Source organism: Cottoperca gobio, chromosome 9 (genome assembly GCF_900634415.1).
Source record: "Cottoperca gobio chromosome 9, fCotGob3.1, whole genome shotgun sequence".
NCBI classification, from domain to species: domain Eukaryota; kingdom Metazoa; phylum Chordata; class Actinopteri; order Perciformes; family Bovichtidae; genus Cottoperca; species Cottoperca gobio.
The window spans coordinates 10,305,963-10,588,607 of record NC_041363.1 but is presented as its reverse complement, the minus strand read 5'-3'; the positions used below and the strand labels follow the sequence as shown (position 1 = coordinate 10,588,607).

At 41.0% G+C, this 282,645-nt stretch overlaps 25 protein-coding genes and 1 long non-coding RNA gene across 34 annotated transcripts in view; 13 read left to right on the top strand and 13 right to left on the bottom strand.

Annotated features, from left to right (window-relative positions):
- rbm19 (RNA binding motif protein 19) overlaps positions 1-4,900 on the top strand; it is a 7,431-nt gene extending 2,531 nt beyond the window's left edge. The window contains 17 exon segments of the mRNA XM_029440163.1: positions 1-62; positions 643-714; positions 839-1,048; positions 1,137-1,267; positions 1,391-1,515; positions 1,609-1,705; positions 1,894-2,004; positions 2,128-2,328; positions 2,578-2,647; positions 2,754-2,896; positions 2,999-3,059; positions 3,290-3,369; positions 3,464-3,519; positions 3,859-3,975; positions 4,084-4,189; positions 4,280-4,400; positions 4,497-4,900. The exon segment at positions 1-62 is cut by the window's left edge and continues 17 nt beyond it. Of these exon segments, the coding sequence (XP_029296023.1) occupies positions 1-62; positions 643-714; positions 839-1,048; positions 1,137-1,267; positions 1,391-1,515; positions 1,609-1,705; positions 1,894-2,004; positions 2,128-2,328; positions 2,578-2,647; positions 2,754-2,896; positions 2,999-3,059; positions 3,290-3,369; positions 3,464-3,519; positions 3,859-3,975; positions 4,084-4,189; positions 4,280-4,400; positions 4,497-4,579 (1,846 nt within the window). The 3' untranslated portion in view covers positions 4,580-4,900.
- A 601-nt stretch (positions 4,901-5,501) lies between these two features.
- plbd2 (phospholipase B domain containing 2) lies at positions 5,502-10,490 on the top strand. The gene is made up of 12 exons (XM_029440165.1): positions 5,502-5,777; positions 6,491-6,584; positions 6,694-6,852; positions 6,958-7,058; positions 7,186-7,400; positions 8,184-8,278; positions 8,368-8,528; positions 8,895-8,990; positions 9,073-9,144; positions 9,252-9,404; positions 9,494-9,656; positions 9,812-10,490. Exons 1-12 carry the CDS (start codon positions 5,566-5,568, stop codon positions 9,980-9,982), a joined length of 1,692 nt encoding a protein of 563 aa, XP_029296025.1. The 5' UTR covers positions 5,502-5,565; the 3' UTR covers positions 9,983-10,490.
- Positions 10,491-11,289: 799 nt separating this feature from the next.
- On the top strand, positions 11,290-14,054 carry zgc:158398 (transmembrane protein 248). The gene is made up of 7 exons (XM_029438806.1): positions 11,290-11,479; positions 12,046-12,227; positions 12,417-12,669; positions 12,764-12,863; positions 13,439-13,580; positions 13,677-13,818; positions 13,989-14,054. Exons 2-7 carry the CDS (start codon positions 12,054-12,056, stop codon positions 14,006-14,008), a joined length of 831 nt encoding a protein of 276 aa, XP_029294666.1. The 5' UTR covers positions 11,290-11,479; positions 12,046-12,053; the 3' UTR covers positions 14,009-14,054.
- Positions 14,055-16,381: 2,327 nt separating this feature from the next.
- Positions 16,382-28,876, top strand: morc2 (MORC family CW-type zinc finger 2). The gene is given in 29 exon segments (XM_029440554.1): positions 16,382-16,483; positions 17,095-17,249; positions 18,995-19,048; positions 19,180-19,214; positions 19,312-19,380; positions 19,526-19,616; positions 19,723-19,831; positions 20,452-20,611; positions 20,765-20,873; positions 21,012-21,137; positions 21,223-21,302; positions 21,397-21,479; positions 21,867-21,952; positions 22,264-22,404; positions 22,494-22,648; positions 23,095-23,223; positions 23,330-23,435; positions 23,622-23,754; positions 23,837-23,920; positions 24,740-24,772; positions 24,774-24,977; positions 25,095-25,349; positions 25,693-25,812; positions 26,154-26,211; positions 26,508-26,646; positions 26,743-26,910; positions 27,011-27,104; positions 27,614-27,802; positions 27,943-28,876. Coding segments are annotated over 28 exon segments (3,147 nt in total). The 5' UTR covers positions 16,382-16,483; positions 17,095-17,181; the 3' UTR covers positions 28,012-28,876.
- A 325-nt stretch (positions 28,877-29,201) lies between these two features.
- On the top strand, positions 29,202-36,203 carry LOC115012955 (acyl-CoA dehydrogenase family member 11). Of its 3 annotated transcripts, none has more exons than XM_029438828.1 (15): positions 29,202-29,288; positions 30,309-30,604; positions 30,686-30,909; positions 31,038-31,137; positions 31,585-31,702; positions 32,889-33,031; positions 33,130-33,282; positions 33,837-33,931; positions 34,033-34,132; positions 34,197-34,337; positions 34,413-34,505; positions 34,737-34,844; positions 34,945-35,116; positions 35,758-35,824; positions 35,906-36,203. In XM_029438828.1, exons 2-15 carry the CDS (start codon positions 30,326-30,328, stop codon positions 36,018-36,020), a joined length of 1,908 nt encoding a protein of 635 aa, XP_029294688.1. In that variant the 5' UTR covers positions 29,202-29,288; positions 30,309-30,325; the 3' UTR covers positions 36,021-36,203. The 3 variants fall into 3 exon arrangements, with proteins under 3 accessions (XP_029294688.1, XP_029294689.1, XP_029294690.1); XM_029438829.1 differs by lacking the exon at positions 29,202-29,288 and adding an exon at positions 29,366-29,505; XM_029438830.1 differs by lacking the exon at positions 29,202-29,288 and adding an exon at positions 29,505-29,634.
- Positions 36,204-37,372: 1,169 nt separating this feature from the next.
- slc8b1 (solute carrier family 8 member B1) lies at positions 37,373-44,794 on the top strand. Of its 3 annotated transcripts, none has more exons than XM_029439284.1 (15): positions 37,373-37,802; positions 39,727-39,879; positions 40,313-40,365; positions 40,828-40,885; positions 41,068-41,173; positions 41,271-41,438; positions 41,983-42,096; positions 42,182-42,256; positions 42,358-42,488; positions 42,584-42,725; positions 42,823-42,944; positions 43,600-43,753; positions 43,837-43,917; positions 44,019-44,083; positions 44,201-44,794. In XM_029439284.1, the coding sequence occupies exons 1-15, from the start codon at positions 37,641-37,643 to the stop codon at positions 44,390-44,392; spliced, it is 1,776 nt and encodes a 591-aa protein (XP_029295144.1). In that variant the 5' UTR covers positions 37,373-37,640; the 3' UTR covers positions 44,393-44,794. The 3 variants fall into 3 exon arrangements, with proteins under 3 accessions (XP_029295144.1, XP_029295143.1, XP_029295145.1); XM_029439283.1 differs by having other exon boundaries at positions 42,179-42,256; XM_029439285.1 differs by lacking the exon at positions 39,727-39,879 and having other exon boundaries at positions 42,179-42,256.
- A 693-nt stretch (positions 44,795-45,487) lies between these two features.
- On the bottom strand, positions 45,488-58,275 carry tpcn1 (two pore segment channel 1). Of its 2 annotated transcripts, none has more exons than XM_029439282.1 (26): positions 57,876-58,275; positions 54,919-55,055; positions 53,942-54,118; positions 53,745-53,858; positions 52,957-53,087; positions 51,962-52,050; positions 51,760-51,794; positions 51,588-51,646; positions 51,335-51,434; positions 51,099-51,215; positions 50,863-50,987; positions 49,937-49,985; positions 49,774-49,837; positions 49,648-49,692; positions 49,495-49,551; positions 49,353-49,406; positions 49,139-49,211; positions 48,412-48,519; positions 48,159-48,320; positions 47,891-48,006; positions 47,365-47,411; positions 47,207-47,275; positions 47,005-47,101; positions 46,124-46,263; positions 45,941-46,021; positions 45,488-45,634 (listed from the first exon to the last, which is right to left on the bottom strand). In XM_029439282.1, the coding sequence occupies exons 1-26, from the start codon at positions 57,964-57,966 to the stop codon at positions 45,488-45,490; spliced, it is 2,484 nt and encodes an 827-aa protein (XP_029295142.1). In that variant the 5' UTR covers positions 57,967-58,275. The 2 variants fall into 2 exon arrangements, with proteins under 2 accessions (XP_029295142.1, XP_029295141.1); XM_029439281.1 differs by lacking the exon at positions 57,876-58,275 and adding an exon at positions 55,234-55,358.
- Positions 58,276-58,485: 210 nt separating this feature from the next.
- drc10 (dynein regulatory complex subunit 10) lies at positions 58,486-63,133 on the top strand. Its single transcript, XM_029439287.1, is given in 8 exon segments — positions 58,486-58,576; positions 58,785-58,855; positions 60,413-60,656; positions 60,659-61,048; positions 61,579-61,668; positions 61,670-61,795; positions 61,890-61,961; positions 62,693-63,133. Coding segments are annotated over 8 exon segments (1,332 nt in total). The 5' UTR covers positions 58,486-58,519; the 3' UTR covers positions 62,975-63,133.
- A 509-nt stretch (positions 63,134-63,642) lies between these two features.
- On the bottom strand, positions 63,643-66,696 carry cfap73 (cilia and flagella associated protein 73). The gene is given in 8 exon segments (XM_029440306.1): positions 63,643-63,884; positions 63,964-64,119; positions 64,239-64,460; positions 64,917-65,021; positions 65,023-65,109; positions 65,240-65,332; positions 66,335-66,467; positions 66,548-66,696. Coding segments are annotated over 8 exon segments (972 nt in total). The 5' UTR covers positions 66,586-66,696; the 3' UTR covers positions 63,643-63,746.
- Positions 66,697-80,727: 14,031 nt separating this feature from the next.
- On the bottom strand, positions 80,728-91,612 carry tbx5b (T-box transcription factor 5b). The gene is made up of 9 exons (XM_029439734.1): positions 91,216-91,612; positions 90,139-90,315; positions 89,716-89,813; positions 89,280-89,399; positions 87,454-87,601; positions 85,762-85,914; positions 83,870-83,961; positions 82,661-82,914; positions 80,728-81,610 (listed from the first exon to the last, which is right to left on the bottom strand). Exons 2-9 carry the CDS (start codon positions 90,307-90,309, stop codon positions 81,036-81,038), a joined length of 1,611 nt encoding a protein of 536 aa, XP_029295594.1. The 5' UTR covers positions 90,310-90,315; positions 91,216-91,612; the 3' UTR covers positions 80,728-81,035.
- Positions 91,613-97,804: 6,192 nt separating this feature from the next.
- plekha2 (pleckstrin homology domain containing A2) lies at positions 97,805-106,869 on the bottom strand. Its single transcript, XM_029440327.1, is given in 13 exon segments — positions 97,805-99,423; positions 99,530-99,607; positions 100,239-100,302; positions 100,944-101,014; positions 101,123-101,191; positions 101,302-101,358; positions 101,360-101,392; positions 101,613-101,744; positions 102,569-102,666; positions 102,788-102,836; positions 103,231-103,287; positions 103,417-103,564; positions 106,854-106,869. Coding segments are annotated over 13 exon segments (1,305 nt in total). The 5' UTR covers positions 106,859-106,869; the 3' UTR covers positions 97,805-98,979.
- Positions 106,870-112,608: 5,739 nt separating this feature from the next.
- Positions 112,609-133,328, bottom strand: LOC115013488 (transforming acidic coiled-coil-containing protein 1-like). Of its 2 annotated transcripts, none has more exons than XM_029439830.1 (13): positions 132,991-133,328; positions 124,394-124,485; positions 120,209-120,641; positions 118,397-118,451; positions 118,214-118,289; positions 117,261-117,304; positions 116,102-116,233; positions 115,913-115,989; positions 115,723-115,766; positions 115,251-115,411; positions 114,789-114,895; positions 114,559-114,679; positions 112,609-114,470 (listed from the first exon to the last, which is right to left on the bottom strand). In XM_029439830.1, exons 1-13 carry the CDS (start codon positions 133,053-133,055, stop codon positions 114,402-114,404), a joined length of 1,476 nt encoding a protein of 491 aa, XP_029295690.1. In that variant the 5' UTR covers positions 133,056-133,328; the 3' UTR covers positions 112,609-114,401. The 2 variants fall into 2 exon arrangements, with proteins under 2 accessions (XP_029295690.1, XP_029295689.1); XM_029439829.1 differs by lacking the exon at positions 132,991-133,328 and adding an exon at positions 126,204-126,757.
- Positions 133,329-136,582: 3,254 nt separating this feature from the next.
- On the bottom strand, positions 136,583-156,800 carry LOC115013671 (clustered mitochondria protein homolog). The gene is made up of 41 exons (XM_029440122.1): positions 156,531-156,800; positions 155,083-155,192; positions 154,794-154,965; positions 153,377-153,520; positions 152,623-152,777; positions 152,375-152,529; positions 151,630-151,752; positions 151,346-151,478; positions 151,156-151,248; positions 150,867-151,033; positions 150,070-150,252; positions 149,223-149,660; positions 149,065-149,138; positions 148,842-148,946; positions 148,646-148,746; positions 148,337-148,489; positions 148,173-148,235; positions 147,806-148,044; positions 147,178-147,262; positions 146,920-147,073; positions 146,685-146,821; positions 146,296-146,376; positions 146,020-146,145; positions 145,788-145,897; positions 145,554-145,669; positions 145,082-145,278; positions 144,839-144,928; positions 144,593-144,713; positions 144,404-144,493; positions 144,174-144,315; positions 142,812-143,020; positions 142,647-142,708; positions 142,437-142,556; positions 142,190-142,285; positions 141,520-141,696; positions 140,778-140,933; positions 140,365-140,467; positions 140,095-140,256; positions 139,688-139,792; positions 138,234-138,402; positions 136,583-138,136 (listed from the first exon to the last, which is right to left on the bottom strand). Exons 1-41 carry the CDS (start codon positions 156,577-156,579, stop codon positions 138,055-138,057), a joined length of 5,547 nt encoding a protein of 1,848 aa, XP_029295982.1. The 5' UTR covers positions 156,580-156,800; the 3' UTR covers positions 136,583-138,054.
- Positions 156,801-158,131: 1,331 nt separating this feature from the next.
- LOC115013906 (uncharacterized) lies at positions 158,132-160,280 on the top strand. Its single transcript, XR_003832830.1, has 3 exons — positions 158,132-158,222; positions 158,731-158,885; positions 160,094-160,280. It is a non-coding gene; the product is annotated as an uncharacterized LOC115013906 (long non-coding RNA).
- Positions 160,281-161,220: 940 nt separating this feature from the next.
- LOC115013677 (uncharacterized) lies at positions 161,221-163,471 on the top strand. The gene is made up of 3 exons (XM_029440131.1): positions 161,221-161,443; positions 161,541-161,614; positions 162,617-163,471. The coding sequence occupies exons 1-3, from the start codon at positions 161,225-161,227 to the stop codon at positions 163,257-163,259; spliced, it is 936 nt and encodes a 311-aa protein (XP_029295991.1). The 5' UTR covers positions 161,221-161,224; the 3' UTR covers positions 163,260-163,471.
- A 691-nt stretch (positions 163,472-164,162) lies between these two features.
- On the bottom strand, positions 164,163-166,022 carry srrd (SRR1 domain containing). Its single transcript, XM_029440576.1, has 6 exons — positions 165,638-166,022; positions 165,498-165,538; positions 165,222-165,415; positions 165,031-165,129; positions 164,578-164,729; positions 164,163-164,494 (listed from the first exon to the last, which is right to left on the bottom strand). The coding sequence occupies exons 1-6, from the start codon at positions 165,784-165,786 to the stop codon at positions 164,254-164,256; spliced, it is 876 nt and encodes a 291-aa protein (XP_029296436.1). The 5' UTR covers positions 165,787-166,022; the 3' UTR covers positions 164,163-164,253.
- Positions 166,023-166,073: 51 nt separating this feature from the next.
- tfip11 (tuftelin interacting protein 11) lies at positions 166,074-171,958 on the top strand. Its single transcript, XM_029440575.1, is given in 16 exon segments — positions 166,074-166,231; positions 167,251-167,458; positions 167,609-167,737; positions 167,739-167,778; positions 167,868-168,036; positions 168,151-168,278; positions 168,388-168,549; positions 168,786-168,977; positions 169,119-169,298; positions 169,743-169,877; positions 169,985-170,088; positions 170,211-170,379; positions 170,480-170,723; positions 170,881-171,023; positions 171,149-171,314; positions 171,454-171,958. Coding segments are annotated over 15 exon segments (2,514 nt in total). The 5' UTR covers positions 166,074-166,231; positions 167,251-167,252; the 3' UTR covers positions 171,801-171,958.
- Positions 171,959-172,240: 282 nt separating this feature from the next.
- On the top strand, positions 172,241-181,141 carry thoc5 (THO complex 5). The gene is made up of 20 exons (XM_029439843.1): positions 172,241-172,399; positions 172,665-172,769; positions 173,189-173,332; positions 174,133-174,246; positions 174,647-174,744; positions 175,232-175,378; positions 175,474-175,588; positions 176,424-176,556; positions 176,661-176,738; positions 176,923-176,966; positions 177,632-177,731; positions 178,486-178,594; positions 179,437-179,538; positions 179,645-179,741; positions 179,834-179,945; positions 180,035-180,138; positions 180,240-180,327; positions 180,410-180,525; positions 180,646-180,836; positions 180,929-181,141. Exons 2-20 carry the CDS (start codon positions 172,671-172,673, stop codon positions 180,990-180,992), a joined length of 2,055 nt encoding a protein of 684 aa, XP_029295703.1. The 5' UTR covers positions 172,241-172,399; positions 172,665-172,670; the 3' UTR covers positions 180,993-181,141.
- Positions 181,142-183,005: 1,864 nt separating this feature from the next.
- On the bottom strand, positions 183,006-187,815 carry LOC115013870 (neurofilament heavy polypeptide-like). Its single transcript, XM_029440417.1, has 4 exons — positions 186,978-187,815; positions 185,491-185,690; positions 185,261-185,385; positions 183,006-185,154 (listed from the first exon to the last, which is right to left on the bottom strand). Exons 1-4 carry the CDS (start codon positions 187,726-187,728, stop codon positions 183,666-183,668), a joined length of 2,565 nt encoding a protein of 854 aa, XP_029296277.1. The 5' UTR covers positions 187,729-187,815; the 3' UTR covers positions 183,006-183,665.
- A 5,944-nt stretch (positions 187,816-193,759) lies between these two features.
- Positions 193,760-199,661, top strand: fancg (FA complementation group G). Of its 2 annotated transcripts, none has more exons than XM_029439980.1 (14): positions 193,760-193,871; positions 194,586-194,688; positions 194,861-194,986; positions 195,110-195,282; positions 195,552-195,705; positions 195,960-196,090; positions 196,213-196,359; positions 196,593-196,753; positions 196,885-196,951; positions 197,092-197,411; positions 197,497-197,518; positions 197,704-197,809; positions 198,255-198,369; positions 199,268-199,661. In XM_029439980.1, exons 1-14 carry the CDS (start codon positions 193,791-193,793, stop codon positions 199,368-199,370), a joined length of 1,809 nt encoding a protein of 602 aa, XP_029295840.1. In that variant the 5' UTR covers positions 193,760-193,790; the 3' UTR covers positions 199,371-199,661. The 2 variants fall into 2 exon arrangements, with proteins under 2 accessions (XP_029295840.1, XP_029295839.1); XM_029439979.1 differs by having other exon boundaries at positions 197,497-197,537; positions 197,636-197,809.
- A 450-nt stretch (positions 199,662-200,111) lies between these two features.
- On the top strand, positions 200,112-208,558 carry vcp (valosin containing protein). The gene is made up of 17 exons (XM_029439585.1): positions 200,112-200,266; positions 201,847-201,958; positions 202,108-202,280; positions 202,387-202,529; positions 202,626-202,756; positions 202,845-202,976; positions 203,351-203,453; positions 203,841-203,974; positions 204,335-204,470; positions 205,326-205,438; positions 205,896-206,060; positions 206,152-206,274; positions 206,385-206,597; positions 206,729-207,037; positions 207,364-207,519; positions 207,633-207,787; positions 208,022-208,558. Exons 1-17 carry the CDS (start codon positions 200,250-200,252, stop codon positions 208,125-208,127), a joined length of 2,421 nt encoding a protein of 806 aa, XP_029295445.1. The 5' UTR covers positions 200,112-200,249; the 3' UTR covers positions 208,128-208,558.
- A 46-nt stretch (positions 208,559-208,604) lies between these two features.
- Positions 208,605-211,707, bottom strand: akr1a1a (aldo-keto reductase family 1, member A1a (aldehyde reductase)). Its single transcript, XM_029439584.1, has 8 exons — positions 211,627-211,707; positions 211,418-211,537; positions 210,992-211,143; positions 210,681-210,876; positions 210,533-210,582; positions 209,768-209,917; positions 209,505-209,664; positions 208,605-209,157 (listed from the first exon to the last, which is right to left on the bottom strand). The coding sequence occupies exons 1-8, from the start codon at positions 211,705-211,707 to the stop codon at positions 209,092-209,094; spliced, it is 975 nt and encodes a 324-aa protein (XP_029295444.1). The 3' UTR covers positions 208,605-209,091.
- A 1,454-nt stretch (positions 211,708-213,161) lies between these two features.
- On the bottom strand, positions 213,162-223,057 carry dnajb5 (DnaJ heat shock protein family (Hsp40) member B5). The gene is made up of 5 exons (XM_029440215.1): positions 222,839-223,057; positions 222,182-222,392; positions 220,848-221,110; positions 219,700-220,355; positions 213,162-215,245 (listed from the first exon to the last, which is right to left on the bottom strand). The coding sequence occupies exons 3-5, from the start codon at positions 221,056-221,058 to the stop codon at positions 215,012-215,014; spliced, it is 1,101 nt and encodes a 366-aa protein (XP_029296075.1). The 5' UTR covers positions 221,059-221,110; positions 222,182-222,392; positions 222,839-223,057; the 3' UTR covers positions 213,162-215,011.
- A 3,139-nt stretch (positions 223,058-226,196) lies between these two features.
- On the bottom strand, positions 226,197-248,199 carry epg5 (ectopic P-granules autophagy protein 5 homolog (C. elegans)). Its single transcript, XM_029439540.1, is given in 46 exon segments — positions 226,197-228,036; positions 228,126-228,240; positions 228,655-228,873; positions 228,974-229,187; positions 230,086-230,328; positions 230,423-230,567; positions 231,636-231,845; positions 231,936-232,160; positions 232,834-233,009; positions 233,116-233,219; positions 233,783-233,858; positions 234,002-234,209; positions 234,349-234,536; positions 235,515-235,635; positions 235,637-235,729; positions 235,825-236,019; positions 236,316-236,472; positions 236,585-236,727; positions 236,844-237,006; positions 237,170-237,341; positions 237,501-237,645; positions 237,773-237,896; positions 238,017-238,253; positions 238,848-239,014; positions 239,288-239,410; positions 239,501-239,608; positions 239,889-240,086; positions 240,260-240,404; positions 240,522-240,662; positions 241,323-241,585; positions 241,676-241,798; positions 241,887-242,048; positions 242,168-242,308; positions 242,587-242,738; positions 243,026-243,183; positions 243,269-243,430; positions 243,523-243,673; positions 243,828-243,942; positions 244,381-244,489; positions 244,645-244,718; positions 244,808-244,915; positions 245,009-245,145; positions 245,434-245,632; positions 245,740-246,000; positions 246,328-246,981; positions 247,560-248,199. Coding segments are annotated over 46 exon segments (7,761 nt in total). The 5' UTR covers positions 247,614-248,199; the 3' UTR covers positions 226,197-227,853.
- Positions 248,200-249,142: 943 nt separating this feature from the next.
- Positions 249,143-254,772, bottom strand: LOC115013585 (protein limb expression 1-like). 2 transcript variants are annotated; one of them, XM_029439997.1, is made up of 6 exons: positions 254,525-254,772; positions 253,736-253,941; positions 252,513-252,653; positions 252,328-252,423; positions 250,603-250,680; positions 249,143-250,493 (listed from the first exon to the last, which is right to left on the bottom strand). In XM_029439997.1, exons 1-6 carry the CDS (start codon positions 254,604-254,606, stop codon positions 250,083-250,085), a joined length of 1,014 nt encoding a protein of 337 aa, XP_029295857.1. In that variant the 5' UTR covers positions 254,607-254,772; the 3' UTR covers positions 249,143-250,082. The 2 variants fall into 2 exon arrangements, with proteins under 2 accessions (XP_029295857.1, XP_029295858.1); XM_029439998.1 differs by having other exon boundaries at positions 249,143-250,469.
- A 1,096-nt stretch (positions 254,773-255,868) lies between these two features.
- On the bottom strand, positions 255,869-260,259 carry riok2 (RIO kinase 2 (yeast)). Its single transcript, XM_029439762.1, has 10 exons — positions 260,027-260,259; positions 259,315-259,453; positions 259,114-259,230; positions 258,382-258,557; positions 258,160-258,248; positions 257,857-258,048; positions 257,663-257,755; positions 257,030-257,464; positions 256,694-256,793; positions 255,869-256,274 (listed from the first exon to the last, which is right to left on the bottom strand). The coding sequence occupies exons 1-10, from the start codon at positions 260,090-260,092 to the stop codon at positions 256,113-256,115; spliced, it is 1,569 nt and encodes a 522-aa protein (XP_029295622.1). The 5' UTR covers positions 260,093-260,259; the 3' UTR covers positions 255,869-256,112.
- Positions 260,260-282,645: the final 22,386 nt, after the last annotated feature.

Genomic DNA, 282,645 nt, shown 5'->3' with positions numbered 1-282,645 from the left:
CATGACGCCCCTGAAGCCCGCAGCAATCAGGATTGGGAAGAACGAAAGCGGAAATAGAACAGGTAACATTTTTCTCTGCATAATGTGCTCTGATAAATATTTTTATATCTTATTCTAGTTTTGTATAGTACTTGCCTTTGCTAACTCCAACACCTGAGTCATCTCGGAGTGTAATGGTCTCTTTTATTAAAATGTTTAGCATCCGTTGGATAATTGTGTTAAAAAATATCCTACAATTTGTCATGTAATTGAAGTTATTTAAATTATTTCAAATATATAATATCTGTCAGATCCAATCGATTCAGCGTCCTCTAAAACCTCTGATTTCAACCATTGAAATTGGCCCACTGGGAGTTGAAATATGAAACCAGTCAGAAATGGATTCAACTTCTTCACTAACAAAATTGTCCATATAGGTAATTGTGGTAGTTAATGCTATTTATGCTAATTGGTGGAGACCCATACTGTTTATTTCTAACATAAAACTTTGGGGTACTCCACATTTCCAGTTCACCAGTAGAGCTCTATAGGCTGGTAAATACACTAATGTATATTATCCCGTCTAACACATATCTGCTGTATGGTAGATATTTGTATTTGTGCACCGGATGTGTCTGTTGACTGTATATGCATGTGTTTCAGGTTATGTATATGTGGACTTGCACTCTGATGAGCAGGTGGAAAAGGCCTTGAAGAAGAATAAAGACTACATAGGTAAGAAATATTCTATCCTTTTCTCATGTATGTGCGTCATTTACGAGTTTGTTTAATTATCACCGACCCCCGGTGTATGTGCTGACTGTTGGCTGACAAATGAGAAAACTGCCTGTGTTGTCAGGTGGGCGTTACATTGAGCTCTTCCGTGTGGATGCCTTTATGGGTAAGAACAAGAGAGACGGAAAGGACAAAGAAATTGACAGAAGCTTCACCAGGAAGCTCAAGGAGGATGAGGAGGAGGAAGATGTTGCAGAGTCAGGTCGACTCTTCATCAGGAACCTTCCTTACACCTGCACAGAGGAAGAGATCAAAGAGCTTTTTGCTAAACATGGTGGATACAAAAATAAAGAAACTTCCATACAAGTTCGCTCAGGCTTTCACTCTCATGCTAGGTGATAATCATTTTACAATCTCTACAGGTCCTTTATCTGAGATGCTCTTCCCGATTGACAATCTAACCAAGAGACCTAAAGGATTCGCTTTCGTAACGTACATGATACCAGAGAACGCTGTGACGGCTCTGGCTCAGCTGGACGGACATGTATTTCAGGTATTTGATCTCCACTGGATGTTTGAGAGGCCTCTCTACACCACAGGACCTGTAATAACATTTGGATTTAGTAGTACAACTTAATTTTTCAATTAAGAAACATTAATTCTCTTGTGCTTTTAGGGCAGGATGCTTCACCTGCTGCCCTCCACACTGAAGAAGGAGAAGACTGACTCAGATGCTGGTGGACCTGGCTCTTCGACTTACAAACGGCAAAAAGATGCTAAAAATAAAGCTTCAAGTTCCAGGTATACAGTATAAAAGCACATTAACCCTCTGCTTCTGTGCTTGTGGCTATGAATTTACATAAATGGGCTTATTCATTTCATGTTTCCTACTAGCTCCCACAACTGGAACAGCCTATTTCTGGGTACAAGTGCCGTGGCAGATGCCATTGCTGACAAATACAACACCACAAAAAGCCAAGTCCTGGACCACGTGAGTGACGCTGTTTCCTGTTCTTCTACATGACAGCTCCCCAGAGCATGTTCTACAACTCCACCATTAGTGTTGATGGCGATGACGAGGAAGCAGACTTTTTCATCTGTTGCAGCTACATCAACATGTGAACCATGTGCACATTTAAAGTTTCTTTCTACTTCTCTGGTCCTTGCCCTCCTCTGCAGGAGTCAAAGGGAAGTCTTGCTGTGAGGATGGCTCTGGGAGAGACTCAGATCGTTCAGGAGACTCGGCAGTTTCTACTAGACAACGGTGTCAGTCTGGATTCCTTCAGTCAGGTATGCTTGATACAGACTCCGATTTACTTGTTGCTAAATTGTCTATAACAATTCACCGTGCCCGCAACACGGTTACCTTTCATAAGATTGTTTCCTGTGTGTGTTGACTCCCCTGGCGTACAGGCGGCGGCAGCGAGGAGTACGACTGTGATCCTGGTGAAAAACCTTCCAGCTGCTGTGACGGCGGCAGAGTTGGAGGAGCTCTTCTCCCCTCATGGCTCTTTGGGCCGAGTGCTGCTGCCGCCCTCAGGCCTCACCGCTATGATCGAGTTCCTCGAGGCAACTGAGGCAAAACGAGCCTTCACTCGGTTGGCCTACAGCAAGGTGTGTGTGTGTGTGTGTGTGTGTGTGTGTGTGTGTGTGTGTGTGTGTGTGTGTGTGTGTGTGTGTGTGTGTGTGTGTGTGTGTGTGTGTGTGTGTGTGTGTGTGTGTGTGTGTGTGTGTGTGTGTGTGTGTGTGTGTGTGTGTGTGTGTGTGTGTGTGTGTGTGTGTGTAGCTTTATACCAGCAAAACCTGCACATGAAGCATATGTTTATGGCTTGTACTTACTGACTGCATCTCTGAAAACTCTAGTTCCAACACATCCCACTGTATTTGGAGTGGGCACCTGTGGGGGTGTTTGTGGCAGCCAAACCAGAACCAGGTATAATCCTTTAAACACACTATAAAATATTATTTTCAAGTTTTTTGTATTTTTGTTTTGATACGAGAAGTACTAATAAGCAATATTTTTTGATCTGTCCATGAAGTATTAGAAAAAGAGGAGGCAATGAAAGAGCAGAAGGAGGAGGAGGAAGAAGAAGAAGAGGAGGAGGAGGAAGAATCTGCTCCTGGTTCCACACTTTTCATTAAAAATCTTAATTTCAGTTCAACAGAGGAGACACTGCAGGAGGTGAGTCAATCTATAAATTCAACCCTCAGTTATGTTTAGTAATACTGAATAAAGGTTTAATCATAGCACAATGTTTAATATTGTTTTATTCATTTGTTGCAGACATTCTCCAAATGTGGCAAGATCATGTCCTGCACCATCTCCAAGAAGAAAGATAAAACTGGTACTAAACATTTAGAAAGTAGGATCTTTCACTTACGGAACTGTAACGTAACATAAAGTAGAATATAGATGTACCAAGGTTGCATGTGATTTATATGAACACATGAGCTTCATTAGAAGAAGATATGTATTCTGTTGTTTCTCAGTCTGCAAGAGAAGTCTATATATTTATTTATTTAATCTCTGAATCAGAGTTAATAACTGCCTGTGCAATGTTGGTTTGTTTTCCAGGCAAGGTGTTGTCCATGGGTTACGGTTTTGTTCAGTATCAGACAGCAGAGGCAGCACAGAAGGCCCTGAGGCAACTACAGGTACCATCCCCAAGTCCTTGAAACTCTCACAGCCTTTTCTCTGCAACCGGGTTCTTGGTTAAAGTGTGTTTTGTATGTCTCAACCCTCCACCAGCACTGTAGTGTGGATGATCACCAGCTAGAGCTGAAGATTTCTGAAAGAGCCACAAGGTAAGATGTGCATCACTAGAGTTTTAATAAAAATGGTGCTCCATTAATTAAGTTTACAAAGAAGTGTCGTGAATTTCAAATTCTATATTAAGATATTGTAAAATGACAAGTGTATATAAAAGTTAAGTAATAAGCCAGAGCTTTAGGTGTGCATCAGCAGCTATTTTAAAATATTGGTATCTATCTGCTGAAAAGTCTATGATGAGAACATCACTAATTGTTTAATTTTTTCAATATTTCAAATGTTGACTGTAAGAGTTTGTGAGGCTAAATTTAGCCTGAGCATTTTAACCTCACTTCTGTAGGCACTACTCACGCTTTCCTTTCCCCGGTTAACAGGACTACTGAGGTGTCACGCAAGAAGAGGCAAGACGAGAAGAAACAGACAGGATCCAAGATCCTTGTGCGGAACGTCCCCTTCCAAGCCACTGTCCGGGAAATTCGGGAACTCTTCTGGTAGCCATCGCGCACACACGCAACTGTTTTTTATTCACACTTTATGCGGAGAAAGTTTGGCGCAAGACCATTTAATGATACTATGATTTCTTCCCCATGTCCTTGCAGTACATTTGGAGAGCTGAAGACAGTCCGTCTTCCAAAGAAAGCAGCTGGTTCAGGGAATCATCGAGGCTTTGGCTTTATTGACTTCCTCACCAAACAGGACGCTAAGGTTTGTGTGTTATGTAACGTAAACGTACCGTCCTCTAGTGCTACATTTATAGAAGATCCTGAAAATACTATGCCCCTGTTTTCTCCATAGAAAGCATTTGCAGCACTGTGCCACAGCACTCATCTGTACGGGAGACGCCTTGTGCTAGAGTGGGCTGATGCTGAGGAAACGGTAGAGACATTGAGACGGAAAACAGCCGAGCATTTCCATGGTAAGTTCACAAACTTTTGTAACAACATGCATAAATTAAAGCAACTGCGCTGTTTATTAATTTCTTTCTTTACACATTGTTTATCCTCCATGACAGTTGCCACCAAAAAGCTGCGAAAGACAGAAGTTATGGAGGGAATTATGGAGACGATGGAAACCGGAGGGGGTGCGGAAGACTAAACGTTGTCCCTGTCACAATCCTAGACCCTGACCAGTGTTTCTGTATTTTATTTTGTATACAGGACTGTGAACAAAATTAGGACCTGAGTGGTAATGTGTAGAGGGAGCTAATTATAATGAAGTTATCAGCTGGTAGAAGTTTTGGATTTCTTTTACATTACACATGTTTTGTATAGAATGATGCAGCAAAGAAATATTATTAGACTGTCAGTTTTTATATAAAATGTTATTTCATGCTTTAAAAGTATAATGTCTCATGTTGTGTGTTTGTGTAAGTGACTGGAAAAAAAACAAAGCAAGTGGATTGGGTCTTTATATGAAGAGCATTTTGGTACAAGATGAAAAGTTTTTCAAAATAATGATTTAGTGTCCAAAATAATGAGCCGCTTTCTCAAAGTAATTACTTATGAATGTTTCTCATAACCTTTGAGATACTAAGTCATTATTTCGAGAAAGTTTCTCATTACAATGCTTACAGGATCTTTTCTTTCATCACAAATGGGCTTCCATGCTTTTATTTTGAAATGGGGTTAACGCAAAACAAGCAGGAAAGCATTTCTCGAACATTCTTTGTTTATAGGTTAAACGATATAAGAATAAATGTGTCACGCTTGAGTCACGAGGACCAAAGTAGAAAGTATGAATTGGCCTTTAGCATTACAGCTAAAAACAGTAGCGTTGTCCTGACAGTCTTCCTGACTTGTATTAAATTTTACGTGATATTTCATGAACCGAAACTCCCCACAAGACCAATAAACAGTAGCCTACGGACCGTTTTTTCAGACAGGATTTTAGTAAATAACCACTAGAAAACGTCCGTTTGAAAAACGTTTTTGTTTATAATATTACATAGCCTATAAATCTTTTTTTAAATTCTAACTAATTAATGTTTTCCTTTAAAAACCGGAGTGACACCCAGATTGAAAAGTGGAAATTGTGTCAGGTGACTGGTTTCCCGCGTTGTCACGTGACTCGTTCATGTAAACATGGCGTCCAGGCAAAACAAGGCGTTTGCAGTTCTTAGTTTTAACACTGTTTTAGTGGGTTTATTCGGTTTGTGTTTTATGTGTGCGTCTGTTCGAGCTGAAATACGAACTGCAGTTATTGACAAACAAACTGGACAGCTGTCTTTTTTTGAGGGATATCGAGAAGATTTTGTGGCTTGGGCAAACTTCACTGATGACATTAACACATCAGGGTAAGTTATCTACGGGTCTTAATTTTGCTCTTGTACGATTAGTTTTCTGTTAACTGACTTTTAACTCCGACTTCCAATCTAATTGTATTTTGTACTTCTGCAAGTAGCATAAAAACGGAAAGCAGAAGTGAGACATGTGACAGGAGAGGTCAAGATAGCCATACACGTATAGTGGACCTCTTTGCAAATTAAGAATAGTAAAACCCAATAAATGCATGGGTTGTTTAAATTAATATAGATATAGATGACAGGAAATGGAAAAAAAAAGCAACACATAAGGTCATCTGACAATAATTTAAAGAAGAAAATAGACTTAGAAAATAAAACAACACAGAATGTAACAACAACCAAATGATAGATAATTAAATAGCTTAGGTAACTCATTAAATACAATTTTATATCTGCACCACGATATTTCAGGGAATACTGGACATTTTACAAAGTGAAATGAGAAGTAATTTGTAACTAACTGCTGTGATTCCCAAATTGGGATCCAAAGACCATTGCCTACAATAGTCTGCAGTTTACAATTACAGGAGGATTTACATCTGTTTTTCTAAGTATGCCCTTTGATATCTCCCCATCTACACTACAGGCATACATTCCTTATATTTTAGTAAAATTGTAAAGCACCCACACCTGCACTCGTTTGAGCCTGCGCACAGATAACATGTTTCATCCTTTTCATTTATTCACTTGCCCTCTCCTTTCAGATGGTCTTTCTTGGAGATCACTACCAGCAGTCAGTACAATGACAGTATGCAGGCTTATGCTGCCGGTGCAGTGGAGGGTGCTGTCACATCTCAGGTTAGTTTATATAATCCTGTTTGTGCTCGATTTAACAAGCAGTCAGAGTGTTTTATTTACTTAACTCACATTTCATTTAATCTAAAGACTCGGTGTATGTTTGTTGTAGTTACTGTATAAGCACTGGATGAACACTCTGATGGGTTACTGTGGGCCCTTCACGTCTGAAACGGCTTACTGCGAGCGCCTTAAAGCTTTCATCACAACTAATCTGCAGTGGGTTCAGGATCAAACGGAGAAGCAGCCCAGTTCACCCTACTGGTACCAGGTAGGGAATGGACATTTGTAGGATGAATGAAATCTCTATCATGGATACAAAAAAAGGTTAAAAGGCTAAAAATAAAATGTTTCACGATCTGTTTCTGCTTGTCAGGTGCGTCTGGCACTACTGCAGCTCAAAGGTCTGGAGGACGGCTTCAATGACGAGCTGTCATTTCCATTAGGGTCGTTGTCCTTCAACCCATTTGGCTTCCTGTAAGTGGCTATTTATTTTTGAATGACTTAATGTATTAATTAAACATGTTTCTTCACTATTCTTGAGATGATACACTTTATTTCTTGCTGTTGTCTCACACACTCTACGGCTACTCTTTCCAACCAGACTTTTCCAAATGGGCGGGGATCTGGAGGACTTGGAATCGGCTCTGAACAAATCCAGCCAAACTCAACCTCTTGGATCTGGCTCCTGTTCTGCTCTCATTAAGCTGCTGCCAAACAACAAGGAGCTGCTGGTGTCACATGACACCTGGAACACCTACCAGGCCATGTTGCGCATCATGAAGAAATACATGTTTGCCTTTAGAGTTTCTCCTTCAGGTAAACTACTGATGTGTGTCTTCTGTTCCTCATAGCTTAAATTAAAAGAATAGTTAAACATTTTGGGAGATATGCTTATTTGCTTTCTTGACGAGAGTTAGATGAGAAGATCGATAACACTCCTGTTTCTGTAAAGGAAATTACATTTTACATTACAGTTCATTTAGCTGACGCTTTTGTCCAAAGCGACTTACAATAAGTGCAAACACTCATGAGGATACAACTCCTAACAGCAAGAATATAAAGCTTCAGCCAACAGCTGGTTAGAGTAGCTTATTTTAGCATAAAGATTGGAAACCGGTTGGAAACAGCTAGCTAGCATGGCTCTGTCAAAAGGCAACTAAATCTTGACTTCCAAGGTGCCTCAGCTGATAGCCTGGCAAACTCACGGTGACTATGAGATCCCAGGAACACGTTTGTCACATAAAACCACTACTCTGGTCTGTAATTCAAAACAATCATGATCACTCACTCTAATCTATAACGGTGACAATATGCATTGTTTGTTGTGAGTATAAAGGAAATTCTGTAAAAACTTTATTTTTAGCAATTGCATTTATAGAAACAATTTAGATGTGTTTCTTCTAGAGTCTGGACATTTTTGGTTTACATACCTTGAAAGTGCTTGAATGTACCTCCTTTTTAAAAAGCTATATGAACCCATTAATATTTAAAGCCCATTTGTTTCCCAGTTTGAAGCCCCAGTAATTGACTGGCAATGTTGTTGTCTATGACAGGAATAAAGATAAGTCTTCATTATGTACTTAATTCTTTTCCTTTCAGACGAGGATCTTCTTCCTGGAGGAACTCAGGCGTTCTCCTCTTATCCTGGTTCAATCTTCTCTGGAGATGACTTTTATATCCTAAGTAGTGGCTTGGTGAGAACTGTTTGTACTTGGCATAATATAACTCAATGTGTAAAGAATAAACTAAAGTATTTTAAAATTTGCTATCTTTTCTTCGCCAGGTTACCTTGGAAACCACCATTGGCAACAGTAACCCCGCTCTCTGGAAGTTTGTGCAGCCGACAGGGTCCGTCATGGAGTGGCTGAGGAACATTGTGGCTAATCGACTGGCTGCTACAGGCAAAGAGTGGGCTGAGATATTCAGCAAGTACAACAGTGGAACGTGAGTATTACACAGCAGAAATAAACTGGACCTCATGACTTTTTAGTTGTGCACATCACGTCACATCAAGGCTATCAAAACAACAGCGTCAATAAGGAAAAATCCAGATGCTTTTTGTCCTGTGTTCAAAATTCCAATTGATGACAAAGATTAAATATGATTTTGTGTGACCTCAGACTGCCATGTGGATCAATGCGAGTAAGCAGAAAAAGGCCGTTTATAATCAGGAGTCACATGAGAAGTCAGTTGGTTCATACAGCTGCAATAGGCTCACCAGTGTTTGTTGTGGAATACTGAAAGAGGGACTTCGTGTGTGTGTGTGTGTGTGTGTGTGTGTGTGTGTGTGCCTCCGTCCGTCCTTTGTAGGTATAACAACCAGTGGATGATTGTGGACTATAACCGCTTCACTCCAGGAAAGACTGACATTAAAGAAGAGCTCTTTGTTGTGCTGGAGCAGATTCCGTAAGTCTTTGCATTATACATTATTTATATTTATGACTTAAACTCACTAAAATTGGTTGTTTTTTTTATCTTAATGCTGCAGGGGACTAGTTGTTATCGAAGATAAAACTCAGGAACTGCTGCAGAAAGGGTACTGGGCAAGTTACAACATACCGTAAGTATCCAGTTTGAAAGTTTTATGTTAACATATACTTTAGATTACATGTGTTTTAATTGTGTTACATGTACAACTGTCTTTTGTTCATATGTTCTCAAATGTAGGTACTACGAAGAAATATTCAATGCAAGTGGCTGCAATGAGCTGGTTGAGAAGTACGGCCCGTGGTTCTCTCTGGACCAGAATCCTCGGGCTCAGATATTCAGGAGAAACCAGACAGCTGTCACAGATGTGGACTCAATGGTCCGCCTCATGAGGTACAAATACAACTTTAACATTAGATTTAATATTGTTTACATGCTACTTAAAAATATATATATTTATGACATACAGTGTCTCTTCTCAGGTATAATAACTTTAAGAAAGACCCATTGTCAAAGTGTGAAGGCTGTAATCCACCTGCGAATGGAGAGAATGCTATTTCAGCACGTTCAGACCTGAACCCAGCTAATGGGACATATCCGTTTGGCGCCTTAAGGCAGAGGTCACATGGAGGAACAGACATGAAGGTTTTCATATTTCTCATTTATCTTCTTGCCGGCACACACCTCTCTGCCCATACTTACCCCAAATCTTGTCTGTGTGTTCACCTAAAATGAAACTGACTGTCACATGTTAAAGACATGTTTGCTAAATCTGATGAATTGTGTGTGTTCCTGTTCAGATGACCTCCTATGGGATGTTTCGGGACTATGGTATGCTGGCAGTGAGTGGGCCAACATGGGACCAGGTGCCACCCTTCCAGTGGAGCACCTCCCCTTACAAAGACCTGATGCACATGGGTCACCCTGATACTTGGGCATTCAAGCCTATAAAAGTCACCTGGACTCCTTAATTTGTATTACGCTGAATACACAAGTCGCATGATCAATAAAAGTACTGGCAGCTGTTTGAAGCTTTGACAAAGGGAAATGATACTTTGATTCAGTGTGACTTGACTATGAATACAATATTCATGTTATTGAGTCAATAATATTCAGGAAATACTGCAGTATTACAGCATTGCATAATTAAAGCACACAAGGTAAAAGAAAGCTTTACATGTGAGGCAATATGAACAACAACTTCACAACCTTGCTGTTATAAAGTGGAAGCTTCTACATTTAGATTATAGCCTATCTGATTTCCATGTTTTGTTAGCAATCCTGATGATTGTAAAATGGTTCCACAAGACTAAACTTTTCTTTGGAGAAATCACTAAGTTCCATTATTGATACAGATGCAAAAGTTATGTCATTGTAAAGGCAAATGTCTTGATGAGTTTGTATTTGTTTAATAATTCTGATATGATGCATTAGTTATTATTTAAAAATATATTTTCCAAATAAACTGCACAAATCGTTGCCTTTTTTTCATATATAGCGTGTTCTTTTTTTCTATCTGCTTACCTTAAAATGCACCCTGTGGTTCTGTTAAAAACATGTGAGACAAGTTGTTGCAATAGCTAAATAAACTAGTGCCACTTTACAAACGAAATTTCATTTGAATTGTACATTGTATAATCTCGAAAGGATAATAAAGTTTTTTGATTAAACTGTAATGACGACAAAGTCACAGCCCAAGCACATTATTGCAAAACGCCACATTTTATTTCAGAATCCGCTTTAATTGGCAAGTAAGTGTGTACACATGTATTTTATAGACTTTGGTACACATACAATGAATTTGTCTCTGGCATTGCATGTACATACACATAAATAAACACAACTTAAACCAAGGACAACAACATTGAATAAAGATAAGGTAAAATGAAACACATTTGTAGTAGTACAATGTGTGCTGGAATAAATATTAAAATTATTAATGAGAGAGGTGGATATGACCGAATATACCACCATGCTATATTTATATTGATCGTAACGATATTAACATATTAAAGAACAGTGAGTATTTAAACTATGAAATATAAAATGTACCGGTAAAGTGGATGCTTGCTGTTATAGGATTATTACATGGATTTTCCTCGCATGGACTGATGGTAACTATTCATCAGGGTGATTGCCTGCGGGATTCTGGTATTTTAAGTCATTATTATATGATTAAAAGGGAAATACATGTTTTTAAAATGTTTCGGTGTAACTCATAAAAATAAAACTACATTCATTGGTAATAAAGAAGTGTCTGGTACCAGTGTAAATCACGTGATCCGCGTCACGGGCGTCGTCATGGCAGTGTACTCTCGTAAAGTGACAGCGCTGTCGTGTTGTTATCTTTGTGCCCCTAACTGAACTTTAAACATCTTAAATGTCGAACTGCGGTTTACTTGCCGTCAAGAAACTCGTATATTTACCAAAACTGGCGACGTGATCAGAGAATACTGCTCAAATTGAAGGTATGAAGTTATCTTTCAGCTAGTTGGTAGCAGCATTGCATTGCTAGTAAACTAACGTTGCAGTCAGTGTCGTTACTTTATCAATGGAGCTGGTTGTCTGATGTGGAAGACAAGATACACGTCTCCTGTTGCTCTGTAGTCAGAACTAGCTAAATGTATGCTATCTGTCGTACTTAAAACGTCAGTGGAAAGGTGGTTTTCTGTGTCAATATTTGTACAAGTTCACAGTCGTGTTAGTGCCTTGTTTTTGGCTATTTACAAAGTACACAAGGTACATGGCAATTTAAAGCCAAAATCAACAGTTTGTTTAATCTTGTTTTGAATGTCACAATGCTGAAAAAGAGGTACATTCACCCAAATAAATGTCTGAAAGTCAAAGTCCTTTGGCGATTGTTCAATCCGTCTGAATTACAAATGATCAGTAACTGTCTTGAATATCTTGCTTTAAGTATTCACCCTGGTCCAACAACCGACCAAAGTCCATGAACCAGACCCATTATCACTACCAAAGTTACTGTGGGCAAAAGCTGTGAAAAATAACTTAAGTGACTGACTTCTGTTTACAGCTTGGTGTATGTGGAGTCTGATGATGGGTTTCTGGCAGCCGGTGACCAATTTTAGAGATTATATATCCCAGAATCCTCCAGGGGTTACATGTTTCCTGTGTCTTTTAGCTCTGGCTATCTCCTTTATCTGCCTCAGCTCTTACAGCTACACTCACACTCTGCCAAACCCTGACACAGAAAAGGTAAGGACATATTCAATTAATGTTGAAGAAGTGAAGTTGTCTGATGTTCTACCATACAATCCGTACACACATTCCTTTCAAGAGGACACGTTCTTGTGTGCAAATAAAACATAATATTGTGCATGTATGCTTGTGTTTCTGCATGCCCTGAGATGATTTTGAAAATGGTACATTGTATTCTTCTTTTAGGACTGGAACCACCTACTGGCCTCTTTGTCACAGTTCCAGCTGTGTGTAAAAGCCAATGCAATTTCATCTGATCTTGTCTCGCCGATCCCATCTCCTCTGATGGATAGAGACACTTCAATTAACTCTACAAAGACTCCTCTCACCACTTTGCATCTCAAGGTTCCTCTGGCTGTGACTACCAACTCAAACAGTGGCTCCCTAAAAGACCTTGGTTTACACACTGCCTTGAGAGCCAGTCAATTAAATCTTGGAGGTTGGTATTGCAGTGTATTGGTTTTGTTGTAAAATAAAATAAGTGTGTGTATAACCATAAAATCTCACCCATTATTGTTTGTTTTACTCCCAAGGAAATGACATTGCTATTGTGACTCTGGAGTTTTTGTCTAAAAATGATACCTACACCTGCCTCACCATAAGTGCCCCAGCGCAGCTCCTGCCCATGAGACTGTAAGTTCATTCCTCTAAAGTGTTTCTAAGCTTCCTTGATTTAAATCACCATCTTCAGTGGAAACCGTTTATAGTGATCACTGGCACTGTTAGTGATCAACCACTATTTGAAATGCGCTGAAACCACTGCCAAACTGTCGCTTAGGAGCCTTTTTTCTCTACTGACATTACTGTATTTGTAAACAGCACAATAATGTTTTAGACTATAGCTTAATTTTAATTTGAACTACAGTAAGCTGCATTTCATATACAGTACTGGACTGGTTACTTTACCCAGTATAGTAATATAATATGTACAGTAATTTGAAAAGCATTTGAAATCAATAAATAATCAATACAATTGCGTAAATAGTTTATAAATCTGTTTCATTACTTTATATTCATGTTATAAATATACAAATATCAAATAGATTTGTAATCTGCATGATAAAAAAATAATGAATATATCAGTTTTGATCAATTTGACCCCGACAGATGAGATCATTACAAGAGGTTTCCACTGTACTTAGGTACTAACCTCATGAATGACTCAGTTTTTGTTTTGTTTTCAATTTCATGCATTTACTTTAATGAAGACTTCCGCCAGAGTGCCCAGCATATGAGAAAAACATTTCACCCATCCATGTGGAAGTGAGCAACCAGCAGCCTGCTGCATCACAAACCTGCTACAGGCTCAACTCCAAGAGTGACCCTACACTCACAGTCATGTTAACACAGGTACATCGTGTCCCACATGAACAACGTAACGTTCTCATCCGTCACATAGATACCGTCTTGTGATCCTGTCAGTTATTCTCTACTTTCACTCTTTAGGAGGAGCAGAGCGTGGCAGTGCAACATCTGCTGGAAGTCAGTGTGTTTCTGCTCGGAGTTTGTTTGATACTCTGTGTAGCTGCTAGTCTGACACGTACGCTCATTCGCCGCCATCATTGGAACGGACTGGATCTACAAAATGTAACAGTCATTTCTTATATTACTATACCACTTTATTTTTGTATCTCTAATTATGTTAACGATAAGTCACTTTGGTTGAACATCTAGATATCTTAGTCTCTGCGTATGCTGTGAAATGTACAGATACTGTTTTAACCTAACCTTTGTGTTTATGTGTTTTTATTTGCAGGAAGCCCTTGATTGGCACATGAACATTTTTCATCCGCTGAACCCAAAATAAATCATTTGGAGAGAAGAGCGATATGCGTCACTACCTTTTTTTTAAGGAGTAACCCAACGATTTAACGAAAGAAGACAGTTTGCACGTCATGGGTAGTGTTACTCAGCCTGTGAAAACAGTTGTATCACGTCTTCTGTAACTCTGGAGGAAGCTTATTAAAGCCTGATAAATGAACCCTGGTGATGTCATCAGAGGTATCTTTGCCTGGGTTTGGAGACTAGGGCTGTTTCGAAATCGCATATTTACATGCTATTCATACTAAGTATGATGTCAAACAGCTGTTAATCGCATACTCAATCGTTAATGTAGTAGGCAGTACGCAGTACATACAGATTGAGTATGTAGTATGCAGTACGTTAGTGTGTGATTTTGAACACAGCCTAGATATTTATGTAGTATCCGGCCACGTGAAGATATTTCAGCCTCTGCTGCATCAATTTTGAACATTTTTAATCCATCTCTCACAAGTTCTTCCAACTTTATGAAAGTGCAATACTTAATCAGTGGAGCATCCCTGTTCTATGAAACTGACATATTATACAATATCCAAGTGAGAAACATGTTTGTGATAGATAAGAAGTATATTTTGTTATGGGAATAACTTTTCAACTAGCAATGTCTACACTGTTGACTGGTTATACATTTACTATCCAGTCTATCTGTCTGTTATGTGTTGTACATACCATGTATACTTCAGTTCCAACATTTCCCAGAATTAATGAACTTGTAAACCTGCTGATGCATTCAGCTGAGTGAGAGTTGAGTGCTTGTCATGATTGTTTGCATCCTCCTACCGTGTGTTATATCACTTGCACAGCAGTAGAAACCTTTAAAGGTGAGTGTTGAAGAAAAACCTGAATGTCTCTTGCTCCTAATTTAATTTCTAAGTAAAAACAGATGTTGGGATGTAACATGCTGCTATGATAAAGCCATTTGCAATATTTGTTTATTAACAAAGACTTAACAGGACACTAAACACAGTAAAAAGTGTGTGCGTGGAAATTACCAGCTGTCTAATCCATCCAGGTCGTCCACTTAAAGCAATAACGGCGGTTCGATACCCTGCTCCTCCAGTCCGCGTGTCGAAGGAACCTTGGGCAAGATACTGAAACCCAAATTGCTCCTGAAGACATAGCCATCGGTGTGTGAGTGAGATTAGATGATGCAGTTTGGCACCTTATATGGCAGCCTTGCCATCAATGTATAAATGTGTGTGAATGGGTAAATGTTGGCATGTAGTCTAAAAGGGCTTTGAGTGGTCAGAAGACTAGAAAGGACATTATATAAATGTCCCTTTATCATTTATGAACTGACATGTCCTCCAGACTCTCTTTCCAGGAGCTAAGAAACAGATGACTGCAACCTGTTTTCAAACACTATTTCCCTAGTTTTAGCAAGAATAAAACATTAATAGTGCAACATATAAATACTAGGTTTCTATTGTGAATCTGACTGGAGGGAATTAATATCGAGTGTCTTTTTACAAGTAAGTAACACCTGTTTGATTTGTGGTTCTGCCAAGTGAAGGAAAGCTATTAATGTAACCCTAGGCTTGGGGCTTTGCTTGATGCACACGCGCACACACACACACACACACACTCTTCTGGTAATAATACACCTTTACTCATATAAATGACAATGAATTAAAAAAACCCTACAAGTGTGTCTACATTACAGAATGTCCCCTCTGTTGTTTACTAAAGGTTTCTCTTGATCTAGATCTTATCTAACTTGTATCTTAGATCTGTTTTTCGTGGAGCCCATCTGGGACCAGCAATGGAAGAGGGAGATCGGATCTATGGTTTAAATGTTTCTTCAAAGAGAACAGAACCATTGAAATATACATTCATTATTGTTTAGCATTTAGTAGTATTTAATCAAGTAATTGATTATTTAGGGAATTTATTTGTATCATTAGTGTGATTGGTATACTGCAGTATGAAAACAAACCTGTGGAGACTTTAAATTGCTTTAAATCTCGTAGCATTCATTTAATTATTCTTGGTTCATGATTGTCAAAATGATCTTATTGTTATTATTGTCTGTATTGACAATTATGATGAGTTGATAAACACACAAATAAACATTTATCTGGGAATGTTTTAAATTGATAATATGATTATATAATATGATCATTTATTAATATTAAATTATATATACAATATTTTTATGGCAATGATTAGAGTCAACTCAACGACCTGAGGAGCCACCTGGGAGCCGCCCCTGATGTACCGGTATGTTACCTCGTCTCGTAGCAGGATTTCTCCTCCAATCATCGTTCAGAATCTTTAGAGGACGCTTTCCTATTGGTTGCTTATAGAAAAATAGAGGCGGGATTTCTTCAGATCAGAGGAAAGGCAAGTAACCAACGTCGAAGTGGTTGTTGGATTATTCGCGGCCTGACGGATTGTTTTATAATAGGGAAAAAGAAACGTAACTTTACAAAGTATGTATTATTCATTGGACGGATTATTACACTAGCGCGAAGCCACTATCAGAGTCGCCATATTGTAAAACGGTCTGCAAAGTCGGTGAAAATTACTTGATAGGGCTACATGTTTCTACAGTGTGGATCTAGCTAGCTAGCTACTGTTAGCTAATAAACACTCTGTAGAAGACGCAAATGTGTGCTAGCTACCTATGTTAGCCTAACATCAAACGTTAGTAACAGTTGATGCATAACGTTTGGGACGTTTATATCATATGCTCTTTTCTGAATATGACTTGGCCTAGCCTTAGACCAATAACTGACTCCTGCATAAGTACATTAACGTGAACGTCTTCATAGCTAGCTAATACTGTGCTCAAAGGCGCCCTTTGCTCTTTGCCATACAATTGTGTTGTTCTCTATCAGGCCTCCCACGTGGTACCCCTTACACGGGGACACCCTATCATCAAGGTTTGGGTGTTAACTTGTCCCCTATGACCTATGACTTGTCGTAAAGCGTCCACATCCACTGCTGTCAGATGATGTCCATGGTGTCAATTCATGGAGTAACGTTAAGACACCTGGTAGGGAAACATTCAAGACCTGTGATGGTTTTCTTTCCTCTTCAGGATGAACGCTCTGGACTAGAGCTCAATTGGAAAGGAAGAAGACAAACCGGAAACCAGGAAGGAAACGGCAAATAATTGTTTGTGGCCATGGCCTACTCCAACTACAGCAACCTGAGCAGGGCTCAGCTTACCTTTGAGTACCTGCACACCAACTCGTAAGTACTGGCTTGCTGGCAATTAATATGTGCTTATGAACGTGGTACTACACATAATTACAACGGGGAATATTTCAGACCACTAACTGGACATATATACAACATATTACTGGCTGATCTATGTGTCTATTTTTGCAAGGCCCACAGATAACTGAATGGTTTACATTGCAACCTTGTGTGCATTTTTACAGACGCACCTTAAAGCTATACATATCCCTTACACCAATGTTACTTGAACAGGTGAACTGAATAAATCCTGTTAAACCTGATCATCAGTTCAAAGAAGAAGAACATATGCTATCATTTAATAATAGGTTTTAACAAACAAAAATTTTTTTTTATAAAAAAATGACATGCATTTATAGATGTCAGAATTTTTTGTTTTCATTCATTCATGTTTTTCATATTGTCTTACACGTTACCTGCTGTAACTTGACATCTACCAAATCACACAGTCACTCGCTTGTGTTCATGATTGCAACATGGTTGTGCGAACTGCGCATACCACTCCATTGTTGTTGTGGTTGTGCGTGTGTATTTTTTCTTTCCAGGAAAAAACACAAATACTTTCAGCTTTTGGAAGTCTTGGCACTTGTTTTCTTTTCTCTTCAACCATTTTCACAACAGCCAAATGCCAAACCTTCCCAGGAAAGTACATAGCTTGTTTAAAGCAGCAAAGTTGTATTGACTATATGAGTATCTCTCATCTGTCCTCACTTCTCTTGGGACTGCTAATTGTACGGTAGCTCAACCGCTCATGTCGTCTGAGCTAGTTTAGTCATTCTCATCCTCAGATTCTGCTTTATGATCTGATTAATAAATGGCACAAAAACGAATTCCTTATTATCAGTAGCTTCAAGTACAAACTCATTTCCAGAGCTGCTATCATCGAAAGCCTCCGTTCATGTCAGAGTGTATTACATCTTGCATTAAAGCGTTCACAAGTGTATATGTCCATGATATATGTGATATGTTCAAACACGATGGAATCCTGTAAGTGGCCGTCAGTGCCAATTTGAATTGTGTCTGACAACAGCAGACATGTTTGTTCACCTATGGATTGACGTGGTTCACAACATTCACTCATGGATTTAAAAGGCAGTTGCATTTTTGTCTTTGCACTTGAGAAGTAAAGATAGAACTAAGGTTCCTTATCTTGTCAGTTCTACAAGTAGACTAAACATTTTGACAGAACAATTCGGTCCATGTTTGAATATCTTGTGGTGCGTCAGTCAATACATTCAGAAACACAACAGATATCACATCCGTGGCTTTTTTACAAATCCACTGCTATGTGATAATGCAAGATTCAAGATATTTGTTGTTACTACTTATTAAAAATAAATAAGTAGAGGTAAAAAAGTATTGCACATTGGTTCACGGTACAGTGGTAATACTGTGAAATATTGCACAATTAGTGTACAACATTAAGGCAGACAACAAAGGGACACCGTAAGAGTTTATCCACAAGGACTAAAACAATTAGTGCTTGGTAATAAAGTTAAAAATAGCATTACATTTGACACTCTATGGAGTAAATGATTAACCCAGTATCAAAATAATTGTTCCACGCTCCTGGGGAAGAGTGTAGGTGTAACTTACACTCAACAGTTTGTTTGCATTGACACATATTCTCTCTATAGACTTGAGGAAATACAAGTATAACTGGCAACACATTTCTCCTATTCATCCTCTTTCTCTGACCAGCTTGTCCTGATAAATCCCTCTTAACTGTCTGTTTTCAGGACAACCCACGAGTTCTTATTTGGAGCCTTGGCGGAGCTTGTGGACAATTCAAGGTACTCATGATGATTTGCAACAGAGCATTTAATTGTTGAAAGATTATGCAGGCTGGAAAACTTGATAATTAGCCTGATATCTTTTAATATATTGAGTGGGAAATCTCACAGTTGGTTTCTTTCTTTCACAGAGATGCCAACGCCACACGAATAGACATCTACACAGGTACACCTGAGAATAACTCCCAGTTTCACACACTGAAGGATACACATTCATGCTTTGCTCCTAACATGTCTTTTTCACCTTCCTGCTTTGCTGACAGAAAAAAGGCCAGAGCTGCGGGGCGGCTACATGCTCTGTTTTCTGGATGACGGTATTGGAATGAACCCTAGTAAGAGCAACTTTATTAAGTCACTTACAGTTTTTATTTCATGATTAAAGGTGTTTTGCCATAATGTTTTTTGTGATGTTTTCCTGTGATATACTAAATGTATTGTGTGTGTAAAACATGATGCTGAACACATTTATTTTGCTAGATGAGTCAACTCATGTGATTCAGTTTGGAAAGTCAAACAAACGATCCCATGAGTCCACTCAGATTGGCCAGTATGGAAACGGACTGAAATCGTAAGACATTCACTTAATTTTTTGTGTGATTTATGACAATATGCATTTGGTACACTAGTGTTTGAATAATTTACCATATCATTTAAACGGTGCATTGTTTTCACAGCGGCTCTATGCGTATTGGGAAAGACTTCATCTTATTCACAAAAAAGGACGACACGCTCACTTGCCTTTTCATGTCAAGGACGTTCCACGAAGAGGAGGGACTGGATGAGGTACGAGTCAACTGTTGGATAGGGATGTGTACAACTAACTTGATTATTAATTTTGCCTTATTAATAGTGTGCAATGCAGTTTCACATCTGCTTCATCAGGCTCAAAAATTGCCATCAGTAGGTCATTTAATTATTTTTGGGTTTTGCTTCAGTTAGGAGGCTGCTACTTTCTTGGTTTAGTGTTTTGTATTACTTCATGCCAGCTATAAGAGATAACTACCGTTTGCCATTTTCATACAGCGGCGTGAGTTGTTATTTCATAATTGTGACTTTATTTTAATGGCAAACTGAGTGTTAATGTTCATTGTTATGTGTTCGAACATTTTCTCTGCCACACAGCCAAGAAGGCGTTCTAAACTAGCTTTCTTCCTCTGCCGTTACTCTCTCTGTAAACAAGTACTGCATATTATGTCATTACTTGATGAGTGAAATCACTAAATCACCATCCCTAATGTTTCCAGCTTTTTATAGATGCGTAAGATTTGCATAATATTTAATACTTGTGCATTAGGGTGCTGCTGATGAAGTTCATTTAGCTACCCATTTAATTTGTTTTGACCTGGAGCTCCTCAAACTTCTCGAAACTTGTTTGCTTAAGGATTTTGATGGTCTCTCTTCAGGTGATTGTGCCCCTTCCCTCCTGGGATCTGAAGACCAAGGAGCCACTGACCTCTGATCCAGAGAAGTACGCCATAGAGACAGAACTGATCTTCAAATACTCGCCTTTTAAAAATGAACAGCAGCTGATGGAGCAGTTCAACAAAATAGAAAGTAGCAGTGGTAAGTTTATAAATGTTTGTGAAGATGAGTTGTCTGTGTTGTGTCAATGAATACATTTATTAATATTGATTTATGTTTCTAGCTTTAGTTTTAGGGAATGCCATGGTTGATGTTGATTGCAATGCTTACTTTTGTGTTGTATTTTGTCATAAGGCACTCTTGTGATCGTCTATAATCTGAAGCTGGACAACAGAGAACCAGAGCTGGATGTAGAGACGGATCACCAGGACATCCTGATGGCTGGGACTCCTGTTGAAGGAGTGTAAGTGACTCCATTTAATCGTGGTGACACTAACCCATCGTGAAATTAATTGTATTTTGTACATTAATCTTTATTTGATTGTAATTGTATTTATCAGAAATGTAGTGAGTGTTGATGTCGCTCCTCCCTCTCTCACAGGAAGCCAGAGAGGAGGTCTTTCAGGGCGTACGCTGCAGTTTTGTACATCGACCCACGCATGAGGATTTTTATCCAGGGACATAAAGTCAGGACCAAGAGACTGTCCTGCTGTTTGTATAAACCAAGGTAACATGATAACTCTCTTATACTGTGTGTTGACGACTATAGTCCAGTGACAAGACTTTTATTAACATTCTTGTTTTGTCAACAGGGTTTATAAATACACATCGACTCGTTTCAAAACTCGTGCTGAGCAAGAAGTGAAGAAAGCAGATCACCTTGCTAAGATTGGTGAGTCAGTGGTGAAACGGGTGTTTTCGTTTACATTTTGCTTTGGTGTTGTGACTCCCTCACGCTCATCAGTTATCAATTTATTTATTTTCAGCGGAAGAGAAAGCCAGAGAAGCAGAGAGTAAGCAGATGGCTTTGGAGACCAGATTAGGAGCCGACCTGTCAAAAGATTCACGAGTAAGCGGAAGAGGATGATTTGGTTAAGGGCGTGTGTTCATGAAGCGGTTTCTCTGGCAGAAAAGCGCAGGCAGCACTCAGAGCAGCCACATAAAAAAAGTTGAAGCGCTCTGATAAAAGACGCTGGTGCAAGACTTTTTCTCTAGGTAGCTGCACGCCGCCACATGCACTCTCTCCTCATTGTGAACAATTGAAAAGAAACGCTGGCGCTAACGCTATATGGACACTAATTTGCAAATATGGTTTCTTCTATGTAAACAAGTTTATAATCTGAAACGGGCACACCGTTTCTTTCTAAAACTTTATTATAATTTTGGAACCACTAGCTTAATGTAAGTTTGTTATAGTGTCTCACCTGATGTCTCCCTCCGTCCCCTCTTCCTCTAGGCAATTCTGAGAAAGGTTCAAGATTCAGCCATGATGCTCCGACGGGATTATGACATGAAGAAAAGGATTCTCGAAGCCAAACAGAAGTATGATAGACAACATTGTAAAAACCTTATTTCTCATATTTATAGATTTACAAACAGTTACAAGAAAAGGTTTTGTTTCACTGGTAATTTAAGACATTTACCTTTTTTAATATTAGAACTTATGCTGGTCGAAACGATTGCTGTGTAAATTACATATTCATTTGTCCTTATGTATTCTGTTTTTCGCATGGAAATAAATAATATAGAATAGTAACTTAGATATCACAACACTTACATTTCTTTAATATATTTTTATAATACTGAGATTAGTCTATTTCTCGTCAGTCTCAACACTTTTTTTCTTTCCTCAGAGCATTAAAGGAGCCGAAGGAGTTGAATTTTATATTTGGAGTGAACATTGAACAGAGGGACCTGGATGGGATGTTTGTGTACAACTGCTCCCGTCTCATCAAGATGTACGAGAAAACAGGGCCCCAGCTGGAGGGGGGCATGTGAGTAATATGCACTAAGAGATTGAAAAGTGACAATGTTTGGATGAGTAAGAGAAATATCTTACAGTTATGTGATTTTCGTGTTTTAGGGCCTGTGGAGGTGTGGTTGGAGTAGTGGATGTCCCATATTTAATTCTAGAGCCTACTCACAACAAACAGGACTTTGCAGATGCTAAGGAGTATCGACATTTACTGAAATCCATGGGGGAACATTTAGCTCAGTACTGGAAGGACACTAACATTGGTGAGTTTCTCTGAAATGCAGGATTTCTATTTGTTGCCAACACCTGACCTGCACAGTTAAAACATCTTTTTATTTACCAGTATCAAAGGATTTTAATTATCTTGCCCCTCTTGCTAGAAAAAAAAGTTTTCAAATTGAAATTCTTCACTGATAAACCGGTCAGTAATAATTAAATAATGTGGCAGCATTTTATTTAAAGAAAGGTGCACAATGGCCGCACTTGAAGAAGGGTTGAAAGCCTCCTGGCTGCACGGCGCTGCACCGGCACTGCCCTCCCAATTAGTGGTCGACTCGTATGGGTTTTTTATTGGCCGATGTTTGTGTAGTGGCCTACCGTGGTGTTGGCTCAGTATTCACTTAAAACATTTATTTAAATATCGTTATTTATTTGAATAAATAACGTATTGCTGTATGAAATGTTAAGTGTCTCTGTGTGCGTTATGCAGCTCAGAAAGGCATAGTGAAGTTCTGGGATGAGTTTGGATATCTGTCTGCCAGCTGGTCTGCACCTCCGTCATCGGAGCCGAGGTACAAGAGACGTCGTGCCATGGAGATGCCACTTACTATTCAGTGTGGTAAGTTTCAGATCCATACAAGCACAAAGCTCGCATACTGTATCTTGACGAACAAACTTATTGCCACGTCTTACACCGACTCTCTGATTCTGCGATTTATTTTCAGATAAATGTTTAAAGTGGAGAACGCTGCCATTCCAGATGGATGCTGTGGACAAACGCTACCCAGACAGTTGGGTGTGTCTCATGAACCCAGACAGCAACCAGGACAGGTACACACAGATTGTTGTTTTATAAGATATGTGTTTATAGTTGCAATTCAAGCTTGAATTATTCATGTCACATACTGTATGTATTGCATGACACTTTTGTCTCTGTGTCACTACGTTGCTGTTTTGCGATCACGGTAGTGTTCCTACATGTTATATATATATATAGTGTGTATTTTGTGTTTTTAGGTGTGACGCTTCTGAACAGAAACAGAATTTGCCATGTGGTGTTCTGAAGAAAGACAAGCAGACAGCTGAAGACAAACAGAAAGAGCTGGCAGAGAAAATCAAACAGCAGCAGGGGAAACTAGAGGCCCTGCAGGTCCTGTCCTCAGTCTCTCGCTCTCTGTCACTCTCTATTTGTTTACGCCAAGACGTGTTAAATTGTATTTTCTCTTTATCAGAAAACCAACACCATTAAATCTGCAGCCGATGTAAAGAAGCTACCACTGGCTGTCAGCATGAAACCAACAGAGAGCTCCTCTCAGGTACAAACTCCTCATACTGTGCTTCCTGTAGGGTTTTAATTCTGGGTCAATCTTTGTAAATACTTTATTACTATTTAATATTGTTTACTCACTTATTTAAGTTGCTCTTTACCTCTAGCTCTAATCTTAAGCATGTTTTAAGATTTTTGATTTTTTAATACATTTCTGGGGCCTTATTTGATAGTCAGAGTGGAGATAGACAGGAACATTTGGCAAAGAGAGGAGAGGAATTACATGCAGCAAATAGTCCGACCAGCCGGGAATCGTACTGGATACTCGCTGCTCAGGGCTTTACCGCTCATGTGGTATTTTCCCAAACCACTCGGATATCGGGTCACCAGTCTTCTATATTTTTATTTAGTTTAAACTGGTAATATGAGCAATAGCAGAAAGTTATTGCAGGTAATAAAATGCAGTTTCCACACGTGAAAAGAGCGTTTCTGTATTTTCCTCATTTTTAATAATGGAAAAAATGTCTCCTGTTGAATGGGCTTATGATATTGTCTCATATCGATCAAAAGCCCCTGAATTGAATCCTATCAAAATAATATTGTGGCAGACTTTGATATCAGCAAATATCGTAATGTTGTTCAAATAATGGATATAATATCGTATCGAGATAAAACTTGTGATTAACAACCTCACTGTGAAGCCTTCCAACACAGATAAACTAATGCCTGTTCTTGTTGCCTAACGACTGTTTCTTTTTTATATAATGATGTCTTCAACTGATTGAGAACACAGTAGCTTAGCAGTAGTTTCCATTCGTCATCTCACGGAAATGTTTTACTTTGTGTGTTTCACATGTTGTCGATTCAGGCGACTAGGTCTTCTGAAAGGTCCATAACACGCCCCCCGCTCCCCACCGCTCCCAGCTCACCTAAAAAGCAGCCCTTCATCTCGTGCAGCTCCTCAGCGCCCCACCCGGACCCCTGCCCCTCCGCCACCACCACCCAAAGTCGAAGCATCCAGGTCCAGAGGTGCAGCAAAGCCTCCTCCACTTGCAGCAAAGCCTGTACCCAAAGCTACTGCCAAAACGCCCAGCCGCAGCTCACGGGTAAGTTACAGGTTCTAGAGCGTACTCCACTAAATACCAATAGAATGTTTTGTTGTTGAGAGTATTTAATATGGCTGCATTTACAAGTTAGTGTGTGATATCTGTCTCCTAACATAGACACCTGCCAAAGCATCATCAGCCAAAGCAGCAGCTGCTGGACAACGCAAGAGAATCATAGAGGAGGAGGACAGTGAGGAGGAGGAGGAAGAGGAAGAGGAGGAGGAGAAGGATGATGATGATGACGACAACAGTGAGGAAGAAAGTGAAGAGGAAGAACCGCAGACCAAGAAATCCAAGATGGCCGCAGCAGCTGGTAATCGTGGGAAAGCGATAGAGAAGGCCTCACCTCCCAAACGTGGCAAGTTGGACGAGGTAAACACACAACAGACTTGGCTTGCCACCGGGTCAGAGAGATTGTAGCTCAAATGTTTGCATGCGTGTTGTGCAACTTGTAAAAAATATATAATTTTGCAAAACGCACACATGTATAGAATGAAATGACAGCATTAGCAATGCTGCTGTGAATCAGCCCATGTGCGTCCGTACTGTGTTGGTGTGTGCTGCTGTCTCTTTTCTGCTGCTTGTTGCTTTGCTCTCTCTCGTTCTCGCACAGAAAAAGATGTCATTTACTTTTAGGCTCATATATGAAAGTAAAGAAGGAAATGCAAGCATCCCTGAACCTCCAATCAGAGTCCCTGTGATCTTGACCTTGCAGGTTATAACTCACTCCCAGCCTGAGAAGAAAGGAGTTTCTTCTCCTATACAGCAGAATCCAACGACACCGAGCTCTATTCCTAAATCCATTTCCATGCACCAGCATGGGGCTAAAGCAAAGGTAGCTTTATTCTGGCCTTCTCTCTACTACCCTCAAATGAAGTTGGGCTGCATCTGCTCTCACAACCTCTAACAATCATTAATTAACCTCTCCGCTGATACGGGTGCTGTCAGATTATCATTCACTCTTCTAACAATCCTCTCTTGACACTGAAGTTGACGTATTCGTCTAACGGCTGCAATCATGCGTGACATTCTCACCCACTTCCTGAGGTCACACTGGGACATTCACTTCTTTTATTAAGAGGGGTGGAACTCGTTTCTCTTAACCGTTCTCTGTCTTTTCAGTAAACACTGTTTCTCTCACTGCAGTGGGAGTAAGGATTGTTTTTGTTTTTGCAGGCATCTGAGAAGCCCCCACAAGAGGAACCAGAGAACGACACTAAAAACGCTCAGAAAGGTGAGATTATGGTCGGCCCTGCACTACAGGTGCACCGATGCATCGGCAGCTAATGTCAGTTTTGTTGAACATACAATTGAATTTCGAGTAAAGTTACAAAATGTTTGTGTATGCTGTCAATTGTTGTTCTAGAAAGAAAGAAAATCAGAATCTGCAGGTCAGACTTTTAAGAAATCAAAGTCGGCCAAGAAAATGACAATCTGTGCATCTCTACTCCTCCGTGTATCACAAATACAACTAGAAGAAAAAAAGCTCTTGTATAATCATTTCTACCTGTGTTTTTATTTTTTCTACAGATAAGGGTCTGCTGGTTGAAGTCCGTGTCAACAAGGAGTGGTACACAGGCAAAGTCATTGCTGTGGAGGTGAATAAACAGAGTGTTCGCTGGAAAGTGAAGTTTGATTATGTACCTAGAGCCACCCCCAAAGACAGATGGTAAGATACTGTGTCTGTGTTGCTGCATTAGAGCACATTTTGTTGACTTTGCCAGATAATTAATATCCTATACTTTTATGTGTGTGTCTTTTGAAGGGTGTTCAAGGGTAGTGCTGATGTCCGGTTGATGCGGCCGCCATCTCCAATCTCTCAGACACCTGACACCCAACAGGAGACCGAAAAGGGCCCGGCACCAATGGAGCCCGACACTACTCAACCAGGAACCAGTCGAGAGGTGACTGACAGTCTCGTCACCATGTTGAGGTGAGCTGATTACAATGAGCTGTTGTTGTTACCACACACTGTAAATACGAGCCAGTTTCATTGTACCATGGTGTGTTCACTGTGCTTTTTGTGTTTCCAGGACAATGCTGCGTTACTTCTTCCCGCCTGCTTTTAGGATCCCAAAGGATGATGTGAACAGCATGTCGGCAGAGGAGTTGGTGGCCTTTCCTTTGGTGAGATGGATAATAAATGGTCCAATAAAAGCAATAAACTGTATCTGCCGGGAAATTGATTGCGTCCAGCAACATTGAAGTAAAGCTGCTTTCACAATGTTATCCCAGGTCCAGTTCTTCTTTTGGTTGTCCTTTAGTAGCTAGCCCTGTAACTATTCAGACACTAGCATTATCACCTCCATTGCTCTTTTTTTCTTCTTTCTTTATCCGCTTCCTTCTATTTCCGAGATGCCTGCCGCCTTTTATTCTATCTTAACGGCAGAAGTTCAGGATAGTGAACTCTGCGCGGGCAGAGCAGAGTCTGTGCGCGTTCATGTGGACGGCAACTGTTTTATACCCCTAATGCTGTGATCGAAACCTCTTCCCTTTGTTGACCTGACCGAAGGTGGCAAGATAGCGCGAGTGAAAGCCCATTAATACTTACTAGAATGTGTTGACTTGTTCTTACTATTGTGTTTTCTTGTCCAGAGTATGTCTGTGTATTCATGTGTTTGTCCTCTTGCTTTCAGAAAGAGTATTTCCAGCAGTATGAATCAGGTCTCCAGTCGTTGTGCAACTCGTACCAGAGCAGAGCTGACGCCAGGGCCAAAGCTGTGGAAGAGAAGAGCAACAGCAATGAGGTCAAACTGAAGGAGGCCGACGAGAAACTACAGAAACTACGAACAAACATTGTAGCACTCCTCCAAAAAGTTCAGGAGGTAAGACTGCGTCATCTTTACCTATATCAGGATATCTTTATCTTCAAACGGTTTGATAAAAATATATCTGTCAAATAAAAATAGAATCTTTGTTGTATCATTGTCGTTGTTTGTAAGTAATATTTATTTTTTACTCTTAGGATATTGACATAAACACAGATGACGAGCTAGACGCCTACATAGAGGACCTCCTGACCAAGGGTGATTAAAGAAGACCGAAAAGAGAGAAGAGTACATGCACACAAACGGACTGGAAGTTTCCATTCCAGCCATAACTTTCTGACTGATCCCCAGTCACTCATGCTTATGTGCGGAGTTGGCTTTTAAATCAGATTGTCATGAGTTTGATCTTTGACTTTGTCGTTCCAGCATTTAGTCAGAACCAGTGCGCTCTTTGAGTTTGGGCAGGTTTCCTGGTGTTTCTACAGTGTTGGGTAGTCTGTGGTGTTCTCTTTAGTCCTTTTTATATACCTGCTTATAATGTTAATCTATGTTAAAGCCATCCTTTCCTGATTGACCTTTTTGAAATAATATGTTTAATACATTTATGTTCCCTTTATGTTAAACTGCAGACTACATTTGTTCCTCTTTTTAGTCCAACGTCAGGTGAGAATTGGACACACCAAGTGACTGGGCTGTGCTCTGCATTGCAGCCTGTACTTTAACTTTTATTTTTATACACTAAAAACACATAAATGTTGCCCATGACCTTCCCCCATCCTGGTCTGACGAAGAAGCCAGGTTAGTATTTTACAGTTGGGTAGTGAGCCACACCCACAAAGAAGAACTACTTACTGGGTTTTATCAGTATGATTATTCCCTTATAGCCCTTCTACATTTAAGCTCTGATTGTTCTGTTTATTTTTGGAAGAAGAAAAAACTGACTCAAATGCAGAAGTTGTGTGTTCATAATTATTCAGTGCCTGTGTCCTTCCTTTTGAACAGATTTTTAACATGTCATGGAAATGTTTTATCAAGCGGTGCATGCGTTCAGTCTTTTAGTTCTGATTGGAACAAAGGATTCTGTATTTTTGACAAATCTTTACTTGGAACAATAAAACCGGTTCAGCAACACCCTTTGATGAATGTGTCTGTTATTTAAAAATGTCTGTATATTCTAAATAAAACAATACATCTTAAATGGTCTTCAGGGAAAGTTAAAAAAATATGATTTTCCATTAATACAACTTTAGAAGGATTTAAAATTAATTTAAATCTAAATTAATATGGATTATCCAGAGTAATGGGGACTGTTTCTTCCATTAGTGTTTTGTTTTTGTTTGTTTTAAATCAATGCTGAACACTATAAACAATAATCCATTTAAGAACATTTTACAGGTGGAAAACTCAAAGATATTTTTTAATCTGGGGAAATGAAATCCAAAATATCCGCATACCACTGGTTTGTTATTGGATCAAGACTTTTATTTTGAAGGCGAGAGTTTGCAGCGGTGAATATAACCAAGTGCTGTCCTAAAAGCTTCAGGTAAAATAATCTTTCTCTTCCATCTATGAAGCTCATAACTTTAACATGCTGAAGTTTCAATGTTATTAAAGAACTAACTAATGTAAACTTGCTAAAAGTGATTGTCGATGACACGGATATAGAAAAGCCTCGTAATTTAGCTCGCTCACTTGTGATTGTTGCAGAGTGGACAATATATAAATACACAGTTTGATAAAGAACAGCAAAGATAAGTCAGGTGGGCAACGTGGTGTCTGTATAAACCATTAGACTATTATTAAGTCACATTAAAATGACTGCGAAGCTAATGTCTGCCCAAAAAGGATAGCGGAGTGGAGTGAACTTTGACCCACTTTGGTGATCTGGGGTTAGTTTACCACATTTATTTCAGTTTAATGTTGCTGCACATTTTAAAACATATTTTTAACTAACTAGAAATAATGTGCTTTCAAGTGGTACGTGTAGATATCGCTTGAACTAGATAAATGTTTTATTTAGTCAAAAATACAATACAGAAATGTCAAGAAAATAGTGCGTTGATGTAAGATAGCTACATGTTTAAAATAAATATATGTACATTTTAGCAATTCTATTTTGAATACACTAAATATTGTAAAAAATAATAATATATATTTAAATTTAATTCAAACTTTATTTGAGACTAAAATAGATTCCCATAGCCATTTAAAAAGTAAAATAAGATACAAGATAAAAAACCACAGCAATTCATCCTTCAATAAAATAAACATCTTTCCAAGAGTGTTTTTTGATTAATGACTAAATTATAGGTTTGTGATAGTTTTGAAGTATTGTGATTTTTTGAAGAAATATCTGTTTATGTTGAAAAATGGATTACAAATCACTACACCTGTAGGTGAACAAAAATACACACCGGTACTGTATATTTGTGCTTTTATATTAGTATTTGTAGTTAAATGTTATGTCTTGAATTCTAGATAATCCTGTAAATACTGAATGAATGAAATACTACTGCCTTCACACAGTGGAATACATCATCTGTTGGCACTGTTTTCACCTCAGACTGCAGGTCTTGAGCCATGTCTGTGTGCTCAGCCCTACTGACCCGCCGTGTAGCTGGAGGCGGCTGCAGGGGGTGGTGTGGTGTTGCTCCACAGCTCGTCCCCATCAGATCAGCCAGTGTAGCTGAGCCGGGCACAAGAAGATCTGATGAAGAACAACTCTGGGAGGCAACAGGGAACCTGCCGTTCTCCAGAGCCAAGACAGGATCTTTCTTTCAGGAAAGGCCGGTGCTGAAGAACCCGTTTCTAGAGGATGCCTTGCTCAGAGGATACTTGAGAAGACACCTGCCCCAGGAGGTGAGGAGGGAAATATACTTCACTTAAGATGAGGTCTTGTTCATAATCTATGTCACTGTATGTGTGTATACTTGTTCATAGGCAGCTTTCTCAGACTTGTGTGCATTTGGAGAGCGTGTGGCAAATGAGGTGGACGAGTGGGGCCGAGAGTGTGAGGTTACCCCTCCACGCTTGGTGCACTTTGACCCCTGGGGTCGCAGAGTGGACCACATCGTGACCTCCTCGGCCTGGAAACGCATGAAAGACCTGTCGGCACAGGAAGGACTGGTTGCCATTGGCTATGAGAGGCCATTTGGGGAGTGGAGGTAGATGGTTAAACTTTAGTGTGTTAAACTTCCTTTTTCAGTTCAGCTCATATTTAACTTCAATACATTATTTTGGGAAGTTGTTCTAAATGAGAAACTAAGATAAAATCTGTGTGTGTGCGTTTCAGTCGTGTGTACCAAATGAGCAAGTTGTACATCTTCTCTCCGTCCTCTGGTCTCTACACCTGTCCTCTGGCCATGACTGACGGAGCTGCGAAGGTCATCCAGGTGTGTCAGAAAAAGCTAAATAAACCTTGATCATTAAATTATGTTATTTTAACAGAAGCTCCATTTACATCCACACAATTAGACAGATTATTGCTGTTTTTCTGCATTAAACGTAGTTATAAACCAACAGCATGTTTTTTATGTTGTTTTTCCAAGAGCACAGGTGCATGACAGAGACAGTAACGTGGTCGCAGTGCAGCACGATGAAGGGAAATATTCTTCTTTGTAGTTGTATCCAGAATTCATACAGCTGAAATAATTACGTCTAAGCCTGTGTTCTTGTCACAGAGTGTATATACACAATATTTTAAATCTGCAGCACCATCATACTGTAAGTCACTGATACAAGCTTCAATGTTGAAATAAGGACATGTAGTGGGAGGAATATGAATACTGCACAGCTGCATGTAAACACTGAACAGTGATTTTCTGGTTGTGTATGTGAAGTCCATAGGGGTTTCGTGGCCAGCACATGAAGCCTACAGTCGTTTGACCAGCCGTCAGCCTGAGCGTTTCAGGACGTCTGGACAGTGGATGACGGAAAGACAGGGAGGCTCTGACGTGGGTCAGTAGTGACATTCACAGTTGTATCAACTTTAGCAGATTAAAGGCTACAGTAGTGGCCACCGTCTTTATTAGAAGAAGCTTTTAATTTGTTAAGGAAAAGCTGCAGAAAATGTTAATAAATCTTATCCTTTCCACTTAAGTGATACTTAAAGGTGCAATATGTAACATTTCCACATTAAAATGTCTAAAAATGACAAGACCTATGTTATATATTTTGTTGAGTTGTGTACTTACATTATCCCAAATGTTTCCAACAACTTTCAAACCTAGAGATATCTGTAATTCTAATAATAACGGTAACGGTCTGTTTCATTTGGTCTCCGGTAATGGCGACGTATCCCCTCTGCACATGCGTCAGCGTTGTGGTTGTCTGCCAGAAGCTGTCATAAATTGACTTTTTTAAATTCTAGTTTCAAGCCACATTTTTACGATACACTTTTGAGATCTGGTTGTTTTTAACTAAATTAAATTTTAACCAGATGAAGGATTTTAGTCATCAGACGTGTGGATCTTAAGTTATCAGAGAAACAAATCAAATTAAATCAAATGTATTTATATAGCCCAATATCACAAATTAGTCTCAGTGGGCTTTACAGACTGTACAGGTTACGACACCCTCTGTCCTTAGACCCTCGCATCGCACAAGGAAAAACTTCCTAAAACAAACCCCATAATTAAAGGGGGAAACATGGAAGAAACCTCAGGGAGAGCAAGCTGAGGGGGGATCCCTCTCCCAGGACGGACAGATGTGCAATAGATGTCGGGTGTACAGGATAAACAAGTTAGAAATGGTTGGAGAAACACTGAATTTAAGCGTAAACTGCTTTATTTAGTGTTTTTACCAGCTTTAATTCCCTGGTCCGTTTGTTTTGGAGAGGAGGAGACCTCTGTGGATAATTCGGCTCCCGCTAAAAACATCCTGAACGAAGAACTATGAAAGAATCCTAACCGGGTGTATCTAACTGCAATAAGACAATCCCATGACCCCACACGACGTAACAACGCCACCAAACTCCTTCTTTTGTTTTGATTGAGGAACCCCTCGTGGAAACATTACATATTGTGCGTTGAATTGAATGATCTGTTTAAGGAAAGTGATTAAATACTCCCACAGTTTCTGTTGTGCAGAACTTAACTATTGTATTTCATCATGAGTGGCCTCTGCCTCACTTGCCTCTCCTCAGCCAGTGGCACAGAGACGGTGGCGGTTCCCCAGACAGACGGTTCATACAAACTACACGGCTTCAAGTGGTTCACCTCTGCTACAGACGCAGACATGACTCTCACACTGGCCAGAGTGCAGGACAGAACAGGAGCTACCGCACCGGTACTGCTGACATCCTCTAACATCAGTCATCACTCCTCTTGAATGACCTAACAAGTGATTTCATTGCACTACACGTGTTGCTTGTCTCCGTCCCACAGGGCAGCAGGGGTTTGTCTTTGTTCTACGCGGAGGTGAGTAGAGATGAGGGTGGACGGCTGAGGGGTATAGAGGTTCAGAGACTGAAGGACAAGCTGGGCACAAGACAGATGCCGACTGCTGAGTTACTGCTGGACGGGCTGCCGGCACACAGGGTCAGTTGCACGTCGTCATTTATCAAAATAATGAGAAACTGTAGATTCCTCCTCTGGTCTATGCAGATATGATTGATGCCTGTGCAGCCACACTGGGTCAGGTACGGCTCACTTTGTTTAGACAATTTCTTTAAACTTTTAAACACTTTTTAGACCTCATGCTCAATTACAACAATCATTTTTATTTGGAAATACAATACTACAGATTAAAGTGGCAATAGACAACTTTTAACCTAAGTGTTATTATCGTTTGTGCCGCTGTCACAAAAACAAATGCAACGCTTTCCGTTTCCCACAGAGCTAACCACTGGTGACAAATATAGCAACTTATTCAGACCATCAGGGGAAAAGCAAGAAATATATTCCACTATATTATATTGTAATTCATTCCCAATGCTGCTCAGAGTAATCACAGTCCACGGCTCTCCTCTTGCAGCGTGCGCAGACACTTAGCTTTATGCAAATAAATGGCAATTGCCAATATGGAAATGAGTGTATGAGGAAAAGAGTTGGCAAAACACTTTGATACCTTTACTCCCTCTCTACATTTACAGATCTCAGAGGAAGGCAGAGGTGTGGCCTCCATAGCTAACATGCTGACTATAACCCGGATACACAACAGCATCTCTGCAGCAGCTGCAATGAGAAGGTAGGAAACTACTCGTACTACCGCACCGCATCCTGCACTGATTTCTAAAAACATGCTGTAGATGAGCTGATTATAATATGTGTGTTTGTGTGTGTTCACAGGGTCGTCCAGTTAGCTCGGGACTATGCTACTCGCCGCACAGCCTTTGGAAAGCTTCTTAAAGACCACCCGCTGCACATACAGACTCTCGCTAGGATGGAGGTGAGCTGACAGGGGCTGGACAAACTACAAAGCCTCATGCCTCACCCATGCTTGCTTCTGACAGGTGGAGACTCGTGGAGCGTTCCTTCTGGTGATGGATGTGTGTCGTCTGTTGGGCCGAGAGGAAAGCGGCACGGCGACCCAGCTTGATGCACATCTGCTGCGACTGCTCACTCCTGTGGTCAAACTGTACACTGGGAAGCAGGTGACTGGCTGGATGTGTGAGAAAACTTGCTGTTTTGATAGCAACTCTTACTGTCTTTGTTTTGTTTTGTGTCAGGCGGTGGCTGTGGTGTCGGAGGGTTTGGAAAGCTTCGGAGGACAGGGCTACATCGAGGATACCGGGTTGCCTGGACTACTTCGCGATGCACAGGTGTGGTCAATACTCGAGCTGCAACGATAACTCGAGTAATCGGTTCACTGTTAAAGATGAAATAATGTTTTTTAGCCTCTCAAATATGTATTTCTCCAGTTTTTCTAGGTGTTATATCATATTAAACTGAATATCCTTGGGGTTTGGACTGATATTTTCCACTATTTTCTGTCATTGTATTGACAAAACGATTAATCTTTTGTCATTTGTCATTGTCTCTTTCTCTCTCAGGTCTTGAGCATATGGGAAGGCACCACAAATGTTCTGTCTCTGGACGTGCTGCGCTGTGTGGCTCGTAGCTCAGGAATGGTTCTTCACGCTTTCTTTACCCATGTTAAGGTACAGGGTCAAGGAATGAGCCCGTCAAACAAGTTCAGTGACTTATCTGTGGCAGAGTTGAACAACAATGTGAAGTGCGCTTGTTTTCTTCTCCTTGTAGTCCCTGCTTGCAGGTGCATCAAGTGTTCCTTCATTGACCCCGGCGCTGAAAGCAGTAGACGGTGCTCTCTCTGAACTAGAGGACTTTGTTCAGGTAGCGGCTACGAGAGCACCCGGCTACCTGGAACTAGCAGCCAGAGACCTGGCATACAGCCTGGCTCGCATCTACACGGGTAGGTACCACAATCACGTATACACTCCAATGCATAAGGCTGACCCGAATGCCTCGTTGCTATGGTAATCGACGTCCAAATCATGACTCGAATGCAGCAGGTTCTTTAGTTTAGGTTTTTTATTTTTTATTATTATTATATATGCATTACCCCAAAAATACAAAATAGCCTTTGAAATAAGGAATAGTAATTCCACATTATTCATCAACATGAATCATTTGTTGTTGTTCTCAGACGGACAGTGATGTTTGTCGTGTGTAGAGGGTGTGTGTCGGTGCTGCGCAGTCGTGGGTACTGAAACAGAGCTGTCCGAGCGGAGGAGGAGATCGATCGAAAGAAGCCAGATATTTAAATTGTATATGTTAGCATAGGCTACAGTCTATTTTTGTATTCATTTGATTATATAAACTACTTATGAGCATGAGTATGGATGCTTTTTATAGGCTATCACTGTAATGTATTTGATGTCATTATTGCAAATGTTATTGCGACGCACATTTATTAGACTTCACACAGCGCCCTTTCAAGCTAGCTTTATACAACTTTTCCCTACATATGCAGTAGTACTCCCCGAGATCTGTAAACAGACTTTGATGTGTAAAATCAGTGGAGTTCCCCTTTAACTGTCTGGATGTTAACAGGTGCCCTTCTCATTGACCATGCATCTTGGAAAGGAGCCTCTTCCTCTGACACCTATGCAGCTCTCAGGTAAAACAAAAAAACATTAAAGAAAGGTACATTCACAATTCTTTAAGGTGTAAATACACTACTTTTATTTTGCTTCATCAGGTGGTGTGAACACGATTTGTGTCCTGTGGCGACTAAACAGGCGAGAGGCTGCTATGATCTCAGCACGCCACCACTTGATGCTGCGCTGGTATATGACGGGCCGATCCAAGGCTGAAAGTTCACTGATAACTGATTAACTCACTTTAATTCTGTGGCAGATCTAGTAACTGTATCCCACATTGTATTTAATTGTGTAGATGACTGAGACAATGCTTCATAAAAAACAACAACAACGCTTCTATATAAGCACAGCAATCAAACTGAAAATGTAGTTCTAATAAAATGTGGTTCTGTCTAATGTGATTTTAATATTGTTGATATTTACTTTAGAGTATCTGCAATATCTATTTTTGTCTGCAATATATATGGATCTATAGATTCACAATGTTTGTAGTATGACATGAACATGACCATTAACATTCAAGACCACAGTTCTTAGACTTTATAGGCAAGAGTAAGCAAAGATCAACAAATCACAAATTAACTAGAGCAGTGGTTCCCAACCTTGGGGTTGATACCACCAGTGGGGGGTCACCAAGGCTTCAGGGGGGTCACAATGCCTTCTTGAATTTAAGGGGTGTAAGACAATAGTAAAACAAATATATATACAGTATATACAGTTAGCCTATATCTCAGGATTTCATTCATTTTTGTGAAGAAAACTAAATGAAATTGTTATTTTTAAAGTTGGATTATTATTATTTAAGATATATTCTTATCTATATATATATATATTTAATGTCGCAGTATAAGTATGTATGATTGTTCAAATAAAATAAAATATGATACAGTAAGAGAATTGTATAAAAAGTTCCTAAAAATAAGAGAAAAACTTATATTCACGGGAAATAATGTCTCAAAACTCCAAAAAAGTTCCTGCAGTTATTGTGTTCACTATTTGTTTAACAGTTTATCAGTTGTTCTGCATTGTTATCGTTATACATTGAATATGATATGAAATATCCATAACATATGTCACTTAACAGTTTAGTCAATGATAAAATAGGGTTTCCTAAAGGAATAAAAGGAAACCACTGAACTAGAGCACAGGTCAGAAGCAAGAAGAGTAATACGGAGTTTTATATAAAATACATAAAGATTGTGAACTCCAGAACTATGAAAAATATGTGAACTTTGTACTTTTGCCACAATTATATACACCAGGTAATATTTTAGATTGTACAACGATTCATTTAATTAAGTTTACTGTATCATTGTGTTATTTGTGCCAAACTGTATATCAAATCAAATGAGGGCAGAAGCATGCTATCAATGCCACCAAGTAATGTACAGCAGGGCATTTAATTTTGGAAATAAATTATTAAAGAACATATTAAATATACACTATTGATTATTTTATATATGTATTTATTTTATGTTATATTTCAGTATCCAGTTTATTTATTTTTGTATTGCAACATTGAAATTCTGAATTTACGAGCAGTCCATGAAGGCGGCACACGGCTGGTTGGAAAAACAGTAGGTGGGGTTTCAGACGAGGTGTACACAATGTACGCGACTACGGGGACGTTGAATCCGAGCAGTCTTTAAAAGAGGCTTAAAGAAACAAATCACTCACATTAAAGGGGAGCAGCAACACAAATAACTAAGTGTATATTTAAAAAAAAATCATCTTTTCCGGTTTCACATACTGAAAGGGCCGGATTGCCGGAGCAAAACAACCCACTTCACTCTTGTCCACCAGAATGGACGCAGCTCCAGGATAAAGTGAAGGATGTCTTCTGCTGTTTACCTGTCGCTCCTGCTGCTGGTGTTACTGGAGACCCAACAGGTCACCTCGGGTTCACATGTCCTCAGGAACCAGCGTGGTGTCGGATTAGCCCGGCTGTCTTTAAACACCACACTAACCATGATGTCTCAAAACAACAACGATAAGGTCGGTGAGATGTGATTACTACCAAATGAAAATGCTGTTAACTGTCATTCGTGTGTGTGTGTTTGTGTTTGTTTTTAATATTTGTGTGCAGTTTGATGTGAAGCTTGCAGGTTGTCAGCAGGTTTTTCTGGCTGTCACATGATTAGTAGGAGACCACAGTCATGTTTGAAGTGTAACTACTCTGTTTAATGTGGTACGAGACGTCCATGTTCCCTTCAGAGCAGAAGTCAAGATCCTGCAGATACAGATTAATATTATATAAGTGGAGATGCACAGTGTGGTAGTGTGACTAAAGATAATGTAACTATGTCCTACTTTACACTCCTTCAGATGAAGGCCTATAATATTTATTTTAATTAAATATGATTTATAATTTATATATATATATATATATATATATATATATATATATATATATATATATATATATATATATATATATATATATATTTAAACATTTATATATATTAAACATTTATTTATATATATATATATATATATATATATATATATATATATATATATATATATATTTATATTTAAACATATATATATATATATATATATATATATATATATATATATATATATATATATATATATATATATATATATATATATTGGAAAAAAAAGAAAATATTGATAAAATAAAAAATATAAACATTTATATGGGTGCAAGCAGTTAGTTTGTGGTAATTTGATTAACTGCAAATTTGTTTTGGGAATATGCACCCCTAAAGAAACAATATAAGCTGAAACGAAAAATAAAATAACTCAAGACTTTCTTTGTCTCTAATGTAAATGTAGCACTTGAGGCAGTTCATCATGTTTGATGAAGTTGATGTACTTGCATTATTCTTGTAATTTTTGGGTTGTATCCACATGGTTGAATGCTTAATTTATGAAATGTAGAGTTGGTCCTTGTAGAGGAGCCTTTTAAAGTTAAATTGTAAACCTTTATTATTTCAGTTTTAAATTGGAAGATATACACTCCCTGCCACACTTTACACTTAATTAGGTACAGTTATACAAGCTAACGCAAACCAGAACAACACCTCGGTCACATATTCTACTCTTAAGAAGCTTATAATGACCAGTTTCCAAAAGTTGTTCATTTAACTATGTGTTTATTTCTGAGGTTGTAGTTAGTGGTGGTGTTGTACTGGACTGTATTATATTGTTAAATGTGTTTCTTATATTTTACTCGGGTTTTGTAAATGTAAAACGTTTCTTCAGTATCTTCTGGGTATATTAGGCCACTGTAGACAATGCTGCACATCAATGAGCCGGAATGTGCTTTATATATATATGTTGATTTTTATACATATTTCTTGAAACAAAGTTTCTTTTTTGTCAACCACTTAATTTGCTGGTATATTATCTATTGTATCCTTAGTGCCCAGTCTGAGATATTATGCTTAAATGCTGCATATCTCTCAGTACGATTCATGTTTAATCAAATCACAGTAATGGGTTGGTTTCTTGGCCTCTGGGCAAGCTGCCGTGTGTGTGTGTGTGTGTGTGTGTGTGTGTGTGTGTGTGTGTGTGTGTGTGTGTGTGTGTGTGTGTGTGTGTGTGTGTGTGTGTGTGTGTGTGTGTGTGTGTGTGTGTGTGTTGCAGCTGATATGTACAATACACAACAAGACACTTACACGATGAGAAAAAGGGAACTGATCAATTATTCCCCACTGCAAACTAAAACGTTATTCTTTGCTCATAGTGATGTCTTTCACAATACTTTGAATGAATATATCTTTAACAAGTAAGTATTCATTATTTATACATTTATAAATCCCTATAATGATGAGAAAGAGCTGTTCAAATGTTGTTTGAAAACTATATCATCTGAGGCATTTAGACATGCAAGTAAGAAAACTGATTTCCTTCTTTCTTTCTCTGTGTGTGTGTGTGTGTGTGTGTTCAGTGTGACCTTGTGATGAACCTCAGCGCTGCAGACCGCTGTGCGTTTGTGAAGAACACAACAGACTGCAACATGGAAGATGGCTTCATCAACTACCTTAATGTGGCCTTCTGTCTGCTTCCTCCAAACCTCACACCTCTCACCATCACTCTCTGTGTAAGATGTGTGTGTGTGTGTGTGTGTGTGTGTGTGTGTGTGTGTGTGTGTGTGTGTGTGTGTGTGTGTGTGTGTGTGTGTGTGAAACTGCAGCTCAGCACCAGTTGATATTTTGAGGAAGAAAACCAGGAATTATCAAACTTCTGATTTAGTCATTTCACTTTTTGCAAAATGAAGGAGTTTTTGTAAGAACTTCCTGAATTTCCCTCTTTGCAACATGAACAAACTAAACTAAATCTACCTACAAACATCTTTCAGTGTAGAATATAAAATGTGCACATTACAGATTAGGAACAATAGGTTCAGTGTAGTCAAACAAGGCCATGTTTATCAGGGTCAATTTATTCAACCTAATAAGTTTGTAGAGCTGAGTACGACAGACTCAAGCAGCACTTCTGTCATCAGACCTTTACTTTCTTCTGCTTCTCCACAGATTATATGGCTGCTATTTTTGTTCGTCATTCTCGGACTCACCGCATCTAAATTGTAAGTCTCTTATGTTGCAAGTATCAATATGTGCGCCGACAAGTTCCCCTTTCCAGTATTTGTCATGCAAGCAAGCCTAAATCATTCACTGTCACTCATTAGTTTCACCTAATGGAGAGTGTTTCGCATATTTACAAGCCCACATGTGCACACTATACATCTTTACAGCCTCAGTGCAGTCAGCTTATAGTCACATGAAGAAGAGTCACGTGACTGTACAGAGTTGTTCATCATTGTTTCACTTGCGTTGTGAGATTGTGAGATGTCTTCAAAGAAGGAAGGACAATTTGTTCTCCGACACACTGAACACACATGCACTACAGTAGCTGAATGGTAAAGAAGTTGCTGTGTGTTTAATATAAAATGTGCTGAACTGTTGAAGAATATTCTGTAGGAATTCTGACATACTTTTCATCTCTCTTTGAATTTCTCATGAAAATACTCGCTTATTTTCTTCCACAGTTTCTGCCCCAACCTGTCAGCCATCTCTACCAGTTTGCACCTCACTCACAACGTGGCTGTATCCTTTGTCCGCTGAGCTTCTCTCAGAAGTTTGTCTCACTTTGTTATGTTTATGTACAATCAATACAAAGCACACTGATTATCCACCAACACAGATCCTCTGAGGGGGCTAGACTTTATGTCGATGTTGTTAAATAGTTTCTTGTAAAAATATTTCCCTTGACTGGTGTTTGTGCTGAGGGTGTGACGTTTCTGGCTCTTGGTAATGGAGCTCCTGACGTCTTCAGTGCCATGGCAGCTTTCTCCCACCCACACACCGCTGGGCTGGCTGTCGGTGCTTTATTTGGTACGCACAGTCTCACACAAACACCCACACACACACCACAAACAACTCCAGCTTTTTAATATGAAAACCTGGTTGATGTCTTTCCCTCCCCCAACAGGAGCCGGTATATTTGTCACCACAGTAGTTGCAGGCAGCGTGGCGCTGGTCAAGCCTTTCGCTGTGGCCTCCCGTCCATTTCTGCGTGACGTCATCTTCTACATGGTGGCAGTGTTTTGGACTTTTCTTATGTTGTTCAGAGGAACCACGACACTGGGAGAAATACTAGGTACAAACACACACGCATATATATGGATGGACACACTGTGTATTTGTTTTATTTTCCCTGTTAAAGGGTTTTATTGGAAAGTCTTTCCTTATCTGCTGCAAGGGTCCAAGGACAGAGGGTGTTGTATGCTGTACAGATTTTAAAGTCCCCTGACTTGACCTAATTTAAATAGTAATATACCAAGTGCAACACACTTGTTTAGTATTGGTGGACTTTACCACCTCAGCTCTGCTTCACAGCCAGTTTGTTTTAGTTTTTGTGTGGTGTGTGTGCTTTCTTGTTCTGGTGCCAACATCTGCAATCTCAGCTATTTCCTGACCAAAAATAATACCAGAATGCAATTCAAAAAGCCACCCAGCTACACTTTTCTGTGAATCGCCTACTCTCTCTAGTGGCACATTTTAGATATTACATTTTATAAATGTATGTTTTTTTTATCATGGTAATTTAAATGAATGAATCAGAAAACCTCTCATGGACCCCACTTTGAGAGTCACTGTACTGTATTAGGTTTTAAGGGCAGTTTTACTCCATGTTTTTCCAGGGTACCTGAGCCTCTATGTGGTGTATGTGTTGACTGTTGTCATCAGCGCGTACATCTACAACCGGCAGAAACATTCAATGAACTCCAGTGTGCAGAGTGTTGCACATATTCCAGGTTAGAAACACAAATATATACAAACAGACAAATAAAACATTTTCTCTCCCACAATTGCCAGTGATATTTTTTGTCTTTGCAGCAGAGTTTCACTTGTCCGACTCGTCTGATGATGACGACGTTCCCTGCCTAAATGGAGGGTCGGTCCAACAGGAGTACGGTGAGAATGTAGCACCCTTCTATAAACCACAATATAAGTTAATAAACACCAGGATTTGTCTGCATGATCAGGACCATAACATGCACGTGCATGTGTTTCAGAGTCAGAGTACAGGCCGCTTCTACCTTACGCTGAGTCCACCAGTCAGATCCTGCTGAGCTCTCTGAACCCGGTGGACAACAGGAAGTGGAGGAGGAAATCAAGGAGCTGGAGAGTCCTCAAAGTACTGAAGGTGTGTGGGCTGTGGATACAAATTCTGAATGAACCTGGTTGGTACACCAAATTAAAGGAGTTAAAAGCTATTTAAAACTCTCCTGTATCCATTAGACTCCTCTGGAGGTCCTGCTGCTGCTCTGCATCCCCGTGGTCGACCCCGATAAAGACGACAGGAACTGGAGACGCCCGCTGAACTGCCTTCATCTGATCACTGCTCCTCTGGCGTGTGTGTTCAGCTTCCAGTCTGGAGAATGTAAGTACAGCATGCTCTACTATAGCAGCCATAATCAGATGAAGTATATGGTTAATTCCTGACCCTGATATTTTTTTCTCCCTCAACTAATGTCTAGATGGAAATTATATGATCCAAGGGCAGTTTCCCCTCTGGCTGCTGACACTTCTGCTGGGACTTTTCCTGTCTGCTATTGTCTTCTGCACCACCACTAACGACTCCCCTCCCAGATATCATTCGGTAAGTATTATGATGCATTGCTGTAACTACCCAACAGTAAAGGAGTTAAAATGAGCACAACCATAAACATCTACTTGACAGGGAACATTTTACTGCACAATGAATACTTACTTGCTGTTAATCTTACATACTTTTACTTAAGGTTTTCAATGCTGTGGTGTATCAGCACTTTTACTAAAGTAAAATATCGGAATACTTTTTCCACCACTGGAGGCTCCACTGAGGCATCAACATGTAAACATGCTAATTAAATATGTTCACCAGCCATGTTTGGTGTGTTAGCATGCTAACATTTGCTAATTAGCTCTTAACACAAAGTACAGCTGATGGGGACTGTCCATTAGTTTCACAGGTATTTGGTCATAAAGTACTGGACAAATAAAAGATGTGAATGATGTTGGTGTAATTCATCCTCTGGTAACCATGAATGTCTGTAAGAAATTTCATGGCAATCCATTGAATAGTTGAGATATTTCAGTCTGGACCCAAGTGCTTGACTGAACATGGCTAAAAAATATACACAGTATGTATTCATCATAATTCATTCATCCTTATTATCACTGCTACTATAACATTGTTTAGCACCAGATTGGATTTATGTGGTGTTTTATTCATGCTGCAGTTTGAATGAAAGTTTGTCTTTTCCCCTCTCCAGCTGTTTGCTCTGTTGGGCTTCGTGGTGAGTGCGTTGTTGATCAGTGCGGCGGCCTCAGAAGTGGTCAGTCTTCTGCACATGCTCGGTGTGGTGCTGAGTCTCAGCAACACTGTGCTGGGGCTGACTCTGTTGGCCTGGGGCAACAGCATAGGAGGTGATATTTGTGAAACTAATTCTTGTGTTTCCCCAAAAACATTGTACAAATTTTACTTATCTGCACACATCTCTCCTTTTCAGACTGTTTTTCGGACATCACCATTGCCCGGCAGGGTTACCCACGGATGGCCATATCTGCCTGCTTTGGAGGCATCATTTTCAGTATCCTTATTCTTTTATAAGAGACCGTGTGTCAGTTTAAAAACATAGCACATGCATAAGAGTGGCTGTTGATGAATCGTCCTTGACTGTATTTCCTTCAGACATGCTGCTTGGAGTGGGTTTAGGATGTCTGATGCAGATGGTGCAAACACAATCTGACGTGCAGGTAATCTTCCCCTCAAACACACAGCTAAAGAGTTCAGAATTCTGAAGTCACAGATACACAAGACTTTCTTTTGGAACTCATGAACGTGATGCATCTTTGTCTCTTTCTCCTCCTCAGTTTGACCCAGAGGGTTTGTTGACGTGGGTTCTTGCAGGATCGCTGGGTCTGTCTTTGGTCCTGTCCTTCGTCATTGTTCCTCTGAGCAAGTTCCACTTGGGTCGGACCTACGGGATCTTCCTCCTCGTCTTCTATGCTGTCTTCCTTCTCATTGCACTGCTCACAGAGTTTGGCAAGATCCGCATTGTGTAGATCTGACTCTCAGGCCAGTCTGAAATAAGGAACCTCCTTCTGTAATGCAAAATGACTCACTGGAACAGAATTACACCCTCGTCCACACATAATATGAATGCACTATTTGTTCAACCTTACACTTTGTGCACTTACCTTAGCCGTTGAAACCAAACCGGCAAATGAATGACAATCTGAGACTTTTCTGCTCAGGAAGAGCTGAACACTGTGCCTTTATTCAACATATGTTTTGTGCTGACTGGAGCTGGCACTTTGTGAGTCCAGAAGGAAAACACAGGATGTAAAATATTGTGAATGAACTAAATGTACATTAAATCAAAATGTTAAATTAACCTTGTAAAAAAAAAAAAAGAAACTGCTTTTGGAGCATTAAATAATTTTGGTTTGGTATTTGTTTTTACAGGTCTTAGTAATGCTATGCTGGTCTGTTAAATGTTACATTGTAAGTTAATAAGCAGTTACCAGCCGTAAGATAGTACAGCAAAAATACATAAATTCACTTGACAATTCGAACAAAATCCCTTCTTAACTAACTGAAATACATTACAGAATAAGAAGTTATAGGAAAGTAAAATACTTTCAGTCTGCTGAGACATCAGTTAGGAGATGCACTGTAATTGTTCCGTTGGATTGAGCTAAAAGGAGTGTAAGGGTTTATACTTTTGGTCATTAGACAACTAGAAGTACTGTTAATACCGATCAGAGGAGCCATTTAACTAAGGCATCAGGTTTAAGTTCTACATGATTTCACAAGAGGTCACAAATGGCCTAATGCAGTATACGTACACAGGCTCGCTGGTAATATTAGCTGCAGTCTTTGAACAGGCCCAAGGAGATCAACGCTCTCGCTTCATTGGTCCAGCAACAGTCCTGCACTGCTGTCTTTCTGTCTGTCTGTTGTGACGCCTCCGGGAAGGAGTCATCATTAACTCGTCTCACTCTCATGTCAGTCCAAAAGACCCTGGACTAGTTTCCCACTGTAGCAAACGGAGAGCGTGGGGGAACTGGAGAAGACCTGGAGTGATGGGAGTTTCTTTGCATTTAAAAACGCTGAGATGGTGGTGTGTATGTACAGTACTGCTTGCAAACTGTGCGTTAGTTGATGCTGTGAGATCCAGTCTGTGAGTTCAGCTGAGGCTCTGGGAAGGAAGACGGGTCAGAGCCGGGACTGTCCAGATCCCGTTCCGGGCTTTGGTCTTGCTCGGGCAGGTTTTCCCTTGAATACTCTGCGTACCACTCGTGCTGAAACGAGAAGGTGAGGAGGTTACGACACAACGGCTGCCGTCGAATAGCCTGTTTACTTGGAAAGGTTTCTGACTGAGTGAAATGACCAGGAAGAATCTGAGGAGCAGCCATGATAAGAGATGGTCGATTCTCTAAATGCTAAGGAACAGTGCTTCGATCAGGGTTTCCACGGATCCTTAAAAAGGCATTAAATCCATTCATCTTTGTAACGTCTGTTTTTGTAAATAATTAAAACAAATGCCTCTTGCATTTACGTCAAACACATTAGGATAGCGGACCCAACAACATTCTTCAGTTTCTTACCTGTATCTCCTCCTCGTACATTTTCATGCTGAGGTCACTCTTCGTCCTAGACCTGCGACCCAGGTACACCAGAGACGAATGCTGAACACAGCAAGACAGGAGGGAAAGCTGGTTAGTGGGACTTCATGTGATGAGCAGAGGACTAATAGTTTATTTTGTGTGCGTGTGTGTCTGTTTTCTTACCCCTCCCCTGTCCATAGTTTGTAGGACTCCCTGTAGAGAGCTGAGGGAGGACAGTCCTGGGCACGTCTGTTTGTACAGCTCCAGAGTGGTCAGAGCTTCATCACGACTCACCTCTACTTCAAACACTATCCCGTTCTCATCTAGAGCGTGTGCACACACAGACATTAAAATGACTCACTGAACACTAGTCACACTTCCCTTCTACACATTACTGGCAGATAAATATGAATGAAATATGCATTGACAAAGAATACTGCGAATATTCAAGACTTGTTCTGAAGTGCTATACTTTCTATAAATGTATACACGTTACATAATTAAATGACAAAAATGTAATTTTAATTGCTTTAGTTATGGTTAAGGTTATATGTTGAACATTTATTCTGTAGATTTGCATCTTGTTGCAGGAATGCCTTCTTTTGGCACATTTCCAGACTAATTTGAGTGCGACACCATCAAGGGTACGAAGGCTTACAAGGAGCCGTCTCTAAGTCCTGACAGGCTCCATTCATTCGGCAGTATGTCGTTTTTTAATTGATTCTCTTGTTTCAATTTGCACCGCCTCTCGTCTGTCAATCAAATCAATGCGCATTGCTCTAGGCAACCTTGAGTTTGCCATGCCTGCGACCAGCTGACCACAGTGGCCATGTCGTCGAACAAGAACGCCATTCAGTGCTGGAAATTCAACAATATTTTCTGAATTCAGAAAAACAGCTCCAATGTTACAGAGTAAAGCTTGTTTACCAGCCGTGAAAGTAATCAAATGTAATAAGTTGCATTACTTAATATATTCTTAAAAAAGGGTAACTAGTCATTTGTAACCTTTTACATTTCAAAAGTAACCCTTCCCAGCACTGCACACTCGACACACTCGATCTCACCCTCTGGGTTCTCCACTGGTTCCCGGTTCTTGCGGCTGTAGTTCATGCGGAACACAAACGCATCCAGAATGAACGCCACGATGATGGTCATCACCACCTGGAAAGATAAAATATCGGTCTCACCAACGCACAGATAAAAGCAGAAATGCAGTGCATATTTCCACACACGTATCACAAACACACATGACTGCACAGGCCTCACCATCGTCACAATGTAAAAGGTCATGAAGTAGAGCCGGCTCCAGTGGGTCGTCATAGAAGTTACTCCTTCCTGTTGGAGAGTGAAAACACCCACCGATCAGTGATGCGTTCGCAGACTGGTGACTGATGAAAGACCACAGATAAATGACTTGATCTTACCATGGTAATGTACCAGTTATTGACCACAGTCAGTTCAAACAGAGTCACTGGAGAAGAAAATAAAGAAGAAATTAATCCACAAATTACAAAACAGGAAAAAAAGCAAAAGCTCTAGAGAAATAGTCCCAAACAAATACAGTAGTTAAAACTACAGTGACCAGCTGTTATAGATAGATAAGAGCACTTGTTCGAGGGCTAAATGAGAGGATTCTTTTTTATTGTTACAGCAGCTTAGAAGAGACAACTATCATCAGCAGAAAACTACAATACTTATCAACAATATCTTAAAATTAGTGGAAATTATTAAGGCTTTAAAAAAAAAGAAACTATATATTTGTGGCGTGTTCAGTAAGAACGAATGGGCTGCAGAGAGCCAGAGACAAGCTCAGGAAGTCAAAAAGTACGGACGGACTAACGCATATTTGTTTGTGTTTTAGTCTTTTTGTGGGATTTATTAACAACAACAACAAAATTAGATTTTGTAAAGCTTGTTTTTGTTTTTTAAAGTAAAAATAAGAGGAATTACCAAAGCTGCTGAGGATGTTGTTGAAGTTATTGAGATAATAGTAGCCTTCCTCCAACACTGTTTTGTTGCCATAGGTGACGTTGATCTGTCTGTAGGAGTCGGCCACTGTGCTGGTGCTGAGAAGAAAAACAAATATCAACGGAGTGAAGTAAACTTCATTCTTCCTCTTGTGCAACAAGGTATAACAAAATGCAGAAGACCAGAGTTATTGCCAATACATCCCAATCAGCCAATACGTAAATACTGAGAAATAAATTGCTTAACTCACTTGCAGCAGTTGGGGTAAACCACATCTGCAAAGAACTCCATCCCAACAATTGCAAAGGAGTAGTAGAAGATGATTAAGGTCAACCCCAGACTCGCCATCCTGGGGAAGAGCTCAAACATGGTGTCCAGCACATTACGATACCTCTGCTTTATCTTGAACAACCTGTGGAAGACAACAGACCAACAACTTAACATAAAATAATATATGAAATATAAGTACGTTGTACTATCGAGAGTAAGAAATTAAAGCGTACCGGAGCAGCTGAAGTGGCCGGAGAACTACGATAAAGTAAAACGGCTCCATATCGAAGGCAAGAGCTATCAGGCCCAGGAAGGCAAACACTGTCACTGTGAAGTCAAACCTAGACAGACGAGCACAGTGAGCATTAACACCGAAAACACAGAACCAGTGTTTGGTACATGTTGAAATAAATGTTAGTTGTGTTTTCACAAAATAGCCACATTAAAGGCACAATGACTAAGATTCATCGGTTTTAAAGTTACAGTTACATTTACAGTTGGCCGCTTCTCCTAGCCTCTTTGTCCGCTTGATGTTTTGCGTCGCTATAATTGTGTTTTGTCTGCACTGTGTCCGCCATTTTCGTAGCTTCCTCTTGGAAGCGTGTTTACAATCTGGCAACTGGTCGCTACATATTTATAGAGGTTGACGCCAAGAAACGTCCCGAACACAGCAAAATGAAAAGAAAAGAGAAAATACAGCCACACTGATGATTGAGAGGGAGTATGTTTGTATGAGTCTATACATTGTTTAAAAAAAAAAAAGACAGTCCTACTCATTGTGCCTTTAAAATACTGAAGTTTTAGTAAGAATACTGAATCCAAATGGACAGACTTGAACAGAGTGTAAGGATTGATGCAGTCTGTGAAGCTTGGCATAATCCGTCTTCAAGTCTGAAGTTTTGGATTCAGTACTCATTCAATACGTCAATTAATCGACGCAGTATCCAAGTTATTACTCACAGATTCCACCCAGAGCTGATATAAGCCATCGGCCCCAAACCAGATATTTTCAATAACACCTCTACACCATAAACTAAAAATGGAAGGACAGAGGCAGAGTTAATATTGGTATAAGTGCATGTAAACAACTTTCATTCTTGACGCCCTCTATGACCAGTTTTACGGCAGATGATGATTTCCTGTGTGAGTGGGAGGCAGCACGCAGTCTACTCACTGGTAAGAAAAACAATGTAACTCCAGGGAACAAATCTGGACCAGGAAAATCCACCTGTATGAGGACAGGAAGGTGAGAGATCTGTAGTGCAAAACACTTTCCTTCAGTCACATGTGTTGTATGTAATCGGGAAAGATCTTACTATTAAGTGTGTACGTCTCCACGAGGATCCACACGCCATTGATGGCCACCACCGCATCTGAAGCCACGAGAAAATGTTTAAAGGGTTTATGATGAGAGACTTTGCCTCAAGATCTCTGGGGACAGCCGGGAGAATGTAAATAACTACACTTACACATGGCATATTGGAAGGCCTTTGACTTCACAAGCAGGTTGATGCCTATTCAAGTAAAGAAGAAAGCGCTGAGAATAAAGACTTGAGAGACAGGTTTGTTTAGTCTGAGAGAAAAACGGAAATTGCCTTTGAAAATGAGGAAGGTCGTGTGTGGAAGGTCATCAAACCAATGTTCTCCACTGCGTCGTGCCTAAACAACACACACACACACATATGAAGTACATGGACATTAAAAGGACACGCAATAGAGTGAAATATAACTACACAGTACACATGCACGGTTGCTTACCTTCCACTTAAGGCCAGTGACCTCATAGAACTTATAGAAGTCCTGTAGACTGAAGCAGAACATACAGAAAGATTAACTACAATATTTGCATTTCCTGAAGAAAACGTGTCATTTCTGCATCTGCTGCCGTTGATTGATGTGTACAACAATCTGTAAATCGTGACATTTCCATGCTTTATATGTGAACATTGGATGGTGGTGTTTTAGTGATGGCCACATTGTAGGGCTATTGGTGCCACGCTTAAATATGTCATGCTCATGGAGAAGTTTAATTATATTAAAGTCAACAAAGATGTAGAAATATCCTAGTTTAATGTAACTGTAGTAACCCCTGTGGGTAGTGCCCCCTGTGGGTAGAACTATACGAGTCGTGACCCGTGAGGTGCATCAGGCCATGCCTTCAAAAGTTTGGAAACAAACAATAAGTGACACCAGAAACAAACTCATAGGTGTTGTTTGGGGTCATCTAAATATGGTATATACAAAGATTAGATGAAATTAAAATGCCAAAAGAAGCAAAGAAATGTGTTGAGGGAAGATTTTTTACAGGCGTTATTGTGCGTCGTCAAATCAGTTAAACCGGCATCATCCAAGGAGCACACTGTGTCAATATTGTTTTATCACAACTCACAGTTCATGAGTTATTAGCCAAAACATAAAACATGTACTGACTGACCACATGGTGGTGCTATTGAATACATGCTTTAATATGTTGAGCAGAACAGTAAAACATTCTTATCTCAATAACAGTAAAAGACATCATAAAGAAAAGTAATGTGACACAAATACTTTATATGTGAACATTGGAATGATCTAAAAAATGTATAGAAGAAAAAGTGGGAAAATGAAGAAAGGACAATGAATGCAATTTAAAATGTGATTAAATGCAGAAGGATCTTTAACTGAAGTGTGTGTCAGGAAGTCACCTGAGCATAGGAGCCCCTGAGGTGTTAACAGCTTTATATGTGAGGAAGCGGTCTCTTGCAGACATCCGTGGTCTGTAAAATCGCATCAGACCATCAAACTGTTTCAGCGTCACGCCCATCGGCCTCTGGAGAGAAAACGACAGCAACACAGATGAACGCAGTAGCCGTGACTGCTTCACGTGAAATTAATTATATGTGTCAAATACACATCCCGCTACAGAGAGGTGAGGTCGTACCTGCCGGCTAACTAACAGCTGGAAGGCATGGTCTATAGCGGAGCGTTTGTGAAGTAAAAGAGACTTAAACTTCATCTTCTCGACGTCATTAAACGTATCAAACACCACTGCCAGGAGCTGGAGGGGGACAGAGAAGTGAAGCTGATGAGTGATCATGTAAAAAAGAAAAAAGGAACTAAATGGAAGCCATGTTTATGTCTAGGACTGAAATGTTAGAGGTTTTGATAATGACGTACCAGATTCATGATGAAGTAGAGCTCTATGGAGAGATAGACAATGAAGAAAACACAGGACCAGCGGTTCTTGGAGTACGCTGGCATCATCACATCAGGGAAACTACAGGAAAGAGGGAAGCATGAGAGACAGAGGTCATGAGATACTAAATAAAAAACTGTGGAATCAGCTAAAACACACATGTGGTGTTGCACGCCATGCGTGTAAAGATGAAACAGAAAACAGAACAGTACTTGTGTTTACTGCTGCGCTTACTTTGCTGTGGTGACAAGCACAAACAGACTGACGAGGCTGTTCTCCAGGGTCCTGAAGTACTGCGGTGAGAACGGAAAGTTTAAGTCAGGAAGTCTGACCACTACAGACACAAACATCCCCAAACTTACATAACTCACACAAACTAATGTCAGGCAGTAAAGCCTCAACGTACCGGGTCTGCAGTGTTTGGAGAGAAGAGGCAGAAACCTGAAATGAGAGAATGGGATGGTCAAGCACGGTAACAGGAAACCCTCTTGCTTAGAAAGTAGATGCTTCACCCTGAACCAGGTAATCATTTCCCATGAACAAAGAAAAGGGAAATAAAAAAAGAAGCAACACCCTTTATTATACATTCAAATAATAAGCATTCTTACCTAAAATAGCAAATATAACCATGAAGAAGAGCAGCAGAAGGAGGATGTCGATAAAAGGTGGGAGGGACTGGAAGATTTGACGCAAGTTTCTAAATTGGATGAAAGAAACGTCATCAGTGATGCGTTTAATCAGTGGTGTTAAATCTAGTACGTTCAAAGAGTGGGACAAAATCATGAAAGGAATAAAAATAAACTTAGAAAAAGGGAGATTAACTTGGAAGTAACTAATCCACAAAGTAGCCATTAAAACCAACCATCAGTACATGTCATATCTGAGAGACAACATACAACAAATGTTTTTGAAAATGTCAGATGCTGATGACTTCCAATGGTAGAATAAACTGTCACGGACATTTTTACACAAATCTAACTGTGAATGCAAGACTTTGTCTGGCTTTGCAAGCTTAAAGAGTACACTGTTTTCTTTTATATGAAGAAAATGAGAAAGGATGCTTAACAGCTCTGTATGGTTCCTTTATTCTAGGGATGCACCAATACCATGATGAGGGCCGATCTACTCAATTCAGATCTATGTTTATATACTATATACATTGCACACTGGAATTGTAACTCTTGTTTAAGTTTTGACCAATTTGTAGCCGTGTTAAAAACATTTACACTTGAATTGTAACACCTTTTTTACCAAGTTGCTGGTGTACATTTTATTATTTGAATAATAAATAACAATTCAGTAAATGTATGTCTATGTATTTATGTGTTACATTTTGTTTTACAAAGTTAGGAAAGCAATGTCTAAGTCAAGCATGACACATAAAAGAATGATCCCGGGGACTTTCCCTCAGTGAGGCATACAGCTTATTAATTAAACATCGAATCGGTACTCGGTATTAGGACTAAGAGAAGTCGGATCGGTGCATCCCTACTTTATTCCATTACACAAACAGCATTTGGTGCGGGTTGTTGTGAAAACTCCTCAATTGAAGAAGCCGTGACTTTGACCTGACTGTGTGAATCTGAGTGTTTGTTTAGGTCACCTGCGCACAGCACCACAGTATCTACAGTCCACCAGGAAAATTGGTCTGAGAGCTCTAGTCACTCTCACGTGAGACGTCTGTCTGATCAGAACCACTATGGCCTCCACGAACTGTAGCAGCAACACACATGTCTGAGAAGAGACAACATGAACAATATGCAGTTAAGAGAACCTGAATCCCAACCTGCTGACAGCAGTGGAACAGACCCTATGATAGAAAGCATCCATCATACTGAAGCGACCTCATATGTAGGGCTGCACGATTAATCGGAAACGATCGTGATCTTGGCCTCTATGCGATCTCGTTTTTATGTGACAATGACACTTTAGGAGATCTGTTGCATCAAAACAAACGCACCTAATTTTGGCGGTGAAAGAAACAACAAAATTGTATCGGAGAATCCCAGCAAGGGTGAGGAAGAACGCATTCATTTATACACCCCAAAAAAATCTGTGCTTACAAAAGGTTGTGCGGGACGCTGTGTGATACCAGATTCAAAAATAGTGATGACAGTTAAAAGCACCAACATTACTCTGCAAGCAAAAGTACCACCACCACCTGAAACATCCCAAAAAAGGTTGGACAGGTTATCCTTTAGATAATAATAATATATAGCTTGCTCCGTCTGAATGAAGACAATTTGGACTGCAATAATAACTTTGGTGTCCCGAAGAATTGTTTGAGAAAATCGTGTCAATTTTGAGTGGAAGAAATGGTTTCTCATTTTGCGGCGAATCGTGCAGCTCTACTATTATGCCATCAGAAAGTACCCGTCATGGATCAGTTACCTTCACCATGGTCCTCTTGTGTCGTATGAAGGTGTGGAAGCCTAACCAGCGGAGTTTCATGCATAGCTCAAATGCCACCATAACCAAAGCCAGCAGCTCCAGAGTGGCATGGACCTGCAAAGGTATCAAATACACGGGTGCTTTTACAGGAAACTGTGTTCATAAGCTTGTGTTTGTGTGCGTTTATGTTCCCTCACGTAGACATCCAGACGCAGTGAGGGCACAGCGGGAGCTTCACACAGCGACAGCATCATCAGCAGCAGGCCTGTCAGCAGCTCCATCATGTAGAACAGGTGGTTGTGGGCAAACAGGTACGCTGCCAACGCCTTTGGGTTTCGAGGATGGGTGAAGAACTTATCATTGTTCTCTCCCTCCTGTGTGTGAAATTTAAAAGACACATTTAAAACCACACAGTTTAAGCCTTTTGTTTTTCTTCCTTCAGCTGATTTGATTAATGTCCCAACACTACGGAGCAGTATCCGTGGGCTGAGAAACATATTGATCTGACACATTGGTACGATGAAGCGGTGACCAATTGTCCTGCCTTTGATGTAAACAATGTTCTGGATGTGTGGTAACTGTTGTACCTTTACTTAAAAGTAGCTCTTTGGGGTTTTCACCACAAGTAGCGCTATAGAGTAATCTTTTCACAAATGTATTTAGTTTTTTAGTTTTCACACATGAATGTGCTCGTGTACTAAACTTTCTGCAGCCAGTTCTGTGCTGATCACCAGTGGGCAGCTGTAATGTGCCAACAAAGGTAGTGAAGAAGAGTTAACGCTTGCAAATATTGAAATTAACAATGCCCAATTTATAGCATTTAAAAAATCGGCTAGGATAGAAACACTGAATGTAAAGAAATACATTTACAAAACGCACTTAACATCATGACACGTGAACTGTGCAACTCTTTTCAATACAATGAAAAAGCCTATGTTTGTGTGAGTTTATGTTTTTGTATTAACAAAAAGTGGACAACTTCCATACTTTTGTTTATATTTCTAAATGTCTTGTATCCTAATTTATTTGTTACTTCCAGCAGCTGTCCATGACGTAAATATAGACACATTGAAAGCGCACAATGTTTAATCATCTACATGTATTACAGTGTTAAGGGTGTTATAAAATCCATTATATAACCAAGTGAAGTCAGCACTTCACTGCTTGTGAATACCTGCAGGTAAATGGCTGCCTCTTGGTAGTTCATCTCCCAGCTTTGCCGTAAGGATGCATTTGGGGCCCTGTGGTTTTGTGGCCCAGGCGTTGAGATCACAGCGTTGTTCACTATGTCATAATTGCCTCCTCCTCCATCTGGAAGAAAACACATTAATGTCAGTGTACTGATACGCTCAAAGAACAAATTGTAACAATGAAGTTGTATTTTAGTTTCCATATTCATCCTTTCCAATAAGGGTCTTTCTCTCTCTCTCACACACGCACACGCACACGCACACGCACACGCACAGTACAAAGAGGGGTATAGGCCTACCAATGCAGTCTAGTTCTAACTGTAAGGCATAGGAGGAGATCACTACTGGACTCCCGTTGCGAGTCTGATCTTCATGGGAACCAGCTGCTTGTCCGCATATGCACTCCATTGATCAGTCTGTCTGTGTGCCCCTGCTGTGTGAACGAATCCAGGTCCCTGTGTGTGTGTGTGTGTGTGTGTGTGTGTGTGTGTGTGTGTGTGTGTGTGTGTGTGTGTGTGTGTGTCATTCACAGTGCACTGGTCATGTTTTAGCTTCCACACACATCTGGAGATACAGATGTTCAAACATTCCACAAAAACAAAGTCCATATGAGAGTCCTTATAGATCCAGAAAAAAACCAGGCCCAACTGGAGGATCAAAGTGACACAGGAGACAGAACACCATTCAAAGCAATGCAAAATGCTTATAAAGTTTGGTACTTCTTTGACAATTGGTTGCACCTCTCACAGCCACCGTAATGAGAGACACTGTAACAAGAGACAGTAAAATGTGACCGCTTTAGCCATAGAGTTTGAACTTTGAACCCAGTGCAGACAGTCAGTCAGAGAGTGCTGTGTTTGCACTGATATTACATTGTCTATAAGTTCCCCTTCCTGCCACAGACAGGATACAGACACAAGACAGATAAACTATAAACGCTAAATACTAACGCTAATAATCCTAAAAGAGAGAGCGACTAACTTCAAAAAACAGGAAGTACTAAATATCATATAACTCTGAGGAAGCAGTATGCCATCGTAAGAAGTAACTATCTTAAACCTGCACCGTTTTAAAAAATAAACTCAAGAACAACTGAAAAGGATGAAATCCAGATTAACACAGAATTACTTCATAAACTAAAATTACAGATTCAAGATGGATCCCTCATAAATATAAATCACAGTTTCTTTCTTTTAATAAGCAATCCCTCCATTTGTCTTTCAGCAGCTGCATATTTTAGTCCTGTGCGAGTCTATCTGGGGGCTCTTCCCACGTACTGTACATCACATGTTTCAGCTTCAGGCACAAGTCCTTGGAAAAAAACGTAGTGGAGACCACATGAGTCTCTGAAATGCAGTCACAGGCTGTTCCTGTCCACCGTGACAGCAGCAGATTGAGCTGAAGTGTGAAGATCAAATTCCAGTCCAGCGGCGGCCTGGCTGTTATCCTGACAGGAGTACACCCCGTGTCTGCCGTGTGTCACTCCAACCTCTCATTTGTTTGAGAACAATAACATGTTCGGAGCTCCCAGTCAAAAACACGGTGGTCAGGCTCACAGAAACACAAACAGGCTCAGTCCTCACTCTGTTTCTCCCTGGACAAATACAATCTAGTTTTGTGGTGATCTGAAGGGTCCTGGCCACCAGCTGTAAAACTGAACTCCACACTTCTATCCAAGCAAGGGATTTGTCACTGAGTTGATACAATGCAGCCTTCTTTCTCAGTGTCCAGGTTCAAACCCCCTCTCTTTCCAGAAAGCTCCAACAGAAATCAGAAAGAACAGTACGATACTTCCTCCTTATCCACCACTCCTAAATATCCTGAGGACGAAAAAGAAACTCCTCTCCTCTTCCTGTTCACCTCCAGAGCAAGAGAAAATGATCCAGTATGCTCACACACACACAGACGCACTTACACACAGGCTGCAGACATTCACACACACAACACACACATGCGGCCCATGAGCACCAGGGAGGGGCTGAGGGGTGCACCGGTCTGCTGAGGCAGCAGTTTCTCAGACGGGTCATTTAGTAGCTTGTATGTGAGGAATACAAAGGCAGCGGGATTACTATGTTGAGTGGATGCATGGATACCCATACGTACTGCACAAACACACAAGCACACATACACACACACACAAACACACACACACACACACACACGTGATCTTAGAGCCTGATGGACAACCTCTGCTCTCCATTAAAGCAGCGTGGCCTGGATGTGCAGCATGTATGCAGCTGACTGTCAACAACATTAAACGGCTTCAGACTGTGCTAGTGCACATCTGGTAAGTAGACAAGCATTAACTTCATATCATAAAGTATACTGTTATAATAAAATAATACTCTTCTATAAACAACACTATACGGTACTATAAATACTAAAACAATGCATCATGGATACTTTGAGAATTGTTGATAACATGTTGATAGTTTGCGCTGATGTTGAATCTAATATTTAGTCCACCTCATTTATTTCAAAGAGGGTAAACTATAATATTAAATAAATACCACTATATACATCACTATGATACAATGCAAAGGCACCCCAAACTTATGGCATACTACACTATGATACATTACATTACATTATATATTCCATATGTCTACTGTCTGGTACTACTGACTAAGTGTTTACACTTTCTAAAGCGTTCTACAAAGATGTCAAAGGTTGCTGACAAAAACATTGTGTGACCGGTAGAGATGTTCAGTGACATTTGAGGAAGAACAACTTCATTTCAGACCCTGATCACCTTCATGAAGGTGGGATTCAGTGCAACACTGGTAATAACAGACTGCATTTAAGTGCATGTGCTCACAGGGATTTAAATCTAACACCATGACATAATAAGGCAGATCGTAGCAACACCTAAATGTCATGGGCCTAGCCGTCCGTGCAGTTTGCATAACTCCACTATGGATGCGGAGATGACAGAACTTACTTTCGTCTCCTCTCTCAGTCTCCTCGTTGAGCAGACCGCTGTTTGCTTCGTCCCAGGTTAGGATGAGAGGCACATCATCGTCAGACTCCATGTTAGCAGATAATCAGACTGCAACCAGCCTTGATTTACTCAAGTTCAATCAGAGTTAATCTAAACTACTCACTCGCTAAATAAGTGCGCGGTTTGTTCCGCAAACCGAAAGACAACTGCACATCTTGGGTGCTCGCTAGTAGTTAGCAAACAAACAGAGTACTTTTTATGCGATGCTAACCTGAGATAAGAGAGAACTACAGGTCTAAAAAGGTCTACATGCAAAACAGGACCTAGCGGTTTTCAAGTTGTGTGGAGCTGACAAGGTCTGTCGGTTGCAGATTTGGTCTTTGTCCTGTCACAGACGGCCACTGTCACCGAATCAACGGGTTCACTGTCACTCAGGCTAACAAGCTGAGACTGTCCGTCTGAGTCCATCACGGCTGCATCACCAGCGCACGCAAGCCTTTCTGCTGGATAACATGTTGTGCGTGTTCTGATCAAATATAACAGATAACTAAGTTCAACGATTCTATATCGATATAGATCAATCTTTCTGCAAGGAACAATACCTGACACTTATTAACGATACTACAAAAACCTCTACAGATACTATGAGATCAACACACATTCGCGACACTGAAGCAATTTACGGCATCCATACAGAGCAGGTACGTTGAACGTTGCCAACTTTTCAAAATAAAAGTCAATAGATCTAAGACAATGCTGTTAAAACCCTTAATTGATTCTATTAATGTGTAATAAATGTAATTATACAATTATTATAATTACAACAATTATAATAAATATAAGCATTTTTTACATATGCTTATATTTATTTTCTGCATTATAAGAAGCACCATTGTTTTGTCACTGCAGTGGTATCTTAGCAACAGAGGAAAGAAATGTCAACAATACTTTCTGTTTGTGGCCAACGTACGAGTCGACAGGTAACTATGTAACTGCTTTACTAATATATACATCTAAACCAACACAAGCTAGAGTTACTGCTGTCATCCTCCTCAAAGGAACTAGGAACTGTCTTTTCTTTCAATTTTAAGTAAAACAATTATACAGTAGCCTATGTTATCAAATGTCGACGCTAACAGCCCTACAATTGTTACTATAGGCTACGGGGCAACATTACGTACGTGGTTCCCATAAGGTCGGGACTGCAGGGGTGGAAGAAGTACTTTTACTTAAGTTAAAGTAGTATACCAGTGTGTACAAATTCTCTCTTACAAATAAAATGCATGTATTTTAAAAATGCACTTAAGTTAACGTACAAAAGTATTATAATCAATATACTTTAGATACAAAAATGCACTTTATATTATTGGATTATAATTTTATATTATACTATACTATACTATACTATACTATACTCCTGGCTAGTTTGTGAATATCACCAAGTCTCATCTTTATCCATAATAGTACATCACAATGTGTCGATTATATTTTATATTATTAATCTTAATCTTTAAAGTAACTAGTAACTATCACATAAATGTAGTGGAGTAAACAGTACAATATTTCCCTCTGAGAATTAGTGGAGTAGAAGCATAATGTAGCAGGAATTGTAAATACTCAAGTAAAGTACAACATTTTACTGAAGTACAGTACTTAGTAAATATACTTAGTTACATTCCACTATTGGGAATATGATTGTAGTAATATTATTGTAGCATAATCAGAGTATGCAGATTTGGATTGAGATACAGTTCGGCAACTCTCCACAAACATTTGCAAATAATATTGCTACAATAATACTAGCGTATGGGACACCACCAAGGGTCGCAAGATGAAACTGTGTATACTTAAGAGTTTTCTCTAATCTTTGCTATATTTGTAAAATACTAGGGTAGTTTTACCTCTTCAGGCCACATTGCATTGCATTTAGGGAGCACAAGTAAAACAGGTTGGGGAGCACAGGTCTAGATAAAAGCATCTATATGGAACTAAACTATAGTAGAAGTGTTTGCAATTTAGTATACTCTTTGTAACTAGACCGAAATACAGCTCTAATGAATTGAAATAAAAGTGCACTTTGATAAAGCATACTAATAGTGTATTACAAAGGAATTTAAATTAGGTTTCCATATATATACTAAATTACCAGTATAAGTGTTTGCAATTGAGTAGTAACTCTCTTTTATACAATTTAAATAGATTTGTAATAAAGTACACTTTTTATGAGTACACTGAAATACCACTTTAAGTATTGCAGAATTAGTACATTTATTTTTAGTACATTAAAGTTTAGCTTAATGACATCTATTTCGAAGTACACTTTTTAAAAGCACATGTTAAATATACTTTATGTTAAGCAAAAAAAGTATAATAATAACATAATAATATAATAATATTATTCTATATTCTAATACACTACTAGCCGACTGTTTGACCTGTAAAGAAAGTAGCAAAGTTATTTGATAATATTGTATGTCCATATAAAAATGTTAAAACATTATTCTTTTGTTATGATTAACTCTTTTCCTGCCCTCCAGTGACAGTATGTCTGCAAAGGGGTCAACCGTGTTGAGCCTATCAGAAGATGCTCTAAAGAACCATCTACTGTCACAGAAGAAGCTGCTCTCTCTTGAAGCGCAATGCATCTCGAACATATTGGAAAACTGCATCAGTCGAGTTGAGATTGTAGCCTCTCTTCCTGCTGTCCTCCGGTTAAACAGAGTGTCTGGTGTTGTGGACAAGCAGTTGAGTCGGGCACTTCAAGAGCATCAACTATTAGCCTGAAAGACTGGAGACGCTTAGAAGGTCTCAAGCAGGATTCAGACGGGGAACAAGAGGGAGAAGTTGTGAAAGCAAAGGCTCAGCTTGAGCAGGACATCAAGAACTCTGTCAGGGGTCTGTTCAGGCTTGCCCGAGCCCATCCTGATGCCAGGTGTGGTTTGAGGGCAGATCTAGGTAAAGAAGTAGCCATAGGAGATAGTGAGTACAAGCTAATTACAGGGCTTGAGAAGTTTCTCAGCCATGCGGTAGAAAAGTTGCTGACCAGTCTGGATGAGGAGCTACACGTAAAGCTGGTTCTTCAAAATCAGGTGTCTTCGTCCCCTGCCAACCTCGCGGAGCTCATAGTTTCACAGCAAGAAGTAGCTACATCCTTAAAACAAATAGATGCACAGGTGAGGCAACAAATTGAATGTTGAAAAAAGGACCCTCACTTACAAGAGTCTACCACGTGTATAACTTGCTTAGATGCAGCTAGAGAAGATTTATTTTCTTATTTAACCCTTGTGTTGTCTTAACATTGTGTATACTCCCCTTGTCCTAGGGGTAAAAAATGACCCGCCTCCACTAAACCTCTTAAATAAAGCAGCTAAATTGAATTTTCAACCCAAAATCTATTTTGCATGAAGAAACAATTTGTAATTAACCACACACTTTATATATGTCTTAGTTTTCCCCTTTTCACATTGCAAAAAGACTGCATTTTATTAGTGGATACCACTCGTTTTTCTTTTACAGCACACTTGTTATAATGGTTTTCTTTACTAAAGTAGAGGACTATTATTATTATTCACTTTAGGAAAAGTCAGCAAATTTCAAGATCGTGAGGGCTCACACAAGACAACACAAGAGTTAAGTCATTACATTCTCTGCTCTTGACCTTTTCCCCCATCTCACGTCTGCCATCTTTCTGTTTGTATTGCAGATATCTGAGAAAAATGATGAGATCAAACATTTTCAAGATTCTCTAAAAGGAGACAACAGTCAAAAAGCAGATACGTCGCTTCTTGCGGAACAAGCAGTGCCAGTCACATATGAAGACATCAAAGCACAGCAGTAAACAACAGGAGCTTGATCGACTGAACAGTCAGCTCAACAAATTGTTCCTCGAAAGCAGACAGGCAGAGAGAGTAATCCAAGTGGTACGTTTTAGTGTCGAACATTTCACAGTAAATGTACAAACATATTTCATTTTCATTTAAACCAAACTGTTATTGCTCTTTTTTTCCTTGGCAGGAAAATGAGAAGGTGGAGACAGCAATTGAAAACTTGCTCCAAACTTTTGACGACGACATAGAAAAAAACCAGGTACAAACTCAGACAAAGTTGCCACTACAAAGAGCCAAAAGTAACTGGAAAAAAATAATTAAGTGTGTATACTCTGGACAACAGTTCAGCCTTTTAGACTATATTCAGGGTGTTTAACATGGCAGTCTGTTCTTGACCTCAGATATAGTAGTTTAACAAAATAATCTGAACACAGGGTCCCTTTACTAGCTTTTTCCAGAGCCTTCACCCACATCTCATAGTGTCTATCAGCTGAGAGTCTGTTCAGTCTGTACCCTGATGGAGAACGTCTGTTTTTTCTAAATATATTCAGGGTATTGTGTATATCCTGCCCTTAAATATAATAATATAAAGCACGGACAATCTTTACATTAGAAAAGCTGAAACCAGAAAATATTCGCCATTTTTGATTGATTAAACAACTGTAAAGTTCAAAATAGTGGCACATGTATTTATTATTTTTCAAGTCTTAACACATTGTTTTATTTACACCTGCTCATTTCACGCATTGACCTCTGGCGTGTCTTCGTTCTGAAATCCAGGACAGGTGCACTCACACTTGTATAACATTTAACAACAATGTGTATCAGACGGCCTATTTATCAGCAGGACGTTAGCATAGGGTCAATCTATGTTTAGCAACACATCAGATTTAACTTCTATCTTTTTTCTTCCCTATCCACCGACATCTTTCTCTCTCCTCCATCCTTTTCGCCTCTCAACACCACCACTGTCACCACCACCTGTCCCAGGCCGACCTGGAGTTGGAAGGAATGGGTTATGAAAGGGAGGAGGAGGAACTGAAGACGCTGGAGAAACCCTTTTCTGTCCTCGAGGTGAAGTATAACATGATCCTGGAGAAGCGTCGGCTGGCAGAAGAGAAGAGAAGGGAGGAGATGAGGGAGCTGCAGTTGAAGACCAAAGCTGCTATTTTTGCCCAAGCCTGGTGGAGAGGCTACAGTACTCGCAAGGCCTTAAAGAACAAGGGGAAAAGCAAGAAGGCCAAAAAAGGCAAAGGCAAGAAGACCAAATAAGCGACTGACTAGTTTAGTTACTCTGGTGCAGACACACTCTACCTGAATGAACGTCTTTGGATGAAAATTAAAAAAGAGCTGGTTGAGCAAATACTATTATACTCCATAATCAGAGTGTGTTTGTCATTTATGTGTTAATAAAGTGTTTTATGCTTTAAACTAGTATTTACTTCTTTTTTTTTTAAATATAAAAGGACTGCATGCAGACAATGTCAAACTAAATAAATAAATGTTAAAAGAGCAGCAGATAATGAAATATTTGTATTATTTAAAACCAATGAACATCCACACAAATGTTTTGGCATAAAGACCTCAGTAAATCCCCAGCATAGCCCTCCTCCACTTTGAACTGAAACAGATCTGATCAGCTAATTATATACGATCCAACTGCGACTGCTTCATTGCTGTTCTCATTGGTAGCCACGGGGTGGCAGTACAGGACCTTTTGTTCAATTGTTGACATTACGTTTCATTAAATTTGTCATTTGGACAGAAGGAGCTGGGGATTGAACCACCAGTATAAATGATAAACAGAATTTATCAACAAGTCATCCTAAAATATATAGCTACCACAATCCAAACCATTTCAGAATTCACACTGAAGCCATGTTAATAACAACAAGGAGCTAAATTAATACAAGTTTGTTGATTTCACGCAGTGTCTTATGTTTATTGAAGTTCATCGTCTACAAGTTCACAGTCACAGAATTTTACATTAGAACATCTTACAAACACACTTTACTTTATTACATTCAGTGAATTCAGTTTTAAATCAGCTTGGAAACAAAGCATGTTTTTTACATGTTGGGATGCGCTTTTTGGGCTTACATTTTTTCTGGTCATCTTGTCTTTGTGAGGGAGTTTGATATTGTTTCAATATGTCGCTGTGGTCCTGGATGAACATCTTGATCTGAGAAGGAGACGGTAGGACACAGTCAGTTGATTGTTTTCTGTTGGCTGTTTATCATCATCTCTGTTGGTGTACATACCTTGTCCAGCTGTTTCTCTGTGTCGTTCACATCAACAGCTTCTTCTCCTTCCTTTTCATCCGTCATTTCGTAGAGGTTGAGTGTCGCCATCTTAATTTGTCCCAGTTGGAGTGTTTCCTTTGCTGCTGTTTCCTGAATGTGGTTCCACTTCCTCTCCTGTGTGAAGACAGGGACAACTGAATTTCACACAAAAGATGGTAGTTGAATCTTCAAGCAACATTTGATTGGATGTCAGATCTGAAATACTGTCTTTGACCCAGGGTCATGTCTCATACCCATGTTAGAGCATCAGAGCGTGTCTTCTCTAGCTCGGTGTGGAGCTGAGACAGCTGGTTGTTCTTGTGCAGCCGCAGGAAGTGATGCTGGTCGCGCAGTGATAGCAGCGCTTTTCTCAGCTCGTCGACCTGCTCCTGCGCCGTACTCTCCTTCTGATAGAGATGGTCCCGAAAGTGGAGAAGGTTCTCTAACTGACTCGTGAGCCCCTGCACATCATCATACTGTAACACACATTAAAGGTGTAACTCCAAAATTCAACTTAGTTATCTACTCAAAACTGTTCATGACCACCCGTGCAAACATCATCTAAATCATTGCACTTTATTAGAAATACGACATAAACTATAGGGTGAATGAGTTGGTGATATTTCACACAGCAATGCCATATATTGAAGGACGTGTCTACTCTTTAGGATATCATCAAGATTTAAGAAGGCCAACCACCACGACTATACAATTTCCAGGGGTCAAAAATGAGCTTTTCAGATACAAAATATTTGCAGTTTATGCTTTTAGAGCAGGAAAAAGATCATTTATCTGTAATAGTTTGGGAACATTGGGAGTTGACATGTTAGATTGGTCCTATGTGTTCAAAATTGTTCAACTTGTTTAGTAAATGGTACAATATACACATTTAGATTTAGATTATCTGCCATGTCAAAAACACCTTGCAGTACCTTAGTTAGCTTGACCACCTGCGACATGAAGTCTGAATACACAGAGTGACTCTGCATCTGGCGCTGCAGCTCCTGTTTCCTCTCCATCAGTTCGACATACTCCAGCTCTCTGCCTCTTTAGCTCTGCCTCCAGCTGAAGCACCTTATTCCTCTCCCTCTCTGCTTTGTCGGATAATTGATCAGCAGCGTCAACCTGCAGTGAGGGAGATAGAGGGATTTTGTTTGCCTGTTGCTTTCCAGTTCCAGCTATGATATTGAACTCCAATAACATTACGTATGGTCTAATACAGGAGTCGTGTGTGTGAAATGGTCTTCTACTGTACCTTGAGAAACGTATCAAAGCTCAGGTGCTCCTCGCTCAATCTTTCATACTCCTCCTGCAACTCAACTTTCCGCTTCTGCAAATTCTGCAACATCTACATAAAAACACAGATCGGAAAAATGACCTCGAAATATTTATGAAGCATGGTCAGTCAGGACGGGGAGCATTAAGGCAGAACGCTACATTGTAAGCGGTAACATTACCACTAGGTCGCTGCTAGACATTAACAACAGCATTTAACACTGTTGAACAGGAGTTATTATTAAATAAATTACACAGATATGGATTTAGAGGGATACCACTGACTTTGTTAAGCAGCTACCTGGAGAATAGGGATCAGCACGTCCAAATTAATAACTTCAAATAACAAATACTGAAGGTTACTTGTCCGGTTCACTGGGGCTCAGTGTTGGAATAATTGTTTATTTCATCTTTTATTTTTTAAAATACTAACAACTATATTATTTGCAGATGATACAAATATATGTTGTTGTGGTAAGTATGTAGATCAACTTTTGGATACAGTTGAGAAATAACTTAAAATGCTGTAGAGATGGTTTGATTTTGATAAAATAAACACTTTTACTTTAACAGGGTGCATTTGATTGACATCACATGCCAGGTTCCAAATGTGTTCATTTGAATTTATCATTAACTGGATAAAAAAAATACTTTTCACAATATTTTTTTAATACAATTGTTACAATATTTGTTCATACAAATAAACTCTCAATGTTTAGGTTGGTTTGTTAGGTTTGCATTACTGCTAGTGGCAGAAGTTTGATGTTTTAGCTATTTCAACCATTTATCCATTACTTTTAGTCAGCTAAAGTGTATTATTGCATTATTTTTAGCTTACTGACTTCCAGACTGCTACTTTTCAAGCACTCAATTACAACACACGTGTTCAAGTTACAGCTGACGTAATATATAGACACAGCTTACTGTATTTTCATCTTCTAATAAAATTGTTAGCTTACATTTAAAAAGAAATTGAGCTACACAATATTGCATGTCCCCTCTGGTAACTGCAGAAATACTCCTATGGTAACGCTACAACAAGTACAATTGATTGGGAAGCTATTCCGTGGCCTACTTCTTTGCGCTCTTTGCACTTTGTGTCCAGCTCTTCATTCTCGCGGAGTTGTTTTTGCAGATCGATGAGGTCAGTGCTCCTGTCCCGTAAGGGTCCTGCCGTCACCTCACCGCTCACCCCTGCAGGCAACCTCCTGTTTACACGCAAGCAGAGCAGAAAGTTATTAACATTGACCGCTCGCATTGATTCTGGCCGGGCTGTGCACGAACTCACTGTGAGCTCCTCTTCTGACGTGCGCTGCTGGAGGCCATGACTCTGTGTTGTTATTGAATGTTTTCAGACAATATTAATATCTTCAAATGTTACTCTTCCTCCTCTTCCTCCTCCTCTTGCTGCTGGTTTGTTTTCAAACTTTCAACGAGCTACCCGGCATTGCTCCCCCTCGTTTCCATGGTAACACAAAACCTTTAAAGGCACAATCCGGCATTTCAATGGAAAAAGTTTCATAACAATGTATATTAATTTAAACTATAAATGTAATTTTATTAGAACTGTAAAGATTAGGACATTCATCAGTTAGTTGATTGACAACAACTAGAAATTAAAATGTAAACCAAAAGCACAGCACCAAAACTTAAAAAAACGTTATCTTCCGTAAATCAAATTCCTAATTGTTAGCATATCAACCGTAGCTGAAAAGAAAAGTTGATTAATCAATTAGTAAATTGATGGAACATTAATTTCCATCTTAACCCTCTATGGTACGCATGGTGATGCCAGTTTGGAAAGAAATGTGTGTAGTGTCTTTTTGTCATAGAATAGACCAAATAGACATAATCTAAAGAAATTTCCAATAAATTATTTTGGGGGGGTCTTTTTTTGGATACGTTGCCTTGAGGCAGATTAAAATGCATGCCACTTAAAATATGAAAATAGTTATTTTTAATATTTGAACAAGAGTACAGGTCTGAATGTTGCCTGCAGGCAGCATTGTACCATTGTGGAACCACCCATTGGAATGAATGGGTCGAGAGTTTAAGCATATTTTATCTAACTATCTCACTGCTTATGGAAATTCATGAAGCAGTTCTTCTCAGCAGTGAAGTATAGATATGTGACTCACTTTGACACAGAGGCAGGGGCTCTGCCCTTCTTCTCAGCCAGGTCTCAACATTTTGTGATGGTCTCCCCTCTTCTTCAAGACTTTCCTCTCGTTGCAAAGGCAACTTGCAACTTCAGCTTTGAATTTCAGCAAGCTGTACACTTTTTTCTTCGGGATACCAAAGTCTTGCAGTCTCTGCGGTACAGGAGCCACACGTTCCATCATTTATCCAATTTACCTTAATGGTACGGTGTTGCCTTTAGGCAACATTTGTATTTTTAGCAAGTTTCCATTACTTAATTAGCAAATAAAGTACATTAAACTATTAGAATTTAAGCTTTACTCATCTATTATTGTGAATATATTTTCTTCCAGATTGAAAAAGGGCAGGAAATTACGTTTTCAGACCATTTTTGTGCAGAGAAATGGCTGAGCTGATCCTTGTGCAACAGACTGCAAAACAAAGTCTTCAGCATGGCTCCCAGAGACTCATAGAGTCAGAGACAAATTTAAACACTGCAATTGGTTCCTTATGGTCCTGCCTCTTATTAAAAGTATTGCATTATATCTGGGGATGTATTGTGTGAATGTAAAAGGCCAAAAATGGGTATGTTGCCTCGAGGCAACAAGGTACCATAGAGGGTTAATTAATTAATTACCAACTACTTTGATAATCAATTAATAATTAAGGTCTGGAGAAAGATTGTTGATATTTGAACTCAACACCCAAACACATAGGCCCACCCCCCTCTCACTCCCACTACCTTTCTCTTTATACTTACATGGCCTGTGTCCTGTGCATCAACACGAACGCCCCCTGTTGGTGATTGGCTTTGAGTATTGTTGTGTGGCTCAGTACAAACCACTTTTTTTGTTTCCCATTTACAGGCTGCGTATGAACACCATGTGTTTATCAGCGCACACAGAGAACGGACAGGCAGCAGGCCGTGAGGAGATATTTGCTGAATTTCACAAAAAAGTGTGGATTAGAACTGCTGACTGCACCTTTAAGTGATTTTTCAAGCAATCATATTTGATGGTTCTGGCTTTTTAGAGATTTCCTCGAGACATGTTTCATGACATAAAAATACTAATAATCGTCCGTTTACGTCACAAGCTCAAAGCCAGAGCTTTTGTTTGAAGTTACTTGTTGATTTTTCCTACTTAATAAAGCAGTACAGTCAATACTCAGGCAACTACTGTACTGCTACAACTCCTACTTACTAGCGCTAGTGTAAGCCAGCATTAAAATTTGTAAAATAAATGAATTGTTTGACTGCTGAGTAGCTCTTTTTAATTTAATATGAATCAAATATAACATATCCTTCTCCCCAGGTCTGCTTTGAAGGTTTCTTATGATGTGCAGTGCAGTGTCCTGTACTGTATGTCTGTGTAGATATAGATCATCAGTGTTTTTTTAGTTTTTTTAAAGGTACGTCAGCCTATCTTTATCTCCAGTGTGAACAAAATACTGAAGTTTACGTGCAGTTTTCAAACATTGTTAACTTGCAAAATTTCAAAAGACAAAATGACTACGAGAAACACGACTCAGCCTGCAGGGGGCTTTTATCGTATTTGTGCCCAGGGGGGCCCATTGTCTCAAAGTCTGTCCATTTAAACAACCTTCATGATTAAAAATCAACTGAAAATGTGAGTGCAGCATGGACCTCAGTGATGTGACCCCTAAAACATGAGTTTCAGACATTTGATTGACAGGTGTTACCACAGAGAGATGTGTGATTTTTTCACTTTAAGCACAAAAATCACACTTAATATCACACCTTTCTGCTGCTGACGCTTTGAATGACGGTGGACAGTTCATGCTGGCACATGGTTACACACCATGCTCCTCACCATACACTAGACTGACAGACAAAGGCACACAGGATGACACTTTGCTGTAAACATGTCAGAAACAAGATCAGTTGTGTGAAATTATTGAGGCTACTTCAGATCAAAAGATGTAGACCTAATTCATGTAAGGTTTTATTGGAGTCTGACAAGACTAGAAATATGGGAGGAGGGAGAGACGGGAATGAAAAGAAAACATATCCCTAATCATGGTGGGCATCTTAAACCACCAGACCCTGAAGTTTCCATAGATACCAAATATGTCCAGTAGAAATCCTTGGAAATGTGTTTAAAAGGATGCAAAAAACAAAATCTTTCCATTTGGAGTTTCAGGTTTGAAAATGTCATTCCTTGTAAATATGTAGTTTCAATGAAGAGCTGGAATAAGGTGATACAAAATATATATCATAAACAGTTTTAAATAAGATGATTTTAACAACCATAAAACAATAAAACCAGGAAACTGAATGTTAAGGGGGTTTAAGTGCCACCTTGTTTTGATGTGTAAGTGGTCAGAGGCTTTAAAACTTAACGCCAGATAGTAAAACATGTGTCCTTGCAACACTGGAATAATCACATGTTACTAACTCAGCCTCCGGGCATCATCCCCGGAGTTTCTGTGTCTCTCATGTGGCAGGTTGCCACTGATAAAGTTTACGTCAGGATCATGACTCGTGGCCATTATGTTCTGGTAATATTCATCAAGGAGCTTTTGATCACCTCACATGATCGTCATCAGCAGGAGGAACTGAAGAAATATCCATTTCTTCCTGAGCATTTCAAGACTCTCAGACTGGAAGCTGCTTGACATCCTCCTGAATCCATCTTTTCATTTTGTCCATGTGGATTGTCTGTATTATAATTTTATTATGTTGGTCTATTCTGTACACACAACATCTGTGGCACATCTGTCTGTCCAGAGAGAGGCTTCCCTCCTCTCAGTTGCTGTTCCTCAGGTTTCATTCTTTTTTTTTTCACCCCGTTGAAAGAGTTTTTGTTTGGAGAGGTTTTCCTTATGCGAAGCGACAGCATATGCTGTACAGATTGTAAAGCCCCCTGAGGCAAATGTGTGATTTGTGATATTGGGCTATATCAAATAAATGACCACGGAAATAGTATTTTCAAAATAGAAGATGCTCTGGATCTTACGATCGTGATCATTGAGGTCAATTGCTGTTTCAGGAATATTTATTTACACTCAGTGCCCAGAAATGTTAAGTCAGTCATAGACTGCCCTAAGGTAGGATCTCTGCCACAATACAGCACATAAACACATACAAGTTATCAAAACTGAGGAAGGATCCCTCTCCCAGGACGGACAGACGTGCAATAGATGATGTTGTGATCAAAAAAGAGAAACTATGGATGAATCCAGGAAAATGTAATAAAGGCTTCCCGGTGTCAGGCAGGACCAGGGCAGCAGGGCTTAGTCCATGTCTAAAATATCTTCAAAAGACTTGTTGTCACCTTTACAGTAAGTAGGAGCCATATAGGATTGAGTTAATACTAATCTGACATTACATGTTCATATTGGGAGCACCGTGCCGCGTGGTGACAGAGGAAGGTGGCATTAGCACGCTTAATGCAAATGCTGTGTGCTGTTATTTTTGCATAATAATTGCCAGGTGTGGTGAAGATGGCGATGATGACAGTGAAAGCACAGAACAAGAAAAATGCATCTGATGTAAATGCGTGTCATGCATACATACACACGCACACACACTCACACACACACACAAAATGAGCATAGAAGGAGAGAAAAAAGGAATGACTGAAAGGCAGTGAAGGGGAAAAACAACAACACAGATAGCTGCAGGCAGAGATGCCGCTGTATCCATTTTTGATGAATGAATGGCTGCTGCACACACACACACACACACAAACACACGCATTACTTTATTAATACTAATGGAATGATGCTATTATAATAAAAGCATGCTGTGTCAGGTGATGGGCACAGTGTGAGGCTGAGGAGATGGAGACATAACACCCATGTAAACACCAGCAGACCTTTTAACAGCTGAGGAGGACAAGGAGAAGAAGATGAATAGGTCAGAATTCATAATGGCAGGCACAAAGCCCATGAGGACAATAATAATATACTGGTAGCGCTATTCAATAAACCCTAATTTTACCCATTTTTCCTCTAAATGTCCTCTTAAGTTGCACTTATATTGTTTCAGTGTGTCAGAAAAGCTAAATTACCCTCTCTTAAGTGACACATAATTCAAATATTTAAATCCAGTATTATTCAATCAATGTGCCATTACATCAAATGGAAAATAATGCTTTCTATCTGTATCATCTATACACATTGTTCTATGCTTTAGTGTTCATATTTGAGATGTTTGGAGACCACTGGGTCTAATAATATCTAAATCAAAGTGGTGTGGGTTTTGAACACGGCGTGTCCGTTAATCAGCTCCTCTCTTGTTCCTGTAGCGTCACAGTCTCTGCTTGCACATCTTTTAAATTCTTCTTTTGTTTTCAAATGTTGAATTACATGATAAATAACATTTTGTAATACGCACATCTTGATTGTATGAATCATTTGTTTTTGATGTTAAAAGGTGAAGATCTTGCTTTTACTATGTTGCAAGGGCTTCAGGTTTGTCCGTTGACACCATATTAGAATAGGTTTTGGATATTAGTAAATACCGTATGTATGAAACAGCTGTCAGGTTGTGGTAAAGAACCCTGCAATGTCCCTCTTTGTGAACTTATGTGATGTTTGATTTTGATGTGCATTGCTCTGGACAGGTTTCCTCACCATTTTATCAACCAGATGTGCAGTGTTTGTGACTGAAGCTTCTTCTCAACTGTTCTCTGATTCTTTGATTTGTATTTCCCAGTATTTCCTCTTTAGCACCTTACTCAGAAGACTGTTTTTATCATGTGATTTTTATGATTTCACGATATCTTTCTTGTAGAAATTCTATTTTAGGAGATGCAATTTTATTCTGCTCTTGCCCTCATTGTCAAGCTTCTGTCTAAATTCTTAAAATGCAAAAATAAAAATGGTCAAATAGGCTACTAAAACCCATAACCAGTAAAAGCCTTGGCTTTCACGGTAGCTTACACACACACACACACACACACACAGGCACACACACACACTCCCACACTTGAGTGGACAGGTAACAAACATTTAGACATTCATAATTAAAGGTCAACAGTGTGGTGCAAACAGATATTGAGAGGAAGTCTGTGTTTATGCTAATGCCTTGTCAGACAGAGAGGGCAGCGACTCTCTGACACCATCTATTAATAATAAGACAAGATTGCAGAAATGCACTGAAAATGAACCAAACAATGCTGCTGCTGGCAAACAATGGCATCTGACAGCAGGCTGAGGGAGTGCTTTGAAATCAGGCTACGTGTGCACGCAGTGTTTGGAGGGAGTAGGGTGTGTGAATGGATTTGTTTGTTTATTGATGTTTGTGTTTTGTGTTTGTCTCACAGCAGTGTTCCTGTCTGGCCTGTTTGCAAACATGCTTGTACTAAAATGTCGACAAGCCTGCAGGAAAGCACGGACTACCGCAGGGAGAGACAGAGGCCTGCTAGGGGATGCTGAGGCGCATAGGAAAGCAAAGCATTTATAATTTATAACATGTGTTAAATACATTTTACAGATTTCTAAATTCTAGCTGGGACAAATAAGACCCCGTTGTAAAGAACAATTTACCAGATTATGTCATTTTTGCATTTTTCTTTGGAAATTGGCCTACTAAATACCTTCACCTCTTCAAGCCACTAAACATCTTTTAAATTAAACAATCCAAGAAGGTAAATCACTTTTGGGCTGAATTGCTCAAAACTTATATCCACACTATAAGGCCACGGCATGATTGAGGTTGGGAACTTCTAAAAAAAGGCACACACAGGACAACAGCTACAATTAAGCACACTAAGTTCATGGTGCACTGCATGTAAAACATGGTCTGTTGGTCGGTCCACCACTTTGGTCCAGACAAACATTTCGTGCACACGTTTATGTCCCCGTCAGGATAAATGATAGTAACTGGGGTGATCTCCTGACTTTGCATGTAGCACCATCATCAAGTCAAAATGTAAATTTTACAGGGTTTGACATTAAGGCCCTTCAGTCACTTGCACCTTGGGCATCTCAGCTACTTAGGACAAGTAGCTGAGATGTATTACTTGTCCGATAGATCCGATCCGATAGACCAACTTACTTGTCCAAGTAGCAAGGCTCCAGACAAAACCTTTTTCACCACAGTCCCGGAACCGTCCTGAAAAATAATTTTCAACAATCCCGAAGTCAGTGTAAACCGTTGAAAGTTCTATATGTTATCCTTTTACTTTATTAGTGTCATCTATTCTTCGTGTGCAATCACGTGACAAAACTGTGTAACCTCTGCGTGCGACGCCATGTTGGATGATATACAAATCAAAAATGGCGTCTAAAGCGAACAACTACAACAATACAACTCCGACTTCTTCAAAGTATTCTGACTCTCTGGAGTCCTCTGCAAAGGCAAGATTCAGAGAAAAAGTCCAAATTTGCGGCCTTGACCCGTACACGCTAAAGCCATCGGATTATATTGAGGATTTCGATTCATTACCGCCGATTGAATATCCGGATATTGTGAACTATCTTGTGCTACAAACGTCGTGGGCAACTAAAGCACAAATGAAGGCATACAAGAGCTTAGATGTTTATAATTTCTTTGTTTCTGGCTGGGTTGGTAGTCTTCTTACCAAACCAGTGAAAGATGGCAGGGTGCTCATCCATGCCCGTGTAAATCACTCGCAAAGAGCTCGAGATACACCGCTCAAGCCGTGGTTTGTGAGTGAGGAGAGTGGCGATGTTATCCTCGCTAAAGTATACGTAAACATAGCTTTAGCATGAGCTCTTACCAGATATAAAGTGGACGCCACACACACGGGTGAATTGTGCTTTTTCTTCTGTTAAATCCTCACGAGTTATGTTGCTAAACCAGCTTACGGCGTTTGGTAGACAGCAATTCATCCCTCTTTTGTGGATCGTTGTTTTTGATGGTTTTAGGAAATCTAAAGAACCGTTTCTCTGGGTCACGAGTAGCGCTATGACCACAATTATACACTGCGCACAAGGTTGGCATTTTCTTTCAATCTTAGACGTTTAAATACAAAGAAAATTACGAAGCGTTGCAGCAACTCACACGTGAACGGCCGCCATCTTGGTTGTATATACATCCAACATGGCTGAATTCCGGGTTGGGAAATAAGCGTGACGTCACATGCACACGATCAATAGTGGTTAGTTGCAACTCAATTATTGTATTCCTTTTAAATATTTGCTTTGATGAAAAAAAATCTTGGCATTAGTAGTTTTAATTAAATATAGGCTGTTAAATAAATCTGCTTAGAGTTAGTGTTAAGACGTTAAACAGGTCATACTTCCCTCCCAAATAACTATTGTATATTGCTGTAAAAACAACATTTTACAAGATTATGAACACATCATGCTAACCTTATAATTTACCTTTTTACAGAATAGACTTTGAATGCACCAGAAATCAAGTCAATAGCACCTCCGTTAACGACAGCTAACAGCTGACGTTAACTAGCTCTCCTGCTAACGTCAACACGTATCTGTTGTTTACAGTGCAGCATTATCAGAGGAAGATATCGGTCGATGGTATGATCTGTATACACGCACAATGGAGCTCAGCTGAGTGGAGAATTGGAGAGCTGATGGCGGCTGCACTCGTTGCTTCGTGAGTAAAAACACTTTTGTGACAGAGGACGTAAAACAAAGGATCAGATCGGTCTCAATAGCTCAATATAGCCGATACCGATCAGTTAAGAAATGCCTTGCTCCGGTCCGATACATATCTTTGAGATCGGATCGGGACATCCCTAATAAAGATCACATTTATTTTATACTTGTCTGATCAGTCAACTGTATGAGACATTACACTCAGTACACACAGTTTTTAAACGTGAGTCCTTTACTTTTGTTTATATTCCCATCAGCCTCAGCTTTGGATTTAGTGATAGTTAGAAAATGTTAGCATACTAACACATTAGACTAACATTAGGCCTATAAATATTATAGCTGCTAAACATCAGCATGTTAGCATGCTAATATTAGCATTTAGTTAAGTACAGAATGGTTGCATATTCTTAATGTTGTTTTTCTGGGGAGTTGGGCAATTTGGGTATTTTATAGGCTGATTCTTGTGTTTTTGGACTCACTATATTTAAGTTTAACTACTTAAATACTTTAAGTGAACACAGCATTGGACATATAATCTTCTTTTAAGTTCATATGACAAACTTGTCGGAAAGATGCTTATTTACATATTTACTATGAGAGTGATGAGGGTGAACCAAAACAGTAAAAATGAGTGCCGGACAGGTAAACAATGAGCTGAAACTCACTGTAACACTCTGCAGGTTCATCACTACAAGTGACACCTTTCACATTCTCACATTGTTTTTATTTTGTCATTTGATACATTGTTATACAAATGAAAACTTAAAGAAAGAAATAAAAAAGGATGTTATTCCTGACAATGTGGGCAAGATTTCTTTTATACATTTGACAAATAATGATAAATAAATAAAATTGACTTTCTATGTGAAAGTCACAAAGAACTTCTGAGAGGGGAGGTGCAATGCGACAACTTGGACTCATGACTTGAGTTTTTTTTTTTAATCCAGGCAATGGTCGCAGGCACATGCACCATAATGACCTGACAACGTTCCTTCATTCAAAACTGGGAGACTGTGAGGGGCCACAGTCAGTCTGTACAGTGAGCAAACAAAAAGAGCGTCCTGCTGGTAGTGATATCATTATGTCTGTCTGGACAAGGGAACCGGAGTGAGGTCAGGGGGTATGGGGTGTGTGTGTGTGTGTGTGTGTGTGTGTGTGTGTGTGTGTGTGTGTGTATATGTCGGTCTGTCTGTCTTGCTGGTTTTGTGCCTTTGTCTCACAGCGAGTGTTTTTGTGTATCCGTATTTGTGTGTATGTGTGTGTGGAGGATTAGCGTGCCTCTCCAGTCCTCTGGCTGTAATCAGACGGGACATTGGCTCCATGACGTCGCACAACCCCCACCACCACCCACTGCGGGAGCGCCTCTATCCCTTTCACCCTGTCATGTGTGTTTGGCTGCCGGTCTTGGGACCTTGGCGGTATGTTAGGAGTTAAAACAATTATTCTTGCTCACATCACGGTGTCCTTTTTAAAAAACGTTGCTTACACTGGAGAAAGTGACAGGAAAGTCAGTGAGACAAAGTTCTTCGTTTGGGACGGGACGGCCACATGGCATGGACAACAAGATATTCTGCATTTGGTTTTTCATGATGTTTGCTTTTTTAGATTCTTTCAGGTGGATCAGCTTTACTTCAAACTGGCACTGAGCTGTTGATCTGGTCTAAAAGCGAGAGTTTAGCAGGCTCCATCAGGGTGACGGTTCAAGGATGACCAGATACACAACCATCTCTGATCAGGTTAGTCTGAGCCCTCTGACCCTGGACTGGCCTGTCTGCTGTTAGTTTGACCCTTAACCTCTCCCTTTGTCTTTAAAATGCAGCATGCAGGACAACCAGAGCACACACAAGCCACCCACCCCCCACACACACACTCTTACTTGGCCTCTTATCCTTGACAGCCCTTATGCTCATATTAAGATCTACTTCAGTGATTTCGGGCTTGTTTCAGCCATAAACTCTCATTTAGAGGGAAATTAGCTTTGAGTCTCAGTCTTGTTGCTATACTATGCTTAACAGCATTAGACCATTCTTGTGGCTTTTAAATAACAACAAGGATGGATAGTATCATTCAAATCATCCTCCACCATGCACCATATGTAATGGCCAAGCATTCATTGTTTTACATTATTGTACTGCCTTTATGCTGTCCTCTTAGTGCCCTACAGTGCTTGCTTTTTCTAATTACAGATACTTATGGCTTAGTATATTAAGATATGGTGAAAAAGATTGCTTTAATGTATCCATTAACCAATTTAATAATGATGCCCTCTCAACTTTCAACTGGTCTGACGAAGCTCTAAAGACACCCGAACGAGCTTTAGTGAAATTTAGTTTGTTTCTGGAAAGCCAACGAGAACAACAAAAAATACACTATTATAATATATATATATATATATATATATATATATATATATATATATATATATATATATATATATATATATATATATATATATATATATATATATATATATATATATATATATATATAATTTACTTTCAAGCTTTTGAAATTTAAAATGGTGTAGATCCAATCTTTCTCTATTTTCGGTGGCATTCCAGTATAACGGCTGTTTAACTAGTGCCGTGCTAGTCAGGAGGAACTGAACTGTCGCCCTTTACTGCCACAGAGACAGAGCACCATCCGACCCATCGAGATGAACCATAATCAACTTTACCAATTACACTCCATCTCAGACCACTTATTCCACACAAAATGGCATCACTAATGCTAGACATCACACAAATGCCTCTCAGTGTCCCGCAAGAGACTCTAGATACACATTTATAGATTCAAACCAATAGTTCAGACTGTAATGAAATAAGCTTTAAAGAAGTCTTTGATGCCTTTTAAAAAAGCTTAGTTTGCCAGAGAAAGTGCTCTGCGTAGCTGAGCAGCAGCTTTTACATGCCATACTCAATACATAGGCCCTCCGCAGATAGTGACCCTTCAAGGTTAGTCTCTATACATATATTTAGGTCCGCAGGCCAAATGTGTGACATTTAAAAATGTCATTCTTTCTCTCTTTGAACATGTGGCATCTTGTCTGTGCGCACGGCAAAATAAAAATAAAAAGCATGTGGTTGTAGCCATCATGGACTAGTAGATTGTGTGTGTGTGTGTGTGTGTGTGTGATAACGATAAGCACCACTTAGGCTCTTTGATCACAAAGGTTCATCAATCTACTGTCCGTCCAGTGTGTCTGAGAAAGTCCTCCACAGATGGATTAAGTTCCCCACACACACACACACACACACACACACACACACACACACACACACACACACACACACACACACACACACACACACACACACACACACACACACACACACACAGTGTTTAATATTTCTGTGTTTAATATTAATTTAACACTTCACTCAAAGCTGTATTCTCCCAGCTAACTTCCAGCCATACAGAAGTCATCACAGAGCTCTGTTACTGTACAAGCAAACATGAAGCAATGCAATCCATCTTCAGTCGGAGGCCTTTGCATGGGAGCTCACTCTTCCTCCCCCCTGCTCTCCCCCCTCCTCTCCTCCTCTCCCCGAGTTTGTCTGGAGACGAAGGGTTAAGGAGGAACAGGCCCTCTGAAGAGCTGCCTGCTTAACCTCTGACCTTATGGTGTACGAGAGAGAGAGAAAGGAATAAAGAGAGAGAGGGGAGGTTTGACAACTGACATATAACTATGCAATTAATTGTAAATACACAGGGTTAGAAGTTTAATGATTTAGCAGCCTTTTCTAAATAAATCTCTGCATGTTACGTCCATTTGTTCTTTCAAAATAAGTGCGTTGTAAACTCTGAGCAGGTGTAAGGTGTAAGAGGTTAACTTTGCTGTAAGAGACACATGAGATGTCAGGAGAGAGAGGAGGGAAGGGGGAGGGAGGGGACCACCAACGCACCCCCACCTTTCTTTGTCCTGCATCCCGACAGACCCCACCCCTCTCTGGGCATCAGTGAGGGGGTCCAGCTGGTGGAGACTGGAGATGCCAAACAACCTGTCAGAGATAAGAGGAGGTGGACAAGGTATGCACAGCACCCACACCACTCTGGGGGGTTTGTTGCTGAGTGGAAGAGTTGGAGACCCTGGGGTCCCTTATACTTGATAAGACAGCATAGCACACACTGATACACTTTAAACAATACTCTACGTTGTTGAATGAGATTGTTGGACACTTTTGGAACATTTGGGGAAAAGTGCAGGCTGCTGTTCTTATCAGATCCTTCATATTGAGACAAGCATTGAAACTGATAAACTGCACCGCACTTAAAAGAGTTTCCACTCCCGAGGTGCTGAACGTGCTTTAAATAACCCAGTGGGAATGTTAATAGTTAGTCTCTGCTGTGTTTGTTGTCTAACCACAAAGAAGAAGAACACTACAACCACTTGACTTACGCAAAATTCTCTAAAATTTATTCCATTTCTGTATATAAATCTGTCTTTATTTCCATAGAACAGAACATTTTGTTTGTTTATCACGACTATTTATCACCACTTGGAGATGGAGGGTGAAACCAGACACAAACCTTCAAAGAGAAACAAATATCTCTGAACAATACCGTCTTGTTTCACAAGTTAACAACACACTAATCTTTACAAATCTAGAGTAATAAATACTATTAGCAGGAACATGGCTATAAAAGAAATCTCATTGTAACACACATACATACTCACACATACACACAAATCAAATCCATATCAAGGAATAATGAGGACCTGCTCTCTGCACACTGATGGTTTGTAATGTTAGAGCACCTGCTCACATAATACTGCATGTAAAACACCTGGGCAGAAATCTAAAAACTGCTTCATTACACAAAAATGTACCAAAACCTCAGCTTGCACAGTGCGTGCCACATGTTTCTTTACAGTTAGCTAGAAGGAGGAAAGTGACATGACCCAAATCTGCAGGGAAATGTATATAATCCAATCTTGTTAAAGGATTGATGGAGAAATGCTGTATAGACATGACGGAGAGAATTTAGATTCAAAATAAAGAGACGAGTGCATCTACATTATCATGTTTACCAGCACTGTGATTATTTATGTTTGCTGAGCAATCCTCGCATGTCAAGGATCAACACTGGACTCATGAATAATTCAGAAACAAAACTAAAATGGGCCAACACACACACGCACACATGAAACATGCTGCACTCCAGCTCTGACTGGTCAGCTGGGGATAAAAGAGAGGCGTCTGTTCATTGGACGGCTCTCAGAGAACAGAGAAAGCTGATTGGTCAGCTAGGGGTGACTGAGAGGACAGCAGTGAAAGCTGCGTGACGCTGAGTTGTGCATTTACCCAGAATGCAGTAGAAGCAGTGTTTACAGGTCCTTCAGCCTGTAGCCTGGTCTAAACACACTGTTTATTTCTATGGTGCAGCGCCTGCAGCAACTACTGCCTGTCTCATTAGAAATTAACTCATCGCATCCTTGAGCTGAGCTGACATAGGCTTTACATACAAACCCACACACACACGCACACGCACACACAGACAACTCATGCCTTTTCTCCTTCACTGAGACTGAGCATGGAGCTGTGCTTTGCTCCACTAAAGAGAAAATATGTCTCCCTCAGGCTCTGCTGGGAGAGCTGAGATTATTTTGGTCAGTAAATGTTACAGCCTGTCTGACAGTGGGTCAAAATGTACATCCTTCACAATGGAGACAGTGGGAGTCATTGAGAGAAAAACAGCCTAGTGCTGTTCTCGGTCTGGCCTTAACAGGGCTCACAGTGCAAACATTTGGATGACACCAGTCTTTGGGCTATGGAAAGATGAAAAAGTACAACTTTTGATTGTGCTACTCCTTTTTTTTTTTTTTTTGCTTTTTTTGCTTTCTGAAGCTTCATGGATGACCAAGTCCGGTCTTTAACAATCCACTGCTCCATCCAGCCTAGGGTAGAAACATGACCTCTTCACACAGCACAAAATCACACTTTTCACAATTATTTTACAAATGTAATATCATATTTAGTCCATATACGGCGCAGCATCTTTCAGAAGAGCAGAAAGAAGGGTCACTGAATTTGAGATGAGGAATCTCTGTCCAGTCTTTTGGGGTATGTCCTCTGGGTCAGTTAGGAGGCTGCACTCCATTCTGGGACGCCACACCTGATGTGTGTGTGCGTCTCTAGTGTGTGGTAGAGAGGAGGAGACAGGTTGGGCGTGTAGCGAGGATACTCCCTGAGAGGAGGGCTGAGCTGCCTGCTGTGAATGTTTTGGGAGCCCTGAGATGGAGGACCAGAGCTCTGGCTCTGATAGGGGTTGTGGGCGATGTGCTCTCCCAGTGGCGAAGAGCTCTGGGTGGCTATAGCGCTGAGTCGAGAGCCCTGAGGGCTGGAGCTGTAGGGAGGATGAGGGGTATAAGGTGGGTAGGGTTCCATGGGGGTCATGGCAGAGGGGAGCGGGCTGGTGTATGACCAGGATGTACAGTTGAGTTCATCCAGTCTGGGTTCAGAGCTGGCAAACATGCACGCCTGACGCTGTCCCATGTCTGAGCTGTAGGGGGGGTCAGTGAGTGGGTTGTTTGATAGACCGGGTGGAGGAGGAGGATAGGAGGAGGGGTGATAGTAAGACTCTCCCTCACTTGGAGAGCTACCGGTGAAGGGTTTCTTGTACGGGAGCTGGCGGTTTCCTGAAGAGCAGTTCTCCACTAAAGAGAGGGACAGATGGAGAGAAAATATTGTGTTGATTTTCCATTTGAAATTAATGACAAGCAAGAACTGGGAAGATCAGAATTTCTGACTTCCCACATCAGACAGTTGAAGAAGCTGAGACAAGAACACAATGTCCAAGAGAAAAGTTTAATTAGTTTGGCTGCTTTGATGTATGACGTTAAAGGGACAGTTTGGATGTTTTGAAGTGTGGTGAATGAGGCACCATAGTCAGTTTATGACGGCACTCCCCCAGTTTGGAGAAAAAGACACGAGTACTATCATGAAAGCAAAGCAATGTACTGATGGAGAGGGGGCAGCAGCAAGACATATTTTAGCCATCTAAAAAATCAATGCACTTTATCAGTTTAGGTGCATGTTATATTTAAGGTAAAATTCCTTTTTTTTCCTCTCAATGGAGTCTGGTGGCTTTGAAGAGAGCATATATAACTGCTTTAGTTCACTATTGGAAAGGGCTGCCTGGCGGCAAGGTAAAGCAGTTTACCATATTCTAAATAAAGCATACACTTAAACTGACTAAAGGTTGATGTGGGAGAATTCCTCAAACTAAGGTCAAGTCTCTGATTTTTTTTTATACTGGCTCCCTGAAAGTTAGGAAATCAATCCTGTAAACTGTCCTGACAACTTGTAAACTTTAGATAAAGGTCAGCAGTTAGGGTAAGTATGTAGCCTGTATTTGTACTCAATGGGCTAAAACATATTAAACCACTGAAATGGTCCTTTAACTTTAACATGTTGTCAGTAACCTGCAAACACAAACTTACAACACAAACCTGCTTTTCTAATATAATAATAATGATATTTTGGCACAGAACCACAAGTTGGAGAAATAACCAGTTTGAGGGCCGCTGTGATATTTTCTTACTCTAATAAGGAATCATTAGGCAATAATTACACAATTATGGCAATAATTAAAATAAATAGGTTATATCTCCTGTGTCAGGGAGTTAACTTATGGCATTGCTTTTTGTTTTTACGGCTTTCTTCTTACAGCGTATCGAAGGCAGAGACGCACAGCTTCCTCCTACCTTTCCTCTTGGTGCAGTGGTACACCTGCGGCTGTTGGCCGTGCTGCTGGTGAGGATGAGGCAGGGCATAGTGTGCAGGCGGAGCCCTCAGCAGCTCCTGGGGACTGGCGCTGCTCAACCTGTTCTCACAGCTGTAGGGGGATCGGACAGCTTCGGGGGAGCCTCGCAGACCTCGACCCTCCCCACTGAAGGGACTCCCGGTGGAGCAGGCCCTCTGACGGACGGTGCTGCGAGGGACCACAGGGTAGTCCTTACTGAAACAGAGAGAGAGGTGGGTTGAAAATGACAGAAGAAGCAACTATTCATCTGGTGTTGTGTCTTTAGGTGCGCTGCACAAAACAACCTCTCCTGACTCTGTGCAGGTATTTCTGTTACATTAAATTCTACCTGGTTGTATTGCGTGTGTGCGTGTGTGCGTGTGTGTGTGTGTGTGTGTGTGTGTGCTCTTGTTTTGTGTTTTTTTCCTCTTTTCTTTCAAGTCTACTTAGACGTTCTCCATCCTTTCAGCTCTGATCTCTCTCTCTCTGTACACACTGCCCTCTTGGTGAACTCCTTGGTATGTAGGGGACAGCAGGCCACATCTCCCTAACCCTCGCTGATATAGTGACACACACTCTGGCATGAACACACACACACACACACAGTCAGTCCTGTTGTGAGATAATACGCTAAAAAAAGCTCTAAAAATACACACCCAACCGTGTGTCACTTCAGATAGACTCTCCTCTCCTCTGTTCTCCTCTTTACTCCACAAACCTGCAGCAGCACAAAAACACAGGGGTGCTGCAGCCCCCCTCCCTCTTCCTCCCTCTTCCTCCCTTCTCTTTTCTCCCCCTCCCGTCAGAAACGGCCTCTCCCATTGGCTTATTAAAATCTCTAAACTGCCTGCCACAACAGCGCTTGAATGGAGATTAGTTCAACACGCAAACAGACACCATGTAGGGTCATCAGCTGATCAGCAGTGACAGTCTATTAGACCAGCAGCAACGTGATATCATCAATCTATCAATGCAAGAACTGAGCTCAGTGTGTCGTGTCTGTGACGCGCGCTCTGGTCGAGGTTTCGGGCTAACATCAACCTTCAGGTGACAAAGGCTCACACCAACACATGTCTTAGATCATATGTACCCAATCATAAAAATCCTAAGTGGTCATAGATTTTGTTTTCTAGAAGTGTTCACTGGCGTGCAGATTAAAAGCTGTACTCACCCTTGCAGCTTGGCCATGCGGTGAAGCTCATTGTCATCGCTGCCTCTGAAGCCCTTAGCAAAAGGATTATTCTCTATCTTCAGCTGTGTAATCTGATCACAAAACAGAGAAAATCTTTAGCTCAGACACATGGATTACACCTACATGCACAGGCCCAAACAAACACTCAGTACAGACACACAAAAGCACATTCACTTTTTTAACCGTTCTTTTCATTGACAGAAAGTCGATTTACTATTAGTGAGAGGCCCTGCAGATGTTAAAAGCAGCCCAGCCGAAGCTCCGCGCGGCCAACATTCCTCAGCTGCTGACGTTTCTAACGGAGCGGACAGTGTCCTCGCCAGCTGACACAGCATAAACTGTTTACCCAAACAGTCGCCAGGTTTAAGGATTTCAGGCCAAAGCTTTTAGAGGTCCAAAGCTGCGAGCTTTGATGTTTAAGTCTTCAAACTTTTCTCAGTGATGTCATGAAGGGAAACCTTCGCACAGTGTGTCCATCACACAGCAAGTGGACTGGAGATCTGACACGAGCTCAGGTCCAAACAAACTTTGAAGTGCTGATAATACTGATAGCCTCCACCAAACTACTGGCCAAATAGTGCAGTTTTATACACAAATGTGAGATTTAACAGTGGGATACCAATGGTATGTGCTATTGCATGTATGATTGAAATATGAAGTTGAAACTTTTTTTTAACAAAAAACTTGTATAAAAATTATTTAAATAGATAGGAAAAATTAAGAAAAGTAAAAATAATTTGTAATATTCAAAAGTAATTCAAACTAATTTAATTGTCTGCTACTTCTGCTACTAATATATATAAGTAGTTAAGTTTAAAATACAGAATATGTATTTAAATTACACTTATGCACTTGCACTTATGCCTATTTGTATGCATAACGACGTTTTTATCAAACAAACAGTTGCAAAAATTACATTTAACTATTAACAATTATTATCATTAAGCAATAAACTACAATACTTCAGCTGTTCAGTATAAATAATATATGATATAAACTTTTTTATAAACTAAAAACGTTTTCTGCTTTTTTTTTTTTACACTTTTTACACTTTTTTATTATATAACAAATAAAAGGACACTATAGTGAAGCTGTAGGACTACTTTTTAAGTGCTAACACGGTATTAAAAATAATAGTTAAAATTCATCTTTTTATGTTATTTAAGTTTTGTTTTGAAATCTGATCAAATTGAAGCCATCTTAAAAACTTAACCAGGAGAGCGACTTAAAGCTTCAGCAAACTGTCTTCAGTCTTTCTAGTCATCGAGAAAACAGGATCAGCCAAGATCAAGGGGAAAAAACAGTTCATTACAGACCAGAGCTCACACACTCTCTCACACACACGCGGATAACTTATTTTTGGACATATTTACAAATACTGAGTAAGGCCACATAAACAAAGAAGATGCAGATTGACTTTCTGGATACAAAATACAGACAGTAATACAAACAAAGAAAAGTGTGTGAGTGTGTGTGTGTGTGTGTGTGTGTGTGTGTGTGTGTGTGTGAATGTTCTTGAGAGACAGAAGTTTGATGGTGGCCAGTGACCAAAGGCAGCTCTTATACACATATCTAAATGGTCACAAATATGACAGTAGAAGAGATCTAATTAGACTTTGAGAGCCAATTGCCAGAATTGTTAGGATAATTATGACGTAGCCTATATATTTAGACTGTAATAAAGAAGTACACTTCATATTCACATAACATCAAGTGATGTATAAATTACTATATTACATTTTTATTTTTAAACAACGTCCAATCACTATTAGTTTTTCCCATAAAAGAGATTTATGTGGCCCCTTTCTCAAACATATGAAGTGGGGGTTAAGTTCCTATATTTTAACAGTGTTGTGTAAAGTGTAAGCTACCTTGTGGTTCTGGTAGGACGTCACAGCGATGAAGGCAGTCTCAGAGAAGACGTGGGTGCAGAAAGCCGTGTTTTTTGAGCCGAAGCCGTTGTTCTCGTCTGCCTTGACAATATGGAGGCGAGGCTGGTATTTATGCATGGAGTTGAGTATTATCTGCACAGGGGAGAGATTGAGGAGGTGAGATTGACAGACCTGTCATGTTTCCCACCAGCAGATGGGACGTGGACTACACTGGAGGCCAGATGGAGGGTAAACTCAATTTATGTCAATGCCAATTTATATTCCCAGATTTCAGAAAGTAATCTTTAAAACAGATGATTCATTCATATCAATAGGCTGAAACTGGATGCAAGCCAAGACAATATTTTGTTTTACAAGACCATAGCTGGGATTGTTTAAATATATAGATATTGATGTCATATTTTCTGCATGAATGTAAGAATAATGTGTTGCCTTCTTCGGTTGTGTAGCATGCAGGTAAATAACTTTAGTTGGTGCTATTTGTTTTTTTCTAAAGGTTTTATCTTCATGTCAAGCTTACAAAAATAAATCATGCAAGGAACCAAGGAGAGCTGCCATCTTAAAACAAAGTGATTATTAAAGTATGTTATTCACAGTTAATTAAATGTCATCTGTGACCATTTCAACCACAGCTACATTACACATGGTTATTATATAAGAACATTAGACTCCACATAATCTTAGGGAAATAATTCCTAAATTAAAAAATGTATTTCGATGTAATCACTGATCAGGCAGACTATTTCAGCAGATTTTTGGTGAAATTAATAAATTGAAAGTTGAAAGTTGTATAAGGTTTGTGCACTTTGTGAACAGTTACTAACATTTGTATATATTAATTTAAAATGCTGTAGCATCGCTAAATTTGGATTGGATATACCAGCAATGTAAAACTATCAACAATTCCGTGCATTCAGGCCACAATCTAAACTATTTCCCAGGAAACGCCACAAGTGTTTTCTTTTTTTAATTGGATCACGGCCCTTTGTGTATACACACGCACAGGCGCGAGCACGTTTGTTTATTCAGTGGGGCTCAGTTTAATCGCAGTGAGGTGTCTGCCGGTGACATGAATTAGCTAATGGGCTTTAGTCATTGAAATCATTACCTCTAATTTTACAAGCCTGGAAAGATTATGTTTCTGTTTGTTGCCTATTGTTTTTGCGCGCGCGTCTTTAGCGTGCAGGAACAATAGGCCTATCACCTGCTCTCGCGCCGTACAGCTCACTGCCTCGTGAAATGGTGTGTATGGACTCAGACTGCTACTGTAGGGTAACTGTCTGGAGCAATGAAAGCTGGGCATGGTGGGAATGAGTCTCTGTTGAGTCTGAAGTGTGGCCGCTCTGCCCTCGTGCCGGTGTGTGTTGTAATGTCTTCTGTGTTATATCCACGAGCTATCTGGACCTCTGACTAGTTTGTGCAATCATTCTTCTTAAATCAAACTCAGCGTTAATTATTGGATATGCATATTATGGCTATTTGAGGAATTTTTCATTTGGGTGTTTGTGTGTGTGTCCTTCAGTGTTTTTTAAATTACGTTTTTAAAAATCACAGACACACAACCACATTCAAAAGCCTTTTTTTTTTTTTATTCAAGCAAAGAAAGACTAAAAACATTTTTCTTCTAAAGACATACACCACATATGCTAAATATGTTAAAGTCAGACTCACGTGTCCAAAGGGGTCCAGGTGGTTGTTGGTGAGTTTGAGCTTCTGAAAAGAGACGAGCTGGCGGCTCCAGTGCGACCCGGTGGCGGGAGAGTCCGGATGGACGTAGAGCCTCCCGGGCATCGCGGGCTCTGCCTTTCCCGTTATCGACCTTTACAGCAGAGAAAATGTAGTAGATCAGAAAACGGTCAGACGTTGACACTAAGCGGATCACAGTGGTCTGTTTGACCGGCCATGCACCGCTCTGTCCGGCGCCCTGTGGCGCAGGAGGCCCGCGCAGCAGCCTACAGCAGAAGGCCTATTTGGTGCTTTAATTAGACAAACACAAAATGCACCTTGGTTTGCTGAAGTTTACACAGATATCCACATCTGGACCTAAGCTAAGTCGACATAAATTAACTCTAGCTCTACTCCGAAATGGCCGAAGCCTCTGTTATTTTGTGCCAGAGATATGCGAGGCGCCGAGCGAGAAGCCTGACGCTTTTGACATATCTTCTGAAAAACTCACCACAAAACTAAAACAACACCAAGGACCAAAAACATCCAAGAAAGGTGCAGAAATCAGTCCCAGATTTAACCATCTAATCTGTGAAATATTGGACGATTTCTTCCAATTTTTTATTTTTTTTAACAGCAGACAATAAAGATAAGGCCAACCTGTTTAATGCATTTTTAGCAATGTAGTAAACGGTTGCAATTCTCATGTTTATATCTGGGGTTTTACACGTCACAAACCAATTAAAATTACCACGAAAATAGGCTAATTAGTGGGGATGTAATAATCGATAAAGGCAATGAATAAGGCCTCGAAGAAATATTAAGAATGTAACATGTCTTTATGTTTAATAACTATGTAAAACTTTTTAAAAAATGTAAGTGCCTTATAACTGCACCAAGCCTGTGCTTTGAGTCAGCAATGCGCAAAGGTCAAATTACATGACCTGGCAAAAATACAAAATTGAAATAAATTAAAACTAAACTAAACAAAGGTCACTTTGGGAACACATTTTCAGCCTGTTTTAGTTGAGAGTATATTAATCACCCACAAAAAGACTGTCTCTCTTAAAAATGCCTGAATGGCAGCACCGACTAATCTTTATAAACACCGTCCGCCTCCATTACGCTCTGATCTGGGACTTTGTGTCACAGTAGCCATATCCACAGACTCCTGTTTCTGTAAGAACTGAGTGTCAGATGCTCTGAAGAGGCAGGGCATTAAAGGATCTCACTGTAGAGTCAGTGGTCTCTTCTGATTTCCCCGTCAGCACAACAAGCAATTGAATGGAGACTTTAATCCGGTCTGTGCTGTCTGTCCGCCCGGTGAACCCTTCATACTCTGATTTAACCGGCGGGCAGACACGGGGGAAAACACGGGGAATTAGGCCATCCTAGTCTGCAAGAAGGACCCGACCTTTAGAGGACGGGTGAAGAGGAGGGTAAATATAACAACACGGTTTACGCAGATGTCTATATTCAGAGGTTTTAGGCTGATGTAAAATTGATAGTGGCCATTATAACAAAATCGTAGGGAAGAGAATCAGGGAAAAAAACGCTTTTTCTTTCTTCAGAAGTTAGGTTATGAATAGGCTTTAAAAAAAGTATTAATAATTCAGAACAGTGTTATCGTTTTACTCACCATTCACTCCGTAAACGATGTTTAAAATAAAATCATGAATAAACAATAGGGCCTATCATGGGAAAGCTGAGCTGTACACTGGGGATAGATGTATATTTGATTATTTTAGCCTGCACCACTCAGAGGTTTTTGAAGGGTAATCTTAATTTGGAGTTCTTCAATGACACACGTATACATGTGGCTATATACGAACCATTTGTTGTCTGCAAATTTGTAGCGGTGGTCGTCACTGGGCACAATGTCCATGAGGAGTATGTACTTGGTTTTTGGGTTGAGTCCTGCGACCTTCACCTTGTAACTGGGAAACATCCTCCTACAGGGAGCAGATTCAGAAAAAAAAATCAATATTCCCTTTCAAACACAGACAGATTATATAATAAAATACCTGAAGTTAAAATTAAAAATTAAAAAACAGCCAGCCTCCTCTGAGAGAGAAAAAGGTCCCCTGAGGCCTGGCAACATTCACATTGTACAGTTTGTCCCAGATGTATCGTTGGGACAGACATGCAGTTTATAAAAATCTCGGTCATTCAACCCCCTTACAGCCTTTTAGTAAAGCCATGGATTTACTAAAACATAATAAATCGAATATACAAAAAGTAAAAAAACAACAACTCCTAAACTCTTACCTTCCAGCCTTTGTGATGATCATTTCAGTTCCTACTTCATCAAACTTTGTCCAAAGTTCCCTGTCGTGGAGGAAAACTTTGATTCCCTCCATGCCTTGCTGCAAAATATAAACAGTGCTCACTACAACCAGTCTTCTGGAAGTTAAATTAAAGCAGGAAACAGACTCCCGAAATGAGACACAATTTAGATTTGTTTTAAAAATATAAATCTAGTATATAAAAATAAGTAATTGTACTCAAACAATAATTGTGTGATTTATGAAATAACCCTAATCCACGCTCAACTACATTTACAACAATTACTAAATAATGAGGGGAATATTTGTGTCTATTCTGCGGTCCGGGACGCTTAAAACAATTCTGGAGCAAACAGCAAAACAGGATTAATTAACTGAATTCAATAATAATAGTAAAAATATTTACATTCTGGTCCGCAGTACAGGCCGGTACCTGCTGGCTGGACTCTGTCTGTGGTGAAGAGGCTGGTGAGGTTAAGGTGTAGCTGGGATTTTCCTGTTTGGTCTCTTTTGGGGAATCCATGCAGTCTGAGTCCGGACGCTCTGCAAGGCCGAACTGGTCCCCTCCGTTTGCCATGTCCCACTGACACACAAACACAACACACACACACACACACACACACACACACACACACACACACACACACAGGTTAGTATTATGTGCATTTGGTTCTGAACAGGGTTTGTCACACTCATAACACGCAAGCTGTTTGTTAGAGTGGGAGGTTGTCATTGAACATTTCTTAATATAGTTAATGACCTACAATGAATTTAACTCGAAGCATCCCCGTTTTGGAAAAATTAGCAAATGTTCTACTAAAAAAATATTTTGTATTATATACGTGCAATCGATAGGACAAACTAATGTCCTTACTTAAAACTGTAAAGGGCAGATAACCAACACAAACTGTTGGACAGTTGATATCAGTTTTTGTTAAAGGATACACAAAGAAGCGGTTAACGCATTATGTAGGCTACATACTCCATAAAGTACTTTGATATTGTGGTGCAAACCATAATCAACTTATGTTCCTCTCTTTGCAAAATAGCATCAGGATAACGACTAACATCCCATTGCATTGACTTAAATTGTATTAACCTAATCACAGGCTTCCATTTAAAGTAAGATTTAATGTGAATGGACTTGAACTTTAACGTTGCTTTTGAAGATGGTGAAAGGACATAGCTTGCTATTGATCATGCATATTTATGTGATATTAACAATCCAGATGTCAGAGTCTATTATAGCTACGGTGGTAACATTACTTGCATTAATATTCATATGTTGTATGTCAACCTTAATGCATAATATGAGCTTGAAGTTCCACAATGTTTTAACAGCTGAATTGTTTTAAACTACAGTCTACATGCTGTTTAAAAATGGAAGCAGCTCTTAAAGTGCATGTCACTGACATCAAATAAGCTAACCACAGCCTGACCCGTGTGTGTGTGTATTTTGGATAGTCTCCCTGAGGGCCTTTACCTCAAACGCACTGCTCTGCTCTCCCTGCAGAAAACACGCTCATCCTGCTTCTGCGCGATCGCAGCGTGCTCGTGTTTTTTGTTGTTCTTTTTTTTTAAAAGCTTGCTTTGATTTCCACTCAATTATTTTTTTTAAATCCAACTGTCCAAATGTTGCAGTGTCGGTTCTCAAAAATCCACTATGTTCCTTTTGCAGCTCTGAAATATCATCGGTTTGTGTCTCGCTACGTTGTCCGTCTCCCTGCGCGCACACCGCGGCTCGTCCGCTCCGCCGCCTCCCCGTCACCGCCGGCTGCAGAGGCTGAGATCCGATCAAAGCGGATGTAATTTCCTCCTCATTTATATCGCTCCTCTCTTTATTGCCCTCGCGGACTCAGCGGCAGCCCTGATCTGAACCCTTCTCATCAGTTCCTTTATTACAAATGGAGTCAAGTCCGCCTCAGACATTCTGCCCTCCCCCTTCTGCCTTCCCCGCGCTCCCATAGGTCTGCACGGTGCATCGGTATCTGCAGCCCAAATCACGGCCAAGACACTGGCCAATCACACACACACACACACACACACACACGCACACACACACACACACAGACACACACACACACACACACACACACACACACACACACACGCAAACGCGCGCGCGAGCACAAACACGTATTTTATACTTGACAAAAAAATCTGCACTATCCATCTAACAATCCTGATTGACCATATAAAAGTGTTATTGTTAAAAGCAGAGAAAGTGGGAATATTTGTACTATTGCTTAAATTAAACCCTCTGACTATTGATATGAGATTATAAAGAATATGGGCCACTTCAGGATGGGGAAAAACGAATAAAGAAGTATTTTTACTCAAATTATGAGATAATTCATCTCTACTCCACATACTAAAATAATATGTCTGATAACGAATGAGGGGATTTATATTACCTGGGGGCAAAGGGTCTAAAATAGGCTATTAATTCATGTCAGTGCCTTGTGTATATTATGTGTTTTATGGTTGAATAAGACACACATGTAACTTTTTACTAGATGTACCTACAACACGCCCAAATGTGATAAGGATTCGGTTTGTGCATTTCCTAAATCGATACAAATCCACAGGTTTAATCTCACATGAACGACACTCATAGTAGATTATAAATAGGCTACACGAGGCCTATAACAGCAGCATCAGGTTGACGCGAGCGCGCATCACTTTGATTGGATTAGCCTACTGTAGATCCTGATAACCGGAGGCATCCAGAGTTGAAAGTTGAACGGGTCACTGCGAGGTCACCCTGCTGGATCTCTCCCTTACCCATCTCTTTTCTAATTTCTACCAGCTTTGTCCTCGCTTTTCCCCTCAACTCCCTTCAGCCTGACTACAGTCTGTGGACAGATTTAACCATCATTTAACTGTTCTCTGGTAAAGACTACATGATCTGAAATAACCTTAATACTGTAGCATATCTATATATTCAATTCGAATATTAATTTAAAAACTGAACTACAACATTTATAGGCTATATATAATATGAAAATAACTTACTGTATCAAAATAACATTAGATATCATAGCCTGTTGGTAATTCTCGTGCGTAAATGTGCCGCGTTTTTAGCCAACTGCATGTGCCTATCTTTGGTTTCAAATATGCATCCCTTACCGTGTTTAAATATCAATTTCCCTGGTGATAGACCTCCGGTTACCGGCAGCTCAGCCTCTCCTGCACAAGCGGGTGCTGCAGTGAGCGCGCGCAACCACTGGGAGAGAGAGGAGAGAGAGAGTGTGTGTGTGTGTGTGTGCGCGTGCATGCGTGTGTGCGTGCGTGTGTGCGTGTGTGCGTGTGTGTGTGTGTGTGTGTGTGTGTGTGTGTAAATGAGGACCCATGAAGTTTCTGAACTGCTCTGATAACCTACCAATCAATTTATACACAGGCACGCGCAGACACACGCTTTTTAAGATGTTTTCAAATAGCTCACTCACCCAGCGTGTGCAAAGTATAAGGAAAGTACGATTCAAAATAAATGATTTACTGTTATTCTACTGATTATGAGTTTACAATAATATAGTCGCTATACATGATATTTTGAACAACAACCAACACATCGTGACTTTGCTGAAACGACCTTTTATGAGTACACTTTTAAGTATCCTGAATACAATATATAGCCTATTCAATTGTAATTGAATAAAGCAATTAAGAGAACAAACAGTAGCCAATTAAACTATCAATAAGACTATATCCTGGACATTTTATTATTGGTGCCTAGTTTAGAAGGATTACCCTAAAATATGTTTATCTCATTCATTGTATTTGTTTTCAGTGGAGTTTTGTTTGAGCCCTTTTATAACTCACAGGTCGATGATTTGACTTTCAAACTTTAAACAGAAATAAACACATCAAAATGCAGACCCATAAAAAAAATTACATGAAAAAATACTACTTTGCATTCAAATAATGTAATTACATGAAAAAACAAATTAAACAGATTAATCATTAAGTTTCATGCATTGATTGCTCAGAAGGAGCTGAAGTTACATCCCGTGTACGATAAAATGTCGACTTAACATTTTTAATAATAATAATTTAACATTTTGCCACAGAGTTGCTGTATACTGTAAAATAAAAATAGATTTCTGAGGATAATGTTATGTAAATCAAAATTGTATTGATAGAAAAATAAAAATCACGACTTTCCAGTCAAAATGAGTGATTTGGCAAAACTCACTCGTCTGTTTATTGAGCCTTTAAGCTAAACACACCACGGTATGATAATGAGGTCGCTGCAATCCATGAATTTATAACGCAACAAAATAATTTTGTGTGTTCCTGAAAGACAGCCTGTAGTTTCAACAAATACAATATTTCCGAAAAGTTCTGTAACTTCATCCGTTGCAAGTAGAAATGATAGAATCGAATATAATATAATAATAATAATAATAATAATAATAATAATAATAATAATAATAATAATAATAATAATAATAATAATAATATTAAAACATACCTCATCTAATTGACTTAAACCCTTTTGAACTGACTTGTTTTGTCGTTGTTTACAAACGCTAATCTTTCATTTGGAAACAAAAACACAAAATCATCAGACTGATTATTGTAGGCACTCTATAAAATATAAATTTGTCCAAAATCTCTTCTGCCTAATAATAATAAAATACATTGACAAAAAATACTAATTAATAAAAAAATAAAAAAACATCTTAATTTGCCACTCTCATATAAGACCATGGAATATACTAAATGATCAAACCAATGTTATTAAATCATACACGATTTAATTTGAGAAAACTTTGAAATCATTTAATTATGTAGCTTTCAGAAACCTGATCTTACATATTTAATTTCCTTTATATTATATTATATAAATTATATAAAAATAACCTTTCTAAAATGAAATATTTACTATTTGAAAACTCAACATTTTTAAAAGAGCATCCTAATATTAGACATGTTAATACACACTGCGAAGATAACACACACTATAAATATCCACAGGATGTGTTCTTTAAGGTTATTGTTACATTTACTTAATAAACTGTTACTTTTACTTTGCACCAATTTTTGTCATTTATATCTTTAAAATCTGAGTAATTAATGTATGGTATTACATTTTGGACTTGTCTTATGGTCTTATATCTCTCAGTTAGTTGGTTTATGCAGAAGAAAAGTGAGAGGCAAAGGTTTCAATAATACCTGAAATGAGGTGGTGGTGGTGGTGGCTGGACGGCTCATTATTGTCCCATCCTGGCTTCAGCTGACTGGATCCTCTGTTCTCTGTCTGGAGGAAGTGGTGACGGGGTCCCAGACCTCCTGCACTCAGCAGGTCTGTCTCACACACTTCCAGCTCGGGCCCAAGCGAGTGTGTGCGTGTGTGTGTGGCATTAGAGGGCAAGGTCAACCCATTTCTCTGCAAACAATCACATCACACAGGGCAAAATACATTCCAACCCCCCTCAGCCTCCAGTTTGTAAGGTGGTCTGATGTGGGAACAGAGGAGGGTGGGGGGTTTGGCAACGGTCCAGACGGGGCCTCCGAGTCCAGATGAAGGAAAAGCTGTTCCACATTAATATGACTTCATATTACACATGTTAGGGAGACTCTAACATGTGAGAGGCTTAGTTAAATGTTACGCTCTTCTTTAAAGTCAGTGTGTGTAATCTGACTTGTTGTAAATTTGCCTTCAGATCAGATCACTTAGTGGTTGGGTGGCAAGTGATGAGGTCAAAATATCACACACCAGCGGTCAATGTTGCTCAGAGACCTTTTAAAACCCAACATACAAACAAAAAAATCTACGTCTCTTTAGTCATTACATCTGTCAGTTCAAACCTAAAAGTAATAGTTGTAAGCTTGATTGTTGTGAAAATGATGAACTGTAAGGCAGTGATGTTCTTCCAAACATTCAACTCACTGATCAAATCCATTTCATTGTTTCAGCTCATTGGCATGAAGTTGGCCATGCATGCCAATAAGCTGATACAATCATTATGTGTCATTTGTTATGTGAAAAAATTCAAATGAAATTCTTTCTCAAATAATCTTCATGTTTCACAGATACCCAGTGTCTAGCTGTAGTATCCATTGTGTTAGCATTATTTTAATTATTTTACCAACACATGATCGACTGACAATAATAAACAATATAGTTTAGCTATATACCATTTCCTTATGAACATTTATCAATATAACTTGAATAAACTTTTATATTATATTTTTGGTTTAATATAGTCAACCGGGTTTATTCCATCGTATTCTATTCTGTTTATCCTCCACTTCTATACTCATTAGACTGTGTTCTGATCTGAGCCCTTAATTGTATTACTATTGGGACTTTTATTTTGAAGGGGACATACTAGGAGACATAAAGTGAAGCACAAACACAGGAAACAAATGTACTTGTCATTTGTTAGCAGCCTGTATGTCATTCTCATTCATAATTCTTGCATATTGTGATTGATACTGAAAGGGAATATCCTCTATGAATAGTTTCATTGGGTTTCAAAGTGAGCAGGACGGCTTTATGAGCTCTAGCATCTTCAGCTGCTTGCAAGCTGACACACTACTTGACAGTGTGGTGAATGAAGTGTGGTGCCTTGCAGCTCCATCTAGTGGCTTTCTTCTGCAAACAGGGAAATAAGAGTGGAAACAGTGGAAAGCATAAATTATGACAAAGTCCAAAAGAAACAAACAGAACACACCATGTAGTTGTTTTTAATCAAATACATTTGATCCGATTGAGCTCAAACCACTGAACAAGCAACAAACTATAACCATCGAGCTACAGCTACAGGAACAAGGCATCATATTGTACATATTCGTTTAAGTATGGTATTTTTGAATACTTATATTTTTCCTATTCTATATTTATGTGACTTTGCCTGTACCTTTTATTTCCTCTAAACGTGTTTATTGTTTCTTGTCTGCACCAAACACCAAGGCAAATGTCTTGTAAGTGAAAACCTACTCGGCAATTAACCGTATTTTGATTCTGACTATATTTAGGAGCAACATCTATAATCACCAGAGTGTAATGGCATCAGAAAGAGGCAGAGAGAGAAAGAGCAGTCTAGTGCAGAGTCATCCATGTGGGAAGATTAACATTTAGGGGAGCAGTCTGCCCTCAGAGCTGCCTGTCACTCACAGGCGTCAAACTGAAGTGTGGCGTGACCTTTACATTATGTCTGTGCACACACACAAAGGAAATTCACCCTTGAAGGCTTATTGTGTGTTGCCACACAATCTCTTAACTGTCTCTCAACCCGTTTGAATATACAGGCTGTAAATGGAGAGATAAGAATCTCCCCAGAGAAGTTTATATATATTATAATTGGTGGGAGGTGTTAGATCCGCGTGTCAAACATCACAAATTAGAAAGTTTGTAGTAAAAGTATGAGATGTGGAGTTTGTTTTACACAAATAAACATAGTCCTCCACAAGCTCATCTACTCACTACTGGTCCTGCCACATGTTTCTGCTTAGATTTCTCAGTACCTAGAGGAGCTTTGTCTTTAACAGACTGAAAACTCATTTCAACACAGCTGACATTTCACAGGCACTCAGGGCCTTTTTCTTTCTATTTCTTCTTTTTTTTTTTAACCTTCGACACAATTTAAAACTGTTCAGTGGAGACATTTTACTCTCATCGGTCCTGCAGCCATGCAGCTGCACTGGACGGAGGTCAGGACAGAGTTTTAGGCGTTTTACCTAATGGACCTTTGCACTGGACGTGTGAAACACTTCACTTAACACGGCCTCTGGGCACTAGATTGGCATGTGTATGGCGTGCATGCTTGAATTTGTGTCTACATAGTGTGCATGAGTTTAAGGTGACTGTTAAAAGGTCAAATCACCAGTCCTGACCCTCTGCATGCCTGGCGGTTGGGACATTTTTGCAGTTGGGGGAGAGAACAAAGAGAAAACTTACATTTAAGTTCAAGAAGTCTTAACGCCATCACTTCTATCAAAAGCTAAATTTAGAAAGTTTGTTTCCGCTATCTTTGCTATGAAATGCGGATTTACCTAGTGTCAAGTCAAACTGAAACAAGCTATGCACTTTCAAGATGATCAAAAACAACCCGAACAAGACGAATACAAAGCATCATTTAATGTACAAGAAAGAAAATGATCATTATACAGGCAGGCAGACGAGTGCACACAGCTTCAGAAAACGGAAACAGGCGTGAACATGGTACCACATCAATTAAGTCTTGAGGTGAACTTGAGGAGGGTTGAGACTACTGGTGGAACAACATAAAGTGTCTGAGACATCTCAGAGGAAGCTGTAATATCTGCTGTGAAAGCAAAAAACAATACAAGTAAAATGAGAAAAGCAAAGTGCGCAATTACAATTAAATTACCAGAAGTAGTGGCACATTTTCCCACATAATGCTGGAATAAGAACATCACATTTACAAAGCTGTCAACCATCGGATCAACTGTACTTTGACGTAGGCAGTACCATCTCAAAACACTGCTGTATTATTACGGGAGGTACCCTGTTAAAAGCTAAGAAGGAGTCACAGTTTACTGACTTGATCTTTAAGCCAAGTATTAAAAGCTCCTGTTTAAAACATAAACATAAAACAAGTGCGAACACATAAAAGCTGCTGCAACCCTCATGTACGTTTTTTTATGAGACCTACACTTACTTTCCCCCCCAGACACCTGATCAGATGTGCGTAAACAAATGCTTGTTAATTATTAATGAAGGTAAGTTGACATAATGTGTTACTCAGGAAGAAAGAAGGTACAAAAACACGGCTGGCTCAAAAGAAACTAAAAATACCCATATTATTTTAACGTTCTTTGTGACCATAAGCTTGAATATAAAAACAATGGATACTACTGTGTTTAAATGCCTTCAAACACTTCTTGGTGAATACTTCTAGCAGGGTTGTGATGAGAGTTATATCTCCGAGGGGAGCCAAGTGCAACAGATTGAAAGCATGTGCCATAATTAACATTTTTAATTGTTAAAAAACAATTAACAACAAGATTATTCAAGTTTTCAAAGGAAGTTGCACTATTACCACTCCATCGTACTTCTTCACGGCCTCTTGGTCCCCTTCCAGCTGTGCGCATCCTTCGTCTGCAATACAGCTAAAAGACCAGCAGGAGGCTCCCGTCTCACGTCATGGCGTTGAGGCAGATGCTCACAGTGTCACTTCATTAGCAGGGAATACTATTATTACCAGTCACATTCATTTTAAAGCAGGTACCAACACTGAAGTCCACACAGGAGTCTGAAGAGACTTCATGGAACTTAGACGTCTGTGGTGCGGATGCCGTCTTCGTCGAGGCTGAAGGGGAAGGATGTGTGAGGCTGAGGCTGTGAGCGGTGTCTCCGACGCCCGCTGGCCACATCTCCTGACACTGTGAGCATCCCCAGTACGCTTGAAGCTGCTTGAGAAGCACTGGGGCAAGGGATTGGGGCGGAGAGAGAGTTGGAGGAGGAGGAGGTGGAGGACGAGGTGGAGGACGAGGAGAGAGAAGGCAAGGTGGGCAGAGAGCTGAAAGCACTGTCTTCATCCTCCGCATCCAGCATGGAGGGCTCACAGGCAGGGACAGGCGTCCACGGCTGCCAGCCCGACGCCACGGAGCAAGACTTGACCAGCGCAGGTCTGCGCTCGTCACCCTGCTGACCTCGAGACGCTGAGGAGGCATTGTGACTTCGATAGAGAGAGGACCCACGTTTAAATAACAAACCCTGCAATGAGAAAGACAAAGACATCATCAGTATTCATCATACGCTAATGTCTTCACTTCTCCTCCAACAACATGCACTGAGAAAGGATTGTAGAGACAACGGTTACCTTAGGGGGACCTCTGAAGTCCTGGATCTTCATCTCGATGTCCCTGATCCAGCCATGCATCTCCTCGGGAGAGTCTGTCTGTAGGGAAACATTAGCAGAAGATAAAGCCTTGCAGAGCTGCATATCTGCACTTATTTTTAGATTAGCGACTGTAGTGGTTTGTCCTCTTATTTTAATTTGTAAAATCAAGTTCTATTTTAGCTTAAGATGATTTTTAACTTCCCGCACTTTCACTGATCTCAGTCTCAGTTTATGTATTGTTGGTTTTTTTCTGTTGACTAAATGTTTGTGATGCTTCCTTTTTTCCCCCCTCGCACAGACAAAAACAAAAGCGCTCATGCTTGCAGCCTCTCTGTCCCAGCACTTCCCGTACGATCCGACCCACCGTCTCAGTCAGCTGTTCTCCCAGGGGGGGGGGGGCGACAGGATGTAATTGTTGTTATGGTAACAGATGTCTTTGCCCGTTTCACAAAAACAAACTTTTCATACTCTGAAAAAAAGAGCCCGTGCCACACATCAGCAGCAGAGCATTGAGAGTAAACAACTCAAAGCATCAGGACAGATACACCTGTGAATGTAGACTCTCTCTGCCCTGACGGACAAAGCACCTCGTCTCTACTGTAGTCAACGCTTCCAGAGCCGGAGAGCACCCAAGATTTTAAAACTTGTGACTCTGATTGGTTAGTATAACAGGAAGACGGGACTGTACCTGAATGTAGAAGGTCCTGGAGCTGGTGATGATCTCAAACAGGTTGTCTCTCAGCAGCAGATCTCTGATGGACACACAGAAGAAAATGTATTGTTATTTAAACCTTATATGTGTATGTATAAGTTTAGCTGTTTGCAAAATATACTAAATAACATTATATTTGAACTATGTGCCTTAATTAATCCAATAATAAAGCATTATTTGTAGCTGAAAACCACCTTTAAAATAGAAGATATCTGAACTGGGTCTAAATAAAAGCCAGAATTGCAGTGGGTCATGTTGTTTCTCTTTAAAAAGTGGAGAAAATAAATTGTCATATTAGTTAATTTGGCCACTTGTTTTCTGAAAAGCTCTCTTTTGCATGAACTTTTGAGACGTCAGCCTGTTAGTTTCCATAAATTGTAAAGTTGTTCACAGTCTTCACGCTTCAATATAGATCATAGATCTATAAATCATGAGATAAAACCAACACGTCAAGCTTTATCCTGCACATAAAATCAGAAGGAGAACTTCCCTTAATGTCTGAATATCAAACTTTAAACTATCGACACCTCCATGTTAGCCTATGTGTGTGTTCATATGCATGGCTTCTGTTTGTATCTCTTCAACCTGTAATCTGTTATCAGAGTATTCTCTGGAAGAGATAAGCAGATGGTGGGAAAGTAAAACGTTGGGAGAATTTGACTGTGTTTCACATCGACTCACCCTGACTTTACGAGACATTCATGGACCTTCTGAATGTCCCTCAGTGGAACAGCTCGGAGAGGCTCCTTATCCTGGGACATACGTTAGCACAAATTAGACACGGATAGACAAAGACCTCAGTCACACAAAACAAAACTCCAACATTTTAGAGAAAATACAAAAAGCGTCTGGCTCCTCACCGTCTCAGACTTGTAGTAACTGACTGCATTGTCATCCAGGGTGAAAAACCTCCTCTTCCAGCTCTTCCTCTAAAGCACACACACACACACACACACACACACAGAGCACATTAGTTTCCACATGCAGCTTTTTGCATTCAAACACAGAGTTTATCAGTTATAAGTGGCTGTGTACTCACCACATTTCCCTGTTTGACACAGTAACCGCACCTCAGCATGCCTGGCCTGTTGCCCTTTCCTCTCTTTCCCTTCTGTCTCCTCGCTCTCATTCTGAAACATTTCAGCGTAGCTATCTTCAATATCATTACAACAATCATGGTAAGTGTAACCACCATCTTCAGAAATACATCACATTACACACAAAGTGGTCGAGGCCGAGAGCAAGAGGTACAGACAAAAACAATGCTCAGCATCGCTAATTCTGTCTTCTAGCGTCACCACTGACACCCTAATAACGTTATATTAACCACATTGCTTTCAGATTCATTACCTGGATGGGAGTGTGCACCACCACGCTACCGAAGATCTCGGTCTTGTAGGCCTGCTGTTTCTTCACTCCCTGAGGTTCGTTGATTAGTGCGGTGACATCGGACCTTGGCGGTGCAGGGCCTGACTTAGGAACCTGTGAGCACAGCAGCAGGTGGGCTTATATCAACTAGTTTGGCATTAACAAGTGGAGCTTAGTTGGTAAAGCTTGTTACTAATTGCCAGCGGTTAGAGGTTTAATTCCCCGCGGGAGTCTCCGTGCTGCAACTGTAAAATATTCTGCATGGAAACATCCAACTCAGTCGAACGGGTTGTTTGAATGTTATCACCCTTTAACAGTTTAACACACGGAGGCTATTCCTGAAAACAAGGCAGCAAAATCAATAATGTAAAATCCATTAATCAGTGCTTTACTTTGATTACTGCATTTACACCAGGTCCCTCTGCTTTAGGAAGTATGTCTTAGTTTTCATTGAGGCCAAGGAAGCTGAGAAAAGGCGGCAGAGAAGCCCTCCCATCGAAGGGGAAGTGAAAGAGAGAGTTGGCGTTGCTGCTTCCTGTGTCAGTGTGCAGGTGAGAGAAAGAGACAAACACTCTTCTCTGTCATCTGGATGTCGCCATTCAACAAGGGCCTGGTCATCTTGCAGACAGATTATGCGTACAATGGGGTTTTGACTCCTCCGCCACAATGATGTGTGTGTGTGTGTGTGTGTGCTCATATTTATGCACATTCACAATTTCCTCATTCAACAAGTGTGTCAGAGGGTATTTGTGGGCAGGGTGCAAGCAAGGCCAAACTGGTTTCAGTCACATCACCGCAAACTGCAGCTTCCTGTGCTCAGGTGGAAACAAATCCCTCATCAATAACTGCTAGTTTAGCCTTTTTCTAACAACACATTAGACGAAGACGTATGGGTTTCGTCATGCATGCGTGCTGGTGTGTGTGTGTGTTGCACTCACAGTGATCTTGCTGGCCTTGTTGAGCGCCGCCACCCAGTCCCTCATGTCAGTCACATCGTTGGCTTGGAGGAAGTACCTCCGAGAAACTGCATTGATGACTGTGGAAATAGACATCAATGCCATGAATATCCACAGTAACCACATTGTATTAAAAAGAAAAAAGTTAATGGCATTGTGTGCTATAAGCATGCCTTAGCGTTTCTCCTCGAAAAAACTCACCAAAGCAGAACTCTGTCTTCGGCTTTTGCTTCACTGTGGCTTCGTTTACCTGAGGAGGAGGAGAGAGGAGACAAAAGGAGAGAAGAGAAGATAAAATAGAGGAGAAGAGGGAGGCGAGAAGTGAAGAGGAGAAACATTTCATATCCTTGCCATCTATTTGACTCAGAGTGTCCAGGGAGGAGCTGTCAGCACTACAGTGCAGTGCAGCCAGATGTCATTATCTCTGGTTAGCTCAGCGAGCGCTCTGACATCTGGAAAACTTCACAAAGTCTGCTTCTGCCTGTGACCGTTAACTACAGATAACTCCGATCTGGTGTATCTGTGCACCCTATTTACATGTTTCGATTTGTGTGATACTCTTAGTCCATATTGCTCAGTTGTCTCCTCTGCTGTACATGAATGTAGCTCACTACCTTAACACACCGCAAAGAGAAATGGTTTACCTTAGAGATGTAGGTTAGTTTCAGGCTGCCAACAAAGCTAGCTCCACTGGGCAGGTTCTGCATGCAAACACAAACACACAGACTCGTCATTGGCTCAGAGTCCAAGGTTACACGGCTCCTATTGGTCAATTTCACTTCCTCTTGCCGTTTGTTCAAATGTTTGTCATGCATTTTTGTGTAGAGTACCTGAGGGTTGTCCATATACCACAGCAGAGCATTTTCCTGCGTGTCGAGGATGAAGTATCGCCTCTGGAAGCGGCAGCTGTTCTCCTTCTCCTCCACGTCCAGGAAGCCACATACACGGTTCAGCCGGTCCACGTACGGCATGCTGCTGCTATCACATATCACCGGGACACCCAGACGGACAGATACTCAAATCAGATGAGAGACACAAATGGTAAAAAAGAGCTACAGAAGGAGATGGGACTCATAGGACAGAAAGTCAGAGACAGGCAGATGTGGAGGATAAGCTTTCATTTACTGTTTCAAATGCACACAAGCACACACACATACACAGGAAGAAAGAGACCCGTGCGCACTCAGCAGTTTTTCATGTGACGTGATTGAGGCTGAGCAGCAAACCCTGAAGCCTGAGGCTGAGATGAGGCCCTCCACCACAGCCAAAAATTACAGACTGCACTCAAGATTTGCACACACGCACATTTCCACTGGCCAGGGAAGAGAGAGGAGAGAGAGGGAGGAATGGGGAAAAAGAGGGAAGGAGAAGGGAGAGAGCTGGTGAGATGTATTCATTAAGATGAGGCCATGTATGTGAATCACTGAGCTGCTGACTGATTTCTCAACAAAATAACTAAATCAAGACTCATTCAGTTCAGACACTCAGGCACGCTGATGATATTTCAGTAATGTTTGCTTTCCAGGGAAGCACTTTTTTTGTGGGGGAGTCAGAAGACTTCTGGCACGGTGAGAGCTATATTTTATAATCTTGTCCTCTTTAAGTAGCTGAGGGAACTTTTAGTCTCTCCACTGTCGTTTCTTTTGCATCTCTGCAAACTTAACATGAAGTAACACAGTCGGATGCACTGAATACAAACATGCAGATAAACTTTTACTTTTCGCCATTTTCCCCGCTTGAATTTAATGGCCACAAAAGGTAATATGACGGCTAACTAGGCCACATCTGTGACTGATGTGTTTTTGTATAATAAGAACAGAAAAGTATAACGTGACAGTGATATCAAATATATGATCAAGACTGAATGGCTGAGCCTTCTGCCAATACTTTTACAGGACTGTCATGAATTTCCATGAACATTTCCATGAATACATTCAGACACATGAGCACACACACACACACACCCACACACACACACACACACACACACACACACACACACACACACACACACACACACACACACACACAGAAATAACAACAGATTCATAGGCTTCATCATCCCTGCTCTGGTAAAACCTTCATTTTGAAACTGCTTTGAAAAATGTGTGCAACCTCTATTACCTTTATCTGAGTGTAATGGAAAAGAGAAAAGAACACAAACACACACACTGAGACTAACACACACACACACACACACACACACACACACACACACACCATTTTGGGTATCGGAAAACATCAGGCTCAACCATTACAGGGAGAAGCAGCGGTGAGGTTGTGGCATCTTAGACATAACTTTACCAATACATTTAGTTCAGACAGTTTTTAGCATGTTCCTATGAGATGTAAAGTACTTTGGGTTTGAAAAGTAACAGGATGACACATATATCAATGTATGAGGGCAGAACAGAGTGTACAGACCACAGCAGTGACATCAGTATCATCGTGTTTGACCACATCCAGGGCAGTGAAGTGAAACCCACCTACACTCAGTTTACATCTGCTTTATTTGTGGACAAGATAAACCCCCTCTTCTTGAAACAGAAACTGATAGATGTCAGCCATACTCTAGCAATTTTGTTCTTGAAGTTCAAAAGAACAAGCAAAATCAATGCTTAACAGATGGAGATACTGTATCTCGACTTAGAGCTTCACACACGCTCAATCCTACACTTGAATCCAACTCAGTTATAGCAAAACGAGACACAATTTGTCATATATTTTATCAGATTTGAGGCACTGAAGCCTTTAATTTAGGGCTGAATCGATGCATCGATCATCTTAAAATGAAATGGTAACTAATCTAATAATCTAAAAATAACACGATCTAGTTCAAGATTCTCAACTGTGAGGATCGGCTGACAGTGGTGGAATATTATTGATGACTATTGATGCATTAACATGTGAGCGTTGCTTACGTGGTTAGGGTCATTTTAAACGGCTTCATATACTTTCTAGGATTTAAAAAGGCCTCATATATTAGAGTCTGTACAAAAAGTATTGTTTCTTTTGAGGGGAGGATGTTGCAGTTTGAAGGGGGGGTCTATTGGAAATGGTAATAGAGCTGGGAAGAGCCTCATCTTTATTAAAAAGTGGACCACAAGTCAGCAGGTCAACCAGCCATCGACTCTGCACAATAAGTGCCCGGGCTCCCTCCTATGCACCACATCAGCATACTGGACTCCATTAAATAATTCAATATTCCTCTTAAAACACATCTTTTTAAACTAGCTTACTCACTTTAACTGCATCTTTTTCCGATACCAAGTTTAACACAGTGCTGAGCTATGCTCTGTAGCTTATTGTTGATTTAATTGGCTTTTTATTACCGGTACTTTGTTGCTTATTGTATGTTTTATTACTAGTCTTATGTGATGTAAGGTTACCTTCAAATGATTATTATGATTATTATTATTTTTTTATTATTATTATTAGCCTACAAGGTTAAGCTGTCCGCCCTACCCCTATAATTATAGCTATAAAAAGTATAATAGTTCCCTCCGGTAGAGTAAAAATATAAAGTAGCATAAAATAGAAATGAAATACCTCAAAACATATAACTGAATATCTTTGGGTTTGGAAAACAAAGACGTTACCTTGGGCTCTGGGAGGTTGTGACAGGCATGTTTCAATGCTGTCTGACATGTTATGGACCAAACGAATAATCACTGTCGGTCTTCACTGCTTTCTAGTGACAGCTGGATATTCACATTATTGACCACAGTGCATGCACGAGCTTCACGTCACTAAATGACCACGGTCACAGGCGTGCACGTATAACGTGATTATGAGCATGCAATTTTAGTTCGGTTTAAATGTGATCTGGCAGAATTACTCAGCGACACCTGACAGAGAGCTCAGATGACCTGCACTGAATCACCAGATCCAACAACGGCCTTCCACACCTACAATAGCCTAACACAAACACACACACACTCTCTCTCTCTCTCTCTCTCTCTCTCTCTCTCTCTCTCTCTCTCTCTCTCTCTCTCTCTCTCTCTCTCTCTCTCTCTCTCTCTCTCTCTCTCTCTCTCTCTCTCTCTCTCTCTCTCACACACACACACACACACACATACATACATACAGGCAATGAGGCGGCAACCCTCGTACAGTTACAAAGTGCCACTGTCGGCTGACTACTTACCCACTGTGGAGTCAGTGTGCGCCACAGCCAGCGCCCCGCACGGCTCCGATGCACAGAGGAGAGACCCGAGTCTGGTGAATAACGAGCATGTTAGACAAACTTTTAATAACTTTTACTCACAGCATACATTAACAAAGCAGGCGTGCATCAGGTTCTCTCGTCTGTTTGTTTGTGTGATCGGCTTACAGAAGAGTTGTCTTTTTTTCCGGGTTGGACGTTTCGTTATTAGAATAAACCAGCCCCGGATGTGATCTATGCGTCCTCGGAGCTCCGGCCGGGTCCTCCTCCTCCTCTCTGCTGCTGATCTCACTGAAGAGGAACTAAACAGCTCAACAGATCTCTGCTTTTTTTTTCTTTCTTTTTTTTACATCAGCGATGCAACAAAGAACTATTTGTTTTGACAGTTTGTGCTCTTTTTAGAGGCTTTTATTCAGAAAATACATAGAAACGTGCGCAGGATCTTTCTTACTGCAACTGAGTGTGTTGTGTTATCTGTCCAGGGAGCAAATTTAAAACTGGGTCAAACACAGACACACACACACTCAGTTTAGGCGGGTGGTTCATATAAATGAGCAGCTATAAAATAAGGGCGTGTAAACCTGGATAAACAGGTCTACACAGGGAAGAATAGTGTCATGCATACACCTGCCATGGCAGGTAATGGAGTGTGTGACAGGTGCTAAAAGCTGTGGTGGAAAAAAAACATTGTCTTCCTTTCCTTTTAAAACTGTAAAAGCAGCAACTACCAGCATGTAATAATGTCCCACTTAAAGCAATTTTAGAAATCCTTAAATCCAAATGTTCCCAGCACAACATCTCCCTCACAAATATCTGACTAGCCAAAAAACAAACTCAAATTTCCACATATGAATTATTTTATTATATTTTCCTTGCACTGCATAGCCCTTCTAAATGTTGTTCCAAAGCATGTTCTGCATCGTCAGGTGTTTCTGGTGGTGGAATATTTAATCTCTTTAATTTCAATGTATATAGTTTTATCCCTAGAAAACGTTGCTTTAAAAGAAATAGTCAGAAAAAATAGAACTGGCCTTAAAACTCAAACATATGTAATCTGTTAGTAAGTGCAGAATGTAACCTTGGTGTCCCCAATGGAAGCTGCATCCCTGAATAAAGGTCTAGCAGTAATTTTGAGTTAGTCAGGTTCACTTATACTGTATTACATATATTTTAAAAAGTCTTAAGAGATAATAGAAAACCCAGAAATATCAGCTACTTCTCTTTGTGCAAATATGATACACTTTATGCAAATATGTCTATGGAAAAAATATATTTTAAATAAGCTTGTAACACTGCTAATCATAACTTTTTGTTTAGCTGTCAGTTACTTATTTGGTTAAACTCCAACAGTTTTATCCTGAACAGCATTGTGTTCTTCATAAATAAGCAGTAGCATCAAGGGGCTGAGGAGTCGTGACTCAAAGTTCAGGTGTTACTGTTGCAGAATGGTCCATTTCAGAAAGTTTCATTCCTGGCAAAATAATATGCATTGTAGGAGACCCACGTGGTACTTGTGCTTGACGATCTCATAGTTTAAACTTCATCAATGCATCTTATTTTCTGATTTTATCTTGTGTTTTTATGTATAATCTTAATCTGCAAAAAAAAGGAACTTGAGCATCGGACACATTTTGTGGTGTACACTACTTCATTATTTCTTCACTTTTTTTCTCCACCTTTACACAAAGGTGACCACAGTTTGAGTCCTGTGATGAAACTTCTGAGAGCAGATGAACTGACCTGACCTCCTGGTTTCAACTACAGAATTTGGGTTTAAAGTTTCCACACGTGTTCAATCTTCCTCGGTGTCACCATTATAAGTGCTGAAATAACAAATATCTGCGCTTACAGGAGTGAGTCTGCATTCTGTTTTTTTTTCTTCTTTTGGTTAATTTGTGCCCTCATGTTAAGAGGAAGTGGTCGCACGTCATATGACCTGCCGGAGTCGGGAGACTTACCTCATTATTTCATATGCTGTGGCGACTGCACACGATTCAAGTTACACAGTTGCAGAAGGAAGGCCTGAAGTTTCCACAGACCCTCCTGTTTCTCTCTACTTTCCCTTTTACATCAGGGACACTAACATATACACACACCGAGGTGATCTTTCCGTCACACAAACACACATTGTACACACGCAAAAAATAAGGGTGTGATTATATATTTATTCAGACAAGCTGGCATGCACAAACATGTAACAATTACAACAAAGTCTTTAAACATTTTGTTAAGATACTTCCTTAGTGTTTCCCATGGCAACGACACAGGTGAATAATGTGGTTCTATGGTGTGAAGCAAGCTGCAAACTAGCTACCCACTGAGACACCCCAGCACCTACTGAAACCACACCAGGCTATAACAGAAAACATGGGTACTTTACTTTGTACACTCTTAGTCACCACAAATACTCTCAGGTTCAGGGGTTAGCATTTGCAGCTTTACATCACCTGAAAGTAAACAAACCACTATAGATAATATAATAAGATAACTAGGTTACTGTCATTTCCAGATCTGTAAGAAATCCTGTGTTTTAATCATTTGCAAAAGTACAAACTGGTTGTGTCCGGAGACAATGATGACAATGATGTCCTGAAATACTCAGCTGTGTTGTTAAGATTCTGTCCTGTGCTCGCGTAGAGATAATGATTAATGTACTATCTCTTCCTGACCTTGCAAATGTCAGTGTCAATGTGTTCTCCTCTGTTCTGGGCTCTCTTGCTTGACTGAGCTTGCGCGTCCATCTGCAGATGTTTGAATTAAACTTACAGAAAGACCAGTGTTGACTTTTGACTTTCTGCTTAACAATACTGAAAATGCCACCAGTTACTATTCCAGTTGTTAATGTTTAAAAAAAGAAAACACACAATCAAAGGTGATTAAAGTTGTATTTATGGGACCAACCTCCTTCACTGCACCACAGTCATCAGAAACACACTTTTTAAATATTCTTGAACCATGTGAAACTCTCTGCCACTCAAATACTTGTTGTAAACTTGGATTGTAAATCTCTGAGGGGCACAGTCACAATGAAGAGGAGGATGGACAAGCTAGCAAATGACCAGATGGATTCACTTTGAATCACTGTAGGAAAAGAAAAGATTACAGCTGACTGACAGCCATCCGCAGCAGCAGGGCCAGGATCAGCAGGACGGGGCTGGTGGCCAGAGCCCCTGCGCTGTTGTGGTGGTGAACCCCGTGGCTGTGGCTCCGGTGGGGCCCGTTACAGTCGTCGCCAAAACAGCATTCCATCTTTGCTCCGGAACCGACGCCGTGAGCCTTCTCGCAGAAAGCCTTGTACGTGCATGACTTCATCACAGTGTCTAAAAAAGAAGAAGAAGAAGAAGAAGAAGAAGAAGAAGAAGAAGAAGAAGAAGAAGAAGAAGAAGAAGAAGAAGCGTGACAGAGGAGAGAAGGATTAGTGTAAGGCTGGCAGACGTTCACAGTTTAATTGTTTTGAAGTGATTAAAGACTTGTGTTTATTTGGCACACACACAAAGACACACACACACACACACACACACACACACATATAGGGATAAAGAGGTTTGTGGTTATTGCAAACTGCCGGGATGACATCCAGCATTCTTAAATGATGAGAGGGTGCCTTTATGATCTCTCTCTCTCTCTCTCTCTCTCTCTCTCTCTCTCTCTCTCTCTCTCTCTCTCTTTCTCTCTCTCTCTCACACACACACACACTCACACACACACACACACACACACACACACACACACACCACACACACACACATATATATATATATATATATATATATATATATATATATATATATATATATACATAAGAAGAAAGAGTATAAAGTATAAAACCTCTTCTTTGTCAATGGATTTTTGATTACATTTAATATGCTTATTAAATGTACCAACATAGTATTAAAAAGAAATGTAGGCATTAATTCATTGATAAAATGTGACATAAATTTATATTTTTGTTTTAATTAAAATTTTCATTTATTTACCTTTGTATTAATTCCCATATCTATTTACATCCCCTGATGTCGATCAACCAATAGGTGAAAAGTTAACCCCATGACACAATATGAATAACAGCCCCCTCATTTGAATAATGAAGAAGAAATGCATAAAGAAATATATAAAGAAAAGAATAGAGGAATAAATAGGAATAGTAGGAACATTAATACCAAGGAAATAAAGCAGCTTAAAACAGAATATATATAAATTTGTATCAATTAATTAATGCCTAAATTATTATTTTTATATTATTTCCAGTACATTTAATGGCATATTATTTATTTATCAAGTTTTTAAAATGAATTTGTTTATTTTTTATTTTGGCAATTTATGTCCTCCATACCTGTGCACTATTTTAAGGTTTAACAATTCCTTAAACTGCTTCTTCACACAATCAGTTGGTTTGCAGCGTTGTACAATACCTTATTCAACCAAATCATACTTGTTTGTTTCTGTGGATGTGTGTTTGTATGTGTGTGTGATTACTCACTGGTTCCTGAGATGGTGGAGCATGCGTCGGCGTACTGAGGGCAGGAGGTGGAGCCCTGTCGGTTGCAGTCGTCCTCATTGGACGCCACGCATGAGTGACACGTGAGGGCGTGGCCTTTGCAGACAGAACAGGAGAGAGCACCTGACTTGACACTAAGCATGTTTGTTCACAGACGAGAGTAAGCATGCTGACATATGTTCTTATTATTAAACGTCCATTCAGTATGCACACACACACACACACACACACACACACACACACACACACACACACACACACACACACACTATTGTATTAATTTTTCAACCACATACATCATTTGAGCCTTGTAGGTTTAAATCTGTGACAGATTTAAATGGAAAATGAAGCTAAAACTGTTTTTCTACAGCATACATTAACAATCTTCAATCAAGGTCTGCTTTTAGGACACAAAAATCCTGTATCCTCTTTATCACAGAATCCCCAAATCCAGTGTTTTATATTAGTGTTGTAGAAACTTACCGTGGCAGGCCAAAGAGATGAGGAGCAGCAGGGCCAGAGCAGTCTTCATGGCAGCTGGCTGACGATCATGGTATCTTCCAGAGTCCAGAGAAAGAGTGGACGAGTTGGGAGGAGTCTCTCATGGAGGGGACAGCGTGGGTTGAGGTGGAGGTTTAGGCACGAGAAAGGTATCTGAGGGCATTAAGATCTTATCTCTGTAATCTCTCCGTATGGTGCACAGCCAGCAGCCTGTAGTAATAGACTTAACCCAGCAAGCTTTAACAGGGAGACACAGTTACAGTTCAGTGTTATAAACAGAACTTTGTGGTCATTTGTTTTAGTATTCATTCTAAAATTACTTTTGTAATGACAGTTTCTGAAGGGTGGATGCAGAATGAAGCTGAACATCACAGCCTCAGCTGGGATGAGTAAAAGTGTGTTGCTGTGTGTTGGGAAGTCTGCAAGATGTAAACACTGTGCATCATTACCAATACCAAGGCTAAAGCTGAGCCCATGACACAGATACTGACACATTTAACACACACACACACACACACACTGTAAGAATTCTTACTTTTCTGCTTTGAGTCTGTGGTAAAGGTAATCATGAACAACTGTAAAAACCCCATGTTACTAGAAGGGCATTTGGAGAGCGCAGACCTCTACCACCGCTGTTTATATAAGTAAAAAAGAATTTGTGTATCCACCCTGGGATTTGGATCCACTCCAACATGTAATGGGTTCTTCCTTGGCCCATGCTACACCCGTCCATAAATTTCCATAAAACTCGGACCACAAGTTTCTCCATTATCCTGCTGACAACCAAACCAACAAACTGATTAGGAAACATAACTTTGTTACCAGAGGTAAAAAAAAACAAAAAACAAGAACAACTTGTATTAGAACAAATTATATATTTGTTTATTCAAGCAAATGTACACACACACTCACGCTGTTAGTCTTCTCAATGTGTCAACACAAGTGTGAGATCCTCATTTCTAATTTACAATTACAAACATTAATTAAAGAAAGAGGCTAAAGTGTCAAAACAGTATTTTGTAAAGCAAAGTCAAACCAGCTGAGAGGTGACGGCACAAATACAAACTGTGGCACATCAGTGGGTTTTTGTCCTAAACGGATTACATAGTGGTAAATAGTCTGGGTATCAGACATTTAAACTTTTTCAGTGTGTTTAAAACTGTAAAACATTTTACCTTAGTTGTCTTGTTGCCTGATTTAAATAGTAGATTTGCGTATTGTTTACTGGATTATATTGAGGCAAGTAGTAGTTTGTGTTAAGCGTTCAATAAACATCAATGTTGCAGAGACATTTAGCTTATTTCTTTTAAATGGAAAGAACATTTATTTTGTAGAAAAAGGCAAGTATTGAAAACTCCCTCCATCTTTTCACTGATACTTGTTACTAAGTCAAACCCTTCTAAGTCATTACTTCACAACTAGTTTTACTGGTGTGTTGAGAAAACGATTTCCATTCTGAGTAGCACAAAGCTATGAAACTAATCATGCAAAGAAACAGATTTATGTGCTGAGTAGCTGTAAATACAGGCATCAGAGCTCACATCTTCATTACGCATAAGCAACAGACAAAACCTCTTACGACACTGTCGAACACTTAAGTCTCCTTTGTGGCGAGAGGTAAGTGTGATTAGTGGAAACTCAATCTGTGACACAGTGATGGTTTCAAAAGAAGAAGAAAAAAAGGTGACATATTGCAGCACTTATTAATCTTATAATGGTCACCATGTTTTAATGTTTTCCAGTTGACAGGATAGTTAACGTACAGTGGTGGAGTTGATTTAGCGCTTCACTCTTCAGGATACATTTTTCTCTTTACTGACTTTGTGGATCGGACAAGACAACGCCACACATTTACACAATCACAGGTAAGTCTATGATTGTCAGGTTATTATGCTTCTCTGTGACTGATAAATATTCTGCAGCTACTTGAATTGTCCAGAATCCAGGTAATGTCATGAGTGACATGTGGTCCAGACTCGTTCTGGATTCAGTATCTCTCATGAACAAACCAAGGCCTCCGAGGATTACTGTATGTCCTCAAATAATCCTAAATCCTAAAAAGTTCTTGTGCAGTCTGACTTTGACCCTGACCTCATTCCGCCACACACAATACCCCTGAGCTTTTCTCTTTCAGAGTTTAGTTTATAGAAAAAATAAATGTTGTGGATTGTTGCTTTAATATAAAACAATCCTTGTCAAAGCCCATCGAAATATACTGTATGCCTAAAAGTAACTGTAAAACAACCCCGCCTGTATGAAGTCATCCCAGGAGTTGCTGGGAATTTACCTGTTGAGGTGCTGGGATTGTAAATTGAGTCATAAGCAGGTTGTTGCTCGCTGGCATGATGGGCGAAAGCACAAGAGGTCCAGATGGCCTCGTAATGGGCAAAAATGCTAACAAAACATTGCGACCACATACATTTAACAGAGTTCCAACTAGAACAATTATTAGCATGTACAGAACCTTCTTGATTCGGGTCACAAGTAGTGCAATTGTAGTATACAGGAAGTTACTTTAGACATCTGTACATAAGCAGTCTCTGTGATTGCAGGGCTGGCAGAGAGTATGAGAGCTGCTGAGGGCATGCACAGGGCGTCGCTGTCAGGCGGGACCGGAGGGACGGCACTGGCTGATTCACAGGGAGTGTCTCTCAGTCTGTTTTTCCCATTTTGGCAATCAGCTCATCACAGATCTTGGTGAGTTCCTCCATCTCTTGATTCTATGACAACACAACAAAGGATGAATATGTACATGTAATACATCTCTGATCTAGAATTAGCATGCAGAAAGATGAGGATGCCTGTTACCTTCTGCTGCAGAGCTTGTTCCAGAGACTCGTTCTTCATCTGCTCCTTCCTCAAACTGGCCGTCATCGCCATGTTCTCTGAGCTCGCCTTTCCACGCACCTGAGCGATCTCCTCATTGGCCCTGAGAGATGCGTGTAATGAGGGAAATTAACAGCTTCTCAAACCTGTTACGTTTTTGTTATAACCGGCTCGACGGGAAAATTAGACTTTCCCTTCAATCCAATACGTACTTGTCTAGTTTTTCCTCAGCATGGACTTTTAGTGTCTGGTATCTCTGCTCTTCCTGCTTGACTCTGGCCAGATATTCCTGAGCACACTTCTTCAGCACCTCCTCATTCTGTACGAGGAAACAAAAAACAAGCACAGTGTTATTGCAGCTCTAAACCAGCTGTGGGACATGATTTGGGGGTAAACTGCTTTAATAAAGGAGTTTAATCCTGCAGAAGTTGTTGAGTAAGAAAACGTATTCATTGAGTTGAGGGTCCGGTTTATCTAGTGACCTTTAATGTAAACCTCTGCTGCTCTTACCTCTAGGCAACCACTGCCACTTATCAGGGATACCTTCCAACTGTATTCTGACCTTGTTCCTCTTCCAGCCCTCTACTTTGCAACACTATCAGCACCTCAGCACTTGCAACAGACACTTTCCTTGAGCAGTTATCTGGACATGAACATGCACTATGTCCGCTTACTTTCTTAAAGCCCTCCAGGGTGCTCTTCATATTTTCATAACGGCGAAACACGTCAGAGAGAGAGCGCTCCACGGAGTTCAGGTCTGCCAGGGCGGCGTCCTTCTCCGTCGTCACAGAGTGCAAAGCCTTCTGGGAACTCTGGGTGGAGCGCTGATCGTCCTCTGAGAAGAGCGAAGAAGAAGATATTATTGTGCTGTGGCTAAATAACTTATTTATTGTATTCAGTCTGGTAACAGCATGAAACATTGTATTTAGCAGATACAGAGGATACATTCAAAAATAAAGAGAAAAGACTTGGGGGAAATGTATGTTTTCTAATTGCCGCTTTGTCTCTTCTGCTACAAGACAATGTGGAATAAAGTCAGTAAAACAGGACTCTCACAGTACAAGATACAAGGACACAGCTACATCATTACAGCTGCAGTAAAATGTATGGTTACATGAAAAATAGAAGTCTGCTCTTTTTACTCACCGATCATCTGAGCGATTGTCTTCTCATATTCTGCAACAATCTTCCTGTAATCAAAAGGAAACACATGATTATCCTTACGACAGACTATAGACATAATGTTTCAGTCTATAATGACCTCACATGACCATCTTCAAAGTCAATCAGTGATGGCGGAGTAAAATAAAAAACATGCAGCAACAGGTTTTCTAACCTCATCTCACTGACTTCTTGTTTGCTGTCATCGTACTTTTTCTTCCAGTCGTTGGCCACCACCTCTTTAGTGATGATCTGAAAAGAGATAACTGTGCATTCAAAGAAAACACTTACACGATCCATTCAGGTGAAAACAAACACGCTGAAGACATATTTCATGCTGGATGAGAGTGATTAAAGTATGTACCTCCTCTCGAATGAGGGTGAGAACGGCTTGTTTTTCTGCTTCGCTGATGCAGATGGAATCCAGGACCTGACTTCCTGTTTTCTGCATTTCCCCTCCCTCCGACTTGTTCTTCAGTTTGAATGGGTCCTCGAACTGATGAAGGTAGAAGGAAATCAATGTTATTGTACATCCAGAAGTCTAAAGGGGGGTCAGCCGGCCTAAACAATAATTTACAACATATTATTCACTACCTCTATTTTTTTTAAGATAATCTTTTCGGCCTTTTTGTTGTTTAATATTGTGTCTTTTAATATTTGTCTTTCATAAGAATGAATGTATGATATTCTGTGCAGCAAATGATTTCTTTTTGAGAAACTGATCGCACTGTAGGCCAATACAAAACCTTCACTAGCACTAGGTCGTAGCCTATCACCAATTAGTTACAATAAACCAATTAGTGAGAGAAACAAACAAAAAGGAACATTTATGTCTGTAATAAACTGCAAATTATCACTATTCATTTTTTCTCTATTCTCTCAAATGATCTTTCTCATGTTTCCCCCTGTATCCCTCCTGCCTTTCAATCAGCGTTCTTACACTTGTCAATCCTTTCTTCTTCTCCTCCCCCTGCCTCTCTCATCTCTCATGTTGTCCTTTCTTTGGATTATGACAGTCATATTCTAATCTCCTGAATGATAATCTAAATCCATTCATCACCTGAGTACATGAACATGGTGGCAGACCATAAGTACCTCCTGCTGTCCTACAGCACAGTGTAGCGAGGCGATCATTCTGCAGCTTTAGACAATGATACAGGTGGCTCTAAACACAGAGCTGGGCAGTCTATTATATCTTTTAAGTCACAACACACTTTACTTCCACAAAGAGTTTAACACAATTTGACAATGTGACCATTATGATGAGTGAAACGTAAAGCTGGGACACGTCTGGACATGTCCAAGCAGTTCTATTCTCTGTTAGGGATGGTGGCAGTTTACTCAAAACAAAACAAAATAATGTTTCACCCCCACCTAGTGGTAACTGATGGCATCACATTGCAGTTGCTTTTATTATTTAGAGAGTGTTACCACAATGGTTATAAATAAAATGACTGTATACGGGCCTGACACGGCACATGTAGGGAAAAGAACATGAATCATTAATTGTGGTATTTACTTACCACAGAGCAGCAGTCCTCAGGTTTTGATGTCACATGGTCTTGAACTGGAAGAAAGTGACACACATGCAATTTAGGATCTGGGATAATGCGGCCTGTAATGTCCTATGGTTCCTCATCATGGCCAGCAGGTAGCAGTACATGAGAAGTATGATAATATTACCATCAAGAACGGCAGACAATGATTAAAATGTATATAAGATAAGGATAAGAATGACTTATTTTCAGTATGATCTGTTAGAAGTATTCTCATGACTTGTAATATACTATATCATATTTTTAATGTGTTGTTATAAGTTTTACTTAAGTCTTGCTTTAAATTAACTGGCAGTTAGCTTGCACTTCGTGTTCTGCATATATGACATTCAATGACAGTTAAGAAATGTATTGCAGAATTTCATCAAGGCACTTCCTCTGACAATGACAGGTTTATGTGGATGTACCGTTTGTTCACATTGCAAACTCTCTTTGAGAATAGCCTGTTCACAGTAAAAAAAAAAAAATGTCATACCTTTAGAAACAATAAAACCACAGGCTACTGCACGTGACTGTTATGCAACATTTGTAACAGTGCGGCCTGCTCAGATCAGAGCAGTCGATAACTAAAGCTGTGTCACATGCGGCCTGAAGGCACCTGTGAGATCACGCAATCTGATGTGTTTTATCACAGCAACAGAGCAGACAGCCCGTACTGTTGTGGTACTCGTCACACGTTTCAGTGCACAATGACGTGTAAAGTTAATCATTCAATGTTGAAGCATTAACTTTGCGCGTCTTTAACAGCAAAGCAAAGATGACCTTCTGTCCGGTATTGATCGAGTGAAGAACGCTGTCTATCTGATCTCTGTACAGTAGAGTCCCTCACTGATAACTCAACTATTCACTGCGGTATCAGTGTGCACTGTAACTTGGGTTGCACAACATTCAAATCAATCTTCATTGATCCTGTCACTCACCACTTTGGTCCTTGTCTGGTTTGACACTGCTCGCCAACTTCTCCTCGTCCGTGGCGTGACCTCCATGAAGCTCATCCTATAACAGCCGCAAACATAATCAACCACACTGAATATATGAAGCGTTTCTATTGATAATATTACCACATGAGTCAGATGAGCGGCAGACACATCATTGGTTCTTACCTGTCCACTGAAGTCCTTTTGCATCGGCTGGTTCTGCGCCACTTTACAGGAGTTTCTGAGAATGAAGGCCAATAACAACATCAGTGTCAACACTAACTGATCATAAATCTGCATGTATGTGCATGTGGGTGGGTGTGATGATGATAAGAGGAAGCAGGTGAGACAGAAAGCCTTGCAGCCAGACCTCATTGCTCTGCTCTGTGTGTGCGCTGAGCTCGCATGCTCTGCTAAAAGTGCTGAATTACGCAGAATTAAAAGCAGATTAATGAAAGAGATTGTGGCCAAATGGAAATTAAGAGCAAGAACCGTTGTACAGAGAGTTAGAGGGAATTACAGGATTTCCACTACCACTCTCTCTCCTCTACTTTCTAAATCTACTTTTTTTTCACCTTCACTTTGTGATTGAAGGTACATTTAGGTCAGGTGAAAACCACAGCAGGCTGTGACGTGAGCCTGGAACAGAACTTGTATTAAGAACAGCAAGGCCTGAGGTTACAAACACACACACGTTTGCACACACAGTTATACAGTACTTACAACAAGACACAGAGGAAATGGACTTGCTCAGCAGTCCTGAGGCCACACAGAGCAGAGGGAAACAGAATGACAGGTTTGGGATGAAAAGGAAGGGAAGACACAGGAGAGGGCGGGACAGGGATTTGGTTAAACACAAGGTGAGTGCAGGGTTATTATAGTTTAGTAAATAAAAAGACTGAAAACAACACAGGTGGGAGTTTTAAGGTTAAAATGGAAATAAAAACCATGTAGAAAACAAAATATTGAAATAATAGATCAATTAAAATCTTGCAAAATTCCCAAACCAATAATATGATATGATAAAAAATAAATTGGCAAAGGAAAAAAAGACAAAGAATATAGTACGATGAATATCTAAAATAGTTTCAGCTGCTGCAAGAAATGACTGCAGAAAAACCCTCTAATAAAATAAACTGTATAGAGAAATTTACCTTTATCTTAATATGGAAAATATGTAATAACTGGAAATACTATATATATATATATATATATATATATATATATATATATATATATATATATATATATACACAATATATTGGTTTAAGATGCAAGATGTAACCCGTTACATATGCAATGCATAGACCCTGTTCCTGTACAAGTATTGTGTCGCTCATATCAAACCACTTATTTAGCTTTAGAAAAATCAACAAAACTAAATTGAACCTCAGTGCACATTGATTTGAAGTAACTTTCAAATCTGACCATCTGTGTGCACATAACTGAACTGGCCAACCAGAGATACAAATAAAGTAATAGATAATAGAGATGTGAATCATCATTCTTATTTGCAAGAACAGAAAAGCAGCACAAGAGGGCGTTGTTTGACACTTTAACTTTTCTTTCTTTCATTTTCTGTCAGTAAACACAAAATAGTTGTTAGAAATACTTCATCTTGCTACGAAGACTGAAAAACATCCTTAAATCTGCCTCTGTGGATGATACAAGCAAATCATTGTGACAACTAAACTAAAAATGAAAGTGAACAAAACATAAAATAAAAACTTTTAAAACTATAATACCGCTGGTGATTAATGGACGTGCAGGAGAGAAACATCAGCTGACAGAACTTTTAAAAGATGCACAACAGGCCAGTTGGTTAAAATGGGAACACTTCGATCACTTCAGGTTCATTGTGCACAATGGCGAGCATTCACTAATGTTCCCTACTACGGCCATAAAAGAGAGAGCACTGTTAGTTCAGCTTGAGAATCAGTGAGTCACATTAGTTTCAGCCACTGAAGAGGCCTTTGTGTACGTTTGTCTTTTACTCACGTGATAATTGTGCCGTTGGTCTCACAGGTCAGTTTTGTGTTTTGCGTGTAGGAGTTCATGTTGCCATTAAGCAAGTCGGCGTCCACACAAGTGTCATGACTGGGGATCAAGTTTGAGTCCGGGCTGGAGTCAGGCGTCACCGGAGCCTTGTCGTCCACCTCCGAAGGATCGGGTTTGTTTAGCGGGGAGAGGACGGACAGCGATGGGGGCCGGAGCGCTTGAGGCTGGGTCAGAAAGCTGGGTGAGGAGAGCCCCCCTCCAGGACCGGGTTTGCTGCTGAGGGTCAGGTTGAGGTTCTGGTGCAAACCAAAGCTGCGGCCGTTAGGTGAGGAGCCGGTGAGGTTGTTCAGGGAATCGACCTCTTGGGATGTAACTGGGCCGACATCCTGGTTGGAGTTGTTGTCCAGAAAGTGGTTTGTAACCTCAGGGAAAACTTTAAAAAGGGAAGATTAAAAATAAATAAAGCAACAGACATATAATACAGACAGGAGGAATAGAAAGAGTGAAAACAAGTTACACAAAAGCAAGTCTAAACAGATATGTCTTTAAAAGTTTTAGTTTTTTAAAGATGTCTACAGATCACCCAAAGTCCAAAGGGAGAGTCACAAAGTTTAGGAGCCACATCCTCAAAAACACACAGAAAAACACAGCCCCCCCCCCCCCCTAGTGAGTCTGCAGTAGATATCTGATGTAGGCTGGTGCATGACTCTGGAGAGCTGTACAAGTCATCAAGAATCTTGAATTAAATTCTGAAAATGAGTGTAAAGAAATCAACATTGGTGTCAAATAGGACCACCTGTTAACGATCCATGGAAGTTTTGCTAAAGCAGTTGAAGGAGTTACAACAGTTAGAACGGGAGGTGGAAAGATCCAGACCAATTGAAACACATTGTGACTCAAAGTGACATTAGATTTTATTCCATTATTGTAACTCCTTCAACTGCTTTTGTAAAACATGCTGATAAGGAGTCAGTGCCTGGCCCATAACGACACCTAGAACAAAAGCTGCCTGCTGTGGCTAAAAACGATGCTTTGAGAGCGGAGAAAGTGAACAAAAGCGTTAATGTTGAGGGCCGGAGACAGCTAAACAATGAGCTGAAACTCGCTATCAAGCTCTGTAAAGTGGAGGGGAGCTGCAGATTCGGGTGATATTCGTCTGTAGGTTCATCTCCACAAGTGAACCCCTTTCACATTGTCGTTTGATAACATAAAAACATCGATTACAGACTACAGTTGGGTGATAATTGAATATCTTTGTGGCAGTGGGGTGTGGTTATGGCGCCGGCTGCTGGTGGAGAGGTGGGAGTGACTCAGCTGGACAGAATCCTGTAATTCAATCACATAAAATGAGCATGATGGTAACCTGGTTCTTGCAGTAGGCTGAGTCCGAGAAGAAGAGACGTGAGAGGAGCAGAGCGACCAAGAGACATTTAAGTGCTGATCGTTTGTGAGGCCTGTGTTACCTGTTATAGCTGGTGAACATTAAACGCCTGTTTGTCTTCACACTCCATCCTCTTCCTTACGTCATTTTTAACTGAGTTCAGAGGAGGACACTCTTACAATCGTCTACATAGCAACGATAGGAGACAACTTTAAAAGTACTTGTTATCTGGTCAATGGGAAGTTTAGTTCAAACAAACATAAAAGGACCCGGGAAAGAACCTTGGGCCACAACACAATACAGAGTTTCAGAGGGACGCATATTTACCAACATCAACAGAGAAACTCTTGTCAGAAAGGTAGAAGGTGACAAGCAGATCTTCTCTGTCCCAAAACATTACAACCAAACTTGAAGTGGATGGCCTCTCCTCCTGTTAGAACATTTAAAATGGCTGCTGGCTTCCTCTCAGAGCACTTCACATCCTGTGTCCTCCTCACACATCCCGTTAACGGCTAGCTAACGACTGCAGCAGCAGGCTGGTCTCTGTTGAGTCACACTGCTGCTGAAACACAGGACTCTCTGTTACTGAAAGATACACCCACTCCCACTGTAAAGACTCGCACAACTACACAGAATAATAAAAAAGGAAATAACTCCCCTTTATTCTTCTGTATTTCTTCTCAACTTGCACACAACACGAGTTATTGTGGTTTCACCTTGGGCGGGCAACAGCTTCTCACATCGTCTGTCCTGACTGAGGGCTTATTACGTCATGCATTCAATATTGCAAGTTTATGTAAGCTTCTGCTCAAAATCTGGGTACTTTGAGACACATACACCCTTCAGAGAAAGGGAATAGATGAAGAGGAACCACACCCAGAGTGCAGAGCACACACCACCACGTGGCCTAGCAACTAAAACAACATCAGGCTTTATTACAGTTTCACAACTCTACGAAAAAGAGGAAAAGCAGACTGGAGAAAGAAGTTAGAGAGAAACAGATAGTATAGGTAGACAAATAGCTGTCTAAGGTTTCAGCTACGTTCGGGTGCAACAGTACATACAGTTTGATTGCAGTCTGTGGTTGCTCCCACTAATAGACGTGATTCTCCCCTGAGCCATTATCGTCTAATTATAGTCCACCAGAATATTGGTTTCTCCACACAGTCGATCTTTTATTTATGAAACTAACCCAGATTTTGTACAGACCATGTGACTGTTTTAGCATAAAAATGAGACTGTTATTGTCTGCAGACTAGACTCAATAATAAACACATTAATGTCTCTGTTATTACCTGGCACAGCCTCCCATATGCTGCGGTCAAAACTAGCTGAGCCATCCAAAACATGCAGACCAATTTTATCCTGCTACATGTACACTGTATGTCAAAATCAATCACTTTAATGGAAAGTGATGGAGATGGAGACACAGATTCTGCAAACATCAGTCATATAGCATTTGTTTCAGCACAGAAGATGCACTCCAGATTATCTATTACCATGGTAATGAGTGGTACTTATTTTTGTGTGGGTGAAAGGAGGGCACTGGGAGGGGAGGGGTGAGGAGGGGGCTGTGGATTTGACAGCTTTTTTTCTGGCAGCTTCAAACAGGCCAGATTCAACTACTGCCTATTTATCAGCCAATTTACTATCTGTGCCCAACAGGAGAGGCTGATTTACCTTTCATTTTTCATACACAATGTCTGCTAATCTGTGTGATCAGCAAAAGTAGGCAAGTTGACACTGTGGCAGACATAACGTAGATTCCACTTTGGTCTCAATACATCAGTGTAATTACTATGCTGACATTAAAGGGGCAGTAACCCTAGTCTTTAAGCCAAATATCTCAAAAACAAGTGAAACTATCTGCATAATAAAAAAATGAATGACTGGAGGTAAATTGCCAAAATCTGCGGGATTGCTATACGGCACAAAACAGGAGGAAGCTGCTGCTTGTCCAATAGAAATGTAGTTTAAGCTTTTCTTGCAAAGACAGAACAAAACAAAGGTTTATGCCGACACTTCAAGCCTGTTGATGATCTTCACATCTGTAGAAGTGATGGTGTCTATGGCCAAAAGGTGTTGATTTAAAGTACTAATGATACCAGTGGTAGAATTCATCAGGTGAACTTTTCACAGTGGACATTTTCGTACCTACGGTACCAAAGTATCAGGCCGGGTACTGTCCCAAATGCCCGTATGGAAATTGGAATAAATTGTGTATTCTGCGCCCTCGGCATGAAAAGTGATGCAGAAAACCTTGAAATTCAATTAATTAATCTTGTTAAATGCCTTTAAATCCAAAATGAAAGAATTAGAGGTGAATTCCTTCATATATTTTTTTTTTTGTATATACCTGTTTACGAAACTGACTGACTGACTTTTAAATTTGTCTTTAGAAATATGAGTTCCTTATGTTTGATTTTAGGTTCCTTTTCATTTTGTCTCCTTTTGTGTTTTCTGTCTGTGACTATGTGTTTTTGTTTGCGCTGCTGCCTGTCTTGTCCAGGTCTCCCCGGGTTAAATAAAGGTAAAACTAAATAAATGTTTGAAATGTTGCAGTCCTTATGATACGCAACAAGAAGCTCGGTACCAAAAGAAACAACCTTACTTAGAGAGAAAAAAACAAGAGACTAAACTAAAACATTTGATAAGAGAAGTAAACAATATAAATTGTCAGATACTCTGTGCTACAGACACATTTCAGTGGGTACCAAAAACCTCCCTGAAAACATCAGACAGGGTGTCGGTATCTTTCAGGTGTGACAGAGTTTGACCAGTATAAGAGCCCTGAGCCATCTCACCTGTGTGGTTGGAGTTGTCCAGCTGGGTCAATAGCTTCACAACACCTGGAGACTCTGCTTCTGGAGTCTCGAAGGTCCCTTCCGAGTCTGAACTGTGGAGAGATAGAGAGACTTTAACAAAACATCAGTCATGAAAAGGAAAAGTGAGAGAGAGAGAGAGAGAGACAGAAACAACTGAGTGTTTGGAAAGTTATCTGGAACTAAATATCTCCCGTTTGAAATCAAAAATGTGCTGAAATGACAAATATGATCCATAAAACAAAATTAACTATTCTCATAAAGTGACTTAGCATGTGATAAAAACAAATCACATAGCCTGATTTAAAGTTATAAGAACAGCAGTGTACTGTCTGTGAGAACAACGAGGCATTGGAAATGTTGATCAGTCTAAATAAAGACATGTAAACGCTACAAACAGCTAAATTATGTAAATATAACAGTGAAAGCCCCGATTGTGTGTTGCAATGTAAAATTATTTCTAACAAATAAGTCTTGGCTTTCTAATATCAAGCTCCTGTTTTCTTCAAGTGACATAAAAACAACAGATTTCAAAGAGTTCAAAGCAGCTCAAAATAAACAAGCTTCTATTTTAAAAGGAAGTCGGAGGAAGGGAGAGGAGAGGAAGTGAAGTCCTACAAGGCCACCTGCATCCTTTGTCCCGTAATAAGGACACACTGTGTCCCACCAGACTCTCTCTCACTCTCACACACACACACACACACACACACACACACACACACACACACACACACACACACACACACACATGCACGCACGCACACACACACACACACACAGTCTTTTGGTCTGTCCTGTCAGCTGCCTAGACACCCAGCCCAAATTTATTTCCTAACTGCAGAGAGACAAAAAGGAAGAGAGAGACAGAGAGAGTGAGAGTTTATGTGGTTGTGTGTGTACATGTGTGTGTTCCCTGTTCATATCCACTTGAACGCACATGAAAACGTCCGCACTCTAATGAAAAACAGCACGAGAAGGAACAAAGCTCCCCGTGCCAATACCCAACCACACTCCACCTCTGATACCAGTTCACACAAACACATTCACACACTCTGGAGCCAGAGCTAATCCTAATATACATACCCACCCCCCACCCTGCACACACCCACACACACACACACTGAATCACGTCCCAGTGATGGCCCCACTGGCTGCAATCTTGGATGGTTACTTAGAAACTAGAAATGGATAGAAAAAGAATCAAAAGCTTTGGAAACTGTGGCTTTTTTTCACCCCTTCCCCCAACTTTCAGCAACTGTTCACCAACTGCCAAACCGCTCTCTCACTCACTCTCTCTCACACACACACACACACACACACACACACACACACACACACACACACACACACACACACACACACACACATGCAAACAAGCCTACAGTCATATCCTCAGCCTTTGGTGCCTCGTAAAGAAACAGTATGGTGCATACAAAGCAGGGACTCAGCAGTTTGGGTGTCTAAGAATCTGTTTTTAGCCAATGACAGCAGGACCAAGCCACAGCATAGGATGGAGTCCTACATTATACCATCACATCAGCCTGTTTGTCTGTGTGTATATATCCACCACCTGTCAGTATGACTCAGGGGAAACTGTCGTCATCACACAAACACACAATCAATGTAGCGCTTTTTAATCTGAAGCAAATACAGAGAATCACTTTTACCTCTCCAGATATTCTTTTTTTTTAACTGAAATCCAATTATAAAGCTCTCTCTCTCTGTCTCTCTCTCTCTTCACTCTTTCACATAAACACACACACACACAAACATTGTGGCCTAGCCCTCTTACTTGTCCTCTCTGCCATCCTTAGATGTGGGCTGCCCCTCTTCCCCCGCCACCCCAGTCACTGCTGACCATGTCCATTTGGCCCACTGGACCGGAGACAACCAGGACATCCCTGCACCACGTCGTGGATTCAACCTGCTGCCACCTGCGAGATGAAATAGTAAACTTCCTTTTCCTCTGGATTTGTTTAGATTGTTACTGCTGTCGATCAGGTTCAGTGATCTTCCACAGTCCTTTCTACTTCAAAAAGAAGCTGTTGACTTGTCTTTTTGCCTCTCTCTCTCGTAACGCAAGCTTCTGCCGCTCTTGCTTTCTATGTGGCTGTCTCACTTCCTCCTCTAGCTTAGCTGCTTTCCCATAGTGCTCTTCTGTGTTGTTGACGACCGTGAGAGAGAAACGTGTCTCACGCTGCTGCTGTTTTGCTCTCCACAGCACTGACTCACACAGTGCAGATTACCAGAGCATCAGTAGTCACTCCTCTCTCTGCTCCCCTCCCCTCTCCCTCTCTGTCTGGGTGGACGATCAGCTGGTTAACAGACATCGGCTCGCCCTGCTCCTGCGTGTTTGCTAACTCGCTCACTGGCTCTCAGGAGTTTGCCTCCCCCTCTTCTCGAGTCTTTCAGGGTTTGCCAATTGAAAAGGGAAGAGAGGGGGGGAGAGGAGAGGCAATGCTTCCTGTTTTAAGAGGCAAAGAAGCGTCTGGCTACTCTCGGATATACAAACTACCAGATGTTTGTGTCTTTAAGAAAGGAGGAGATGAAGAGTAGAACTGCAACGATTAGTTGATCGACAAAAAAATAATTGGCAACTATCTTTGATAATAGATTAATCATTGAAGTCATTTTTAATGCAAAAATGCTGATTTCAGACCCTCAAATGCTGCTTTTCTGTTTTTTATCATATTAAACTGAATATGTTCGGGTTTAAATTTGAATGACATCAGCTTGGACTGGGATGAGCATGTGTCACTATTTTCTTACATTTTATAGAGCAATGAAACGATGAATCTAGAAAGTAATCTGCAGATTAATTGATAATAGAAATATGAATATTGATATTGAAAAGAGAACAGGAGAAGAAAGGGCGGAAGTGAGGAGGCTTGTACGGATTGTATATAAAGCTCGTAATGTATCCCCCATAAACTCATAAAATTGCAAAAAAAAGCCCCCTCACTGAAACGACACCCTCCCTAATTCCCTAAAACTATCAAACGCAGTAAAGCCCAAATGATCTACATGTGACTTTCTGACGTGGCAACCCACAATGAGTTTAAAAGGTAATTTGAGTTGTAAATGGTTTGTTTACTTCGCAGCTCCCAGCAGAGGCCGTGGATAATTGTCATTGTGACACAAAGCTTTGCAGAAAAAGAGCACTTCTGCATATTTTCTCAGGATAAATAAAGGGAGACGACAGCCACAGAGTTGCAAAGATATCTTTTCTTTACAAGAATGCACCTTGAATACATACTCCACACAAACAGATCAAATCTGAACTGGAAATGAAGCCGTTAATACCATGACGTGTGACCGAACCTACAGAGGATCTATTGTTCACTGAAAACATCCAGGTCAGACAGCAAAGAAATCAATACTGCAAACCTAGATTCAACAGTCATGGTGCGACTAACCATCGGACTGACAGTCATTTGGATTAAAGCTTTCATCGCACACACTTTCATCCACACATGTGCCTCTGAGGCTGTACATGGATGGCTTATATAACTAAGGCTTCCACATTTATACATCTCTCTCTCTCTCTCTCTCTCTCTCTCTCTCTCTCTCTCTCTCTCTCTCTCTCTCTCTCTCTCTCTCTCTCTCACACATACACAAACATCTAGGTCACATGAGGAGAGTTCTTTCAAAAAACATGGAGCATGACTAATCTAAAAAAGGGAGGATGATTCAGCCACTGTGAAAAAGGTGAGCAGGGAAAGAAAAGGGAGGCACCAGAGATGCTTTTCTTGGTTTTTGCACTTTTAGGTTCCTTTTCCTGCCGTTTACTGCTCACATGTGGAAAACACCGGGGAAGAGAGGCAGAAGCTCTGTCACTGCTGACACTGAGCTGGTCCACAGAGAGAGGCAGACAGATAGATGAATACGTGCACACTCAGAAATAATGTCACACACTGGTGAACACAGATAAAGATGCTGTGTTCAATCTGTGAGTGCTGGACTGAAAAATGGAGCAAATTAGAGACACGGCAGATGGGATACAGCATTAATTAAAAATGGGGAGTGAGAGACGGAGGGATAACGAGGATGAGAATGAAAAACAAAGTGAGTTTTTGGGCAGGACTGGAATCTGAAATGTTCCTTTGTTTTTCGTAAACATTCCTGACATTGTCTCCTCTCCCTCCTTTGTTTCTTATCTGTCAGTCGGTAGAGCTGAGAAGCCAAACCTGTCCGCCTTACAGTGGATAGAGAAAGCTAACAAACCTCCTCAAGCAGTAAGAGACATCCTGAGTCGCACAAACTGTTTACTGTGCTTCACCTTGAAGTTGTAAACTCGCCTTTACTCATACAATAATACACAGAAAACACATGTCTTTATACAGACAGAGACAACATGCAGGGGATATCTCTGACGCTCTCACCGGCAGAGACACGAGCCACAGATCAGAGAAGAAGGAAAACAGAGAGAGGGGAAAGACTCAGCTCTTATGTAATACCGTGAAACCACAAATAGCACACAGTGAGAGAGTGGCAAACCCACACATACAACCATATGCGATCTAGAGCTGCCATTTTAGCACACAAGGGTGGACATATTACACCACACACACATACACACACACGCCGAACCCCCGTCCGTTAATCCAGCAAGAATGCACATCCTTAATCATCAATTACGCTTTGACGGATAGCAGCATGTGTGGTTATGAGCTAAGAATAAATCAGCAATGAGAAACATGTCAGTGAGCCACAACAGAGGTGATGGGAGAACTAACTATGTGTGTGCACACAGAGAGGGAATCAGAGAAGCTTCAACTATCACAGCCTGTTTTTATCTCTGCTCTCAATCCCCTTTGTGATGACAGAAGATATAGTTCCACCATCAGCTCAACATTTCCTCTGACCAACAATTTGCGTCATAACAAGGTATCTTAAAGATTAATGGGTGGATTTACATTCAATTAGATTATTTATAGACACTCGAGCAGATCCCCGGTCTTTTCCTCTGGCGCCACCATCAGGAAAAGTAGGATACAATGAAATAATGATAAACAGTTGGACTTGTGTGGAAATTACTGAGCAGTCGAGCCCCCAGGTGGATGAGCCATTTAGATTTTTAACATCCTCACAATAGAAACACCCAGTATTGCTAAGAGTAACAAAGTCGTCAGTATGTTGTTGGTCCAACATTTTCATATTGCGGCGTGTAATTGCAGCTTTCATTCTTTTAATTTTAGACTTGGGCACTAACCCTGTTTCAATTACAAGTTACACTGAAAGAAATGTAGAAAGCAATGCCTTTAAATATGTCTACTTTGATAAACATCTACAGAGCACACATACAACAGCAAACGTGCCGTTGTCATGCTAAACCTTGACTAAGCGAAAACTTGCGCTATGATGTCTTTATTTTATCACTCAAACATCAGCAGTGGAGAAATAAACCGTCTACCCTTAAAATACTTGATAGTGGCTTCTTTCATATTTCATCAAGGTACTTCTATTTATCTCAAACAAATGAATTTCTTCTTGTGCAGCAGGGGATCAGTTGAGAAACAGACACCACATGCTCAGAGGTTGAGTTTCAAGAGAGCGGCACAAAAGATATTTATAATAAAAGGAAGTTGTGGTGGATAATGCTCCAGGCACATGCTCTGCTGTGAGTATACAGTCTGCCATGTACAACTATGTGGTTGTGTGAACATGTAAATGTAGGTGATACAGGTAGGGGCATGAATATCTGGTTTGGCTACATGCCAACTATATTATTGCGCTTGTCAGTATGTTTTTCATGTGGTACATGAACATGAGCGCAAATGTAAAAAGAAAGGTTCCTCCTGGGATCGACAGAGGGATGAACTTGTTGACAGTCTGTCTGTCTGTGTAATGTCTCACAGCATTTAAACAGAATAATATTGCTGGGTCATAATTGTTGGCTTGTTTGGTGATATGGCTCCATCTAGTGTTCATTATTGGACTCTCAGATTCCTCATATATAAAACAAAATAACATAAAAACAGCAGCATTAAATTCAGCCATCCCTTTAGTGTAACAATGTCAGGATGAAAGAGCAAAGAAGACAAAAGGAGCTGAGGGAAGAATTGATTTGTGAGAGAAAGCAAGGGAGATACATAAAAGGTCTGACAGTCACCTTTGGGAGTTGAAAGGATCTCTAGTTTCATCATGGCAACCATTTAGGAAATGGTCACAAGTGCATTACACTCTGATGCATATAGACACCACACACACAGAAAGGGAGTAGCACACTGCGGATGATATTTACTTTATATCTGTTGTTGATTTATATACTTTAACAAAGATAAAATACAAAAGAGAGACAGATGCAGCAAAGTCTTTGATGTGCTTCTCGGAAACACAACTGTTTTTACATCCCTGATATCTCTGCATCATTAATAAGGAACACACGATTAGCTGCAATCAGAGCAGAAAACTAGCATGGGGTGAGCAGAGTTAGACTGAATGAGGCCGAAGCACTCACCATGCTACATTATATGAGAATATCTTAACTGAAGGAGGCATGATAAAACAAAAGAGCAGAAAGAATGAGGAGTCATGTACAGGCACCAACTGAGCTATTGTTCCTGCCTCCAACAGGGACACAAAGCACACAATTCCCAGACAATAGTGCATGTACATTGGACACACATGCACGCACAGGGCAACGAGGTAACACACCCCCTACTGTTCTACTTTATAATGTTTCCATTCATTTAATTCCCCGGTAAATCCCTTTATAAAGGTCCAGTGTGTAGTATTTAGGGGGATCTATTAGCAGAAATCGAATATAATATTCATAACTATGTTTTTATTGGTGAATAGTAATCTGAAACTAGGAATTATTGTGTTTTTATTATCTTAGAATGAGCCATTGATAACAACGTAGGGAATCCCTATAAAATGCCATATATTAAATAAAATATATTGCACTGTAATCTATCTACATAATCCATAATAATTGTGTGCAAGTGAAGGTTTGTAGGTATTAACTTCAACATTATTCAGCAGTGAGTTTCACTTTCACTCTGGCAAGCAAAACCAACATAGGCTTATGCATATTTAAAATGTACATCTTCACATTTTGTGCCTGTCATCATGTATTCACAATGTGTGTGTCTCTCTAAAGATTACCAACGTTTTTCATCGTACACTGGCCTGAATTCATACCAGTGCAGCAATAAATGAGCTCCAAATGAGCAAGTCAGCCTCTTCCCAAATGAGGGACCGTCTGGATTTTTGAAGGTTTTGGAAAACAGGAAGTCGACTGTACATCCAAGACTGCTCTAGGCCATAAAATAGATGATTAAAGGCAACTAAAATTAGACCTAGAAGCTGAAAACTGAGATCCCACGGCATTTATTGGCTTCCCAGTTTTCCCACAGGGAGGACCCCAACCCCCACCTACCCTAACACAAACACAGATGCAAAAGACTACAGCATGCTTATGTGATCAGTGAGATTTTTAGAAAACACAAAAATAACAATGATCGTTCCTTTAACACGGCTTTGTCTCAGTGTCAGTCCCTCTGAGGTCTCACGTCCCTGCCTTTCTGTCACTCGCTGTGTTTCCCTGCCACCAAACAGAATCTGCTTTAAGTACATGGCGGCACTGCTTCTCATATTTAAAACCGCTGTTCTCCATGACTTGAATCAGTGAGTGAACACATCGACAATTAAGAAAAGACTGGCTGAAATATGCCTGATTATTTACGATTGTTGAGAGAAAGTGTTCCGCTATAAGAGGCTTACAGAAGCTTTGAAGATACAAAGCATCACTGGGATCAGCTCGGGGGACAAAGTGAGAGGACTCACTCTCTGCTACAAAGGATTAGAGGGGAAAAAGTAGAGGGAGCATGGCAGTTAAGTGCTTTTACGCTCTGACGAATGCCTCAGCAATAACATCTTCATTTCCTTTCCCTTCATTTTGACAAAGATGAAAGGCTCCAGCCAGTTGCAGTTCATACATCACACAGTACTTTAAGGATGTCAAACAGAACAGGAAGATCCGCTATACCTGCACCACTTGTATGATTAAAATACCACTTTAGAATTAGGGTCACAGCTGCAAAAAATAATAGCCGGAAGTGGCGTTATCTCTTCTACAGTTGAAACTACAAAAGCTCCTGTTAAATGTTAAAACCAATGACACTTAATTTCAGGAGCATGATGCTCATTACATTAGCCTCTCTGCTAATGTCATCAGCTGTACGACTCTGCCTCTTCCCCATTTCCTTAGATTTGAATACCAAAGTAGCATTCAAAATAGCATGACAGGACAAGAGAGGCTGTCTGCAGAGCACTCTGATGTGCTGATTTGCTTTAAGTCCAGCAGGGAAAGCACTGGCTCTAAAGGAAGCATCAAGGTGCCAGCACTGCCCTTCAACCCCTTATCTCCCCACTCCTCTTCTGCTATACGATGCAGAAGCACTGAGTTCATACCTTATATATGCAGTATATGGTTCTTACACACAAGACAACACAATCTCAAGTACCAAAGGTCGAAATTGATCTGTGTTCAAGTGCACCCACTCTTGCCTTTCCTTTTCTCCCTAGGAACTTCAACACACAAACATACAAAACAATGAAGCATCTCATCTTACATGCTGCTCTTCTTCCGAGGAGAGCTGACGGAGCCCTTCCTGTGTTGGCTTAGGGAGCCCCCCATGGCAACAGCCGCCGAGTCTGTTTGTTTCAGTTTTGTCACAGATGCTCCGTGCGTCCCTTTTCTCCTCCAAAGGTTCACCTCTGCCTCTCCTCCAGACAGCCTGGCTCAACGTCAGAGCCGCACAAAGCACTGCTTCTCATGACTGACTTGTGATTATTTAACCTCTCCTCGTCCTTTCTCTTTGGATGTCTCTGTTGATGCTGCACAGTCAAAAGACTTCAGTACCACTGATCACACATTAATAGCTGACAATCCCGCCTCCTCGCTCTGCTTCTCCTCACTCAACACAATCTCTCTCTCTCTCTCTCTCTCTCTCTCTCTCTCTCGCTCTCTCTCGCTCTCACTCTCTCTCTCTCTCTACATGTCAGGCAGGCAGTGCATAGCCTTTAGAAGGAGAAAAACAGAGAGGTGGAGTGTGTGACGGGGGTTGTCTAAAGCACACTAAGTCCGATGAATTGGAGGGGGTAGGTGGAGAGCGAGAGTGTGTGTGTGTGTGTGTGTGTGTGTGTGTGTGTGTGTGTTTCATGGGGCTGAGAGTATTGTTCAAGCGTGAAAGAGTGTCTTCTATTGTTAATCAGCTGAATACCAGATCTGAGATCCAGGGGGTGGGATGGAAGATGATGGAAGGAGAGTTGGCGGCATAAAACACAGCCCCACTTGTTGTGCGTGCCACATTCCCACTACCTGCTGTGACCCCATACCCACTGCTACAGCCCCCTTTGAGTTTTAGCATGACAATACACACACACACACACACACACACACACACACACACACACACACACTACTGTCAGAGCTAAGCTTGTTTGCATTCATTTACTGAGACAATCACTGCATTTTGATCTCTTACCCTGGAACAAAACCTGTACACACTTCAAAATCTGGTCAAACTATGCAGGTCATTTGGACAAAAAATGTCTTAAGAAAGAATGAAGTAGCTAGTTAGACATAGTTTAACCAACAGTGTAAGAGAAAGCCATATTCATCCTATTTAGTGGCAATACAGCAGAGCCTCGTAATGATTAAAGAAGGAAATCATACCTCCTGATTGCAGCCTACTCCATCATGTTAGTCTCTTTGGATAAAATCAGAAATGGCTAAAAACCTTGCGACACCGGTGCCCAGGACAGGCCCGCCTTTGAGAATAACTAAGAGGCTTTGGTGCATAACTTTCTCCCACTAAGATGAATCACATGAGGCTCACTATGACCTTCATCACATACCATTCACAAACATCTCACCTAGCATAAATAAGTAGCCTACTATGTACCATGACTTTCTGTATGAATATGTAACTTTTAAACCAGTAACGTGCTAGCTTAATCTTGTTAGCGCCATAAACTACGAAAACCATAGACTGTAGACATAAATACACGAACAAGTATAACATGTTGCAAATAGCTCTAAAGAGTATGTTTAAAACAAACGCCAAAACTAACTATAAGAGTTCAACTTGCCTTATAATTGTTGTTGTCCGAGGTTGCTAGTCAATTTAACCGCTGCAAGTGATGCTGTGCTTTCCTCACGACAGCGCGTGCTCAGGTAACGTGCCATAGTAACGAGGTTGAGGATGTAAACGTTGTAGTTCTCAATAAAAGTAATCTTTATAGTTATGACAATGTCCTAAGAGCCACATCTTTTCCAGATCAAATATGAAGAATATGTTTCTGTAATTAGGGGATATTCTCACAACTATTATTGAGTTGTAAATTGGTAGGGTAAAATGAACAGACATAAAATCCACAAACAAACATAGGGCTAATGAAAGCACTCGAAAACTATAATAGGATTCTGACCACAGGGAAACCTTTTTAAAATTCACAATTATATCATTTAAACTAGTACAAAGCATGGTTACGGGTTAGACTGTGCCCCTTTCAATTCTGTTTCAAACAAGAACAGAGAAATTTACTTTAAAATCTTGCATATTTACCCAAGTAACACAATAATTGGCATAGTTGTTAAATGCACCTTTTGTGGAGCTGAGTCAGAAACAGTTCTGCATTTTGTTTCGTCACTGCCCTTTCTCAGAGTTACACGACAAATCTTATACTAGTAGTTTTCAAGTCCTTCCCAAACTTTGACATTTTTCTAGTTAAATTGAATGTGTATATAATAACCCTTATGACAAACAAAAAAAGTGAACATACATTGATATATTTTCAAGAATTGTTTTCTGTAGCATCTGTATAAGGTATATTTACTTTGTATGTTATTGTTTATTTATAATATTTAGATACATTACTTTTACATTTAAATGTATTTACTTTTCATATTTCATATGATTGACATCTATGATTGTCTGTGACCTGCTGAACTAAGCACCGTGTGCGTTTCTGTTAAAACCCCTCCCTGTTTTCTTATGATAAACTAGATCTGTAAATTGTTCCATTAGATTTACAAGAAGCTCAATAGGTGGTAATTATGCAATACGTTTTTGGCTGTCAATGATGTCCTGCGTCAACATGGTACAAATCCTAAAAAAAGCTATTGAATTTAATGTGTAAAATCCAGAATGCTTCAATGAAATCTAAAGAACATAACAAGACACTTGTAATGTTTTATTATGGCACACACAACATGTTACCATTGAGTATGTTTACAGAAAGAAGAACATCTGTTTTTTGGTATGTATCAACATTTTAAGTGCAAAAACAGTATTTATGATAAGGAAGAGGAGTCAGGAACCATTAAGTCCTGTTTTACTGTTAGACACTAAAACAGACAGGAACAGAGATGGTGGTGAAGTTAACGGAAATGGCAACATGATAATTAGCATTCAGTGCATTTCTAAAGGAAGAAAAATGAACAACCCAGTGAGATTAATTCATGTATTGTGCAGATGTTACACCCAGATGACTGAGATACAGGGCGTAGCTTTAGTGCTGAGGGATGTGGCGCCCTGACGGTGCATAACGTATGAGTCATTTTGTAAATTGAAATCACTCCAACACACTGTCTATCAACTTTATAGTCTGGACTCCATGTTGCTGGATGGTGCATATTTGTGATATTTATAACACTGATATATTAATATTTATAGCATATATTTTTATATAAAATAAATTGATATTCTTTAAAACCTAATTTCTATATAATCTATGTATCATGCTCTTTGAATCAAATTCACAAGTGTTCAATGCGACAACTTTCTTATTGCTGGGTTTGTGTGAATAATGAATGAAATGAAAAAAACATTTTGGGACCTAAGAATTAGGTCAGGACCAGAAAATATTGAGAAACCCTTCTCTAACATAACAAAAAAGTGCATGCAATACAGAATATGAATTTACAATACCTTGATACAAAGGAACAGATAAGGGAAATATGTAGCATTTGGCCCTTAGATTATACAAAAGTTAAAATTATCTATGTGAGATGCCACTCTGTATTAGAATTAAATCAATTTAATGTGTGTGTGTGTGTGTATATATATATATATATATATATATATATATATATATATAATATATATGATATATATATATATATCATATATATGATATATATGTATATATACACACACACACACACACACACACACACACACACACACACACACACACACACACACACACACACACACAGACACACTGCTGTTAGGAATTAGAGAACGAAGGACTTTTGTGTCAAAAGTGATAGAGGAGGAATGGCACAGACCTCTGGGAGATGAAGTGGAACTGGCCTTTCTGTACAGTAATATAATACTGTACTCACCGCACATCCAGTACATACATACACAAACTATGGACAAGACAACCAGCTTGTCCTTTCAAGCACATGCATCTTTCTACTTAATTTCTGACTAAATTATTCATCAGGATCCCTTCATTTAGACACAGGTGCCAATTTGTTTAAACTGAAATTCATATTGCAAGTGCAATAATAAATATTATTAGAAGGCAAGATGAACTTCACTTGCTTACATCTGTGAAAGGAAAAACAAGTGACCTCAACATCATTGTCATATTGCACAAATGGAGCTGCCAGGATACAAAATATCAACCTTAATTTCCCTTTAGAACCTAAACATTTCATATTGACTGGTTATAGTCAAACAAATGAAACCATCGGACCTGTTTATTTATGAAGGTCTACTGGGAGGCTAAGGGAGAGCTTCCTTGGTCGAGACAGCTTAAGTTTAAAGGGTGAGATACCCTGTTGAACATACTTATAGTTAAAGTGGCAAATAGACAACTTTTCAACTCAAGCACTAAGCTTCATGCAAATAAAAGGACAATGATGTAATCAATATGCAAATTGAATGATGTCATCTGGCAAATTTTGGAGCCAGTTCTAGTTACATTAGTCATTACATTGTGTAATCAAAATGTACTTAATAATGACAAGTTAAAGCAAGCACTGAGCGAAAGACTTGTCTATTGTCAATTTAATTATAATAATAGTTCTACATATCTGGAGGCTTTACATAGGGCTGGGAATATTATTTTTTTAAAGATTATAATCTAATTTATATATATCTATACATATATATTCTGAGATAAAAAAAATGTTTTGTTGTCAAATACATTGATACGCAACTTGTTTTTGTCTTCTGGTTATCATGATACATATTTTTTAAATAATTATTCAGCTGCAGCTGTATGCATGATATTAAATTGTTGGAAAAATAAAAGTGCAAAGTAATGTCAAATGAAGAATGAATGGGAAAAGTGCAACTAGGAGCATGACACTGATGTTCGGCTGGATCTGAAACAAATATCGGACACCATTCCTGCAGTGGGAGTTTAGGCAGCACCAAGAAGCCACAGCAACCTCAAATGAAGGTTCACTGAGATATCTGAACCAAGATCGCCTGACTGCAGCCAAACAGTCTCCATTGTCAAAGAAGGAGAAGGCGGGGCAGTCAGGTAACACCCAGACGGTAAGGCATTATGGAAGAGGATTGTGCGGCCTCTGGCTCTGACAGCTGTCCTTCACTTTCTACCTTTGAGGTTAATGTCATGTTAGAAAGCAAGTCTACAATTATTAAACTGTATTACTGTTGTGGCTGTTCAAAGGCCACACCTAGCTTGTCATAGATCTCCTTCAGCAGCAGGAGAGCAGTATCTTCAGATTCCCTAAAAATGGGATAGAGCACAGAGAAAATATCAGTAACACTAAATACGAAAAAGAACCATTATGTGGTGCACCCCTCCACAGGTATGCATGACTCACCAGTAACACAGATGTGACTGGATGGCAAACAGGTACTCGTTGAAGCTCTCGATGGGTTTTTCCTGAAGTACAAAGTCGATCCTTCGTCCTCCATTCAACATCCCCACTTTAATCTCAGACTGCTCCCTCTGCTCTGCTGATACTGAGGACTCTACCTCGTCACACGATCCTGCAGGGACAGAATATGGCTGTAAAGGCAGGCAACAGACAACAAAAACAATAGCTAACAGCAGCTTTCTGTAGTGACTCAGACTTTTTGGTAAAACCAGAACAGATCAGAAAATTGTCAGGAAAGAAGAGAGTGTCTACAGGTGAAAAAAACTCACATTAGTCTACAACACAAAGCTTTTAAAATGTAAAATACCACGCAACACCTCGAAGTACCAGGTATGAATGGGTTGCGTAAATGTCAGTGGGAGTGGTTGGTGAGTGAGTGAGTGGTGAGTGAGTGGTGAGTGAGTGAGTGAGTTGGAATGTTACAATGCGTTGTTGTTTTATGTTATGATGTTTGAGTTATCTCACAAGGGCTCTCCACAAACACCCAATGTACTGCAGATGAGCTCTAAACTGGCTGCTGGCAGAAAATCTTAAATTAAATCTCAAATTAAATTGTACTACGTTCCTAAAGAGTCTCATGTTTGGGATTGTGCACAACTATACTTGATACAAGTGAAGGTTGTAAGGGTTGTAAATAAAAAGATATGGAGTCCTCTTTAACATATTAGAGAGGGAAAAGTTAAACAAATAAGCTATTGTTGAATTTGTCTGCTCTTCTAACAGCAGCTGTGACCCATTTAATTAACTAACAGACCAAGCACTTGAAGTATTACAGTAAAGGGTAGGACGTGTACCTGCAAGTAGCTACTGTAGGGGACTTGTCACTGATGATTTACATCACCTGCTGTTTGAATTGAATTGTTGACGATCCATAAAGCAGTCAATAATTTCAACCAATCAGAACTGACCACGGGAGAGGGAGGGAAGGGCCTGAAGGGGATGTCAGTGAACTCAACATTGAGTTGAAGATTAGTAAAATGTAGTAGTGCAGTTAGGCATGAAATAAGGAGGAGCAAAGGATTATTGAGATCCTGAAGCAATATTCAAATACAGTACATAATATAACATCGGCTCTTTGTGAGTGGGCTGACGTGCCAAAGTAAACCACAATAATTGAGTCCCGCCAAGTTAGTTTTAAAATAAATTCTGCAGGTACTGCGGCATAGTTTTAACCATAAAAACAGGTGATGAAAATACTCCGTTTTGCCTCCTTTGTGCATGTTTATTTTCTAGATTAAGACCAGAGAAGTTAAATGGAACAAGCAGGATGAAACACAAGTTTGTATAGGCTCGCAGGTTTACAGTTACTGATAAAACCAGATTGCAAAGCTAATAATAAGTAAAGTAGCTTTACTTGTTTTTCCATATATTCTAGCCAAGTGACTATCCTGGCTTACCTTTGAAGTAATGCTTATGAAGGGCCCTGGGCCACTCCAGTATTTTAGTCCAAATATCAGCACTTTTCCCGTCCCTCTTAGCAGAATCAGTGACTGCCGCTGAGGCTGATGTTCATGGTAAAGTGGTAAGGGAAGAGGGAAGCAGGAGCAACCACCAGACAGAGCAGAAGAGGGGAGAAGAGGGGAAGGGAGGGTGGCAACACGTAGAGGTGGGTGAGAAGAGTATAAGGAGACTGGGTTAGAGAAACTCTTGCGCGCGCGCGCGCACACACACACACACACACACACACACACACACACACACACACACACACACACACACACACACACACACACACACACACACACACACACACACACACACACACACACACACACACACACACACACACGTTATTTTTTTCTACCCTGTGTCTCTTGGAGGTGTCCCGCTATTGTAGTGTCTCCATCGTCCACTGGGGGCAGTGCAGCAACTGGTAGTCTCGCAAAGGACTGCCACGCCGTCCGTAACGATCCCAAAACATTGTTCTTCAAATCCATGCTCATACGGGTCAAGCTGTCCTTTAGTTCTATTAAACAAACAGAAAACCAAGATTATCATTAAGCCTGCAAAGACGAAAGCCCGCACCACAATATTGTTCCGCAAAGACAAGGAGAAAAATAACAGACAGCCATACCCAGGTGCATTCTCTTGCGGCCTTTATGATGAGGGATCAGCATGGGCTCTAGATCCACCTCTGTTACAATCATGGGCTCTAACCGATAGGCCACGGGGTCATACTACACAGCAATAAGAGGGGAAGAGATGAATGTAACTCTTAATATATAACCCCTAAAACATAACTCCAACATTGGTCGTTTTTTAGTGTTCTCTTTAGCTCATGTGCATGTTATTGATGCCAAAAGTTCATTCATCTTAGAAATGTTGGCATAATTACACAGCGGTGAAACTTCTAGTAGTATTCTTGTCACTATGATGATTCAATGCTGCGGTTACATCTGTAATTACCAACATGGCTCTAACCATTCCAGGGGAGGGGGTGGGATGTGTGTCTGAATGGGCAGATGCAGTAAATATGTGATTACTCACCGGGTGGTAGATGTTGTAAAAGCTCTTGCAGGTTGGGAAGGTGTAGTTGGGATCGATGTGTTTGAGCCCACGAACGGTCAGGAACATTCCAATAGGAGAGCCAAATGCAAAAAATGTTTGAGGGTGGAAAGCCAGCTGTGGGTAATCAATGGATACCTGTGGAGAGAAGATGGGGTCGGAAACATGTGCTATTCAATTTGTTTTAAAAATGTTATGATTTGAACAGTTTGCGTTCTAAGAAGACACAGCTATTCAGCTGGAGGGAAACACTCCTTTTGGTGCACTATGATGCTTACATTTAAACTACATTTCATGACATCAAGACAACAGCAGGGGTGTATGACAGCAGGGAAAGTGGAGAGCAGGGAGCTGACCATTCATGCAGGACAGGATGAGCACAGACACAGAGTGTGGTGGTAGCCTCAATCATGGCATGATGTGACTTGGAAACCCTATTGCTCATAAAATAGCCACTATAATTCAAGTCGCCTTGAGTTTTCCCTGACCAGACCAGAGTGCATGTGAAAAGAACCCCCAGGCACAGTGAGATCATATAGAGAGCTAAGGACAAAGCCTGAGAGCATGGGGACACCATGTGAGACACACCTGTCCCTTGGCTATGCCTCCATTGGTCTGTCCAGGCAAGCGGGGGAAGGAGAGAAGCAGGAAGTTGATGCATCAAAGCTTTTATCTGCTGGTACTCCCAAGCACAACTTTTAATGTCTGTGTCCATGTGTGGTACCTGTCCGATGCCGACGTTAAAGTATTCGTAGTCCACGGCACTGGTGACAGACTGCGCCCTGTGGAACTGGGACTGCGGCGTCGTCACTCCTGAAGATTGGTCTCCATCGTGATCGCTGGTCACTTGAGGTGGAACTTGCAACCCTGGTGGCAGATGTACTCCCCCCGTCTTACAATTCTGTTTAGATTGAGAAATATAAAAAGTTATTTATTTATTTAAGTCTCAGATACAGTTGGATATACACAATATACCCCCCCCCCCCAGGTTTCTGCTCCTTCAGAGCCCTGTCCCTATTATAGTTTACTGTACAGTTTGGTAATCAAACTAAATTGATTCCATAAACACTTACATGTAAATATATATACATTTGATTTCACATAAATCATAAGTGAAACACAAATAAATAACATAAATACAATATTAAAAAAAGATGAAATGATAAAGATAAATAATAATAAATGAGTGGTAAGAAAAACACATAAAAAGTTATATAAATCGAACTGTAGATACTTTATATGGTTGCTATTATTTGGAAAGAGAGCCCCCAAGCAAAAGAGGAACTGGCCATACATTAAATTAGCCGAATCAAACCGCCTGTTTCTCACAGTAAACCAGTTCCCCCACACAAATATGAAAGGTTGTAATAGTTATACGTTTCTGGCTGTCTGACCTCTGAAAGCCATTTTCTCCTGACGTAGTTCAGGATCTTCTTCCGAGGTCCAAGAGGAATTCCTAAATCTTTGAGATCACCGTCTTGGCAAAGAGCCTAAGAGAGGAGATCCATTAGTTTTTAACTATGTTTTACACTTGAATTTATATATCCAGTGTGTGTGTGTGTGTGTGTGTGTGTGTGTGTGTGTGTGTGTGTGTGTATGTGTATGTGTATGTGTATGTGTATGTGTATGTGTATGTTTTACCAGTGATTCCAGGTCTAGGTTTTCTGCCTGTAGTGTATCCAGGTATTGCTGTAGGTCCAGTCTGGTCAGAGTCTCCTGCAGTGTGTCACCGCTCAGACGAAAGGGCTCACCAGAGGGAACCTAAAGCACAGAGAGGGATGAGAGAGTGAAGTGGATTTTTTTTATCAACATGTAGACAAATATGCATTATATAAACTGATGTTACCGTACCCCCTCTCTGGCTTCTGATCCAGTCCTCTGATTGGTTAGCAGGTCAAACAGGATCAGTGAACCTGAGGAAAGAGAGACCAAGGTGAAAGAGTTCAAATTCAGCATTTCAATGACTTGTTTCAATGGGTGTGTTTGGGTGTGTTTCTGTGTTTGTGCATGTCTTACCCAGGCTATGGCCCACTACTGAAATGGCCCCATTGAACTCTGTGTGTCTCTGTTTGAAGAGGGTGTGGAGCTTGTTGATCTCTGAGGCCACTGTGTCCACTATGGTCTGGCAGTAGGTGGGGCTGTTATAGAAAAACAGGTCCAGCAGAGTGTCGTTGGTGAAATGTCTCAGCCTGCTGATGCTGGGGAGAGTGATCCTCTGGATATCCCTGGAAAGTGGGGGGAAGACAGAGTTTGAACATTTTCTGCACGTATTTTTTGGTTGGTTAAAAGTAGATTATGTTGTGTTTATTTATAGTCTCAGAGATCTAGGCGCTGATTGGTAGTAGAGAGCGCACTCGAGGCGAAAGACTTTCTGGGTAAATTTAATCTCGGTGGATGATTAAAATATATATACACATATATTATATATAGAAGATATATCTTATACACCACACATATATAATATATATATTATAATATATCACTATTACCTACTATATTATCTATATCACATATATTATATATATTACACACATATATATATATACCATATATATATATCTAAACATATATAATAGAAATATAGAGATATATACACACTATATATATACAATATATATATATAAACACAATATAATAATAATATATTATATATATAATATATATATATATAATATATAGTATAAGATATATATATAGATAATATATACATATATATATATATATATATATATATATATATACACATATCTATATATATATATATATAATATATATAAATATATATACACACTATATATATACATATATATATACACACATATATACATATATATATATATACACAATATATATACATATATATATATACACACATATAATATATATACACACATATATATATATATATATATATATATATATATATATATATATATATATATATATATATATATATATATATATATATATATATAAAAAAGGTAAGAACAGAGTATAAAACAATGGAGACCTGTATATGCACACCGTGCAAATATGGGTACTGATTTTAACATTTAAAACATTATTTTTATTATTATTATTCAGGTTTTATTTTCATTATGTTATGCACTCTGTGTGTTCTATTTCATCTTATTTTTACTATTAGTATCAAGTGTGTGTTATATTCTTATCTTATTTTCCATTCATTTGGCATCTATCCATGTTTTTATGTTCTTTCTGCCTATTTTCCCTCATCATGAAGCACTTCTGTGCTCCATTTCTTCTATGAAAGGTGCTATAGAAATAAAGTTTATTAATAATTTTATTATTATTATTGGAGGCATACGGAGTATTGTACAATAGAGGGATCTCGATTTGTCAATCTCTCTCCACACTTACTCGTCCACACCAGTGGCATCTCCGTGTAAAGCGCTGTGCCAGTTGACTGGGAGGAACTCCACTCTTCCTACCTGGCCATCCTGCTGGGCACGCTTATAGTGAGAGGCCAAGAGGGACAGGGAAGCACTCCTGAAGTCATTTACTGGAGAGGGACAAGAAGAAAAGGAGTCATACATACACATAAATATATGTATATATATACAGAACAATATACACACATACAAGCTCACCACACTGTATGATGGATCTGAAGCGCAGGTCACAGGCAGGGCCGATGCCATGGACCATAAAGACAAGGTGATCCACCTTTTCTGGTTCACCTGGGAACGCACACAGAAATAAGTGTAAGCTAGTAGCTCTTACTTTGTTAAATTAGCTTATATTCTAGTTGTTTCTTACTGGTATCCACACACACGTACCATCAGGTATTTCTACAGAGATGTTGTCCACTCCCCTTTTGACTGTTCGAGGCCGGGTCTGCTCCGAGGGGGAGGACACCCACTCATCCTGCAATCCCATTGGCTGATACTGCATTATCAGCTGAGAGAGGAGCAGGGAAAGCTTATTAAAAGGAAACAATGTACCTAATTTAATATATTTAAAAGGCCCTGGTGTGGCTTTGTTGTGTATTTAATTATAGTGCATATTTTAAAAGCAGGCCTTACCTTGGGATTGTGTAAGATGACAGTTTCTCCATTGGGAAACTCCAGTTTCCTCTTCCATTCGTTCAAGGTGACTGCAATCATATAGGCCTCCTAAAAAATTGAAGGATGGGAGGGGAAGGAATCAAAGACACACAAAAATGAAAAGAGTACATGAGGAACAGGCAAAGTTAGGAAGAGAATGAAGTCAGGAGTTGTAGGAATGAGCAGTGTGATGATAACGGTTCGGCGTCGGTGTCAGACTACCTCCAGGTTCTTGCAGAAGTCCTCAGGGTACGGCATGAACCTGGTGTCTTTATCTCCTTTATAGAACCAGGAACAGCGGCGTACTTCAGTGGGGCCTTGCTCCCAGTACACAGCATAGCGCTTCCTCTCCCTGACATGTACATCATATCGCTCTCCTTCCACAGCTATTACTATCTCACCCCCCTCTTTGTCTCCTACTGCACAGTGAACAAACACAAGTCAATACAAACAAGGTTTATGGGAAAATTGCAAGCAAAGGTTCTATGAGGTCATGCAGGTAGTATGTTATTGCTCTGCTTTAGTTTTGGCAATGTTTATGGGAATATTCAAGTCGGCAGTAATCTTTGATGACTGGTTTTAGACTTCTGCAGCAGCATCACCAAGAGGAAGTGTCTGTGGGTGTGGTGTAGAGGATTTATATTCTGTACCAGAACATTTTCAATAAGTTTCAATAAGCACAAACAACCCATACTCTCGCAAGCAGATATACTGACCATGGAAGTAAAAGCAGTGAGCGCCTCTTTCTCATGGGTCATAGCACTTCTGTATTCTCCCTTGCTGCACATCCACTGGGCCAACAGGTGCTGACTGCACACACAAGAAACCAGGGACAGGAATTGTAATGATGTTAGAAAAGGGGACAAAATAGATAAACTTAATAACCTGTTGTACAAAATATGTGTGCAAGCCAAAAATGGCGCCTTACTTGAGAGCAGTATGCACATGTGAGGGGCCGAAGAAGGAGGTGTTGAGTCTGAGGGCGTTCTTTAAGAACTGCTCTTTCTGATCCCCGGTCAGCACCAACCCAAGACAAGTCTGCAAGAAAACAATGAGAGGATTGGCATTGTTGAAAAGCAAAAAATGTTATGCAAGTTTATAATGATATTGTAAAAAGTCTTTTTTGTGCTTGAGGTGGACACCAAGGTGTCGTAACCTACATCCAGTGTTGCGATGTAGGGATGGTCCTCTCCGTGGACTGTTAGCATTAACAGACGAGCTCTGAGAAGACACTTCTGGGCCAGGGCCGTCTCCCCTCCAGCAAACACATACACAGCCAAGAGGGCCTGCATATGACAACAAGATGAGAATAATTGTACCCGATACACATTACACAGTGCATACAGAAACGTACAGTTCCCTTCTATCTCACAGAGAGCAGGGGTTTGATTTCCAGTAGAGGTATCTCTGGATGAAGTATGTGTAGCTATACTCACATATTGCTGGATTGTGTTTGGATGGTCAAAGCCAAAAACTCTCTCACTGATGACCACTGCTTTCAGCTGGATACTGCGAGCCTTGAGGACAGAGAAAGTCACAGCAATGACAAGAATTAATGGACAGCATAATTTATATTAAGAATAACAATCACTTCTTAACTTGTGAAATTGACACGGACACTTTGGCTTTTTCCAGAGTGGTACAGTACACTGTCTGTACAATCTTCCTCAAAGTAACTTGTAACTAAGCTGCCAGATATATGTAGAAAGTATAATATTTCCCTCTCTAGTGGACTAGTTATAAAGTACCTCCAAATGTAGTTGAGGAAATGTACTTGGTTACTTTCTTGTACCACAAAACGTGTTAATGTAGCTGTAAAAACTACCTCAGCTGCTTTGCCCTGCACGAAGGCCACCTTGGCCAACAGGTTGTGGCAATAACAGGCCTCAGGGTTCAGGTCACACACTCTACCAAACAAGAAGACTGCTTCTTTCAGGTTTTCATGGGCCTTATCCAGCAGACCTGCAGTTGGGAAACATAGAATAATGTTTATTTATTAATTTATTTTTCATTGAGCACAAAGAACATGAATCTGGAGCACAAGGGCTTTATTGACCCACCCTTCTGAATGAAGGCCTGTGCAGTACGGTGTGCTTTTGAAGCATCCACAGTTGGCATTTCAATGTGCTTGACAACAGGGAAGATGTTGAGGACGTCGTCTGGACCAATGGGAGCTTTATTTTGGTTGTCGAGGACGTAGTCTCTCAGTCTCAACTGGTGTAGACACAGAAAAAACACACTTTAAGTATCTCTTTTCAAGTTTTTATCTGCCATTTCTCAATTTTAACTCAGTTGATCTGATGACAGATGTCTGTTACCTGTACTCCGGTCTTTAAACAGAACTCTCTGAGCAAAGAGAGCTTTTGAAGGCCGTAATGCTCCACCAGGTGGTTTGGACCAGAGCTGTCACAGAGAAAAATTGGAGTTGTTCCTTAAATTGGACATCAGGAGAAATCATAGGCATTGACCAAGAAACAGCAACTAGCTGTAGACCAAACTCAACAAAAATTGGGAAACTTTCAGAAAGATAGTACCCATCCCATTTACTTCACATTCAGTCGCAGCAGCAACCTGACTCTGGGAAAGAGACTTTTATAAAATACAATCAAAACAAGTCGATACAAAAACACATTTTCCCCTCAAGCCATCAGCCTGTATAACATACAGCTTAATAAACAGCTATCCTAACTGCTCACTTTTCAAAATGAGATTTTAAAGTGGATTTAATCTTGTTTTACTTTATTGTTTATTGTTTCTCAGTCTCAATTTGATCACATGTGTTTAATTATGAGTATTTTGTGGTCTTATTATGTATTGTTTTTACTGTGAAATCCAGTTTTCCCGTTTGGTATAGTAAAGTTGATCTGAATCTGAATCTTGTTCTAAAATTGACTCTGAGCCAACTAACAAACACGAGGGGAGAACAAACAAAGGGTGTGTCCTCACCCAAGGTCGTCAGAGATGCCATATGTTTCAGCTGCATCCTGGCAGATCAGGTTCCACAGCTCAGCACCTGTAAGCGTGCTCCAGAGCGTGCTTTCAGCGGCCCCGGCCCCGGCCCCTCGGCCACGTCGCCTTGACTTTTTCTTAGTCTCTTCCCCCACAGGAGCGGGTGTGAAGTGAGGAACCAATAGGCAGCACAGGAAGTGACTGACAGCTGCAGAGAGACTAGGCATGTCCACACCCTGCAAAGACATAGCCGAAGGCTGCAGTTAATTCTTTCTGGAGTGTGTGGACCCACACCTGCACCTCACTTTGAGATACGCAAACATACGATGAATAGGAATACTCTGTACAGAATACTGAAAACTACCTGGAGGAAATTGTTGAACACTCTTCTTGTTGAGCGGGTGAATATTTCACCTATGACCGATCTCTGGTTAAGATGGAAAGAGGAATGTTAGAAAGCACCATTAAGAGAGAGATTACATCATCAACACTAGTTTACTATATGACTATATTTTATATCAAACACACCATTATATGCCTCAGGCGCTCCTTGTGTTCTGACTGGCTGATGTTTGTGATCACATGGCCCAGATACCGGAGGCTGATGCCTCTCTGATGTAGCGCCTGCTTTAGAGAAGCTCCATCCATTGGTGCCTCATTGCTGTGTAGGCAATACTCCAACTGCACACACACACACACACACACACACACACACACACACACACACACACACACACACACACACACACAACACACAAACACAACACACACTATGAGTAAGTTTCATGTTTGCAGTAGATGAGCCTATTACAGTATGTAAACAATGGATCCACTTACAAAGGCTGGTATCTGATGTGTGATGATGAAAGCGGCGGCTTCCCTCAGTAACCTCTCCTGCAGCTTTGTTGTCGTACTTTCACCAGGAGGGAAGGATACTTCTGAACATAAAGCACACAGAAGCCTGTCATATTGTGTTCCAGCAAAAGATTTGGCTGTGTGTGTGTGTGTGTGTTTGTGAAGTTTTTCAAGATACCTGGAGAGAAGACACTTGGGTTTAAGCGCATCTCAAAGATGATGTCGCTGACTGAGCCCACTGCTTTACAAGCAGCTCGTACTGCCGTAGTGGCTCGAGAATCGCCTGCAAATAAACAGGACATTTGTAAATTTATAAATAACGTAAATATAAAATGGTCTAAAGTTCTGTATGTATTTGCTATTATTTTGGTTTCAGTAACATCTCCTAAAACAATTCTTACAAGCTGTTGCACATTCTTCTAATCCTCCATTCTCATCCAACGTCTCCCTGACATGCTGAGTGTACTGGCAATGTCTAAAAGAAGCATAAAACAGAACTTTAACTTCACAGAAAAACTTTTAAAACTGAGTTTAGTGTTTTATTTCCTGTAGAACTTACTTGTGCTGGATGAAGGCCTGCACCAGCTCTGGCCTCAGTCTACAGAGTCCGTGGGGAAAGCTCTTTGGAAGCCCAGCGTCTGAGTGATAATTCTCTGGCCATCCTTCTTTTACACAACCCTTCTTCTCCTCGCCCTCTTCACAGCTTTTATTACTCTCCTCTTCTCCAGTTACTGTCTGGCCTTCTGTCTCCACCTCTGGGCAGAAGTTTGCATCAGCTGGGAAGGTCCTGAACACATCCAGTATGTAGAACCTCCCATCAGCCCCCAACAGTCCTTGAGCATCCACTGAGGTGAACAGTGGTACCTTGTGATTGTTGTGCCCCACAACAACATGTCTCTGGAGAGAGAGATATTTGGCAGCCTGAGCCAAAAGCTGTAGCAGCTGTCTGCGTTGGGGAGACTCTTGGGGTCCTGCATTCATCCCATACAGCAAGCCTCTATAGAGCAAAAAAGAAAGACAATCAGCAAAAAAAACACAAAAAATGTCTGCATCACAATGCCCCTACCACTAAGGGTGTCACGATATACCGGTATTAAGGATAACCGTGATATTCTAAAAATAAAATATTGATATCATGTTAATAATACACATATGATAATATAGTTACAGACTCTCTTTTCACCTCCCAATACTTGCATTTTGAGTGCAATTAATTTGCCAAAAAAGAGAAAAAATGCAAGTTCAAGATGAATTTGACTCTCATAGCATTATTTAGTTAGTTTCTGTACATATTGCGATAATATCATTAGTGTGAATTATTTTGGCCACAATAATCACGAGGTGAGATTCTAATATCGTTACAGCCCTAACTACCACAGTGTGTTGTTGAATAATGAGTCCTCTACCTTGAGGCAGGAGCAGCTGCTGCCTGGTCCTGCTCTGAGCCTTCCAGCCCAGGGGCCAGACCCTGAGCAGACAGACGTACTCCTCTGTAGTCTACGATGGCTGTAGGTAGAATGTGCAGCCCCTGCAGCTCAGTGATGTTACTGTAGGCCTGTACTCCTTGAAGCTCCAGTCTCTGAGCAGCCCTGCAAGTACAAACAAAGAAATAATTGAATAATCAGTGCCAAATCAATACCATTCTAAAAGTGAAACAAAAAATATTTGATGATGCTCTTATCAGAGACAGCATGGAGACACAGTTTTCTTCTTTTGATCATTTACAGCCATAAAATAATCTATACAATTAAAGCTGGGATAAGCAACTTTGGAGAAACGAGCTAGAGTGAGCTAGATTTCGAAGATCCCAGTCCCTCTCTTCTGGCCTCCCTCCAATACCACTCCCCCAAAACACATGAACGCTGCTGGAGGACGAGTCGACGAGGGGAAAGGAGAGAAACGTTGTCATTGCCAACTGTATCCAAATACCTCATGTCTCATTCACATGTTAGAAAACACCTCACATTATTATAATGAACGGTCATCACAAACACAGCTATCAAGTTAACATGTTAGTATTGGGAAATTTTGTCACGCGCAATGAGTGCATGGTCTGGAAGAGTGCGTGCAGGTACACGGGCAAGTGGGCTGAATTAAATGAATGTAACAAAATATGTTTCTTAAATAAATTGCCTAAGCTAGCTTTAAGAGCAAATGGCTGTACATCTAGGATCTTGTTATAGAACTTGTGGTTTGGGCTCACCTGCGACCCCTGTAACCACCAAACATTGCGCTTGTTGCCCCCTGGCTGATGAAGAGGCCGCCCCACAGGAAAGCTGGGTCTTCAGGGTTTCCATTCACCGGGTCCACAAAGCCGTCTACAACCATTTCAGCCCCCTGCGTCACAGCCCTGACAAATGCACCATTTACCTGAAAGAAAAACAAAAAATGAATAAAAGGTGAGGATGCGAAGTTGAGCAAAACAGGTGATAAGAGTCCTGAACTGTCCTGCTGTTGTTTTTTTTAGCTAAATAACAGCTTCACTTGGTTACCTGGAGTATAGCTCTGTCTCTCTGCAGCCTCTCCTCCAGACTGCCTTGTGGAAGATCTCTGGCAACTTGCATCTCCTCATTCCAGTCTGGAGCCTACACATAATAACACATATAGTTAAAGTTAATATCACTGCCCTCAGTATGCTACTCAATACATAGCCACAATCAATTATGCTGTGTTGAAACTAACCTGTGTTTCTGGCTGTTCATCCACTCCCAGTCGGCTGAAGGTGTTTTTGTGAGTGCGAGAGGCGCAGGGAGGCCCAAGCCAGCTCAGGGTATGGTAAGGAGTGGGCATCACCTCCACTGGAGGTAACTGAGAGCTAAAGGAAGAAATGCAACAGTTTAATATCAGTTAATATGATCATTTAATTATTTGAATCTGGTCTATACACCTCTCCAAAAGCCCACTGTTTCTGGACAAGAAAATACTGTAGTATTCATGCTTCCTTTATGTAAAGGGAATAATGTTACCCGTTTTTAAGTGTGGTCAAAGTTTGTTTGAAGACAGGGCTGATGTAACAGAGCAGGTCAGTGAAACTGTGACAAACTGGGGAAGACTGTGCAGGACGAGGATCAAACACTCCTTCTGTAGACCTGAGATGAAGAAGTGGAAACATAATATAATTCATAATTAAACGGAAACATTTATCTCGTTAAAGTTCAATTATTTATACTGTCATTTATACATGAGGTTATTCAGACAGAATCACTCTAAGGTTCTTTTACTCTAAACTGCTGTAAATAATATAGCTAGCACCTTCTTACATTTTGGATTTTTTAACTCCTTATCAACCAACAAGAGCTCTTAGGTCCTCTGATGCTGTTATTTTAACTGTACCTAAAGTAAACCACAAAGCAACTACTTTTAGCTACTATGTGCAAGCTTTGCTGACAATACTAAAAATATAAATAAACTGAAGACATACTTATTCAGGGAGGTATTTAGTCAGGCATTTATATACTTTTATTTCTCTGCCTTTTTATTGGATCTTTTATTCTAGTTTTTATGATTATCTTTGTATTCTATTTTATTTCTGTTGTGTTGTTTTTAATGACATACTGTAAACAGCTGCATTGTATGTATGAAAGGTGCTATTCAAATAAAGTTATTATTTTTACATTTAAGTTATTATCACTCGCCTTTCATACATTTTCTACTATCATTTATTGCAACCATAAACGGAACATAATGAGGATCATGAAGTTATTTCTTTACCTATTGAGGAAGAAACCTTTAGGACAGGATGTGATGTCACACCGTCGTTCCTCCATTGTCACCACAGTGATGTACAGGAAGTCTCCCTGCAGCTTCCTGTGTCCCGGAGCCGGGTTCCAACAGCTGAGAGACAAGTCCCTCAGGTAGCTGGGAGCCTGATGAGAGAAATATAAAGTCACAGAGAGTCAGTGTGTCTGTGTGCTCAAGGGCTGGCACAGTGTGAAACAAGGTTCCAGGTATTTACATACCTCTGGTTGGGAGCTGTGTGGTAGCAGAGCCATGAGTGGTCTCTCTGAGGAACCAGGCAGGAGGTACTCAGGTGGAGCTACATCTTGGTTGGTCGTTTCTGTTTTTGTGTTGCTTAAAGAGCGTTTCAGGGTCTTTCCATTCGGTATTCTAGAGTCTGCACCGGTAATAAAAGGAGATTATCAGCATCCATTTAACCTTTATTTACACTCGAGAGATCATTGAGGGGCGACCCTCAATTACAATGACATCGAGTTAATTACAAAAACAGAGAAAAGGAAAATAAAAAACAACACCAAAGAGATATACGAACAGAAATGAAATCACTTTCCAAATATGGACAATAATCTGATGGATAAATTAGGATGTAAAATAAAATCCATTATGTAATAAGCCCTACATTTTGCAGTTAGGCTAGATAATTTGATAGATAAATAAAAAAAACATTTAAATGTAAAAATGTATATATAGTTATGTAAAACAATAACAAGTAGATGTTGGGACATTTAAGATCAAATTCAATGTCCAAAACGTATAAGTGAACTTATTTAAAGGAGGTGCTGTATTCTGTTGTCCGGTGCACTAAAATAAAAAAAGACATTTCCTTGATTGTTCATTTTTTATCTTTATATTACTCTTCTATCTAAGTGCACAGTGTGTGTGTGTGTGTGTGTGTGTGTGTGTGTGTGTGTGTGTGTGTGTGTGTGTGTGTGTGTGTGTGTGTGTGTGCGTGTGTGCGTGTGTGTGTGTGTGTACCTGGTGTTTGTGTATGTGTATGTGTGAGTGTCTCCAGTATGCTTGGTGAGCGTCCTTCTCTCAGTGCATCCTGAGGTCCAGACGCTCTCAGCAGCTCCAGCACACGAGCCAGATGGTGCCTGGATGAGCGGGCGGTGTAGGGTTCTGGAAAGAAACATGGCCGTGTTATAAAGGTAAACTGGCCAGAACTGGGAGCCGCACATAAAAAACCCAAATAATGGAATGACCTGTATTAGCATTAACTAATAAGGTTAAGGTTACTGACCTTTATGAAATTGTGGACACTTTTTTTTTTAAACAGTAAGAATGCACAGGACAAATTCAATTCAATTCAAGATCAGTTGTTCTAAAAGCAAAGAATTGTTCTACTCTTAGACGTCATGATCCACTTAATTAATTATTTATATTTATGTTATATTTTGAATTTAATAGCACATTGAGTACCAATTAATCATTGATGCATAATAGCATAATAGAATAATAGACACAAGTCAGTACATAATGATAGCAGGGTACTTTGTTTTTATTATTTCAACAGCTAGCCGGTAAGGGACACACTAATTATTTGGCACATAGTTGTAATCTCTGCAACTATAAACCTTGAAATGACTCAGAAAAGGTGAGTCAGCTATTTACATTGAGGTGAGAGAGGCTTAAGTGTGTGTGAAAGGGAAAGGGTGATGGGTGTGATGAAAATATGGACTGGATTATTATTTTCTGATACTCTGATTCTATTATTAATTATTACATAATAAATTACCCTAGATATGTAGACTAGACCCATACGGGGTCATGTAAGAGAGCAAACACTACTGTTAAAAGGCAGACAACAACTTAAAACATTACAGAACAGAGTATTGTTAAAGAGCTAAAACTACTAAATACAAGGGCTGCATGATATGAGGAAACATTTGCAATATCGTTGTTGAATATCGCAATAATGATACAACTTGCAATAAAAAAAAGTTATTAAATTGTACTCAGTTCTGGCTTTCCGCTGCTTTTAGTATACAGCAAAAATAGAAATGAATTTCTTGTGGAATTAAAAATCAATAAATCAATAAATTATTTTATTGAACAAATTGAACATTAAACTGAACACAAAAAGCAAAAATAAAAAATGAATGATAATTACATTTTAAAGTGCCGTTTTCTACCTATACTCACTTTCTACTAACTCAAATATATATTGTGCAGTCCTACCTAAAATTTCTGACAACTGTGTCAAAACTCATAAGTGAGATATTAAATACAACTTGAGTACACAGTTATGCTGCAAGACACATTTTGAAAAAAATAAAATCCAAAATAAATAACAATAAAGTACTGACATCAGAGCTATTAAAGAAAAGCATGCTAAAAATGTAGATTGGACACAAAGCAAAACTAAAAGAGAAGGCTCTCAAAAGAAACCTACCTTCCACCAGGCGAAGAATGGCACCTGGTTTAAGCCCCTTAAGGCTTTGCAGTTCTGCGAGGGGTTCCAGAGTCGTACCAGCGAGTGACAGTGACAAGTTGGAACGGGGACACACCTCATCTCTGGAAAGTAGAGCCATTACTGCATCTTGAACAAGCCAAAATCCATGGACCTACAAAGACACACCGTTTAACACAGAAAATAATGTCAATGTAATGTTTCCATCTTATTAATAACAAAATAGTGAAAAAGAGGGAACAAAGAGGAAACGGCAGTCTGTTTTTTTTACCTGCAAGTCAAATGGCTCTACTCCTGCTCCCTGTATCTTCACAGGGAACGATGTATCCTCGTGTTGCCTAACACCAACATCATCTTTTCCACCAGTCATGCTCATTGCATCTGTTTGAAGGAGAGAAAAATCTAACTGAGGATAAACACAGAGCGCTGCACTGGACAAGAAAATAGTTGAGGTTGTTTTCCTGCCTTCCGCTCATTACATGCTGGGAATTGTTTCTAGCTTACTATGAACCCTGAAATCCGATGCTGCTGTAGAAAATGCCTGAATACATGAATGAAAGAATGAATGAATTTCAATTATGGGTTATTATGTTCAGATTCCATCAAGTTTTTTGCTGCAGATCCAAACAGGAATGCTAAACCCCTCTAATGATCGTGAGCTTGACTCAAGAGTCTGTGTGTGTGAGAGTGCCTGAGGGTGAGAGCGAATTTATGCAAGGAACTGTCAGATAAAGGGAAAGTGGGGTGTGTCTTCCTTTTTACACAGAGCCAAAGGGGAGAGCAGGTTGCAGCTTGTTCCTCAACCTGCAGTGCGACTAAACCTGTTGAATTTGCTTGTAACCTTTTTATCATGTCAGCCTGAAGGGAAAACCACACCCAGCGCTGGCATGTGGAGACAGCAGGATTCTCAAACACCTATAACAAACCTACAGTTTGGCTTAGAGTCATGCACAAATTGTTTATACAACAACTTTGGCATAGACAATGGCTGTCAATCTGGGACTACTTTACCACTGGACAAAAAAAACAAAAAATAGTTTCTCTGTTTATGATTGGCTGGAAGAAGGTCCCTCCTCTCTGCGGATTGGAGCCATGAGCCAATTTTCTACTTGAGCTGCTGCTTTACTACTACAGAAAACAGCATTGTTTTCAGCCCCGATGAGTTTATTTTGGCACTGGTTTCTGAGGTAAGCTTGTACCATAAACTAAACAAGCTGGCAGAATTTATTTTCTGGCATGTGTCTTTTTTCCTAGGGAGAGGGTGGGTCCCTGGGCAATCTCACCTGAAGACGAGTGAACGTGGAGTTGAAAAGACTCAAATAAGTTGAAAGGCCCACTTGAAAATATGACAAAAGAAGAAGCAATTCTGAGATAGATATGGTGATTAGAAAAGAAATGGGAGGTTTTAGATTTTGGATAAACAACATACAGTTCATCAAGAGATTTCAGGTTGATTTCAGCATGCATCTCAGTGAATAAATTCCCCATGAAAGTTTAAAGTGTGGAGCAGATTCTCCAAGTTGTTCAAAAGTTGCTGAAAGCAGATAATAGCACCAGCCATGTTCAGAGCAACAGTGCAGTGCTAAAACTCCCACCTCACATTCTCCTGCGGGGGAGGCACCAGACGAAAAAAGAAGGAAGAGGAAAAAGCAACAATAAGAGGGACACAAAAAGAGCGAAATCAGAAAAGAAAGAAAAAACATTGCAGGGATTTCTCACCAGCCTTGGCCTGATTTCTTCCTCCTCCTCTCCTCACTTTGTCCTTCATGGCTGCGTGTTGTAGTTTTTCGTGAGCTGTCTTCTTGTGTTTTTACTTCTCTGTGCTGGAAGCCGCTTCCCCTTAAAAACGTATTGCTTCAAAGTGCTGGAGGAACGCATAAGAGAGTGAGTAGAGACTTGCAGCCGAGTTGTTAAGAGTTCCCAGAAGAGTGAAAGTAAAGGTCTGTATGTTCAGAACTGTGACTCCTACCCCTCTCTCTACAAGGCAAACTCAGCTTATCTGTTTTTACTGAGCAAAAAAAAAGCCACACCCTCTTATTGCTCCACACAGGCTCATTACTCTGCATGTCTCACACTTTGTTGGATTGGGTGTGCCACTGCAACCACTCCACTTTTCACATAAATTAAAGTTACAAATGTTATTTTGTGAATCCGATGGTTTCATGGAAACAGAAGGACATAAACCACAAATATTCCTCCCATTCAAGATCAAGTGGGTCCATATGGGTGCATCCTCTTTGTTACACCCATGTTAATGAGATCAGTTTGCCATAAATACAACCATGAGACAGTTAACCTGTCACAACTGCACAAATGGGTGGGTCTGCCTCATAATGTGGTGGCTCTCTCATTGTTAGGAGGCCAACACCTGAAATACACATTTCACACATATCTCAGTTCAAACCAAACATTAAGATTTATGGGTATGGCTGAGCAGGTGACTTTTTTGGTATTGCTAGAATGCCATGCGTTACTGATTGGCATTCCACCAAACATGTGCAGTATGTCAATCCCTGATATTAGTTACCTCTCAGCTGAAAGACAGGAAAGTCAAGCATGCATCTGCTTAAAACATACACCTACTTATTCCTGCAAGTGCTCGACATGATATGAGTATTGTAGTGGAAAAAACGAATACATAAAATCCTCATTCTGACCACCACCAGCATAAAATCAGTTATATCATCGGCTGACCTACATATAGGCCTATATTTGGCCTATAACAATGTAACGCCAAAACAGCCCAAACGCCAAAACAACCCAAAACACTAATTCCATTTACGACTACTACATTTATTTAGATCCATAAAGTTATGTTTACCTTCCACTACAGTGGAGAAATCTGAACTTTGTACGCCTCTCGTGTTCACTGAAGAAAAAAAATTATCAAACTCATTACAAATTCGTGACGTCATCTCAATATTTGGGGGCGGTGGCCTTGTGACTGTATTGTTTCATGTTGCCTTCAGGTGCACCTCGTAAATCTCCCATCTATGAAGGTTTGGTTGTTGGTTGTTATGTCTTTGGAGACTTCTTGATTTAGAGTTACACATACTCATGATTGCTTTGTGTTACAGCGTCATATTGACCTGAAGAAAGTGTTGTATTCATTTATTATAAATATTCTTTCTATATTCACGCTATGTTCACGGATGTTCACTGTCTTATCTTCATACTTTGAAAACCTGGGCATCCCAGAAAACTCGGTCTGTATTAAAATCTTTGTTTTACCCTTTATATGTCCGTTTGTGTGGTCGTTCGTGAACGTCGATCTCGTAATCCTCATATTTCCGATAGCACTGTTACCATGTTGCGTTTGACAGGAGGCTGTCCTTGACTAGCCGCGCGAGCCTAAGACAGCTAAACAAAACGAATACAAACCCTCTGCATGAACTGTATGTGAAGTTGTCGGTGAGTTTAAGTTAAAGAATGGCACTAGTGCTATGACATCCAAAAACACCAACATGCTGTGACAACACTAGCGTCTCTTCCAGCCATCGTAACTCAGCTAACGTTAATTAGCTAGCAGCAACGCTTGGTGGTGTGTTTGTTGCATTCCTTAAAATACACCAATAACATGAGAAAAGACGTTAGCATTGCCTAGTTAAAGATAATGCCAAGAAATCCCTAAGTGCTAACTAACTGTAACGTAACTCATAAAACAGCCATTGTGTGACTTAACGGTTAAGTGTCACTTTAACCTGACTGTTTATATTGTCCTTTGAGTTAAACGTTACTGACCAGCAGCTGATGACCTGCTTGGATTAGGTACTAGTTTAGGTTAAACCGTTCAACAACACTTTGGTGCAGGTTTCACTAGTCAATCCCTTGCAAGCTATAACATGTTATGCAATGTCTTTAAACCTCCTTTCTGTTGTTACAGGTCTGTTGTTTTTGTGTGCCCCCCCCCCCCCCCCAGGTCATAGCTGAGGGTTGGGGTCAGGTCTTGGTCTAATGTCACACAGTCCTGGTGAAGAGGGGGGTCTATCTCAGGCTGCCCCAAAAGGCAACACTCAATACCTGTTTGACAACCCCACTCAGACTGTGGCAACAGGGAATACACCTGAGGATCAGGTGAGGGTGTATGTGTGATTTTTGCGTATAGGTGTAACACTGTTGTTTGCATACTTTGCACAGAGTGGTCTTTTTCCACTACAGAAAGATACATTGTTATAACAAGAAACATTCACGTTTTAGTTATAATACTTTCGAAGAAACTGACAATGAGTCATTGAAGTTTATTGGCTCAAGAAGCATGTGAAGTCTATGGTGCTGCACAGAACAAAGTCTCAGAGTTATCAGTTTCAGTGTTTTGCAGTACACTGTCAAAGGGTTATCTACATTAAAGATTATCGTCAGTCCAATCATCATTCCTCATTGATCAGCTGTAGGGGCACAGAAGGCTGCTTAGTTGTGGATTAAAGTACACTCTCAATGTCTTCTCTCTAATTAGTCTATTTTCAGTCCTGGACTAGACTGATCTGTGATTTAACCTGCCACTGAAAATGTGATAGAAGCAACATTGTACCTCTATTTTAAACAAAAACCTTAACACCGTTTAAAGTTTGTCCAGGGATAGTTGAAATGACAAATAGTGAGTATTATGATTCACTTTCTGTTTTTATGTTGCATGACATGCAGAAAGTTATTGTTTGCAAAGAGATCAACAAGACGTATTTCCGAGAAAGTGTGTTTCATTCATAGTTAATTAAATCTTATTTTAAAATGTGTACACCTGTTATGTGCACATCAGATTATTGATTTGGCGTCTGTGTGTAATGTGGGTGTTTATTGTTGTTTCAAGCAGTGGCAGGCTCTCTCTTTCAACACGCTGAAACAGAAGCTCGAGTGGAATGCCAAATGGGTTGCTGGAAGCATTGTTTGTGAATGTAAGATATTCACTGGAAAAAGGTTGTTTACAAGTTGTAGCTGTATCAGTTGTGGAAAGAAGAAGAGACAGCTTGTAGAGGAGGAAAGACTAAAACAGGGCTTTGTGCTTCTGACCAAGGGGAGGCCTAATCCTTTCCTGTTCAACTGTTCTTTGCTTTGTCTCATGGTCTCAGGTTCCTCGGTAGGAACTTAATGAAAGGGCACAGCCTTAGCTCAGTCTTCTAAATTGACTTATTCTGGAAGCTAAAGAGTTGAACTGGGGACAGGTGTAGTGTATACACAGGTGTAGTGTATACACAGGTGTATATAGCAGACATTTGCTTTTTACTTAGGAACTGAGAAATATTGCTGACATGAAGAAGAAATATCGATTGAACATGATTGTTCTCCAGGTTCCGCCTGCAGTGGATGAGGCCTCTCCTTCTTCCACCTCATCCTTTGAGATGCTTGACGCGGAGTCGGTGCCAGCTCCTTATCGAGAAGTGCAGCCTCACTGGTTCTTCTGTCCGCGGGCAGATGACAACACCACCTGGCTTCCTTTCAGCAGAGAAGACTCTGACAAACTAGAGAATGCCTGCAACATTGGTAAGCATGTGTATATATTTGACATGATCATTATATAATGTACATGTACCGTATGTATAAAGGTATGTGTAATCAGGTATGTGAAAAGTAATAAAATCGTGAGTTTCCTTTAAACATCTGTGAGAAGATAAAGTGTTAAAACAGTACCGTTGCAAACTCTGGCGTTGTGCCCCTATGACTCTTTACTTTTCTTGACCGGACTTGTTCACTGTCACAATCAGTTTAACAGTAAGTTTCAGGGAGTTCAGTTTCAGTCTGGTTTTAGGTGAGCCTCATTATGTTTGATTCACAGTACTTTTGCTGTAAAGATTAATTCAGATTTGCCATCTGTGATCTTCATATTTAAAGCTTTAGAGTTCTCTTGTGAAAAAACAACACATTGTGGTTGTACAGGAGGTTGTTGTGCGCAGCTGTTGCTTTTAACATATTGAATATCAACTGTCCATTGATAATTACACACATGGCCCACCCAAAGGAAACCTATAAAAGAACAAAAAACAACCGTGATTCATTTCCAAATAGTTTGAAAATATGACTCACCACACATACAAGGACAAACAAAGTCTTTCCTTTTGAGAATATAAGTCTCTTCAAAGCGAGAGAGAATGGCAGTTCCTTTGCCCATATTCCTGTAGAAGATATGTCCATATTATTCCAGCGGAGTGCACTTCCCACCAGACAAACAAACACTACAACAACGATAATACACCAGTATACTTGTTTGAAATAGCAATAACCACAGGCCAGCTTTATAAATAGCCTTTGTTGACCAGAATTTATCCAATATAGTTTTAAAAGATTTAATTGAAGGAGCCTATACTACATCCTCTGCAAGCCTGTTGTGTTCCTTTTACAGCGCAACGTGTGAAGAAGTTTAAAAGAAACACTTTAGTGGGAATAGTTTTAAGAAGTTTCTTCTTAAATCATTCCAAAAGTGTATGACAGACTCGGCTGTGAAGCCTCGATCGCAATCATGTCACCTCAATGTCTGCTGTATACTACAATCATCTTATGGTTATTTTCTCTCTCAGTTTGGAGAGGATCACCCTCAGACAAGCAGCAGCAAAGAGTTTCTGTGCACCATAACCAAGCAAGCAGTGAAGGTGGAGCGCTCTCTCAGACAGGCAGGAGCTGACTGCATGGAGCAGACAGTGGAGGTATTGCCTGAATCTCATGTGGTCCATTAACCTGTTCGAATCTTACGAAGTAAAGCGGAAATGTGATTATGAATCTCCCTGCCCTCTCTGTCCTCAGTGTCTAACTTCCACATCTGATGCTGTGCTGGAGCAAATGGTTCTGATGACAGGGATCAGGAGCATAACACACAGGTAAATATTCACTGTAATATATATGATATGCTTAAGACTTGTTGAAGCAATGTGTTGATGATGAAATGTAGTTTGACCGATATTGGATTTTTGAAGCTGGTGCCAATAACAAAACCTTTAAAATTCCAATATTATTGGTCGATATAACACATAATATAATACATAGAACAAAAATTCTTGATACGGATCCTTTTAAATAAAAAAAAAAGATATGTGCTGACCTGAATTTTGTTATTACTCTCTGGTGAAGTAATTGATACTGTTTCAGACATATTTTGGCATTTCTTTGTTACTTATCAGACAAAAAATGCACACATTCTGCTATATCTGTGATGTAACTGTATCAATTCCCATAAATAATATGATACAATAGATTGTATTATAACACTTCGAAAGGGCACTCGTACAGGCAGGCGCTAGGGCACTTTTATTTATTTATTTTGATACTTTTACGTTTGTTTTCCTGGATGTTTTGTTGCCATTCCTCTCCATGGTAAAAACTATCAAAAAAGCAAATAGTGAATTAAAATCTGAACTTTACAGCATGCACGTGAAATACATTTTTGCTACACATTTTTTAAATAGACCACCTGAATATTTACCACCTTTTATTGCTGATAAAATGTTTTAAGAATTGTGTTAAACTGTCCGTTCTATTTTATCTATTTTTTATATACTATATATATATATATATATTTCCATTTTTAATATATTTATATATATATATATATATATATTTCCATTTTTAATATATTTATATATGCTACTAAGTGGAGTGGATCACTGCCAAACCTTTGTTGTGCTTAACTTGCATAACAATGAAGCATCTTATCTTTTTAAAGCTAATGCATAGTATAAGAAACTTGAAACTCAGAATTGTAGTTACACTCAAATAAATCTAAAATCACCTTTTCAAGCACAACTGCCTCCTCCAGCATTCATGTGTGTTGAACTTATTTGTTGTGGTAGGAAGCCACTCATGAATTCATTGTGTTTTCACAGAGACGGGCTCCAGGAGTATAGGAAGAAACACAAAGAACTGAAGGCAGCGGTGGCAAAAGAACTGGGATTCATAGTAACTAACGGGATCGTCACCTCGATTGTGAACGAAGAAGAGAAAAGCTCAGATCAAGAAACGGGAAACGGGAAGGAAGCTGAGGGTGGAGGAAGCCCAGCAGTGGAGGATGCCAGCGAGAGCCAACAGGAACAGCCAGAGAAAGAGAGCTTGGTGAAGAGTGCTGCTATAGCTAATGGTCATGTGGTGGAGCCGGCTGAAGAGAGCCAACATGAGGAGAAAGCAGATGCAGGAGACAGTGACAGAGCAGCTTCAGATGCTGAGGTCAAGATAGTTAATGGGGAGTCAGAGGTCAGGGCTGCAGGACAGGAAACTGAGAGCAGTGCACCACATGAAGTAAACAGCAACATAACCAATGGAGAGGTAAAATCTGATGCAACAGCTGATGAGATGAAGTCAAATGAGGTTAATGGTGAAATAAATGGAGCCGGTGACGTCACTGTAAGCCCATCAGTCCTTAAGAGTAAAGGAACATGGGCAGATGTCGTTTCAAAAGCCGATGGAGCAGGAAAAACAGCAGTCAATGGAGTAGCAGGTAACATCACTGCTAATGGAGAAGCTGAAGAGTAGAAACGTGTTAAACGTTGTACTCAAGTTTTTCCAAGTCACTGCTGTAAGATGAAACTCTCCCATGATCCGAGATGTAATGATCCAATGAACATAAAGCAGCCAACAGAGTGAGATGATGAATATTAGTTTGTACTGGAGATGTTATTGCTGATGCTGGGAGAGGGCTGTACTGTTGAGTGTTATTCTTTTTCAACAATAAAATGTTTACTCTGGTTTACCAGTGATGTTGCTTTTTTTGGGATAATATTAAATAATATGTAAATGTTATTTTTTTTGCCATTTACAAGAAATGTATACATTACTTTACAAAACATACCATGGCATTTTGATCTGCAGTTCACTGTTAGACATATGTAGTAAGTAGAGGTGTTCTACTCTGTCTTTCTTATAGCTAAGGGGTCCTTGGACTGAAAAAGTAGAAGACTCCTGCCATAGAGTGCTTTTTTTTTTTTAAACTTCCAGACAGCCACTCATGTGGACTATGGTAAAACATCAGGTGAAATCAATCTGCCACCACAACTTTGAATAAGATATGAAAACTATTATATAAAATCTATAAGTTGAATTTGTAACCTGCTGCAGGACCTAGAAAGAACATTTCATTAAAACATTTTTAGTCCCCACAATGAAAAAGTGTTGGATATCCAGAGAGGTGCATGTCCCACCTGTTGAACAAGTGGGAGCCACATCTAGCTTCACACAAGATTCCTGATAGGTGTGGCTGGACGTGCTCAGAAATGTATGGAACGCCATATATGCAAATAACGTCTGTGTGTTTTAGATGACATTAAAATGCATGTTAACACAGAGTTCGGTCTTGTTAATAGGCTATACATTTTACATGTGAATGCAACAATAAATTAATAGTAAAAAATAAAATAAGGCCTTGAGACAAATTCAGTCTTCAATTTGAAGCAGGGTTAATTTATTTGAAAACAATACTTATCAATGGCAACAATAGAAAACTAAGTCCATTTATTGTTCATATCCCGCATCAGCTCTGCGTTTCCCTCTGAATAATCTCCAAATCAGGGCAGTGTTTGTACTGTGGCTCAGGCGGCTCTCCCCAGGTGGATTGTGGGAGTCTGTTAAGGCAGCTGGTTTGAAAGGTGATGATTGCAGTGTCACTGAAGACGTCAATCAGACGGGATGGACAAGGCAGCTGTCTCTCCTCACACACAGATGCAGCCTGAGTAATGTAGCTGTAGTCCCGCTGGAACTCTCTCTCGATTGTTCTGTTGGGAAACAGGACATGTTACCTTACCTCTAATCCAATTTATTTGAATATCATCTCATGTCACTCATGTCTTATACTAACCTGTCCATCATGCCATTGAAGCTGTTCCCAATGATTTTCATCAGAGGAAGACATTGTGTACTCCAATTCCTCCACAGAAGGTTGTTGTACAGGGCTTTCCCACAATGCATCAGGTAAAAGAGTGTGGGCTTATCTGCCAGGCGCTTCCCCTCCTGCACAAATATACAAAGAAAGAAAGAAATTGTTTTTGCACTGATTTCAAACCTTTAAGGCAGCCAGTAAGCTATAATCAACTTTCAGTGACCTGAAACTTGCTTGAGATAAGTCGTCTTAGCATTTATCAGTGTTTTTTGCTGTATGTTGATCCACTTTGCAGTACTGTTACAGGTTTGTAAATTGTATTAAATGGGCTGAAGCATTCAACAAAACTGGTAGATTATTCGATAATGCATAAAGCATACTGTTTTTCACTTGTCTGACAGGTTAAAAAAACACAATTGATCAACAACTGACCTCATTTTCTGTGAGTACAGTCAGACCCAGCTCCCTCAAAACATCCCTCTCTCCAGATGAGAACGCGGGGTCATAAATAAAGCAGTCCTTCAGTGGAATCTAAAGAGAGGAGCAGTGAGACACAGAACTTATAATGAACAGGGTCTCATGTAGACTCTTTGCTATCTCATTGGATAAATACATCATCTAACCTGTCCTGCATCCAGCAGCAGCAGCAACATGGCAAGCTGGAAGCGAGCTGAGACACAGGAGGAAAATGAGCCAAGGCCATAACACACACACTCCAGCTGTTGACAGGGTCTGCCATCTTCTGTGGGGCCATCAGTGTCCCTTTTCTCTGGAGGTTTTAAGAGGGATGCTGATCCTTGTGCCACCAGCAGCTGCTCTGAAGTCAAGAAAGGGTCACTGAGCTGCAAGTTAAATGGCTAAACTATTTGGTGATAACTCCATTTGTCCAGTTTACTCACTTTTCCACTCTTGCCAAAATCCCTCACATTTTAGCTCAGACCTGCAGAGGGGGAAGATAAGCAGTTAGCCTACTTGACTCCACGTGAACAATTAATGATATTCTATGAGTCTTTTGTTTAACTGGACTTCGATTTCTTACACTGTTTCTCTGATTCGTTTGACAGTTTTTCCGATATCCAGTTGCTCCTGGTAGCATGTTGAATTTGAGGACACCTGAAGTGATTTTGATTTCCGCGCGGCGCCTTTTCGTCGCCGGGCCACCTGCCACTCTTCCCCGGTGTCCGACATCTATGTTAATTCACCGGTTCTCAAAGACATGTCTTAAAAATATTGATTTTATTAACAAAATTCTCATAGAAATACTGCCATGGGATAGTGAGTCTAAACCAAGTTAGACTATTTTGAGTGTAACACATGCATTTTCTCTTCCGGTGTGATGCCAAATTATGTTATGAATCTAAAACAAAATACAATTTGTAATTTTCTTTATAATTTTCTTTTTTTCCTGTAAAATGTTGATATATTTGCGCGTACATGTGCTAACATATACGCCATTGAAAGATGTACAAAGTTTGGTGCAACACCGGCAGTTACGGTGACAACCGGAAGTACTCGTGTTTTCGTGCGTAAACGAATAAACGCTAGCTGATTTTAGCTACGTTACCTTTCATTAATGCCACATAGGAGTTAACGTGAACCTAATTTCCGAATAGGAGGATAACAAACGTTTTAAGTGAGTTATAAAACACTTTTTTTTTAAAGTTATTTTTCAACAAAGAAGTCTTGGGTAAAGCGAGCCGTTTACATTAGCTAACATTAGCTTTTGCTAGTCAATATTAGCTTGTCTTCACGTTGTGTTTTCTCCAACAGGGATAGATCTATGTAGATCAATGTAGTTGTTTAGAAATGTTTACGAGGAGTTATGGTGTTTAATTACTACCTGCCTTTTTGAGATGATGCTGTTTATATTTTTATTTGAGTTGAAAATACTATTAACTTAGCTAAATTGTTGTGGACCTACTGCTTAAGATTCGATAACTACATTATCATAGCTACTATTCAAGTATATATAGTATTCAAAATAGACTAAACGTAATGGATAACATAAGAACTGATTTAATCACATGTCTTTAGGCATTGTTATAGATTCAAAGTTACATTTTACTTCACATATGAAGAACGTTACTAAATCAAATAGATTAACATTAGATTATGCAATGCTCTTTTTACTGGACTTCGAAAACAGTCAATTGAAAATGTTCAACTTCTTCAGAACTGTGCTGCTAGACTTTTAACCAAAAACAAGGAAGAAAGAACATTTTATCCTGGCTCATATTATCTCTTAGATTCTAAAATGTAGAATATAGTTACATTTTATTTTACTTGCTCTTAATAGTTTGGGACCGACCTACAATGCAGACTCTCTGACGTTTTATAATCCTTCACGAGCTCTCAGAACTTCTACTGCTGGGTTTTTAAATACACACAATTATACCCACACGCAGCTCAACCTTTTTTTTAAATTGTGATCCAATATTATGGAATACCCTACCAAAAGCGCGCGCTCTCTCTCTCTCTCTCTCTCTCTCTCTCTCTCTCTCTCTCTCTCTCTCTCTCATTATTAATATTACTACATTATTTTGCGAGCTTTCATCAACAGATGGAGATTGCTTGGCTTCTAGATGTAGCTTATCATTTGGAGTTTTAACACTACTTAAACCATCTTGGTACTTTGTTTAATGTTACATCCAGATATGTCCATGTCCCATCTGTATGGGAGGAGAGAGGAGGAGGACGAAGGTGTGGAGGTGGAGAGCTTTGAGGTGACAGACTGGGACCTGGCCAACGAGTTCAACCCAGACCGCCGCAGACACAGACAGACCAAGGATCAGGCCACCTATGGGATCTGGGCTGACAGGGACTCAGACGAGGATGAGAGGCCTAGCTTTGGAGGCAAGAAGTAAGGCATGGGTTTATCTCTGCTATGTCTAACCATAGCGTAACCTAAGCCCTGACCCCAGTTGGGAAAACACAAATCTAACAGGATGGAAACAATATTCAAAAGAGAATAAACCTCAATACAAGTCCCCATGTTTTATTTTTCTACTAGATCTAAAGACTACAGTGCTCCAGTGAACTTTGTGAGTGCTGGTCTGCGGAAGTCTGCAGCAGAGGAGAAACAGCAAAAAGTAGAAGGAGACTCTGATGACTCTGAAGATGATGGTCCTTCAGCACCGCCCCCCCCCTCCTCGCAGCACTGCTCCCAAAAAACTCCAAATGGTACATTTTGTTGTGTGTTTGTTCTTTACCCATTTCAGTTTATTCTGTAAGTGTTTTGTCAAGAACTATTTTCTTTTCTTTTTTGCTAGGGTAATTTCCAGGGTAATTTCCGGGGGAATCCGCTCCAGAGGTTTGCAGGGGGCATACAGTCTGGGAAAGGCATTGGTACCTGGGAGAAGCACACAAAGGGAATTGGACAGAAACTTCTGCAGAAAATGGGCTACCAACCAGGCAAAGGCCTGGGCAAAAATGCTCAAGGTGGGTAGGCCTGAGGAGGCTATATTATTGAGATATTTAGTAATACTATGTGTTTTACAGGAACAACAGAGTAGAGTTGATATACTTTGACTGTGCACCCTCTTATTACTGCAGGTATTATAAACCCCATTGAGGCAAAGCTTCGTAAAGGCAAGGGAGCAGTGGGTGCTTATGGTAATGAGCGGACAAAGCAGAGTCTTCAGGATTTTCCTGTGGTCGACTCAGAGGAAGACGAGGAAAAGGTAGGTGTAAAAAAAACAAAACAGAAAAAACACCCACTGTTCATATAGTAGAAGTGATATTGTCGAGTCATTTAAAGTTATTTTGACATTATTCTCAATGTCTGTGTAGGAGTTTCAGAAGGAGCTTGGCCAGTGGCGTAAGGATCCTGCAGGCTCTGTGGGAAAGAAGAAACCCAAGTACTCCTACAGAACTGTGGACGAGCTGAAGGCTAAAGGCAAGCTGGCGGGGCGCAGTACAGCGGCATCCGCTGGACAGTTGGCACAAGTCAAGGTATGTTTGAAAAGACTGGCATTAACACTCCTTTGCGTCTGTCTCACAGGAATGTTATCAGGGCATTATTGAATTAGCCTGTAATGTTATAATAAGCATCAGGAACTTCAGATAATTCTACTTTTACACTCCGTACAAGCCCCTGTGGATGACATTATAATATGAATATAAGCACATTGTCCGCTGCCAGTTATGTCTCTGAATCTCATTCTCCCCTTATCTGTTCCCATTTTAAGGTAATAGATATGACTGGAAGAGAAAAAAAGGTTTATTACAGTTACAGTCAGATGTCCAACAAGCACAGTGTTCCAGATGAAGGTCCACCAAGTTTGTCCACTCAGGATCAGAAGGGATCCGGCTTTGCTCTCCCTGAACTCGAACATAACCTGCAGCTACTGATAGACCTCACAGAACAGGACATATTACAGGTACGAGGGAACCAAAAAGATCTGCCAAATATCTACGGCTACAAGATTCTACAAGTTTTCTATGTACAAATCCGCTACTTCTTCGTCTACCACATACTGACATGCTTTCTCTTTTGCCATCTTATTTCCCACCTGCTGTAGTCCGCCAGACGTCTGCAGCACGAAAAAGATGTAGTTGTGTCTCTGAGCCACGAGTCACGAGCACTGCAGAGCAGACTAGATGCAGAGCAAGATGCCATCCAGAGAATGGAGGCCATTCTGGCATTAGTGGCGCGTTTTCCTTCTGGGGAGATGGCACCTGGGGAAGGACCCACCCTGCAGGTGAACAGTGAACGCACACAGACTGTTTCAGCTTTTTGGTCCTTGCTCTGTTATCACATCATATTCTCTCATTCATCCATTTAACTTTTATTTATAATCGAGAGATCATAGAGGGCCGACCCTCATTTACTATGACATTGAGTCATTTACAAAAACATAAAAAAGGAAAACAAAATGACAAGTAGATATACAAACAGAGAAAAGCAAATACCGTTATAGATATAGTAAAATCCATTGTGTAACAAAATAAAGTATTTAAAAAAATAAAAAAAGCCCAGAGTTTTTGAAATTAGGATAGATAATTTGACCATTTTTTTCCAAAGCTATAAGGGAATTGATTTTAAGGAGGTTTGGAATTTTGTTTCAGGAGTCAGGGGCACGATAATTAAAAGCAGTTTGTATAGGTCATTGTTGATTCATTGATGCCTTCCTTCTCTTTTTCAGGAGTGTGCCCGGATCTTTGAGACTTTACAAACTGACTTTTATGAAGAATACAAGACAATGGGATTGGCAGACCTGGCTGTAGCTGTTGTTCAGCCGTTACTTAAAGAGAAACTTCATTCCTGGGACCCTCTGAAGGTATGTTCTTGAAATGATCTTCATTTGAGGTAGCTACAAACTTTAATCAGAAATAATTAATTAATAAAGAAGCCACCACTTCTCAGACTGTTCTCTGATTATTTCAGGACAGCTCTTATTGTCTGGAAGACATCGGTCAGTGGAGAGCAATCCTTGAATCTAGAGACCTCCATAGCAGTGCCCCAGATTCAAACATGGACCCTTACCACAGGTCATTTTAAACACACAAAACCTATAATAAGCTGTGTTCATGTATTTACATGAAGTAATTCTATTGGCTAGGTGTTACAGCCTGTGTTTGACTACATATGTGTTGTGTGTTTGTCGGTCCAGACTGTTGTGGGAAGTTTGGATCTCAGTGATGCGGGTCTGTGTGTCAGGCTGGCAGCCCCGTATAGTAGGGCCAATGGTGGACTGCGTTGAAGTGTGGGCTCCTCTCCTCCCCCTGTGGATCCTGGATCACCTGATGGAGCAGCTGATCCTACCCCGGCTACAGCGCGAGGCAAGACACATCTTCACTTAAAGACACCTTTACTTGGATGTAGAGAAAATGCATTGCAAGCTGCTTTTCTTCAATTAAATTTCTGTTTCCTGTTTGATAGGTGGACACCTGGAACCCTTTAACTGACACAGTGCCCATCCACTCCTGGATCCATCCTTGGCTGCCTCTGCTCCAATCACGTCTAGAGCCTCTATACCCACCAATCAGGAGCAAACTATCCAATGCCTTGCAGCGGTGGCATCCCAGCGACACTTCAGCCCGCCTCATCCTGCAGCCTTGGAAAGATGTTTTCACACCAGGTGCATGGGAGGCCTTCATGGTGAAAAATATCATCCCTAAACTAGGTATGTCTTTATCAGTGAATATAATATATAACAACGTTACTTTATGCCATAGTAGTGGAATAAAATATTAATTTTCCATGCAGTCTTATCTTTCGATGTCCCTCCTTTTCCCACTGGTTTCTCTTCTTCATGTGATGGCTTCTTTGTCCCTCCTCAGCTCTGTGTCTGGAAGAGCTGGTTATCAACCCTCACCAGCAGCAGATGGAGCCATTTCACTGGGTGATGGACTGGGAGGGCATGTTGTCCCCCTCGAGCCTTGTGTCCCTGCTGGACAAAAACTTCTTTACAAAGTGGTTGCAGGTCAGTGAATATACTTTCACAGAACATAAATTAATTAGCATGCACTTAACTGCCGTTAATTATCGTATATATTTAATTGTATTAAATTTGTTTGACTTTATGCCTGTGTGTTTCGGTGATTATAGGTATTGTGTTCATGGCTGAGCAACAGTCCTAACTACGAGGAAATCACTAAATGGTACCTGGGATGGAAAAGCATGTTCAGCGACGCCTTGTTGTCACAGCCGCTCATTAAAGAAAAATTCAACGAAGCTTTGGACATCATGAACCGCGCAGTGTCTTCGGGCATGGGTTAGTATTGCATACAGTCTCAGACATATGAAAAGTATAGAACAGCATTTCCTTTTTATAAAATGATGATAATTCAGCCCTTTTTCTTTTCTCTGCTGCAATAAAACATGACAACACTCATTCTTTTTTATTTCCACAGGTGGATATATGCAACCTGGTGCAAGGGAGAACATTGCGTATCTAACACAGACGGAGAGACGAAAGGACTTCCAGTATGAAGCGATGCAGGAGCGCAGAGATGCAGAGAGTGTGGCTCACAGAGGCATCAGTTCTGGTGTGCCGACTAACTTTAAAGATCTTATCCAGGCTAAGGCAGAGGAGAACAACATTGTCTTTATGCCCTTAGTGGCCAAACGGCACGAGGGCAAACAGCTGTACACCTTTGGGCGTATTGTCATCTACATCGACAGAGGGGTTGTGTTTGTGCAAGGAGAGAAGACTTGGGTGCCCACCTCTTTGCAGAGTCTGATCGATATGGCAAAGTGAGGGTGGACTGACTGAGTCCTTGGTCTGCTAAGTGTAAAAGAGAATAACAATAGCAAATGTTCGCCTTTTTAGCTAACTTCAGTATGCTGATCCTTGTCATATGTGTCTTTGTACATTTTTAAGTGTCAATAGAATTGAATAAATCATTTTTGAATGTATATGGCCTCTTTTTTTGCTGTTTACATTAGATTTGAAATGTAATGCATAGTACATAAATCCATTTGTTTTGTTTTTTTAAATGTCATTAAGTCGGTAAGTTCATCTGTTAAAGTACAGTATACAGCATCATACATATACTGTTCATGTATATGAATAAATGTTTCTGTTCGTATGGGATAATTTAACAATAGAGATAAGGATAGGGACTAAATATACATTTCCTTTTTTCTTAGTGTAGTGCAGTCTTTTAGAATGGTTCATTTGTTTTCTGTAGGTGGCAGTGTAGCTGCAGGTTCCTCGAGATATCCGCTCTGGGGTTTTTGTCACGGCAGGGCTTCCGTCCATCTTCAGCGCTTTGCGGTTAAACAAAGTATCCTGTAACGTTACGTGTGCATTTACGGACGATTTAGGAATTCCAGATTTATTTTTCCGTCACTGAGGTTTGTGCTTATTAATAGATATCCCATCAAACATACAAGTTATTCACGGGTTTTTAATCTATGAATGGAAACCTGCCTTTACAAGCTAACGGTTGTTAGCCAATAAGCTAGTCAGCCATCACAGAGCTAAAGTGCTAACATTAGCTAGCTTGCTAATAGATTAATACTGTTGGTACAAAGTGTAATTACCCAACGGCGTTTACATATTATCTCTCTTTTATTGTATTTGGCCTATATATGTGTGTGTTCCCTCGTCTTTATCCAGCCAGCCATGTCGTCGGACGCCTTGAAGAAGCGAAAGCCGAAGGTTCTCCGTAGTGAAGGAGGAACCCCAGAGATGAAGCGAGGTCGAGGAGATGTGGAACAGCAGGTAGGACACCGCCGGGAGGCACCGGTTGACCCCCAGCAGAAAGACTGGGCTCAAGGTCCTCTGTCCGTTTAATTAAAAACCGTCGAGTTTAAGTTTGTCTTTAATTTAAATACTGATGTGCTAACTACTTTATCCACTCTAGCGAGTTAGATTTTCCCATCGTCCACGAAAATGTGTCTATTGTAGAAAAGTATAGATAAAATCTGCATTTGTGTTGGCATAAAGGTCCTCATGTGATTGAAACACTAAACCGTTGTTGATAAATGATTTAAAAAAATATTATATTATAGTTTGAATCAAGTTCGGTGTCCGAAGAATCCCTGCTAGTTGTGTTGAACATTTAATCACTCCAAGAAGGGAGTCAAATTAAAGCATGACAACAATGGTGTGATATATTGTATATATTGATGGATTTCCAGGATGTGCGTGTGTATAATGAGGAGGTGGAACTGGACAGCAGGGACCCTGAGCAGGACTTCCTGCAGTACAAAGAGTCATGTGAGAGTTTGGCCACACTCATGAGCGAGATCCAGGAACTGAAAGCCGATGGAGACAAGGAAGGGGTAAGAATCCTAATTTTAAGATGCACACATCCAAAAAATGATAGACTGATTTCATAGTCAGTTTTACAAATTAGTTAAACTCATCTATTCTCAGGTGTCTCTCTCAATGTGATGTGCTGGTTTGTCACTGTAGAGACAAGTACACCCCTCCACAGTACAACGTTATACATGCATTTTGTGGTATTGGTGAATATAATATATAACAACATTAGTTTATTAGCACAAATGAAGTGATAAAATCAATTGTATATAACAGCAAACTCATAGACTGTGCAGGAGAGGTAAGAAACCCCAAAGGGCTTATAGTAAAACCTCCTCCCTAGGATTTACAATGTATCCTAAAACTATGGATATTTGTTTCTTAACATAATGAGATAAAAAAACAGGTTACTAGTTACAGTAGTAATATTAATATAATAATAATACAATTTATTTATCAAGTGCTTTTAAAAGGTACTCAAAGACGCTTTACAGGTACATTAATATTTAATAATAACTAAAACAATCGTATAAACACCCAACTCACATAAGCACACATACTGAGTATATTAACTATGGCACCGATGTTATTTAACTTGAATACTGACAGTGATGGACAGATTTTGATAGAGAAAGGACTGATATTCCAAATTGAAGGTCCTCTGTATTTCATGGCATGTTGTCCAAGAGTTGTGTGATAATAAAGGAGATGAATATCCTTTGCTTGTCATTGTACATTTGTAAATATGATCCCAGTTCAAGTGGATTCTGTGACTTCACCTGGACAATTATGAAGTCTTACTAGTTGTGTCTGTTCTCAGAGTGCTGAGGTCGAGCAGAGACGCATGCAGGGCTGCATCCACTTCATGAATCTGAAGAAACTCAATCGTCTGGCTCATATGCGACTAAAGAGAGGCAGAGACCAGACACACGAGGTAATTCCCACACAACTCTCAAGTGCTCTTCAACTTTCATGAGCAATTAAAGAAATACCATATTAGGTTAAGCTCCCTCTATTCAATTCATTTGTTGGGGCGGGGGAAAGTGCTGCCTCAACTACCATTTTATGCTGATCAGGAAATGCAAGTTGAACACTAAGCACTTTGTTTCTACTTTTAACACCTAACTGTAGAAGCTGCCACTGTCAGCAGAGAGAACTTATACACCCTCGGGTTTGTTTTTATATTGATTCAGATTCAGATCTTGGATATTGATCCTTGTTCTGATTGAATCCTGTTTCTTATTCTTGGCATATTGTTTGACGTAAACCTATTTCCAGGGTCACCCGGGTCGTGTTTACAAACCAAACTTAAACTCCCCTTTTTTCTCCTTCAGGCAAAGCAGAAAGTGGATGTGCTGCACCTTCAGTTACAGAACCTGCTGTATGAAGTTATGCATCTTCAGAAGGAGATCAGCAAATGTCTGGAGTTCAAGTTAGTACAAAATATATCATTCAACTAGAACAGCTTTTACTCTGAACATACTTGAGACTAAGCACGATACAAATCTACTGAGGTTATTAATCATTATATATAAGAAGTACAAAAAAAAGCACACTTTATTCATGTAGCACTTTCATTTAAGAAGATTACAAAATGGTTTCTTAAAAAAAAGAAGGATCTTATCAATCCCTAGAAATAAAGACACTCCCCTTCTTTCTGTCAGAGATACATTTATAATCAGTCAGTATGTAAGTCAAAATGAATTACTCACCTTAAAAGATAGCCAGTGAGAATGTATAGTTCTACAAAAAGTTGCTCATGTGGAATAAAGCTTGTGAAAATGACTTACTTACTGTTGATGGTTCACGTTCATATTTTGAGGAACACATGCTTCCACGGTGGGAATGATAATAGACCTTATTTATAAAGCACCTTTCACACACAAAATGCTGAGTTAACATAACTTTCCCTGATCCAGGTCCAAGCATGAGGAGATAGACTTGGTGTCTGAGGGAGAGTTTTACCAGGAAGCGCCACAGGACATTTCCAGGCCTCACCTCACCAAAAATGATCCCCACCAACTCACACTGGCACGACTGGACTGGGAGCTCGAACAGAGGAAGAGGTACGCAAACCTGCACACAACATAATGCATTAGTAGGCTGCTGGGGTTTAAAGGGGAACACAGAGCAGCTGTTTTAAATGTGTGTTCGGATACAGGTTGGCAGAGAAATACAAGGAGTCACAGTCCACAAAGGAGAAGATCCAGAAGAGCATCGAGGTGAAGAAGGAACATCTGACAAGCTTGCAGCCAGGACTCAATGCCATCATGCAGGTATAACAGCTGTTTGGTTGCCATATTATAAATGTTTTGAGCTTTGATGGCACCACACTATTGCTACTTGCACACTGCAAGCCTTGGCGCTCAAGCCGGGTTTATTGCTCAGATCACACATTCACATTGTTTTTTAAATGTCAGATTCTAGTTTGAACTGGTCTCATTCCTGACAAAGAGGTCACGCAGCATGCTGTCGTAAGGAGGTAAACATGGAGGCCACTGAAGTCAGCGTTTCCAGTTTCAATTATAAGTTGATGTGCAGTGAAAGCCAGCGAATTTGTGAGCAGATGATAACGAGGATGAGGAGAAAGAGAGACACATTTTAACTTGTGACTTGAATGGCTTACTGAAACGCATTTCATTCAAGATGTCAAGGTTTTCTTTGTGTTCACCGAGTGACTGCCGCCAGAGCAGAGTTGTGACGAATGTCGAGTGGCATGAATTCCCATATGACTTTTCAGACTGAATCGCATTAGGACCACATATGATAGTGGCCCAAATCAGAATTGAAAAGATCAGATTCCATGTGATTTGTAATCTTCACATTATTATGAAAAAGAAACATCTGAGTCACAAAAGACAAAGAAAATCTGATTCGGGCCACTTTAGCCTTCAGTCTGAACGTCACCTGCCACTCTGGTTTTGTTCCAGTCGCAGCAGCTTGGAGCATTCATTTTGCAAAGTGTTTTAAACACGTGTTGTTCATTTATTATTTATGATATTGACTGACTTCTTCATTGAGGGGAAGGTTTTAACTGCTGTCCCACCAGGCGAACACCACATATGGATCCTCTTAATGACAATACAATTTCTGCTCTCTCTTCTTGCCCAGGCCTCCATCCCCGTGCAGGAGTACCTGTCCATGCCCTTTGAACAGGCTCAGATACAGACAGAGGTTGCCCGCCACCTGCCTCCACCTCTCTACGTCCTGTTTGTTCAAGCCAATGCCTATGGCCAGGCCTGTGGTAAGCAGTCATTAGAGAATATCCTATCTTTCAAGACGAGGTAGAGTTTTCTTTAGGAATTGTAAGCTCTGAGTTTCAAAGATTTTATTTTGTTTCCATATCAGACAAGAACCTGAGTGTCTCAATCAGTGGTGATGTGGATGAGGCCAAGGCCCTGTCCAAACCTCCAGAAGATTCCCAGGGTACAAACACTACTGTACATGCCCGCCATCACACATGTGTGCACATATCACACAAACACTTAAGTTTTGTTGTGCAGTTCATCTTCTGATATACTGCTTAATATTTCAAGATATTGTATTTGTGAGAAATACATCTCTAACAAAAAAAGCCCCGGCCATAATTATGTGTTTTCGTTTCATCCAGATGATGAGAGTGACTCAGATGCAGAGGAGGAGCAAGAGAAAACAGTAAGTTTCAGTCCTGGCTTTACTCTCAACACGTGCGCACACACACACACACACGCACACACACACACACACACACCCCCACCCTTAGGGCAGTGAGTTCAACAATTTCTTAATATACCCGTCTTTGTAACGGACACACAAACTGTCCCTGAAGCCCCAGCTGCCACACGTTGTAATCTGGCAAGTCGGGGAGCGGCAGCTATCGATCGCTTCCTGCATCCCTATTAGTGCCAGCTCGGGGATTCTGGGAAATATTTAATAGAATTGCTAGGTGACAGTAACCTGAGCCCAACTCGGGCATGCACGCTCAGCACCAAAACAGTGCTCATTTTTGTTGTCGCAGTGTCTGTTGGGATGTTTCTCTAGTGAAGTAAATATATATTTTCTAAATGACTGATTTGGGAATAAATGTCTGTATTTTGTTGCAACAGCTCATCCGAAACACCTTCTTTTACTTTTTTATTTTTTACTGCCGCCTACACTCTTTTTTATCTGTAACGGAAGAGGACAAAAATCCTATAGATGCTAAGTCACTATCATGTTTCTCCTGGAAACGGCTGAAATTTGATGCTAATTGTTTTTCCAATTTAGTCAATATGCCACATTGTCAAACATGCACTTTGGCTTTCTTTTCATCTCTTGTTTCCATCGCTTTTTATTGACAGAAGAGAAGAAGGCCAACGACAGGTGGCCAGCTGGATGACAAAAGACGGGAGATGCTGAAAAGGCACCCTCTGTCCCTCTGCTTGGACCTCAAGTGCAAAGGTAACTTGTTCTACTTTCGTGATGACTTCAAGTATTAGTGTCTGCACCAAAAAGGCTTGTGTATTGTGTGCATTCATATTCAGCACATTTGAGCCCAAGTATTTACAAATCATCCGTAATGTATCCCAAGCTTTTCTGTGTATTGTGGTAACTCTATACCTACCCGATAGTACGGGAAAGAAAGTGACCCAGTCTGCTATGATGTCATGACACCACTTGACCCTCGTGTTCCCTCTGCTGGCCAATAAGAGGAATAGTGACAGATTATAGGGAGATCTGCATTGCAGGCGTAACTCTACCTAAAGGGGGAGGAGGGAGAGGGGTGAGAGAGATGCTTGCAGCATTGTGGGTCTGCAGCACCTACAACATGCTGTAAGCATATTTTCTCTAACCTCTGCTTGTATTTCTAGAGCCTTCCCTCTTCCCAGTTGTCTTCACTGCTCCAAGCTGCAGCAGTCAATTTACTGCAGTAAAAGCAAAAAGAGAGCAGCGTAGGTGTCAGTGAATGACGGAGTGTCACAGAGTTCACAGTGACTGCAGTGAAAGAAGACCATCAGCATAGTATATGTATCCCCTGGGTGCTACTAGCTGCCGCCGTGACCACACCCTGTTATTGCTCTCATAATGCGCTGCAGTGTAAAGTAAACCCTCAGGGACCTTCACCGGGAGGATTAATGAAAAGAGGGGGGAGAGAGAGTATTGAGCTAGTAATGGATTTGTTCATCACCATGTGTTCTCCATTATGTCTCCACAGATGGCAGCATCCTCCATCTCTTCTTCTACTACCTGATGAATCTGAACATTATGACAGTCAAGACCAAGGTCTCCACCGCCACAGACCTCAACTCCGCCATCAGCGCAGGGTGTGTGTGTGTGCGTGCGTGTGTGCGCGTGCGTGTGTGCGTGTGTGCGCGTGCGTGTGTGTGTGTAGACTTAAAGGGATAGTTTGGTTGTTTTGAAGTGGTGTTGTTTAAGGTACTTATCCATAGTCAGTGTATGACTGCAGTAGATGGCGGTCTGCACGCCCCCAGTTTGGATTACGGGCAGGAAAGTAAAGCAATGTACTGCAGTGGACGGGGACAGCAGCAAAACACATTTTAGCCACCTAAAAGAAAGACGCACTAAAATAAATCGATATCAGTGTACGCTACATTTAGAATATTTTCACTGCTTTACCTCGCCGTGAGACAGCGAACTGAAGCCATTATATCCATAAACTCTCTTCAAAGCCACCAGACTCTCTAAAAAACACAGTAGTTTCACGTTGCTGGACACTGGTTGCTTGTTTAGTTAGTTTGTGTTATTGTGTGACTTTGGTTAGTACAGATTCACCAAAGTCACACAATAACACAAACTAACTAACCGTTCGATGCAGCGATAGACCAGCAACCAGAACTGAAGCATAGATAACTGCTTCACTTCCCAGTTGGAAAGAGCTGACTCATGACAAGGTAAAGCGGTAAAAAAATATTCTAAATATATAGTAGATTTGTTTTAGGTAGTAAATTACATATTGCAGCTTCCCCTCTCCACATGCTTGTACTCCTGCTTGTTTCTCCAAACTAGGGACGTGCATATACTGTAGGTAATACACTCATTATAGATAAGTACCTCATAAAACTTGAAAACATCCAAAATATCCCTTTAAGCATCTGCCTTCCTCTCTGTCCCTGAAAGGAAAGTCTAATGATGTTTTCTTTTGCAGGGACTTGCTGAAGTCAGACACTGTACTCAGCTGTCTCTACTCCAGCGACCAGGGACGAGAAACGCCCAATCCAGCTAATCGCTACCAGTTCGATAAAGTCGGGTGAGGATGCCAAGTAATTAAAGGAAATGAGAAGATGTGTAGTGACTCATACTTTATTTCAATTTAATGACATTCCATCAGAATTAACCCATAATTTCACGTTTAGGATCGTTTCCTTTGCTGATTATGTGGAGGAGCTGGGCCATGCCTACATGTGGGTGCAGAGTCTAGGAGGACTACATTTTCCCAAAGATCCTTCAGAGGTGTGTGTTGAAATCAAGTATACTCCGTGTTGAGCACAGTTTCTGTGTGTTGCAGCCTCATCATGTTGGTATATGCTCATGTTTTGTTCCAGGGTGTGAGTGTGGGCAGTTCCCTGAGCGCCAGCCACATGGAGAGCACCATGAAGCTGCTGAGGGGACGACTCCAGTCCCGTTTGGCTTTGCACAAACAGTTTGCCTCTTTAGGTACATGACATGTTAATGACCACACGTCAAATTCTCCTGAAGAAGAGATGGGACATTTTGACTGAGATTGTCTGTACTCGTGTCCTCAGAACACAGCATCATCCCGGTGTCCAGTGAGTGTCAGCACCTGTTTCCTGCCAAGATCATCTCCAGTTTAGCTCGCTGGACCACCACCACTCACCAGGAGTACACGGTATACACTTAGAAACACAAATGTACAGATATTTGAAAAACACTTGTTTTTAAAAATGTTTTATTAATTCACCTCACTGGGATATTTCACTTTTTTGGTAGGAGCTGCCATATACTCGTCATGTGACTGATGCTGGGCTGGCGAAGGAGACTGATCTGTACTTTATGGCTGTGGTGGAAAGGGGCACAGGTAACATACTCGCACTGATGATGGAATTGGCCATTGTATTTGATTCTTATAACCCGCCTGCCTTGATTTCTTTCTTTGTCAGCTCGTCTCCAGGCCGCCTTGGTGCTGAATCCCCGTTACCCAGAAGTCTCTCCTCTGTTCTCCCTCTCCCTCAGCTGGAAGGGAGAGCGCAGTGGGCGCACTGACGACAACCTTAGAGTATGAGCATTGTTCATTATTGATCACTTATGTTCCATAAGCTTGTGCTCGCTTGTTGCACGAGCTCATTTTACGTCTAGATATTTCTGGCTCTAACTGACTCATCTTTCCCTCTTTTAGGCCATGGAGAGCGAGGTCAATGTGTTCAAAAAAGAACTACAGGGGCCTCGTCCAGGACACCAGCTTCTGACCAATCAGTTTTCACGCCTATGCGTCTGCCTGGACGTGTATTTGGAGACTGAAGGTCAAGATGACAGTGTGGAGGGACCACTTGAGTTTCCCAGAGAAAAGATGTGCCTGCGCACCGTCAGGTACACAGTCACAAGAAGCTATTAGTTAACTAAATGTGCTTTTGTATCGGAAGAGATTTACTGCATCTCTGAACTCTCTTTCTCTTTCTCAGGGGTCCAAATCGTCTGAAGCCATTCAAGTACAACCACCCTCAGGGCTTCTTCAGTCACCGCTAGATTTGTCCATATGATTCTCACTGCTTGTACTTTACTCTTAACTTCCTCAAGCTTACCTTTTGTGGGTCTTTGACAAACAAAGTATCCATTTTTAAAAGTATTTTTACCTGTTTGAAAATAAAAATAAAACACCATGTTATTTTCTTGAAGGAGTGTGTATCTGGTCTATTTAAGGAACTGTTGCACCCATGCTTTGTTGTGCACTCCCAATTTATTTGATCTATTATCCCTCTGCTTTCCTCTCCATCCTCACCTCTGCACTGCTCTATTTATAGGCATCGTCTGCTCTAGCTGATTATTATGCCATTGTAGTTCCTTGCCACAGCAAGCTGAGTCATTTCCCCCGAGAATATTGTCCATGGAATATGATATTTTATATATTTCAGAGTCAGCGGATTATAAATCAAAAGGTCAAAAGCAAATTTTTGACCTTTTGATTTATAATCCCAGATATGTTAATGTAATAAAAAAAACAGGTTGTTATTCAGGATACTGATGCCAAACATTAAGGATTACAAGTGTTCAGCTAAAATATCACCCTCTTATTTTCTCAGATCCAGACATATCCAGACATAGACCATCATAGATTTATGGATGTATGTAGTAATAATAATAATAATAATAATAATAAACGTTATTTGTATCGCCCCTTTCATACAAGAATTGCAGCCCAAAGTGCTTCACAGCAAAAACATAAAAATGAGTACAGAATTAGAGAGAATAAGAGCATTTACAGTACAATAATCACGGTGTTGATGTAAATGAGTGTGAAATGGCTGAATTAAAATAGCAACAATGAGTTATAATGTTTCGGACGAAACACCTGGGAACATTACAGAATAAAAGCATTTAAATGAGTTTAAAGTGGCATAGAGTAGCAGCATTAAAGAGTGTATAAGTAAAGAGATATGTTTTTAGTTTACTTTTGAAGATATTGAGCGAGCTTGCCTCCCTAATGTCTGCAGGTAAAGTGTTCCACAGCTTTGCTGCATAATTGCATAAAGGACTGCATCCCAGATTTTCTTTTGGATGTTTCTGGGAACATCTAATAAACCTGTAGTGGATGATCGTAATGTTCTTGGGGGCATCATAGTTTATTAGAGAGTTGGCAGTGTAACTTGTAATTAGAAGAAGCAAAGGGGGGGTGATTACTATTTAGAATATGAGTGAGGATTTTCATTTTCGATGGTGAGAAGAGTCCTGCCATTGGACTCGTACAGGAAAAGTGAACACTAGCTATTCAGATTCAAATGTACTTGTATTAAGGGAAACATTTGTAATTTGTGTTTTATGACGTTGTAGCTAATCCCATTAATACAAAGCCATCTATCAGATGCAGGGATTGGATTTGAAGGGAACACTGAAATCCTCCCAATGTCAGAAATGTATCCAAAAAAAAGATGAATGGCTTTTTTTTTTTACCATCTACTCTACTCATTAATAAATCTGATTAAAAATGCAGTTACACAATTTCTGCGTGCGATTGTAGAAATCTATGAATAGCTCAAATACTACTGTAAGTCATAACCGAAAGGTGACAGGGTTTGTGCCTCAATCATTTTGTATGGTTTGAAAAGTGAATGCCTGTTCTGTATTAATACTAAGCGTACTCATGATATTCAAACTATTACATGACTTATGTTTATGGTAATATTGAATCACTGCTTCAGTGTGTGAACATTCCTCTTTGCACTGAGAAAGAGCTGGAAATAAAAGGCAAATATGAGTCTGTTCTGTGCATGCAAGCAGCTCCTGATTTATACATGAGCGTGGTCTCTGGGTCGTGAGGAAGGGTGCGGTGGCTGCTGCTGCTGGTGGGTACGGCTCCCCCTCTCCTTAGCCGCAATGCAGTGCCGTTTCTCGCAGCATTTACCTTTCAGGCCTCACACCTTGCCTGATTACTCTTGACACTTCTCTTTCATAAATCCTCACTTGAGGTCAACGCACTATTGATTTATTTATTCTTTTGAAGTGCAAACAGATTAAGAAATATCCCAAAAGCATTTTGTTTGATTTTTCATTCTTTATTTGTCAGTTTCATATTGCATATTCTCAGCAGTTAATACATAACACATAGTCATCATTGTCCTAGCATTGCAGACCAGAGGAAGTGATACACTGCAGTTCACCTGTCAGGAGAAGCTGCATTAATGTGCACAACAAGCAAAGATTCAAGTCTTTCTTACGGATGTATCTGTAAATATAATATAGACATTTGTATCTCCTTAAATATATGCTTTATATATAATATATGTCACAATCTTTAGCTTGACATTGTTTTGACATCTCTGCCCTTGAAGGCTTGTGTAGGTACAGCAGGTCCCTGCGGTCCCCTTCAGCAGGATTCAGTTTAAATGCACTTGTTATTTATTAAGGGCAGTTGTCACATTCAGATAAAGAGTTTAGAGCATTCTGCATTCACTACAGTCATACATCAGAAGCATCGGGGGGGGGTGTAGTGGCCATACGTAGGGAGCAGTGGGTTATTTGCTACGGATATCACTATTGCTTACATACCATTAACCTGCTTTGCTTTGGACATTTAAGCGCCCATCCTAACAGCTGGGTGCATCCAGCCCCTTTCTCCTGCTCTTTACCCTGCTTTTCTTCCCTCCATCATAGTTATTTGGCATCTCCTCCTCTCCTTGTGCCTTGAATCACAGCTTACTATTCTTACTTCTTGGCCTTCTCCTCCTTGTTCTCCTTTGACTCTGTGCCGGAGGATTTCTCTGCCTTCCCTCCATCCTTCGCCTCCTTACTCTCTTCTTTACTGGTTTCCTTTTTCACCTCTGGCTTCTTTTCGTCTTTCTTGCTCTCTGTTTTCTCGGGTTCAGCTTTAGGTGCGGACTTCTCTTCTGGCTTCTTCTCCTCCTTCTTGCTCTCTGCTTTCTCAGGCTCTGCTTTAGGAGCAGGCTTTGCCTCTGGCTCGGCCTTCTCTGATTTAGGAGCAGCGGGTTTCTCCTCCTTGGCGGGGGGTGCACTCTCTTTAGGCTCAGACTTGGGGGCAGGTTTGTCCTCCGCGGGCTTGCTGGGAGCAGCGGGTTTCAAAGCATCATCCGTCTTTGGCACTTCATCTGCCTTGCTCTCTTTCTTTGCATCAGGTTTATCTTCTTTCTCTTGCTCTTTCTCCTTGGGTTCGGGCTTCTTCTCCTCCTTCACTGGTTCTTTCTCCTTCTTTTCCTCCTTGACAGGCTGAGGCTTCTCCTCTTTTTTCTCCTCTTTAGGGGTGTCTTTAGGGGTGTCTTTAGGGGTGTCTTTAGGGGTGTCTTTAGCGGCGGCAGGCATGGCCTTCTCTTTTTCTGGAGACTTTGGTTCAGGGGATGTAGGACGAGGAGATTTAGATTCAGGGGATTTGCTGGGTGGGGATTTTGACACAGGTGACTTTGACTCATCTCCTGCAGGGGATGTGACTGCAGGTGACTTTGACTCATCTCCTGCAGGGGATGTGACTGCAGGTGATTTTGACTCATCTCCTGCAGGGGATGTGGCTGCAGGTGATTTTGACTCATCTCCTGCAGGGGATGTGGCTGCAGGTGATTTTGACTCATCTCCTGCAGGGGATGTGGCTGCAGGTGATTTTGACTCATCTCCTGCAGGGGATGTGGCTGCAGGTGATTTTGACTCATCTCCTGCAGGGGATGTGACTGCAGGTGACTTGGGCATTGGGGATTTGGCTGCTGGTGATTTAGACTGAGGGGATTTTTGTGGAGATTTAGATTCTGGAGATTTGACAACAGGAGATTTAGGCTGAGGGGATGCAGCCTGTTCTGGAGATTTGGGCTTCTCTTCTTCTTCGCCTGCATCCTTTTCCTCTCCTTTCTCCTCTGCTTCCTCATCCTTCTCCTCTTCTCCTTTTTCTTCCTCCTTCACTTCTTCTCCCTCTCCCTCTTCATCCTTATCTTCTTCTTCTTCCTCCCCTTCTTTGGTTTCTTCAGCCTTTTCTTCCTCTTCTTCCTCTTCTTCTTTCTCTTCCTCCTCTTCCTCCTCATCTGCGTCCTCTGTCACCTCTGTCACCTGGGTCTCATCTGTCTGTTCCTCCACGATGACTGTGTCTGAGATCTCCTCTCCTTTCATTTTCAAGTGGGAAGGGATTCTGCTCTCCAGGTAAGAGTACGGACCTCCTCCTGAAATGAAGCGATTCTCCTCTCCCTCCAGTAACTTCCTGTTTTAAAGACAAAGACACTCAGTCAACAAAAATGTCAACAACTTTTATCACTTAGAAGTTAAAAAATCTATTTAATTATGTGTGGTTTTAAACCCTGACTAACCTATAAGCAGCAATCTCAATATCTAGCGCCATCTTCACATTCAGCAGCTCCTGATACTCTTTCAGCTGGCTGGCCATCTCCCATTTGGTGGTTTTCAGCTCATTGTCCAGCTGATTGATGGTCTCCTGCAAAAAGAAAACGGGTCAAATATTATGCAGATTGTATGAAAGGTCCAATTAATGTGGTTTTCCCTATGTGTGATAAGGGAGATGTTTGTGTTGATTTCCTGCCTGTAGGGAGTTGAGGTCATCGTGGTGTCTGTCTTCACTCTCCATACGCTGCCTCTCCAGTGAATCCTTGGTTCCCCGAAGGGTCTCCAGCTCAATAGTGCGGCTCTGGAGCTGACGGCGGTACTCTCCGATTTCCTCTTGGCTTCCACGAATGGCACTGTGGTTGGACCGAGCTGCATCAGACAGACGCTCCATACGCACTGCAGAAAATGGATACAAAAGAATGTACACGATTTAGAAATCACATTTGCTGTGTCACACCATTGAATGGCTTGTGTCCAAAAACAGTTTGAAGTGAATGGCTGAAATTCTGCATTATTATTCAGTCCATAGATTTGCATTATTTTTTAGACATTTGACCTATCCTCAGTGAGACTCTACCAGGAGCCTGAGTAACCTTGGCAGTGTCCATCTGTCAGTCAGTAGTCTGACTCAGCTCCCTCCCTCCCTCCTCCAAGCTTGAAAGACCCACACTGCTGCAGTCAGCTGGACACCACACAGGGAAGGTCATTATGTTTACACCTTTCACTGCTTATATCAAGTCAGCATGTAGATGTGCTTTAAGGGTCAATCTATAAATCGTTAAATTCTGTGACATGCAGTTCGGACAAAACCCTGCTTTGGCCTTTAAAGTTGTCGATTGTGTATTTGTACAGTATCACAAAATCACAGAAGCGCTGTGTGCATCCGATGCTCCATTTTCTTGCAGTATAATTGTGAAGAGGAATCTCACAAGGCATCATCATCTATCCGGCATATCTACATACTAGCTTACTTCTACATCCTCTGTGAACCCCAGTCACAACATCAGAAAGGATGACTGTTAGAGTAATGAAGCTTTCTTGTCCTCCTACCACAAACAGTGCCCTTGAAATGACTATTCTATTTGTAGAGGTTCAGGGTAAGAGACACACCCACTGTTACCCACAGTGAGAGTACAAATTAATCACAGTCTCCTCTCTGTGTGCCATCTCACTCCTGCAGTGCTTGCCTTAAGTAAAACAATTATCATTCTGCGGCAGCGATGCACCCACAGAAAGCCGCAGCATTTAAACTGGAGGTCATATTATTAAAATGTTCATCTTATTTTGCATTTTATATTCATGATATCTGCCTTGATTAACTTTTCCTGCAATCGCTTATTTAACATCCTCTCTTTAATTAAAGTGTGCTTTCTGGTTGGTAAGAAATCGGTTATCAAGGCAGGACCAGTATGTTTAATAGTTTATGGTCTCATATTAAAAAGTAAGTGACCGTTGTAACCCTGATATGAGTCCGATACTGCAAGACATTGCTCATTCACTTTAAGTCATCTTATGAATAACTAGGGATACAATTAGGCTATCACTAGTTCAAACGTTAATTAGACTTCAGCACCACGGACAGAGAACAGACACTGCTGCACACTGAAAAGCGTACGCTGAACTTTCTCTGTGGTTTAAAAACTAAGAGATTTATTAAAACTTTCCCATTTTGATAAAACTCACCTTTAAACCATTCTTCTGCGTGTGTTGAGCTCTTGGATGCGTGGCCGTCCAGCTGCGCGCGGATCTCTCGCAGTGCGCCGGTGACGTCCGCCTTCATCGTGTCTCGCATGTCGAAGCTCACCTGAGCGCCGTGAATCTGCTCGAGGAGCTCTGCCACTTCTTCCTCGTGGTTCTTCTTCAGAAAAACGCCTTCCTCATCCAGGGCACAGAGCTTCTTGTCCAGCTCCTTTCGCGCCAGCCGGCACTCTTCGACATACTTTTTCATGGTGCGCGCAGCAGCCTCCATCTCTTCCCGGTTTCGCGCTTCATCTTCGAGCCTCACCCGCAGGTGCTGGATGTCTTCATCCAGGTGCTCGTGCTCCAAAGCTGCGCGGGCCTTCTCACCGGTCAGCTGCTGCAGGAGACCCCTAAGGTCGCCCAGCTCTCTCTCGTAGTGGTCCCCAACCGAGCTGCGCCCAGCCTGGTTCTGCCGCAGAGCTTCTGCTTCTGCCTCCAAGTTGCGGTTGTGCATCTCCAGGTTGCGCACCTTGTCGATGTAGCCGGCGAACCGGTCGTTGAGGGTCTGCAGAATCTCCTTCTCGTTCCTTCGCGTCATGTCGCCGTTGAAGTTGTCCAAGCTGTCCACGGTGGGTGGCTGGCTGTAGTTGAGGTGGCGGCGCTGGGAGTGAAAGCCGCTGGAGGACATGGTGGAAGGCCGAGCCTTGCGGTATGAAGTCGGGCCGAAGAGGTGGTGCTCTACCGTGAAACTCATGTTGGCTGTGCCGGATGAGAACTGACTGCAGCAGGAGCGGGAGTGCTGGGCTTTTATAGGAGGGAGGGAAAACTCACTAGTCAGCACTAGGACTCTCTATTTAAAGAGATATCTGTTCTTCAGAGAAGTACTGCCTGCGCAGGAATATATTCGCCCTAATCAATGTAGCACCTTGTTGATGAGTTGTATTTTTTTACTGAAGGTGGTAATGAGGTGTAATTTATTAAAGCATCAAACCCCAAATAATGGTTTTATAGCATGTGAAATGTTTTTCAAACATGACTTTTCATTTTCTATCTTTCTAAGGCTTTTTGTGCATACAAACACTTTGGAAAAATATAGCCAGTGTGTTAAATTATTAAGATGTGAGTCATTTTTCTCTTTATAAACAGCCCTGATCAATTCTTACTTTTGCAAGGTTTTATACATTTGAATATATTCATATTTGGGGGCTACAGCCTGTGTGAAATGATTGTGTGAGTGTGCAGTGTGTTCTGCTGATGCTCTGTAGCTATACTGCTGCAGTGTGAGTTTGCAGATCCACGCCACCCCCCTGAGACTTAACTGCTGGGCCATTGACAGACTATCTTTTTCTCTCTCCCTATTACCACCACACACAAACACACACACACACACACACACACACACACACACACACACACACACACACACACACACACACACACACACACACACACTCACACACACACACACACACACACACACACACACACACACACACACACACACACACACTCACACACACATACACACACTCACACACACAGTAAAAGGTGTGTTTCTCCCCTTATACTTCAAACGTTACTTTTCATCTCATAGTTTCTGCTTTATTTTGTTGCTGAAGAATAAATAATGTCCAGAAGTGCACATGTGGTTGCAGGCCAAACATGGCATGGGACAGCCCTTACATAAAAACCAAAAATAGCAGCATCATAGTGCATGCACATTGTGCACTGAGCTGCAGTGATACAGCACTGAGCTGCCTTTGCTCTGAAGGGATGTCTCCTCTGAGAAGAGGACCGGTTCTGAAGAGCACATACAGAACTTATTGATTACTCAAACATAGGGTGGGTGAGTTTACACTGCCTTAAAGGAGCAGGGAGAACTGTGTATCACTTGAGATGTATGTGGGCACAGTCATTTCTCTGTATCAGCCTCTCTGTCCCTGTGAACATGTGTGTCAGCCCAATGACACCCTGGGAACTGGGTCACACCAAAGGCCCTTAGCCTGTTCTCCAGCAACCGTGTCTGTTTAAGGTCCTTATATCTTATTTTGAAACCCATTACAGTTTATCATCCTTTTTCTTAAGAGTATTAAAATGCATATTGTGCAACATTTTGCTATTTGTGAAACACAAAGTGTCAGAGCGTGTTTTGCATTAAATCTCACATGTTCAGGGGGGCTGAGGGTCATCCATCCATCGTCTACCGCTTATCCGGGATCGGGTTGCGGGGGCAGCAGCTCCAGTAAGGAACCCCAATCTTCCCTTTTCCGGACCACATCCTCCAGCTCCGACTGGGGGATCCTGAGGCGTTCCCAGGCCAGTGAGGAGATATAATCTCTCCACCAAGTCCTGGGTCTTCCCCGGGGTCTCCTCCCAGCTGGACGTGCCTGGAACACCTCCCTAGGGAGGCGCCCAGGTGGCATCCTTACTAGATGCCCGAACCACCTCAACTGGCTCCTTTCAACGCAAAGGAGCAGCGGCTCTACTCCTGAGTCTCTCACGGATGGCTGAGCTTCTCACCCTATCTCTAAGGGAGACGCCAGCCACTCATCTGAGAAAACCCATTTTGGCCGCTTGTACCCGTGACATCGTTCTTTCGGTCATGACCCAGCCTTCATGACCATAGGTGAGGGTAGGAACGAAGATCGACCGGTATATTGAGAGCTTTGCCTTCTGGCTCAGCTCTCTTTTCGTCACAACGGTGCGGTAAAGTGACTGTAATACCGCCGCCGCTGCTCCGATTCTCCGGCCAATCTCTCACTCCATCGTCCCCTCACTCGCGAACAAGACCCCGAGGTACTTGAACTCCTTCACTTGGGGTAATCGCTTGTTCCCTACCCGGAGTAGGCAATCCACCAGTTTCCTGCTGAGAGCCATGGCCTCAGATTTAGAGGTGCTGATCCTCATCCCAACCGCTGCACACTCGGCTGCGAACCGATCCAGTGACTGTTGAAGGTCACAGACCGATGATGCCAAAAGGACCACATCATCTGCAAAGAGCAGCGATGAGATCCTCAGGTCACTGAACTGCAACCCCTCTCCTCCACGACTACCCCTCGATATCCTATCCATGAAAATCACAAACAGGATTGGTGATAAAGCGCAGCCCTGGCGGAGGCCAACATTCACTGGAAACGAGTCCGACTTACTGCCGAGTATCCGGACACAACTCTCGCTTTGGGCGTACAGAGATTGGATGGCCCTCAAAGTGACCCCCTCACCCCATACTCCCACAGCACCTCCCACAGTATCACCCGGGGGACCCGGTCATACGCCTTCTCCAGATCCACAAAACACATGTAGATCGGATGGGCGTACTCCCAGGCCCCCTCCAGGATCCTTGCAAGAGTAAAGAGTTGGTCTGTTGTTCCACGACCAGGACGGAATCCGCATTGTTCCTCTTCAATCAGAGGTTCGACTACCGGCCGAACCCTCCTTTCCAGTACCTTGGAGTAGACTTTACCAGGGAGGCTGAGAAGTGTGATTCCCCTGTAGGCACACACTCTCTGGTCCCCCTTTTTAAATAGGGGAACCACCACCCCGGTCTGCCAACCCCTAGGCACTGTCCCAGACTTCCACGCAATGTTGATGAGGCATGTCAACCAAGACAGCTCCTCAACACCCAAAGCCTTCAGAATTTCTGGACGGATCTCATCAACCCCGCGGCTTTGCCACTGTGGAGTTGTTTGACTACCTCAGTGACTTCCATCAGGGAAATTGACGATGATCCCCCATCAGCTTCCAGCTCTGCCTCTACCATAGAGGGCGTGTTAGTCGGATTCAGGAGTTCCTTCAAAGTGCTCCTTCCACCGGCCGATAACTTCCTCAGTTGAAGTCAGCAGGGTCCCACCCTTGCTGTACACAGCTTGGATGGTTCCTCGCTTCCCCCTCCTGAGGTGCCGGATGGTTTTCCAGAAGCACCTTGGTGCCGACCGAAAGTCCTTCTCCATAGCTTCTCCGAACTTCTCCCACACCCGCTGCTTTACCTCTGACACGGCAGAAGCTGCCGCCCTTCTAGTCCTTCGATACCCTGCAACTGTTTCCGGAGTCCTCCCGGATAACATAACCCGGAAGGACTCCTTCTTCAGTCGGACGGCTTCCCTGACCACCGGGGTCCACCACGGTGTTCGAGGGTTACCGCCCCTTGAGGCACCTAAGACCTTGAGACCACAGCTCATCACCGCAGCTTCAGCAATAGAGGTTTTGAACATCGCCCACTCAGGTTCAATGCCCCCAACCTCCATAGGGATGTCTGAAAAGCTCCACCAGAGGTGTGAGTTAAAGATCCCCAGGACAGGGGCTTCCTCCAGACGTTCCCAGTTCACCCGCACTACCCGTTTGGGTTTGCCAGGTCTGTCCAGAGTCTTCCCCCACCCCTTGATCCAACTTACCACCAGATGGTGATCAGTCGACAGCTCCGCCCCTCTCTTCACCCGAGTGTCCAAAACATGCGGCCTCAGATCAGATGATACGATTACAAAATCGATCATTGACCTTTGGCTTAGGGTGCTCTGGTACCACAGTGCACTTATGAGCATCCTTATGTTCGAACATGGTGTTTGTTATGGCCATTCCATGACTAGCACAGAAGTCTAACAACAAACGACCGTTCGGGTTTAGATCAGGGAGGCCCTTCCTCCCAATCACGCCTCTCCATGTGTCTCCATCGTTTCCCACGTGTGCGTTGAAGTATCCCAGCAAGACTACGGTGTCCCCTACTGGAGCCCCCTGCAGGGCTCCATTCAGGGTCTCCAAGAAGGCCGAATACTCAGAACTGCGGTTTGGGGCATAGGCACAAACAAATAGAGTCCAACCCCTATCCAGGAGTACGGTTCCAGAGCCAAGACTGTGCGTGGAGGTAAGCCCCACCAGATCCAACTGGTAGCGATCCACCTCCCGCACTAGTTCCGGCTCCTTCCCCCACAGAGAGGTGACGTTCCACGTCCCCAGAGCCAGCCTCTGCTGCCCGGGTCTGGTCCGTCGAGGTCCCTAACCATCAGCTGCCACCCGTGTGACAGCGCACCCGACCCCAGCGGTTTTTCCCATGAGTGGTGGGCCCACAGGATGGATAGTTGGGAGGCACCACGTAGCTTCTTCGGGCTGTGCCCGACCGGGCTCCGTGGCAAACCCGGCCACCAGGCGCTCGCTGTCGGGCCCTCCCTCTGGGCCTGGCTCCAGACGGGGGCCCCGGGCTTCCTCCGGGCAGGGTCTCTCCTTTCCTTTCCCTTTTTTTCATGAAATCGTTTTTGAACCATTCTTAGTCTGGCCCCTCGTCTGAGACCAATTTGCCTTGGGAGACCCTACCAGGAGCACTAGGCTCCAGACAACACAGCTCTCAGGTTCATAGGGACACACAAACCTCTCCACCACGATAAGGTGGAGGTGGCTGAGGGTCATGCAGGACATAAATAACATGCATCCCCTGCCTTGACTATAGCTTCATGTTTTATTGATGAGGATAATGGAGCAGAGCGGGCAGAATTTAGTTGTGATGTTAAGAGGCTCTTGTGTTCAACATAGCTCAGGTTTCTCAATACCTTGTTATTTGAATCAACTGTGAGTCAACAGAAAAAAAGACTCATATTTTATCATTTTGTGTCAGAAAATAGCTGCATTAGAAAAAAAACATGGACACATTTTGGGTTTTATCACCGGTGACTTTATTTGTATTAAGAAAAGTATTAAACTGTTGGGGAGCTGTTAAATCCGGCAAAATCAACAGATTTCTTCTTTTGTTGGTTTTTCAAATGTAACACAATCTGCACTTTAATGCTGCCATGGGTAGATTTGTCGCAGTAATGTTTTTTTTACAAACCTTTTTCATGAAAGTATGAAATCTTGCCATGTGAATGACATTGGCAGAAGGACAGTAGAAAAAATGAAGCGGGAGGCTTCTGCCATGTAATGACCTTGTCATTGAAGGGATGGCTGGAGAGAGAGAGAGAGAGAGAGAGAGAGAGAGAGAGAGAGAGAGAGAGAGAGAGAGAGAGAGAGAGAGAGAGAGAGAGATGGAAAATAGCAGGATCGATTCAGAGGAAAATGCCACAAAAAAGTGAAACCCCACAGGGGAGGAAATATGAGTGGAACCAGACTGAAAGAGATCTGTAGTGTATGTTTGTGTGTGCATGCCTATGCAGCTGCAAGTGTGTGAGTGTATATTGTGGAGCAGTGGATGTCCCTTGTTTTTTCCATGGTGGTATATTTAGAGCTTTCTGTGATTTGAGATAATGAAAGAAACAAGGAGCAGGGAGATTGTGATGAAGCGGAGGAGGTTGCAGACTACAGGGAACAAGATGATGCACTGATAGAGGGATAATATATGGATGAAAGGAGAGGAGTGGAAATAGGTGGGAAAAGAGGGAGTCACCTTGGGAGGGACAACTAGAAAAATGACCATCCTGGCAGTCTCAAGGATGACTCAGCAGTAATACAATTACGGCCCTGGCTTGTGTTCACTTGCTTTAGACCTGTCGTATGAATACTGAACTGAATACATAAAGGGTGTGCAATTATGAGTGTGTCTGCATACTTATTATGTTGCTCATAAAGCTAACGACCAAACATAAACAGCAGAAGAACTTTACAGTTTCATGGCTATAAAAAAAAACAATCTTAAATTGAAGTTTCCAGAACATAAGGGATCTTGGCTCTGTCACAGCACCACCTGCTGGACAGTTAGCAGACTGCAGGTGTCACTTCCTGGTTTGTCCACAGGGGGCAGCACAGCCCAATGTAAAAACTCACTAATGTTTACTTCCTGTGTTAGTTCTCCTTTGACAAACGAGGGAAAGTTCAAACAAAACACAAAGCGATGTAATGTCTAATAAAATGTATCAAACACATTCTTTATTAGATATATGGATCCAGGAAAACAACGAGTTAGTAAACAAATGGAAGGTAGGAAGTAATGTGGCTCGTCTTTTAACATTAAGCCTGTACAACAGTAAATACTGTAACGTTAATTTAGCGTTATATAACTCTTTATGCTTGAGAAAAGATTTGGAGAGCTAAAAACCAGTACGTACTTCTGGTATCTAATAACATGTTGCAGAATACTATCTTTTCTTGTGAAATCTCCATTAACAGACTGTCTTCCACTCTTTATGTTTGATGCTTATTATTTTAGCTGAACAAAAAAATAAGTAGAGGCAGAGTAAGCATACATTAGTTTTAATATTAAGCTAAATGTTAAATATGGCGATACCACACAGTCCTGCATGTAAAGGTTTAACGGTGCATATCAAAAGTAAGAGTAGTTATTTTTCAGAATGGCTCCTCTTTATGAATATTATTGCATTATTATTATTATTACAGATGTATTAACATGTGAGCAGCATTTTAATGTTGTAGCTGGCTGAGTTGTAGCTGATTTTAACAAATGTATATACTTTTGTTTAATGTAATCTGCATTCATCATTAAAAACTGATCATAGGTTTTATGTATAAAATCTTTTTTGATACGTAACTTAAAACTATATCTAATAGATGGTGTGGAGTATTTCCCTCTAAATTATAGTGTCTAAATCTAAATACTCTCAAGTAAATTAGGAGTACCTTTAATTTGTATTTACGTAAATGTAATTTAACTTTGCTTTCACTTCATTGTTACAGCAGCAAGAAGGAGGCGATGCCTTGAGCCGACACCCGAGCCAGAACCAAACCCATCTGCGATTGTGTTCCTCTGAGTTTAACAAACTTTTAAGGAAAATCCAAGGTGCCCCATGTGCTTCATAATGGTCACATACATGCGTGGATGTAACCATACTCAGAGTTGGTCAGGAACTCATGTGACCACCAGGTCTAATTTGTTATTGCAGAGAGCTCAACTGTTACCTTTATGCATATCCATCCCCCTTCCTTCCTTTCCCTGTGTCATTCTCCTGCAGGTATCCCTCCTCTTGCAGATCACACACAGTTGGAGCTGACAGTGGTGTACAATGCCTGTGTGTGCTCCATGGCTCAGTCTCAATTCTCAGAAGCTCAGCTGCTCCTCCAACAAGCCACAGAGAGAGGTAGGCGTATGCTGTGAAATGATTACAGATGTAGATGACACAGGAACTTATGCCATACATTTAGTTTTATATTAGTTTGAATGATCTGATCTGACTTTAACAGCCTGCTCTTGTTCCCCACAGTTCTACAGATGACAGGGGACGACCCTGTTGCTTCAGACCCTACTGGGTTTTGGAGAACGGTTCTCAAATCAGTGGGAAACACAGCTTTGACTCCCTGTGTGCTGTCCCTCCTCTGTCTGCAGTGGGCAATATGGCTGTCCACCTGCCAGCTGAAAACTATACAGGAATTTCAGGTACAATCCAGAGTGTGTTCCCTCCTCACTTGTTTTGTGTGGTTAAAGGAACTCGGCTGCATCGACTCATTCAGTTTGTTTGTTTGGGCTAATGAGGTATATAGTGTATGATATATGTATTTGTATACACAAGAACAGACACAGAAAACAAGGTATATAATGATTCTAATCTTTCAAATGTATATTTGCCAGCATGCCAGTTACAGTGTCCAGTCCCCAACTGCTTGGGGGTTTTGTGTAACTATACTGTATTTTTTACTCTTATGCAGGATGAGCTGTTCTCTGTGTTTGAGACACTCTCTACCGGAGTGTGGGATGAGGGGAGGAGAGAGCCAAGGGGAAAGTCCTCTGACATTCCTCTACTGGTGATGGACCCAAGAAGGCTTGTTGAATTATTGCAGATCTGTACTTTGATTGCCCAAGGTCAGCAGCATTCATGCTTTTTGTTAACGCATATTTAAAGAGGAGATACAGTTTGCTGTGACCATTACTTACATATTAAGTAAAGCTTAAGAAAATAGGTAATGTTTTTAATTCTACTCTCTGCTTTCTAAATGCACGGGTGACACCGACAGAGAATATGAGGCAGTCGTAGTACTGAGTAAAATATTATCTGACTCGTCGTGTCGGGTAGTAATTAATGCCGTGTTTTGCTGTCCTCTGTATGTTTCATTAAGGTGCCGAAAGATTGAGTGAGGGTCGGAGTTCAGAAGCGCTGTCTGGTCTGCAGTCAGCTTTCTCCTTGCCTGCTCCCAGAACTCTAATAGCATACACACACCTCCTCTCAGGCTCTTGCCTGGCCCACATGGTACACATGCAGACAGAGTCTAAACAAACAGAACGAAAAACAAAAAAATAGCATGTATATGCATAACAGGTTTAAACCTTTGCCTGCAGTGAGTGTGTGTATGTGTTTGCATTTTTCTCCAGAGCCGCCCTCAGATGGCATTGCAGTGTTACAGGAAGGCACTTGAAACAGATTCCCAGTGTGTGTGTGCTCTGTACCAGAGCATGCTTATTTACAGACAGCTTGGCAACACACAGGCTGAGATACAAGCTCTTCGTTTGCTGCACTCTGTGAGTAGCACAAGCAATCAGTACATACAGGGAAAGCAAGGCAAAGATGCCTAATGCCTGTCAAATATGTCTAAATGTTTGTCTTGTAGACGTAGATACATTATTTTATTGTTAAAATGTGTCTGCCTTTGTTGTAGTAGAATAGCCTTAGCAGGTGAGCCAAGAAGTTAATTTGGGACACATTCACGTAAATGTAGACCTGCGTACTGAAACGTGAAACTTTTGTCCCACAGACTCTGACGTTGCCCTCTGCCACAGAGCCCGCTCTGGCTGGTACTCATCTCCTCTCCCCGTCCTTACTGCTTTGCAGCCGATCACTGAGCAGCCTGCTCTCAGTTCCCTCTGCCCTCTCTGTCCTTCACAATCTGGCCCTCAATTGTGTGCTCCATGGGAGGTGAGAAGACCAGCACTGTCTTTTACTGGCACCTGACCCCTGCTAAAAACCAGAAAGCGTAGATGGGGATGAGAGTAATAGTAGACACATAGTGCACATTGAAGTTGTTTAATAGGACGCTTTTTCTTCAGGCTGTCAGAGGGTGTGGAATATTATTTGGACCTGCTGGCTGCTCTTCACTCAGAAGATCAACATGGAGTAAGGCTGATCGACACAGCATAATTTAACAATAATATATATACTATATACATGCTATAAGCTCATTTGTGAGAGGTCATAATGTATTTGCCCCAGGGAAGAATACTTTATCAACTGTTTGCTTCATGTCTCTGTCTCAGGTGCACGCTGAGGGCCCTCCCCTCCCCAGGTTGCCCGAGCTTTACCTACAGGCTGGCGCTGCCTTGCTCATGGCCCGACGGCCCGCTGATTGCATGGCGCTGTGCGATGAAGTCATCACTACAACGCTGGAGCTGCTGCCAGAGAAAGTGGTGTTGGAAGAGCCAGAGGAGGAGTGTGAGGCTGAGACCAAGGCTCTGAGTGCAGGGGGTGAAGATGAGAAGGTGCGGATGCTGCTCTGGGCCGGGGCGGCCTACCTCCTCCAGGGTCACTGCTACACTCACCTGAAGGACTGGAAACCAGCTGTGACTCACTACACAAGGTCTGTAAAATGAAATTAGCTTTATTTCTGTCATCATCTTTTGAGATTATAAACAAACACATACGATTGTACTCTGCATTAACAGGTGTTTCAACCTGCTGGTGAAGGTGCGCTTTAAAAAGAGAGGTGAGTACTTTTTTGATACTCTGCATAGAAATGGTCCTTTTTACACACCCTCCTGCTGCTGTTACATTTTATTCTGTTGATCTGTTGTTCAATTACAGGTTTACAACCACAGATTCCCAGTGCAGATGTTGTTGGCAAGCAGGGAACTGATCTGTGTATCCTCCAGAGGCTGAAGGGGCTTTCACTAGCTGGTAGGGGCATCAGCTTCACCCAAACAGACCAACTGAGAGAGGCACTCAGAGACCTACAGCTCAGCATGCAGGCATTACCAGGTATACATGCCATCGTTGTAACTTAATGATATAGACAGCAGGGCTTGAAGCTATTTTTGACACAGGATTAATGCTATTGCACTAGGGCAGAGCAAGTTAAGGTCAGCCATGTGCACTTTAGGTCTATACTTGAGCATTATGGACTTCAGCGTGTTCAGTGTTTGTCTGTAAAAAATGTCTGTGTAATGTTCTGTCTTCAAGAATTCAAGATAACATGGAATGATACACAAATGGTCATTTTGTGGGTGAAGTATTACTGTAAAAGAAAATGATGGGAGCACATGGTTAATACATGTAAACGTTTAACGACAATCTTCACATCTTGTCTCTGAGGCTACAGACCTACGATTTTACATGAGTGTACCGTAGGACTGTAGTGAATATGTACTTTGTTTGCGTGGTCCTTTTGTTAGAACATGTAGTCATGCTGTGTGTGCTGTCTCAGAGTGTGCCGGTGCAGGGCTGTGGTGTGGTGAGGTGCTGTGGAGGCTTGGCAGGAGAAGAGAGGCAGCAGCTTGTTGGGAAAAGACTTGGAGCTTCACCCCACAACCCTCAGTAGAGTAAGACACTTATTCTGGTTTGCTTAGTTTGTGGTTTATAGTGTGCAGTATGTCATACAGTATGTGCACACATCACCCCTGTTTACAAAAATGAATCTTGGGTGACCTTGTTACACGTGCACAGCTCTAACTACATGAGGGAATAGTGTGGGGTAGTGGGATTTAAATGTAGCCACAATCCATGTTCTGTCAAGAGTGGGGAGAACGCAGATACATCCCTAACCACACTAGAGCTTATTTTGCCCAACTTTAAGTGCACATAGCAAGACAAATCACACAAAGACTGTTGACTTGCCTTTTTCTAAAGATCTCAGACAAGGTTTTGCATTTTTAATTACAGCAAATTGATGAAGCAGCTAGTAATGCATAATGTTGTTGGTATGCAGGGAAAATGTCATCACTAGGTAATATATGAACTCACACATATACTTTACTTAGGTAATAGAGTTACACAACTTTAAGATTGCATCAATAATGCAATAAGAACCTTGCACCTGGGGAAATGCATCACATAAGGGCAGCTATCATTTTCTCTAGCTGTTTAGTCAAGATGGTCTTGCGCAAATGTGCATTTTTTTCTCTTTAGCATAGGACACATCTTTTTTCATATAAACTCAAATATAAACAGGAAGGATAAAATCTGATCACAACTGGTTACTCAAAATGCATTTGAGATGCATTCTGGATCCACATGAACTGGAGTCTGTCACAGTTGGATTTAGATACAATCTGAATATGTGCTGTGAATTTAAGATACTACGTCTGAGCAGGATATTTTTCAAAGAAAATACATTTGCCCCTATTAGTTTAATCAGTATATTGCTACTTTAGGCAGAGCACATTTACTATGTTGTGATCTAACTCTCATTCTTGTTGGTATATGCCTTCTGTTTTGCAGGAGTCTATCTGTTTACCTACAGGAACCCCAGTCTGGCCCTCTGTTGGACTCCATGGAACTGCGCCGCAGAATACAGGAACTTGGTCCTACATCGTCAGCCTAGAGAAAGACAAAAGAAGAATACCCTATCACTTACTGACTGAACAGGATCAACTTTCTCTGCCCTGTGAACTGAAACCCATACCCTCAACAAACATATATCTGCTTGGACAGTAAAAATAAAGCATCTTGAAAGGGCTTACAGTGTTTCAGACTGAGAACACGGTGTGGGTGGTAAACCTGGCAGGTGGTTTATGCATGATATGAAGATTACTTGAGATACTGTCGTTTGGTCACTGAGGTTCTGAACTGGCTTGTAGGAAATAAAATGGGTATTTTTGCCTGGCAAGACTAATTCAAATGTATGCTTTAATAATTGTTTTCTTAAGATAAAGCACAATACACACTACTTAAGAAGATACACACCATAAACTGTGTTGCTGCTCTAAAATGCCTATATTTATATATAACGATTTTTGTATGAATTGCTCCTACAAATAAAACGCACAAATTAATTTGCTCTGTTCATGCTGTTAATATAAAGAGTAAAATACCAATTTCATGTTTATACGATTCTTCAGTAACAACGCGGTGCAAATTAATTGGATGGCAGAAGTTCGGTGACGGGCTTCAATGACCAATAAGAGATAAGTTGGTGAAAATAGGAACACCCCACTCATTTGTAACTGGACAAATCTCCTCAATATTCTCGATGACGCCGGGCACCAGACTCTTTCATTGGTTACCGAATCTGATGAACAGCCCCCAGCCAATCAGAATGCCGGATGCTTTCAGCTCATGGTATAATTGTAAAGAAGACCACGGAAACTGCTGCTCTTTCGTGTGAAATCACAGAGAACGTTAAGTAACGAGAACCGGTTAAGCCTCTTAAACATTTAGCTAGAATATCTTTATTTATTAATAGTAATCCAGGTGGACGACCATGGCCTCGGGAGGGGAGTAAGTAGAATAATTTATGTCCTATTAAAATGTGGTTTTCTGAACAATGGCCATCAGTAAATGCCTTTTTAAATGGCTAACGTCAGCTCAGAATACGTTAGTTTATTTAAGTTAGCTCGATTGCTAATACATTACCGGGTCTCCTAGCAGGAGAGCTAATGGGGTCAGTTCCTACAGCCTCCGCACTTTTGTCCGTTGGTTGAATAACCTAATGTTGCGAATTTACTGACAGTTGGGCATTATCCCGACAAATTGTTGACAGTTGTCATCCACACGGTTGCCGTGTGCAAGTTAGCCGTATTAAATTAGCCAGCTGTGTGACAGCGACTTGACAAAGCGCAGTCATCGGTGTCGTGTTTGCATGCTAACGTTAGCTTAGCAACAGTGTCAAGGCCAAAGCCGTCACACCGAAAAGTTGGCCTATCCGCCGTCTAATGGCCTGTCGTCAGAATTGGTTTAAATATGTACATTGAACAAATAACATTATGCATCTGATAAGCAAATATGCGCAGACTTTGGTAATAAACTAACGGTTACATTAAATGTTAACGCTAGTCATCCAGGTGGCTTCTTGGCGAGCTCTCTAACGTTACACAGTGCACCAAAGCTAGCATGCTATCAGGCTATTCATTCTAAATGATCGACAATTTACTTGTGTTCTATTTCGCTCTTAGCTCAATGGTCGTGAAATAACACATCTCCTCATCTATGTAGCTCATGCTTGCGTTTACAGTTAATGTATCTAAAGCCACGTTATTATTTTAACGTTGGTCTTTTTTGTTGAGAAACCTAGCTAGCATACAAAGTTTTTTTGTAATTCTTTTGCTGTGTCATCTGGGCTCGATTGCTCGCCAGTCAGTTAGCTTCAAGGCTAGCATTAGCATGCTAACAACATGAAAGAGAAACTTCAAAACAGGTCCTATACGTTTCTGGAAAGCTGTGAACATTTGAACCTTAATGTCAACTACTGGTTGTTTTTTGACGATATATTTTAATGTACGCATGATTGTACATATTACCCGTAGGAAGCGTTAAGTCATGGTGTGTTGTGTAAACGTCCTGTTTACTCTTATTGTTACAGCAATAACGTTACATAATTATTTATTCATAGTTACTGTTATTAATAATGTAGTGACGTATACACACATTATAATAATTATAGGTTAATAGAATCGACTTTTTACCCTTATCATTTATATTACAAGTTAATGTGTAATTATTTTTTCTTAGACGTGCTAAAATAAGAAAGTACAGAGATGATGCAGTAAAAATACACCCACAAATACAAATCACAAACTATCAATAGTAAAAGTACTCATTCCTGAGTATTAAGTATACCTGATCTCTCCTCAGACACCATTTAATATGATACCAGTAATATCCTTTTAGAGCTCTGTGGGTAAGGACTTCACCATATTGACCCTCTGAACACAAAGTTATTTTGCTGTGGCATACTGAGGCGTTGATGATTTCCTGTTTACTTATTTTTGTATTATACAATTGCTTATTAACTTGGGATACAGGACCTATGGAGACCTTGAAGGTATTTTGTTTGACCTACAACTTGTTTCTCTTGATAGATCCAAAAATGATGATCTAGCCACTGCGATTCTGAAACAGAAGAGCAGACCCAACAGACTGATTGTTGATGAATCCATCAATGAAGACAACAGTGTGGTCTCCCTGTCTCAGGTACATTCAGAAGGCTTAATGCATGGCTAATGTATCTGTAAATTCTAAACTCTGTGATATGTTACAATATACCAGTTAAGTTACTGTCTTTCGTTTTAATATTTCAAATGTAATAACAGATGCACAAAATAACTTTTATGTCTCTTAAGACCAAGATGGATGAGCTGCAGCTCTTCCGTGGAGACACAGTGCTGATGAAGGGTAAGAAGAGGCGGGAGACTGTGTGCATTGTGCTGTCTGATGACACCTGTTCTGATGAAAAGGTTCGCATGAACAGGGTGGTCCGCAACAATCTGAGGGTCAGACTGGGTGATGTCATCAGGTGAGGAAAAGCATACATAATACAAATAAAATACATGTCATAATCTTGACAGCCCTTTAAAAAAAAAAGAAGAATTAAGTGATGTTAAGTCTAATGTCTCTTTCAGCATTCAGCCATGTCCTGATGTGAAGTATGGAAAGAGGATCCATGTTCTCCCAATAGATGACACAGTAGAAGGAATTACTGGCAACCTGTTTGAGGTCTACCTGAAGCCATACTTTCTGGAGGCTTACAGGCCAATCCGCAAAGGTGAGTACACATTTTCACTGTCAGAACAAACTTTTTATTTTACCAGGAGTTTTTAAAAAATGTTTAATTAACCTTGTTTTCTTTAACCTTGTGAAGGGGATATTTTCCTGGTCAGAGGAGGCATGCGTGCTGTGGAGTTCAAGGTGGTAGAGACTGACCCATCTCCCTACTGCATTGTTGCCCCTGATACAGTCATCCACTGTGAGGGAGAGCCTATAAGGAGAGAGGTGGGTAGCGGGTACACTCGCAGTGCATGGGTTAACATTTACAAAAAATAAATCGCGCAGCAATTTGAACATGTGTTTGAACATGCAGGATGAGGAAGAGTCCCTGAACGAGGTGGGCTATGATGACATTGGAGGAGTGAGGAAGCAGTTAGCTCAGATCAAAGAGATGGTGGAGCTGCCTCTTAGACACCCTGCACTGTTCAAGGCCATTGGAGTCAAGGTAAGGCATCCTTTTAATCTGCATTGAGGAAAGACCAAACCTAGCTGGCCTTGTAGAATTTAAACTGAGTCTTTCTAACTAAAGATAAAAAAAGGTACATTTCTATGAAATAACATCCATCCTCAATTTCAATAGACACTGGTTGTACTACAATCATACTTGTACAGGAATGATCAGTGGCAAATATTGACCAACTGACATTGACTCCCTCTAGTCTTCTACACCCATACTGCTGTTGCGCTATGTTTGGTATTGTCTGATGTTTAGATTGTCTGATGTAAATTTAAACGCACCATACAATAATATGTCTATTGTTTGCCACTTTTTGGTTTTGTTTGACTTCCTTTCTGTTTTGTTTTTTTGTCCCTTTTCAGCCTCCACGTGGAATTCTGCTTTATGGACCCCCTGGAACCGGAAAGACCTTGATTGCCAGAGCTGTGGCCAATGAAACTGGAGCTTTCTTCTTCCTGATTAATGGTGTGAACACCTATCTAGATTTCCTTGTCGTGGCTATTTTAAGATAAAACTGGGTTTCTGTACTTGCTGTTATATAGGATTTAAAAAACGATTGGTTAGAATATCTGTGTATATATTTTAAGCAACAAAATAAAAATTCTACATCAAATCAGGATTTTTGCACTCAGCTCTTCAGAATAATCAGAAATTACCTTAGCTTTATAAAGGAAGTCTTTTTATCAGCTAGCAGTGCAACTGAACTTTGAACTTCTGTTCTTCTCCTAGAATAAGATTCCGTTAAATTATCTATTACTGATGGGACAAGGCTTATCTTGTGATTATTATTTGAATATAGTATATGTTGTGAAGTTTCCTCTAAAATCTAAATGTTTGGCTTTCCGTTGTTAGGTCCTGAGATCATGAGTAAGCTGGCAGGAGAGAGCGAGAGTAACCTGAGAAAGGCCTTCGAGGAAGCAGAGAAGAATGCTCCTGCCATCATCTTTATTGATGAGCTTGACGCAATCGCTCCTAAGAGAGAGAAGGTGAGCGGGAAGAGACGAATACTAAATGGATAGCTGATAAACCAACAGTGTCTGTTAATTATTTATGAGTGTTTTGTAAATAAATATGGCCAGTCCTTTTTGACAGAAACTTATTTTATTTATGTATCATTTCTTTTCATATTTTGCTATTTCAAAGTAATCATCCACACACTAATAACAAATATAGCTGCTGTGGGCTTTAGCAAATGATTAAGATGAGTGATATCAAAGTGCTCAAATTTAGTCAAGACAATACTTTATAAAAAAACTACTTTAAAAAAAATTATATACATTTAAGAAATAATAATAAATGAATGTGAATTGTAAAGCAACACTGTATGTTGTGTTTCTTTCTTGTAGACTCATGGAGAGGTGGAGAGGCGCATTGTTTCCCAGCTGCTGACTCTTATGGATGGCCTGAAACAGAGAGCTCATGTCATCGTCATGGCTGCCACCAACAGACCCAACAGCATTGACCCAGCGCTCAGGAGATTTGGTAAATTGTCTCATTTTTAAGGATGTGTTCAGTTATTGCAGTTAAAGTAGAAGAAGCATTAAATGCATAAAGTAGTGAAATATAAAGTAATTCTTATAACCGAGGTATTTCTGTTTTGGCATAATCCCTATTGGTTATGTATCTTATCACCAGTTTCCTGCTAAGTCCTTTTAAAATATTGACTAACACTATCCATAGGTCATTATGTTTTTATTATTTGTTTTGCCCGCATCGCACAGCGCTCACGTGGCCAACAGGCCTCTACATCAGTAAAGCAATGTGAAGATGTTTTAATAGCTTTACACTCACATATAGCCTGTTTGCCTAGATTTAGTCTAGAGGCCTACAGTGTTTAGACTTGTATTCATAGAGACTGTGATATCATTGTAGCAGGAAAACCTCCAGCCAATATAATGATTAATTATTATTTTTAACCACGGGCATCACTTAACTAGAGTTGAGCTCCTAAGAAATGTCAGTACAATAGACCCAAAGTTAGTGTGTCTTTATATAACCTGAAGCTGCTCTGTGTGCATGGCTCACCTAAAGCATGTTGTCATATCCTTGATTAAAACTGCTGGCAGCTGTTTATTTTGTGGGCTCTGCAGTTCAACAGTGGGTCAGTTTCACAGAACGTTGTGTGCTTTCAGTTTTATGGCGTGTGTGTGTGATGGGTAGTTTCTGACTGCCCTGACAAAGGGTTGGAATTGGATCTTGTCTATTAATCATATATTGATGCTTTGTAAAATATAGATGGTTACTTTTACAACTCGTATGCACGCTCTGAAATGTTACTTCTGCTGCCACTAGAGCATTTGGAACTTATAAGTGTGTTTCACCCTCCACCACCTCCAGGGCGTTTTGATAGGGAAGTGGACATTGGCATTCCTGATGCCACTGGCAGATTGGAGATACTCCAGATTCACACCAAGAACATGAAACTGGCTGACGATGTCGACTTGGAACAGGTCTGTACACATAATTATTTTCCCACAGTCAGGTGACACCACACCGCTTTCCTTAAGAGTTAGTCATGTGGTTATTGCCTCTTAAGTTCCAATTACATCCAAACATGAAATTACATTTAATTCTATTTTTACTTGCATGTAATTACATCACATAATGATTTATTTAATGTGAGTGTTAAATTATCACATTAGTTACTGCGAGTTTACATTCCTTAATTTCTTATCAAAAGGACTGGATCACTCTTGGCCAGAGTGCATCATCCAGTGTAGTTTTCTGAATTCCACATTTGCCATTCTACATGAGATAAACATTCAATGTTTCATAAATCAGTAAATAAATACACAAATATAAAGCATTGCATTGCAGTACTACTTGTGTGTTCTACTTATTAAAGGTGTATTGTGTAGGATACTAGACAGTGAAGTAAGTTTGTGCTCTCTGTATCTTTTTGCATAGGTGGCCAATGAGACCCATGGACATGTTGGTGCAGATCTGGCTGCACTCTGCTCTGAGGCTGCCCTGCAGGCCATCAGGAAGAAGATGGACCTGATCGACCTTGAGGATGAGACCATTGATGCTGAGGTCATGAACTCACTTGCTGTCACTATGGATGACTTCAAGGTAAGAGCTGTGACATAGGCTTTACATTGAGAGTAAAATGTTTTTATTGGCCTTCTGAGCCCTCACTAACGTGCTTAACGCTGTCCTGCAGTGGGCCCTGAGCCAGAGCAACCCATCTGCACTGAGGGAGACAGTTGTTGAGGTTCCCAACATCACCTGGGAGGACATCGGAGGTCTGGATGATGTCAAGAGGGAGCTGCAGGAGTTGGTGCAGGTATAAACCGCTTTCAAAAGTTTCAATTTTTATATTTATGATGAATCACAAACTTTAACATTTTAGAATATTGTCTCTTACTGTTTTTTTCTTGCTCTCCCTAAATTCAGTATCCAGTGGAGCACCCAGACAAGTTCCTCAAGTTTGGCATGACCCCATCCAAGGGTGTGCTGTTTTATGGTCCCCCTGGTTGTGGTAAGACTCTGCTGGCCAAAGCCATCGCCAATGAGTGCCAGGCAAATTTCATCTCCATCAAAGGACCTGAACTGCTCACCATGTGGTTTGGAGAGTCTGAGGCCAACGTCAGAGAGATCTTTGACAAGGTAAGGATGTTGTTGGGGTACATTTTGAATGTTTTTTTTAATGCGCAGCAACATCCACATGCTTTACTTTAACTCTACAGAATTTCTACATTGTTTTGTAATACCACTGTGTGCCCGTGTGATGTTTCCAGGCTCGTCAAGCAGCACCATGCGTTCTCTTCTTTGATGAGCTGGACTCCATAGCCAAGGCCCGTGGAGGCAACGTGGGAGATGGTGGTGGCGCAGCCGACCGCGTCATCAACCAGATCCTGACTGAGATGGACGGAATGTCCAGCAAGAAGAACGTCTTCATCATTGGAGCCACAAACAGACCAGACATCATCGACCCTGCCATCCTGAGACCCGGCCGTCTGGATCAGCTCATCTACATCCCCCTGCCCGATGAGAAGAGCAGGATGAGCATCCTGAAGGCCAACCTCCGCAAGAGCCCCATCAGCAAGGTGACAGTGCTGCTACTCATAGTTGCAATTGTAACTTTGTGTGCAGGCATTTTTATTTTTACGGTTTCTTTGTGTCATATACAGTCTTTAGAAGTCAGATTTTATTTCTGTCCTACAATTCTGCTTTTTAGATGAACTGTTCTTATGGTACTGTACTCCCCAGTAAGTTCAAAAATATCGTATTGTTTCATGAAACTTGAAGTTCCCCTGTAGGAGGATAACTCGAAGAGAGAAATTATTCAGATTTAAAAAAAACTTAAATAAATGGGAAGAAAATCTAAATGTGTATATGTTTCTAAACGTTTTATTTTATAATTTGTTTCTAGGATGTGGATTTGGACTTCTTGGCAAAGATGACCAATGGCTTCTCTGGAGCAGATCTTACAGAGATCTGTCAGCGGGCGTGTAAGCTGGCCATCAGAGAGTGCATCGAGAATGAGATCCGCAGAGAGAGGGAGAGGCAGACCAACCCGTCAGCAATGGTCAGTGCTTGTTCTGTCACTTTTCACATCTGTTCACTACTGCTCTGCTGCTGCTGCTTCAGATGTTTTGCATCTTAACACCTCTATTTTCTTATTTAATATTTCTTTAATAGGAGGTGGAAGAGGAGGATCCTGTGCCAGAGATCAGGAAGGACCACTTTGAGGAGGCAATGCGATTCGCCCGTCGCTCCGTCAGTGACAATGACATTCGCAAATATGAGATGTTTGCTCAGACACTGCAGCAGAGCCGTGGCTTCGGCAGCTTCAGGTACATTTTCTAACCTTTTTGTATTGGCATGATTGTGTAGACGCATTAGAAATGATTGGCATATTTGTAAAATGTTTATCATGTTAGTCATGGCATTTTCCTAGAATCACTGACTAGAGAAGATGGTTATTACTTTACACTTGAAGTACTAACATCTCCAGAAACTCTAGTGATCATACATCCTAGAATAATCTGCCTATAAAAAAAATGTTAAAGGACTTCTTTCTCTTCCAGGTTTCCCTCCAGTGCTGCAGGGGGCAGTGGTCCAAGCCATGGCTCAGGAGGAACTGGCAGTGGCCCAGTGTTCAATGAAGACAACGACGATGACCTTTATGGATAAATGTACACTGCCCCACAGTGGTCAGTATCGGGATCACACCTGTACAAATTCTCACCAGATTCCACATTTTTAGGACTTTGTGCTTCTTTCATGTGTTCCTTTTTTTTGTATGACTTCCCTTGGAGAAAGCATGTAGCCGCTTGGTTTGCCCTGGCTTTGATGTGGGTGGGGGTAAGGGGATGTTGGAACTGGAAGGTGAGTGACTGACTGATGCAGATTTTTTGGGGGGGGGGGGGTTGGGGGGGGGGTTATTGAGTGGCCTCATTCTCAGTATATCACAACCAACATGAATGGCTTTAGTGATGGGATTCTATGCTAGACTATAAGAAAGAAAAGAAAAAACATATTGCTTATGACTTCCCTTTTTTTTTTTTAATAAACAGTAGCATATAATGTATTACAAATTTGTCAAGGTTATGTTGTTGAAAATAAATAAAATCTCACAAAATGGAAGTGTTATCAGTGTCTGTCAAACTTTATTGATACAGAGTTCGTGTACAGTCTTTACAAAAGGCATTTGATGTTTTACATGAGAAACATGGAGAAGATAAATTGACTTTCACAATAGTTATTCACTTAAATAGATTTAAAAATAATGAATTGTTCAGTTCAGTGCAACATGATTGAAAGATGAAGTGCTCAGAGCGCTGCTGCAGTAATTCAGTGATTGTCTCTTAAAGTCCACTCTGAAACATGATGACGGTGATCAAAGCTGTCAGTGGGCAGAGAGGCAGTTGTCACTGACCACATAGTGTCACTGGCAGAGGAAGTTTTATAAAAGTGACTAGAAACGCATGTTTTAAGCACTGCCACAAATCTAGTCTCTCATTAAATTAATGATATTCATCCAAAAGGGAAAAATTAAAAAAATTTGATCACATTCGATTTCAGTTTAGATATTTGGTTTCTTCAGTCAGTGACAAACTTCTTAAGAAATGCAATATTGCATTTCTTGTGTTTAAACTCAGTAAGGATAATTGAAGGGGAAATGAGGATGTTCTGCATCTCTCCAAACTCTCTTGCCATCTCTCTGTAAAAACAAGATGGCAATGAGTTAGTACCAGCTCTCATAGCTATACATGAGTGTTTGTGTTCACAACATGGGGAAACCACAGGAGTCCGGACTATGGCCCAGATTCCTATAGTCCAGCATTGCAAGAAAGAATATCCCCTACTACGCATATCAGATTCATAGAGATCTAAAACGGGCTGATGTGTCAGCCATGTCGTGTCATCTGTGAGTCTAAGCTTTAAGTTAATTTTGGACTGAGACTGCTGTTGGAAGTATAAACATTAAGTCATAGATTTATCTGGGATCTGCTTGGGGGAAAACGTCCTGTTACAATCTTGTGAGGTGTCATAAGATCAGTGACTCACCTCAACTGTCGGGACAATAAAGCGCTCGTTGCAGTTGAAGGATTCAATCTGCTTCATGTCGTCTTCTGACAGGGAAAAGTCAAACACCTGCAAGTTCTGCTGGATCCTGGAGGGTGTCACACTTTTAGGGATGCACACAACACCTCTCTGAACATGCCACCTGCCAGAAGGACGCCACAGATTTAAGCCAAAGGGGTCGGGGCTTGATCTGATGGTACATATGAGCTTACACGTCATTTTGATGTTGAGGCTTTGTGTCGTACCTGAGTATAACCTGGGCAGATGTTTTCTGGTATCTCTGCGCGATAGCTCCCAGTCGAGGATCCTGTAGCAGACTTGGTTCATCAGGAGAGGCCCAGGGTCTGTCCCCGCTGCCCAGAGGACTGTAGGCTGTCACACAAACTGCCACTGACCTGAGGCAGAGGGATATGCACTGTTACTGACACGGTGGTGGAGGAAGTATTCAGAGTCCAAGTGAAAATACTGTTACAAGTAGAAGTCCTGCATGGAAAATGTTGTCCAAGTATAATCGGGAAAATATAAGTATTAAAAGTAAAATAAATCTTATACTATTATTTATTATATCAATAGATTGGAACGAAAAAGATTACTTATTTCATGAAATAATAAAAAGAAGCAACAAAACATGAAATGTATTTACATGAAAAATGGCTAAAAGGTTATAATAGTTTCCAATTAATTGAGTAATTGTTTCAGCTGTACGTGAATATAATGTTGGCTAGTATTATTTATAATGTAAGCGTCATGCTTTCTGTGTAAAAAATCTAGATTTGTAAAGTTAACTAAAGCTGTCAGATAAATGTAGTGAAGTAAAAAGTACAATGTGTCCCTGTAGTGGAGTGGAAGTAGAAAAGAAAAGACTCAGGTACAGTACAAGTACCTCAAATGTGTAGTAAGTACAGTACTTTTGTAAATATTACATTTCACCACTTCACAATGGGAACAATGTTTAATGGACCTGAAAGAAAGTACTTCTTGATAAAGTGTTAATCTGCAGTTATACTGACCGACAGTGAGACAGGAGATCTGCTTGAGACAAATAAGGATGGCATTCCACCTGTGGCACAATCGAACAGTTTTAATTTCAAAGTTTCTACTGTTAACAAAAACATATCAAATGTATTCTTCTTGGCCTGTGTGAAAACCACATTGTACCTGATTCACCACAGGTGCGTGTCTGGCCATGCTGATGATGTCATCCGTCTGCCTGGCGTTGAAGTTGGACAGTCCTATAGCTTTGACCAGACCTTTGTCCACTAGGCTCTCCATGGCAGCCCACGTCTCTCTGTAGTGTGTGTCAGAGTAACACACACTTCCATCTTCCCGTCGAGGCATCAGCTCCTTCCCCCGCCTAAAACATACACACACACACACACACACAGGCTAACGTCCTATGTGTCATTTCACATTGATACTCACGACGATAACCATGTGGAAACTAAATCAGTTAATGTGTAGCTGCTCACTGAAATGCCATGGGCCAGTGTATAAGGTACAGGTCCAAATAGGAGAGACCCAGGTGGGCCAGACTACTCCTGCACGCTTCCTCAACATCCGCCTGGTCATGTTTGGTGTTCCACAGTTTGGATGTTATGAACACCTCGTCACGACGCAGAGCCTGGAGGGATAAATAAGACTTGGATTATACTGTAAATCGTGTGAGAGTTTGTAAACAAATGTCTTCCAACACTAACTTTACTCCCGTTTCCAAATCAAAAATGTGCAATATTTTAGAAACAGAATATCTACACGGATGTTGGGCTTTTAAAGAATAAAAAATAAATAAATACAACTGCAGGATATGGTTGAAAGCACCAGAGCAAGTAAGTGGAACTTGAAACTGCTGTTTCCAAGGTCAAACGTTTGATTCAAGCTGAACCAGAGTTTCTCACCTTGCCGGAGCCGACCCTGATAGACAGAGCCTCTCCCACTTCTTGTTCATTGCTGTACGCAGCAGCACAGTCAATGTGTCTGTACCCACAGTCTAAAGCTGCCAGCACTGCCTGCTTCACCTGAGAACACATGGACAAAGACATTTTTTATCATTTAACAATTTCCAGAAATGTGGTTGAAAGCCTGTGTAAGGGTTTTATCGTGCTACCTGTCCTGGAGCGCTCTTCCACGTGCCAAGTCCGATCACGGGCATCCTCTGCCCTGAGGAGAGAGTCACGAAGGAGCTCATGTTTCAACCCTGAGGACCTGACGGAGGAAAGACAGAGACAGAGAAATGATGTGAAGTGTTCACATGTTGACTCCTCTGGGACCGGACCCAGTCAGCATGACTAAGTTCTAATACTTTGTTACTGATTATCACTCACATCAGAATTCATTAACTCCTGCCCTACAGCCAGGGGTTGTGTGTGTACGTACACTTTAACCTTTCACAAAGCCATCATACATGCAGACGAAAACTCAGCCCACAAAGCAGCAAAAGAAAATAAACATTTGGTGACCTGCTTTTTTGTTATTTGTCTTTCCACTCTTTGTGTTTCAGTGGAAATATAAACCCTCTGCGAACCCAGCCTTATCGCCAGAAATAGCTGATTCAGGTATATGGCATTAGTCACAGTGTGGTGTTACTGCAGCACATCTCAGAGCCTTTCCATGGTTCACTAATTGTCTGCTATATCCTTACCATGTGATACACACACACACACACACACACACACACACACACACACACACACACACACACACACACTACACTATTCATCAACCGCTGCATTTGTTCTACATGATCAGAGTCTCTTGACACAGATCACCTGCCCTGACCCGGCAGCAGAACAGAGCGTGTAATTCACTAATGCTCTAACACAGTACGGTGAGTAAACATAAAGTGAATTACATTTTAGTTTTCAAATCCAGACTTTAGTTCCTACCTTGGATCGCTCTTGTAGACGGATGAGGGTAGCAGATTCGTCTGGATTTTAACAGGCTGAGGTCGAAGTCTGCATCTGTTTGTTTATATGTAACTCAACCTGATGGAAAATGTCCAAACTCCACTGACCAAAATAACAAAAAGTTAAACATATATTGCCAATGTTTGATCTGACAGTATTCTTACCTCCTTTTGTTTGTTTCCAAGACCCAATAGCAGATCAGTTAGTTTGGTCACATGCACATCATTTCATTTCTAAAGTGTTATCAATCTTATTTAGGATATAATGTTGAGAAACCTGCTAATTCATCCCTGAATGATCGTAGCGTATCCAGATTCGGATCATCTCCTTTCTCAGCTACTCATTTCTGTACCAACAGAGAATGAGCAGTGGTGAAAGAAGTACTCAGATGCTTTATTAAAGTAATCGTGCCAATACAACAATGTAAGAATACTACATTTCAGCCACAAAATGACTCCTGTGACTGATATATATTATTATATGTAGCATTATTAGATGTAATACTGATGCATCCACGTGTAAGCAGCATTTTACTGGTAGCTGGTCGAGGTGGAGCTTGTTTAAAACATTTTTTATACAGTTCAGTTGTTTAGAGTGAAGATCTCTCCTACGTGGAATATAAGTATGCTGAACTATTTTCTAAAGCTGTATAGTATGTAAACATACTCAGTAATGTATAAAGTCATACACAGGTAGCTGATCATTCTTAAACGAGAAACTCAAATGATACACACCGTTAAGTTCACACATTTGGTTTATTTGTTGCCATTTTGAAAAGATCATAAATATTGTCAAATGCACATAAGCAGTGACAGTCTTTCAGCAGCAGCACTTGTGCTTTCTGTTTGTCGCCACAGCCCAGTGTCCCCGGAGGCTCTGAGAGGCAGGACGCTCACACACTCGGACGAGTCATTCAAGTCTCTGCCATCGTCTCAGAGTTTCGTCACTATCTTTTATGAAATAAAAGTGCATTTATCAACATGTTGCATTCAAACATTTCCCCATTGACGTCAATATATGACCTACTACTGCTGCCTGCATAAACCATACTCACACATACATCTTATCATTGCTGTAAACTACAGTAAGAAGAGCTGAAGAGAGCTTTCAGAGCCCCCTGCAGCTGAGACAGAGAACGGCTGCTGCCATGTTACAAAACCTGTTTCCTAAACAGGGTTTTCTACTTGAAAAAACAGATTTGATGTACACATGTTACAGAGGACGGAAGCAGTTATCAAATCACAAACTGAAACCAATTGGTCTATTTTGGCACTGCTCACAGTAGCACCGAGACATGGCCTTCAAAATAGCACAGGAGAAAGCAGAATATACACAACAATGCTTTGTTTCCCAGAGAAATCTCGACTATTTACTATGGACTTCAGATTCATTCCTCTGGGAAATCCAACCTGTACTTGTATGGCACTTTACAGGGATGCACTGGCAAATTTCAGCAATTTTGTATCAAATCTCTCCTAAAAATGTCTTTGCTCACATACAGCATAATATGGTGATTGACATTACGTTGCTTACTTACTGTGTTCACAAGATCACCAGCTCCCAATGGCGATGTCTAACACAGCATAGGGCATCGTCTGTTGTGCACTTAACATGGCTGATTGTGTTTATTACAGTGCGACCTGCGTGTGTGTGTGTGTGTTCTCAAATGCGGTATGACACCAGGCTAAGGCACCTAAATGTCCCTCAGATAGCGAGCCAGGCTATGCAGTTCAGAAGGGAAAGCACCCATATCATGTGCAGATTGTATTATCCAAGCTTACACTGCTGTTATTGTACATGATTGTCATTCCCACATTTTCCAATGCAGCTGAGAAAAGCTAATATTATTCGGAGTAACGCAGGACTATAAGTGCGCTGTGACGTTACACGCATCAGAATACAACTGAGTGACAGGTCTTACTAAATAGCCTATAGACTTCTAGCACTATGCTTTATCAGACTGAAAGCATGAGAAAAGAAGGTGGCAGGTGTGTGGGGGTGGGGAGGGGGGTTATGTTAAAACCCTGGTTTGCACTGAACACACTGAAGCTGCTGGTACACTCAAGGTAAAAATAAATCCTGGAAAAAAAGTTTCTTTTAAAAAAAAGGTCTCACGCTTCATCCTATCACAAAAAGACGAGGATCAGAGAGTTGGATAGCATATAAAACCCACTGATAAATCCGTAAAAAACAGAGTTAAGAAAAGACCATTAAAAGCCACGATTGGGCCGAGCCCATCCTCAGCACCGCTCTGTTGCTCGGGTGTGTGTGTGTGTGTGTGTGTGTGTGTGTGTGTGTGTGTGTGTGTGTGTGTGCGCACTTTGGCCAAAAAATAAAACAAACACAAATAATTACATCCTGATTCTGCCACTCGTCTTGGCACTCTTCCTTCATCTTCCCACTGTGAAGTCCATACAAACAACAGCGTCTGTTCGATGCTGCGTGCGTTAACTCAGGACTTTGGGACAGGAAACAGGAAGGGAAACTACAATGAGGGTCAGAATTGGAGTATTAAGGGTGGGCTTTCTGAGTTTGTGCCATTCAGTCTGGAGTGTGTGGTGGTGGAGGGGTTGAAGGTGACTATTCCTATGACTGGGGGAGATGTTGTCTGATAATCTCTCTGGACTGAGGCGGAATCCTGTCGGGAAAACGGACAGAAAACTCCACGATAAGGTCACCGCGCTGTGACGGGTTCTTGGGGAAAGGCAGGCCTTCCCCTCTGAGTCGCTTCACCGTCCCTGGCTTGATGATGTCGTGACACGGGAGCGAGATGATGCGGTTTTCCAGCGTGGGAATGCTAACTGTGCAGCCACACAACGCCTGGAGGAGAAGAGAGAAGAGGATATGGAAAGGGTTAATATCTTTAGTAGGAATGAAATGCCAAAGCCATGAATATCTTGATGACTTCATGTTTCCATGAACTCAAAACTTTAGCTTATCTCCTCTCAGTATGTCGTCCAGACAAGTCAAACTTCCAAGTATTTTCTTTGTGTGCTCATCGTGTGTGTGAGAGAGAGAAAGTTGACCTTACTGACAAATCATTTTAGTATCGACTGCAGCACTGTGGGGTCTACAGAACAGCGTTTGGAAAACATGATTTGGCAGTGGGGAAGTTTTCCAGTCTTTGTGTCTGTGTGTGTGTAGGTGGAAGAGGTGTGTGTATGTGTGTGTGAGAATGTGTGTGTAAGTGTGTGTCAGTGTTGAAGGGGCTGCACATTGCACAGGGCACTAATTTTAGCAACAGTCTCATAGCAGGGACTAATGAAGTGAGGCAGGAATCAGCTGAGCTCGTAAATAGTTGGAGGGCTTGTCAGGGGGAGAGAAGACACACACACCCACCCACACACACACACACACACCCACCCACACACACACACACACACACACACCCACACACCCACCCACACACACACACACACTCACACACACACACACACCCTCACTTCCTTATCACAATGCCCGATGAGCGCTAAACTAAACATGGAGACCTGTAGTTATCACGGCTTCACAGGCTTTCCAGTGAGCATCCCTTGCCAGATTTGCGCGATATAAAATAAACTATTAAAATCCACAACTCTGTGAATGAACATTTCTTATATAATGCATTTCTAAGCAAACTGCTACAAAACGATTTACTACACAAAATAAGGTCAGTGAATAAATATCATAAGTATCAAGAAATTTGAGAAACATAGAACGATAACTTGGAGACTAAAATTACACAGGAGGTAAAAGAAGACATAAAAAGGGACATAGAAAGAAACTATTTTAAAGAATGATAATCTTGGTCTTCAAAGGCTTCAGCACACTGACTGGCTGATGACCTTTGTTAACCATAACAGTTTAGTATGTTAACATGCCAACATTTGCCAATCAGCAGTGATAGATTTGAAAATGTATTTAGTTTTACACGTTGGTCATAAACCAAAGTATTGGACAAACAGATGAAAAGTCAAGGCGATCAGAAAAATTATTACAAGTGTAACACATTTCTCGGCAATGCATCCACAAAATTGTTGGGACATTTCACTGAAATTGCCAAATGTGAAACTCATGGTGGCACTAGAGGAAAGGTTAAGGATCACTAAAGTCATTGTATTGTCTGGGAACTATGAATCCCTTTCTGGTGAGGGTAATGACATGTGTAGGAGAAGAGTTAGGGAGCAAATGATGAGATAAAATATTTGTGTGGTACCAGGGACTGATTAAAAAAGACATCAAAAGAGGCTGATTAAAATCTGAATACTCTATTAAGGAAGGAATTCATTCTTAACAATGTCTTAGATAAATCCATTAAGCTATATTCTACTCAGGACAACTTTCCTGATGGAAAAAAGTTAAGAATAGTCTAAGTATCCTTATAAGTTCTTTCCAAAACGTACCAATTCTTAACGCCAATCATCCCGAGGCAACGAGCCCCTCGTGATATAATAGTGATCTTGCCTGCATTAGCACCTGCTTAACACCCAGTCTATGTCATTATGTGGCCAATTTTGTATCAAGACTGCTGGAGAATTGTTTTTTGTCTCGTCTCGTGTGCTGACAGTTGAAGTTCAGTGAAGCGGAGCAGCTGCTTCAGAGGACAGACAGAGATTTCCAGCCATGACATCAGTCTCCTTTTACCCGCTACATACATGATTAGTGATTTAGCCTGTGACTGTGATGGAGACTAGTGCTCATCCTCTTGCTAAGAACAGTTCCATTCACTAACACAAGTCTTACACACAGAGACAGGTTGCCATGACGCTCGGCACACACTGCCAGCGGATCTGAGGGCCCACTGATTGCATAAGCCTGAGCTCAGACAACACAGCTCTGGAGACACAAACGCACACAGATACAATTTGATTTGGCTATATTTGTGAGAATGGCCTGTAGATTCATTCCCTATGGCCATATCCTAATGTTAACCATCACTGTTACACGCACGCTTAACAATTAGGATCAGTTTTCAGATCGAGTTAAAAGTTTTCTCACAAAGCTGCAACTATTAGTCGATTAATCAATAAAAAAGTCAATCGATTAATTGTTTTTCATGCAAAAATGGGGGAAAATGCTGTTTTCAGACTCTAAAATATGGAGATTTACTGCTTTTCTCTACTTTATCAAAACAAGACATTTTTACAGACATCACCTTGAACTGCGATAGACATATTTCACTATTATCTGACATTTCAAAGACCAAATGATTAATCGATAATTAAAAATAATCGTTAGTTGCAGCCCTAACTACAAAACTGTGGGCTGTATATTCAGTCTACTGTTTTATTTCATTTAACTGATGGAGTGAATCACGTAATAAATGTTAAAATATGCACATGCTTCGTATTCCCACTGATTCAACATCTTCCATCATAGTGGATAAACAGTACACTTGCCATTTTAATTGATATCAGAAGTGGCGCTGCAAACTGTCCACTTTGCCTTTAGAACCCAACAGCTACAGTTAGCGCCTACGTGTGTTTTTGGCTGCTGAGCTCAGTGGTGACAGGAGCTAGAAATGCAGTGCCACAGACGACACCAACGCACTGCAGAGGCACCGTTAATGCCAGAAAGAGCCAGACTAAAGATCCAGATGTAGGTCAGTTTCAAGGAAATCAATGTGTCAAATTCCTGCAAACCTCTCTAACTGCTTCTGACTGCTGTCAAGGTGAAGACATCCCAGGGCTGCCTCTAGCAAGCAGTCTCCCAGGAGTTTACAGCGTGGTCAAACGAGCTTGGCGTCACTAAATTAAACTGCTCATCGGGACATGCTTCAGGCAGTAAACAAAACTGAGCATGGTGAATCATACAGCAGTCCAAATACCACCGTTGTTGTCCTTTAGAATGAGCACGGATTGGAAACAATCATCTTTTAGGCTCGGTAGATTATCTACTGGTGCGTTGCATGTTTGCAACATTTTATGTGGCAGGTTGTCTTGTGTGCAGCATGTAGCTGCTGCTCTGTTTTCACTGCATCACATCTTCAGGGAAGCACAGCAGAGTGGAGCAGTGGAATATGAGCTCTTATTTGCTTTGGATACTGAATCATCTGACCCACTTCCCTAATATTCCCCAGATACCCCCTCCACCCCGATCCACAGCTCCCCTTCTCTCCCCATCCCGTCTTTAGCTGCATCAGACTTAAGTCTCTTATCTGGCTGCCGTAAGAGCGGAAGAGGACTTAGCTGAGGGAGTTCTGCACTGCAAACTTAATCATTGTGCAGGTTTGATCAAGTACCATCTCCTGCTTAGTGCAACTTAATAAACTCCAATGTGCTCTCATTACCTAGCTGTCTTCATAGATGTGCAGACACCCTTGTTTACCGGTGAATTACTTCTGTGGAGTCGGTGCGGATTTCATAGGAAAACTGTTCAAAATTGGCTCGAGTGGAGCACAAACAACTCCCCTGACATCTCCAACTCTTTGAGAACACCTGCCATTAAGCAGACCATGTGGAGTGCAGGCCAGTGAGAGGCAGCGCTATTAGAAACATTAAAGCTTGTGTAATTCACAGACGTAGCAGAGCCGTGCTGGACCCGTTGCCCTCATAGGAGCGGCTAATTAAATGTCCTGCCAGTCACAGTAATAGCAGCCTGGATTGTCACCACTTTCACACTACAATCAATCTCTAACAACCGAGTGTGTTTGAAAATACGCTAGAAGATGCAAGAGAGTGTGCGCTTGCATGCATGTTTATTCCTGTGTGTAGCTTTCTGTGTGTTTGCTTGCATGTGTGTTTATGGATATTTATTCATACAGCAGTGCAGAACAAGTGAGGACCATGACTCTGTGCCGGTCACACAAGGACATCACATTCTGCTGCTTCTCTCACACTGCAGCGACAGAGACTCTGCTGCTCACTGATCCTGCCCTCCAGCAACACACACACACACACACACACACACACACACACACACACACACACACACACACACACACACACACACATGCACACTCACTCTTCAATTTGTTATATATATGACCACCTAGCCAGGACATAATAATACTCTTAAATTACAGTCACACCTCTACACCTCATCCATCCCTTGCCCAGGTTGAGTGACAAGAATGATACAAAGAAAAGGAGTGGGAAAAAAGTGTGCCATATTTGGATGTTCATCCAAGCCTTTGCAGCTTCATGAATGCATTACATTTCTGTCTGGTTTGCTCCACTGGGAGTCAAACTCCCAACCTCAGCAGCATTATCAACTCATCTATATGCAGAACCGTGACAAAGAGAGAGGACTAAAGATAGAAGGCAGAAGAGAGAGATGAAAAGCGGCAGACGCACCTCTTTTAGACTGATCTTGCATTTAAAAATGATATTGGAACCGTCTCTCTTGAAGTGGACATGTCCTTTGTCTTTAAGCACAAAGGCTATGTCGGCAGGAATGTTCTCAGGGGTCTCGTCCCCCTCCTTCGGGAAGGTGATCTTGGTGCCCTCCTTCCAGCCCTTCTTGATGATAATGTTGAGGATCTTGTCCTCTGTCCTCATGCTTCGACCATCCGGGTTCAGCCTGCGGCGGGTGATCTTCATGCGCTTGGTGCAGCCGTGGAAGATCTCTTCCAGCGAGACCTTCAGCTCGTGGACCACCGGAGGGTCCTGGTGCTTTCGCCCTGTCCCCAGGCGCTCCGAGTGCACCCCCCTCCTCCTGCGGCCTTCCCCTGGGAAGCCGTTGTTCACTCCCCCCGGAAAGCCGAACTGTCTCCCGATATGAGCGAAGGGGTCATCCTCATCCACGTCTATCTCCTGATCTGCATCGTGGTCGTTGTGGAAGGAGAAACCGTTGGAGCGGCTGTGGCTGCGGTTGGAGCCAAAAAACATGTCAAAGGGGTTGGAGCCGCCAAAGAAGGAGGCAAAGGTGGCGTGGGGGTCTCCGTGGAAGGTGTAGTGGTACGTCGAGCTGCCAGGAGCACCTGAGGAGCTGTTACCACCTGTCCTCAAACCTGAGAGAGAAAACACAGAGAGAAACGTGAGGCCTCATATGCACATGCACGCTCAAAACACCCACCATGCTGAAAAACACACATCAATATGAAGTCAGATACCAGACACAGGACAATGTTCAGAAAAGACTTTTGTGTGGGTAACAGCACAGAGAAGAGCGCAGCCCACGTAGGCGGGAAAAATCCCACAGCATCACTGATCTTCCAATAGCACTAGTGGTGGTGGAGGAACTCATAAAATACCAGGTCACTCCATCGAACACACACAAATACACACACACTTTTTCAGCAGAGACACACATGCACAGAACCCCCACAAATGCAAACTACAGCAGCCGCAGCTATTCATAACTCAACCACGTAATGATCTTAAGCCATCTGTCTGTCACCCAACACACACACACTAGCAGCTGAGGTAGACTATGAGGTATTAGAGCTAGTAAGAGTTGTTGACATTAAAGACAGACATGAACCCCAACCCCCCCTCCTCACCTTCCTCTCCTAGCTGATCATAGACAACCCTCTTCTTGGGGTCGCTGAGTACCTCGTAGGCCTCTGCGATCTCCTTAAACTTCTCCTCTGCATTGGCATCCTTGTTCTTGTCAGGGTGGAAGCGCAGGGCCATGCGCCGGTAGGCCTTCTTGATCTCCTCCTCGTTGGAGACCTTAGGGATGCCCAGGGTCTTGTAGTAGTCCTTCCCCATAGCTGCACACTGTCGGGATTGGGACCCCCCTCGTCAGGCCGTGGGTCAGTTACTGGTGAGATACAAGGCTACTGTTAGAGTCTCCTAATACTTCTCTCAGGCAAACAGGCTAGGTCTATAATGTTGTAACAGAGGTGCAGAGTGCACACGAGAGCTCTTCTTCAGGGCTTTACTGTGAAATATAATTGGTGAAAGTTGGAATTGTGAACACAGAGTTCTGATCTGCAACTAACCATCATCTTCATTTCCAATTATCTGTTGATTAGTCGAGAATTGTGAAAAATGTCAATCAGTGTTTCCCAAAGCCCAAGATGACATTTGCAAATGTCTTATTCAGTTTTCTGCCACAGAGAAGTAAAGAAACCAGAAAATATGCTGGAATTAAGGAAGTTGTTTAACAATAATTTAACAGTTGACAACTATTTGATTATCCTTTGCAGCTCCAGTGCTGGTTTTACTATCTGTTGCTATGGGGATGTGGTTGGTGAGAGTGAAGTGCAGAGGAATCCCCTTCATCTGCTTTATCAAGAGGCTTCTCCATATCACCTCAGCCCAGCAGGTAGGCTATTTACAATACATGGAAGGAGAATATATTTCAAATGTCCTCACTTTGAAATGTGATTTTCTGCAATAACTACAAATAACTCGGCTGCTGGCTGATCCTACTGAAGATCTGCCCCCAGATCTGCTGCCAGCTGGAGACACAACGTGTCAGACAGCAGAAACCTCTTCACTGAGACACTGCGGTGTGTTTCTGAACAGGACACAATGATCCTCTGTTTGTCTAAAAGTCGACAAAAAAGCCTCGTTTACATGTAACGATATGACATTATGATATTCTGCTTATAATAATCTCGTTTAGACAAAGAGATGCCGTTTCGCTTTACAATATAGAACCCAACATCTTAAAACTCCGACAATGTACATCAATAATTCATACCGTAATTTACACAAACTATTTGGTTTTAGCAATTGTTATACCCGAGATTATTTCCCATAATAACCCATACAATAAAGACGAAGTATTAGTGGTAGAAAGACAGGTTCAACACGAGACCGGGACAACGCGAATTAAAAGGAAGATAATTAAAATAAAGGAACAATGAAATAATGAAAATCCTACCAGAAAGCTCAGCGATATATGAAGAATATCACACCAACATGGTCTTCCCTCTCTTTCTTTCCCCTCAGCTCTTGTTATCTGCTTGCCGCCCCGGCACTGCGAGGTCCTTATAAATTGACGTCAGGACGCCGGGAGGATCACAGTCTCTGAAATAACCGGTGACCAAACACTGGGGTGCATCTGACGTTTCCAGCCTGGACTGAAACCACTACTAACATGATTTAGAGAGAAAACAAAGGTCAACAAAAGTTCTGCTATTTTTATACTATTTATAATGCTACTTCACACTCATTTACATCAACACTGTGATTATTGTACTGTAAATGCTGTCTAATCTTGTACTATGTTTTGACTGTGAAGCACTTTGGGCTGCAATTCTTGTATGAAAGGTGCTATACAAATAAAGCACATTATATTATTATTATTATTATTATTATTATTATTATTATTATTATTATTATTATTATTATTATTATTATTATTATTATTATTATTATATTATCTTGTGGTTCAGTCATAGCTATTAATTATTTTTTAAATCATAGTCAATTAACTTATTAAAAGAGGTTTAACAAAATAATAATCCCCCCTTTATGATCATGCCAGTGCAGGCAGCTGTCGCTTAAATATGCATTTAAAAAAGATTTGTGTCCTTACCGAGCCAGCTGCCTTGTGTCCAACGGTCCCGTCTGTATCTAAAAAACCGTTTGCAGTCTGGAGAGCAGACCCAGCCTTCTAACCAGCCAGCAGGGCTCTTTGTTCAAAGTCTGCTCACAAACACGCTCAGCATTCACACTGAGAGTTACATTCAAGGTGAAGTTTGATTTAAGAATTTGAATTATATACAGAGCAGTGGCATTGCTTGAATTTTGTCATTGATTTACCAGTCTGAGTAGTCATGTCAGAGGCTGTGGTTTACTGTGCAGGGGAACAGAGTCATATTTGGAGAGAGAGAGAGAGAGAGAGAGAGAGAGAGAGACAGAGAGAGACAGAGAGAGAGAGAGAGAGAGAGAGAGAGAGAGAGAGAGAGAGAGAGAGAGAGAGAGAGAGAGAGAGAGAGACAGAGAGAGAGAGAGAGAGAGAGAGACAGAGAGACAGAGAGACAGAGAGAGAGAGAGTCCTGATAACCACAGAAAAACAATCACCTGATAATAAAAAATAAAAAAAGTGATCGTGTAGTCGTGCCTGGGTTGAGTTGGTATAAACACTGCTGAGTCATGTGATGACTCCATACACACACGCATTTGGATCTTCGATCTTTGTAAAGATTGAAGGTGTATTCACATCCTACTTTCCCCAACACCAAACCCTAAAATTCACAGCAACTTTAACCCCTTCATTATCTCTAAACTTTCACAGTGCCCTGGTTTAATGTCCTGACCTTAGACCTCACCCAACTGACTATTCAACAGTAACCCCAAGATCAAACCCAGGCATGCTGTGAGATATTCTAGCACTCAAAGTCTACTTGAAACTTCCCTTAACTCTAAACTCTAAACTGATCCCCTACAATAACACTGCCTACCTTCAACTTTAAGTTTAAACAACTCCCCCCAAATAACCCAACTAACCCCGAACCTTAACCCTTACCTGGATTATGCTTGGGGGGCCGCGGGCAAAAAATAGCTGTTGGCCCCCCTGTGGTCCTCCTCTGTGTAATATGTTTATTAAACACAAATCAGTTTAGGATTATTCAACACATTACACACAAAACTAAAATAAAGAAAGTCTTAACAAATGAGCCTCCTCTTTAACCTTAAGCCTCTTATCATGTCCGCTGATATGACCCTTTATTAGTGCTTATTCCCAAACAAATATTCAACTAAAAATAATAGAAACTAGTTGTAAGGCTCGAGCTACAGGGTTCAAGGCGTTCTGGGCCAGTTGCCCACTTTGACTGGTTGGTAATCCAGCCTTGCCCTGCTCCTAATTTGAATGTAATACTTCACCTCAACCAAACTATACTTTCAACAGTAATCACAACCTCTTCATCATTCTCACAGTCCAGATACAATAACTTGTTATTTGTCCTTCACTGTAAGGAGATTTCTTGCAACTAAACGCAAAGTTTATCCTGAAGGCCAAACATTACTCCCAGACTCCACCAACAAGCAGCGTTCTAAAAATCATACATATTACACCACCCGAGGACGTCTGAGTCATTATTGATGACTTTTACCGTTAAGTAGGAACCCAGTGGGGCGAAGTGCTTCTGCTTTGCTGGGTCAACGTGCGAGAGCGATAACAAACGAAAGAAAGAGACTCGACTCATTTAAACCTGAGTCATCACTCCACACCGGACTGGCGAGGAGGTGCGAGAGAAGTGGGTGTCTCAATTGGAGGAGCCTGACACACACAAACACACACAAACACACACACACACACACACACACACACACACACACACACAATATTATGCATGTACTCACACACACTAAACATTCAAAACAATGCAAGCACATAGAGAGAGACATTCCTATGTGTCCAGCTGAGTGTGTGTTCTGGCTTCAGGGAGGGACTTCAGGACAGTGCAGCTGTCCCAGAAGAACAACTGGTCAGCAGTGGAGTGTTGTTCATGCTGGGCCCTCTGTTCAGCATGTGACAGAAAGCATGTTGAAATCAACTGCAATGCACTGATGGAAATCTGCAGGGGACTGTGCCAAGTGTACACATAGGCAGTGATGGAGGAAGTGTTCAGATCCCTGATCTAAATTAAAATACTGATACCACACTGTAGAAATACAGTAAATATAGGAAAACAAATTGCATTGGAAATGTTACTTAAGTAAAGGTATGCAAGTATAATCAGGAAAATGTACTTAAAAGTAGAAAAATATCCCATCAATTACTAATATATATTAAATGATTGTTACTCATGCATTAATGTAAAAGCAACATCTTACTGTTGTAGTTTTATTATTATTATTTTGACTATTTGTATAAAACTGCAAATAATGATTATATTCATTGTGGGTTAATCGGTTGATTCTTTTGGTTTGTAATAATTCTGAAAAAGTGAGAAATGGCGTCAGAATGACCCAGAACACCTTCAGTGTTTATTCTTTCCAAACAATTGTCCAAATCTCAAAATGATTAAAAACAAATTTAAAATAATCAAAAAGGAAAAGCCTCAAATCCTCACATTTGTGAAGATTGATGATTATCAAATTAGTTTTATAAGCTCTTAATATGTTTTGTTTGCAAAGAAACAACAAAAAAACAACTTATTACTGTCGGCAGGTCTTGCATAACATGTCAGATTTCAATTGTCTGCACTCGGCACAGTGTGTTTGTGTCTGCAGCCTAATTGCCAATGATGACCGAGGGGAGCAGATCCACCACGTGCTGCTCTGATTGCTGAGTGCACAGTCTAGGAACAACCATTCCTGACCTGATGCTGGGTTTCCATGGTGACACAGGAATTTGCCAGACAGTGATGTGTTTGCCAGGAATACTCTGTCTCAGCAAAGGGTCCCATATATGTGTGTGTGTCAGACAGAGACAGAGAGACAGAGAGAGTGAACATGAGGTGAGGCTAATGTTTGAGAGCAAGCTGTCACGTAAACATCGGCCGCTCCAGTGTACTCCACCACCTGAGCTGAGAGACGGGAGAACAGAAGGCCGATTATAGATGGCGAGAGGAGACAGACGAGGCTTTCACAGAAGACACTGGAGGCCGTTTTGGAGAGTTAAGGAGAGGCAGCGATGAGCGTCTGTAAGCATCTCCCACCTCCTCTCTCACAGCCCAGAACACCCCGTCCTCTCCACCTCCACTCTCACTTCTACCCTTCCTGTAACCATAGAGACCACCGTTGCCTGAAGAGAGGTTCACCCAGACAGTTGGGTGGTGTTAAATGAGGACGCTGGATGTTTGTGTGTGTGCATGCAAAGCACACAGCTCAATTTACAGACCCCCCTCCTGAACAATCTTCTTTCAAATGGGTGTACCGTGCCTTCGCACAGAAAAAACAACAGGATGCCAATGACAATTAAATTACTAAGACACAGCACACACTTGTCATAACAGGCTTCTTAGACAAGGAAGCTTTATTCTCAGTTTGACCATATGCAGCGTTAGGCATGGAGAACGCAGGCCAGTTTTGTTGCAGAGGTTGAACAATGTGTCCTGTATTGCTGTCTGGATCCGTTGTCTCTCTCACTGAGTCTTTGCAGCTTGATTCATAAAGCAGTTACGTGCCCTGTCCAGGGAGTATAGATCAGTCTTCCTGCTCTCAGAGGCTTCATGTACTACACATGTTCCCCGATCACTGAGGTACGTTGGTGAATACCATCTGTGAGACATTCAGTTCCCTTTATTGAACACAGTGCTGTCTCCTTTGTGCAGCCCAGCTCTGTCTCTCCCTCCCTCCAGCAGCCATACAGACCCATTCCTGATCAATGACTCATAAAAAAAAGAAATGCTTTTGACATTAACAGTCACCACATAACACAGGCAATAAGGCGAGCTTCAGGCTGCACGATTATTATTGAGATGGCACAGAGCAACAGAAGTGGTGAACTGACGAGGGCAATTAACATGTGAAAACATTTTAGCACAGTACAGTTTGGAGGTCTAAAAAAAATTATATCTGAATTATAATCATCCTTTGTCTTCAACTGACACATTTGTGTATACAAGCCCAGTTACATAGTAGCTCCAACATGACATCCCTGCTCTTTTAAGTAATACCAATGGCGTCAGTGATTTGCACAACAGAGCACACACTACTTTATAAGGTAGGGGTGTGGGACAGTGTAAGTGGTACTTAGTGCATCTTCGAGCGCATGTTCTTATTTATGCTGCAGTTTTTGTACCCAACAGAGACAGATGAAACAACTGGAGCTTTTAAGTAGCTGAGCAAATCAAAATAACACCTCTTTGGCAGAAACAAGGAAAGCACTTTTGGCTGGACAGAAAATATTACTGGCAAATGTTCCGTTACTAAACATGATCACTTGTGTACAGCATCTCGGATTGAGAGATTTCAGATTATAGCTAGATGCTAGCATTAACAGCTGATTTTAGATAGTTGTATCAGGCATTGAACCCTGCCTACCAGCTTTCCTGGTATGTCCCGTACCGTCCCCCCCCCCCAATTCTAAGAAGGTACTACTGAACGTATATGCCTATTAGATCTGTCCTTCAACTTCCTCCTAATAATTTGTGGACCCTTCAACTTTTTTCGGTTAGATTTCACATGGAGGTGTGAAACACACACCTAAAGCCCAGCGTTGAATTCTGCTTCAATAAATATGTGCAACTTCAAAACAGATGTGTTGAAAACCAACAGGCAAGTTATATAAAAAGCAACAAGGCATAAACATGACAAAAGAAACAAAGTGCAGATAAAGATAAGAGGTTAGCACATCACATCTTCTTATGCTTCAGACTGTTTTTTTATGACCCTTCATTGAACATTATCAGTCAAAAAGTATTTTTCACAAATGCAGTGAGCTCTGATGAACAGTCAGCGTCTGTCACACATAGCCGTCGCTGATAAGACATGTAGCTCTTGCTGATATAATAGCAACTGCAATTCAGTGTCACTGCTTCAAAACTTTGTGCTCCAGGAAGATTTTCTCTGTGTAGACCAGAGCAGAGGTCACCGTATTTGTCACAGAAGACAAGCATCCTCTCGGACCTCCAGCATGAGTGTCAGGTTAAATCATGGTTAACGGATAATGTGTAGGTATCTGAGGTCAGGGTAGAGGAGGTTGGCTAGCAGGGCCAGCAGTCGGGGTCCATCTCTGAGACAGTGTCCTGGGTAGCGGATGAACTGGACGGCTTTATTCACAGAGTCCTCTAACTCGGCGTACTGCTTATTGCTGGGCATGGCCTCCAACACTCCCAATGTCTGCATCCACGGAAAACACAAGTTATTTTTAGGAGATAATTGCAGAGTAGAAAAAGTGAAAACAGTGTATTTGCAATTTTGTTGCATACTTGCTGTGCTTTGGCAGAGAGCTGCAAGTCACTGGTGGGTTGGAGTCGAAGCTCGGTCTCTGATGGCACCTGGATTGACAGGAATGCTGCCAGACTGCGTACCACCACCCTGAACCTAGATGTACAGTAGGTACGCATTGACAGGCAATTTATCAACACTGATGAATTCATATTTTACTCTGATTAGAGTTGTTTCAATATTGATACCAGTATCTAACATGCATCAGCGAGTAGGCAAGTCTATGCACAGATCCAATATCAAGTTATCATATCATTTATCAGCTCATTGCTTTGGCTTTGCACATGTGCAGTACTGACAGCAGAGAGTGCAACGTGGGCCAGACTCAAGCTCGCTAAATATTCATACAGGGTTGGTAGTATACAGCTGTTTAAAAAGTTCAGGTATCAGAATTGGTATGGGGGAAGGAAAAAAAAGGTTATTGGAACTTCTCTAGCTCTTACATTTGATATCCATCGCTATCTGGCTTCCACACGTTTTCATTATTTACTAAAATGCATGTGAGCTTACCTATTAGAAAGAGGAGACCTCTTCCCCAGGCCGATAGCTCCCAACAGCCCAGAGTTCAGCCTCTCTTCCCCCAGCTGAAGCAGCCTGGTTTGCAACCTCATCAGACCCATGACGACTCCGAACATTTCCGTCTGTCCTGCCTGCAGCTTCAGCTGCTCCGCTGACAGACTCAGAGCTTTGTGCCACCAAAGAAACAGCTTGGCTTCATCACCTGGCCCACTGGACACACAAAAGCACACATGCTGAAATGCTAAATGGACTATTAAAAGCCATAACAAGCAACAAAATGAGAGAATGAGGGGGGGGGGGGGGGTCAAACCTGGGGAAGACCTCATTGGTCCATGTGTTAACTAAAGCTAGAGTCCTCATCTCATTGGCTGCTGTGTATTCAGAGTTGAGGCGCTGCAGGATGAAGGCATAGAGAGTCAGGAAGCTGCCTCCTGATTGGCTCTCAGAGAGGAAGTCATCCACTGTGAGTTCAGGCACCTGCAGCGATGCCAACACAGGACCCCAACCTACAGACTCCTCCTCAGCTGAAACAAAAACACACAGGGGGAAAAAATGTGTGAATCCTTCATATATCATATTAAACTATCTTTACTAATGGGAGAACTTTAAAGGACTAAACCAGCTTTTTGGTCAAGTAACAACTTGCATAAGCAGAGGACTGGCAGTAAAGCAAACAAAAACATCTGGACTTAAATGTCTATCTTATGCAAGACAGTATTATGTACAGCATACTAACATTTGCATGGATGCATGTGCACAGGACAGATATATAGAGGAGAACGCTTTAGCACTGTAAATATTGTAACAGTAAGCTATAAGCCGTACAAGCTTTCCCCAAAAAAGTAGTTGCAATCCTCAGTTAAACGATGTCCACCATGTGTGACCCTCTCCTCTCCCAAATAAAGTAGTATAGAGTTGAATCTCACTAAATTGTCCCTCCCGGCTCCCTTACAGTCAAGATGGCAGCGAAGATAACAATAACAGGGATTTATTCATCTTGTATTGTGCCTAACATATCGGGTATGGAATTAATCTGCAGATGTCAGTTTTTGGCCTGCAACAGACTCGGTAAGGCTTTTTTTTTTTAGCCTAGTCGATTGCTATTAATGCCTTTACCTACTAAAGCAGTTATTGATCACTTGCGGACCCAACTGGCCGGATAAGAGGAGTCAGCAGTGAATGACGGTATAAAACAGTCAATAAAATACGTTTTTTCAAAAATTGTGAATCACAGCAACCACGAGAAGTTCTTGAGCATACAGTCAGAAATGAGCTGCGGAGAGACGAGAACAGACATACAGACATACAGACATACAGACATACAGACATACAGAACAGACATACAGACATACAGACATACTGACATACTGACATACTGACATACAGATACATGCACACACACACGACTGAAACTCTGGTTACCATGATTGAAGTACGCTGTAATGCATGCCTCCATGATCCGTGTCATGTGCCGCACTGATGCAAGACAGCGGGAGCAAGCCGTGAGAAGAGGCAGAATAGGAAAGCCCCTCCCCTTCCTTTCCAGCCAGGTAATGACATGAGCAGCAAGCGCCTCGCCTGTAGAGACACCAACGCCATTCAGCAAAGCCAGAGCGTCGCTGAACAGACCGCAGAACGCCATGTGCCTCTGCTCCAAACCCGTCTCTGTAGAGGAAAGAAGCAGGAAGTGGTCAGATTGGGGAAATGAAAGAATCTCTGATGGCCGATAGTGTTGAGGAAGACGGTGAGGACGACTCGCCTGGTGGGTTGAATGTGACGACGCTCTCCAGGAGCGACCCCAGCTGAGCCTCCAGGCTGCTGAGGCTGACGCCGCCTCCTTGCTCCAGAGTCACCAATGACTGCACACACCAGCACACGTACACTCCAGCCTTCAGCGTCTCCTCCTGACAGATGGAAAGTAACACAGATTATAGTGTTTTTGTTTGTTTGGATTGGAATACATTATACACGTTATAAAAGATAGTCAGAGTATGTTTCCCTAAACTTAGAGCTCCTGCCCCCTGAAACAATTAAATGTCAAAGTGCAATTTAGGTTTTATTTGGATTCTCTCAATCATTTAAGGATTACGTCACTTATTTATTATTACTGATTCACATGCACGTTTATTTTATCCAAAAAACTAAAGCAGAAAGGTGAAATCTGACTCTTGAAGTAAATAGGTCAACTTTACCTAAAGAAATACGTTATTTATTTTCTGATATTTACAGTAAGTCTAATGTTGTATGTTGGAATGAATGAATTTCACATATTTTCATGCTGATTTTTGCCGTCAACAGTCATGTTTGACAGAAGGCTATTTTTAGGTTTGGAGTTGAACAAATGTAAGAGAAAATAATGCTTGATCTTCGAGCAGTCTTGTGCACAGTAAAGCTTGGGAGGGTATTTGGCCAAAATCCATCTATTTTGGAACATTATCAAGTGATGTATAGCCTCCTGCTGCTCTACGTCAACAGCAACCGTAAGGATTTAAGTGTCACAATTATGTAATTTGGCTGAGTGATACATAGCTGGCAAAGAAAACTGAATTGTTTAGGTCTAAATTTATAACGGATGTTCCAAACCTCCCACTTTTACACAAGATGCATCTGCCTGGAGCAGAGTATATGCAGATATGGCAAATGCATTTATTTTTATAACTCTGCATAACAAAGCTGCTCAACGACTGTATCTATCACCTCTACTCATCCTATGAATTGACTCTCACTCAGCTATAGAATCCGTTTTCATTTATATATTTATGGAGTTATTAATTATATGTAAACTAATTCATCAATGAGTATGTTCTGTCAGACATTTCTGGGCTTGAAACCTTAACTGGGCCGACACCTACTACATACAGATCTTAAATGTTGGAGATTAAACTAACTTTAATGTACTGTAATCTAGATTTTAAGAGGTTTATGATGCCTTTATAAATCTGGGATTTGACTTGTAAAACAAGTCGTCTCACCCTGTGTGGAACTTCATTAGGACGGGGGTGGAGCCCAGCAGCGCTACGCAGTGATTTCAACAGCAGCTGAGGTGCAGAATCAGCACTGAGCAGCAAAGAGGGTGGGTAGTGTGTGCCAACATATCCCAGAATGCCCTGGTATGAGGACAAGTCCAGTTGGTGCCAGGGCAGAGAGGTGGACTGGACCAATAGACTGAGTAGAGGGGAGTCCTGGAGGTTGAGGAGGAAATAAATGAAGAGTGAATGAAGAAGGGACAAGAGGTCTGACCCTGATGGGCAACCAAAATATTCTAGACTTACCTGTTGACTCAGGATTTGTTCCTCCTTTGCCAGAAAAACTAGCATGTACAGAAGATAAACTAACATGGTATGTGTATCCTTCTGAGTACCGCTGTCCTGTAGAGTTGGATATGTTGTCGAGGTGGGGGCCGTTTGTAAGTGGTCACTTAGGACGCTGACCCAGTTGACTTCACATAACACTTCTCCCAGAAAGAGGAAGCAGCTCTTGGGACTTCCTCTCTCCACCTGCAGGCACAGGAAGGAGAGAAGTCCACTATGACAACACACAGAACTACAAACAGATTAAGCCTCTTGGATCTCAACTAACTGTACTCAGTTTTTATTATGTAAGATGCACAATAGCAATGCTATTCCTGTTATCTTGAAAGTCATCAGAATATAATTAGACATATATTAATCAGATTTTATATGGGAGACCTCATCAAAGAAATTATAGAATTATAGATATATTATAAAAATACACAATTACATGTAAATGACCAATGGTTACAGATTGGTCCACCTAAAGCAGATAATGGGTTAAAAGGTATTAAGAGATCCATGAGATGGAAAGATTGACTTTACTACAACTGAGAACTGTTCTTCTTCCCCCTGCCTACTTCTATCCCCTTTTTGGTAAGCTTTACATTCATGAATAAGCAAATATGATTATCAGACTTTGGGATTTTGAATGACTTTGCATTTTTTATTCTGTACTTATTCAGTACATCAGCCCCTACACATCCATTTAGGTCTTGCGAGACAGGAGCTTGTTTCCAGGAACAGAGAAGTCGGGCTAATAATAGGAGCTATGGGCCAAAGACCAAGGTATCAAATTATCTAGCTCCCCTGTGTCACGCATGTCTAGACCAGTGTGGTCAGGTCAGGGGGTTAGGAGTCGGAGGGTAGAGAGACTCACTTTGAAGAGTTGTTCCATTAGCTGAGTGTCGGGGTGCAGGTGTCTCCAGGGCAGGCTGCGGAGGTGTGTGTGGTACAGGTAGAGAAGGTACTCTGGTGTACGGGGAGCGGTGCAGCTCTCACAGTACTGCATCATACACAGCCACAGTGCACCTCTCTGTCCGGGGAGCAAGCGGTCTGAAACATATATACACACACACACACACACACACACACAAAGTCGTAAGTTAGTTTAACAGTAATCACTCATGCATGTGTGAACACAGCACTACTGGAGACCCACCTCTGAACTTGTGATGCAGTGCATCAGTGAGTTGAGCATACAGGCCAACCAGACATCCTGCTGCGCTCGCGTCCGTCTCCAGCCAGGGGTAGCACTTGAGGTAGCTGAGAAAAAAAAGAGACACTGATATTGAAATCCTCTTTGTTTTATCACTAAACCGCTTGCTCCATTGTATTGACCTGGGGAATCACCGTAAAAACTAGGGATGCAACTAAAGATTATTCTCATTAGCGGTTAATATGCTAATGAGAATCGTTTGGTCTATAAAATGTCAGAAAGAAGTGATAAAAGTCCAAGGTGATGTGTTGAAATGTCTTATTTTGTCAGTCCAGAACCCAAAGATATACCCAAAGAAACTACGATTAAGTCGTAGTTTGCAATTATTTTTCTGTCAATCGACCAATCGATGTGGTCTTTTCTCTCCGAGCAGCGTTTGTGGTTCATTTTGTGTTCTCTATAGTGTGCATTAGAGACAAAAAAAAAACTATTTTGGTTCACTCATTATCATAATCTGCTATCCACCAACAAAAGGCGGCAAAGTTCTGAAAAGAACTGGAGGAATGTGAATATTCTTGACCTCTGGAGTCTGATCTGTCTGTGTCACATCTGCCTCACTGACAACAGTTCCCCACCATCTGCCCGAGAGCTGAGGGTGTGCGATGCTTACCCGCCATCATCGGTGTCCAGGGGAAAGATCCAAGGCTTAAACAACTTCACAATCTTACTGTGTAGGTCCTGCAGAGCTGTGAGAGTGCGAGATACATGTCACTTTCATACTGACAGATAACAACAAGGCACAAGCAAAAAATACATTCGTATTACAGTAAATAGTAATAATCATCCCAAGTATAACTGTCCTCTACATGTGCTGACATTTGGCAGTTACCTTTTATTATTTTGCTGCTGCCCACTGACTCTCTGGCACAGCTGCTGAGCTGCACGCTGATTAGACAACCAATCAAATGCTCCCAGAAGGAAACAACGTCAGTGATGTAGGGAGTCCAGGCTGAGTAGAGGCCAAAACTGCGGAGGTCTGTCTTACCGAGACGACTCCGCAGGAAGTAATCACTCAGCCAATTAACGGTCTCATCCACCTGTTGGAAACCAATTAAAAATCACACATAGCGTGGTTTTAATGAATAATTAATGTTTAAGCACCATACAATTTAATGACACAGATAGGATGACATTTTTTTGCAAGAATCTGTTGACACCAAGACCAACATCAGTTACCTGCTGAGGGGAGAGGCTGATGGGGGGTCTGTAGGGAGAAGCTGTGGGTCCGACAGCACGGCCGGAGACATCGCCGGTGCTGAGTGCTTGATCGGCTCTGCTCTTGGTATTGCGGGACGGAGGTAAGCAGCCAAGCACTCGCAGAGTCACCTTCCAGCACTCTGGACTCAGTAACTGGTTTGAGGAGCCTGGTACAGTTTAGAAAAGGCCTTTGGTTGTTGGACAAGTTGCAAATCAAACACCTAAATCCAATATTCTTGAAAAACACACCATATCAGATCTTTATTACATCTTTGATAACAGATCTTTGATGAAGTGGTTTAGCATTTGTGTCTTGATAAAACACATTGTCTTCAGTTTTGTTGATTAATATTTCTATTTTTTGATGGTGGGAACATGAGTAGGAGGCATCTTTTAAAAGGATGAATGTGTTTTGATGAATCAGTTGAATGAGCAACAAATGAAACAGTCCTTGCTCCTAAGTGCATTACCAGCCAATGTGTAACATAACATAACGGACATATTAAAAAATAAAAAATAAAACTGCTGTCTTTGCAAGTTAGTGTTTAGTCTGGTCCAGGAGTCTTCAACGTCAAAGGACCCCTTAGCTGAAAGAGAGACGGAGTAGGGACCCCCTACTACATATGTATAAAATATGTAGTAGACCAGCATATTAACTGGGCTTACAATAACATGTACAGCAGCCTAAAACACATACCTTTCGATGGTGCATACAAACCTAAGCTATTGAAATAATTATGAAACGTAGCCACTTGATTGAGTGATTTAGCGCAGGTTAGCTAGCTCACATGTTTGCACTAGAATTCCTGGGTCACAGTTAGACTATCATCAATGTTGTGTAAATTAAATGGGTAGAAGCCCGTTTATCTTTGCCAATAATATGTTGGATTCATGTAACTGTGATGTGTATTTTCAGACATATGCTTGAATAAAAACCAAAAAAACGTTCTAAACATTATCAAAGAATAATGCAGTAACTCGGAGGACCCCTAGGATTCACATCATGTGATGTTCTATGGGCAATTGTCCAAGAAAATGTAGTTAATGACAATGTTAATGTAGAGTAAATGACGATTCAAGTTGTGGCTTTATGAGTTAATAATCACTTTGACTTATCCACTCAGTTGGGCAGCCATTACACTTACTGGTCATAAGAAGACGCAGGCAGTCACTGTAGTGATCAGGGAAATGGTGGCGTAAAAGCCAGGTCCAGTGTTTGGTGAAAAGGTGAAAAGGTATGAGAAGTTCAGGCTCAGGGTCTCGGCCAGCAGACGCAGAGAGCTCCGTGGACCAACTCCAGCAAACGCGTTCTCTCCGAAAACACAGGATGGGCTTCATTCAGCCACCGGGACAAATCAAACTAGACGGGGAGAGGCAGAGGTGGTTACTGTTACTGGACTGCTTTAGATGTATATCATATTTCTTCACTGTGTTGCATTTGTGTCCAGGCGAAACCTTTGTGAGCAGCATGAAGATAACATCAGCGCTGTCCGGGTGTAAGGATGTCACCACATCTTGGTAGAGAAAGACGAGCTGAGTGGGGGCTGAATTGGGAGTGAAGAAGGGGGAAATGAGCGGGCAAAGACGCCTATGCTCCAGGATTCGTTTCAGGACACGACCACATTCCTCTGCATTGCCCTGGATAAACACCTGGACACAAAACAAGAGTACAAATCCAGTCAAGTTGTATTCATTTAAAGCTACAGTTGGTGATCTATTAAAAACAACTTTTTGTCATATTAGCTGAAACTGTCACTCTAACGTATATATAGATATATATCTATATATAGATATAGATATATATCTATATATCTATATATCTATATATCTATATAGATATAGATCTATCTATCTATCTATCTATCTATATCTATATCTATATCTATATCTATATATATATATATATATATATGTGTATGTGTATGTGTATGTGTATGTGCGCGCACCTGTCCCAGGATCTCCACACACGACGAGAGGTACTGGCGGGTTGGAGGATGTCGCAGTGTGTCTTCACACACAAAGGAGATCACCTGGTAGAAGGCAGACACGCCGACATGCTGCACTGCCGGTGATTTCTGTGTCTTATACATATTCACCAGAGCCCTGAGCACATAGAAAAGCATTGGTCAAAACATCTGTTTCTTCCCAAACACATATTCATTGTGATGCATTTCATGTTTGTTTTTTTCCAGTAGCACCATCTGCATATACTGACGTGATAAAGTTCTCAGTGTGGACAGCAGCCTGGGCCAGGCTTTGAGGGGGAGGAGCCATGGCGTCGGCTTGAAGCTTCTTGACGTCCCTGCACAGTGACGTTATCTGAGTCTGCACTGCCTCCTGTCTCTGGACACGCTCACACTACGCGGTTACAGAGACGACACACAAACACATTAATATATCACGGCAAATAAATTATAAAATGTTCAACAATGTATGTGGTATTATGTGGTAGCATGTGGTTTTAGTGGTCATACTGTGACAGTGATGTTTGCGGCTCCCTGGCACGGCTGCCCGCCCTTCCCTTTACACTCCAGGGCCATGGTGACTTGCTCAGGTTGGTTCTTATACAGGAGAGGAAGGCTCTCCAGCAGTTCCTGCTCCATCGCCACCTGCTGGGCTTCGCGTGCCACTGCGATCCTGACACCAAGAACATGCATTTCGTAATCAGTGCATAGCTTTGTATACGTTTTGATGTGTGGTGTTTTGTATGAGTGCAAACGAGTGAGCGCATTTCCGTGTATGCGTGTGCGAGCGACTGATGATGTGGACATTTTTTAATGTGTGTATGACCTCCATGTACCTGGCCTGGTCCTGCAGGATGCAGAGGTCCTGCTGCAGTAGCTCAGCAGCAGCTTTAGAGTCAGTGAGGCAGGTGGTGGGGACTTCAGCTACAGGAGCTTTGTTCTGCCGCAGTTCTGGAGCCGGACGGGGAACTGGATGCTTCTGCAGGTTGGACAGGATACGCTCCCTTGCTGCACAAAGAGAGACACAAAGCAAACCATTAAAACTAGTAACTACTAAGAAAAAGTCAAAGTTCAACATTGTTACATTTTACATTTACCACTGCATGCCTTCTGAAGTTAAACTTTTCGTGATATTTTGGATCTACAGTATCAATTTTGGCTCTGTACCATTGGTGAGGCTGGTGTAGTCAGTGAAGCCGGGGTTCTGGGCCGGCAAGAAGGTTGGCTCACTCTGCACCTTTTCCCATAGAGACAGAACCTCTCTCTGGTCATACTGCACACGCTCCTGGTCCACATACTCCAGCCATAGTTCCTAAAGCAAAACATGACAACACAAATTCAAACGTCACGATCTACATGATGTCACACAGCTGTTACAACCACTGTCCTGTAACATGTTATTCATTCATAAATGTAAACACACATAAGGACAAACCCACCTGCTGCCGCTGCATGACCTGTGCCAGTCTGTGTGGTTCATATTCAGGAGGAAGAGAGGGAAGGTATACTTCCTGCTTCTGCAGAGTTTCATCATCCAACCACATGGCAAATACACCAAACAACCTGTAGGCAAACAATCAGCGGAGATTTAAAAGCCTGTTAACACATTAATGGCTGCTACATACCTGATGAACAACAGGGAGGAATGCATTTGAGTGCACACATACAACATCAGTGGCCTACCTGACCAGCTCTGTGTGTAGCTGAGGAGAAGTGAGGTAAGAGGGACGGGGATTGTCGGGGCTTTCGTCGCCCTGGTTGTCTGGTGAAGGTGTGTGTGGTGGGGGCACCCTGAGGGCCTGACTGGCAGCATAGTGGAAGTCAGACACCTCCTGTATTCTCTGTCTCAGGTCTCTGAGTAAAGCGGCCTGAGAAGAGGCCACGAAGAAACGTCGGCCGATACATCCACCTGCAGCCAGCCTGGTGGACGACACATTCAAAAAGAGACAATATAATACTTTAGTCCAAATGTTAAATTGTATGAAAATGACTTACTTTAAATACTTCAAAGTATGGGCACAGGCAATATATTCTCCTTTATTTAAATGTATATTAAAAAAAAGCTTTACAAGCACATATCAGTCTAGCACAGGCTTTCAAGCATGAGGGGAAACAGAACCGAACTATCAGTATATTCTTAAAGTACACTTTGCATTATTCAAGCATGTCTGATTCAACCTCCAATAACTTATCATTTCAGCTAGGTGGCAGAGAGAGATAATTAAAAAAGGTACGTGATAGTAACACATTGACTCATATTAGAGACATGTTAGGTCAACAACTATAGAAAATAAAATTGGCGTTATTTTACATGACGTGGAAGGTTAGCCACGGAAAATTACTATAAAAATACATTTCATAAAAAACACCAAAATTCCATGATATTTCCAAAACTTTCAAGGATTTAACCAATGCCATGACTTTCCAGGTTTTCCATGAACGTGGGAATTACATGGATTCTGCCTAGTTCCTGGTTTCCCTTGCTTGGGATAGTGCTGTGTGTGGGCATCTTACCCGTACTCAGGTCCTGGTTGTCTGAAGTAGAGCTGTAGGAACTTCTGCCAGACCAGGGGAAGGAGCGGGTGGTCAGGAGGCGTGGCTAAGGCCTGACACGCCCAACGGTACACCTGCAGCCGCTGCAGAGATGGTGCCACCGGCAACTTCAGCCTCTGCTGCGCCTTCTAGCTCAGACACAGACACACGGTTAAAACCATCTACATACAGCATTTAGGATTATGACCAGTAGACCAGACTGCTAAACACTAACTACCATGTCACGGCCCTTTGACTTTGCAAGTTTATGTTTAGCCAAATGTCATACAGTGCAGTTTTCTTCCTAACTGAGTCTAGAAATTCTTAGTGCCAAGTGATACTGAACACTTGCTATGAATAACAGTAATCCTGATATTTCCATCTCGACAAATGTATAACATGTTGTGAATGTGTCTGTATACCTTTAAGGCTTGTTCTGGGGAGATGTTAGGCTCTGACAGGAGCTCCTGTTCAACACAGCGTCTCAGCTGAGAATCCTCCTCAAACACGGCCTCCATATTCAGCACCAGCCAGGCGAACCAAACCTACAAACACACAGACAACACAGGACTGAAAACTTTGCTAATGTGATCATGAGTGTTCGCACGTACTGTTGGTGCTTTAGGGACCCTCACCTCCGCATTCAGGGATTGGCCCTCTATGAATGAGGGCGTGCCATTTCCAGCAATCCAGCCAACCAGAGAGGAGAGCAGACCCCGATCTCCATGGTAACCCAAGGCATTCTGTATGAGGTATGAAAATGAAATAAATGACAGCTATTGTTGGTGACACTGTGCTTATTCCGTCTCACTAATGATGCCAGATTAGTTTTATCACAATGTGATAAATCCCTCAGCACCAAGCTCTTGTTTTGACTGTATGTTGACCCGTTAATGTTAATGTTATATTTATCTTTATCTTTATTATGTCACTGAAGGCTGTTTGCAGGTCTAAATTCAGCAGCTGCACCTGTGAAACCTAAAGAGTCTCTTAATAATGTAAACCTCTAACAAGAGTAAATACCTTATGCTGTTGGTACAGAAGTTTCTGCACACATTCCTCCTCATGGTGTGTGAATGCTGCAGTGCAGATCTGATCCATGAGGAACAGGACTGTTTTGTCCCGGTACCACAGGTTCTGCTGAGTCAAAATCCCCACCCAGAACTCCAGCACCGCTGCTGCCCCGACACGACCGGACTGTGAGCTCGCCACCACATGACTCTGGAAGATAAAACACACACGTATTTTTTCTTTTACACATTTTGAGGAAATATCACTGGTTGCAAATTCTTCCAAACCTTCTAATTCTTATGGTAATGTTCCATCGTTTAAACCATTATAATGGCTGAAGACCAAAAAATGAATCTTTATAATAAAAGCTTGTTGTGACGAACCTGAATGACACTGTTCAGCAGTCGGACATTGTCTCCATAGGTGGTTCCTGTGAGGAGTGGTGCTACCCGGTGAGTGACCTGCTGTGTCACACCTTGAGGACACACGCTGTCGTACTGCAAGAACAACTGGATACAACTTACAAACCTGGCATGAACAGAGAGATGACAGTAGAGACAAGAATACATGTAAGTGTTGGAGATACAGTCGCTGCAACAATAAATATATGTTATGCTCCATGAGTGAAGGATGCATCTTTCTTACTGAGAGTTGTTGAGCAGGTAGAAGCTGAGCGGGTAGGTTGGGGGAAGGATGTTGTCGAGAAGATGCACGGCGGCTCTCAGGTGGCGAGATTGAATCAGACTTTTCACCAACCCGACTCCATCAGTGCAAAAGTGTTCCAGACTAGAAAAACACACCGAAAGGAAATCCAGAGGATTCATTTAAAGTTACTACAAGGAGTTTTTAACTGGTATTTAAATGTAATACATTTAATATGATTTAATGTACTGTATATACTGTAGGTAATTATAATGCCCGTCTAAGGTCCTATTAAAAAGGGACAGTGATAGAGCACGGGCAAAAATATGATTTAACCTTCGGTCGTTCAACAGATGGAGAGAATTACAGGATTTCAAAGCATTCAAAACTAATCCTGACTTGGCTCTCTTCCAATTTTATTTATGAAATACAACGCAAGACGTGGTCTTACATCAATATATGAATTTGTGTTTCACCATTGTCATAAATCTACAGTTAACATTACACAGCCACACACAGATATATCCCCATTGCTATGTATCCTGCAAACAGATGTGTTTAAAAAAAGAAAAATGGTATTAAAAATAAATTGCGTCTTTCTTTTACTCGCTTCCAAAATAAATGCACACACTCGCCAGATCAAGATCTTTGCGACAGGAGGCGTTGGTGCTCATGGAAACTGCTTGTTCACAGGGCGTTGCCAAAAATCAACACAAAAACTAAAGTTCCTCGTAATCGCTTTAATTGCAAATTCCGTGTATAAACCAACCATAAGTATCAGGCATTGCGTGAGTGAGTACAAACCTATGCCCCACTGTTGTCATGGCGATGGACAGGTACCACCCAATAGGGATGCCCGCTTTTACAGCCCTGATGACAGAATGCATGCTGGGAGAGTGTGTAAGCTCTGGAGGCGGGTTGGACGCCAAAGCAGTGACGGACCAGGCTCCTTTAGGGTTCTGGGCATTGCCGTGGAGCTTGAGCCTTAGCAACAGTTGCCAAGCCCATTGACTAAAGGATGCTTCAGGAGATACGCCCAGACGAAGGACACTGGCGAGGTAAGACACCTTAAGGGAGGAGGTCAGAGAGAGACAGATGGTTAAACTAACCCTGGTGGTTCACACTAAACGTCTGTGAGCAAAGAGAGGATGTGTCACCTGTTTGATTCCCTCTGATATGAGGCCGCTGTACGGTTTGTCAGTAAGGTACTTTTGGTAGGCTTCAGCCACCAGCAAAGCCACTTCACTGTGGATAGATGAAGACAAGGCCAAGGAGCCATCCTGCAAGAGGAAGCAGGTTGAACTACAAACCCCTACAATTGTACTCCAGATATCTGGACAGAACATTTGTAATAAAAGCAATGAGTACCTGTGTGTAATCCCAGTGAAGACCCTCCAGAATGACGCAAGCCAGCCGGTTCTCCACAGTAGACAGAGGATGCTGGAGCAACCAGGCTCCAATCACACAGATCTCCTCTGGCTGTGGCCGCCACAGACTCAGAGGCAGCTCTTTGCACAAGTACAGAGCCACCTAACACACAGACAAAACAAAAAGTCACGAGTTTGATCTGAATGCTCCATTTATTTTCCTCTCAACGTATTCTACACGCACTTAAAACCTTAAAGACTAAATAGAAAAGAGACACCAACCATTCCCACGGTTTGTATGGTCTCTCTCAGTCTGTCCAGGAGCACAGAGATAACATAGGGATGGGCTGTTGTTATGGAAGCCAGCAACTCCCTCCCCACTTTAGAGTACGTTTCTCTGGTAGACACGCTCACATAAGACACCTGGAACAAAAACAAGAAAAGAGATGTCAAAGAACCAGTTAGGTACTGTATGTTTCCTCACCAAGGGACCAGGGTGACGATTCTTTTACCAGTGTTATTTATCCTTGAAACTTTATGTTTTTCTCTATGCTACCTTCTTATTTTTACATTAGTTACTTTTGGTATTCTATATAAAAAAACAGTGTTTTATTTCATGTAGTACATATAGTATCCCACTAATGCAGTAGCTTTGTTTGACTAAATTACATCTTTTTATGCATGCCTCCTCCTTTTCATACCTGGTACACCAGCAGAGTTACGGTTGTGATGAATGCAGGGTCAGAGTGCTGAGTCGGTGTAGCCATGTGTGCTAGCGCGGTGAGGAGGGAGATGCCATCAGAGCTGTTCACTTCACACAGCCAGTGCTCGAACCTCTCCTGGTGCTCTGGGTCTGTAACAGACAGATCATATAAAACATGACGTGGCAGCTGCCAACATCAGACTGAGAAGAATAACACAACGAGGATGAACGTGGTTTTAAAATCCAAGTGCAATAGATGTACCAAATGTCTTAGAAATTGAGTTTATTAGTTTGAGAAAGTTTCAATTAAAAAAATGTATAAGCTGAGTTTAAGATATATCCGGCCACATCTAAGCATTGCTACAATTCCAATGTTAGTTACATTTCTTAGGGTTTAAAGATAATAGTTTGTGCAGGTTATGAGTGTATACTGGTACCTCTAAGAGCCTGAATGCAGGAGCGTGCGTCACTAGCATTGCCGAGCGTTTCCAGTCCCACTGTCTCTGCGCACTGCATAACATAAAGGACCCTCCAGAGCATAGAGCTGGACAGAGTCCCATACGGCATCTCGGACATAAACAACCAAATGCCCAACCTGTGGGAAAGTACAACAGAAGATAAATGTGAATTCAGAAAAAAACAAATCCAGTTCAAATGGAAACTTGAGGCTGATTCCTCACCTTTTATTTCTGAGTACATGTAAAACAGCTCTGAGGAAGAGATTGTCATATTCCAGCTGCAGTTTGTCCAAAGACAGAGAGTGTGCATGAGCGCTGGATCCACCAGCACCATTTACACTCACATACTGGGCCCAGTGATCACTGACATAACACACTGTAATTCTGGGGGGAAAGAGAGAAGACAGCATTATGAATATTGAAAGTTATATACTGTATACATGTATAGTGTTACTGTATATTGTTGCTGCACTGACCGTATGATGTGTCCTATTCGTTTCACAAGCTGTCTGTATCGTGCCCTGTTGTAGGTTTGTAGCCCAAGAGCGAGAATTTCGAGGGTTGAGGAGGCAAAAGCGAAAACGCGCATCATCTTCTGACTGGAACAGGCCTGGGGTTCATACACACCTGGGAGGGAAGTGGTGTGTCAGTTCATAGAGACAGACAGACATAGAGACATAGAGACAGACAGACAGACATAGAGACAGACAGAGAAACAGAGAGACAGACAGACAGACAGAACGACAGACAGACAGACATAGAGACAGACAGACTCCCTTACCCTGCTTGCTCATGCCCAGCATGTGTGAATAGAGCTGCTGGAACGGGAACTGTGTCAGCAGGAAGATCAGATCCTCCTCACAGAGCAACACCCAGCTGCTCTCTGGATCCTCATCCTAAAACACAGAGAAGACCAATGCAGTTACTTTAGAGGCTAAATTACTCTTTTAAGAAAATAAGTCATGATGGACTTTATTTTACACTTATTTTAAAGCAAGATGCAAAGTGGAGGCTTCTTACTGTTGTTTATATCAAATGGTAATAACATATCATTACATAATTACAGTATAAATTACAGTAACTTGAAATGTTACTGTTTTGTAAAAATAATATGTGGAAGCTTCCCAAAACAAAGTGGTTTCTAAGCAACACATTAGTACTGGCAGCAGTCGTGGTTTTAAACCAGCAGACTGACTTTTAAATGTTCAACCTGTTTTCCCATGCAAACATGTAGAAAAAACAGATTGCTTATTTGCATTTTATTTTTATTAAAACTGCAATGTAGGAGTTTTGTTTCTTTTCCCAAAATGCAGTCATTGTCTGTCTACACATACCTCCTCTCCCCCTTCGTCCACTAGTGTCCAGTTGCCAGACTCGGGTCCAGAAGCTGCTGAGCTCTGGCTCTCACATGGCTTCAGATGTCCCAGAAACTCTGTGCGGTGTCTGAGTCAAAACACAGAAGACACTGGTTAGAGACGTGAAGTTGTTATACAGTGAAAAGATGACCTGGACTCATGGAAAACCAAAGACATGACGACTGAACAGTTCACAGTCAGTGGGTAAGAAAGAGTAATCACTAAAGGGGATACGCCACTTACCTGGCAGGAGACATTAGGATGGCCAGAGCTTGCATAAAGTGCTGAACTCCACAGGTGTTCCCCCAAACGGTGATCTGAGGCAGACATTGGCAAGACAACTCCAGTCAGTATGTGCAATCATTGACATGACAACAATAAATGAAATATTGTGTCTCTATCTAACCTGAAGGAAGGGCGCAGCCCATTTGCCAACGCCGGCAGGACAGCACAGAAGATGGCACAGCAGGTACAGGTGCTCTCCTGACCCTCCAACATGCAGCAGGACTGCCACCTGGAGACCACAACCATGTGAGGAAACACAACTCAACAACAAAATACCTCGACCAATGGAACACGGAGTAGGAAAAGGTGTGTGTGTGTGTACCAATCTCTCCAGCCACTGATGGATGTCTGTCTGGAACTGTGTGTCATCCAGGACTCTACGAATGAAGCTGAACAGGACACTGATGGCCTCTTTCAAGGGTTGGAGAGAACAGGGCTGCGTTTGGCTACCAGAACAATCTGACAACAAAAACAAACACGGAGGTGATGTAGGGTTTGTACATAGACTGTATAAGTGGACGTAGTCACCCTGACGTCACTCATTTGGTTTGTTACAGTTTTAACGCCCCGAGTTTGCATCCAGTGGAGTCGCCCCCTGCTGGCCTTTAAGGCACTTCCGCATTGGCTTCTTTTGAGAGCCAGAGGTTGCCTCCTGGTTGTGTACTTAATATTAGTATTATGCATTAGAGGCATGTTTGTAACAGGCATAGCCCACTTCAAGGCAAATAGAATTTATAAGTCTCTCACCTTTTAGTAGACGATACAAGTATGATTCCACCTGGAGGCGAGACAGCAGAGCAGTGTACGCATGAAGCACTACCTTCTGATGGAGCAGCTCACTGCGAGCTTCAAACTGTCTACTCAGCTCAGACAGCACACTTTCACTGAACTCTGCCTGCTGGAAGCGGTGGTATCCACACACCTTAGACTGATCTGCACATACACCCTGTAGGGAAGAAATTAAATGAACAGTGTCATTACAGAAGAAGCTCATTAGTTAATACTTTTCTTTACATTCTATATTTCTTTTTTGTTTTGTTTTTACCACCACACCTGAAGTGTAAGCTGCTCATCTCTGAAGCTCCAGAGACGATTCTGAGTGCTCTTGCAGTCAGAGGACTGTGTATGTAGCTGTGTGTGTGACTGGGTCAGCTGTCTACGACAGCGCCAGTAGTTCTGCAGCAGTTCGGTCAGTTCGTGGTTCTCCTGCCGGGCTAGAGCACAGAACTGGGCTGCACACATTTCAACACCCTCTAACCAAGCTCGCAAACCCCCACCGGGCTCCCAAACACTCAGCTGTTCCAGTGAGAATGGCTGCAGAAGAAAAAAAGGTGACAAACTTGTTAATGTGTGTGTAATATGTAACAATTACTTCAGTCAATTATTAACTATGTGGATCTTGGCAATATTGTTAAAATATCACAATATTTTCACAAAAAACCTTAATATTCATATATGCACTAACGAAATGTTGGGGGATGAAGAATTTCTTTAAAACAGCTAGAACAGTCTAATAAGCTACAGTCACTTTAAAAACAGAGCACATAAATGTAACTTATATCATGACAATACAATAACCAAAACCATACAACCAGTTGTATTTTATCTAACTTAATGTTATCTCTTGGTGAATATGATTACCTGAATTTCTGGAGCTGTTTTGGGTAATTCTGGGTAGAGTTTGCTCCTAAAAAGTTCAGCTACAGACTCAACAGGCTGAAAACTTGGAGGGGATGATTCCTGCTCAGGAAGAGCCAACACTGCAGGTCCCTTTTCCCTATCTTTCACAGCTTCTTCACAAAGCTGCATCACAGGGCCTTCCTCCAGTGTTGGGAGAGCAGGGTACAGTGCAGGGGCACTCGGGGCATGTGGGATCTGAAACTGAGTTAAAACACAAGGCTGGTTCCATGACTGTGTGTCATTTCCTAACTCAGTGGTCTGTACTGCAACTTTAAGCTCAGCCCCCTGAGCAGCCACTCCACCATCCTCCTCCTCGTCTTTTAACTCTGTCAAATGCACTGTTTCCTGTGACGTCAGAGGTGATTGTAAAGTGTTAGTTAACACTGACGTGGATAAAGTATGTGATGAGGAAGTCTGTTGTTTCTCAGAGGGCAGATTTGATAGCTCAGATGTGGTTTCAGGGGGCTGAACAGGGTCCTGCTGCGCCCCCTCTGGCCCCTGATAAGGCAGGCTGAGGGGAATGTCGGTGAAGCCGGAGGTGGAGGCCTCATCACAGACAGCTGAGGGAGCTGTGGCTCTATTGTCTTCCTCTGCCTGCTTCTGCGTCCTGATCAGCTGAAAACATAAAAACACAGTCAGAGAGGAAAAACAAAAATCCTTGGTGGCAAAGAGCATGTGACTTCAACGCAAACACCATGATGATTGATTTTATTTATGGTTTATCAGATACAGAAGCATAACATCTAAAGGATGACTTGTTAACACAAAAACACTTATTTCCAACATGCTCCCAAGATGTTAGACTACTAAGAAAATACAAAAGAAGACATTCAACATAAAAACAAAACAAAAACAATTTTGACTTCCCAAAACTAATCATCACATGAATGTGGCAAAAATTATACATTTTGAAGTCTTAGCAGCACAGTGTTACAGTGATTAGCTAGGCCATTTAAAATCAAGCTTTTTATCCTGGGCCCCTTTATATTAAGTGTTTTGCAAGTTTTCCAGCTTGCTCACAATTTCAAGACATACATTTATGTTGGATTGTATACTCCATAGCTGTGAGGAGTGTTTTTGAAACCGTTTTGCTTTGTAATGTCCAGCCTCAACTAGAACAATGCTTGTTGGAATAGGCCTTCCACCTGTGACCTCAAAGGAAAAAGAATGAAGTGTGAAATGTGTTTAATCACCTGAGATTTTCCGCTGGTTTTTGTCTTGGTCTTCTTTGGTCTTACAGCCTCCATCGTTCAGCTTTTTCCACAACTCAGATCACATTGACATATAGCTGACTGAGATGTCTCCTGGTGGAAACGATGCTGATCAACTGGCAACAAACGGTCATCATGCGTAAACTGGATAAACAGCAACCATTAGCTGGAATAGCTAGCGAGGTCTATCCTGCGATAAGCAGCAGTTAGTTTGGCTGTGTAGTCAAGATAAACACTTTCACAGGTTGTAAACAAAACCCTCTGGTATGACGCGTTGAGAACAGTCGCTCGCAGAGGTTAGCAAAGCAACAACTAGCATGTATTTTAATACTTTTAATACATACTATCCAGAGAATACAGTTTTTGAAAACAAAACCAGTTCCTTGTGATATCCACAGCCAAACAACTGAAGACGTTTTACCAAAGCTAAACTAAGCTAACACGTAGCAGTTAGCTCGTTAGTTCGTTCGTCTTTCTCCTAAGCACTCAATTCACCAGCGGCTCTAAGTCTCCTTATTGTTGCTTACATTATCATAAAAAGATTTCAACACGTCGAATAGAGTGACAAGCGGAGGCCGCCCCGTCCGCTGGTCAGCTGTCATTTGTTTTGTTTGTTCCAGGAACTCCGCAATCACAATCTTTGGATCACGTGACTGCTCCACCTCTCTACGGAAAGCATGATAGCCCAAAATATAGATTACGTAAACAAACCAAAAGTCACACTGGCAGTTTTCTGAAAGGATACAGATGGTACAGATGAATTTCACTCATTTAGTGCTGAATGCAAAATGAAGCAGGAAGTAATAGGCATTAGGGAAGTCAAATCAATATCATGAAAATATTTTGAAAGAGAACCCCAAAAACAAATTATATAAAATACAAACTCAAATCCAGTGTTGGAAGAAGTACTCAGATCTTTTACTTATGTAAACGTAGCAATACAACAGTGTAAAAAGACCATATAAAAGTCTATTATATATTATATTATATATATAGTACAAATTAAAATGATTCATTATACAAAATGGCCAGTTTCAAAATTATAATTATATTACTGGATAATAATATTTAATGCATTAAGTTACATTACTTAAATGTTGCATCTGGTAAAAGTGGGTGGATTAACATATAAAATACATCATCATTTATTATTTATCATATTTTGTATTAATAATCTGAATAATCTAAAGATGTCAAACAAATGAAGTGGAGTAAAATGTATCATATTTCCCTCTTAAATGTAGTTGAAGTATTAAGTAGTATTGAATGGAAATACTTGAGTAAAGTACAGATACCTAAAAAATTGTACTTAAGTACAGTTCTTAAATAAATACAGTTAATTACTTTCTACCACTGATCAAATCAAGACAAGTCAGTCACACAAATAAACAGTATACGGTAGTTCAGAATTGGTATAATGAACTTTAAAAGCTAACCTGTCCTGTGTTCAAACTCCAAAAGTGATCTAATTACAATACAATGAATTGTTTTTCAATCATGTAGTTTTTAATAGATGTCACTTTAAAACGTGTCTTATTATTTCCAGCAATGAAAGCACAGGCAGGTCATGAGACACAGAAAAATATTTATTTACAAATGTATATTACAATGATTAAAACAACAAAACATTTTCCCTTTAAAATGCATTCACTTCCACAGCGCAACCAAACCAAAGATAATCAAATGCTTTTAGTCTGTATGCATTTTTATCATGAGGAACATAGTATGGGCTAGTTCTTATAATTACAGCTACATTTGACGTGACCAGCCACCCTTTAATCTCCTTGATACATACAAGCCAGATTGTATTTTACATCCAGTTTCTTTGTGACATTATCAGATAAATGTGTGTGACAATCATAACAGACTCTCTGTCTCAGAGCATCCGGCAAACAAATCATGTAACATGTCACACAGCCAGTCACTATCCTGAATGATCCTGGAAAGTAATTTCCTTTTAGCAAATTGACACGCCAGATGACATGCTAAACAGAGAAGGAGAAAGGAAGAGTGAGGCAGTACTGAGTTGCAGGTAGATGAAGCAGTTCAAAGGCTAAATATATGATTTTAAAACTCCTGTATATTAAGTTAGTGTATTATAATATTATTTGCAAAAAGACAACATAATTGTACATACACAGTATAAAAGCTAAAACAGGAAAGTAGAGTGCTCTTCGTACAAAAATAGAGAGATGGTCACTGCTACAGTTCAACTACAGTTCCTGCTAATACATTTAAATAATTTGAATGCTGTGTTTCTATTGGTTATAGTTGTAAATTCACTATCTATGTTAAAGTCTTTGTTCTAGAGTCAAAAAAGAGTGTTATAACACGTTTACTACACAATTTAACACAATTTGTAACATAATTCTGATGTTTACACAGATGTCACATCTCCAGTGGCAGAGTTTGAGCTCATCTACAGAGACAAAGTCCATCCTCTACCTTCTGCTTCAGTCTATTCAAAGTCAAGGCACAGTTTGCTGTGAGCCCGGTGAAGGACTGTTAGGTGTGCATGTGTTTGCTAGAGTTGTGACAGACTGTTTGCTTTGTGTTTTTATGGAGGGTTAGTGAAGGACTGGAGGGTGGGGTTATCTGGACGTCTGTGTTCTGGCTGTACAATGTGTGTAAAGGAAGTTGTTCTTGCTTGTATGTTTGACTCGGTGCCTCGCTGAAAGTCTCAGGTGTGTAGTGAATGTATGCTTGACTCAGAGCCAAGCTAAGTATCTCTGTCTTTTCCTTGTAGAATCGCAGCTCTATGCCTCGACGGCGGGCCAATACCAGCTCCCTCTGCGCCACCTGCAGCTCCTCCCCGAGTCGCCCCGGTGACCTCTGCTCCCGTCCGAGCCAATCCAGAGCCATGCTGCTGCGCATGTACTCATCAAGTCCTCGCTGAGAGTAATAAGAAATCACACTCTGAGGGGGAGGAAATAACATAAGCAAGCATCAGAAAGTAGCAGCAGATATACTGATGCTTTATCAAAAGTTAGCTGAAACCAGGAATGAGATTCTGTATGTCCTGTACCTGGCGAGAGCACTGCTTTCGCCTCAGAGCCTTCAGTGTCCCGTTCCACTGCAACAACTGGAACATTATCATCATCTCCTACACAGGGAAACAGAGGGGGAGGAAGTGGGTGAGAATTAGACACAGAGAGAGAGAAAGAGAGAAAGTCTTGTGAAACCCCATGAGTAATGACGTGAATAACAAACCCAAACATCCAGCTCTACGTAGGTCTGACAAAGATAACATATTATGTGGATATTTTTAAACCCACACCTAAACTGTGCAAGATTGGTTTGATATTATAAATCTTTATGCACCAGGAAGGTTCCACCCTGATTTATAAAACACTGTGTGACTGAACAGCTGCCGTGTGTTAAGAGCTAGTGATGTTAGTGTTAAACAGAAAAAGTCTTTACATTAACAAAAATTGACATAATGAGACACAGATGTAAAATATGACCGGTGTAAATTAGTAGTTTAATTACATTCTGTGCAAGCTTGCTGGTACATTCATATTTGCAAAGTGATTCAAGTATTTAAATCATTTCTTGTCAGGCATTTGTTGTGTGGTTAACTCCTGAAGATAGGGCCATTGTTTTTTTTGACCAGTGTCCAAGTTGTATTAATATCTAAAAAGGTGCAAGATTGTACAAGTCAGATGTTACAAAACTGAGGAGTAAGACAATAGGTTAATTTTTTTAGACCAATTTGGTCAAACTGTCTGAAAAAGTGCAAGTTATATATTTCTTAATGGAGTATTTTATGTTTTTGGTTTGTGTATGACCTGTGAAAAAATCAGCAGTTTTTGAAATAAACTCAAATGAGTGGCATTGTTTGCTGGAATATTGACTTTTATTTTGTTATAATTTTGTATCACATGCACATTGTCAATTCATCATTTTATTTAGTTTAGTTTGAACTACTTCTTATAAGTAGCTTTAGTTAAACAAACTAGATTTCGCCCTAGGGTAGCTTTGCTGCGATTCAACATCTTCTAATGTGAAGTAATTGCTAGCTTGCAAAGCTATAATATTCAAAGTAGCTTCCCTGACACTGAATATGACACATACGTTGTCTGGGGTTGAAGTCCATGTTGTATCTGCTGTCCTGTTTGCTCTGTTCACAACTGTGCACCTGCCCTTTGCTTCTTTTATTATTCTGCATGACTACCAAACTATCCAACTCCCCCTGGATCATCTGCATGTGTAAATTATCTGAAGCACTGACAGCTGCATACCTTATCGTTGACGCTGTGTGTGTAGATAACTGAATGTATGTGTGTGAATAAATGTTATTGTTCGTGTATGAACACACATGGAGGTGTGTGTATTACTTGGAAGCTCTTCATCTCTATGAGTCATGGAATGATAATGAACCCATTTCCTCCGGCTAATAACCGCCTGTCTGTGTCAATTTCTGCTTATTTACACAAAGGTAGAAATATGAGGTGTTTCATACCATGCCTGGGTCCAACAGGATGAGATGGAGTGAGAATAAATGAGCAAAAACATACTAGGGCGGTAATGATAACAATGGAGGGTGGAGATACCACCCAGTGGTTTTTGTGATTATTGTTATGCTTGGTTTAATAATCCTAATTATGTAAAATGGTAACACTTTAAATTAGGGTCCAATTATAAATAAACTATTTAAGATCCCTTAGCATGAATAGATATTTCACGCATTTACCACATGATTTATGAGGAAAGCAAATTTTGCAGCATAAGCATAGGCTTTATGTTTCACCTGAAACTCCAGCATTGTCCTTCCTTTGTACGAGTGGAGCAGCACACTGTAGGTTCCTATACTGGTGCCTGAATCACAAGCATCCTCTATCGTGACCTTTAAAGAGACAACAGTGCAGGTCAGCATTCACGTTGCGTCCTTGTAATAAGCTGCAATACTGTGTGTTTACACTGGCTCACACTCACAGCGCTGTCTGTGGCCGCCTGCTGCAAACTCTGAGTGATGAACTGAGGGTTGATGCGTCGACACGGCAGCTCGTTCACAAGAGAGTTCATCAGAGCCACGCGAGCTGCGTCCCTCCGAGCCTCTGCTTGAGTGTCACACATCTATGGACGAGGAGATGATGAAGATGAAGGGTTACAATGTCAAAAAGAGAGTGAAAAATATGTGAAACTTTGTCACTTTAAACTGAAGTTTCTGGGTCTGCTGATATGAGTGAGCTTGATTTGGGTAAATAAATCCTGTCTGTAAAAGGGCGCCCACTCTTAGTTAAATTATGATGATTTTACACTTCATTACAGCTAATCATGGGATCAGAACTCAATTCACCAATGAGATTAGAACATTAGAGGCATTCACAGATAACCAATCACATGCCTTCTCTGAGCTGGGGGCTGCTGTCTGGGTCACAATGAGAGCCATTGTTCGATTTAAACAGAACAACGTCAATTTAAAACAACCTTAAAAGTGTGCGTGTCTGTGTGCTTATCCCCACTGAATGACCTTCAAATGTTGCTTATGAGCACTTACGTCTAAATGTGAAAGTTGATAATGAAACATATTCTTTTGCTCAGAAAAATAATAGTTTGTATGAAAACGTGATTTTGGGGCTGCGGCAGCAAAATGAAAAGAAGCCATTGCAAATTAAATAATATTGTTACTATGTTTGTGTAGCAACTAATACTTTGAAACAACAACCAAGAACTAAGTTATGACGTGTTTTTTAATGATACATTTATACATACAACAGATTTTACAGCTTCCACGCTCTCTGCAATTTCAATATCAAGACAGAAATGTCACTTGCATCATGTATCTTTAAATCTCATTATCATATGTGTATAATTAACATAGATTATTTATAAATGATATATTGATCATTTGACTGTGTCTATTCTATGGTTGTAACTCTTTGCTTTTGTTCCTTCTTCCTCTTATTCAGTTTGCCGGTTGGTTGTTGATGCTTTATATTATTGTGTCTTATAATGTTCTGTTTTCCATTTTGTTTGGTGAGTGTTGAAAATGAGATGACACATCTCAAGGGGTTTATCCTGTGATAATAACATTCCTGACAACATGATATCAATTACTCACATATTAAATATCACGGTTATCATCTATGTCACGACACCTCTAAAACCAAGTGTAGGAGTGTATCGCCATGCGGCACAGATGATGATAAACACACCTTATAGTTACCGAAGCAGCTTCCTCCAGGCAGGGTCACATAGCAGATGTATGGAGGACCAGGGGACGGTGCAGACTCATACAGCAGCAAGCTCTCTGTGTGGACGGCTGCTCCCCCAACAGAGCCATCTGATTCACTGGAGGAACCGTTCAACTGACCGGTCTGCCTCTGCTCCCAGAAGTTATGGAGCATGGCAACTACATTCACTGCACACATGCAATAAGGACACATAGTAAGGACAAGGACAGTACTTACTTACCACAACATAAAGCAAACTGTTGCAATCTAATCAATCAAGATTTAATTTCAATACGTGAAATATAAACTCTTCTGTCTTATTATCAGAAGTGAAAGGTTTATTTTAGTCTCACTCTGAGTAAACCTGGAAGAATATGTGTAAATGTTAACACAAATATACAAGCCAGACATGTGTAAATCATTCATTCTCAGATAGGGTTTATTTTTTTGTAGAATTAAGAGCTGTAAGTGCCACCCCATAACTCATACAAATCAGAATTTTGTAACCATTTGAGCTTTTTTTGACTCTGAAATAGCTTTAAAGGTTTCCAGTGTGCCAGACTATTCACTGCAGCTCAGTCTATTGCAGCAGGGATACGTTTACGGACACTTATACTATACTAATAAAGTTAAAATAAACCTATTACCATACTATTAACTTCAGTGGTTAACACACTTGTAACAGTTTGATTCTGATATCTAAAACAAAGATGTGTCCATTTCCTGTTGAAACTAACAGTAAGTTTCTCACAAAGCTTCTCAGTTACTCACAGTCTTTGAGGCTGGTGTCAGTCTCACTCTGTGACAGGTAAGACATGATGCTCTCCTCTGCTTCCACTTGACTCATCTTCATCCAGTGTTTACTTCCACGGCTGCCTCAAACACAATCAGTCCGCTTTTTTTCATCAAAATAAACAAACATGACCCTAGAAATGAGCAACGACCACCACCATCACAGCTCAGGATGGAAACATCATGAGGAACAAACTCAAAATCTGAAATCCCCTCCACTCTCCCGTTCTCCCCTCCTCCTCTCCTGTGTGAACATCCCACCAGGGTTTCTCTTTTGAAGCGGACCACCTTTGTCACCCTCGCTACCAATTAGCTCAGAGGGCCCCTCACTCTCCCCACCCACACACACGCGCACACACACACACACAGAGGTGCAGAGCTGGAATGCTGAGCACCTCCCCTCGGGGGCCGTGCAGCTGGCTAATCCCTGAACGGAGTCGGACAGTTAAAGACCTGCACAAAGTTGCCAAGTTGAACCACAGATGGCACAATGTATCACCTTGAGGAACAGGAAACATATGAATTTTGCTGTGGAGAGTAACTGGGTGCTTCTTTTTTTATATGAAATACCTTCAGTACCCAGCATGTTAGAGACAATTCAACCCAACATGTAGTGCCTAAGATGTGTGGGGGTGGGATACTTTTGACTTCACACACTCATTTGAGCCAACAGAGGCCAGGGTCTGAGCTCTATTCACCCTCTTCAATATGAATGGCCATTGTTCAAGTCTGAATTCACCCTCTCCCTGAAAGCCTCTTACACATAAATGAACCAAATGCTGAGAAAGAAGTTGTTTCTTTGCTGCGATGTCCTCTGCTTTCTCATCTCTTACATGTCATGCATCAGTTGAGTCGTGTCCGTGTGACAGAGCCAAGGGGTATACGTGTCTATTTCATGGTCAAAGTGTTGTGTTTTGGAGCAGCATGTATGTTCCCACATACTTGTGTGAGTCCCTACTTTTTTGATTGGTTGCTGGGAGGGTGGAGGTAGCGATCTATTCAAACTACCATAATAGTTGGGAGACCTTTGGACCACGGGAGTTTAGCATAAATAAAAGCTCTTCATGAACTTGCATTGTTTGATTCTTGAATCCCCATTTTAGTCACTCTATCAGCAGTAAACCCGGAATGAACTTGAAACTCCAATAATGGCTTCAATAGGTCTTTTGTAGCCATCTTGGGGGTTTATATAAGAGTATTAACTAAAAAAAGAATGTTCTCAAAGAACATGTCAAGTACAGGTGTATATGTCCGGACAGTTTCTTTTTTTATTAAACTTATTTCTTAAACCAATCTTTTGAAATAACAGAGGGACACACCTTATCAGTAATGTTTAAAAGGGTTTTATTATCAAACATACAGCTTCATTATAAGTCGTCAATATATACATTAGACTGTATGTTGAACGTGATAGTTCACTACAGTTCAAATAGAAAACTTGACATTATGGTGACTTGCTAAAATCATTCAGTCCGTTTTCACTCTTGTCTCGTGCATTTCCCATAACAGTAGGGAGCACAAAAAGTATGTCGACATGAATTCCGTCTGTCCATCTCTGCCGTGCCAGTTATCCCCAGAAGGAGGCGGTCTCCATACTAGACTTGATGTTATCTTGGTGCTCTCTGGTTGATGTGGTCACCAAGTTGGCTTCTCCCTTCTGCAGACGTCTCCTCTGTGCTGACTTCTGCTGTTTGGAGAGCTGCCTCCGCACCTTCTGACGGACTATCTCCTGCAGCACACACACAAAAAACAACGACAGCAGGTTACTACAGACGAATGTCTTTTTAAGGCAGACACAATATACATTATTTTACAAATACAACACCACGTGAAAGCTCTTTTGCAACACCTACAGGACATTTCAGTATTTACATATGATTTATTTTCATTATTTATTATTGTATGCACTTTAATGTATTTATTTAATTTTATATGGACTTATTTTAATTGTATTTTGAACATACTGTGTTGAAATTGCCGTATTGTTTGTAAATTGGTTGTTCAATAAAGAAATGAATAGAATAAAATAAAATATAAACTTTCGAGTGAACACCTCAGTCAGTTTATTTTGTAATGGTAGTGTGTCTCACCTTGACCCTTGTATAATGCACATGACTGCAGACATCTGTGTGTCTGTGTTTTACTTACTGGTGGTATTGTAGAACAGCTCCCGATGCTTCCCATTGTGCAATCACTGTCTGTCCTCGTCCTCCTGTGTTCTGCCATGTGTAGAAGACTGTCCGAGTCTCTGCAAACACACAGAAATTAAATCAATTATGGCACATTTCACAGAAGATTACAAAAGAAATTCACCACTAGGCATGTTTTTAAACAACCCTGCTTACTTTGACACAAATTCTGCTATATTTTTATTAAAATGTCTCCTAAATGTATCGCATTCATGTCTAACAGACCTACAGTTATTTGCTGGTGGAGTATTCACACTTATCAAATGTGCTTCAATTATGCCAACTTGTGTTTTACCTGAATGGTTTGAAATCTTTGTTGGAGGTAGAAAGGTCTGCCAGCTCTGGACACTCATCCTCTGCCTCATTCAACTCTTCCACTAAGTCCTTCTCTGGCTCGTCATCCCTTCTCGCAGTAGATGTCGTCTCAGTCTCTTTTTGTTCTTCCCCTTTCTCACTCTGCTCTTCTTGTATGTCTGCATGCGAGTCGCTGATTTTCAGACCTTCCAGTTCCAGCATTGCATGTTTATATTCCTCCACGTCAACATCCTCCTCCTCTTTTTCTACTTCCTCGTTCGTTGACTCTTCGTCGTCGCCTTCCTCTTCGTCGTCATCGTCCTCTTCATCATCTTCCTCATCCTCGGGTCCAGCTGGGTGTAGCAACGCAGCATCTCTCTCCATATCTTTGGTGAAGCCGCTAGCTGAGACTTCGACATCTAGAGAAAAAGACCGCCTGTAGGAATAAACAGTGACGACAGAAGAAAACGCACGTTAATAAAATCAAGTTGTTCAATTTCATAACACAGAGCAGACAACATGAGGTCTTTCAATGGCTGCTAAAAAAAAAGCTTAATGTACACTTCTAAAAACAAGAACACCAACATCATTGTGTTTCAGGAGTTTTATTGCAACTGAAAATATGAGCAGTTACCTGATGTCTTTGAAGGTTGGGTAGAGCTCGCTCTCGTAATTGTAGCGTTTGGCAAAGTAATCTCTGATACATTTGACATCTCTGTCAAAATACCTATAAACAAAGTTAGGAAAAGTGAACAATGAATAAACCTTTTATTTGTTTTGTTCATTTTAGGCATTCATTAATTGTTTTATTTTATAACAGACACCAACCATTCAGCATTAAGATGTGAGGTGGACACCATTTGAGGGAAGTCAATCATAGTTATGTGGTCCTGGTCGTCCAGCATGAGGTTGAACTCGTTAAAGTCTCCATGGATCAGGCCGTGATCGGCCAGTTTGACTATGAGCTCCATGAACTCATTGTACAGGGATGATGGATCCTGCAGCTTATGCACCTGACACCTGAAAGACATCACACAAACAGTACAAACTGATTATATAAGGAACAGAGAGTAGGAACAATGTGCTATTACTAGTGTAATATATAAAGAAAGAAGGAAGGTGTTTACATACAGTGGATATCCATTGATGAGCTCCATCACTATTGCATGTCTGTTATAATCCACAGGTTTGGGAACGGGAAAGCCCCGATCATACAATACCTGAAAAATTAGGAGATGATTTAAAAGATGCAGCACACAAAACTGGATTTCTAGTGCACATCTTGGGAATTGCTGGGGACATTTTCTTTTTATTCCAAATAACTTTGATACGTTCTCTGATTTGATCCATTACCTTCATGTAGGCAAACTCCTTCGTGGCAGAAAGGCGAGAGAGGTAGAGCCAGGACATGTTCTTCCTGTGTTGGTGGTAATCTCTCTTGTTCTTCAGGTTCCTGAAGGAGGTACGACCCAATCTGTGAAGCTTCAGAGCATACTGCTCGCCGTTCGGACTAGCCACAATATAGATATCTACAGGAGGTGAGCACAAACAAATATTTCTATTAAGAGTGTTTCTGACCATGGCTAAGCAGCCTGGAAACCTGGAAGAGGACAGATGTCATTTACATCAACACCTAGGGAATCATCAAACCAATTTATTTTAAAACACTCAGTACAAACAAATTGATGAGTATTTCTTGAAGGTCAAGGTTACTTCTGATTTTCACAGGGTCTGTTACCAGTCAAATTAATTTACAAAAGTGCTGAAAATAGTGACATACTATTTGAAATGTCCTGTTAAGAGTAAACAGGTTTTAATTATATGATTTCATGACATTTTCTTTTTATACATTTGTTTAAATGCTAGGCCTACTATTTACAAATTAGTGTGCATTTCTCTGGGATGAATCTAAGTTTAGATAATAAGTCTTTGCTGAGCTGAACCATTATGATATATACAGTACATATCAATAAATAAAGAACTTTATGCCATTGATTTAAACTGAATCCCGTATGCCAAATGAGAGGTGGTTATGTGAACGTATACAGACTATGTTCTACATTATGCAACTTTTATTTTTCTTACCTGACTCTTTACCAACACCCATCTGGTTGCCAACTGAAATGATCACTTCTCTAGAGCACAAGGTCTTCAGAGCCAAGTAGTCATATCCTCCATTGTTCAACCTGTATCCCTGCACACCTGAAATCAACATACACATGCCACATTAGAAATGAGATACCAGGACAAATGAGGTTCAGCAAGTATTCCTGTGTGTTTTCTTACTTTTGCTGCGTTCATAGGCCACAAGTTTGTGTTTGACAAGCTCTCTGAGGATCTTGTTGCACCCGCCGTGTTTGAGGCTAGCGATGGAGGACAGGAGACTCACTGGAACGATCTCATGGTTCTTCATCCCCATCTCAACCTGTGTGAGGTGAGTTCACAGGACGGATCAGAAAAGATTGTGATAATTTGTAATCGTATAATTATATAGGATTCTAGGTTTGTTTTTGTATTTTTCAAAATCCTATGTAAACTAATTTTGATTGACTATACGTACGTTTAGTTTCTATATGTAGCATTCATGGAATACATATTCTACAGAATACATATTCTACATAATTAAAATTGTTACAGATATTATCACAAAAATAACATTTATCATTCAAAAAAAGATTTCCAACTCCATCTTGACACCAGGGAAGAGATCATGTACAGACAGATAACATGGAGGGGGACAGAGACAAACGGTCAACACTGAAGCCAATATTGCTTGTTGGCAAATGAAAAAATGACCCCAAATCTCTACAATGACAACACTAAAGTTATTTTACCTGCTGCAACGGTGACATATCGTCATGCAACAGTTTGACACATAATGAGCTACTGACAACATTGGTGGATGTAGATAGCGTTAGTTCACGTTGGTTAGCTAGCTTAGCACAGGCTAACTCAGCTGGCACAGAACAGTTAGCTTCTTAGCTAGCTCGCTACTTACCGCTGTGAGGACTCGGAAGTCATCTCGAGATAAGTATCTCAACACCACGACATTCAGCTTCCCCATGTTTACACCGGATAACAAACAATTACTGTGTTTAGAGAATATTATCACTATTACTTCTTAAACTCAGTCGTCCACATTTTTAGTAAACACACGTGCAAGGCGGAGGTTAGGGGAACGGAGAGAACGTCACTTCGGGTTTACGTTCGACGTCATCTTGACGCACGGTACCTTGAGCCCTGCAACCATGGATGTATTAAAAGAACGGTTTTACACTTTATACAGTATGTTAACTAAGTTTGTGCACAGGATATTGTTGAAATGGATTAATAAAACAAAAAATAGCATAAGCATTAACAGCACATATACAGTAGTACATTTACTACCACCTAGTCACTAGGTGGTAGTAAATGGTCAACTACTGTATATATGCTGTTGCACTAGGTCCTAGTGCAACAGTGGTGAAATTAAGTGAGTTCTTCCAACACAATTGACCTTTTCATAGACATTTTAACTTGTCACGCACAAATGTAACTATTCACATGGTCAATAGCTGTATTGCATTAATTGCTGGAGCTATCTACAATGTTGTTGTGTACCAGTTTAATTATACAAACTAATTGTATAGACTACAGTATGCACGATACAAAAAACCCCCCTCATACTTCACCATTTTGTATGCTACTAACATGACCACAGATTTAGGTGACTTTAGGTCATTCCCTGCATATGGTTTGTGGAGTGCACATAATACAAATATATTGGGTTGTTGTGTGGATGTTTGAGTTTGTTCTAAAATTATTATTTATTGTGTATGTTGGTTATATTTATTCAATGGTTGGCTATTATTATCTACTTTTGTATAGTTGTATTGTTTCTTGTAATCATGATAGATCAGCAGTGATGTGAGTCTGTGACAAGTTTCCTCTCAGGGACAATAAAGTATATCATATTGTTTCATAAAATGAAGAAATATATCTGAAGCAATGCTTTAGGAAACACTGCATCATCCCATTATAATGCGAAGGTCAGGTGTGTGTGTGTGTCTGTGTGTGTGTATGTGTGTGTGTGTGTGTGTGTGTGTGTGTGTGTGTGTGTGTGTGTGTGTGTGTGTGTGTGAAAGAGAGAGAAAAGGTTTCTGTTGCCATAGCAGCTGCATTTTGTGCATTCTTGGGCAGGTAGATTCTAAACAGAGTGTGTTTATGTGCGCGTGCTGGGAGCAGAACCGATTGGTGTCTGTCACAGGGCAGTCCTGAGTAAACACGCACGCACGCCCGCACGTACGAACCCCCCCACCACACACACACACACACGCACACACACACACGCACACACACACACACACGCACGCACGCACACACACACACACACACACACACACACACACACACACACACACACTGTTGACTCAGTGGAATTCCTCCACTGGTTTATTTAACATTCTGTGGTTCAGCAAGTGCCTGTGTCCAAAGAGAGGCCAGGCATGCTGTGTGTGCGCGTACACAATTACGCAGAGGTGTTTTACTGACCTTTGTGTTATATTACTGTAGACCCTCAATTAAATTGGCTTCCTTATTAGTAATTAATTTACTCCAAAGCATTGTAAATTTATAACCCAAGACAAAAGGACAAGTGTGCAGAGCAGAAGTGAGACATTGAGCTCTGTGTGAGTCACGCGATGTGTTTAAGTGCTCTGCGGGTCTCGTGAATGTTTGTTTCAAACAGTTATTCACACTCCCGGCTCTGCGTCATGGTTGTTTTCTGTCTATGACCACTCAGGGCTCCTGTCTGTTAACTTGTGTCGCTATGGTGTGCTGTTTGCATTAACAGCTCAAGCAGGTGTGTCCTGGGTGGTAAAATAAACATCCACAACCCACTTTATAAACAAATAGTGGACAAAATAACAGAGACACCTTACAATAATAAAACACCACCACAAACTAACCCAACATGACCACATAAGTTAAAGCCTTAATCCGTTACTATGTAGCACAGGAACTATTGCAGCAGAATGTATTAGATTGTACGTATGTCCACCCCACTGTATAATGTAATGTTACATGTATAATGTAAATGTAAATTGTAGGGAAGAACATGCCCCTTTGCAGGATTCGTCCAAATGAATGTCAATATAGTATGTTATCCAGTTGAATTGCATTAAGTTAGAGTTATCTGATAGGTTGTCAATTAATTGCAATTCCTATTTTGAAGGCTAGATGGCACTGTGACACAGGTGGATTACTGTAGCTGCTAAACTGCTGTCTTTTGTCTCATATAAACCTTTGTTGTCTCTGGTTTAAGTCAAGAATTGAAACTGAATAATTTCCATCCTGTATGTGCACCTGGCCTTTTGTTTGAACTGAAGTGTCTTTGTGATATTACGCAGACACGTGGTTCTAACAGGGTCAGTCCTATGATTACAGGATGAGTGTTAAGAGAGCAGTGACATTATTGGCTGAACAGCGTTAACTGAATGATTGGTTTTGTCATTACACTATATTGCTCTGTCCCACATTGTAAAAAAATACCATAGACGTTATACAACTGAAAGTCTTGACAGCAAAACAGGATTATAAACTCTCGCTTATACTCGACACTTATACATGCTGCTGATATAATTAAATGTATATTCGTTAATTAAATGCAATCATTTCAGCAGACCACCCTTCGACTATAATGATTGTAAAAGCATTGAAGGATCAGAAGGATGATAAATGAGTTAACTGTATGCTAGTTTATTATTCTGCGGATATCATAATAATTATTTTGATTCTTAATAAGATAATTGTCATAAAAGTTCTAGTTCTAGTTTCTGAGAGTGCACACATTTCTGTGTGTTAAAATCATAGACATCTTTCCTGCACATCTCATCTGTATTCTTTCTACTATTTCTTCTCGTATTAACTGCTGAAGGCAAATGAGAGCACATGATAACCTTGATTGGATACTAGTAGTAATAGGCCAACTCTGATTTTGATTAGATTATCACATCGTCCTGTAACTCATATTCTACGGCTTCAATAGCATGACTACTTTAATGTGATGTTTTAATGGTTTCGAGTCTAGGTAGAAGTCTGCGGAGATATGATAGATTCGGCTGATAGGCTGAATGTGTTTCTTACTGATAAAACTTGTGATTTGCTCCTCTGGCTCTCAGCAGCTGCAGAATGAGAGTCTTGAGGCAGAATTTCTTGTTAAACAGCCTATGACAGACAGGCGCAGTCGTGTGTTTCACTGAGTCTGGACAGTTACACACAAGCACAGACCAGAGTGACCGATGGTGTGTTAAGCGAGCTGGGGAGTATAGAGGGAGAGTGTGGACGCGCCTGTGTGTGGAATTATCTGGAACATAGCGGAACGGCCATTCCTGCATGCGCGTGCACATAAGCACACACATACATACACACTCACTAACACACAGTGAGATAGTGTCTACTTTCCAGATGTGTGTGAGGGAACTTTTTTGCCATGCTTCAACACAAAGCAGCTCTCTTTTCAGTCGTCATACCATTCCATCTTTTACTCCCTCATCTCTTTTTTCTTCTTCTCCCCAGTCTCGGCTGTGGAGAATCCAAAACATCTGATTACAAAGTGGCCATAATGTTTCGAGACAGATTCTTCACCTTGTGTGTTTATGTGAGCACCCATGTGTGCCTCAGATGTATTGTTTAAAATGTGATGACCCCATCCATCTTTTTGTGAATATCCTCCATGGACCTGGAGTAAATTGGGATCCTTTGATTAGAAATTAATGAGCCCCTCGTTAGCCTAAGATGAAAGTGAGAGCTGGGTAGGTCAAAGTGATGAAAGGACCTTTGCAGTACTGACTGAAGTGAAGTGATCTCTACATTTGATGTAGACGTAGTGTATCAAAGCTATCAGCCCTTCCCCCTATTATTTCATTCACATGAAGAAAGGCATTGCTTATGATGTTTTAATAATGCATAAAAGCTTAAAAGTGGTAGCATATGTACCACTACTATAAAGACCCCAACATCTATAGCTATTTTACAAATATGTAGAATATGAAAAAATATGTGTTGAAAAGTATGTTTTATAGGTTCACACAAATTAGGCAACTGAAAAAATCTCAATTTACCGCTGAACAGAAAACGTCAATAGTCATGCTGTTACTATATTGTTTACTTCTCGACATATTTAAAGATGTTTGTAAAAAGATGGAGAAAGATTTTCCAATGCTGTTTTTAAAGGGTTGTTTATGTCAGTACCGTCTCTTGGTGTTTGAATTTCCTTTACTGTGTTGCTGCAGAGTGTGCGTACTGTAGGATCACGGGAGACCTGCCCCCATCAGCCCACAGAGGATGTCTGCTCCACAAACAGCAATGAACAATTTTGAGGGTAATACACATACACACACACACACACACCTAAACACACACTCACAGTGTCAGCCTGTTAAATTGCTTTCTTGTTGTTTTCCAGCGTTAAGCTTCGGGGAGAGAATGCTAAATTGAGGCAGGAATTGGAGAAGCTTAGGTAGCTCTCCAACAACAAGCGTGGGCTTTGTTCCTAGGGTATCATCGCTGTGCCTTTAGCCAGCTGCTGTGTGTTTGGAAACATCACATTTGATTAGATTAGAGAAGAGGAGAGATCTACTTACTCTGCCTGTTCTGCTGCAAGTCTCCTAAACAATAATCTGCTCTCAGGTGCCGGTACAAGCAGCAAGTCAACGAGGAGCCTGAGGAGAAATATGAGGAGGAAAGGCATAACCTGTTCCAAGCCCAGCTGATACAGCTTGAGAGACAAGTACACACACATACACAAATTGCCTCAATTAGCCCTTTTATATGTGTGTGTGTGTGTGTTGCAGTGTGGGTATGGAGGAAGCCCTGATCACTACCACACAAAGAGGTACATATAATAAATACATGGAAGTTCACAGTGTACAGCTTTTACAGCTACATTTTACAGACAATAATTTGGCATGAATTGTATGCAGGAATGAATTAAGTGTGCACTGTAAGCTAGTCACATATCAGATATAAAGTTGGTCTCTGTGCGAGTTAAATATGCACACAAAATGTATGTATTGATAAAATCTATGGACATAAATCAGTATACGCAATGTTTGCAACTTGGTTTTACCTCCATGGTTTACTGAATATTTATCATACTGTTTGTGTATATGTGTTTGCACTTGCCATGCATGTGTATGTGTGTAAGTATACAGTATGTGATGTATCTTTTTACTGCTTCTCAGTCTGAGCTGACTAGACTGGCTGAAATGTGCTCTCCAATGTTAGTCAGGCAGGTTGGCAACGCAAAGGAATAACAAGGTACCCGGAGGTTAGTTTTGCATAGAGACAAAGACTAGTTGGCAGAACAGTGTGTACACAAGGCCACATCCAGTGTTATTCTTATAGGATCCTGTTTGGCTGCCATTCTAAAAAGTTTTTAAAAGGTAGGTGCTTCTTATTTATAAATGCTTTGTGTGGTCTGCTTACATTAAGCCTTATACTCTGTCTGTGGGGCTCTATGTGTGCATAACCAGCAAGCTGGACTTCCCTTTTTAGCTTCAGTGGTTCATGCTCAACCTACCAAAAGGTTAATAATCAAGATTTTCTTATTTGGCTGAGCACATAATCTCATTAGGAAAAGGGGGAGTGTGAAAATGAGTCTTGAGTTTTTTTTTTATACGATATCATCCTCACATCTTTAATTGGCTTGTGTAAGGTTAAGACTTGAATTCAGGGATTTGATTAGGTTCATGACAATTTGTGGTTTTACTGGAAGATAAGTGCTGGAACTATTTCTTGGCTGGGCGCAGTGACTTATTTGAGTTGCGTCATCACTGTGAGGTTGCCAGCAGGGACGTGCACAGACATTTTTAGAGGCTGTTGCTGTAACCTGAAAACAGGACAAATATTGCGCGCCATGAGACAAACATGACAGGTTGTGCATTGTTTTAATGCACATATGGAGATTTTTATTCACAGAGCATCCCATGTGTTATCCCCTGGAGCCTTAAATGGCACTAATACCAAGTTTGGATAGCTACAGTGTCAGATGACAGGGGTTTAGGGCATTGCTTTGCGTTAGTTTTATTTTTGTTTGTTTTTTACAGCTCTGGACTGCACCATCTCTGTGTCTCGTGGTGGCATTTATATCTAAAATGAATACAAGTTGGGATGATATGGTGATATAAGATGGTCTAATTTAAGCAATTATGGACTACTCGTATTCATGCAACCACGACAGCAAAATATAAAACAATTATCTATTTGTTTTCCTCCAAAGGGGCAGCTCAGCCAAAGATAGCAAATCGGCTGTTGCTCGAGCATTTCTAGGCCAGTGCTTGGTTGCCAGGCAATCGGCAGAGACTCCAGGAAGTCACTGTGCCTGGTCCATGGGCCTGGCATAGAAACCGTCCCAGCATGTAATTCCTCCTAAAACCACAGATTTACGTTTTTACATTTCTGTTTTTTATAGGGATTAAACAAACAAGATAGAACATGCTAATAAGTGAGTTTTAGATGTGGTGATAGGCAGATTACATTTTTTTTTTAACCTATTTAACCTTTGGACAGAGCCAGGATAGCTGTTTCCTACTTGTTTTGTCTAACCTAAGCTAACAGTCTCTATGCTTCAAACAAAAGAGTAATCTCAATCTTCTCTTCTCACTCAAATAGTGTATTTTCCTAAATGGTGAACTATATCTTTTGGGTTACGTATGTAGTGATGAGGTATAAAAAACGGATGCAGTCAATGGAATGTCCTCACAAAAATATCAAGACAAATCTGTGTTCGTGTGTGTTTTTGTGTACGTCCATGTGTGTAAGTGTAAGTATGAGTGATGTAACATTGGACCTAGCCAGATAATAACATGCCACAGTGATATAGAAGGCTGCTAACTAACAGCAGTTCACAGATGATCCTCTCCATCACACACACACACACACACACACACACACACACACACCCCTCGCTTCTCAGACCCTTGTAATAGTTTCACTGAGGGATTGGTCCTGCATCAGTCACAGCACAGGTGCAAATGTAAAAAAAAAAGGTACAACCAGCCACCCACGTACACTCGCACACACATCATCTAGAGGCTGAACATGGCAGTGTATCACTGGAACAGGAAAGCGGCTCTTTATCTCAGAGGTTGTCGTTGTTCAGGCCATCAGATAGCAGATACATCTTGTGTGTGTGTGTGTGTGTGTGTGTGTGTGTGTGTGTGTGTGTGTATATATGTGTGTGTGTGGGCATGTGTGTGTTTGTGTTTGATTGTGTGCACATTTGAGTGTATCTGTGTGTCTAGTTTAATAGCATTAACTCCTGCAAGCGTGAAATGAGACAGTCTTCCACTATCTGTCTTTAAGAGCAGGGCTGAGAGAGCAGAGTGGCTGAAATGAACTGATGGATCAAGCAGGCTTATAGTCAGATGAGCCTGTTAGCTCTAATAGAAAGTGTGCTGATGTCAGTAGAGGGACATCTGACAGTGAACCACAAAGAATCCTTACATTGTAACTACTATATTCTTTATTTAATAGCATTTTTTCAGGTGGTAGCTTGATGTGATTTAGTTGCATATAAATTGTTATAGGGAACACTTTGGATGACATATTTCTGACTGCTAAGAAAAGCTTCCCTCAGCTCATTTCAAAATCTTTAGGCAAATGGTTTAGTCTTTGGGAAAATGACACTAGTAGTCACCAGGGAGGCAGCTAATCAAATGCATGTCAACAGACAGTTTTATTGTATTTTCCTATTTCAGCTAGTGTAGATCAATGTGTATTAGACTTCAGATTGGTAGAAGGAAGGCATTTTGTGTGAAATAGTGATTACAACACACGTTTGTTAGATTCTCATGAATTCAAACAAATGCTGGGAAACTCTTCTTGATTGTCCTGACAGCAGTCTTAGCCAGCAATCAATGAGATTACTTCACAAAACCCTGAACATATTGTCTAAGCCTCGTCTGCATGTCAGTGTGCATTCTAACTGCCAGCGATAGCAGATATCAGACTATCACAGAAGATCTGAATTTGTTTTTGGTTTTTTTCTGTTTGGGACTTGAATCTCACTTGTTGTGTCCAAATCCATCTTTGTCCCTGTATTAGCTGTTGCCTTGAGATCACACACACACACACACACACACACACACACACACACACACACACACACACACACACACACACACACACACACACACACACACACACACACCAAGACTGTGCATCACAGTAATCACACCGCAAGGGATGCCGGGTAATTTGGTTAAAGATGTCAGGAACGTAAATCACCTCCAATCAGTCCTGCTCTCTCATTGGTCAATCCTCCTACCTCCAGAAGAACTTCATTGGTCACTTGTCCACCCGGCTGTCTCCGTACGTCTCGAGCTGCTCAGCTGTTGCTCACTAGGACACATTGGGTATGAGACTTTATTCAAACTCTAGTATAAAAATCCAAACAGAAACAACATAACTCAATATGATTGAGCCATTTCATGTGAGAAGAAAGAGACAGGTTGTTTTTCTCCTAAAGGAATAATTAAACACATTTGGAAGTATTTATATTAGTTTGCTTGATACCATGTAAAGAGTGGTATCAATCTTCTCATCTAACTCTTGACAAGAAAGTGAATTAGCGCATTCCTCAAAATGTGGAACTATTCTTTTGTGGCTGCCTCATTGTTTTGATAAAGCATGCAAATTGTAGCAGAGCAATCAGGGACCCTACAACACAATAAATACGGCGTAAATAAGTGTTTCAAATTCACTGTGTGTGCATGGTTTAATTGCTTTGTCACTTCAGCTGCTGCAAGATGTAGATATTTATTCAATTTCAAATAATTTCCACACTCATTTTGAAGAACAGCATTAAAATTGCAAAGCAGTTTTTCTCACTTATGGTGCATAGATTGAATCAAATATTGTGATTAATTGTACTCTCTGCCAAAAGTTTCACATTATAAAACACAGGTGGTGAAAAAGTTTTAAGCCCTTGACTATAATTTTACTGGAGAATATTTTTCTTTTTCTGCTGTATAGTGAAATGATGTGTCAGTCTTGTCAACTGTGCATGCACGCACACGCACACACACACACACGCTTATACTATACACACATACTTTAGATGTTCAGGGCTTTGATTTGCACTACAGGGTAGACAGCTAGAGATCTTCAAACAATACCTGGATAACACTCTGACACCCTCACTGCATATCTAGTGCTAATGATTACTTATTAAGCACAATACACACACACACACACACACACACATACACACACACACACACACACACACACACACACACACACACACACACACACACACACACACACACACACACATACACATTTAGAGGCCTGAGCTCAGACTTAATGATTCTGTGAACGCTGCACATCTCACAGCATTTTCCATTCGCTCTCTCTCCCCTCGGGCAAGGACCTTCATCACACCACCGACCATTGATTGGGACAATACAATACACAGCATTAATAAATTAAATGAGTGGATTCAGCCAATAGAGAGAAGACACACACGCACACAGGTTGAAATATGTATGACATTCCGAGAACGTCCGTCTGAGTGTTGGGTGAGTGTTTGCTTTCGTGAACGGGGGTAGCAGGGGAGATGGACAGTGAAAGGAACATACAAATGAACAGCCACCCACGGGGAAAATCATCCCACCTTGGATGTTTCCTGCACAGGGTCCACTCTGTGTGAGGCTGCGGTTCTCAGTAAATATTCCTGGTATGTGTGTATGTGGTAGTGTACACTCTCGGAGGGGGGGGGCGGGGGAGAATTGCAGTGAAAGAAGAGACGCTGTTTGCGTGCGTCTTTTTGTGTGTGTGTGTGTGTGTGTGTGTGTGTGTGTGTGTCCTGTCCAGGTGGATGTATTCTAGGTCAGGCTGTTTGTCAGCGCTGAGACCAGATCGATGTAGCTCTAATCTAAAGCAGTATGATGTGATTGATTACCTCATATTCTGAGGCCCTGCGCATAGACCTCCACCCGGTGTGATGGACACACACACTAAGGTCAATTCATCCAAGCAAAATAAAAGATTGGGATGAAATGAAATAAGATCACATTGGTTGTGCTGGGCACAAGGCTGGACAGTCTATCCAAGAGGGTCAGGAAAGATGATGAGAGCAGAAAATGTTCCTTGATACCATCTTTCATGTGTGAGATGTCGATGTGTGTGTGTGTGTGTGTGTTTTTTCTTCTGAAATTGGTTTTCTTTAGCTGCATTGGCTGTGCTATGTTTTTGTCTTCGAGTGTTAATGTAAATGTGAGAGTGCACGATGTTGACAAGAAGTTTGTTTTCGTAAAGCCGTGGAGCACTGACAGATGAGAAAACGGTTCCGTCTGAGTGACTGGAGGAGTGTGTTAAATGAGCAGAGCTGCTTGGCCCCCACAGTGTGCCAGGGTGTTTGCATAATTGTCCATGTTTGAAATGTTAATGACACCTGTAGGCTATGTTATAGTGAGTCTGCTTGTATAAGTGAATAAAATGAGATAGTGATGTGTGCACATAATTGTGGGTGTATCTGTGAGTTACCAGATTTTTTATCTGTGTGTGTGTGTGTGTGTGTGTGTGTTCTTGTTTAATTTGCTCTGTCTCGCTGTGTGTACAGTGTGTGTGTCTGTATTTGAGTGTGTTTTACACACTTGGGCTTCAGCCTCTCCTCATTGACATGCATGGTGTCAGGAACCTCATTTGAACTACTGGTAACGGGCTTTGCTTTGTTTGCCTGCTGGGCTTTACTGCCCTGCCTCTTCTGAGAACGAGCATATTGTTTTATAATTCACCACGCCTCCTCCTCTGAGTCCTTCTCATTTTCACTGAGGATTGAAGCCTTCATATTTCCTCCTCTTGAAGTAAATACAAACTTTAATAATTAACATGTTTACACCAAAGTTCTACTTTAAAAAGCACCAAGCAATATTCTTATATAAAAACGTGTACATTGAAGTGGGGCTGTCTATGGAGTCTTCTAATAAATTATATAAAAATAAGTCCCTCAAGCAATAGTTTGACATTTTGGGAGGGATGCTTATTAGCTTTCTTAGAGTTAAATGAGAAGATTGTTACCTCTCTCATATCTGTCAGATCAATATCAGGCTACAGCCAGCAGCTAGCATAACATCTTGAAACAGCTAGCATGGCACTGTCCAAAGGTACAAATTATGTCCTTTGTTTAATCAATACAATCAGAAACTTTAGGTATTTTCACACGTACGACAATTTTACAGAGGGTTATGTGTGGGCCTGTATCTTTACAGCGGTCTGTAAGTCCTTGGCAACCAACCTTGCCAGAAAGTCACTACTTCTAGCAAACAAATACTGCTGGACATAACCCCATTCTTTTGTACGGATTTAACAAACAAGATATAACATGTTAACTGGTGAACTTTGGCGTTTCCAGTTGTTATGCTAAGATAACTGTCTCCTGGGTCCAGCTTCATGACACTGTCTCTCCCTCCCCCCTCTACACGTTACATTAACCTGTCTGAGACACTCCCACTTCTCCATCAGCGGCCGGCACCACAGCATCATTCTCTCCAGGGAGAAGGTGATTGGTTGCAAACTTGCACTGACTATTTTGCACTTTTCTGCTACTACCACAGCTCCTCCACTTTTAATTAAGATATACTGTACACATTTTTTATTACATTCGGTACATAATATTTTCTATATTTATATTTCTTGTACACAATTTTTAAATTTGTATTTTATAGAAGTTTTCTTCTTAGTAATATTTCTGTATTTGCTCTTAGTTTTAATTTCTCCTACTGTGTTTATGTTTGCACCATTACACACCAAAGCAAATTCCTTGTATGTGAAAACCTGCTTGGCAATAAACCAAATTCTGATTCTGATAATGAACAAAGAGAGTTGCAAATGTTATCGAACTTCTCATCAAACTCTCGGCAAGAAAACAAATGAGTGTATTCCCAAATGATTCGAACTATTCGGTTAATGTTTATGGTATTAACCTTGAATGAGGGCCTGTTTGCATTTGTCTTACTTGGGTTCAGGTGAGCGCAGTCCAAGGCCTCACTACGCCCTGGGTATTATCTCTACAAAAAAAGCCATTCACACACAATTGTAAAGGTGTGTTAAGGTCGGATCGAGAGCATCAACCTCCAGTATTTTGTTTTTGTTGTTGCAAAATCTCTCAACTGGATTTTATTTGTGTCCCTTTATACCCAACATTTCAATTAAATTCTCTTGACTGCATCGCATTCAAGGATACATGTTTGACGCCTTTCATCTTTCCTCACAGAACTATGTGGAGTATTTTCTGTGACTGTATATGTTTAAACATATGCTCTACTTCAAACACAGCATTACAGGAATCCTAACACAGCTCAGGTTCAGCCACACTCCCTGAGGTAGAATATGAGCGCCTCTTGGCCTAAATACATATCTCCCAGTCTGCCCTATAGCTGTGTAGCTGTGCAGAGCAGCTCCCTCTCAGCCTAACAGGACCACACTCACCACATGCAAACACACAACTGAACAGACATTGCCACTCTGCTGGATTTATCACAGCTAGTTTCAGTCGCCAAATGTGTGAACCACTCCCTGTCTATCCCCCACTTTCTCTCTTTCTCTGTGACTCCCCTCTTCCCCCGTTTTGGACCTGCCTCCATGGCTCCAAATTGTCGTTTTATCTCTCTCCCATTTCACCCCATCCCATCCGTCACTCTGCCTCTATTGCACCATGGGAGGAGGAGGATGGTCCTTCATGTTGTGCCCGGGTTTGCCTCTCTGAAGTAACTGTGTGTGTCTGTGTGCTTGCATGAGGGCATGAAAGAGTGAGAGAGAGAGAGAGAGGGAGCATCTGAAAACACCATTACAGACCAGGTGTCCTTCCATCTGTGCTGATCAAAGTTCACTTTTCCATTCTCTCTGAGTCTGTCTCTTTCTGTCACACCCATCCTGTCCTCACATGACTCACATCTACGCAAAGACAGCTGCTACAGGGCAGCGTGACATTACTGAAATGACATTCTGCAATTGCGAAAATGAGTAAAAGCGAAGGAAAAGGGGGGATAGGGCAGAAAGAGGAGGGGTGGTGTTGAAGAAAGAGGGAACGCCAGAAGGAAGAACTGGCTGGGGGGCAGAGAGATAAGAAACAAAAGAAAGAACAAGATACAAAGGGATGCCACGGAGGGAAAATAACCAGTGTTTTCAGGGATTGAGATTAAAAAAACATACAACAAAGCGGTTTTTATGTGGAAGTAGAAATTAGTATTTGCAAAAACAAATGGTGTATAAATATTAAAGCTTAGGGGAAGAGCAATGTGGCAGAGGCATTGGTTAGGTCACCACTGCTGATATACATGCAATTTAATGCTTTGTTTGATGTGTGTGTGTGTGTGTGTGCATCTCAGGAGAGCCAGAGGAACCTATATAGTTCAGGCTCACCATTAAAACATGTCTGAGGGCTGCAGGAGGCAGCTGAGCCTCCCCCAGGGGAGGACAGCTCACTGCCTGGATGGATGGACGGATGTTTACGTGGATGTATGGATGGATGACTGGCAGATGCTGTGATGGATTGTCAGGTGGACAGACTAATGTAGAGATGTCTACCTGTGCAGTAGATGGATGGAGAAACATGATGTTTACTTAATATTAAGCTTCAAAACAGATGTCAAAAAATCTGTCATTTACAATGCTGCAATTTCAGAATCATACCACAATGTTAACTGCGGCAGCACGGTTGATCCACAGCGGAGCATGAAAGTGGCAGTCTATGTTTTGTGGTGATAAGTGGCCATTGCTGAGTTGTTGTTTTTTTGTTTCATTGCACTTTCTAGAGATTAAAAACATGTGCAAACAAAAACGTTGTAGTTATGGTCTTTTTTCTTCATTTCCAGTTCCTTCATGTATGGTATGTTTTTTTTCTGTTTAGTCATGTTGGCTATCAGTAGTTATGCCAAATATCAATTTCTACCTTTAGTACTGTACTGCTGCTGCCACAATTGCTTATTGCATCACTTTCCCCCCCGAATACCAATCTTGGAACAGGCTACACACAGGAGGAGTATGCACAGGTTGTCTCTACTGTGATGCATTAATCAGCAAACAAAACTAAACTTATTACGAGGATCCCTTGAGGGCTTTGGGGAAGAGGCTTAAATATTGCATCTCTACCACTTCTCCTACATGTATTCTTTATTACTTGTATATTTTGGATTAGTCACATCAATTTAACTGGTCTCTCTGTTTTCCTGGAGGACTGAATTGATTGTGTGTGTGGGTGGGTGGTTTTGAACGTCCCCCTTCTCTGTTTTGAGACCAAAGAGCCACATTATCTGCTCAGGCCATCATTCATGTACACCCACCCCGCACATCACCCTTCTTCAGCTTTTGTAATATATGACCATGCACTAATAATGATGTTGTTTGTCGTTATTCCCTGCCACCTCCTCTTATCTGAAATTTGTTTCTGTGTTGTCAGATATTCCGTGATATATGTGTCTGTTCTGATTTACTCATGGCCTCTGGTTCAGCTGAGGCACTTAACGGCTTCCTGTCAATATTTGACACAAACCAGTCACACAGACCATTGCGGGCTGTATCTGCCTCTAAGGAACAAGTTAAAAATAAAATGTTCAACTTGATTTTGTTGATCAGTGGGCATGTTTACGCCCTTTAAATATAGGGGAGGTGATTATGCTGGGATGCTGTGAGCAGGTCTTCCAGCTGGTTTAGCAATAGTAGGAAGTCTACAAATCAGCGCTGATACACCTGGAAGCACTGAGATGAGAAAAAAGGTGCACATGCACATTTGTCACACAAGCAACCAAGCTTGCAATGACACACTTTACCCCAACAATGGCAGCCGGCCACTTGACCCACTTTTTTTTGCCTCATCTGTTTAAGGGTGCAAAAGTCTCTCCTACAACCACCAAACCCAGACACTCTAGCCTCAGACCATCATGGTACTACACGTGCAGCTCGGAATCGTGTCTGATATCTCGAGACTCCCAGCAGCTTCAGGTCACCCAGAGGCCAGCCAATCAGAGAGCTTGTAGTAAAGTCCTCACCAGACCCCCCTGGCAGAACCAAGAAGCATAACAGTGTATCATCTTAATCAGACAGACATCTGGAGAGAGTGAGTCTGGAGCTCCTACATTCATCCGTCCTACCTCTGGTTTTATGAATGGTGTCAATATCGGTTATGTTGCCCTTTGTGTTAAACACAACACCTTATTTGATCTGAATTATCCCACACTCGAGGGAGCAAAGGGAGGTTTGAGAGAGAAGTCTCGCTGTCTCACTGTCTTTCTCTCTCAGAGGTAATTTAAGGAAACGAGCAGCACTTAAAAGCTATGAGCTCTGGAGTCAGACGTCTGGATGTATCAGCTCAACCATGCATGTGTGTATTTATTGTGTGTGTGTGTGTGTGTGTCTGATTGATTGTGTAATTCTGTGTGATGTTCTGTAGCAGGCACCTGCACTTTTATGGGACTGACCTCACGGACACACTCTCGCTGCGCTCCAGCTTTAGAGCACTCAGTATGTTGTGAGATGGAAAAATGGTCCATCTCAGCCTGAAGCAGAACAGTTTGTTTTATTTGCCATCATTGTGCAAACAGGTTATCTCATTCACTTCTACACACTCTAGTTGTTCTATTTAGGTGATTAAAAAAGCAGTGAGATGAGGCTTCTTGAAATTGTATTGTTAGTTGAGAGGTTTCTGAAAGAATACTGCACCCGTTTATCATAAAACCCCAGTACATTATTCCACATATTGTTCTTCCTTGTCGAAACCTGTTGCCTATACATTAGCCACAATGATTGGCAGTTTGGTCAGAGATTTGGGTGTGTTATGCCCTGCGCAGCTAATGTAGCCTCAGGGCGCTAGCCTCAAGCAGAGATAAGGAGCAGACTAGTAAACTCACTTCCTTTTAACTCCACACCCCCACGATTCATCCGATTTTGCAGCTTTCTCTGGAGCATAGACTTTTTTTTAAAGAAGTGAACGTAGTCAGCATGGCGTCACCCATTGGTTTGTGGACTACCGTTTTATGGAGTTATGCATTGATAGAAGTGGCCAGCTAGCTAGCTTTGTAAGCATCTGTCCATCCGTCATTCACGTTCTGTGATATTAATTGGGATGCCAATTTTGGAAAAAACAAAACATGCTTAAAACGAAATGTACATACGTGAAAAAGCCGACTCCTTAGCGTTTCTTTTACAACCAAACGCTGAACAATGCCATGGAGGCGACGCTGTGATAGCGTCTTGTCAATCCCAAAATAGCCCCGCCCTACAGCATACCCTGTTTTATTGTCTATTTCACTCTAAATGGGACCACAATTTACTAAATTAACATTATGCTGAGTTGAAGAAGACTCGAAACAAGCGATTGACTTATAAACTCATTAGGATAATAAACCAAGTGAGAAAGAATGGAAAGAATGCAAGTTTAAGGCACTTACGCATTGGCTTCACTTTTCAGACCCGGAGGTTGCCCCTTGCTCTGGAGCCACAAAAAGCTTTATACAACTTTTTTCCACATGCATTAGTAGGCTACTGCCCATGACCTGTAAACACACTTTGAAGTGTAAAATGAGTTCACCTTCAAATGAAAGTTGCAATAGGACATCATCTGGCCTTATCGGTGTTTGACAATGATTGTGCATTTGATTGCATTTACCATTGTTTTCATACTCGAAAAAACTTTAATAGGAACGTTTGTCGTGAACATATGCCCTGCAGCAATCACTTGGGACCAATCACTGCAATTAAAAATCCCATTATGGGGGAAAGAAAATTAATTGCTGGGATCTCATGGGAATTTAATTATTTTTTTTACTACAGCAGCCCAAAAAAGGTACAGGATAAGCTTTGAAATAACCATGATTTAAAAAAAGAAATGCTGCATCAATTTTGTATGTTTCATAAAAATAGGACCAGTAGTTTTGTAATTAATGCACAGGTAGAAAAAGATCTATCAGTCGTGCTCAGCGTGGGTGCAATTAATACATTCAGTGTAATTGGTCACGGTCTTTTATTTTTCATCACATTTGCATACTAAGATGCATTGTGTTTGTACAACATTGTGTAATTGTCTGTTGATCTCCATTTGTAAGCATTCCCAAAGGCTAATATAATCAATTTAGCGTTAGTTTCCTTTTCAAATGTCAGTCAGTCGGACTGTCTCTCAGTGGATCAGAGAGGCAACATGTTTCTCCTGCTCTGTTTTCATCCTGAGATGTGGCACCTGGACATTACACTGCCCTCATTTAGCCCATCTGCCTCCTTGAGCCTCCTCTTTAATCCTTCAGTTAATCTTTTATCCAACCCCAGTTCAGCATCTCTACCTGTCTGCCTCCCTTTCTTCCCCTACGTCTATTCTCTTCCTCTGGTTGTCTGGGACTCTTTCAGTCCCTTACATCGCTGTCTTCCGTCTGACAGCCTCAGACTGGAAACAAAAGAGAGGGTGGAAGATAGAGGCAGAGAGATAAAACAACAAAAAGCCAAGTGAAGTCATACTTTCAGCCTCACTGCTTATTTCAACCTACTCTTCCTTACGCTGCTGTCCTCTCTTTTGCTTAATGTTTGAAAGAGCTTTTATTCCACAAATTCTCTGCGCTCTCATGAATAACACATGAGCATAAGCAGCAAACTCTCTCCCTTTTTGCTTTATCCCCACCACACACACACACACACACACACACACACACACACACACACACACACACACACACACACACACACACACACATACACACACACACACACACACACACACACACACACACACACACACACACACACACATGGATACACGGATACACGCTCTTACACACACTTCACTCACAGATGGCCTGGTCCAGGTCATTTCCTCTGTGGATGGAGGATAACTGGATTTAACAGTCTGTTGTGTTCTGTTTTGACAGATCTGTTTATGGACAGAAAAAGGCAAAAACAAAACCAGCTAATAAACTGTACGGTGTGTGTGTGTGTGTGGTGTGTGTGTGTGTGTGTGTGTGTGTGTGTGTGTGTGTGTGTGTGTGTGTGTGTGTGTGTGTGTGTGTGTGTATAAATCTTCGAGGATTTTTACGTCTGCAGCAGCAGAACCGCTACTGATGATACACACAGTTCAGTAATAGTGGTAGTAGTTAATAGCATATCAACCACCTCATGACAGTGTAATGTTTAGTTAATGTGTTTAGCAGATTATTCCATTATGGACCTTTGTGTTTTGCTGAGAAGACATAATAGTGTTATTTCTCATTTCTGTCACTGTGTGTAGTTACCATTTCCTCTTGCTTTATGTTGCACACAGTCATCCATGCATGTTATATTACTCTCTTGAAAGCTATTTTCCTATCAACTCTGATAGAGTTTCCAGTGCAACTGCCAGCGCTGTTTAAAAGTCAGACATGTCATTTTGCAGAAAATGTTTCAGCCTCTGAAAAGTAAATGCACTACATGCCTTTGGAGATGAATGAATAAAGTTCCCCAGCAGGATGCTTGTATCCATAAAACACTTTTTGAAGTTAATAGAGAGCTATTTGGCACTGGCGGTTGTTCGTGTTTTTATAATTTTCTGTCGACAGAAGTGTTTTTTAGGGTACAAAGCGGGATTCTGTGTCATTTAAGCACCTGACGATTACATGACAGCGTTTCTCTCCAACTTTTTTACAGTACACACATACTCACCATTAAAATTTAGAGGGCGTAAGTAACATCTAGGTAAAGCTGACTATTGGATTTAGCTTTTAGCAGGTGTGTGTTTCTATATATGTGTGTGTGGTAGATCCAGGTCTGCCTGTGGTTACACGGAAATAACCAAGTTGGCCAATTAACTGAGCGTGAAGTCATCAGCCCACACAGACCCGTTGCAATTTTAATGCCCCCAGGCTTCAAAATAAACACACACATGCACACACATACACGTCTCCAAACTAAACAAACCATTAAAGTTAACTATCCTTCCCCAGGGTGTCGTCTGTCGGGAGGTGCTGAAACATAACATAATTCATGTTTTTGACTTAAGCTGTCAGTCAGCTGCCAGCTTTACTGTAAGCTGCACCGTTCCAGTCTGAGATCATGGATCAACCGACAGGCAGGGAGACACAAAGACAGACAGACAGGCCACTGCTGGAGATTTGTCTCTTTTATCATTCAAACAGGGAAGGTGGCATGCTGTGAGAAGCTAATTTAGACATCACAACGTCATCGCTTAAAATCAGTTTAGCTGTAATTAGAGGGGTGAACACCTAGTTATCGCAGCTCCATTTCCTTTGTTATGTGCATGACATGGCTCGATGGATGCTCAAAAAATGACCTGTCCCATTCAAGGATGTTGTGTGCCAGGTGGAGACAGGACTAGTTGAATTCAGATTGATTATTATTTGTCCTCTGAGCACCTGCTTAAACACATACACACTCACATGGAGCGGTGGATGAATTCCCAGTCCTATGTTTGAGCTGCATTACAAATGCATACATAGTGTTTAGAGTGGCACAGAGCTCCTTTCATATGTAGATGCATCTGACGAGTCCACGCTTTGACCTGCCACCTTCTATCTTGTGCAGCATTACACCCACAGCTGCCCCCTGACTTTAATATATCTCTTATCCTTCCTCTCTTCTTCCTCCGCAAGGCTCTTCCTTCCTCTGTGTCCGCTCTGCATATTATTATAATAACTCTTTACAATATGCACTGCAGAGCAACTTCTATTAATAGTGATGACAGTGATGCTGTCCCAGTTGTTTGCCTTTGTTGGTAGCCTAGATACAAAATGAATGATTCTAAATGCAGGGAATGTGAATAGAGCCGTGTGCTAAAGGACTGAAATGTAAATGCATGGCACAGAGAAAATGGGAAGAAAAGAACTCCCAGATAGCAGGGGCGACCGCGTGTTTCTAGTCTGCCAGGAGATAAATATGATGGAGATGAATGTCAGTGAGGCTCATTGTTTGGCTGCCATGGGAGGTGTAGGGGACTCATCATGTATGTCAGCGTGTGTGTATGGGCTAATAATATGCACGCTCCAGTCTGATTGTCAGTCTGACGTGTGCTCACCTTTGTCTGAGGGAAGAGGGGGGAGGAAGGAGGGAAGAGGAGGAGCGCAGGAGGAGAGCAGCGGGAACGTGACAGACACAAAGATTTGGAAGAAGTTTAAGAGGAAGCAGAAGGCTCTGATCAAGCTTTTGTCAAAAAATGTGTGTATGTGTGTGTGTCAAACAGGAGGGGAAGAAGCCTTGCCATGACAATATATCCGTTGCTTAGCAGGTGCAGTCTGACCTGCCACACTCTCCCCCCACCTGCCTCTCTCTCTTAGCTATTCCAACTCTCCCGTCTGCCAAACAAAGGCAAGGAAGTCTGTTTCTACTGATGTAAAGCTGAACAAAGACACAGGATGAAACACTGCTCCATTCTAGCATTGCCTTTTATGTGCACACCACTTCAAAACACTTTTTGTTTTTACTTTCGTGGCACCACCGTATATTTATTCTATTTATATATATATTTGTATGTAGGTCGCTGTCGGAGTGTATGTGCTAGGTTTTATCATATAACTGAGATTGTTTTGACAATGCAATGAGTTTTGGCTTCTACTTGACATTTCCACCGTCTAAAAGAGCATCACCTAAACTGAAGATATAGACAGTCGATACATATATGTGCCTTGCCGACTTCCACCCCGCTCCACACACACAAGAACACACATAAACTCTCTCAAAGATCAGCCATTGATCTTCTCTTTCTCCCCTGCCTGGGCAATTATCTCCCTAATTATTCAGAATCCATCTTCTGCTCAGAGTAGGCCATCAACCGGGAAACTAGGAGTGTGTGTGTGTGTGTGTGTGTGTGTGTGTGTGTGTGTGTGTGTGTGTGTGTGTGTTTGAGGATGTGTCACAGGGTGGGATAGAAACTGTTTCCCTAATTGCTTTCAAAAGACAGGGAGCCTGCTCTGGCTGACATTTGCTTGCACCCTGAAAACAGCAGCCTGCAGTGTAAATCAGGCACCAGAGGATGCACAGGCCTCTCTGCTAGACATACACACACACACACACACACACACACACACACACACACACACACACACACACACACACACACACACACACACACACACACACACACAGGACCAGCCCATGGACAATATGTCATACCTGTCATATTTAGAGAGCCATTAAGGAAGAGTCAGCACCCCAGCTCTTATTAATGATGTCACCGTGGACAGTATGTCGTATTAATGATGTCACAGCAAGAAGTGAGTTACAGCAGCGAGCGTTCATCAGCCTGTGTGTGTGTATGTGAGTGTGTGTGTGTGTGTGTGTGTTTAGAGAGGATAGAAGAGGGGTGGAGCAGTGCTTCATTTGTAACACGGTCCGACCTTGATGCCTGGGAATGAACGATGGGGGAGGGGAGGAGGGACGGAGAGGTGTAACATCTCTTTGTCATCACCCCTCTCCTGTGGTTTTCCACTCGGCCCTGACAATTTGCTCTGTGGTGCTTATAGTAGCTCAACCTCGCTTTGTGTGCATGTGTCAGAGCTGCTGTCCTCTGCTTTCCCAGTGCGGTGTGTGTGTGTATACAGGCTCAGACACCAGAACAACACCGGAACATTCCTGTGGCCTGACCGGGATTACACCATGCAGTCATGCAGAGACACAGGGAAAGACAGAATAAAGAAAAAGTACGAGAGAGGAGAGTTTAAACACCGGGTGTGAATATAAGAGTCTTATTATGGGCATGCAATATGGTGATGCTGCAAGTGCATCAATAACAGCCGAGACAAAAGAGCTCTATGAAATGTTTTTAACCAGATGCAAACGTGGTTTTATTTGATATTATATATATTATATTTGCCTCTAAAGCTGATGTCAGAGCTTTACGTGAAGCTGATGTCAGTTTAGAGGAGTTTAGAAAGGAGAGGTCAGGTCACTGTGTGTGTGTGAGAGAGGTTATGTGCACATAGGTGCTGACTGCACGGTTCCACACCACACCAAGGTTGGGTTAGTGTGAACAAACCCAATTTACAGTGATTTATGCTTTGACTCGTGAGGACAAGGTTACAGAGAGGACTCTCTTTTGTGGCTTTGTACAAGCTTCACAATAGATGTTTACACATTCTTTCTCTCTCGCTTTTATTGTCCACTCCCGCTCACCTTGCCTCCGCTTTTTATTTTACCACTTTTATAAAAATTCAATATCCTTCTTTTGAGGTGGAAATGCAGCTGTTGCTGTGTTTATGTGCGAGAGAAGTGATGCTCTTCCTACTGTGTGTACTCTGCGGTGTGTGATTGCCTCTCTGTGGCCCAGAACCCCTACTGGCAAAAGTATTAGCATCTGGAAAACAGTGTGTGTGTGTGTGTGTGTGTGTGTGTGTGTGTGTGTGTGTGTGTGTGTGTGTGTGTGTGTGTCCTGCAGCCTCAGACTAATGATGTTTTTGACCCACTCTTTGTCTTGAAACAAAGAGGCGCTTGTGGCCATGCTCTTCTTGGTCACACACATATAGACACACTTTCCCAGTGCAGTCTGTGAGTGTGTGAGTGTGTGAGTGTGTGTAATATGTGTGAATGTGTCTTTGCCAGCTGCGTCCATATTGAGGACTCTTCATTGAGATGCATTGAAATTATTTGGGATGTGTGTGTCTGAAGCAG

Bases quoted from the DNA above. Each gene is read 5' to 3' on its own strand.
- dnajb5 (XM_029440215.1), bottom strand. From the start codon at position 221,058: ATGGGGAAGGACTACTACAAGACCCTGGGCATCCCTAAGGTCTCCAAC. The intron at 220,356-220,847 runs GTGAGGAGGGGG...TTTCTCTCTCAG, and splicing joins TGATCAGCTAGGAGAGGAAG to GTTTGAGGACAGGTGGTAAC. The intron at 215,246-219,699 runs GTGCGTCTGCCG...CTTCTCCTCCAG, and splicing joins GCAAGATCAGTCTAAAAGAG to GCGTTGTGTGGCTGCACAGT.
- riok2 (XM_029439762.1), bottom strand. From the start codon at position 260,092: ATGGGGAAGCTGAATGTCGTGGTGTTGAGATACTTATCTCGAGATGAC. The intron at 259,454-260,026 runs GTAAGTAGCGAG...CACCTCACACAG, and splicing joins ACTTCCGAGTCCTCACAGCG to GTTGAGATGGGGATGAAGAA. The intron at 257,756-257,856 runs GTTGGTGTCTGT...CTTTGTTTATAG, and splicing joins TCACATCTTAATGCTGAATG to GTATTTTGACAGAGATGTCA.
- vcp (XM_029439585.1), top strand. The intron at 202,977-203,350 runs GTAAGGCATCCT...GTCCCTTTTCAG, and splicing joins TCAAGGCCATTGGAGTCAAG to CCTCCACGTGGAATTCTGCT. The intron at 203,454-203,840 runs GTGTGAACACCT...TTCCGTTGTTAG, and splicing joins TTTCTTCTTCCTGATTAATG to GTCCTGAGATCATGAGTAAG.
- plbd2 (XM_029440165.1), top strand. From the start codon at position 5,566: ATGGCGTCCAGGCAAAACAAGGCGTTTGCAGTTCTTAGTTTTAACACT. The intron at 8,279-8,367 runs GTGAGAACTGTT...TTTCTTCGCCAG, and splicing joins ATATCCTAAGTAGTGGCTTG to GTTACCTTGGAAACCACCAT. The intron at 8,991-9,072 runs GTAAGTCTTTGC...TTAATGCTGCAG, and splicing joins GTTGTGCTGGAGCAGATTCC to GGGACTAGTTGTTATCGAAG.
- LOC115013870 (XM_029440417.1), bottom strand. From the start codon at position 187,728: ATGAGTTTCACGGTAGAGCACCACCTCTTCGGCCCGACTTCATACCGC. The intron at 185,386-185,490 runs GCAGGAAATCAA...TTCTTTTTGCAG, and splicing joins ATGACCTCAACTCCCTACAG to GAGACCATCAATCAGCTGGA. The intron at 185,155-185,260 runs GTTAGTCAGGGT...TCTTTAAAACAG, and splicing joins ATTGAGATTGCTGCTTATAG to GAAGTTACTGGAGGGAGAGG.
- LOC115013677 (XM_029440131.1), top strand. From the start codon at position 161,225: ATGACAGACTCGGCTGTGAAGCCTCGATCGCAATCATGTCACCTCAAT. The intron at 161,444-161,540 runs GTATTGCCTGAA...CTCTGTCCTCAG, and splicing joins GCATGGAGCAGACAGTGGAG to TGTCTAACTTCCACATCTGA. The intron at 161,615-162,616 runs GTAAATATTCAC...GTGTTTTCACAG, and splicing joins ATCAGGAGCATAACACACAG to AGACGGGCTCCAGGAGTATA.
- akr1a1a (XM_029439584.1), bottom strand. From the start codon at position 211,707: ATGAGCTCCTTCGTGACTCTCTCCTCAGGGCAGAGGATGCCCGTGATC. The intron at 211,144-211,417 runs GTGAGAAACTCT...TTATCCCTCCAG, and splicing joins TCAGGGTCGGCTCCGGCAAG to GCTCTGCGTCGTGACGAGGT. The intron at 209,918-210,532 runs GTCAGTATAACT...CCTCTGCCTCAG, and splicing joins GATCTCCTGTCTCACTGTCG to GTCAGTGGCAGTTTGTGTGA.
- slc8b1 (XM_029439283.1), top strand. From the start codon at position 37,641: ATGTCTTCTGCTGTTTACCTGTCGCTCCTGCTGCTGGTGTTACTGGAG. The intron at 40,366-40,827 runs GTAAGTCTCTTA...TTTCTTCCACAG, and splicing joins GGACTCACCGCATCTAAATT to TTTCTGCCCCAACCTGTCAG. The intron at 41,174-41,270 runs GTACGCACAGTC...CTCCCCCAACAG, and splicing joins GGCTGTCGGTGCTTTATTTG to GAGCCGGTATATTTGTCACC.
- srrd (XM_029440576.1), bottom strand. From the start codon at position 165,786: ATGTCGGACACCGGGGAAGAGTGGCAGGTGGCCCGGCGACGAAAAGGC. The intron at 165,416-165,497 runs GTGAGTAAACTG...TCTTGACTTCAG, and splicing joins ATTTTGGCAAGAGTGGAAAA to AGCAGCTGCTGGTGGCACAA. The intron at 164,495-164,577 runs GTTAGTATAAGA...GTTTCCCAACAG, and splicing joins TTCAATGGCATGATGGACAG to AACAATCGAGAGAGAGTTCC.
- LOC115012955 (XM_029438828.1), top strand. From the start codon at position 30,326: ATGTCTGTGTGCTCAGCCCTACTGACCCGCCGTGTAGCTGGAGGCGGC. The intron at 30,910-31,037 runs GTAGATGGTTAA...TGTGCGTTTCAG, and splicing joins AGGCCATTTGGGGAGTGGAG to TCGTGTGTACCAAATGAGCA. The intron at 31,703-32,888 runs GTCAGTAGTGAC...GCCTCTCCTCAG, and splicing joins ACAGGGAGGCTCTGACGTGG to CCAGTGGCACAGAGACGGTG.
- LOC115013671 (XM_029440122.1), bottom strand. From the start codon at position 156,579: ATGAAGGACAAAGTGAGGAGAGGAGGAGGAAGAAATCAGGCCAAGGCT. The intron at 142,709-142,811 runs GTAAGACATGCA...CTCTTTCCTCAG, and splicing joins AGTAGTGGGCCATAGCCTGG to GTTCACTGATCCTGTTTGAC. The intron at 139,793-140,094 runs GTAGAAAAAAAT...CATGAACATCAG, and splicing joins ACACCTCCAAGAGACACAGG to CCTCAGCGGCAGTCACTGAT.
- thoc5 (XM_029439843.1), top strand. From the start codon at position 172,671: ATGTCGTCGGACGCCTTGAAGAAGCGAAAGCCGAAGGTTCTCCGTAGT. The intron at 180,328-180,409 runs GTAACATACTCG...TTTCTTTGTCAG, and splicing joins TGTGGTGGAAAGGGGCACAG to CTCGTCTCCAGGCCGCCTTG. The intron at 180,837-180,928 runs GTACACAGTCAC...TCTCTTTCTCAG, and splicing joins ATGTGCCTGCGCACCGTCAG to GGGTCCAAATCGTCTGAAGC.
- LOC115013488 (XM_029439829.1), bottom strand. From the start codon at position 126,310: ATGTCCTGGTTGTCTCCGGTCCAGTGGGCCAAATGGACATGGTCAGCA. The intron at 117,305-118,213 runs GTGAGTGACAGG...ACTTTCTTCCAG, and splicing joins ACCAGACAAGGACCAAAGTG to TTCAAGACCATGTGACATCA. The intron at 116,234-117,260 runs GTAAGTAAATAC...TACCTTCATCAG, and splicing joins CTGAGGACTGCTGCTCTGTG to TTCGAGGACCCATTCAAACT.
- tpcn1 (XM_029439281.1), bottom strand. From the start codon at position 55,342: ATGGAGTGCATATGCGGACAAGCAGCTGGTTCCCATGAAGATCAGACT. The intron at 49,552-49,647 runs GTAAGTGTAGTT...TCGTGGCTTCAG, and splicing joins GGCCTTCCAATATGCCATGT to ATGCGGTGGTGGCCATCAAT. The intron at 48,007-48,158 runs GTGAGTTAAGCA...TTTTCTTCTCAG, and splicing joins GTTTACCCCAACTGCTGCAA to CACCAGCACAGTGGCCGACT.
- zgc:158398 (XM_029438806.1), top strand. From the start codon at position 12,054: ATGTGGAGTCTGATGATGGGTTTCTGGCAGCCGGTGACCAATTTTAGA. The intron at 12,670-12,763 runs GTTGGTATTGCA...TTTACTCCCAAG, and splicing joins CAGTCAATTAAATCTTGGAG to GAAATGACATTGCTATTGTG. The intron at 13,581-13,676 runs GTACATCGTGTC...TTCACTCTTTAG, and splicing joins TCACAGTCATGTTAACACAG to GAGGAGCAGAGCGTGGCAGT.
- fancg (XM_029439979.1), top strand. From the start codon at position 193,791: ATGTCTAATAAAATGTATCAAACACATTCTTTATTAGATATATGGATC. The intron at 194,987-195,109 runs GTAGGCGTATGC...TGTTCCCCACAG, and splicing joins CCAACAAGCCACAGAGAGAG to TTCTACAGATGACAGGGGAC. The intron at 195,283-195,551 runs GTACAATCCAGA...ACTCTTATGCAG, and splicing joins AAACTATACAGGAATTTCAG to GATGAGCTGTTCTCTGTGTT.
- tbx5b (XM_029439734.1), bottom strand. From the start codon at position 90,309: ATGGCAAACGGAGGGGACCAGTTCGGCCTTGCAGAGCGTCCGGACTCA. The intron at 87,602-89,279 runs GTTCGTATATAG...TCTGCTGTAAAG, and splicing joins AAATTTGCAGACAACAAATG to GTCGATAACGGGAAAGGCAG. The intron at 81,611-82,660 runs GTAGGAGGAAGC...CCCTCTCTTTAG, and splicing joins CCACTGCACCAAGAGGAAAG to TGGAGAACTGCTCTTCAGGA.
- LOC115013585 (XM_029439997.1), bottom strand. From the start codon at position 254,606: ATGAAGATGAGTCAAGTGGAAGCAGAGGAGAGCATCATGTCTTACCTG. The intron at 252,654-253,735 runs GTGTGTTTATCA...CCTCGTCCATAG, and splicing joins GCTGCTTCGGTAACTATAAG to ATGTGTGACACTCAAGCAGA. The intron at 252,424-252,512 runs GTGAGTGTGAGC...GTCTCTTTAAAG, and splicing joins AGGCGGCCACAGACAGCGCT to GTCACGATAGAGGATGCTTG.